Source organism: Sciurus carolinensis, chromosome 3, assembly GCF_902686445.1.
Source record: "Sciurus carolinensis chromosome 3, mSciCar1.2, whole genome shotgun sequence".
Taxonomy (NCBI): domain Eukaryota; kingdom Metazoa; phylum Chordata; class Mammalia; order Rodentia; family Sciuridae; genus Sciurus; species Sciurus carolinensis.
The window spans coordinates 176758701-177046364 of NC_062215.1; the positions used below are offsets into that span (position 1 = coordinate 176758701).

General features: G+C 44.2%; 7 protein-coding genes and 1 pseudogene across 18 annotated transcripts; 7 read left to right on the top strand and 1 right to left on the bottom strand.

Moving 5' to 3' along the window:
• The first annotated feature begins 1968 nt into the window (after nt 1-1968).
• Sag (S-antigen visual arrestin) lies at nt 1969-31002 on the top strand. Of its 2 annotated transcripts, XM_047545512.1 has the most exons (15): nt 1969-2034; nt 5993-6053; nt 7859-7903; nt 9266-9459; nt 11421-11480; nt 14892-14968; nt 16402-16537; nt 17279-17363; nt 18290-18362; nt 20976-21113; nt 24053-24130; nt 25539-25562; nt 27578-27633; nt 30449-30458; nt 30779-31002. In XM_047545512.1, exons 1-15 carry the CDS (start codon nt 1969-1971, stop codon nt 30879-30881), a joined length of 1206 nt encoding a protein of 401 aa, XP_047401468.1. In that variant the 3' UTR covers nt 30882-31002. The 2 variants fall into 2 exon arrangements, with proteins under 2 accessions (XP_047401468.1, XP_047401469.1); XM_047545513.1 differs by lacking the exon at nt 30449-30458 and having other exon boundaries at nt 30754-31002.
• A 6646-nt stretch (nt 31003-37648) lies between these two features.
• Dgkd (diacylglycerol kinase delta) lies at nt 37649-123474 on the top strand. 2 transcript variants are annotated; one of them, XM_047546365.1, is made up of 30 exons: nt 37649-37824; nt 63621-63731; nt 65308-65388; nt 91304-91408; nt 91710-91842; nt 92721-92827; nt 93189-93314; nt 94251-94353; nt 94977-95139; nt 97993-98101; nt 102793-102932; nt 103869-103953; nt 105285-105379; nt 105470-105569; nt 105647-105920; nt 106498-106659; nt 107404-107532; nt 108028-108124; nt 110305-110415; nt 111263-111359; nt 111528-111635; nt 112409-112522; nt 113623-113757; nt 114032-114183; nt 114833-114944; nt 115026-115118; nt 115837-115956; nt 119315-119432; nt 120370-120500; nt 121272-123474. In XM_047546365.1, the coding sequence occupies exons 1-30, from the start codon at nt 37672-37674 to the stop codon at nt 121359-121361; spliced, it is 3654 nt and encodes a 1217-aa protein (XP_047402321.1). In that variant the 5' UTR covers nt 37649-37671; the 3' UTR covers nt 121362-123474. The 2 variants fall into 2 exon arrangements, with proteins under 2 accessions (XP_047402321.1, XP_047402323.1); XM_047546367.1 differs by lacking the exon at nt 91304-91408.
• A 707-nt stretch (nt 123475-124181) lies between these two features.
• Nucleotides 124182-204391, bottom strand: Usp40 (ubiquitin specific peptidase 40). Of its 10 annotated transcripts, none has more exons than XM_047546357.1 (32): nt 204281-204391; nt 202984-203201; nt 200326-200390; nt 199671-199784; nt 197130-197294; nt 195242-195388; nt 191829-191972; nt 189877-190005; nt 187776-187871; nt 186820-186927; nt 180593-180893; nt 177658-177739; nt 176180-176351; nt 161832-161916; nt 160797-160867; nt 159249-159571; nt 157003-157126; nt 155411-155468; nt 151233-151286; nt 150156-150244; nt 147979-148065; nt 143349-143385; nt 141084-141148; nt 138944-139018; nt 135616-135736; nt 133568-133662; nt 131987-132105; nt 131232-131297; nt 130193-130403; nt 129961-130056; nt 128617-128711; nt 124182-125699 (listed from the first exon to the last, which is right to left on the bottom strand). In XM_047546357.1, the coding sequence occupies exons 2-32, from the start codon at nt 203180-203182 to the stop codon at nt 125588-125590; spliced, it is 3705 nt and encodes a 1234-aa protein (XP_047402313.1). In that variant the 5' UTR covers nt 203183-203201; nt 204281-204391; the 3' UTR covers nt 124182-125587. The 10 variants fall into 10 exon arrangements, 9 of the variants coding, with proteins under 9 accessions (XP_047402313.1, XP_047402311.1, XP_047402315.1 ...); XM_047546355.1 differs by having other exon boundaries at nt 200326-200393; XM_047546359.1 differs by lacking the exons at nt 200326-200390; nt 204281-204391 and having other exon boundaries at nt 197153-197294; nt 202984-203114.
• Nucleotides 204392-204469: 78 nt separating this feature from the next.
• LOC124980196 (UDP-glucuronosyltransferase 1A8-like) lies at nt 204470-207964 on the top strand (annotated as a pseudogene).
• A 15503-nt stretch (nt 207965-223467) lies between these two features.
• LOC124980284 (UDP-glucuronosyltransferase 1A9-like) lies at nt 223468-224499 on the top strand. The gene has a single exon (XM_047545687.1). The coding sequence runs from the start codon at nt 223579-223581 to the stop codon at nt 224482-224484; it is 906 nt and encodes a 301-aa protein (XP_047401643.1). The 5' UTR covers nt 223468-223578; the 3' UTR covers nt 224485-224499.
• A 21414-nt stretch (nt 224500-245913) lies between these two features.
• Nucleotides 245914-247460, top strand: LOC124979551 (UDP-glucuronosyltransferase 1A8-like). The gene is given in 2 exon segments (XM_047543911.1): nt 245914-247393; nt 247396-247460. Coding segments are annotated over 2 exon segments (1086 nt in total). The 5' UTR covers nt 245914-246372.
• A 24873-nt stretch (nt 247461-272333) lies between these two features.
• LOC124980343 (UDP-glucuronosyltransferase 1A9-like) lies at nt 272334-274280 on the top strand. Its single transcript, XM_047545812.1, has one exon. It carries the CDS (start codon nt 272939-272941, stop codon nt 273917-273919), a length of 981 nt encoding a protein of 326 aa, XP_047401768.1. The 5' UTR covers nt 272334-272938; the 3' UTR covers nt 273920-274280.
• Nucleotides 274281-278482: 4202 nt separating this feature from the next.
• On the top strand, nt 278483-280127 carry LOC124979724 (UDP-glucuronosyltransferase 1A8-like). The gene has a single exon (XM_047544325.1). It carries the CDS (start codon nt 278869-278871, stop codon nt 279772-279774), a length of 906 nt encoding a protein of 301 aa, XP_047400281.1. The 5' UTR covers nt 278483-278868; the 3' UTR covers nt 279775-280127.
• The last annotated feature ends 7537 nt before the right edge of the window (nt 280128-287664 follow it).

A 287664-nucleotide genomic window follows, 5' to 3' on the forward strand; every position in this document is an offset into this window, starting at 1 on the left:
AGAGGTATTGGGGGGGAGGTCATGCAGGATTTAGATGGCATTTAGATTTACATGGGAAGCCACCAGAGCATTTGGATGGATGCTAATACCCCAAATGTCACAACAGGCCTCAACTTACACTCGCTTCATTCCTAGATAGCAGGCCAAGTCCACTACATAAGTCCGTGTTTTGGTTTGGATGTGAGATGTCCCCCAAAAGCTCCTGTATTAATGCAGGAGTGTTAAAGGTGACATGATTGGACTGTAAGAGCTGTGACCTAATCAGTCCATCCTAGTTTGAATGAACTGGGCAGGTGGGGGTCAGGCCCTGGAAGGGGGCATCTTCCCTGTGGCCTCTAGCCTAGTCCCGGAGGTCGGGGAGGGCTTCCCCAAGTAAGTGTGATTCCTGGTCAAAACTCGAAGGGTTGAGAAGAGTATAAAGTGGAGAGAACAGAGAATTGCCTCAGGAAAACAGGAGAGTGTGCAGGAGCGAGCGGGCAAGTGTGGGACCAGGCGGAAGTTCGCTGGGTGAGAAGGGATGGAATGGCGGCAGGGATGTCATCAACGGTGGAGTCCTTGTGGTCCAGGAAGCCAAAGTGGCGTTCGGACTTCTGTGAAGGCCAAGGCGCTGGGCTGGGCACACGTGGGCAGAGACGCGGGGGGAGGACAACCAGGACCCCTGTGTGATCGGCAGGCCCCGGGCCGGAGGCGAGGGCCAGGGCCAGCTCGGCGGCGGGGCGCAGGTTCACCTTGAGGTTGACCTTCCCTTGACCTTTTTGTTCACATAATGCCAGCTGAGTTTAATCGTGTGTGTCGTTGCACTTGAAAATCTTGTCTTGATGATGCCGATGCCGAGGAGCAGAGGGATAAGCAGTCTATTTTCAGAACCCAAAGAGGTTTAGGATAAAAAGTAGCTTTCAGTTCGCTGCTGTTCTTCCCCCTGCCAGCTGGACAGCTGATGCAGCGGCGGGACCCCCGGCGAGGAGACGCGCCTCAGCTAATGCTCAGAACTGCTGACGCTGCAATTCCCCGGCTCAGCCTAATCCAATTTCCACTATGCTCCTTAAATGGGATTTGGCTTCTAGACACTGAGACCTGGGTGCTGGGCATCCTCACCAGATCCCCTACAAATTCCCCACACACATCAGCCAGGGCTGGCCTGTCCCTTGAAGGCTCATCTGGTAGCACAGCACCAGCTGGCTCAAGCAGGAGCTGGCTGCCTGTCGTCCCAGGACATAGGGACCCTCTCCTGACTGCTCCTGCCATCCCATCAGGTTGGTGACAGATCACAAGGTATGTGACCACCACAACCTGCACCTTCTCAGAACCCCGGGGCAGGCGCAGGGAGAAGCAAGGAAGGTGATTTTCACTAGACTAGTCCCAGTCGTGGCTTCCATGGGACTTTGCTTGGGAAGGAGACTTGGAGAGCATTTAATTCCAGACCACCACGATGGCCCCTGGGATAGGTAACAGGCTGTGGGTGAGGCAAGCCCTGCCTGGTAGGAACCACGGGGTGGAATTTGGGGATTGCCATATGTTCTTGAAAACTGCTTTTGGGAGTGGTTCTGTAGTGGGTTTCAAGAACCTGTTCTATTTATTTACCATAAGACACAATCATGGTAGAATTTCAGATTTAACCTGGTTAAGTGTAATGACATCACAGATCAATCATAAAAGCAAAATTTTCTCACTGGAATCTAGCTGTGCTTCCTAGTGAGCTACCAAGAAGTGTTTGAGGCCTACCAAGAAAAGTGAAAGCCCACTAAAAAAGCACACACCACAGTGAAATATAACCTAAGCAAAGACCTTATTTTATCGGGCATGGGTGTTGGAGCAGGTAGAGGAAATGTCCAGCGGCGATTAGCATCTCCCTAGTGGGCTGTACACCCAGGATGCCCCTGAGCTTGTGGTCAGGGTTCTTACCTCTTCCCAGACCTCCAACACCTGACGCACAGCCCAGGGTGGAAGGAGTTGCCAGGGACACACAACATGGCAGCCAACGCGAAGACCAGTAAGTCCCACGTCATCTTCAAGAAGGTCTCCCGGGACAAATCGGTAAGTGGCATAGAAGTAAGTGGCTTCATAGAAATTATTGTAAAAATAATAATAAATGGAGATTTTCTGAGTATAGATATGATCAGCAGCAAAGCCCTGTGCAATCCAGGGAAGCTCCATGGCTATTTTCCACCTCTGTCCAGGATGGACAGTCACAAAGACACACAGGAAGGAGCGAAATGCAGAAATAGAGCTTCTCCCCAGTCCCACTGGAACTTCGGTCCTGCTGCACTCCATGTTTCAATCTCTCACTCTCCTCAGCATCACCTTCCTAGCCAGCCTGGAACCCATGACTTGCCATCCCGGACACCGATTGGTCAAGACCTGTGACTCACATGGCCCTTGGTCTGTCATGTCACGTGCCTGGCAGGGCCCAGACTCTGGATGGATGTGAGATTTCCTTGTTTGCATCAGGTCCACCATGCGAGTCACACTGCAGTTGGACCTTAAGGGATGCTGGATGAGGGAAACGGCCCCCTTGGCCCCTGTTCCCCCACGCTCTACTGTGGCTGACAGCCAGCAACCTGGCCTGCTTAGCAGAGATGATGCCCATCAGGTGGTCTAGGGTTCCCATGAACTGCCTGTCATGGAGAACCGATGGAGGGCCCCAATCCAGCCTCTGAGTGAGGTCTCCTTGCCCCACTCAAAGGCTTCTTCTGGGCCAGCAACCTAACTAAGCAACGTCCGATGCAAGTAGAGCATATAATTATAAATACTCTGGTAGCCACATTAAAAAATTAAAAGGAACTGGGTGCCGGGGTACACACCTGTCATCCCAGCAGCTGAGGCAGGAGGATTGCAAGTTCAAGATCAGCCTCAGGAACTTCAAGAGGCCCTGTATCAAAATAAAAAATAAAAAGGGCTGGGGATGTGGCTCAGTGGTTAAGCACCCATGGGTTTAATCCCTGGTACCAAAAAGAAAAGAAAAGAAAAACCTAAGAGGAAATAGAGAATTTAGTATTTTTTAACTTTTAATAATCTTTCATTTCACCCAGTGTATTCAAAGAACAATCATTTCAACATGTAAACAATATAAAATCACCAACCATGCATCTTATACGCCCTTGCTAAGCTGCCGGAATGCCTCCTGTGCTTCACATTTGCAGCAAAGGTCAGGCTGCCATGACTGGATGCAGATGTCCAGAAGCCACCTGGCTCCACCGGCTGCCGACCTGGACACTGACTCTAGTTGCTTCTTCTAGTTGATTTCTGCCACCCGCACTGGGCTTGACAGAAACATTTCAGTCCTCACTATGCCCACTGGGGACCAGGCTCTGTGCACACAGCCTCGTCCGGCCCTCTCCTCTCCCGTCCATCGCCTTCATCAAGTACTCTGATTCTTGGGCTGATAATTTGGGTGCCCTGCAAACTCTGACCCTCCAAACTCTTTCCCACTCGTGTCCATCGGTGACCTCAGCTTCTGGCTGCCTGTGCTGGTTTTCCCTGCCCTTTTCCCACTTTCCCCCTCCTCACACCTAAGAAAAATCCTTTGGATCAAGAAATGTAATTCTCTCTCTGTTGGTAGTCACAGGGGAAGAAAGGGAATTGATCAGTTAACATCTCAGGTGTCAGGATCATTTCAACTGCACCGTCTGTGCTCCAGCCGGGTCGCCCTGGTCTGCGGCGAGTTCTCTGGGATTTTCTCTTCGCTGTCCTCCTCTGTCCTCAGGATGGTGCTAAGATGGCTGCCTCAGCTGCAGGACTTGCCCTCTCTGTTGATGACATCCAGAAGGAAGGGGCGGTGACTTTCTGGGAAGGGGACAGGGTTAAGGGTAGTGATGGCTGTTAAGAGGTCGAGACTTGTTTTCATGTTCCGGCAAAATACTGGCAGAGAGGCAGAGGCTGCAAAGGCAGCCCAGGAGGGAGGGGCTGATGGCCGAGGCCTCCAGCAGGTGGTGGACCTTGAGACCTGGGGGCCATGGCAGTGACCTCAGAAGGAAGCACAGGTGCATCTTCTGCTGAGCTGGAGGGACGGGGAGGGACGAGAGCAGGTGGAGGAGCAGGGCGACGAGAGGCAAGGCTGTGGCGGCCTGCTGGGTGCCCACCCACAGCCCCACACTCCTCCTTCCTAGGTGGACCTTGCCAGTGGTGTTCAGGGTCCACCAGACTCTGGGAGGAGGCCAGCCCCAGGGGAGACTCTTGATTGGCCTGATTGGTTTAGAGTAGTCAGGTGACTGAGTTTTAACCAATGAGGATAAGAGCGACGTCTGCCTGGGAGACTGGTAAAGAGACTCCAAGGAGGCCAGGAGGCAGCTTAGGCAGAGCAGAGCCTCCCCTACCCAAGCTCTGCAGTCCTCCCTCCTCCCGAGCACAGGCTTCCTGCCTGGCTTCCCCTGGTCAGCTGGCCCTCTCCCTCCTGCCAGCGTGACCTAAGTCTAGGGTCCCCTGTGAGACAGGGTTAATTCCTCTGGCGCAGAGTCGTGAGGATGAAGTAGTATCATCAGAGTACCGAGTGTGGCACCTGATTTTTTTTTTTTTTTTTGGTACTGGGAGTTGAACCCAAAGGCCTTTACCACTGAGCCACCTCCCCAGTCCTTTTTATTTTTTTATTTTGAGACAGCGCCTTGCCAAGTTCCTGCCTCAGCCTCCTGAGTTGCTGGGCTTACAGGTGTGTGCCGCTGGGCCAGCCTCTTCCTAGAGTCTTTACTCGGGTTTAAGAGGCTTCTCTGGCGTCATCCCATTTGGTGACTGTTCACCACAGAGGAAGCCTTGGCAGTTCCAGAAGCCACCTCTGCTCTGGGCCTTGTCCTGTTGACCTGTTTTGCTCAGAGAGCCACACTCACCATCACTGTCACCTGACTATGCTGTTTGTCCTTCAGTGTCCCTGCAGGTAGAGCCTCCTCTGAAGGGAAGAGCTGTCCCCTCTCCTTCCCTTGAGTCCCCTCCACCTACCTCTGTGTCAGCGCTTACCCCAAACGGAGGGACAGGGACCCGGAGGGATCCTATCGCCGGTGCCAGCAGCGGGCAGGAAGAGTGAAAAGCGCTCACCTCATTTCTGCAGCTCCCAGTGCTTCAGGCTGGATTTGTGGGGTTCCCACAGAAGCTCCTCAGAGCAGGGTGCCGAGGCATTTGCTTGCAGCCACTTTCAACTTCAGTCATGCCAATCACCTCAGAGGCACAGGGACCCCTTCTGATAGCTGTGGAGGAAAAGTACAGCACAGGACTTGACGCAAGGAAGCCGATCTGGGTGTTCTGGGAGTGAACCCTGCCCCGGGGAGCGGGGAAGCGGGCGCCCGCGCTCCCTGATGAGCTGGCACCACCGACCAGATCCCTCTGTGTGGCAGAGGCGGGTCCTTGAAGGCTGAAGATGCACACAAGAGTCTGGGGTCTTACTGCCAAGGCCCTCGCGGCCCCTGCTCTCACACAGGGGATAAAAAAGACCATTACTGCAGGGCCATGGGATGGGCAGGACCAGGACAGAGACCACGGCCATCCTCTCCCGCCCTTCTCCACCCGCTCCTTCCTTAGCGTGTGGCTTTAGGTTAACCTGTCCAGAAGGTCAGCTGGTAGGATTTCAGGGACTCCTCCCGAACTCCTACCTCTATGCACAGTCCATAATTCTTTGAACAAGGAAGGGAACCATTTCAATCCATAGCTAGAAATTGAAGGCTTACCATGCAGGGGGCCCATTGACTGAGGTCTGACTTTCTACAGAGGCGTGGGTTAACAAGTTTACCTGGTTGATATCAGACCTGGGTTCGATGGGGAAAGGAGGTGAGGAAAGGAGTGGGAAGAATTCCCACAATCCAAAGGGGCAAGAAAATTGCTTGGAGCTGGTGAGGGAGACAGGATGGAGCGAACCTTGCCTGAAACCCATTGTCTTTGCCCACAGCTGAGCCAGGAGTGAAGAAGGCCACAGAGGAGCTGCAGAGCCAAGAGGCTCATCTTTTCAAGACTAATGAAAAGATCTGATGGTTGTCAATTTGCCATTTAGAATGTACACATGTTCTTCCTGCAGGTGACCATCTACCTGGGGAAGAGAGACTATATAGACCATGTCAGCCAAGTAGAGCCCGTGGGTAAGTCGGAATAACATTTAATGTTTGTTTTCCTTTATGTCATCAGATAACTGTGAGTTTTGTGTTTCTAATAATCTAAGTAAAGAATTGCTAATTAAAACATCAGGGAAGTGCCACTGGCTGGTTGGAAATAATGTTAAAGTGTGCAAGAGATGAAGGGCTCATTTCCAAAATACACAAGGAACACTCAGAACTCAATGGTAAACAGAGAGCATCCAATTAAAAACCGAGCAGAAGACAGAGAGACACTTCAACAAAAAAAGATACTGATAGCAAGCACTCGAAAAAAAAAATACTCAGCATCATTAGTCACAGGGGAAATATGAATTAAAGCCACAATGAGATATGATTGCATGCCTATCAAAATGGGTAAACTGAAAGAAGGTGACCCACACCAGGAATCCCAGCAATTCAAGAGGCTGAGGCAGAAGGACCCAAGTTTGAGGCCAGCCTGGGCAACTTACGGAGACCCTGTCTTTAAAATAAAATAAAAAGGACTGAGGATGTAACTCAGAGGTAGAATGCTCCTGGGTTTTACCCCCAGTACTGAAAGAGAGAGAGAGAGAGAGAGAGAGAGAGAGAGAGAGAGAGAGAAATACCAAATACTATTGAGGGCACAGAGAAACCTGAGCACTCCTAGAGGTTGGTAGTGGGATGTAAAGTGGTCCAGCCTCTCTGGAGAGCAGTTGGACTGTTTCTTTAAAAACCAAACATAGCTGGGTGCCATGGTACACCCCTACTATAATCCCAGGACTTGGGAGACTGAGGCAGGAAGGCTGTGAGTTCAAAGCCAGCCTCAGCAATTTAGTGAGGCCTTAAGCAACTTAGTGAGACCCTGTCTCTAAATAAAAAAAAAAAAAAAAACAAATAAAAAGGGCTGGGGATGTGGCTCATTGGTTAAGTGCCCCTGGGTTCAATCCCTGGTACCAAAAATAAAACAAAAAACTAAACATACACTTACCATCTGACCCCACAATTGCATTCCTAGGCATTTATCCCACAGAAATGAAAACTTAAGTTCACATAAAAACCTTTTGGGACATGATTGTTCCTAGCAGGTTTTAAATAGCTCCAAATTGAAAGAACCAAAATGTCTCTCAGTAAATGAGGCTAAACAAAGTGCGGTCCATTCGTGCCACGGACTACTCAGCAGTAAGGAATGAGTCATTGATACCCTTGTAACTCGGACGCCTTGAGGGTGATTTGGGGAGCGGAAGACACCAGTCTCAAGTACCGCATGCTGTAGATTCCATTTATATAATATTCTCAGGATGACAAAATTATAGTGAGGGTGGCAGGGGCAGGGGATGGTGGAACCACAGACTGTAGTCAAGGTCCTTACGGTGATGCAACAGTTCCCCGTCTAGACTGTGTGGCGGTTAGATGAAGCTCCACCAAGTCTTAACGTCACATAGATCTGGGTACACGCATGGTATCCTGGTGGGTGCCCCACTTTGCTATTGTACTGTGATTTTGTAGGGTTTAACATCATTGGAGGAAACAGGACAAAGGGTACTGGGGACCTCTCTGTGAGTCTACATTATTTCAACATAAAAAGTTGAAAAAGAAGGCAGCCATGGTAGTCACGCCTGTAACCCTAGCAACTCGGGAGGCTGAGGCAGGAGGGTCACAAGTTTCAGGCCAGCCTGGGTGATTTAGCCAGACTCTGTCTCAAAATAGAAAATAATACAGACTTGGGATGTAACTCAGTGGCAGAGCACCCCTGAGTTTAATCCCCAGTACCAAAACAAGAAAAAAGTCTCATCTGTCCTCTTGACGTAACCCTCGCTCTCTGTGTCATCTAGATGGCGTCATATTGGTGGACCCGGAGCTTGTGAAGGGAAAGAAAGGTGAGTCGAGCCCTCATCCTCTGGGCTATAAAGGTCGAGGCTCCCGCCTGGCTCTGGGAAAGAGGCATTTGTGTGGGAAACCATCCTGCTAGAGGCAGGGGGCATAAAACCCAATTTATTTTTATGCTCTTGCAATGATTCTGAACCACAGTGTCACGGTGCCCTTGAGATTTCTGGGGTTGTGATGTGTGTGGCAAGCCATTTATTACTAATGACTGTTGCATAAACTGAATTAGAACAGATTCAGTTTATGCTTGTGAGAATGTCGCTGACTCAGTTCCATTCTAAATATGTGGTTGCTACTGGCAACCACAAGGAATCGTTGCAAACCCTGGATGTGCCCACAAGCATGACAGGTATGGGCCATCAGCAGCAAACTGCCCCCTCTGCCATCTCTACCATCCCCCTGGGTGGTGGCTTGCCAGCCCACGGCCTTGGCCACAGAAAGTTGCCGTATGTCAAGGAAAGCCACTGCCTGGTGACAGCAGGCATAAAACCAGGCCCTCTGGGCATTTTGCTTGATTAGTAACCTCGAAGGCGGAGTGTGCAGGTGTGCAGTGGATCCTCTGAGCCAGCCACAGGGCAGTAGCCCTTATTGCTGACAGACAAATCTTCAACCAACAGCTGCCGAGGTCTTGGAGGGCCCCTTCCGATACGCCTTACACTCAAGAACGTGAACTTCGTGTCTGTTTCAAAAACTGCCTAGTGAACTTCCACATGATTCTTTTGGTCCACTAGGGTCACAATTTAAGTCTTTAATCAAATGGAATTCTCTAAGGAGTGAGTTAGAGAACGCCTCATACGTTTCAGAGCAATGGGCAGAGATGGCTGCACCTGGAGACTTTTGAAGCTGGTTTCATTTGCCTGCGTGGCTCCAGCCCCTCCGGCCCCTCCCTCAGTCCCGTCCGGCCCAGCTCACATCTTGACTTTCCCTCTGCCTCTCACCTGCCCCCTTAACTCATCCAGCATCCTGAAGCTCCAGACGAAAGCAAGCAGCACTGTCTGGAAACTTCCCCAGTGCTGGAGCTGGTGGGCAGTAGGGAGGGGTTGGGAGGAGAAACAGCGGGCTCAGGTAGACGGCACCAATGACACGGTTGCCAGGGAGATACTTCCCAGTCTGCTGACATTCCCCTTAGGGTCATGATCTAACCTTGGGAAGGTGCCAGGACCCCCAAAATGTGTGCACCAGCTGGGAAGTGCAATTTCCTCAGATCCCATCCCTTCCAGATGTGAAAGTTGGAAAGCCGAGGTCTATGGTGTGGTGGGGTCACCCTGCTGCCCACTCACCCCAGCGACAGTGGTGTCAGGCTACGGGGGCACACTCCGTGGGCTAAGTCCATCCCTGTCCACATCTTCTTCCAGTGTTCGTCTCTCTGACCTGCGCCTTCCGCTACGGCCAGGAGGACATCGACGTGATCGGCCTGACCTTCCGCAGGGACCTGTACTTCTCTCGGGTCCAGGTGTACCCTCCGGTGGGGGCTGCGAGTGCCCCTACACAGCTGCAGGAGAGCCTGCTCAAGAAGCTGGGGGGCAACACTTACCCCTTCCTGCTCACAGTGAGTGCTCCTGGCCCTGGCCGCTCCCTGGCTCGCCCTTTACCCTTCATTACCCACGGCTCCATATGATGGGAACCAGGCAGAGGAAGGAACGAAAGAAGGCTTTGTGTCTGTAGGCCTGGAAATTGCACCCTTGAAAGAAACTCTAGATTGCACGGTCTGTGAGTGTCTTTCCCCGCCCCCCCCAATCCTTGAAAATAGCCTTTGAAGGTACCATTTCAACCAGCCCTTCAGGTTTCTCCTTTGCTTGACTGCCCAATTGGATGAGCTCCTGCTCTTCCTCTGCTCACTTAGCTACAGAAGGAAACCTGCAGAAGTTTCCCTGGGCTGGCCTGGGGAGTTCTCAGCAGGAAGGAGTTTCCCAAAGGACAGAAGAGCCCGGTGGAAGAAGAAACCATCTTTAGCCTTGCCCACAGCTTGGGGGCTTATGTGGCTTTAACCTGCCATCTCTTGAGGCCCATGTCTCACCCAGTGACCTTCCTCTCAGGGTGCCAGCGCCCGGTTCGCAGGCAGTGTGGATGTGAGCTCTGTGGGGGAAGGCCTCTCTACGCTCCTCTCTCCATGGCTGTCTGTCATGATCACAAGCTTCTCCAGAGTGATCCGGCTCAGCCTTAAAAAGTAATAAGGCCCTGCTGCAAGCTGCAGCACGGACAGTCTCAAGCCAGACATGGAGGAGCAAAGTTATGTGGTTCTGCTTACGTGAGGCAACAGGAATAGTCACATTCACTTAGACAGAAAGTAGAAGAGCAGTCCCGGGGTGGAGTGGGGGGACCAGGGGAATGGGGAGTTAGTGTCCAATGGGAAGGAGCTTCCAATCGGGATGATGAAAAAGTTCTGGGGAAGGTGGTGGTGGATATTGGGGAACAGTGTGAATGTGTCTAAATGCCAGTGAACAGTTCATTTAAAAGTTAAGAATGTAACTTTTATGCTATTCTATTTTACCACAATTGTTTTACAAAATCTCTTTTAAGTCAGGCCTGATGGCACATGCCTGTAATCTCAGCAACTTGGGAGGCTGAGGCAGGAGGATTGCGAGTTCAAAACCAGCCTCAGCAACTTAGTGAGGCCCTAAGCAGCTTATCAAGACCCTGTCCCTAAGTAAAAAACAAGAAAGGGCTGAGAATGTGGCTCAGTGGTTAAGCGCAGCTGTGTTCAAACCCTGGTTAAAGAAAAAAAAAAAAAAAAAAAACCTTCTAAAAAATTCAGTTATTTGGTCCTGGGTGCTCCCATGCACCTGTTCTGGAAGTTGGAAGTGATATAAGCTTTTCCTTTTGGTGATGGCATGTCAACATGTCAACATGTGTCACAGACCTTTAAAGATCTGGTTTTAGGGCTGGAGTCGTGGCTCAGTGGTGGAGCACTTGCCTCGCACATGTAAGGCACTGGGTTCTAGCCTCAGCACCACATAAAAATAAATAAATAAAGATACGGCATCCACCTGCAACTAAAGATATTTGAAAAAAAAATCTGATTTCAGAATGACACTTCCCTTTCTAACAATGCTGCATATGGAATTAATTGGCTAAAGTTGTGCTAAAGTGTACAAAAAAGAATATTTATTGCAGCATTGTTTATAATGGCAAAAAAGTAAAGACCCCTGAAGTGTCCAGCAGAGCAGACTGGCTACTTAAGTGTGTATCACAGAAACTCTAGAAACGAGAGTGCCAGGCTGAGGGGTGTGGCCTGAAAGCTGCCCCATGGGCAGGGCTGGAAGGCGGGCAGCAGGGCGAGTGCTCCCCTCGTCCGTCCTCTGCTGCTCTTACACCTGTGCGCACGCCCGAGAACGGGTCTGCCCCAGAGCTTTTGGATCAGGGCTGATCTGGATGGCAGGAGTGCAGTGGAACAAGTTCTCGCTTGTCTCTTGTTCATCTTCTTCCTTTTGCCGCTTCGGGTGATGGTTCTATATCACACATTAAATAGTCCCCTCTGAAAGAAGGGGATCTTTACTTGTCTCTTTCCAGTTTCCTGACTCCTTGCCTTGCTCAGTGATGTTGCAGCCAGCTCCGCAAGATGCAGGGAAGGTGAGTGGAAGCGTGCCGGGGATCCTCCCCTCCTCCAGTGAACTCGTGTGTGTGTGTGTGTGTGTGTGTGTGTGTGAGCTCGTGTGTGTGTTTGTGTGTATGCGTGTGTGCGCGCGCGTGTGTGTGTGAGCGTGTGTGTGTGTGTGTGAGCTCGTGTGTGTGTTTGTGTGTATGCGTGTGTGTGCGCGCGTGTGTGTGAGCGTGTGTGTGTGTGTGTGTGTGTGTGTGTGTGTGAACATAGACAGTGGAAGTCTGTTCTCCTATGGACCTGTGTGCTGGACATCCAGGATCAAGGGGTCCCCGGGGCCATGCTCCCTCTGGACCCTTCCCTGTCTCCTCCTGGCTCTGTGGCCTGCTGGCCTTCCCCGGTGGTCGATCATCTGATCACTACAGTCCCTGCCTTCAGGTGGCATTTTCCCTTGGCATCATTTTCTCTCTGTGAGTCCCTGAATAGGTTTTTAAAAGTAGTTTTTATCATGGAAAATTTCAAATATACACAAAAGAAGAGAGACCAGGATAAGACCCCCACCCCTCCGGGAACCTGCCACTCCTCTCCAGCAGCTGTCAGCCAGGGACATCCTGGTGAACAGGAGACCTGGCCCTCCGGGGCTCACATGTTAATGGAAAGTAACAGGCAAAAACAGACAGTGAGGCCAGGAGGGGCATCAGATGGCCCCGGGCACTGTGCGGGGGATGCTGCCAGGTCCCCTGGTAAGGAGAGGAGAAAGCCACCCTCCCAGGCAGAGGTGTGAGACTTCATGCTGGTGAGAGGGGCTGGGCCCGGAAGGAAGATGAGGTTAGAGGAAAGGAAGGGCGGGCAGGTCTCCTCAGAGGGCCCGGTGGATCACCCAGGGACCTGGTTTCTGCCTGAGTGTGACTGGATCTGCCAGTGTGGCAGGCTCTGGATGGCAGGTTCTGGCTTGGTTTCGTCACTGTGGCCACCATGTTGAGAATGGGGCCGGGCTTGGCATGTGCCATGAAAGGAGAGAGAAGCAAAGCCAGGGTGGGGTGGGGGTGACCAAGGACAGTAGGCACAGGGAGGGGCGAGGACAGGAAGCTGGAGGGAAAGGTTCTGAGTTCTCAGTGTCCCCAGATGTGATGGTGACAGCAGGTCTGCACCCACACTGTGGAGGAGGACCCGCTGGACAGTGTTCCTCCACACAGGTCCTGACCCCTTGGTGGTCGGTGGTTCAGAAATGGAACCCAGTTTTTAAAAACTGGGGTGGAAGAGAACGGAGGGGAGCGGGAGGGAGGGGAGATCCCAGTGCATCTCACAGCGAGACTGAATTATCAGAAATGAGAGCTGTGAGTCTTGCTTCTGAAACTTTTGTCTACCTTGGCCCAGGAAAACGGGAGGGGTGAGGACGTGACAAGGCCACTCAAGAAGAGGGGACCAGGAACTGAAGAGCATGCAGTCTGGTCTTGTCAGACTTACAGTGCTCTTTTAGAGAGACCCAAAATCCAGATTCTTAGGCAACTTTTCTGGATCAGTGTAGGGTCCAGATCAGGCCCTGCCTATTTCCTGTGTTGCATGCAGGGAAAGAGTGTGGGGCGCAGAGAGCTGCAGGCAAGGTGGGTGTGTCGTGCAGAGCCTGGCGGTCTGCCTGCAGGCTGCGGAGAGGATTGGGACACAGAGGAGATTGTCAAATGGATAAATATATAGGTGTAAAATATATATACAGTGCATATATGAGAAATCACATGTTATGACCCATATAATAATATACAATGTTATATAAGATTGTTATGCTCTATGATATAAACATATTATAATATGTAACATTATTAACTTTATTCATAAGATAGTATGTTAACATACTATTAGGCATTATATTAAATAATATATTAATCATTAATATAATGATATATACCATATACATTATGTCATAATTATATGCTATTATTCAAATAGAGAGAGAGAGAGGAAAAGAGGGAGAGTTTTAGCTGGAAGGGGCACACAGGCGGGAGAGGTTGTGGAGGTGCCTGGTCTGTTTCTGCAGCAGCACAGAGTGGGGCAGTGGGGCTGGGACAGGGTGGGCGACTGCCCAGTTGGCTGTACAATGCACGGTGTGGTGCGCAGCAACATGTGTGTATTTTCAACCTGGAGTTTAGAGTTGCCCTGAGTCCGCTGCTGCAGAACCTGTCAGTCAGCGGCTCCTAAGTCACCCCACAGCAGGTGTCAAGTGCCTTTGCTGACTCACCCTCCCTGGGGCAGTTGGCGCCAGCTTGCAGAGCCCAGTGGAGAAGGGTTGGAGCCGGGGCTGAAGAAATCACCCCCGGGCTGAGCGCCTGAGGTTGCTGGCAGATGCTTTTGTCTGACCCATGGATGCTTAAAAGTTTTTCTGTACTTAAAAATGAGATTTCAAACCAAACTCCATTTCTGGTTTCTTTTTAAAATTCTGAGGTATAGGGGCTGGGGCCGGGGTTCAGTGGCAGAGCACTTGCCTAGCATGTGTGAGGCACTGGTTTCGATCCTTAGCACCACATTAAAAATAAACACTTAAAATAAAGGCATTCTATCTATCTACAACTACAAAAATTTGTTTTTTAAAACATTTTTGAGGTATAGGAAAAGAGCTGGTCACAGTTGTGCACGCCTGTAATCCCAGAGACTGGGGAGGCTGAGACAGGAGTAATGCAAGTTCAAAGCCAGCCTCAGCAACTTAGTGAGACCCTAAGCAACTTAGTGAGAACCTTTCTAAAAAAAAAAAAAAAAAAAAGGTGGGGGGCTGGGGTCGTGGCTCAGTGGCAGAGCACTTGCGTAGCATGTGTGAGGCACTGGGTTCGATCCTTAGCACCACATAAAAATAAATAAAATATTTTTTAAAGATGTGGTGGTAGCTGGGGGTGTGGCTCAGTGCTTAAGTGCCCCTGGGTTCAATCCCTGGTGCAAAAAATAAATAAATAAATAAATAAATTTTGTTGTAGATGGACACAATACCTTTATTTAATTTATTTATCTTTATGTGGTGCTGAGGATCAAACCCTGTGCCTCCCACGTACTAGGCGAGCACTTTACTGCTGAGTCACAACCGCAGCCCCCAGAAAACAATGTTGGATGAGCTGTGGACAACATGGGCCATGCTGGCTGGCCAGCTGGGGTTCGGGTTCACAGCCCAGCAGGGCCCACGCCCAGGCCCCGTGAGCACCTAATCTGTCCCCCACTGTAAGCATCGTAAGCATCAGGAAGTCAGTAACACACACAGGGTCACCGGGCAAAGGACAGCTGCCTGTGCAGGGACCTGCCAGGCCGTGGGAGACCGTCTGCATTCCTCCAGAGGGTCCATGCACGTCCGCTGGGGGCTCTAGTTCTGACCACAACCTTTACCTGTGGGAGGTGAGACCCGGCATCCCAGCACCTGGGGGAGAAGGTGCTGACCGCTGCCCTGTCTGTCCGCTTGTCTCCAACAGAGCTGTGGGGTCGACTTTGAGGTCAAAGCATTTGCCACCGACAGCCCAGACGGCGAAGAGGACAAAGTCTCAAAGAAGTAAGAGCCTAGTTGGAAGAGGGGAGGAGGCGGGAGGGCCGGCCATCACCGCTTTGTCTCTGTGTGACAGCACTCTTCCCCAGGGCCGCGTGGCAGCAGCAATGCAGCTCCCAGCTTCAGGCAGCTGAGGTGGACGCCACCTGCCGTCCACCTGTGGGCGTCAGTGGGTGGTCATCTTGGGGGACAAAGGAAAGTGACAGTGGAGAACAACATCAAGTGCCACGGAAGCCCCTAGAAGCTTGTAGATCCTTCTTTCTTTTGTTGCCGTCTCCCCTACCACCCCCCACCCAGTACTGGATATTAAACCTGGGTCCCTTTCCATTTTTTACTTTGAGCCATATCTCCGTAAGTTGCCCAAGATGGCCTCAAATTTGGGATCCTCCTGCCTCAGCCTTTCAAATCTCTGGGATTATAAGAATGTGCCACTGTGCCCAGCTCTTCTTTTTTATTTATTTGTTTATTTATTTACTTATTTTGGTACTAGGGATTGAACCCAGGGTGTGTTACCACTGTGCTATATTCCCAGTCCTTTTTATTTTTGCCAAGTTGCTTAGGGCCTCATTGTTGAGGCTGGCCTTAAACTTGTGGTCCTCCTGCCTCAGCCTCCTGAGTTGCTGGGATTACAGTACCACTATCCCAACACTCTTCTTTTTTAAAACAATTTTTTATGGTGGTAAAATACACATAATATGACATTTGCCATTTAATCACTTCTCAGTATACAACTCAACAGCATTAATTCCATCCACAATGCTGTGTAATCACCACCAACATCTACACCTGGAACTTTTTCCATCACCCAAAACAGAGCTCTATAACCAATAAGCAATAACATACCCTCCAAACTCCGCCCCCATGCTCACTTTTCTTTCTTTTTTTTGGTACCAGGGGTTGAACTCAGGAATACTTAACCACGGAGATACATCCCCAGCCCTTTTTATTTTTTATTTTGCGACAGGATCTCACTAAGTTGCCGAGGCTGGCCTCTAACTTGTGATCCTCCTGCCTCAGCCTCCTGAGCCGCTGGGATTATAGGTGTGTGCCATCACGCCCAGCTGGCTCACTTTTCTTGTTATACCCAAGCCAGACTTCTCACTGAACCCCTCCTATGTTCACAGTGCCCATCTCTTGGTGCATACAAATAATTACTGCAACACATGGCCACTCCAAGGCCTGGCCACAGGAGGCACCTGACATCATCACGCAGCCTCGCCCACCAGGAGGCCTAGCCAGAGCCTTGCAAGACGAAAGGGCCCCTCAGGGACACGGCTTGCCCTGACGCCCAGCCTGTGGGGTGGGAGAGTTCTCCAGGGCTGTCTCAGGCACAGGCCTGTCCCATCCCACCTCTACTGGGAGCACTTCTGAAGATCCCCAGGTGACTCTGGGGAGAGGAGAGGCTGAGCTGACGGGACCCTCGGGCCTTTTCTCCACAGGAGCTCTGTGCGGTTGCTGATCCGCAAAGTCCAGCACGCTCCATCTGAGATGGGGCCGCAGCCCCAGGCCGAGGCCTCCTGGCAGTTCTTCATGTCCGACAAGCCCTTGCACCTCGCAGTCTCCCTCAGCAAAGAGGTAACCCCTATCCCCCTAGGGGCGTGGCCTGGGGTGCAGGCCTGCCGCCGGCCTGTGAGGGGCCTTGCCAGCCATTCTGCTGCAAGAACAGTGAGAGGCCAGTGACTAGGCAGCAGGCTCTTTCCATAGCATGAGCCTCAGGGCAGGGCTCACCGGCAGCACGCCCCTCGCTGGCGGTCCACGGACCAGGGAGTCACGTCACAGGTGTGCTCCCCCAACTTACTTACTTCCCCAGGAAATTTAGGTTGTACGTGAGCCGCAGGGTGGCTGTCAGCCGTGTCAGGTGGAAAAAGGGGCAGGCGCGCTGGCTACCGCGCTCTCTGGCCCTCCTGTAGCCAGTGGCTAATTACGCTTGTGCGCTGGCAAGAGCCCTATGCAGCCTGCCGCGCTGAGTGTGGTGTGCCCGCGTGCCCTCCGGGCTGGCGGCCCCGGGTCGCTGGCGGAGAGCTCCGCCCCCAGGCCCCGTGGCCTCCTTTCATCTCATCCCTCCTGCTCGCAGAGCCTCACCATCCTACTCCAGACCTCCAGCTTCCTCCGAGGTGACTCTCAGAGCCCCTTACCCTCCTCAGCCTCCTGCAGACAGGGCAGAACATGCTCTAGACCCGTCTGTGGAGGAAAGGGTCATCTTCCTTAAAAGCAGGGTTCACCAGCTTGCTCCAGTTGAAGGCACGGAACCTACAAAGACCTGAGGAAGATGTCACCACACTCACTTCTCCTCTCTGGCCTCTCTGACTTTTTCAGATATATTTCCACGGGGAACCCATCCCTGTGACCGTGACTGTGACCAATAATACGGAAAAGACGGTGAAGAAGATTAAAGTCTTAGGTAGGACCTTCTCAAAACCAGAGGGCAGATCTTTGAGAATTTCTCTGCCTGAACCTATTTCCCAAGGATCACCCGCTGGTCCAAGTAAAGCCCCATGGGTCCTGGGAACTGCCTGTTTATCTTTCTTGTGTCAACGGCAATACAGGTCGTCTCAGTAGCCCGTGTGCCCAGTAGGGCTGCCCTTTGTCTTAGTAACATCCCCGACAGATGCTGTTTCCATCCTCCACGGTTGTGCCTGCCCAGAGGGCCTCACTGTGCCTGAGCTCAGGGAAGCCAGGGGAGGAGTGTTCCTTTTCTGTCAGTGACAGTTTTCGTTGATCAGTGCATCAAGCGTAGTGGAAAAGGCACTGGACTGAAGACGCGGGGCTTCGTCTGGGGGCTCATGCTACCTGCTCCCCAGCCCACTGCACCACAGCAGCAGCGCTCTGTCCACCTCCCCAGGCTGGGTGCGCGCTAGGGAGACGTCCTGCGTGAGAGTGCTCTGTGAATGGCGAGGCGTGCTGTCTCAGCTTGAGCGGCCACCTTGTGACGGTGACCCCCATGTGTACTGCAGGCGATGTGGGACCTTTGGGAGGTAATCAGGGCTAGGTGAGGTCATGAGGGCAGGCCCCCGTGGTGACATCGGGGACTTGATGCGAGGAAGAGGAACTTGAACTAGCACGCACGCTCTGCCTCAGCGCGACACCCTCCGCCAGGCTGTGACGCAGCAGGAGGCCCTCACCAGCTGCTCGCGCCATCTGAATGGGCGGGAGCTGACGTAAAGCAGGTTGTTGGTGAAAAGAAATGACATGAGGACAGAATTGGAAAGCACAGGAGTTTTCTGGGAAAGCCAGAAGCAGACTAAAATGACCCTGAGCGAGAGAAGCCCTGCCGTGTCCCCAGGAAGGGCCCGGTGCTGATGGCGCCCTCCTGTCCTCCCTCTGCAGTGGAGCAAGTGGCCAACGTGGTTCTCTACTCCAGTGATTACTACGTCAAGCCCGTGGCCATGGAGGAGACACAGTGAGTACAGTCGCCTTTCCATCTCCGGGCAGTCCACCTTCTCTGTCAGGTTCCTTTTTTATCATGCTGAGGACCGGAAGCCCGCCAGCCCCCAGCCTTTTGCTTCCTTCCCCTTTTCCCACTTCAAGGGCTGCCCAGAAAGTTGGCGTCTTAGCTCTGTGTTTACCTCGCCCATGCGCCGGGCCCACCTCACAGGAGGTCCGAGAACGATCCATGCTGACACCTGAGGGGAGAAATCAAGAGGGACGAACAGCTGGGCCTCCTGTTTATCCTGCAGCAAGTCCTAGGGGGACTCTTTCTGCTCCCCCACCCCACCCCAGCAGATGGCCAAATGAGCGGACAGCCAGGCTAGAACTCTCTTTTGCTCTTCCCTTCAACTTGAGAATTTTGTACCAATAGTACCAATAGATGTATTTGGTTTTAGCCTGTTGTCGTGAATGACTTTTCTCTCTTCCATAGAATCAAAAACAAATGAGAATCCTGCAGTGGCGCCTTCACTTGTGAGAGACAAAGCCGGTTGTGCTTTACGCCAGGGAGTCAGATATATTTTGTGCGTGTGGTGCTAGGGATTCTACTCCGGCTCACACTCACACATGCTAGGCAAGGGCTCCCTTCCAAGCCACGTCCCCGGCCCTTTTTTTTTTTTTTTTTTTTTGAGACAAGGGCTCACTGAGTTGCCAGGCTGGCCTCAAATTTGCAATCCTCATACTTCAGCCTCCCTTGTGACTGGGATTATAGGTATGCACCACTGAGCCCGTCAAAAGTCAGAAACATTTAATACACACGTTGGGGGTATTCCCGACCCCAAGAAGGTCTTCTCTGCTTTATCTAGTTGGCACGTTCTAATCACCATTGAATGTAGAGAACATTACCAGGGTCAAAGAAAGGCTGGGGTGAAGGGGAGGGGTTGGTGATGAGGAAAGATAAACTGATTCACTAAGATAATATTGCACAATATTTAAAAGTCAACTTTAGGATAAACTCTACTCAAAACAAATTCAGCCTTAAGTTTAAACATAGGCCGAGGGTGGAGGGAAGCGGGGAAGAACCATACTGGTTAGCTGACTTCTTTGGCCAGGTCTGGGGTCTGTCCCACATGTGGGCACGTCCTTGCCATCCTTTGGGCCTGGGGGGGTCTTACCCCAGCTGGGCTTTTGGCAGATGCTCAGAAACAACAAGGCAAGTGGTCCTGACTGAGCGTTCTAATAGATATCCTGCTGCCTAGTCTTCTTTTAAGTTTTTGGGTCAAATGATTCTGAGGAGATTGGAAACCATTCTAAGATCCTCCCAAGGAGAGGGGAGGGAGATTGGAAGCTGGGTCAGATCATGTTAGTGCATCTTAGGCTAGAGACCACTCAGAAGGCTATAGAGCATGAGCCACTGTGTCAGACTCTGGGCCTCCAGTGGGAAGGCTTCCTCAAGACAGGTCATACCTGATTTCCGACCTGTTGCCTGAAGGCTCTGGAAGTGGCCCCAGGGCCTTGGCACAGTCCTTTGGCAAGCTCTGATTCAGGAAAGACCATCATCCCAGCCCAGTCCCAAGGCCCCCTTCCTACTTCTGTCACCTTTATAATGTAAAGTCCACTTTTGTCAATGCCACTGCCCAAATCCAACTAATTAGACAGAGTCCTCCAGGGTAGCGAATGTGGGCTACCCTGCACGCACGCACAATTCTATGAAGAGCGTCCTATATCCACCAGAAGTGGGATGAGCCTCCATTGCTTTAAACTCCCCAGTGAGATGGAATCGGGAAATCCTTCCACGGGAGGCATCTCGGACACCAGCTGTCGGGGACGCTCTCAGGAAGGAGACTTGAGGCCGGCTCCTGGGCAGTTTCCAGGACGCACCCTGCCTCCCTCCGGCTGGCGCGAGGATGCAGGGCATGCTGCTGGCATGCAGGCGTGCGGCTGTGTGGGCACTGAGGAGGGGGTTGGCAGGCACAGGAAGAGGGCTGTGCCTGGTGCCTGGCTCGTGAACAGCAGAGCTGTTTGTCCAGCCTCAGTGCTGCTCTGTATCCCAGGGATGCTGTGTCCCCAGCTTAACCCTAGAGCGGCCTCTTGGCATGGGGTTCCTGCCATCTGTCAGATGTTGGGAAACCCAGAGCTCAACTGATGCCCCAGAAGACCAAGTAGAGGCAGAGCGTGTGCTGCTTTGGGCCCGAATCGGCCTGGTCTATGTGGTCCACAGATGGAGGCCCCTTCCTAACCCCGCTCACCAGCCCACTATAAATCACATGGTGACAGCTTTTGGCAACAAGGACCTTTTGTGCCTGGGCTTGTGGCTGACACTGCCCTGACGACTCTGCTGCACACTGTGGGGTTCACAGAGCCTTAGGGAGAGACTGGCTGGGGACTCTTTCCCTTGGACCCATTGGTCTTATTTAATCCTACAGAGCATTCTAGAAATCCAGCAAATCAGAGCAGGCCGGGAAGCTTGAGGAAATGTCCTAATAATGCTGCCAATCTACTCTGTGACTTCACGAACACTGTGCTCCTCTTCCCAGGAAGTGGACCTGGAACGTGGGCCCTGGAAAATGCCAGATGCCAAGTGGGGTCCGGTTGGGTGATGGGGACTCTGAAGGTTACGCACCTCCCTCTGTCGTTCTTCTTCCAGAGAAAAAGTGTTGCCAAACAACACTTTCACCAAGACCCTGACGCTGGTGCCCTTGTTGGCTAACAATCGAGAAAGAAGAGGCATTGCCCTGGACGGGAAGATCAAACACGAGGACACGAACCTCGCCTCCAGCACCATGTGAGTCTGCAAAACCACGGGGACGCCTGTCAGTGCCAGTTGGTACAGGTCTGTCCCCTGGGCGCACAGGTGTGCACGTCAGCATGACAGGCCGGCTGGCCCAGGGGCCCAAACGAGGCTCCTTCTCCCACCTGGAACGAGGTGGTGATCACACTGGTGGTCCCTGGACGCAGCCTTGGGTACCTCCAGGTCCACTGCACACTCTGGGTGGCTCTGGGCAAATGACTTGAGCTCTCTGAGAACCCGTTTTCCTGTCTCTGAAGGGGGGCGATGACAGTTCCAGTCACACAGAGTGGTGATAAGGACTGAAACAGCCTGCAGAAGTGTGGAGCCCAACACTCGTAAGGCGCCTGTGCGACGCCAGCCTCCGTTTTCCTAAGCGTTGTTAGCTGGTGTACGGTCCTAGGCATACAGCTGAGCCACGCAGCTGGCTGTGCTCACTCCTGCTTTCCCTCTAGCAAAGGTGGGAAGGGGCCGTCCCGAGGACTGCAGATCGATGGGCTTTATAGGAAAGGAGCACGTTTCCAGGCACAGGGGTGCATGCCGTGATCCGCGGCTGCAGAGGCGAGGCAGCACGGTCTAAGTTTGAGCCAGCCTGGGCAACCTAGCAAGACCCTGTCTCGAAATAAAAAATAAAAAAGGGCTGGGATGTAACTCAGTGGTAGAGTGCCCCTGAGTTATTTTCTAGTACTGAAAGAAAGAAGAGAGAGAGAGAGAGAGAGAAGGAGGGAGGGAGGGAGGAAGGACATCCACTGGCCGGATTTAGGCAGCAGATCTAGAAAACACTGTACTGTGAGGCTCAGAAGGCAACCCCACCGCTGCTCCCAGCCACCCTTTGGGGCTTCTGCTTCTGGGAGTCTCTGTTGGCGGGCCCTGAGGGTTTGGGGTCAGAGCCATGCATCAGCTCAAGGACCATTTGCTGCCCTCTCCCCAGGCCATGTGCTGGGGGCTCCCTCCATGGCCCCCACAGGCCACCAACTAGAGAGTCAGCAAGGAGTGGACTTTTCTCTCCTGTTAACTGAGCTGGTGACCCTGGACAAGTCTCCCATTTTGGCTCATCTTATGCATAATTTCCTTATCCATAAAATGAGTATAAATACACCTTCCTCACAGGGCGTGGAGAGACGTACATGTTTAAATGACTCCACCAACCCTAAAACATGTGTACCATATGGCATGCCATACCACGACTGTTGTGCCTTGTGTACGCAGATCTACGGTGTCGGTTTCGTGTTGTTCTTGCCTGTGTGAACGCACTGCAGAATCTAATTTGGTAACTTGGGAACTTACAGAAAATCCTTTGACAGTGAAAATACTGTCCCCCACTGTTGGCTTTACAGAATGTGAGTCTACCAAGCCATGGGCTCATGCAGGTCAGACAGGTCAGCCTCTGGTCTGTTGATGTCACCTTGGAGGTGGCGAGGCAAGAGCTTGCAGGATATTCTCTGACCTGTGACAGAGCACGTTCTCTTCCCTGGGTGTCTGGCCCTATTGAGCATGAGGTGAAGAGCTGATCCCAGCACAGGTGTGGAGTTTCAAGCTTGTACCCTCTTTTATTCCCTTTGGCGGCAACCTGTCTCTGCTGAGTAGGTGATTCTTCCCACAATTTCAGGTAAAAAGGCTTTTCTGGGGAGCAGTGTGGTGCTGGGTGCACATGTCCCTGGGCTAGATTTTGGCCTCTGGGCTAGAACTTGCAGGGCCACATCCCAGATCCCAGAGCTGTCCACACAATCTCCCCTGTCCTCCACACCCTGCCTACAGGGTTCTCAGTCATGACTTCTATCATTAGCCCTTCTTTATTTTTATTTTTTAAATTTTTTTTTTTTTTTTTTTTTTTGTACAGGGAATTGAACTCAGGGGCACTCAACCACTGAGTCACATCCCCAGCCCTTTTTTGTATTTTATTTAGGGACAGGGTCTCACTGAGTTGCTTAGCGCCTTGCTGTTGCTGAGGTTGGCCTTGAAATCGCGATCCTCCTGCCTCAGCCTCCTGAGCTGCTGGGATGACAGGTGTGGGCCACTGCACCCACCTCATGATAATTTGCATACCTTAATTCCTCTTATTGGACTTCCTGGGATATTTAAGTCTTCGTTGGGTCGTGTGAGATAATAACCTGTGATAAAAATGCCCATTGTGGTGTGTAGCAGGCAGTGGGAATTCCACACGTTAGTAGATGTGGAATGAAGTTTCTGTCAAGGAAAGTCACACCACACCCTCTTGGGCATATCTCATGCACCTTGTTCACTCGCTTAGACATTCACTGCCAGGTCCATGCTGGGTGCAGGTGGGGCAGGGCCAGGACAGCCACATTTCCTGGGGTCAGGCTGGACAGGCGTCCTCGTGCCTTTCCCATGAGCGGGGCACAGAGAAGCCGTCCCTGTGCTGCCTGGCAGTGTCTGGGAAGGCTTTACAAAGGAGGGGAACTCCCACTTGAGTCTTGGGGGGCAGGCTAGTAGTTGGCAAGGCCAGCGCGTGGCAGGGGTAGGTGGCGGGTCATGGGTGGGTAGGAGGTGGCACAGGTAGCTCACCGAAAACTGACTCGAAAGACTTGGGCTACAGAGCAGTTGGAAAGCTCGGAGAAGGAGCCTGGCACACAGCCCGTTACAGATGCCCAGGAGGGAAGGCCCGTGGGAGGACTTCTTGCCTGACCCGCGGTGGCGTTCTAGCAGGGAGGCGGAGGCTGGACCACCAGGGTGCAGACGAGGGGGAGGAGCAGCCCTCCCTCTGTGGACTGCAGGAGGGGAGGCACAGGGATCCCTGCGCTGCGTGGCAGGACCCCGCTTCTCCTGTGTGTACAGTCCTCGGACTCAGGCCAGCCTGGTCCAGTTCACCAGTTTCGGACAAGTAGCCTCCAGATCCCTGGCCCTGATTGGAGGTGCAAGAACCCCCTCCCAGGCCCTGCCTCCTCATCCTCCCCTCTTCCTTTCTGTCTGGGCAGCCTTAAAGAGGGCATGGACCGCACCGTCATGGGCATCCTGGTGTCCTACCAGATCAAGGTGAAGCTCACCGTGTCAGGGTAAGTGTCCCCTGCCAGCGCCTGGCCTGCGGCCGTGTGGACTGCTCTTCCCTGAGGGACTGGCAGGCAGACGGCAGGGGAGGGCGCAGGTCTGCTGGCTCCCACGCCGAGCTGGGTTGGATTCCGCTGGTCGGCTGTCCCAGGAAGAGCAGGCCATGAAACGCCGCACGTCGGTGCGCTCGGCCAAATAGCGTGCACGAGCTGTCGGAGGAAGACAGCCGGGTGAGAATCGGTTCCGAGTTACGCTGCACTTCAGAAAAGAACGCGGCTGCCCGGGATCCTTTGCACCTTGGGAGGCTTCGGTCCACCAAGGAGGGACCTCCCTCCGCTCAGGCGGGATCGCAGAATCGGGAGGCTCCTCTTCATACAAGAGTGCTGATATCTCTAAGGAAAAATTTTTCTATTTTAGTGAAACCGATTTTCCCTTGTCCTTAATCTCACCAAAAGGAAAAAAAACAAAAACAAAAAACCTTGAGTTCTCATTTTCCTTTCAAATTCCATTGCCAAGGTCGCTGACCTTCTTCGTTTGACCAAAGGCAGATCCTGCATATGTCCCATGGTTCTGAGTACACAAAGCGTTCTCCAAATTTTGCTTAGGGCTGTGCAGAACACAGGTCTAGTCTGGATATTTTGTTACTACAGTGTTTCCATTTGCTGTGTTTTTCAAAGTGGGTAGTGCTTTCTTTTCTTTTCCTTGTGAGGATCTAAAAACAGGTGGAGTTTCCCTCAGCAGTCAAGAAAAGCAAATACAGTTGGTCCTCCTATCCTCGAGTTTCATATCAGTGACTTCAACCAACTGCAGATTGAAAACATTTCAACTGCAGATTGAAAATATTTTAAAAAAAACTGCATATGTACCGAGCTTGTACAGACATTCCCCTTGTTTATCCCCTAAACGACGAAGTCCAACAACTGTGCACACAGCATTGACACTGTGTTGGGGGGTTAAGTCCTCTCTGGTTGAAGTGGCGTGAATGGGCGAATGGGAGAAGGTTCTATGCAAACACCACCCCACTTTATATGAGACGTGAGCATCAGAAGTTAGAATCCCTGGGAGACCTGGAGCCAGTCACCCCCACAACCCCACCCTGCAAATATCCAGGGTAGGGACAGCTGTAACAGGTTCTTCACAGTGAACTCCAAGATCGAGAAATGCTGATTCTGTGGCTTATTCTTGACCCTAAGTGATTCCTCTCGACCCTAAATGATCCTCTGGAGAAAAAGACAAAGTCACAAGTAGGGAGGAGGAATGAAGCTGAATATTAAGGGCTGCAAAGTCGGGAGCTGGGAAGTCGGGAGTTAGCGAGAGAGGGATCTAAGAACTGGTCGGGTCTTGCCTCTGAATAATGGGACATGAAGTCACATTGCCATTGGGGACATCACCACAGCTATTTGTTTTGTTTCCTAGCTTTCTGGGAGAGCTCACCTCCAGGTAAGCCTCTCCTCCCCTTCCACTTGATTCCCGGGATTCAAAGCACAATGAGCCCCAGCCCTTCTTATGGTTTACTTTGAGGCAGGGTCTTGCTAAGTTGCTTAGGGCCTCCCTGAATTGCTCAGGCTGGCTTTGAACTTGTGATCCTCTTGCCTCAACCTCCCAAGTGCTGGGATTACAGGCGTGCACCGCCACACGCTGCGAGTCCTGGGTCTTAGGAGGAGCTAATAAAAGCTGGTTTCTGGGCAGCTCTACTCAGGTGCTAGGAGTGATGCTGCTGCCTCTGTAGCATCACGCGATTCTTAGCTCACTAGTGTGAGTCTGGGGAGACAGGGAGGCCCACACCTTACAAGGATACTCCTCCAGAAAGTCAGCACACTCCACGTAGTGATCTAGCTGTCTTCTGTGTGTGTACGCCACGCAATACATGCCACATGAATTTTACCATTTTAGCCATGTTAATGGGCACAAGTCTGCATTTTAAAGTTAAGTAGTTTTACAATGTTATAAAACCACCACCACCACTGTCTAGGTCCAGAATATTTTTACTTTCTGAAAGGGAAACCTGATACCCATTAAGTAATCACTCCTGTTTCCCCTCCCACAGCCTCTGGCAGCCACTAATCTGCTTTCCATCTATAGGGTTAACTATTCTGGATATTGCCTATAAATGGCATCATATAATAAGTCCTTTGTGATTGACTTCTTTCACTTGGCATAATGTTTTTGAGGGTCATCCGTGTTGTAGCATGAAATAAAAGTAATTTATTCCTTTTTATGGCTAATATTCCACTGTATGGATATAACATAGTTTGCATATTCATTCCTCTGTTGGTGGATACTGGGACTGTTTCTGCCTTTTAATAATTGTGAATAGTGACAGCTGCCTTTTAAGTCATGCACAAAGAAGCAACAAATTTGAGTCAGGTGTGGTGGTGCATGCCTGTAATTCAGTGATTTGGGAAACTGAGGCAGGAAGTTTGCAGATTCAAGACCACCTCAGCAACTTGGAACTTGCCTCAAAATTTTTTTAAAAAGCAGAGGATGGGGAGATGGGGACATAGCTCAGTGGTAAACCATCCCTGGGTTCAACTCCCAGTACCAAAAAGAAAAAAAAAATGGAAATATTTGAGACAAGCTTTGACTTGACAAGGTCCTTTGCCCCAGTTCTTATCCTCTCCTTCCCTTATTTAGAACCCAGGTTACACCTTTTCTTTGATATCCTATCTGTACTCATGTCCTTTAAACAGATGTGCTTGACCTGGAGGGCAGCCCTGAGCAGGAAGTGGGTGGTCCAGGAATGCAAGGAGTAGCCCATTTTTCTCACCTGTCTCCTTATCTTTCTATTCCCCTTTCTCTGAATCTCTCTTTTGCCCTCCTTCCTGACTCCTTTCCTTCCTTCTTTTTTGTATAAATTCCAAGGCACCCAGAGTCCTCTAGCTTTTGGAACTTGGTGGAGTCGGCTGCTCTATTCTGCTTTGTGCCCAGCCTTGACAAACCAGCCTCGTAAAGGTTCTGACACGTTCAGTGCCGCACCTTGTGGCACAGACTATTTTAAAAACCGTCCTCCCTCAGAAGTGCAAGTTCGAGGCCAGCCTCAACAACGTAGCGAGGACTGAGCAACTTAGTGAGACCCTGCCTCAAAATAACAATTATAAAGGGTTGGGGATGTTAAGTGCCCCTGGGTTTAGTCCCCAGTACCAAAAACCCACAACGACAACATAACTAGTCTGTCCTCCTCTAGGATCTTGCCTCTTCTCCTCCCATAACATTAGGTCATTACGACTGATAACCAGCACAGGGAACCTCCCACGCTGGTGGTTCAGCCATGCCCGAGTGAAGTTCCTGGATCACATTCCAGCAAATACTTTGCGAAATCTCACTTGCCCACTTCCTGACTTCTGATTTGTTTTGAGTCCCAGTGAATTATCTTTCAGCTTGGGCCTGGGGATATTGTGTGAAGCCACCATTCTCTGAGTGTGTGTACTCACCCATCTGCCTTCTTTTTCTCCTAGTGAAGTGGCCACTGAGGTACCGTTCCGCCTCATGCACCCCCAGCCTGAGGACCCAGGTGAGCTGTGCCATTGAGCAGGCTGTGGCTAGCCCTTCACTCCTGGCTGACTTATTGGTACTCATGCCTGGTCTTTCTTGACTGCATCTCTGAGCATGGGGGTCACCAGGTGTCATCCACAAGGTACCTGGGCCAGCCCAGAAGGGAGCACTTACCTGTTCACCACTGAGCTGCTCACCCCTGTAGCATGTGTGGAGGATGTAATGGAAAACCCCAGGAGCTCTGCTGTCAACAGACCTGGATTTAGATTTAAGGATGATTTAGGTGACAAATAAGTTTGAAAGCCCAGGGCTTTTGCATTTCATTTGGAAACAAAAGGCCTAATGCATCATTTGGAAGCATTCACAAGCATTATGATGAGAATACAGAAAATACTAGAAAAGAGGGTCAGGCTGGGTTCCTGACATCTTGGCTCCTTTGAATTATAAATCCATTGGCTCTTGGTGAATGTCAGGTAGAGGGTAATGTTCAACTCTGTGAACATGTCAAACCTGCTGCACTGTCCCTGTGAAGAGATGAACCGGGCGCAACATGAGTTATCACAAGGAAGTTCTTATAAGAAAAGCTCAATGAGCTGGGCGAGGTGGCACATGCCTATAATCCCGGCAGCTCAGGAGGCAGGAGGATCGTGAATTCAAAGCCAGCCTCAGCAACTTTTGAGCCCCTAAGCAACTCAGTAAGACCCTGTCTCTAATAAAATACAAAAAGGGCAGGGGATGTAGCTCAGTGGTTAAGTGCCCCTGGGTTGAATTCCCGATACCAAACAAAAACAAAAACAAAAACAAAAAAACATAAATGAAGCAGCAGAATTAATTTGGGTGTATCTTAGAAACTCCAAGGAAAAATCCACTGTATATTTAGGTAGGTTGATAGATGGAAAAATCAACATGTTTGAGAACTTTCCATAGTTATAGTAATAAAGAATATTTTAAGTAAAAGGGGTGTAAGCCAGCAGGGTTTATTTTTCTTATATTTGATAAATAGTTTTTGTATATTTTTAATGAAATGGCATTTATATATTAGAATGAGTCCCCATAGTCATTTTAGGTTTTGGCTCAAAAATATTTTGTCTCAAGTGTCTTTTCCAAATATTTTGGATTCAAACCCTCTGTGCACATTGGCAAAAGCTTCTGGTGGGGGAAAAATAGTTGATCTTATATCTTTGATTCACTTATGCTTGTATCATGAAAGTGGTATTTTTTTTTAACATTTATTTGGGAGTATTTGAATTTCAAGCCAAGAAAACACAAATTAAGTCTTGAAAATGTGGTCCTAATCTACGATTTTTTTAACTGTGTGAAATTAAGATGCTTTCTAGTTTCTTTTTAAAAAAATTTTTTTAGTTATTGATGGAAACTTTATTTTATTCGTTTCTTTATATGTGAAGCTGAGAATAGAACTCAGCACCTCACACATGTGAGGCAAGCGCTCTAACACTGGCCACAACCCCAGCTCCTTCTAGTTTCTTTTAAGGACATTCAAATGGAATAGTTTATGTGGGGTTGTTTTCTGGAGCTTTATTAGGCAGACTTTGTGATTTAATTAGGGAGAAGTGGAGTTAATCTTCCTTCACATGTAACAGTTTGACAGTTCTGTGGCTATGGCCCTTACATTGGACATCTCAGAGTGTCAGGACAAAACAATCTTTTGTCCTCCGAGATTTCAGGGAGCAAGATTTAGGACACATCGCTCTGTGGTTGTGAAACTCTGATTTCCTGAGACCTGTGAGTGACCAAATATCATGACTCTCATTTTCTGCCTAGTTCCTGGCCCCTGAGTGGGGGTGGTGGATTCTAAGCAGAGAAAGCATGAGTTATAGTTAGACCCTGTCAGAGCCAGTGGTCAAGCAATCTGTGCCTAGCAAGTGCTGTAGAAGTAAAAGTGTTTTTATTATCTGCTGCCTAGAGCGTCCACCCAAACCAGGGGTGTTGATTGGATTCGTCCTTGTTGACTACCTCTTCAGGGATGAGGTCCCTGTTAGTGTGTTTTGCTCCTCAGCACTCTGGGGTTCCAGGGTATTGCCAGGGAAAATTTTGATGGGTTGTCCTCTCTTTGGGTCCTTGTGCGCATTGACCTTCACAGATATTCCCTCCTGTGCTGGTTTCCATGTGGGCCAAAGACACAAAAGCGGAGGTTCACCATCAAACCACTGCCCCACAAAACTTTCTGAAGCTCCTAAACTGCACCAGAACTTTACTAGGTGGCCAGAAAACTGCAAAAGAACAAAGCACACTCAATGGTCAGCAACTCATCTGGGGACAGGCAATGCAAGACAACGTAACCTGACCCTGGAAGATCAACACGCTAACAAAAATTGGAAACTGAGGGGTGAGGGGGTGGTCCCAGGCATTATGCACCCTGCCCGGGGTGCTGGTGTGTGTCACCCCCCAGCCTGATGGGCTGATGCCTGGAGCTGCATGGTCAGGCTCCATGTGACTGACCTCAGTGGGGTCCAAAGGACCCCATTCAAATACTTTGAAAAGAGGAGTGACATATGAGGGGTGGGAAAAGGTCCCAGAGGTGGACCGTGTAGGTTTCAGGCTGGGGCATGGCTCGGAGGAAAAGCTCTTGTCCAGCTTGTGTGAGGCCCTGGGTTCCATCCCCAGAGCCCTCCAGAAGCAAAAAGCAAAAGCAAAAGGGAGAGATGGCTGAACAGGCAGAGAGAAAGGCTAGGAAACAGAATCACACCCAGCCACCACCAGACGCCTGGAGACCGCTCGGTGGAAGGGGTGCCGTCCAGGCGCTCGATGTGGAATTGATTTTAACCTCTCCCTCTCTCTGCCCTCACCCTCTCTCCTGCCTTCTGGGCTCACAGCAAAGGAAGGGTAAGCCACCTCACGTCCTGTGACTCCTCCTCCTGTGCAGACCCCTCTTGGAATGACTGTGCCCTTCCCTGGTGTCCCTTTGCTCCCAAGGGCTGTGCTGGGTGTGTCTCTCACTCTGTGGGCTCTTTCCTCTTCTCCTTTTTGTTAAAGGCCTTTTAAACAAAAAGCCATGAGGAAAACCGCATGGGCCCCTGTTCCATCCCGGGGAAAGCCTTGATCTGATCCTTTGCTGCCAAAAGATCAAGGGTCTTGTTTCTCTTGAGATTTCATCCTCAGCCTTTGAGACGGCACTGAGCAAGATGTCGTCTGTTTCCTTCTAGTTTTCAGGATGCAAATTTGGTTTTTGAGGAGTTCGCTCGCCAAAATCTAAAAGATGGGGGAGACACTGCTGAAGGGAAGAAGGAGGCTGTCAACGACGAGTGAAGACGTCGGCTCGACACCTCAAGTGGCTGTAGTTCCTGGTGCCACCAGCGAAGCCCCAGTCAGCCCTTCAGTTGTGTTAGCTAGGAAAGTCCGAGTCTCCGCCTGGAAATAAAGTGTGTCCGTGTGCTCTAGTAGCGAGTTGAGTTGATTGGGACGTTGAGCTTATGTCACTGACATGGAAGTTGCCGCCTTTAGCACCCTGGCTCCTGGGGGGCAAGGGGCATCATCTAGAAGAAAGGCCAGCCTCCTACAGAATGTTCAGCAGCAGCCATTGGGGGGAGAAGTTGTCTGGAAGTCAGTGTGCCGCCCAGTATGGCCTGGGGTTCCAGGGGCTTCCCCAGAGGTCCTGGTCTCTCTAACTTGCTTCTCTGGAAACATATGGTGGGAGGTTTCTAATTCTCTGACCAATCCTAGCCCCGGGGTTCCTAAAGAGGCTCCAGAGATTAATGGGGCAGAAAACAGTTGGGCAAACTCTTTGTTATTGATTCAACTTTGGGGTCAAGTCCCTGCTTGAGCCCTGGATAGTTGGTTAAGTTTCTATTGAGCGCAGGCAACAAAATCAGATTTGTGTAGCTTAGGGGGCAAATGGAATATAGTAGAAGGACCCTGGAGTGTCCAGGGAACTCAACTGAAGGAAGAACCTGAGCTGTCATTCCTGGGGTGGACAGAAACCTGCCAAGCTCTGGAGGCTCTTCCAGGAGCTTGGGAACCTGCTATCTGGGCAGTAATTCATGTGGCTTAGCACCAAACACCCCTGATCTCTGTGGTCCAGGTCCTGCTTTGTAGTTCCTGGGAAGGAGAATCTGATTCAGCTTCAGTCAGGCTGATCAACACCCCAAAGCCAGAGACAGCACAGCTCAGCCTTGAGGTCTCCAGACAATTGGGTCACTGTGAGCCACGTGGGCTTCCTGGATAGAATGTGCTCCATTGAGATGGGGCCTAAAAAAGGAGAGGAGAGGATGCTCCAAGTTTGGGAGGGAATGGCCCCAAGGCAGAGCAGCATTACGGGGTGCTTCTAGGGCCCATGGCACCCACCACCTGGAGCCTGCTGTGAAGCCAGGGAGATGCCCAGCTCTCCTGGCAGCTGCGGGAGGCTGGGGGTGTCACTCTGGGCCATGCTCTCAGGGAGCAGGTAAAAGGGGCCTGGAGATTTCTCCACTGCTCAGCCCACTTGCTGAAGACGAGGGGAGAGGGGAGAGGGTTATGTGCGAGGTGCATCATTGGGGTTGGGTTTTGTGAGCTGGTGCCACATCAGAGGACTGTATGGGGCCTTGGCTCCTGAGTGTGAAGACTTCCAACACCTGGGGTTGTCCAGTGGGATTCCTGGCAGCTCTGTGTTTTGGGGCCTGGGAACCTCACACAGGTTCAAAGACAAAGCAAGGTTTGGACCTGGGTGTGACTTTGAGGCCTCCTGGTGTTGGCAGGGACGAGGATTCACTTCTGGAACTATGCTGCTACTGCTGCTGTAGAAGTTGGGTCCTCGAGCCTGTGGTCAGTGGGGTCAGACGGTCGTGCATCACCAGTCCAACCCACGCCCCTCTCTCAGGGCACCCGGGCAAAGGGCAGTTAGCTGTGGCTATTTTTCTTTTTTTTTTTTTTTTTTTTTTTTGGGTGCTGGGGATCAAACCCAGGACCTTGTTCTTACAAGGCAAGCACTCTACCGACTGTGCTATCTCCCCAGCCCCTGCAAAGGGCAGTTAGAATGGCTTGCTCCTCGTACACCACCACCCAAGCCCTCCCCTGCCTTTTGCCACAAGCACACAGGCCTGCTTGTGTGGTTGGCTCCTGCTGGAGCGCTGGGCCAGCCAAGGGCTTTGGACTCCACCCTGCACTGCCTGGTGAGGACCAGCCTGTTGGTTCCTGCATTGCTTGACCCCAGGACATCCTAAGTCAGGGTTGATGTTAATAGTCCTGACCTTTGGAACTGTGTGGGTGGGAGTGCCAGCAGGGAGGGCTGGATGGCCAATCCCTGGAGACCAGAGGTCAGAACAGCCCTTGCCCTCCAAGTTGTTTTGGTGCCAAAATGTCCTGATATAGCCCTCCAGGTGCTGGTTTGCTATGACTTGCAGCTGGCCACCCTTCGGGAGCGGGGCAGGAAGTGAGAAGCTGGCTGACCTAGTACACCAGCACTCAGGATGTGGAACATTGGCTCGCTCAACCTCCAGTCTCCGCTGGCATGCAGATTTCCCCAACCCCAGGAGACGGGAAGTCTGCAGGCAGGTTGAGTGTATGGCCCAGGGTTTGTGGGGAGGTGCAGTGCAAGAAATAGTCAGCAGGAGTCGAGGGTACCGCACAGAGGAAAGTGGTGGCTGAGAACATGGGGCAGAAGACTGGAGAGCAGGGGTCCCTGATTCATTGAGTGCCTGCCTTGTGCCAGGCACTGTACACAGGACTCCTGATCATTCCAATGGCAGCTGGCCCTGCCTTTGCGCCTTGCTAAATGAGGGGAAACTGCAGCTCAGGGAAATCAGGTACCTTACTCAAGGTCCCACAGTTAGAGAGTTCGAGCTAAGACTTGAACTCTGGTTTCCCTGAGTCCATACCAGACCTTTGCCCACTGGGTGGTGCTGAATGGGAGTAAGAGAGTTCGGAGGGTCAGAGAGGGAGAATTAGCATTTATGATTAAGCCCTAAAGTTCTTTGTTATTAACTGAAATTTTTATTGAGATAACAATTGCACTTTTAGCCAGGTGGTGATGGTGCACACTGTAATCCCAGTGACTTGAGAGGCTGAGGCAGGAATATCTCAAATTGAGGTCAGGCTTGGCAAGTTCAAGGCCAGCCTGGGCAACTTAGCAAGAATCTGTCTCAAAATTAAAAATAGAAAGGGTTGGGAACATAGCTCAGTGGTAAAGCCCCCCTGGGTTCAACCTCCAGTACCCTCCCCAAAAAATTGTATGTTCACACGCAGTTAGGAATAATCCAGAGTACTCTCAGACACATTCTCCAATAGTGACATTTTGTAAAATGGTAGCAGTGCTAGTAGTGCAATATGGCAATCAGAGTACCAACAATGGCACAACTCACCTATCTGTTCAGATTGCCTCACTTTTTTATTGTACGGGGGGCAGGGATTGCACCCAGGGGCACTTAAGCCCCTTAAGCCACATCCCCACCCTTTTTAAATTTTGAGATGGGGATTTGCCTAGGGCCTTGCTCAGTTGCTGAGACTGGCTTTGAACTTGCCATCCTTTTGCCTCAGCCTCTGAGCCACTGGGATCACAGGCATGAGCCACCGTGTCTGGCTCAGATCTCCACAATCTTTTTTTTTCTTTTGGTACCAGGGATTCAACCCAAGGGTGCTTAACCACTGAGCCACATCCCCAGCCCTTTCAAATATTTCATCTAATGACAGAGCTAAGTTGCTTAGGGCCTTGCCAAATTGCTGATGCTGACTTTGAACTCATGATCCTCCTGCCTCAGCCTCCCAACTGCTGGGATTACAGGCGTGTGCCATTCCATTTAGCACAGATCTCCCCAATCTTGTACTTCTGAGTGTGCCAAGTTTTCTAGTTTTATCACGTGTAGTTAACTTTTTAGTGTTTGTTTCCCTATTCCTTTAACATTTTTTGTTTTCTTCCCAGTTTAATTTCACAGATTACTGATCTTTAGGGGCAGAGTAGGTGGGAGGTGGTTTGGGCATGTTTAGAAATGGGTGGTGTGGTATTAGGGTGTCATGACGTCTGGGGGCCCAGGGCAGCTGTATGCAGTGAAAAAATGCCCCACTTCAAGTGTCACCCAGAAACCTAGTTCAGGGCAAAACGGGATCATCCCCACGTTTGCGGGTGATGTGGGAACATTTTAAGGTGAAGCGATTCTTTCTGACAGGATTGCACCTCTCTGCTGACATGTCACAAGGAAGGATTAGGCTGGATGTGAAGTGTGTTATTATTGCCACCTTGATATGCCCTCAAGGAGGGGTGAACTCCGGGTGCGGCATACCGTTAGACATGATTCACAGCCTGACTCATTCAGTGAAGCGGGCTCTTCCCCACCGGCAGCTCTGGAGAGTCCACTCCAAGCCCTTTCTGAGGTCTCCAAGGGAACTGAATTGTGCATCCACCAGGGAAACAAAAGGATTCTTCATGTGTCAAAGAAAATCCTCACCTTAGTCGGGTTTCTCAGCTTTTAGAACATCACATACTTCATACCAAGACCAATACTCTAAAATAGTTTTTATTTCAAATAGTTGTGGACATACAGAAAAGACAGTACAGAGAGGGCCCATGTCCAGCTTCCCATATTAACACCTTACATTTATGTGGCATTTTTAAAAAAATTTTTCAGTTGTTGATGAACCTTTATTATTTATTTGTTTATACGTGGTGCTGAGACTCGAACCCAGGGTCCCACACATGCTAGGCAAATGCTCTACCACTGAGCCACGACCCCTGCCCCTTGTGTGGTATTTCTGTCACATTGAATGATTCGACATTGATACATTATTAAACTAAAGCCCATACTTTGTTCAGATTTAAGTTTTGTTTTTTTTTTTTTGTACTGGGGATTGGACCCAGGGGCACTCAACCACTGAGCCACATCCCCAGTCCTTTTAATATTTTGTTTAGAGACAGGGTCTTGCTAAGTTGCTCAGAGCCTCGCTAAATCACTCAGGTTGGCTTTGAACTTGTGATCCTCCTGCTTCAGCCTCTTGAGCCGCTGGGATCACAGGTGTGCACAACCGGGCCCAGTTCACATTTCTTAAGTTTTTACCTAATGTCCTTTTCCTGCTTCAGGATCCTACCTAGGATCCTGTGTGACATTTAGTCTTCATGTCTCCTTGGACTCCTCCAGGCTGTGCCAATCTCCTACACGCTTTCTTAGTAGCAGATAACCTCTTACCTCCCTGGTCATGCGCACTCACCCTCACGCCCATGGCTTCTGCCTCTACAAAGGTGACCTGTGGAGCCCAGATGACTGGAGCTGCTTCTTCCTCACCCTAGGCCACTCTTATCTAGTGAAGCTGTATCCCCCAGAATGCCCTACAGGGGAGATGCCCCGGTTCCTCCTGCTCTCTCTCTCTTGACTGGATCAGTCAGTCCCTCTTCTTGCCGTCTCTCCTGTCAATTCCATCTCCACGACCACCACCTTGGTCCTGGCCCACTCATCACTGACCTTTTAAATGCCCTGTTTCTAGTCTTTTCTCCCTGCAACATTCTCTGCCCAGACACGTGTCTTCCAAAGCCCTTTGGTGGCTCCTGGCTGGTGCCAATGGGATGACATCCTTGTTGCAGAGCCTGGCAGAAGATGCTGGCCTCATTGCCTCTGCCCTTGTCCTCTTTCCAAGTCCTAAACCTGGCTCAGGTCGCCGCTGCTCCCTGGCAAGAGTGAACTCTTTCCCTGTACACTTTGCACTTGATCTGTATATTGTCGGGTGCTGGGGATGGGAAACCAGGGCTAGGAGAGAGCTCCACCATTGAGCCCAGTCCTGCCGCTCACTATACTGTAGTTAGCTAAAACAAAAGACCCAAACTGGGGCTGCAGTTGTGACTCAGTGGTGGAGCACTTGCCTAGCATGTGTGAGGCACTGGGTTTGATTCTCAGCACCACATAAAAATAAATAAATAAAATACAGGTATTGGTCCATCAACTTAAAAAAACAAAAAAGACCCAATCTGTGGGGAAGCAGAGTTAGGTCCAAGGCTGCCTTAATAGCACAGACGACATGGCTTTAGAAGCAGGAATCTGGAAGCTGTGAGGCTGGACCATCTAGGGCCTAGGGAAGCTTCTCCCCATGTTTTTGCATGGTTGTGTCAACATTTCCTTTCCTTTCTTGTTTTGGTACTGGGGAGTCACATTCTGAGGTCCTGAGAGTTAGGACATCCCACATAAATTACAGAACAGGGTTCAGCCCATACTGTGCCCACCTCTCTACCTATGAGCCTATAGGCCTCGGCTTCCTGAGAGAGCTAACCATGCAGTACTGTGGACCTGGGAATCACTTGTTCTGGGTTCAAATCCTGCCTCTCTGGCACACCCTGGGAGAGGGATCTGAGCCTTCCATTCCGGGTCTTCATCCCCAGAAAGAGGCTGTCCACTTCTCTATTACTTAGCACCTCTCAGTAGTCCAGGCGGCCACTTTTCCCCCAGCTTTGTGATCCAGCCCTGCACAGACTTAAATCCCTTAGGGGCTTTCTGCTGCACTCAGGCCTCAGCATAAAAGGCCAACCCGATTATCTGGTTCATAAAGACTTGTTTGACTTTCCCGCCCCGGGGGCTCTTAATGCCATTTTTGTACCTCTAAGCTCCAGTTTTCTCTTTCTTTTTATTTTTCAGGAAGATTCGTTCTTTCTGGCCTCTGGGCCTTTGCACAGATCTGGTCTCTCATCCTAGAACACGGTTATCTCTTTGGGAATCCTGTTCATTTTCTACCTCTATCTCCTTAAACTTCTTTTTCTCCAGAAAGCCTCCCAGGTGGTAGTGAGCATCCCGGGAGGAGCCCTGTCGCGGCGTCGCCAAGTCCGTCCGTACTGTCTTCTTTATTTACCGCCCGCGAGCATCCTCTCTTCAAACTGTTTAGCCAGCACGGTCCGGGCCCTCCCGGAGACCACTTTCATTCGGATGGGAAAGATGAAAAAGGAAGCGAACACAGAAACAAAGAGAAAACCCACAGAGCAAAAGGTCCGGGCCGGGACACCCAGCGGCAGCGGCAGGGGCCCGGGCGCGGCGCGGTCTGCGGCTGCGCGCGCGGTCCACGGGGGCGCGGCGGGGCGGGGCTTGCGGACGCGGCCCCGCCCCCGCCCCGCCCCGCCCCGCCCCGCCCCCCGCGGCGCGCGCGCTGGCCCGGCAGCATGGCGGCGGCGGGCGCCCCTCCGCCGGGTCCGCCGCAGCCACCTCCGCCGCCGGCGCCCGAGGAGTCGTCGGATAGCGAGCCCGAGGCGGAGCCCGGTTCCCCACAGAAGCTCATCCGCAAGGTGTCCACGTCGGGCCAGATCCGCCAGAAGGTGAGCCCGCGGCGCGGCGGCCGGGCGCGCGCCCCTCACGCCGCGGCTCCCCGCCGAGGCCCGGGGCCCGGCCGGAGCGGCCGCCCAGGCCCGGCGGGCCCGCGTCCCTGGGCGCCGCCGCTCGGACCGAGGGGCTGCCGCTGCGGTAACGGGCCGGCGTCGCGGCAGAGCGCGCCGTCCCTGGCGGGCTGGGGGCCGGGGGGCACAGGTGGGCGCCGCGCTGGGGGGCGCGTGCCGCGTAGGGCCCGGAGCGAGCCCCGCGCGGCGCTGCGGGACCCGAGGAAACTGAGGCCTAGAGGCTGGGGCTGCGCTGGCCCTGCCGCGCGGGCCAGGAGTCGGGGCTCCTGGCTGCGCCCTGTAGGCACGCAACGCTCCGCGAGGCCCCGGGACCCCTGGATTCTGGGTGCTGGGCAGGCGCTTTCCCGCTGGGCGCTCTGCACAGTTTCCTGTGGTGCCCCCAGAAGCCTCCTCCGACCCAGGTGTTGGGATCTAACCTTCACCCATTCCTCCCGAAAGGGAGGGGATGCGCGTCCCGCGACCGGCTCTTCCTCCGCGGGAAAGCCGGGATTGCGCACCCGCTGGGCGCCGAACTCGCCTCGGAGAAGTCCACACGCTCCGTATTAAGTGTGCAGAAGACGTTTGTTCCTTTTGCAAAAGCAAAGTTGCACCCTTTGTTTACCCGTTGTGGTTCTTGTTGGAAAGGGCTATGGTTTTGCTACGGTGAGCCCTCCCTGTTGGACCAGGGTTTCCTCAGGCAGGTGGCTGGACAGGTGGCTGAGAGCAGGTTGAATCCGTGGGGCAGCCCCGGCAGTTCCGGCTGGCACAGGCTTTCTCATCCTGCTGCAGTGCGCTTTCCCTCCAGGGCCAGTTAGTCCCTTTACCGTGGGAGCCATTTCTTGCCTTATCTTCGTCAGCCTCCAATGCCGGCCGAATCCGGGCGTCTTGGGTCCTAACATGTTAAAAACAGGTTTGCGCTCCAGTTATTTAGCAGATGGGTATCGAAGACCTATGCTGTTCCAGGTATAGCCGTGATAGTTGTAATGATAACAGCGAGAACAATAGCAGATAACAATTCTCTGATGCTTACCATATACCAGGCACTTTTCTTGGTTTAGCTTTAGGCACTTTACAATGATGAACTCATTTAGTGATAACCCAGTGAGTTGGGTGGTATCCATATCATTCTGATCTTATGCAGTTGGAAATTGGACAGTTTAAGTGACTTTTCCAGGATGTCACAGGTGGTAGTAAATGTGGTTCTGTATTTGAACCATGGTCAGAATCCCGAAATGAAAGACATTTTCTCCATTTGAGGGCCCCCAGGGTAGCAGTGAGGTGGACATCCCACATACAACATAGTAAGTGCTGTGGAATCTCAGAAGACACAGTCCAAGTTCCCTGAGAGGTAGGGATGAAGGTGCCCTTCTCAAAGTGGGGTCTTGAGGGATAGAGTTTGCCAGACTGGGCAGGGAGGGGATTGGGTTCCCCATATTTGAATATTGTGTGTAAAAGTTTAGGCACACCTGGGACTAGTCAGAAGTTGAATCAGCAGGTGGATCAGGTTAAGTGAAATTTGGAAGAGGCTGTAAAAGTAGAATCAGGGCCTCATTTGAAGGGTTGAAAAAATTTTTAAGTTTTTTTAGTTGTCAGTGGACCTTTATTTATACATGGTGCTGAGGATTGAACCACACATGCCAAGCAAGCACTCTACCTCAGCGCCAAAGGCTTGAATTTTTGGTCTTGGGCAAGAGGGAATTACAGAATTATTTCAGGCATGGGAGTGGTGATCAGAGGTGCTTTCAGGAAGATCTCTAAGAAGTCCTGGATGGTGCTGATAGGAGTTGCTCTCTCCTGTTGCCTGCTTCCTCAGACAAGGTACTGCTCAGTGCAGAGTAGATCATGTGACTTAGAAGTGTGATTCAGATCAAGGTCATGGTGAGAGAGGTTTGATTCCTCTGAGATTCCAGTGTGAATCCCCAATTTTGTTCATCAGGAGGTATTTTTTTCCTTCTTTTTTTTCTTCCCTTAAAACAATAGTTGCCATACCAGCTGTTCTGTTTGAGGGGGAGTGGTGGGTACAGTGTTAAAAATACACCCTGAGGACTTGCATTTTGGAATTTGGTCACATCTGCTGTACAGATAGCTTAGGACTGATTTTTCTTCTGGGTTGTTAGAGATTGTCAGAATGTGGGAAATGTGAAGTTTACTGTATGTGCAGTAGCTTTCTTCTGTAGTAGAGAAACCATTCACAAAATTCCTCTGGTATGTGAAGTACATTATAGAGCTCTCCAGATGATATGGAGTATCATTCTTGGTCCAAAAAAGGAGCAGAACCACTTTAAGTATTTAAACCAGAGGGAATTTAATGCAGGGGGATGGTCGCATAGGAGAAATGAGAATACAAGCTGCAGGCAGTGAGGCAACCCAAAGATGAAGCAACCAGCCGGAAACCACTGCCACCCCTAAGCCAAAGGGACAAAGAAGGGGCACCAATCAGACTGCAGGGGCAACTGGCTCTGCCAGAAACTGGGACCAGAGAGGTCCTCTGACTGAACCTTGGGCAGGCACAGCTGCTGCAGCAAACTTCCCTATCCTTCCTGCTTGGGAACCCTGGCCTGCAAGGGATTGTCCCCTCTGCAGTTTGGAATAGAGCAGAAGAGCAGGGAATGGCTCTGAGGATAAGCTGGACCAGGACCAGAACTGTATGTATGCCAGGTTTTCAGAGTATTAGTCGAATGAAAACTCAAGCTCTCTTAATTTGGTGGTGGTGGTGGGGATCTTCTGATAGTATTACTCCAATTTTAATGTGCGGTCACATCCCCTGGGGATCTTGTTAAAATGCTGATGTTGGGTGGGGTTGAGGAAGTTTGGGTGGGGCCTTAGAATGTACATTTCTAACAAGTTTGGAAGAGATGCCCATGGTCCGTGGAACACATTCGAGAAACATACTTGAGGCATTTTTGTAAAGAGAAGCTTTACCAAGCTTCAAATAAGTCTTTGCATTATAAGGCATCTTAAAAACTTTCCTCCAAGTCTTGAGTGAAAATTCAGTGTGTGTATGTTTGGGCAGCCATTTCTTAGTTTAATATTTCATTCATGTCTGACATTTTCTTGCTTGAACTCTTTAGAGTTGAAGTTGTCCCTGCAAGCACATGGCTTCATTTGTATTTCTTGACCATACTATACAGTAATGACTTTATGGCCATGTAGCTGGAATGGAATAAAGAAAATGGAGCTAATACACTGACTGGTAAATTCATCAGCACATTATACGGTATTTTAAAATTTGAGTAAAGAACAGTGTAATTCTAATCAGTCAAGAGTTTATTTAAAAGTTTCTAAAATTTCGTTTTTGAATATGTGTGGAAGTACTTGTATTCCTGATTTCAAATTAAAACAAGCATTTTTTTTTCTGTTGTGAAATGAATGCTAGTAGAAAATAGGTGAAAGTTTCAAGTTTTAAAAAACCCAGAAACCCCAGATTAATGCGATGTCATTTACACACCATAGATTCGCTCATTTCTACTGTGCACTTAAATGGTTCCTAGTGTACTGGCAGTTGTGCAACTGTCACCACAGTTTTACAACATTTTCATCACTCCACTTCCTCCCCGCCCCCTTAACCCTGATCTGTCTTCTGTTTCTGTGTACTTGCTTATTCTGGTCATTATATGAATACAGTCGTACAGTATGAGTTCTTTTGTGTTTGGTTTCTTTCAGCATATTTTTAGGGTTCCTCCATGTTTTAGCAGGTCTTAGAACTTTTATTTCTTTTTTTTTTTTTTTTTTTTTTTTTCTTTTGTACAGGGGATTGAACCAAGGAGCTCTTAACCACTAAGTTATATCCCCAGTCCATTTTTGTATTTTATTTAGAGACAGAGTCTCACTGAGTTTTTTAGGGCCTTGATAAGTTGCTGAGGCTGGTTTTGGTTCCATTTGTTCGTTATTTCCACATTCCCACAGTGCTGGGGACTCGAACCCGGACCTCCAGCATGAGAGGCAGACACTCTACTAGGTGGGCTATATGGCCTGCCCCTCTGAGGCTGGTTTTGAACTCATGATCCTCTTGCCTCTGCGCTGGAGCCTGTAGGATTACAGTGCCATGACACCTGGTACTTTGTTTCTTTTTATTGCAGTATTCTATTGTGAGGATATCTGCATTAGTCATTCATTAGTTGATGGATGTTTGTACTATTTTTGCATTTTGGCTATTCTAGATAATGCTTCTGTGAATATGTACAAGTTTTCGTGTGGACATGTTTTTATTTCTCTTGAGTGTTCTTAGGAGTGGAATAACTTTTGAAGAACTGGTAGTCTGTTTTATGAAGTTGTTGTACCATTTTACTTTCCCACCAACAGAATATGAGAAGGGCTACATTCTTCATGTCCTGGTCAACACTCATTAGTTTTTGATTATAGCCATCCTAGTAGAGGTGAAGTGATTTAAAAAGTGCCCCCCCACTCCCCGTGCTGGGGATTGATCCCAGGGCCTTGTGCATGCTAGGCAAGCATTCTGCCACTGAGCTACACGCCCAGCCCTATAAAAGGTCTTAAATGCTTGTGTATTTTAGGATTCCAAAGCCTGAACTTTGTGTCAGATGAAGGTCACTTGCAGATGAAGGTAGACTTGCTCTCCTACTTATGAAGCATGTGATTGATCATGGACAGATTTCTAAACCTCACTTGAAACTTGGTTTCTTCATCTGTATGCAGGGAAAATATTAGTTCTTTTGTCAGTTTTAATGGCAGTAAGTGCTAGATGTATGTTCCTGAGTATCAATTTCCATACTATAGAAAGAAATAATACTAGTTTTCACATCTACAGCATAGAAATGGTGATGGAAACTCATCACTCAGGTGGGACGATCTGTAAAACACTTAGCATGGTGCATGTTATGTAGAAGGAGTTAACCTGGTGGTTGCTTTTGATTACTGCTGTTTTCTGATCACTTTTTTAATCCTGCATAAGTGGTCATCTTCTTGACCACATCCTCCTCTACCTCAAGTGGGTTGGGGTGAGTCTCCATCTCTGGCAGTCAAAATAGTAAGTAAGAGCAAATCTGACAACTAGCATTGAACATCTTTTTTTTGGGAGTGGGGCAGGGATTGAACTCAGGGACACTTAACCATCTAGCCACATCCCCAGTCCTTTTTATTTTTTATTTTGAGACAGGGTCTCACTAAGAGGACCTTGCTAAGTAACTGAGGCTAACCTCAAATTTGCAATTCTTCTGCCTCACCTTCCAACTTGTTGGGATTACTGGCATGTGCCACCACGGCTGGCCATTGAACATCTTTTAAAAAATGTTAATTTACTGAGTAGCAGTGGAAATACCATGGGTGAGGTGTTACTTTCCTTATTTCACAGAGTCAGTTGATTTTGGCGAGCACTGGAGATCTTGATGTGGTTCAGTACTGTGCCGGGCACTGTGGTATCTAGTCAAACAGCAGTGACTCCTTTAATAAGCCAGCCACACAGGGACTGTGAAGTGTTGATGGTGCACAGCACTCAGAGAGGACATAGGGTGAATGTGACCTGGTTTTAGGGAGGGCTGCCAAGGGTTTCTTGAGGAAGTAACTGTTAGGCCCAGAGCTGAAAGGTAAATGAAAGAACAGTGGTGGGTCTGTGCCATGGTGCACGCCAGTAATCCTAGAGACTTTGGAGACTGAGGCAGGAGGATTTCCAGTTTGAGACCAGCCTTAGCAACTTAGCAAGACTCTGTCTCACTAAAAACTGAAAAGAACTGGGGTTGATGGTGGAGAATGGATAGGGCTATGGTGGGGAGGGTGTGGGGGTAGGGCAATGATCTGTGACAGAAGTGAGCCTGGCATTTCGGGATGCATTTGACCTTGGAATCAAGAGTTGGGTCTTTACTGAGAATAGTGTCTGCCTAATATCCAGTCTACCCAGATCCTCAACTGTGATCATATACTTCTCAGATATAATCACTTAAGGATCTTGAGATGAAATCACTCTGAATTCAGGGTAAACTCTGAATGTCTGGTGTCCTTATAAGAGAGAAAGAGAAGAGATGTGGACATAGAGAAACAGATCGTGTGAAAGTAGTGCAAGGGAATTCAGTTGTGCCACCAGAAACGAAAAAATGCCGAGGACACCAGTGCTGCAGAGCTGTGGGCTCAGTCTCCCCTGGATCCCTTAGAGAGAATGCGGCCCTCGTGATCCTGTGTTTTCCTTTTATACAATATTGGGGATTGACCCGAGGGCTTCACACACACTAGGCAAATGCTCTACCACTGAGCTATACTCCAGCTTTTTTTTTTTTTTTTTTTTTTTTTTTAGTTTTAGTTTTGAGATAGGATCTTGCTAAGTTGCCCAGGCTGGCCTTGAGCTTGCAGTCCTCCTTGCTCAGCTTCCCGTGTAGCTGGGATTTCAGTGTGCAGGAGCCTTGCTGACTGCTTGATTTCAGACTTCAAGCCTCCAGAACTGTGAGACAATTAGTTTCCCTTGTTTGAAACCTCCCAATTTGTGGTACCTGATCACAGCAGCCCAAGAAAAGTAACTTGCTGACCTGGCCCCGTGCTGATGCTGGAGGAGGACGCTGCGAGGATGTGCTCTGTGGGCTGTGGGATACCTCTGAGGGCTGAGGTCTCAGGTTCTGCCAACAGACAGCAGTCAGGATGGGATCCCTAAAAGGCCATGATGAAGAATAGGGATGAACCAGAGGTAGAACTTTGGAAAGATTGCAATCCTGTTTCAGTTCATTTCAGCTCCCTGAAATAAATTTCTTCCCAGCATGCCAATAAAGCAAACTGTAATCCTCTTTAGAGGGAGAGGCCTCTAGTTACTTTCACAAGCCACTTTGTAAATTCACTGTTCTTCACGTGATGAAAAATAGACTCCTGAGTTAAAATCAGAAGAAACAATCTCCAATCAAGGACAGATCGACAAGTGCTGGAAACTTCAGATACAGGCTTTAAAACAGCTGCACTTAAAGCTATGTTCAAGGAGATGATAGACCAGATTGAGAATTTTGGCAGAGAACTAGAAACTATTAAAAAGAACCAAATGAAAATTCTAAAACAGATAATGTAATAATCAAAATTAAGTAGTCAAAGGAAGCTCAGATTAGACAGCCGAAAACACTTAGTGACCCAGGGGATAGCTCAAAAGAAAATATCACAAGGAAACCTGGAGATAAAAAATGGAAAAAAAATCGAAGAGAGGGTGGAGACAGAGACAGTAAGAAAGTCTGATTTGTGTTTGTCATGAGAGGAGAGGTGAGAGAAAATTGAGCAGAAGCAGTACTTGAAAAGAAAATGCCTGAGACTTGCCCACAGCTGATGAAAGGAATGGTCCATAGATGTGCTCACACTGTGAACACAAGAATACCACACCTGGGCTGGGGAGATAGCTCAATGGTAGAGTGCTTGCCTCACAAGCACAAAGCCCTGAGTTTGATCCCCAGTGCTGCAAAAAAAAAAAAAAATACCACACCTGGTCATGTTGTAATGAAACTGGGAAAACCAGCAATGAACAGAAAGAGATGCAGAGCAGCCAGAGAATAAGTCCCCCTCCCAGGAACAAGAGTTGGGCTGATAGCTGTGTTCTTAACAGAAACCATGAAAATCGGAAGTCAGTTGAAGAGTAAGTGCTCAAAGGAATAGACAGAACCCAGGGTTCTTTGTGCAGAAAAATCCCTTTGGAGACAAAGTTAAAATAAAGACATTTTCAAATACACAAACACAAACTGGGGGAGACATTTGTTTGTTTTGGCTTAAGAGAATGACCTCAGGTGAAAGGTTAGAGTTGTTGGAAGAAAGAAGAGCAACTGAAAGGTAATCTATGAGGAAAGACCAGGTGATTATTGACTGTAAGATTTCTATGTTTGGATTTAAACTATGTGTAGAGTTAGAATACATCTAACAGCAACATCACGTGAGTCAGGAAGAGATGGGGTAAACTGTTCTAGGGTCCCTTGCATTTCCAGGAAAAAGAAAAAAACCAGTTACTGTGAGATAAATCAGGGTGTGTGCTGTAATCCGTGTGGTGGCCACTAAAGTGATAGACCGTGCAATAATGAAGCCAAACTGGGAAAATCAGACCATCACTTCTGAATCTGAAAGAAGGCAAGAGAGTAACAGTGCACAAGTGGGCCAAATAGAGAGGAAAGAGTAAGTCTGTAGACTGGAATCTCAGTGTTAGAAATCGTGTTGCATGTAAGTGGACTTTTTTACTTATTTATTTTGGTTCTGGGGATTGAATCTGGTGGTGCCTTACCACTAAGCTATATCCACAGTCTTTTTTAAATTTTTTATTTTGAGACAGTAGCCCTGACTGACCTTGAATTTACAATCCTCCTGCTTCATCCTCCCAGATCACTGGGATTACAGGTGTGTACCACTGTGCCTGGCTATAAATGGATTTAAATGCTCCAATTAAAAAACGGATTGTGAGATGCAACGCGAAAATGAAACCCGACTGGATTATTTGAAAGAGACACATTGCTGAGCAAAGTGCCATATGCCTGTAACCCCAGCGACTTGGGGGACTGAAGCAGGAGGGTTGCAAATTTGAGGCCAGCCTGGGCAACTTAGTGAGATCTTGCCTCAAAATAAAAAATAAAAAAAGGGTTGGGGGTGTAGTTCAGTGGTAAAGGGCCCTGGGTTCAATTCCAGCACCGAAAAAAATGTAGAAGAATATAACAACATTAGGTACTAAATTTTACCTGATGGACTTATTTAGAACACTGTCCCTAACAATTGCAGAATTTAATCCTTCTCTGATGCAGAGGTACATTTGTCAAAATTAACTGTGTTCTAGCCACAAGGCAAGTCTCAGCAACTTTCACAGGATGGAAATAGAGTATGTTTTCTGATAGCAATAGAATTAAGCCAGAAATTTAAAAAAAAGAAAAGAAATTCCAATGCATTTGTAAATTTAGGCAACTATTTCTAAATAACTTCTGAGTCAAAGAAAAAGATAAGGCTAGAAAATATTTTGAGTTGAATGATAGCAAAAAGATAACTGATGGGATATAACTGAAGTCATATCTAGAGGGAAATTTAAATGCATATAGTAGAAAAGATGTGCAGAAAATCAAGTGGTTAGAAGAACAGCAACACATTAAACTCAAAGAAAATAGAATGAGGGAAATATCATTTAAATTTTTTTTATTTTATTTTTTTATTTTATGCAGTGCTGAGGATTGAACCCAGTGCCTCACACATGCTAGCAAGCACTCTACCACTGAGCTAAAATCCCAGACACCCCCCCTTTTTAAAAATTTTTATTTTTGTGGTACTGGGGATTGAACCCCGAGGGGCTTTACCACTGAGCTGTGTCCCCAGCCCTTTTTATTTTTTATTTTGAGACAAGGTCTTGATAAGTTGCCCAGACTGGCCTCCAACTTGTGATCCTCCTGCCTCAGCCTCCCACGTCACTGGCATCCAGTGGGAAATACCTTTTCTAACACTTTTCTAAAGTGTTAGTAGAAGGATGAGGAGGAGCAGCAGGAGGAGTGGATAGCTGATCAAAGGGGTATGCAGAGGCCCTGTAACAGGAGAGAGCTTGGGGGAATGAAGGAGCTGAAAGAAGGCTGATGTGATTAGAGCTGGCAAGGGTCACAGAGCTCTTGATGGTGACAGGAGTCTGGAGAGCTGGGTTGGAGGCGGTGCTAGTGGAATACCCTTGCTTTAAGGTTTCAGGGAAGAGCCTGATGATAGGGAATGGGTTGTAAGGATGACTGGCTGTGTCGCCGTGTCATGAGTAGGTGCTGCTGACCCTGGCTGGCTGTGACAGATGGTGGCTGCCTGGGCCAGGGTTGTGACAGGGATGCTGGCAGAATTAGTTGGCTTGAAGGAGACCTGGGGGGTACATCGTGAGAACTCTGTCATGGTTTGACGCGGGTGCTGGGGAAGAGAAGCTTTGGGGTTTGTAGAGGTGCCAGATGGCGGAGCTCTTTGCTGAGCTAGGGAGGGTGAGTGAGGACCAGCGTCGCGAGTTTGCTCTGATGTGGGCCCCTGTGCTACTGTGCACTCTCCCGGACTCCCCGCTCCAGTCACCTTCCACAGTCAGGTTCACCCCAGCCTGAGGGAGGACTGGGAGGAGGGAAAAGGGCAGAGGAGAAGAAGGCCAGCCTGGGAGGGAGACCAGCACGTTTACCCCTGATTACCTCCGCAGGTGTCTCATAGTTTTCCTGTATAGCAAGCAGTACCATTATTACACCTAGAAATAATTGTGATTTCCACGCACCTAATATCTGAAACATTTTCACATTTCCCCATTTGAACCCCAAATGTCTTTTACGACCTTCCATTTGGGAACCAGGTACCAGAAAGATTTGTGCATTGAATTTGGTTGTCCCAGCTCTTTAATTCTTTCTTTTTCTTCTCCTCCCTCTCCTTTTGGTACTGACGATTTAACCCAGGGACACTTCATCACTGAGCCACATCCCCATCCCTTTTTATGTTGTATTTTGAGATAGGGTCTCACTGAGTTGCTTAGTGCCTCACTAAGTTACCGAGGCTGGCTTTTGAACTTGAGATTCTCCTGTCAGCCTCCTGAGTTGCTGGGATTACAGGCATGTGCCACTGCTGGCTGGTGTTCTTTACTTTCTTAACTGAGAATGGCTCTCTCAGCAATCTTCTCCTCCATGACATCAACTTTTTGAAGAGACAAGGGTGGTTGTCTTGTAAAAATCTCTGGATTTGTCTGATGGTTTCCTCTGGTTCCTTTTGCATTGTTCTTTTATCTTCCATATTTCCTATAAACTGGACGTGAGAGGTCTCAGAGACTCTTTTAGTCACGCCAACATTCTGGGTAGTTTGAATATGGGATACTCTGTGCTCTGTCCTGCATCCTGCAGGAAGTGTGTCCTGTTAGCTTGTCCCTCTGCACATCATTGCCTGTCTTATGTGAGACGATTGATCTTTTCGTGCAGAGGAGGATTCTTCCTCTGCATTTAGGAAGTAATATGTGAGGTGATCCTTTAAAAAAATACACACACACACACACACACACACACACATATTTTTTTTAGTTGTAGATGGACACAATACCTTTATTTTATTTGTTTTTATGTGATGATGAGAATTGAACCCAGTGTTTCACATGTGCTAGGCAATGCTCTACTATTGAGCCACAACTCCAGCCCCATGAGGTGATTCTTTGGCACTGTGCAAGTACCGTTTTACCAGATGTTTTTTAACTTTCCTACATGATACTTGTCTGAATCACTTTTCTTCTTTTTATTTTTTTTGCAGTACTGGGGATTGAACCCAGGTCTTGTGTTGCCAGGCAAGCACTCTACCATTGAGCTACATCTCTAGGCCTTTTTATTTTTATTTTTTTGAGACAGAATCTCACTAAGTTGCTAAGGTTGGCCTCCATCTTGTGACTCTCCTGCCTCAGCCTCCTGTGTAGCTTAGATTACAGGTGTACTCCTTTGTGCCTAGCCTGAATCAGTTTTATTATAAGTGTTTGAAAAATAGAGATTCCTCCCCTTTTCGGTCATTTATTCCACATTTATCTGTTGGCATTTTTCTTTTCTTTCTTTTTTTTTCCCCCAGTGGTGTGGATTAAACCCCAGGCCTTTTGCATGCTCGTTGGTGATTTGATGCTGAGCTCTACCTCCAGCCCTCTGTTGTATTTTTCTTTTTCTGTAAAGATGTTTCCCCACTTGGTCTGGGGGAAGACTGCAGTTCCTCCTAAAAAATGCAGGATGATTTTGGGATTCTCTAATTACCTTTCATCAGAGTAAGGATTTGGTTCAAGGATGTTATCCTTCTTTTCTCTATTTTGAGTCTCATTGTGGAGTCATGACTTCTTTCCTTCAGTGTTTTACAGTCAGGGACAGTCGTTCTTTCTGATGCTCACCTTATCCCTTTTCCCAGGAGAGCCCCTTTGTCCTGGCTGTCTGGTTTTTGAGGACTTGCTTGCTGTGTTGCAGTCTGTCTTCATCTTTGAGCTGGGGTTGTGGGGCAGGGGGCAGGTGCATCCTGTGGCTGAGGGAGCCACTCCCTCCTGTGCCTCCTGTGCGTGGCCGGGTGGTTTCCGGGCATCAGGCTGGCAGGTCTTTGTCTTCACTCTGTGGACTGGCTTAGGCTTAGGGCTGTAGCAGCCTCTTAAATAGTTGGGTAGCATTCAGTGTATTAGGAGAGCTTGGGGCTCCTCTGCCTCTCACTTTCATCTGAGAATTTTGTTTTGGGCAGTTCTTGCTCTTTGCAGCTTGGAAGATCTGTCCTCTCAGCCCTTTGCCCATGAGCCTTCTCAGCCGTTTTGCCTCTTCCACTTTACACTTTATCCCACAGCATTCTGGGAGCCTGTTGTTTTTTTTTTTTTTTTTTTTTTTTTTTTTTAATGCCAGTGATGCTTTCTCTATTCTACATTTCCCCCATTATTCCTTTCTAATTGGATTTTAATTTGGCTGTTGGGTGATGATTTTTGCTTCTTTTTCTAATCTTGGCCTTATATCTTAGTTGTCATCTTTTAATTTCATCCTGTGCTCATTTTGGTGCTCTCTGTCCTTTAAAAAATGTTCAAATTTTTTAATTTAAAAGGAAGTGTCTTCCTGGATTTCATTAATGACAAGAAGCACATATTTTCTAAAATGGTCTTCCGTTTTCTGTAGTCCATTTCAAATGTGTGCACATGCTTTCTGCATACGTCTTCTTCAGTCTCCCACCATCTCCTTTTCGTTTTGTTTTCTTGGTCCTTGAGTGGTTTCTGCCAGTCAGTGGGTCTGAACAGCTGTTGGCTGTGTGTGTGGCTGCTGGAAAAAGCACCCAGTACCCTTGGCATGGGCCACTGTGTTTGGCCAGAGGCCTGTTGCCTCTCGCCTATCTGCCTCATGTGCAGCAAGTGGGCAGTGACCCTATTTTCCTGTGTCCTTCCAGGTAGTCTGTGTGTCCTTGAGTAGTGGACTTTTTGAGATCACCGGCTACCCACCTTTGGCTGGCTCTGCTCTTCTGCTCCTCAGGGTAAAGGGTGTCTGGATTGTCACCATGGTGAGGTGTCTCCTTCTGCCAGTTTTTGCTTGACTCTTGTCTGCTTTGTACTTGTGGAGAGAAGGAAGAAAGCCACTCTTCTTTCTTTCTTTCTTTCTTTTCTTTCTTTTTCTTTTTTTCCTTCTTCTTTTTTTGGAACTAGGTTATTGAACCCAGGGGTGCTCTACCACTAAGCTATCGCTCCAGCCCTTTTTAAATTTTTTTTTTTAAAGTTTGAGACAGGGTGTCCTCTGAGTTACTTACAGCCTTGCTAAGTTGCTGAGGCTGGCTTTGAACTTGCAATCCTCCTGCCTCAGCCTCCTGAGCTGCTGGGGTTATAGGTGTGTGCCACCTCATCCAGCTGGTATCTGACTTCTTAATATTGCTAATTTTTTCAAGGTTCATCCATGTTGTACCTTTTTTAGGACTTTGTTCTTTTTTATGACTTTTGTTCTTTTTTATAATAGCCCTGTATACATGTACTACATTTTGTTTATTAAATCATCTGTTGGTGGACATTTGACTTGCTTCTGCCTTTTGATTATCATGAGTAGAGCTGCTTTGAATGTGCATTACAAATAATTGAACACCTGTTTTCAGTTCTTTGTGGTATAGACCATAAGTGGAATTGCTGGGTACTTCTTTGCCAGAGTGAGGAACTGCCAGATTATATTTCCCACAATGGCTGCATTATTTTATATTCCTACCAGCGGTTAGGTGGGTTGTAGTTTTTCCACATTTGCCAACACTTGTTACTTTGCATTTGTTTTGATTATGGCCATCCTGTGGAAATGTGCATTTCCTTAATAATTAATGATGACTAATGATGTTGAGCATCTTTTCATGGACTTGTTGACCATTTGTATGTCTTATGCAGACAAATGTCTATTAAGTTCCATAACCCATTTTAAGTTGGGTTGTCATTTTGTTGTTGAGTTGTAAACAATTCTTCACATATTCCAGACATTAGACCCTTTTCAGATACATGATTTGCACACATTTTCTCTGGGTTGTCTTTTCACCTCTTGAGTTTCACCTCAATGTTTCTTGAGGTACAAAAGTTATTAATTTTAATCAAGTCCAGCTTACCTATTTTTTCTGTTGCTTGTGCTTTTGGTGCCATGTTAAAGAAGTCATTATTTTCTATGTACAAGATTTGCATCTTCTATGATAAAGACAGTTTTACTTCTGAATTAAAAAAAAAAAAAAGAAAGAAATAATTGCCAAACCTAACCCAAGGTCAAGATTACTCTTATGTTCTTGTAAGAATTTTATAGTTTTAGCTCTTATATTTAGTCCCTTCTGTTTTGGGTTATTTTTGTGTGTGGTGTGAGGTAAAGAACTTCATTCTCCCATAAGTGGTAGTGGTGCCCCAGCAGTTGAGGAGGGCCACCTTTTCAGCTAGAGTTGCCTCTCCAGGACACAGATGGCACTGCAGTCTATAGAGCCAGAAGAGTCCCTCAGGAGTGGCTGCTCGTTTTGACCATTTGGGGTGGGTTTCAGTGGAGTTCTTAATAGGATCTGTCTGTGGGTGGGTAGGAGATGTTTACACATTTAAAACCTTTAGAAGGAAATCTACACTTCAGAATCCCCCACCGCCTCACCCAGGACTAGGGATTGAACCTGGACCCTCTACCTCCAAGCTGCATCCCCAGCCCTTTATTTTATTTTTTAAAATTTCAAGATAGGGTCTTGCTCATTTGCTCTGTCTGGTCTCAAACTTGAAATCTTCCCACCTCACCCTCTTGAGTCATTGGGATTTAAGGCGTGTGCCATCACTCACCGCTGCATTTCAGAATTTTTGTCATAAAACTCTTCTACATTTCGTGTTTAAGCATGGAGACTTGATTCTTTTTGCAATTTGGTAAAATATGAACTAACACTGGTCTCATTAGGTACAGTTCCATTTGCTTGGGTCTCTGAACTCTTTGATAAAGGTGGACTCCAGCACTGTGGGTCTGGTTGATTGAAGCCCAGGAAGTGTTTTCTGTCTCCTTTTTCCGCTGTGTGGCTGAAAGTTTTTGTGTGCTTTCAGAGGGCAAGTAAGATGCAGGGTTGTCAGGACTGTGAGGTGCATATGTCTGATTGTGTGTTTATTTTTATCTCTGTCAGTCAAAATTGCCTAAGTGTATTTTTTTTTTTTTTCCTAATCAGTACTTTGTATGAGCTGGATTTTTTTTTTTTTTTTCTTTTGGTACAGGGGATTGAACCCAGTGATGCTTGCTTTACCAGTGAGCTACATCTCCAGGCCTTTTTATTTTTGAGGCAGGGTCTTGCTAAGTCACTGAGCCTGGCTTTGAACTTGTGATCCTACTGCCTCAGCCTCCTAATACTCCACCTGGCTGCTCAGCCACTGCACCTGGCTGCTGCATATAGAAACCCCTTGGTGTGTGAATAACTCCAAGGAAGTCCACTGGTGGAACCCTGTCTTCAGAAATAGTCCTAAAGGCAGCATGGACAACAGGTATATTGTACCATTACATATGAAATGTTGCAAATGGGGACTTGGGGGGTAGATCAGAGGTAGAGCACATGCTTAGTGTGGTTCTATCCCCAGCACCAAAAAACAAAACAAGATAAGTTGCCAACAACTTCCTTTTCCAAGCCCAGGTTAAGAAACTGCACCAGACCTTCCATGAACTGACTTGGGGTCTTAAGGTAACAACAGCTGAAGGTGCTGAGCGCTGGCCTGTGGTGTGCACTTGCATGGGTTGTCTCATTTCACCTTCACAACTGTCTGAAGGTTGCCACGGGGAGACCACAGTGCCTGGGCCTCAGATCACACAGCTGGAAAGTGGCAGAGTGCACTGACGGGGAGTGTGAGTCTCCTAGTGTGACCAGCTGTCCCGGTGATTGAGGAAGGCAGTACATGCATAGTGCTGGCAGTGCTGTGTGCTGTTGGAGAAACAAGGAGGCAAAACTTTACAGGAGTCATTTCAGCTGTGTGCAGAACAGTGAGTGGAGGAAAGACGAGGAAGTTTCCAAAATGATACCAGGGATCATGTTAGGTGGTGGGTTTGCATTGTTTATATTTTGCATTTGCTTTCTTACATTTTCTAAAATAAGCTTGTATTGTTTTATATTAAAGAAGACAAAAGCACAAGCGTAGCATGCTCCCCTGCAGTGAGGATTCTGTAGAGAGAGTGTTGTGTGTGCGTGGATGCCGAGGATGCTGTGCTCCAACCTAAAAGAGGATGTCTGTGCTCAGCCTCTTCTGGAACGTTGCGAGGCACAGCCAGAGCTGTCAGGACTGTCGGGTCAAACAGATTGAATTTAAGTAGCCAAATATACACAAGAGCGGGGTTTATCAAAACATAGGGTTAAATTTGCCAATAATTAAACGTACATTGTATGGGGCAACTTATTTATTTAAACTTTAACTTCTGCATTGAAAATAAATGAAAATAATAAAATAATAAATAAAATGAAAATAATAAATAAACTTATGTAGGCAGAGTTGAAGGTCTTGATATAAAAAGGATATATTTTAACCAGATGTTCAAAACATTTGCTGTGTGAGGACTTCAGTTTTCTTGCGGGTCAGTTCATAGCTATAGTTATGTGACATCTTTGTTATCTGAGTGAAGTAGCATCAGTGATAGAGGAATGAAGCATAAGGAAAAGCAGGTTATCAAGTAATTTGTGTATTGCATGTGCTCACTTTCCTGTCTTACGTACACCCTTGAAAACAGACTGGAAGGATGTTACCCATGAACGAGAGTAGCAGGTGTCAGCAGTGGCTGGACCTGGGTGTTGGTGAGGAAATGAGAAGCAATGTCCCTGGCAGACTGGTGGTGAGAACTGAGCACAGAACTTCATTCCAGCTAACGCTGCACAGGCCAGGAAACTGCCTTTGAACACCAAGGTGGTTCTGCCATGTGTCTTACACAGCGCCCGTTCCCAGGTGGTTTACCGTAGTGTGGTGCCTTCTGAGGTGGCATGGTGGGTCAGGAACCTGGTGTGGCTGCTTCAGGACTTTCTGACTCCTTGACTTTTGCATTTCCATGTTACCCTGCACCTCTCATGGCCCCTTTAGCACATCTTGTGGACGTTTTCAAATGGACACCAATGTAGAGAGAAAAGTTGATCACACCAGGGTGTGTCTTTGTTTCATCTGTCTCCCTCTGTCCCCACTTTATCTAACTTTTTTTGTTTGTTTTTGGTACTGGGTATTGAACCCAGGGGCACTCAGCCACTGAGTCACATCCTCAGTCCTATTTTGCATTTTTAGAGACAGGGTCTCACTGAGTTGCTTTGTGCCTCACTTTTGCTAAGGCTGGCTTTGAACTCAGGATCCTCCTGCCTCAGCCTCCGAGCTGCTGGGATCACAGGTGTGTGCCACGGTGCTGGGCTTTATCTAACATTTTAAAGCAGATTCTGTGGTACTTTTCTCTTCGTAAAGTGTCCCTCTGCCAGAGTGCAGCTCCCTAAAGGCCAAGTGTCCCATCCTTTCATCACTGTGTTCCCAGCAGCCATTGTGCTGGAGTGTTGATGAATAGGTGCTCTGTGGGGGATGGAGCTTGTCCTGCAGGTTGCTTGACACCAGGCACCGTCTCCCGTGTTTTTTTTTTTTTTTTTTAATTTTAGTTGTCAGTGGGCCTTTATTTTATTTGTACAAAGTGCTGAGCAATCAAACCCAGTGCCTCACACATGCTAGGTAAGTGCTCCACCACTGAGCCACAAGCCCAGCCCAGGGGGCTCCCATCTTGACTGATCCACCAATAGAGTGTCTTTGGGATATCATCCCTGCTGCTGGTGACAGTGTGTTACTTTGTGGTTCAGGTGGACTGTGCCTCCTGGTGCACACATTTGTGTGTAAATTCATTCCCGGGAAAAGGAGGATAATGTAGCTTTAGTTTAGTCTGGATTTGTGAAAGCAAAAATAACAAAGAGTAAATCTTCCCCAAATATAATTCTGATTTTTTGTTTGCTATGAAAGCATGAAGAGAGTTGAAATCAACAGACCTGAGTTCAAATCCCTTATCTGTCCTTTCTGGTAGATCTAGGTGTTCCCTTTGCATTTTCTTTATATGTAAAACGGGTAGTGTGGTAGTCAGCTTTTTGTCTCTGTGACCAAAATGCATGACAAGAACAGTTTAGAGGAGGAAAAGTGTATTTTGGTTTAGAGGTTCAGTCTGTGGTGGGCCAATGCATTGCTGTGGTCCTCAGGTGAAGTGGAGTATCACAGCAGGAGGGTGTGGTGGAAGAGTGCTGTTCAGCTCATGATGGCTGGGAAAAGAGAAGGAAAGGGAAGGAGGCCATGGGCAGGTGAACCCTTTAAGGCACACTCCCAGTGACCCACCTCCTCCAGTCATGTCCCACGTGCTTGCAGTTACCACCCAGCAGGTCCATTCAAACTAGGATGAACTGATTAGGTCATGGAGCTCACAACCCGATCATTTCACCTCAACATTCTTGCGTTGACACAGGACTGTTGGGGGCACACCTCATGTCCTATTGATTCACAGGGGAGGGTTAAATGAAGTGCAGATTTCATTTATTTAATTTTGCAGTGCTGGAGATCAAATCTAGGGCTTTGTGCATGCTAGACCAGTGTTCTACCACTGAGCTACATTCCCAGACGTAAATAGAGATTTTAAATAAGCTCCTGGCACCTGGTAGGCACTCTGCATATACAGTGGGAATATTTGTGTGCCTCTCTTGGGAGCATCTCTAGGTGACCTAATGGGAGGTCTGTGGACTGTGTGTGCACTCAGCACAGGAGATCAGGGCTAGTCAGAGGAGCCTGCCCTGCTGCAGGGTCCAGCATGCCCAGGGCCTTCCCTGTCTCTACCCTCCACCTTCCATGTTTCCATGTAGTCGTCTTTATTATTTTATTTTATTTATTTGATTTATCCTTTCATGGTTTCTTCCTTTTTTTTTTTTTTTTTTTTTTTTTTTTTTTTTTTTTTGCTGCTTCTTAAAAATTAAAAAAATGCTTGTTTTAAAGTTTGTTGTCTGTTTTCCCACAGGTACATCCACCTTTTTTACATGGAGATGCTCTGTGTGCAAAGCACCTTTCCTTTCCTTATTTTTCCTTTTTTCTGTTTTTTATTTTTTCAGGGCTGGGGATGAGCTCAGGGCCTCACCCAGGCCAGGCAGGTGCTATATAGCACTGAGCTCAGCCCAGCCCTGCATCTTTCTGTTTTTACTTACTGTCTTCTGGAAACTGTGGCAACTTGTGAAGATATCTTCCTTGAAGCTTTTCTGGTTGTGCATTACCTCATCTCAGGAATGCACCATGGTTTTTTCAACCCCTTTCTGTTGGTGGACCTTTGGGTTCTTTTCAGTCTTTTGCTGTAGCAATTTGCAGCAGATAGCCCTGCACAAACCTCGTTTTCTATTTTGCCAGGGCATCTTTGGGGTAGCTTGCCAATGGAAGGGTAGGCATGTGTGGCCTTTCCGGGTGCCCTGCTCAGGCAGGTTGGGTTGCTGTCCTGGCAGCATGTTGAGCCCTTTGTCTCCACCTCATCAACAGAGTGCTGCCTTTTTTTTTTTTTTTTTTTTTTTTTTTGGGTCAGTCTGTTGGTGTGTGTAGTATTTTAGTTTAGTTTTAACTTTTTTTCTTTATTATGATCTAGGTTGAGCACCTATCTCTTCATGTGTTCAAAGGCCATTTTGTATTTTTATTTCTCTGAAATGTTTGTTTTTTTTGCCCATTTTTATATTGGGTTGCTAGTCTGTTCAGTTTTTAGAAGCTCTTTACAGATTAGAGATGTTAGCCCTTCCTGGGTACCAGGGTGACAGATAAATGAGACAACCTGAACCCTCAGACCTTGGTCTGGCAAGAATGACAGCCTTAAAATGCAAGTTACTTGCAAAGCAGGTGGCAGCCTGTTCTGCCTGGGACAATCTGCAGAGCCTTCCTGGGTGGTGGCATTTGCCTTGGGTCCCAAAGCTTACCAGTGTTTCAGTCCAGAGAAGAGGAACTGAGGATTTCCAGGCAGAGAACAGATTATATTCGGAAGTATGCTGATATGAAGAGTTGGTTGTAAAGGGGTTCTGTTTCCTGGTCTCTATAGCCGTTGCAGAACCAGGCGTAACTTTGTTCCAGGGAGAAAGGAAAAGGGAATTGAAGCACCTGTGTTGCCTTACACCAATAAAGCAGCTTGCCCACCTCCCCACCCCTAGCAGGGCTTCTGCTTAGGTCTTTTTGACCAAGACTGAAGAAGTGGTGGTCAGGACTGTCATGAAGGGCCACTGTAGGCTCCACTGCCCATTCAGAACTGAGGTCCTGTTAGTGTGGGGAGAGTCTGCATGCGGGGGCTGTTCACACTGTCTGCCCTGCCTCTGGAGGAGAAGTGCCCCTAAATTCAGGAAACGTGGCTGTGATCGCCTGATGAAGGACAAATCTAGGAGATCCTCTTGGGGATTTGCACGTATGTTTTAGAGCCCCTTTTTGCCTTTTCTAGTTCAGTTTTTCCTGAGGCACTTCCCCTCCTCTTAGTGGAAACTAGAATGGCATAGGGGCTTTGTGACACTGTCACTTTTAATCTTAGTGGCATTGGAGAAGGAAAATGCATGGTGGCAAAAGGGAAATTGGGTCCTGCTGGCTGGTAGGAGTGACTGCCCTGCCAGCTGTGGTGGTGCACATGTGTAGTTAGGAGGCTAAGGCAGGAAGATGACTTGAGCTCAGGAATTGAGACCAGCCTGGGCAACATAGTGAGATTCCGTCTCAAAGTTGTCAGGGGGTGGTGGAGAATGGCTATCCTTTCTTGGTATTTTCAGTGTCTTTAGAAAAAAGTGCATGTGGAGGTTCTGTCTGATTGGCAGTGCCAAATGTGGGGCCTGGCTCTGTAGAGTTGAAGGAATTCTCCAGCATAGCAGTCGCCCAGGTGCGCCCTCTCTGTCCACAGAGATGCCCACGTGTGGAATGTTTCATGTGGCCTACACACTTGCGTGGCTAGTATAAATGAAGGAATTTACCTTTATCTGCTTGAACTAAATCAGAGTTGTCAGTAGACATATGCTGAAGTTTAATTTTGCTTACACATATTTTTGGTCTGAGTTTAGGGCTAGCTTGGCATCTTAGTTCTGCCATCTACTTGCTACATGTCCTTAATCTTTCTGCCCCTCAGTTTCCTAATCTGTAAAATGGAGTATTGCAATAGGTTGTATATCCCTTATCCAAAATACTTGGAATCAGAAATGTTTCAGATTTTCAAGTTTTTCAGATTTTGGAACATTTGCCTAGGCTTCTCTTGTTGCGCATGCTTAATCTGAGAATATGAAATCCATCGTGCTCCAAAATCCAAGACTTTTTGGGCATCATGTCAATGTGCAAAAAGTTGGGGATTTTGGAGCATTTCAGGTCTTGGGTTTTTGGGTTAGTGATTCTGAACTTGTACCTGCTTCCAAAGCTGGTTTGAGACCTACAGAATGAAATGACTCCTCTGTGTAGTGGATACCATGTGTACTAAGCAAGCATTTAAAATACCCTGTGCAACTCGGGAGGCTGAGGCAGGAGGATCGTGAGTTTAAAGCCAAACTCGGATTGGCGAGGCGCTAAGCAACTCAATGAGACCCTGTTTCTAAATAAAATACAAAATAGGGCTGGGGATGTGGCTCAGTGGTTGAGTGCCCCTGAGTTCAATCACCCGTACCAGGGAGGGGTGGGGAAGGAGCTGTACCACTGATTCTGCCCCATTGAATGTTGATAGTATTGAGCGAGCAGGATCATTCTGAGTGTTCCAGCTGTGGGAATTGTTATAGCACAGAGCATATTGGGCCAGTGAAATGAAACCTGCTGTAGCACTGTTAGAAATATATCATAATAGAAAGAATAGGGAGTCAAAGTGAAAAAAAACAATCCAGTTAAAAAACCCCACCTTTGCTCCTTTCGCTTGCAAGTACCTTTTGGTATGATTTATGTAGCTCTGCCCTCTGGCTGCCCACCAGTCTGCTCTGCCTGGTGACTCTGACCCAGGCCTTACTAACACCTTGCTGCTGGAGGCTCGCATCATTGATGCTGACTTCTTGATGAACTCATCTCCTGATCTGACCACTTGTCACTGTCCTTTTGATCTCCTCTCCTCCTTTCTGTCCCTGATTCAGAACCACTGGGTCCCCTGATCCTGTTTCCCTGGGTCTCCTGGAATCCCACACCTCCCTGAGGGATCTCATCCTGGCAGGTGCTGAGGAAAACATTTTCCTGCCCTGTAGACCCAGAAAGCTGACTGCCGGCTTCACACCGAATTCCCTTGGCTGTCTTGGGGCCATATGCTCCACAAGTCCCACATGAAACCTGCTGGATGCTTTGGCATCATCTGAGATTTCTCTCCTGTCTCCTCATCTTTTTCAAGTGGGTTTCTGAGCCACTACTCCCTAATTCAGGGCTTGGTGACTTACAGAAGACAGCCAGGCAGTGATCTGGGGCTGTCTATCCTTCCTGCCCTGCTCGTTTCTGTTTCTTGTCCTAAGGAGCAACTTGGGGGCCTGTGAAGCCCCAGACCTTGCTCTCCCACCTGCTTAGGTACGTGCTAAGACCTGTGGTGTGCAGCTTTCCTTTGGAGGGCATTGCACATGTCCCCTGTCCTTGAGCACCCCCCTTGTGTAGCTGTCTGTCCTCCTCTGGTCTGAGCTCCTGTTCACGACACTGCCCTGTGTTTGAGGAAGGGAGGCAGGAAAGAGAGGAGGCATCCTCATCCTGTGATGGAGTCCCCATGACTCCTTTCAAAGGATACCTGGCAAGTGTGTATTTGACTAGGGCTTGCGGAGCATGCTTTGGACCTTCTCTGCACACTGGTTCGAAGCCCTTTTCAGAGGTATTTCCAGAGCTGTCTTCTTGAAGAGAGATAACTAGAGACTTCTGCTACCCGCTATCCCCCACAGAAGGGCCTTGTGGTCTTGGACCGGGGGGTGGGTGTGTCTGTGTGGTCAGGGGTGTCCCTGGCTCCCAGGACCACACTTAGGCTCAGGCTTCCTACTCTGCTGGCTTTATCACTCTGGTTCTACCTCAGGGTCCTGCCTCTGGGCTGTTTGGAGGAGGGCTCTTTATCTGACTGGTGACTGGACATTTTCTTGGTATGTGTTGCATATTTGTCTCTGATTGTAATGAGGCTACCCTTGAATGAGAGTTGGCCCTTCTGTTTGAGCACTGGTGAGAACCAAGTGAGCGTGCAGGGTCTAAGGCTGACCCCTGCTTCTCTGGGGTGGGGAGGGTGGCCAGCATAGCAGCGTTTCCTGTGGGAGCCTCTCACGGGCTGCCCAACACAAAGCACATTTTTGGGATGTGATTTTCTTGACCACTTTTAGTTCATTGCTTTCGACTGAGTGTTTAAAAATATTCTGCAGCATATCTATAGTATTCAGGAACAGTGAATCAGGAGAAGAAATGTAGTTTCTGAGAAAGCTTCAAAGAAGTACTGGTCTTTATCTTTTCCCCAGCCTTTTCCGCTGAAACCCACCAGAGTCTTTTTCTGAGCTTGCTTGTTCTATAAATAGAATAGCAGGTCTCCTTGGGCTGCCTGAGATCGCAGGCTCTCATCCGCTTTCTGAGAGATGTGTGTGAGTGTGTGTGTGTGTGTGTGTGTGTGTCTGTGTGTGTGTTGTATTTAATTTTGCTTTTCTTTTCCATATCAGATGGGTTGTGAAAGATACAAGAAAAATTACCTGAGCATCTGTCCTTTAAAGATAATTTATACCTTTTCTGGGTTTTGGCTTTTTCTTTTTTAAAACATTGCATTTAGGAAAGATGGAAGCGATTTCTTCCCCTGCATTGGTAAGGAAGATGAGGGTTGAGGAGGTATCTGCACAGAGAGAGTCCTTTGAAGTCCACAAAGAGAGGATCTCACAGAGTATGTTGCAGGGTCTGTGACTGTTGTGTACAGTTGTATTCAACATGCACTTTACCATCTGTAAAGGATGCTCGGAAGGAAACTCCAGCTACCAGTCCTTTCATATTGCAGACTGGGCTGGGGAGATAGCTCAGTTGGTAAAGTGCTTGCTTTGCAAGCACAGGGCCCTGGGTTCGATCCCCAGCACTGCCAAAAAAAAGAACATATTGCAGACTGGACGGTTCTGTTTTGGCACATGATCCACATGATAGTGAGTGTAGCCTGATGTCTTTTCTGGCTCCTGGTATATCAGGCTCCTCTTTTCTTTCTTCTTGGCGATCTTTAATTACCTGGAAGGAGGTGAAGGTAGAAGCCACTGTATGAGTAAGTAAATTCGTCAGCACCTTTCCCCCTGGGCCTGGGTCGATCTTGAGGGAGCTGGACAAGGCAGCTTGTGGTAGCAGCATGCTGGCACTAGAGCATGGACTCCATCCTCAGGAGTGGCACAGGAGGATATCCTGCAGCCAATGAGGAGAGGAGACCCTAGATGCTGTGGACTGGCCCTTAGGTTCTCAGCCGAGGGCTCCTGGGGCCTGGCCCTGTGTGTCTGGTTGGTGGGGCTGGGCTCCTTGTCCTGTTCCCTCTCCTGTGATGAGCAGGCTGATAGGCTCTTGCCATCCCTGTGCCTTTGTGTAACTTAAGGTTTCTGTGTCTGGTTCATACTTGTTTTATCTTTGGAAGTTTTTTTTTTTTTTTTTTTTTTTAAAACCAGGGATTGAACCCAGGGGCACTTAACCACTGAATCACATCTCCAGCCCTTTTTTGTCTTTTATTTAGAGACAGAGTCTCACTTAGTTGCTTAGAGTCTTGCTAAATTGCTTAGGCTGACCTTGAACTCTTGATCCTCCTGCCTCAGCCTCCTGAGCAACTGAAATTACAGGTGTGCGCCTCCACCCCCAGCTTATCTTAGGAAATTTTCAGTGGCCCTGGATGCCTGGGTATTTCCTACATGCATTGCTTTTAAAAGTTACTTGAAATGTGTGTTTTTGAACAGAATTTTTGTAAGTTCTCCCCATTTGTGTTAGACTTCTTGTGGAATGGAGATTTCTGTTAGATGTGGTATAAGAAAGTATCAAATGCTGACAGCCTGGTTCTTGCTTTCCTATGTGGTTTTTATTAGCCCCTCTGCCTGCCCTGTGGTGCTGGGGATTGACCTCAGAGGTTCATGTATGTGAGGCAAGCACCCTGCCACCAAACTTCACCTGTAGCCCCTGTTCATTAGTGTTGGCTGCGTTGGTGGCTCTGAGTGGCTTGAGACATCTTGCCACTGAGTAGGTCCTTGAGTATTTAATTTTCAAGTGGTGTGTAGGGCTTAGTTCACTGGGAGTCTAGCACACACAATGCATAAGGGGAAGACAGTTCCAGAGAAGATGTACTCCTCTGTTCTTGCTTTACCTGAGCCAGGATGTGTTATGGATTCTCTGAGAAGTGAACTCCATTTGTGGGGTGGGCTCCTCAGCATCCTGGGATGGGATGGGTGTCAGGGCCTCTAGTAATGGCACTTACCTCTTATTGTGCAGAAATGCCTATGCGAGGGCTGAGTAGAGCACAGGTCTGGATCTACGCTGAACCCCAGAGCAATGGACATAGACAGAATTGGCAGCAGGATCCTGAGAAGTGGCAGGAGGCCAGAGAACACTGAGATAGGGCCAAGAATAGCTGAAAAGTACCAAATGCTGAAACTGGAGGATGTGCTGGCCCCCAGCTATTGCTTACTGCAGTCTGCAAGCCTCAGTTTCCCCTCTGCTAATCTGCTGGGCACATCCAGGGCATGCCTGGACCTCTGACACTCCGCCTGACACAGGCATGCCATTGCCCTTTAGAGAAGGGGTGTGATGGTGCCTCCCCAGCAGCACACTTGCCGTGCACAGGGCATGATCTGAGAGGGCGAGAAGTACTTCTCTGGTAGGCCTCTTGGCTCCTTAGAGACACAAATGCACATCACCCACTCTGGGGTGTGTGTCAGCTGGATGCACCTTGGCAACACAAGTTTACAAATGTATTTCTGTCTTTCAGACTGTCATCAAGGAGGGGATGCTGACCAAGCAGAACAATTCATTCCAGCGATCAAAAAGGAGATACTTTAAGCTTCGTGGGCGAACACTGTACTATGCCAAAACTGCAAAGGTGAGGTGCAGTGACAGGGACACTCGGGGAGCGCAGCTTGAGGGACTGAGTTCTCATGGGACGGTGGGGAGCTCCAATTCACTGAAGTGTCCTTTCAGCTAGTTTTCTTCCCCCTAGAGGCATAGACGGAGGTTTATTTAGGAAAGTAGATACATATCCAAGGGAGAATGGAACCTTCTCGAGAGACCCCTTTTGGGTAAAACAAGGATCTTGCGCTCAGGACAGAGCACAGGCCCTCTCCAAGGGAGCGATGCACTCCAGCTGGCTTTGCAGGGGTTTTTGGGGGGCATCAGTTTTTTTTTTTTTTTGTGGTGCTGAGGATTGAACCCAGGGCCTCATGCTTGCAAGGCAAGCACTCTGCCAACTGAGCTGTATCCCTAGTCCGGGCGTCAGGTTTTGTTTGTCTCAAGTCATATTTTATTTCTTACAAAATTTATTTTTATTCATTTTCCTTTGCTTTGGTGTCATTCATCACTAATGGGGAAAGCAGAAGAGGGTCACAGAGTTAACCACAGTGGGACATTGTTCGTTCAGGAAGATGGGGACCACACATTTACCAATCTCATATCATGAGCTAGGAGTGGTTTTTGAAGCATATTGGGCTTCTTGGGGTGTGACTAGAAATGTGAAATTCTTTGTGTATGCTTTCCAGCAATTAGCTTTCTTTCTGGGTGCTCTTAGAGTAGAGGAAGCAGTAAACAGGATGTGGGGTCTATGGTGGATGGCTCAGAGGAGAGAAGGAAATCTACAGGCCTCATTCCTTGCCCTTTCTTGGAGATTGACTGTTGCTCTTCAGGATTTGATTCCTTCTACTTGGCTCCCTGCTTTTCCTTACAGTCAGATCCCTGCTATTAGGGTCTGTCTAGTCCCCTGGATTATTTTATCACAACCAGGATCTTGCCCCTAAATGTGCTGACTGGAGAAACAAGCCGGAGGGACGGAGGATGCTCAGTCCATTACAGCTTTCTCTCAGGTTGACCATTGCATAAGGACGTACTTCACATTTAAAAGTGAAACCTTGGCCAGGCACGATGGCACACACCTGTAATCCCAGCATCTCGGAAGGCTGAGAAGCCAGCCTCAGCAACTTAGCAAGACCCTGTCTCTAAATAGAATATTAAAAAGGACTGGGTTGTAGCTCAATGGTAAAGCACCCTTGGGTTCAACCCCTGGTACTAAAAAAAGAAAGAAAGAAAGAAAGAAAATGAAACCTTTTTATTGATAGTAGTGTTTTATTTAAAAAATAAATATAGAAGTATTTGTACTGTTTTTGTAAATTTTTGTTTCCACTAGTGCAGTCACTAATGAACTCTCTGGATTAAGAATCAAAATCAGAGAGCTATCTCTTTGAGTTCTATGTATGCTCTTCGTTAGAAGCAGTCAGCCTCTACTTCATTTAAAAAAAAAAAAAAAAAGAAGAAGCAGTCTGAGTGGCTGCATTAATTTGTCAGCTTATTGATCATTTGCCATTTTCAAGGAACCTGGTTTGTGGGGGTCAGGAGAGTGGTGGGTATAGCCAGTGCTTGGGACCCACTTTTCTTGGCATGTCTGAATCCTGGTATTTGTTTCTTTCCAGTCAATCATATTTGATGAGGTGGACCTGACGGATGCCAGTGTAGCTGAATCCAGCACCAAAAATGTCAACAACAGTTTTACGGTAAGAATCCGTCACACCTTCCTGATTCTTCACATTTGACTTTCCTTTTTGATTCAAACAAATGCATACAGGCTCTTCAGCCTCTTGCATGCTTTTCTTCCTGATTGGAATGATTCCTGATAAATTTTGAATGTAATGCTAGAAATAATACTTTGGTTGAGAGTAATTGAGAATTTGGCACATATGAGGATAAAAGAATAAGAGGGTCCAAGTGAAATTTTTAAAGAAAGTGTGGTGGTTTACATCTTAACAGTTTGGTGCAAAGGTTTTTTTTTTAAAAAAAACATTTTTGTGAATTTGTGGGAAATTTGGAAATGGAAAAAAATGTGTTAAAGCAATTGAAAAACAGCCATAATTCAGCCACATGAGAATGTGAATATTTTGGTGTACTTCTTCTTTTTTTTTTTTTTTATTACTTTTAAACTTTTTCTCATCCAAATTTTTGAAAGTTTTGTAGTACTCTCTGCAAAAGTTCCGAATGCACAAGCTCACGTGCTCTCACTCCTCAGAGATAACCAGCTTCTCACTGCAGAGCATTTGTCACTCTTTCCGTACATCTGTATTTTTACCTACATGTGCTTGGAGATAGACTGATTTTCTTTTTTTTTTTTTCAATGTGCCTTTTTTCCTCCTGACATTTTTGGTGGATATCCCTTGCTGGTTTATCAGAATGTGTGTCATATTATTTAATGGCTATATAGCTTCCCCTTCCCTGCCCTCTTTTCTTTCACTGGGGATTGAACCCAGGGCCTTGTGTAAGCCGGCCAGTGCTCTACCACTGAACCACATACCCTGCGCATAGCATTTTCTCCTCTCCCTTCCCTTCCTCCCCACAACCCTTCAGAGTGAACCCAGAGGAGCTTTACCATTGAGCTATACCCTCGGATCTTTTCTTTTTTCTTTCTTTTTTTTTTTTTTAGATATAGGGTCTTGCTAAGTTGCTTGGGGTCTTGCTAAGTTGCCCAGGTTGGCTTTGAACTTGCAGTCTTCCTGCCTCAGTTACTGGGATTATAGGCAGGTACCACTGCGACCAGCCATAGTATTTTCTTGTATGACTTGATCATCTTGGCTTCATAGGCTGACTTTTGAACCTACGTATGTAAGGGATTACTCTGATTGCAGCATTAGAATCTTTAAAATATTTTTATTATTAAACTATCTCATCTAGACATAAAGTGTTTGTCCCCTAATTTTAAAAAATATTTTTGTATAACTCAAGTCAGGTGAGTAATTTCTCTCATATTAAGGATATGACATTTTGGATTAATGTGTTTTCAGGTAACTTTAGGTTATGCTTTATCTATTTATTTGTAGATTGAGTGCCGATGTTGCTGATACAAATGGAGTTCTCCCTCCACTTAAACTTCTCGTTTCATGTTGACGTAACTGCTCTGGGTTTTACTTTGGCTTATTGAGTGATCTCTCTTCATTCCTTATTTTACTTGGAGAATTGTACTTTTTCTCTGTTAATTTTATCATTTACTTACTGGTTGGGGAGAGGCAATTCAAGCCATGTAAATGGATTGTTCTTTGATTTGTGTTTTTTGGAGTTTTTAATAGGAACAAGTGTTGCATTTCATTGTAGTCTTCAGGGTGTTAGTTAATTTGGTTTGAGTTATTTGTACATTTTCTAGTAATAAATTGTTCTTGGTAATGTTAAATGTTCTTTCCTAATTTCATGTTTAGAATATTCCCATTGGAACATACGCTTTCCTTTGAGGTAGGAGGTGGTTTAGTTGAATTTTGTTTTAAACTAGTCCCACAAAATTTATTTAGTAACTTTCTGTGGGTTTATGTGTTCTGGACCTCATGCATGTTAGGTAATGCTCTACCACTGAGCCACATTCCCATCCCTAATAACATAGCTTTTAATAAGAAGTAAATGGTCTTAATTCTCTAATGAAAAGATGTAGACGTGTGGAATCGATTAAAAAAAGAAGACTCAACATTATTCTGCCTGCAGGAAGCTTACCTCATCTACAAAGGCATACACAAACTGAAAGTGAAGGATGGAAAATGATATCGCAAGCAGTTAGAAACCAGAAGCAAGCAGGAGTAGCTACATGTAAACAAAATAGACTTTAAAACAAAATCAGAAGGGACAAAGAAGGTCACTGTATCTGCATCAAAGGAATAATATATCAAGAAACTATAACAGTCATAAATATTATATGCACCAAACATCAGAGCATGTAATTTTTTTTTTTTTTAGAAAAAGGAAAAAGAATGTTAATTGCTTTGCTATCAAAGGAGAAACACGGGGGACTCCTGTCCCAAAGGCCATGATTCTTCCCATCAGCAGAAACAAGGGACTTTTATAGAGACGCAGAACATGTAATTTTTTGGAAGAAACACTACTAGAAATAAAGGAGAGATAGCCCCAAACAATGTTAGTGGACAATTTCATTTCCCTGTTCTCTGGTAGATAGTTGTTTTTGTTAGCTTTTCATTGCTGGGACAAAATACCCAAGAAAAACAACTTAAAGGAGTAAGGATTTATTTTGGCTCAACTGTTTCAGAGTTTTCAGTCCATTGTTGCCTGGCTCCATTTCTTTGAGCCTGAGTTGAGACAGAATATCATGGTAGAAGAAAGCTGCTTGGCTAATGATACCCAGGAAGCAGAGAGGCAGGAAGGGGCTGGAGATAAGATGTAGTCCCCAAGGGCATGTCTCTAATGACCAGCTTCCTCTAACCTGGTCCTACTTTCCATAGCTTCTACCATTTTATAGTAGTTCATTCTGTTATCAATGGATTAATCCACTGATGAAGTTAGATCCCTTGTCATCCAGTTACTCCCCTGAAAGCCCCACTTCTGAACTCTACTGCATCTGAGACCAACATCTTAGATCCTCAACACGTGAGCCTTTTGAAGGACATTTCAGATCCAAACCATGACAGTACGTCATTCAGACCAAAAAAAATTCAGAGTTAAATTACACTATTGAGGTCTGGGATCATAGCTCAGTGGTAGAGCGTTTGCCTAGAATATATGAGGCTCTGGGTTCGATTCTAAGCACCTCATATAAAATAAAATAAAGGAAAAAAATTTTACTGTTGATCAAATGGACTTAACAGATATCTACAGAATATTCCATCTAACAACTGGAGAATACACGTTCTTTTCATTAACATGTGGATTTTTTTCCAGAATAGACCACATATTAATTAAAAAGCATGACTTAAAGAATTTAAAACAGTTGAAATGATTTCTTCTTAAATAATGGAATAAAACTAGAAATCAACAGAGAAATTGCAGAATACAAACATGGAGATTGAATGACACTATTGAATGAGTGGTGGGTCATTGAAGACATAAGAGGGGAAATTTAAAAATTCCTGAGTCAAATCAAAATGGAAACACAACAACAGATTCTGTGGGATATAGTGAAAGCAGTACCAAGAGAGAATTTTATAACTATAAGTGCATACATCAAAAAGAATAAGTCTTGGGCTGGGGATGTAGCTTAGTTGGTAGAGTGCTTGCCTCACAAGTACAAGGCACTGGGTTCAATCCCAACACCACAAAAATAAATAAATAAATAAAATAAATCGTAAGTAAATAACCTAATGGTGCCTCTCAAGGTCTTGAAAAGTTAAGAACAAACCAATTTCAAAATCAGTAGAAGAAAAAATAAACATCAGAGCAGAAATAAGTGGAAGAGAGACTAAAAGAACAGTACAAACACAAAGCAATAATGAAAGAGAATCGATTCTTTGAAAAGATAGATAAAATTGACAGACTAGCTAAACTAACCAAAAGAGAGAAAAGTCCTACTGAATAAGAGATGAAAAAGGAGATAATGACAACAGAAATTAAAAGAATCATTACAGAATATTTTGGAAAAACCCCATGCCAATAAACTGGAAAATCTGTGAAAATGGACAAATTTCTAGACACATTTGACCTGCCAAAATTTACCAACAAGATATAGAAATCCTACCATAGATCAGTAAAAACTAATGAGGTTGAAGCAGTAATAAGAAGTCTCCCACCAAAGAAGTCAGAAATGGATGGATTCTCTGCTAAATTTTGACAGAATCATAAAGATCTAATTCCAGTGACCCTCAGACTATCCCATAAAATAGAAGGGAAAGGAACTCTTTACCTTGCTACCAAAACTTATAATGGAGAGAACTATGAATCTATTCCCTGATGAACATAGATGCAAAAATTCCCAACAAAATAACTTGCAAATCAAATTCAGCAGCACATTAGAAAGATTATAGGGGACTGGATTGTGATTCAGTTGTGGAATGCTTGCCTGGCATGCCCAAGGCCATGGTTCCAGTCCCCAGCACTGTGACAGATGTCTCATATTTTGCTAAGTGTGATGGCACATGCCTGTAGTCCTGTCAACTTGTGAGGCTGAGGCAGGAGGACTGCGAGTTCTAGATTAGCCTCAGCAACTTAGCAAGACCCTGTCTCAAAATATAAAAACCAAACAAAATAAACAAAACCCCCAAAAGGTCTGGGGGTGAGTCTCAGTGGTAGTGTGTCCCTGGTACCAAAAAGAAAAAGTGTACTGTAATTAAGTTGTTTTCATTCATTTCCTAAATGAAAGTATATTGCAAGTATGGTTTGCATAAGCAAATAAATAAGCTTAATATAACACATACATAAATCAAGGGTAAACATCACTTGACCATCTCGATAGAAAAAATTCAACATCCCTTCAGAACAAACAGTGTGAATAAGCTGGTGCACGCCTGCAGCCCCAACTGTGTGAGAGGCTGAGGCAGGTGGATTGCTTGTCTTCCTGTTTGTTGAGAATGAAGTGCAGCTGCGAGGAAGCTGGATGCAAATATCACATTCAGGCTCTGCAAGTGCTTCATCTTCAAATGCAGCCATGCCTCACAAAGCCAAGAACCCAATAGAAGGGGGGGAGCAGAAGGGCATTTTTGAGCTTGGTGCCCCAGCCTCTGCAGTCACATGACATTGCATATCACACTGGTCAATGAAAAGAAAGGGCTGGTTTATAATTGCTGGTTTGGACTTAGAACTGATACCAGTTCATATTCCTAAATAAAAGTCTGTTGTCCTCCATCCCTTAGAAACACCATGCATTAAAGTTTTAGAACATATCTGTCACTTTGATGCTTAATTTGTTTTAGTTCAGGACATAAGAGTAGCTGGGGTTACAGATTTGTGCCACTGCACCTGGCTAACCTAAGGGTTGATTTTTATTTAATTAAAATTTTTTTTCTAAGTATTGAGTTTTAAATTTAAGTTATTTTATCCCTCCATTTTAGGATTTTCTTTTCTTTTTTTTTTTTTTTTAAAGGTTTCAAGTTCCTTTCCAAAGTCCCCAGGCTTATTATTTCATTGAACTTACTTACTTAGTGTATTTATTTTAAAACCTATGTCTGAAAACTCAAATATCTGGTTCTTTTATATAGCTCTTTGTGTTGTCTGGTTGTTGGTTTTTTTTTTTTTTTTGTGGCTTTTGTTCCCTTGGTCTTTACTCCTGATATGCCTGGTAATGTTGGTGGACAGAAATTTTTCATGAAAAATTGGGTCATTTTAGGCTTAGGTTGATGTTATCTTCCCTCAGAGAAGATTTCCCCTTGCATCTGGGAAGACAGGGTAGCAGCAGGTTGCCTTAAGTCCACTCTGAGGTAGAGATAATCGAAGTCACTTTGTCAGCTGACTACGAGTTCCTCTGCTTCTGTGGTGCACTCCCTCTGGACTTGGTCTCTGTTGGGCTTTAGTTCCATTGCTGTGATACTGCACAACCACTGCCTAGCTTCTCAGCCTCTTTGGTTTCTACTTAAGAATTGTGATTGTCACTAGTTTAATTTTCCCTGTGTCTTGCCGCTCCATGATATTTAAGCACCTGACATTTAAGGTTACTCATCATCAACTTTGAGAAATGTTAGCTTCCCTTTACTTGAATGGCAGTTGTTTTCACCATAGAGAACAACACTCGACTTTGATCTGTTGTGACTCCTGAGATTTGCTGCTTATCCCCTGAAGTTCTTATTTTTATGTCGACTTGGTCACGGGCTTTGTCGTTTTGTTTGGGAACTCTGCTTACTTTTCATTCATTGATTCAGCAGGTAAATGTTGCGAGCCTTTCTGTGCCCCATGCTGAAGGTTCAGAGGTGAGCAGATGTGGAGTGGAGTTCTTCTCCTCAAGCTTGTGTCCTTGTGGGGGATCAGAAAGGTAAAAGCAGGTAGTGGAGGGACCAGGGACTCTGTCTTTGAATATCCAGGGTCTATACTTCCTCTACTGGATACAGATCCAATTTCATATGTACATATGTGTGTGTGTGTGTGTGTGTGTGTGTGACACACATGTACATATATACATATACATATAATTTAAAAAATATATATATATCTAAAACTCTGAAAGTACAGAATCCTGAAAGACATGTTGACTCCCAACTCAGTCTCTTACTAGCTGATGATGTTGGGCAAGTCGTATAAGGAGTCTGAACCTCAGTGTCCTCATCTGAGAAATGAGGCAAAGAACATCATCTGCCTTTTGGATTGTGGTGAGGATTAAATGAATCACTATCATGTAGGCATGATGAAGTGTTTGCTACTAACTTGTGATTATAGGCACTCTCTAATTATTTATTCAGTGCCAAAACAATAAATCAAATTAATTTATTAGGTCATTTGGTGTTAGTTGGAAAAATTTCTTTTAGTTTGGTATCCTTACTTTTTTAATGGAGCGTTGTGTTTGCTGAATAATACTTTCTCACTGGACAAAATCACTACAAATTGCTCCATATTTCACTGGAGCAGTTGGCTGTATTATTATCCTCCCATGGACCCCAGCAGCACTTGCAGTTGAGTTGAACCTTAGAAGTTTTATTGGAATGTGCTTGAAGTATAAAATCATTACAAAGAGTCTCATTTTGCCCACTTTAAATAGGGCTGTAGACCATTGAATGGCTCCTCCTTTCTTCCCTGATTAAGTCTGGGGTATCTTGCCCCCAGCCTTCCCCACGCTGACACAGACTTGCTGGAGCCCAGCCTTCTTCTTTCTGGAGAATGCCTTGTACATAGGTACTTGCTGACCCCGTTCATTGGAGGGTTCTCTCCCGAGTGTCTCTCCAAAGACCCTGCCCAATCCTCAGTAGTATTGAGACCACCTCCATGACACCTTCTGTCCTCCTTGTCAGGAAGAAGTTGCCTGCCCCTACATTGGCAGTGCTTCTCAGACATGGCTATCCTGAGCCCTCTCTAGAACCTAAAAGGGTTTCTGAATCTCCCCCACCAACTCTGAAGTGATTTGTAAATGGTAAGTTTTTCAAAGCTCTGTGGAATTTGGGGTGCTTCCGAATTTGGGCCCCTCTGAGGGTATGTGATACCACTCATGGAATGTTCAGTTAGCACCAGCTCTTGGTGATTTGTGCTCTTGGCCACATCTTCTCATGATGTCTTGAACTGGAGGCCAGGATTCTCTTTGCAGCTTGGGGTCCCCAGTGCCCTGCCATTTGGGCTGACTGCATGCTTCAGTGAGGCTAGCTGTAGTGGTGGAGACAATGTGGGATTTCCCCTTCGTGGGGAGCCCCACTGAAGAGACGCTCAGCACCAGGGACTTTGCTGTGGGTTGGGGTTCCTCACGTTCAGGTGGTAGCTTGGGATCTGGTGGGACCAGCCTCCTGCCCTGCATGTGCACGTGCTTTCAGCAGGTTGGACAGCTTGAAAACTTCTTTCTCCTCAGGAATGTAGGAATCATTTGCTTGGCTACCTCATTTCTGAAATGAAACAAATCAATTGGAAAAGGTGAAAGTTTTAGAAAAACTTTTTTGTTTCTCCACAGTCCTGTGTTATGGCAAATTCTGTACTGGGTGCCTGAAGGGTCTACAGGGTGGCAAGATGTGTCCTCTATTCTGGGATACTTCTTAAGATGGGGAGGAACTAGTTACAGGGATGTGCGAGGACCAGGATGCAGGAGGTGCAGACGCGGCTGAGAAGGAGCTTCCGGAGGCAGAGGCTTCCCGGAGTAGGCCCTGAGTGCTCCTTCATGTGGGAGCCCATGTGTGGGCCTTCCCAGCCCTGTGTGTGTCAGATCATCAGTTTATGTCTTACCGTGTTTAGGTTGGAGTAATGACTTTAAAGGAAATGTAAAGTAGGGGGAGATGGGTCCCCATAGTAGCTGAGCAGTGGTGTTATTTTCTCTTGTTTCCTTCAGACTTTTTCATTGGGAAGCATTAACATTTCACACGGCTGTCTGTCTGCGTTTGCATTCTTTACGTGTACTGTTCATTGTAAACTTCCCTATTTCACGAGTCTGTGAGTCATCCTAGTGGCAGGGGCTTCACTGTGTGAAGTGTAGTTTACCAGTTAGATTTGTCGACTCACTCTAGTATTAGGAGCCGGGAGTGTCCAGTTGAAGATACGCTAGAAAAGCTTCTGGGATCAAGCGTGGCCTCCCCGCAGAGTGGCTGGCTTGCTCAGCCCTCTGCCCGAGCAGGGCCAGCCAGCTCTGAGAGCAGCCTCTGCGTGCACCGTGCTCCTCATTCCACCCTCTGTCCTGCAGGCCGGCGAGATGAAACTTCCTACTGCTTCAGGTGGTACCGGTGTGCACTTCAATTTCCAGGTGTGAATACTTTTGTATTCAGTGTCTGCTTACTTTATATTATTTTAGATAATCATAAATGGAACTTTTGTGTCGTAACTCTGGGAACCTCTAGTTAGCATGTCACAGGCCTTTAAAAAAGGTGTTGAAGAATCAGACTGGGTTTGGTGATGGACATGGACAGACAGGGGGTGCTGGCCTAGGTGACCAGGGTCATAGAGACAGACACGAGAGCAGAAAGTTTGGTGGAACTTGTACTGTGGCTTGACCTGGAGAAGCTAGAGGGCAGCCCTGCAGGTGAAGGGCGCACTCGTGTGAGGTGAAGGGCTGGCTTGAGGGAATAAGACTGTGGAAAGAGGACAGAAAACGAGATTTCAGTACTTCTTGGTATTGTGTAAGAACAGAAAGAATGGTTTGCTTTTAATTTTAAGAAAATGAATTGGCCAAAAGATGTAGACTGAAAATGAGGGTGTTCACAGTCTGAGTTGAATGAAGATTAAATCCAGGATGCACATGTCTAGAGGGTGTGGTGCAAGTGGGTTCCTGTTCCCCAGGTAGTACTGTTGGCATTGTGTGTGGAACTCAGGTGTGTGGAGACATGTTTAAGTGGCTCTAGGATGGTGACTGGCATTGGGCCAAGAGGTGGCCTGATTGGTTGGTGTCTCTTTAGCGCTCGTGGTCAACAGATGTTCCTCATTCTTTCTTGATTGGTACCGTGGCACGTGCTCTAATCGTGCTACTAATCCTAAGCTGATTGACCGCCTTAGTGTATATAAGACATTCTCTTCACCTGGGAGGAGAATGAAGAACACACGTATAGGAAGCACCTCTGATAAGCAGCACCTCTGATAGGACTAAGACACACTTCTAGAACGTGCCTCTGGACGTAGGACGCACCTCTAAGAAGCAGCAGACCTCTAAGAAGTAGCACCTCTGAAAGCGTAGCCTCTCTGACAGTGTAGGACCTCTAAAAGCAAGCAAGCCTCTCTTCCTGTGTAAACCAAAGCAGCCCAGAAAAAGATAATAGAAGTAGTTCATTCTCAGTCCGCCTCCGATAAATTCCCGCGGGATTGTTGCTGCAGGCGGCAACACAGATGCTTTCATGCGGTCTGTTGTGAAGAAGGTCTTCCTTGTCAGCACTGTGACTTCATCTAATACCCAGTTTCCTCATCTGTGAAGTGGGGTAAAGCTAGGGTTTGGCTCAGGCTTTCGGCTTGCACAGCAGTGCCTGCTGCATGTTCCTAGTTTTTATCTCCACTGTCACTTGTCCCTGCTGGCAGGAAGGCAACAGGGTTTAACTTGCTGACACTTAGCACTTATTCTGATTTATAGGGATATCAAAGGATTTCAAATGAGACTAACTAGTAGGTAGTACTAAAATGTAGCATCTGTGACTGAAGAGCGTATATCAGTAAAGTTATTCTCCTTAAGAGTTGTATTAGCAGAATCCTCCAGAGGAACCGAACCAGTAGAGTGTAATTAATTATGAGAGGGGACTTATTAGATTGGTTCTCACAATCAGAGGCTAGGTAGATCCACAATGATTGTCTGCAGACTGGAGAGCTGGAAAAACTCGTAGCTGCTGAGTTCAAGAAGCTGGAAGCCTCAGAACATGAGGGACCAGTGACGCAGCCCTAGTTCCAGGCTTGAAGGCCTGGAAGCCCCTGGAGTGTTGCCAGAGCAAGTTTACATTCAGAGATCGAAGAGTCTGGTGCCTGATGTCCCTGGGCACTGGGAGCAGCTCATAGACCCACATGCTAGTCCTCTCTGGAAGCACCCTCATAGACACACCCAGAATTGTGCTTTACTAATTTTCTAGGCATTTCTCAATCCAATCAAGTTGACAGCCAAGATTAACTACCACAAGAGTTACCAGACTTTAAAAAGCAGGAAAAATAAAATTTAAAGGAAACCAAATGTAATTAAACCTAAAAGATGCCTTTGTTTAATTGCTAGCTGAATAGCAAGCTTTCTAATGGATTGAAGTAATGTTTTTACTTGTTTTAAATCATGTCAATTTGGCTTCCATACTCGGAGAATGAATGAGAGTTCCCTGGTCTGGCAAAGCTGTGGCCCTGAATTTCTTAGCTGTTTCCCGCAGACATCAGCCTGTTTTATGATCAGGGCTGCTCCATTGGTGAGGATCTCTGACCTTTATCTAGATTTTATTGTTGGTTTTCCTTCTCAGCTTGTTTGGATCTCACATATTTCCTTAGCAAAACCCCTAAGCAGTCACTTTGGTTCAGAGAGAGGAAAATCTGTCTATAATTGGCAGATTTCCCTGCTCAAAAGACTCCCCAGTTCCTGTGACTCCAGTCTGGATGGAGAGCGTTGCATTTGTGGGTGCCTGGAGTCCTCTTGTGTGCAGAACATCTTGGCTCTGCTGGTCTGCAGGCCCCTACCCACTAGGACTGCAGCTCTGTCTCCTGGCTCATTGCTGCAAGTGAGCCCTTCTTGACCACATGTCCCACGTGCCAGCTCTCAGCTGTGGAATCGTGGGCACCTTCTTCCTGTGGCTTCATCTTCTTGCCTACACACCAAGACAACACCACCCAGCACAGCGGCGGGGCAAGTGCAGGGTGCCAGCAAGTACCTGGCACACGGTAGGTGCCAAGTGAATGAAATGCTGCGTTGTACAGGCCTGCCGTGGACAGTGGCAGGAGCCTGGTAAAGCCCTGCAGTGGGACTTTAACTCAGCACATTCCGTGCTTTATAATCGGCTCTGTGCTTGCTGTTTCAAGAAGCAGGAAGAAGCAGGAACTGGGCCAGATTGGTGGCTTGTGTTTACTAAGTGTGGGGCTTCACTGAAGGCAGTGCCAGTGTCTGTGGCACGGCTGGTTGGAAAGCCAGGTCCTCCATGTGGGGTGAGGGTCATTCTTAAAGCCATTTCAGACAGAGAAGGTTCTGGCCTGTTCAGGCAGTGGGACTGGTGAGTGGTGGAGCCCCCTGGGTGATGTTGAGTGTAATGAGAGTCTGGGGTGAGAGATGTGTTGCTACCTTTTAAAATTATCAGTGGGTCTTGGCATTGATGAAAGCTAAGCAATTTCACCAAACTGTTGTGTGTACATGTGTGAGAAAGTTGTGTGTTTATTTTAACACTCGTTTTACTTGTTTACTTACCAATGACAGAGAAAACAAGAAGTGGACAGTTGAGAGATAGCATTTGATTCTAGTACTTCTATGAGGAAAAGAGATTTTTGAGAAAAGACATGGTGGAGAAGCTTCATGGATCTGATTGGAGTTTTTCTAAGAGTGCCTAGGGGATTGCTAACTGAAGTCACTCTTTACCAGTGTTCTCTGATAAGTGTGCCAGTGGTAACTGAGCCACTCCTGTTTGTCTTCTTTTTTACCTTGAAAGTTAGAAATAAGGCATCATTCTTTAGAAAGTGATGTGAAAAGAATTCTACTTTTCCTGTCCCAGAATAAACTGATATTTCAGAGTACATACAGTGTTATGATCTCTTTATTTTCTTGAAACAACTTGTTATCAAATTATGATACTTCATTGCTCTGTGCAGGGGATGGTGCTGTTATTGACTCAGTACCTCCCCCTCCACAACTGAAGGACTGATTTGAAATACAAACTAGAAAGTGAAACGTGACCATCTTTGCCTTTTTTTTTTTTGTAGATAGGTGAGGACTATGGTCACTAGATCTCTGTGTGGTGTAGGGGTTGGCCCTCTAGATAGCATGGTTAAAATGTGCTCTGTGCAGGGACACTCCTAGGGCTGGGCTGGTCCACCTCCAGACCTACTGGACTTTGTCTTAGAAAAGTTGGCACCTCTTTCTCTGAGGGTAATTGTTCATTGGCCTCAAAGGTCTGAAGAGGGTGGATCAGGATAACCAGATGTTTGGAAATAGGAGTGGGGATGGCCCACACCCTGTCCTTTGATTTCTTTTGTCAAAAAAAAACAGGACTGAAGGGACACTGACCTTGGGGTTGGTTTGGTGTTTGTTCTGTGCCTGGCACTCCCTGGGTGCTGACTGCTTCCTCTGTGTAAAGCGAGGGCCCAGGCGCAGCTAATCACCCAGGCTGCTGCCAGCTCTACTCCGACCACTCAAGGAGTGAACTTTATGGCTTGCTTTATGCGGGAAGTGTCTAATCTCACAGGAACAGATTGCGTATTTGCTGTTCCCAAGGCCTTCATACTGGTTTGTCCAGGGCAGTGCCAGTTCACACAACCTGTTGTAGATGCTTTAGCACTTAACTGACTTTTAGTTTCCACTTTGACTTGCATATATTTCCTGGCTTGGATGGTAAACTGTATGGTCATGTTGGTCATTAAAGAGAAAGGTTCAGACTGTTCATTAAGAAATGTTCCGGTGCCTGACATTTGTTGATACCAAAAATATTTTTGCAGCTTGAGGCTTAAACGATATACAATAAACTGCGGTATTTGAAGTGTCTGGTTTGATAGATTTTCTCACATACACACACTGTCAACACAATCAGGATAATAAATATTTTCCTCATTCTGAAACTTTACTTGTAATCTATCCTCTCTACACTCTTCCTGGGCAAATATGGATCTGTTTTCTGTCCTTATAGGTAAATTTGACTTTTGGAAGAATACTAAACAACTTGAATGATACAGTATATATTTTTTTCTTTTTTTGATACCAGGGATTGAACCCAGGGGTGCTTAACCACTGATCCACTTTCCCAGCTCTTTTTAAAAAAATATTTTTTATCAGAAACAGGGTCTCTCTGAGTTGCTTATGGCCTTGCTAGTTTGCTAAGACTGGCTTTTGAACTCACGATACTCATGCCTCAGCTCCTTGAGCCACTGGGATTATAGGCATGTGTCACTGCACCCACCTCTGGCTTCTTTGGCTCAACATAATGGTTTTAAAGATTTTTCACATTGGATATATCAATAATTTGTTTCTTTTTATTACCGAGACTCTTCCTTTATAGAGCCAGAAGCATAGAAAAAGGGACAAGGTGGAAATTCCTTCTTTATTTAACTTCTTCAGATCAAATTCTCTCTATACCCTTCCCAAGATATATACTAACAATAACCTAAATAAGAGGTTAACAACCAACTTTTTTCTGTAAAGGGCCAGATGTTTTAGACTCTGTGGGTTGTGGGGTCTCTGGCAGCTCTTCTGCTTTGCAGTGTAGCACAGCCGTATGTGGTGGCTGGGATGTGGATGAGCAGGTGTGGCTGTGTTCCTGTGAAACCTTGTTGGAAAGCAGGTGGCAGTCTGTAGTTTGCCATTGCTGACTGCTGTCCTCAGGTAGCTGTTCTCACGTTGTGACCTCAGCCATCCTGCTACTCTGTTCAGTCAGATTCCCTGGTGTTGCTGCCTGTGTGAGTTTTGAGCCTTCCATGCTGGCCTGATGAATGAAGTCCAGTCATTTTACCCTGGATACTTGGGGGATTAAGACTCCATTTGTGTGACTTGGTTTTCTTCTTGTGTGATGAGAAGAATGGTGTCTCATCTCAGATGATGTTTGGGGTATTTAGCAGAAAACCCAAGTATTAGTGGCTTAAATAAGGTAGAGGTTTAATTCATTTTTTCCACAGAAAAGGTCACAGGCCAGCAGGCTGGGGTGGGGCTGTGGCTGCCATGATGGGCCAAGACCAGCTTCCTGCCTTCTTTGTGCTCAGCTGTTCTTAGAGTGAAAGTCCCCTCTCAAAGTCACTTTGGGATGCTAGGTGGCTGCTGCAGAAACCAGGCAAAGACCAGGTGGTGACTGCTGAGTTGCTCTTTGGAGAGCTCTCCTGGAAGCCCCTTGCCTGGCGACGTCGGCTTCTGACCTCCTCTGTGGTGGCTAGGCCTGGCAAAGGGCAAGCGAGAACAGGGTCAGCTGGTGAAGAAGGTAGGCAGGCAGTAGGGAGCAGTTGTCCCAGATGTTGATATATTTAGGGAGAAGAAAAATGCCTTTTCCTCTAGTCAGTTTGGAAAATACAGAAAATCAGAAGGAAAAGAACATTTTGCAGTCCCATCACATGAGATGTGAACTAGCAGCCTTCTGGGTTATGTGTGTCCTGCCTTAAGAAACGTTTTTAGACACAATTATGTAATATAAATATGCCCCCTCCTTCTCCCTCTTTTTTTTTTTTTTTTTTTTTTTTTGTTGGCCTTAAATATGTGTAACATAAATGTTACCACCTTAGCCATTTTTAAGAGTGCAGTATAAGTATGCCCTTTCATAAATTCTTTGTAAACCTTGTTTGGTAGCTATTTTATGGTTTACTGAATCACTGAAAGTGTTGAGCCTGAAAACAACCTTGAGATCCGTTCTTAAATGAAGAGTGGATGGCTTTTCTCCCGAGGGTAGGCAGTCAGCAGATGGAGTTGTTCTTCCCAGTCTGCTCTGGGAAATGGCATTGCTTACAGGTTGACCTCCAGGGGTCAGAAAAGTGGATGGTGAACCTTGGGCTGCAGAGGTTGCCTGGGGATCCCCCCATGTTATTTATGAGTAACTGTTGATGCACGTGGGGGTGTGCAGATTCACCGTCAGCTAATCTAGGGAAGAGTGGGTGAGACGTGAAAGCATGCTGGCTGTCAGACTGAGAGCCAGAGCACCCCCTTCTTCTGGGCCCTTCTAGCTCCACTGTAGGGAACTTTGCTTACAGTTCATTGTCACTGGCTGTTATGATTTAGATATGAGGTGTCTTTGCAAAGCTCATGTGTGAGACAGTGCAAGAAAGCTTAGAGGCCTTAACTAAGGCCAAGAAAGTTGTGAGAACCTTAACAAAATCAGCACATCAGTCTTTTGATAGGGGTTAACTGGGTGGTATTTGTAGGCAGGTAGGTGTGTCTGGAGGAGGTGGATCATTGGAGGAATGCTTTTGAAGCACGTATTTTGTCCCTGATGAGAGAGCTCACTCTCTCTGTTTCCTGGTGCTGTGTCCTGAACTGCTTTCTTCTATCACACCCCCCCCCCCATGATTTTCTGCCTCATTTGGGGGCCAGAACAATGGAGATGGCCATCTGTGGACTGAGACCTCTGAAACCATGAGCTCCAAATAAACTTTCCTCCTCAAAAATTGTTCTTGTCGGGTCTTTTGGTCACAGCAGCAAAAAAGCTGACTGAAACACTGGCACTCCTAGCTGTTTGAGCTTCTTGGTCCTCTGTGTAGCAAGTATACAACTTTTGGCTACTGTTTTTCTTTTCTTTTTGGGGTTCTGGGTATTGAACCTAGGGGTGCTTTAGCATTGAGCTACATCTCTAGCCCTTTTTACTTTTTGAGACAGGATCTCACTAAGTTGCTGAGGCTGGCCTTTAACTTGCCATCCTCCTGCCTCAGCCTCCCCAGTCATTGGAATTACAGGTGTGTGCCATTGTACCTGGCAGTTGTGTTTTTCTACCAGGGAGGACACTGCCCAGCTGCTGAAAACTCAGATCACTAATCACAGGGCGAGTCCAGTCAAGTTCAGAAACTCACCCTTGGGACTTGAGACTCAGTGTGTCTGCAAGCTCTGCCTTGGAATTGCTTATTCTGTCTTTGCTATTCATGCACTTTGCCCTTATTTCCATAACTCAGCTGCGGGGACTTCCATCCATCAAACTCCTTATTGTGTGTGTGTGTGTTAGTTACTGGGGATTGAACCCAGGGTGCTCTATCACTGAGCTACATCCCCAGCCCTTTCCATTTTTTAATTTGAGACAGGGTCTGACTGAGTTGACAAGGCTGCCCTTGAACTTGAACCTCCTGCCTTGGCTTCTGGAATATGTGGAATTCTAGGCATGCACCATCGCACCCAACCGCTTCTACACTTTTTTAAGCAGCAAAGTTCTGAATTTGCTGTAGCATTTCCTTATATGTTTTAAGAATTGTACTTTTAATCCAGGCTTGGTAGTACATGCCTGTAATCCCAGTGGCTTAGGAGGCTGAAGCAGGAGAATCGTGAGTTCAAAGCAATTTAGGGAGACCATAAGCAACTTAGTGAGACCTGTCTCAAAACATTAAAAGGGCTGGGGATTTGGCTGAGTGGTTAAGTACCCCTGGGTTCTATCTCTGTTCCTATGCACTCTGCCCGCCAAAAAAAAAAAAAAAAAACAAAAAAAAAAAACTGCTTTTGGTTCCTTAGTGCTTGAATATAGTGTAGGGGGTTGAGTGGCTGCCCCAGTTCATCTTTTCCCATGAGACTTCTTGTTATTTTTATTGCATACTTTTGCAGAATGTGAGGGTTTTCAGCAATTTAGATACTGTTACAGAAAAAAACAAAAAACAAAAAAAAAACTCCTGTAATGTTTTACTAATGCCAAGCTTCTTTTAAATTCCCTTTTTTACACAAATATCATGCTTACTACAAATAAGTACATATAACCCAAACAAACAAAAGTTACTAGTAAGTCTTACCACTGAGATTCTGGACATAAGCCCTGATACACAGACCTGTAGGGGTGGGGGGTGGTAAAGTGAGACAAGCCTGGAGGACATTTGCAGGGCATGCTGGGCTGCCCGGGGTGCATGCTGCTGGCATCTGGTAGAGTTCAGGATGCTGCCTCCCTCCTTGATCCCAGTGTCCTGGGGTACCCCACAATGTAACAGTGCCAAGCTTGAGCAACCCTGATATAAATGAATTGTTTCTTAGATCTTCTCCTGTGATTATCAATAAACACACTTTAATTTTACAAAACTTATCAATTATACACACTCATTTGTGACCTGATTTTTGCATTTACTAAGTCATCAGTATCTTTCTGTGCCCATAAATAAGCCTCCTGCTCGCCCTTCTTTATTCCGGCTTGTCGTGTTCTGTGGTCTGGACATGTCCTCATCAATTTGACTGGTTCCCTATTGTGGAGATCTTGGCCATTCCTCCTGTCTCGCTCTTGAGGTCGTGCCTTACCTTCTGCCGGCTGGTCTGCTGCCACCAGCCCCCTGGCGGGATGTTGCCCTCCTTGGGGCGCCTGTCCTCACAGATGCTCTCCTCCCACGCCCTCGCCCAGCAGAGCCCTTTGCCCTTTCTCCTCAGGTGCACATTTCAGAACTCAGCAATGCCATTAAGTCCCGAGTTTTCACAATGTAAATACTTCATTGCAGTTGACACAGGTGCATTAAAATAGGTTGACATCATCATCGAGCTTATGTGATTTTGAGTTTCTATAACAATTATCACATAATTGTATTATTGTATAATTATATTATGTAGTTATTATATATTATATTTAATATTTTAGTTTTATACATGTACCACATCTGGGATGATGACACAAAATGGGTTAAGGAAGCAGTGTTGAAATATGGAATAGATAAGTAACACTGCATATTTTTGTCATGTTTCATTTTTAGGTACAACTTTCACTTTTTGCTTCTTGTTACTTTTTGTTCCTTTAGAAAAAAAATCTTTCTGGTAGGGTACATGTGACTTCGCCTTCTCACCAGGCAGGCATTGCTCCATGTCTGGCCTTGTTTTCAGGAGGCAGAGGGGTGGGTGCTGGTGTCCTGCTGTGGCTGTGCAGTGGGGGCACCTGTTGGCTACAATGGTGGCCCTCTTTGCCCAGGCTGTCCTGAGTATGGAGGAAACGTGTGACAGCCATGTGTCTGGGTTCCCTTTTGGGGGCGTGGGCACAGACAGAGTCTGGGACTGCAGGAGGACCTGGACCCACCCCGGGGTCTCTTTCCACTCAGCCACTTCTGGGAGCTTGTTGGCGTAGTGGTGTCTGTGTTTGCATTTCTGGGTGTCCCGTGAGGAAGTTGCTATCTTCACGTGTCCCAGCTGATGTGGCTAGCCAGTCTTAGTGTCTTCCAGGTAGGGACCCAGGGGCTGGAGCCACACTGCAACAGCAGGATGTGAGTAACAGGAAGTGACAGGAATCACCAAGGGCGCCAGACCTTTTCTCACCCCCTTCCTGAGCCAGGAGCTATATTTAGCAGAGAACTTCCCAGCCCCGTCCTGCCTGGATGCTGCCCTCTGCCTCTCCGTCGGTGGCCGGATTGCTTGGTGCTTGTCTGTTCCTCTGTCTCTGGTCTACTTGGTGACCACAGGTTGCTGTCCGCTGATGTAAAAACTTGCTTTTTTGTTTTTGCCGGGTCACTTCGATTCTGATATGCTTGAAGCAGCTGGAAAGTAGGGAGAGCAGCAAGGCAGAGCTGTGGACCGTGGGAGGCTTGGGGTCGAAATTAAAGGGTAAGGCTCTGAAGTGAAGTTAGTGGGAGGGAGGTGAGTCTCTTCTTGGCCGGTTTTCTTAGAGCAGAAGCCTGAGTTTAAAGCCATGGGCTTGGCGGCCTGACCACCCAGTTCTGGAAGCACTCTCTGGCTTCGCCTGGCCATGCTCCTTAGGAGGAGTCCCGCAGCCCCCAGCAGGCACTGCAGGGCCTGGACCTCACCTGCCCTGCCTCCTCCTGTTTTAGGTCTGTCCACAGCCTGCCGACACATGTGTGCGGTGGTCCCTGGAAAGGATGTGTCCAGGCGGTGAAACTAGTTTGTGGTGGTGGCCGTCCTCATGATTCCTGGACTGGGGTGTCGGGACAAGGTGCTTTGTTGGTCTCTGAAAACTTCTCCAGAGCGGCCTCCCCTGCCCCTTGCCCCCAGTAAAGTGTCAGCCTCGTTTCCCTGTGCTCAGCCCTTGCTTAGGGCTCAGGAACCCCGTGGATGAGCATCGAGGGAGGCTGAGAACAGCGCTTGTGCTGTGAAGTGCAAGCAGTGCTGGAGGAGCGCCTGGCAGAGGGCACGAGTGAGCTCGGAGGCTAGGCCTCGGCCACCCTCTCCTCTGGTCACTAGTCCGCCCACGGGTATGGTTGCAGGCTGACCCAGTACCTTCTCTACGGCCGAGCTTACAAGTAAGGCACAATTATATTGTGTGTCCGGACTTCTGGTGAGGATGTTATGTGCCGAAAATTTGAGGCACTTGAGAAGTCACACAGTGAACAACTAGGCACTTCCCAGTCTGAGAAGTAAACCCTGCGGGTGTGGTCGCAGCCTGGGTACCCTGTTCCCCTCCTGCCTTCCCTCCCTTCGCCACTGCCACACTGAGTTTGGTGCTAGTGTGTGTGTGCTGCCACGCTTTCCACTCATGGGTGCTAGTTGCAACATTTTGATGTGTCCCATAGCCTTGTGTTTCCGGGATTTATCCATGTGGATCCTTCTACTTTGTTTAAGTGGTTGGGTGTAAAATGACTGCTTTCCGACTCCTGGAGTTCAGTCATAATTTCTGGGGAGTGGGGTGTGAACTTGAGGAGGATCACAGTGCTAGTTTCCTGGCAGATGGCTGTTCTAGTGAGACATTCCCCTGCTGCTGTAGGTTTCCTAGAGTCACCATTACACACAGCACAACCGAGGTGTTCTTATCCCGTCTTCCTGGCACACAGGCAAGAGTTTTTCTAGTTTTTTTATTTCTGGGAATAGAATTACCAGGTATGTGCATCTTCAGCTTGGCCAGATATTGCCAGATGTCTCTCCAAAACTATATAGTATGTGTTTCTGAACAGTGGGACACATTGGAGTGGTGTGTTTGAGGGAATTTTGTTATTGTGTGAGTGTTGTTAAGTGTACTTACTATACTAGACTTAAATCTGGATGGTGTTGTCTACTATACCCCAGGGCTGTGTGGGGTGGCCTGTTCCTAGGTTACAAAACTCTAGAGCAGGTTGGTATGTTGGATACCAGAGGCAGTTATAACACAATGAATGGTGTTTGTGCGCCTGAGCATAGAAATGGTACAGTAAAAATACCAACTGATAGGAATTTTCAGCTCCATTATAATCCTATGGACCTGCCATTATATATGCAGTCCATCATTGATGGAAACATTGTTATGTGGTGCTTAGCTATATTTTAAAACTACCACCAGCAGTGTTAACATAGGCGTGATCTCATTTCTCTAGTGTCTGCTTCTTTCAGGGTACCAAACTGATGGCAAGATGAGGACCTCATGGATGAAATAAGACATTGAATGTGACTGAGGTTTTAATAGAAACCTTGACTTAAGCATGTCCAAAATGGGACTGCTGATCCCCAGCCCCCAGCTTTAAGCCTGCTTTATCCACAGTGTCTGGGTCTCAGCATGACAACTGCCCCTCACCCGCTGTCCAGAGCACCCTGTCGAATGTACACCCTGTTATGGTTTAGAACTAGAATGTTTCCCAATACCTGTGTGTTAAAGGCTTGTTCCCTAGTTCAGTTCAGAGGTGGGGATTTGGGGCAGTGACTGGATCATGAGGGTTCTGACCTCATCAGTGGATTAATCCATTGAGGGATTCACAACTGAATAGATTTTTGGGAGGTGATGGGAACTGTTGCAGGTAGAACCTAGTTGGAGGAAGTGAGTCCTTGGGGGCTTGCTCTTGGGGACTGTATCTTGCCTTGAGCCTCTCCCTTTCTGACTGCCATGAGGTGAGCAGCTTTCCTCCTCCATGCCCTTCTGCCATGATGTTCTACCTTGCCTCAGGCCCAAAACAATGGAGCTGGCCAACCATGAACTGAAACCATGAACCAAAATAAATCTTTCCTTTCTTAAGTTGTTTTTGTAGGTATTTGGTTCCAGCAACAAAAAACTGGCTGACACACACTCTATTCCAGCTGTTGGCAGCCCCATGACCCTCAGAACACATGGGAGTCCAACACTTTCCTTGCTTGAATTTTGTGATGGTTCACGGAGGCTCCTTCCAAAAGGCTTCCTGACTTCTACCCTGTTCCCATTGTCAGTTTTCAGTGAAGCAACTAGAGTGGTGCTTTTTAGGCCTCAGTCAGATGCCAGCCCTTTGTGCAGAAGCTGGCACGACCCCTCATTCCACCTGGAGTAGAAGCCAGAGCTCTCACAGAGCTTGGTGACCCTCAGTAGCCCTAGGCTGTGCCGTCTCCTGACCTCCTCATCGCTCTGGCCTTGGCTGCAGACTGCCTGGACTCTCCCAGCCCCTGCTTCGCGCATCTCCTTTCCCATCACCCTCAGCAGCAGAGCTCCCTCCAGGCTGTAAGACTCACTTCTGTGCTCCTGTGTTTGTTCGTAACCTCTGTGGGAGCAGGCATCTTAACCTGCTCGTTCAAATGAATACTGCCTGGATTTATTTCTGAAGAAGAAAGGGTGATTTTGGAGCTCAAAGATGAGGGGAAGAGCTTGGGAGAGGAGGTGTTTCTCCCTTGGAACTTGGGAGGTTACTGGGAGTCACTGGCCTGGGAGACAGAAGAACCTCAAGGCTCCCTGGTGTGTACTTGGGTTTGGGGCTGGGGAGGCAGCCCCCATAAGAGCCCTCATCCTGCTGGCGTGTGGCCACTCTCAGTGTGCACTGGCATTGAAGCAGGCGTGGGCCAGCCCCAGCCCAGGAGTTCATCATTGTGAGGCTCAGAGCCTACACTCTTACATCCACCTCTCGTTCTTGGCTGACCCCTTGGGCTTCATAGCTCCACTGATTCTTCAGCTCTGTGTGCTTAGAAAGGAGCCTGCCATTCCCCAGGCTCTACTTGTGCAGCCTGAATTCCCAAGCTGCATGTCACAGCCTGATGGCAAAGGAGGCACCCCAGCCAGAGGGCACAGGTCTTGGTATTCCCGCCGAGCTTTCCTCCCATGCTTACAACAGCAGCCTGGCCTGGTCCAGGGAGGACCTGCCTGTCTGTAAGGATGTGTACTGAAGGTGTGTCCACTCACTGCTTTCTTGGCAAGTCAGGAGTGCCCTGTGTTGACGTTGCTTACAGTACAGGGCTTCACTCCTGTAACCTGAGCTGAATGAGGCCTCACATGTCCTTAAGAAGCATGGCTTGTTCTGCAATTGCTCCTTCGTGTTCCCAGTTCAAACTTGAATATCATTGATATTGTTGAACCTTTTTATTTGGAGTTCCTGTATACTGTGTCATTTTCCTGGTGGTGAGCTCAGGCACAGCCTCAGCATAGCATCACACCCAGGATACTGGCACTGTTCCTAATTAGTGTCACAACATTGCCAGCCCGGTGCCCTTGTGGCTCACGCTCTTCCCTATGTGACCCTTATAGCCACCATTCTGTTTTCCGTGTCCTCAACAACCTCATTTCAAGAGTGTTAATAAATGGAATATTGTGGTAGGTAACCTTTGGGAAGGGCTTTTTCTTCTCAGCATAGTTTCCTGGAGGTTGATCCAGGTTGTTGTGTGTGTCCGGAGTTGTTTCTGATTGTTAACTCCTTGGTATGGATGTGCCACAGCGTTGACCCTTTACTGGTGGATGGCATCTGAGTTGTTTCCTTTGTAAACATCATGGACAAGTGTTTGGGTGAACATGACTCTTAGAGTGACTGTAATGGGTCATATGGTCATTGTTTTCTTAAGAGACTGACAAACTCTTCTGTAGGGTGATTGGCATTTTACGTGACAACCAAGAATATGATCCAGTTGCTCCTTATCTCTTGGTGACTCCACATGGAGAGTACCTGAGCCTGGAGGATCTCAGGCCTGAGCAGTGCTGCTGGAGATCTGGGGAGGCTTGTGTGGCAGGTGTTCTTCCCAGACTTGCGAGTTGCTGACCTGCACATCACATTAATGCCAGGATGTGACAGTGCTGTTCATAGTCTTGGTTTTCAGACAAGAAAATGGAGACAAGGGCAGAGAACCACCTGCTACAAGTTTAGCACCTAGTGAGAGCTTCAAACCAGGGGACTGAATGTGGTGCTTGGTCCCTTTTAGTCCTTGCTAGGTGGCTTTTATCACTCCTTTCCAGAAGAGGAACGGTCTACCCATGTATCAGCCTGTCAGTGACCAGGTGGAATTCAGATCATGGCCTGTCTCAGGCTTCTTCAGTCCAGGACAGGTGCTACTGAGAGTGAGGGAATGACGGCATCTGCCATCTGTTTTGTTATCTCATGGTCTTTAAACATAACAGCGACTGCAGTCCGTTGCCCAGGCCGCCGACACTCAGGAAACTGTTCTGGCAACACTCTTCTTCAGCACATGGAGGATGGTGGGCCAAAGATCCATTTCTCTATCCAAGTGCTGAGTTCTGGAGTAATGCAAGTGGGCCGAAAGCTGTCACTGGGGAGTGGTAGATGGGGACACCTGATGTAGAAGGGGACACAAATCTCATTATTCTCCTATTGCATAACTCATATATTCTGAATTATGAAAAATAAAGTATCTTTTCTTTCTTTTAATATATTAATTTTGCTGATACAAATGTTCAAATGTTCAACTTTCCTGAGAGTGAATTAGCAAAGAGGTGCTTACTCAACTTTATGGTCAGTTAGGGAAGTGCAGGACTCAGCACTGGCCCAGGGCCTTTGGTTCTCAGCTCTCCTTGGCCTTCCCCAGCATGGTCTAAACTTGAATATCATTGATATTGTTGAACCTTTTTATTTGGAGTTCCTGTATACTCTGTGTCGTTTTCCTGGCACTCCAGTGCTCAGCTTTGCAATCCTCACGGCCGGGTAGGTGTCTGAGACACTTGTCTGCTTCTCCCAGCATAGATTCTGCCTGGGTAGAAACTTGTCCTGTCCTCTCCTTTGAACCCCAAGCCTAGAGCAGATACTTAGCAAGTGGTTGCAGAGCTCATAGATGTTAGTAGGGGTGGGATTGAGGATGCCTATGGTGTCTGGTGGCATCCACTTCTCCCCACCCTTGCCAGCCTCAGGAAAGCAGTACCCCTCAGCCTGCTTCCTGTCTTCCCTTCCCACACTCCTGACTCTTCCACTGTCTGTTTAGTTTGGCCTCCAGGTTTCCTTCCCCAGGGAACCCTAGGTACGCGAGAGTGAGCAAACTACATTGGAGACCCAATTACGTTCATCCCCCGTGATGAAGTTAAATTGGTGGAGCAAGAATTAGCTACAAAGCATTGCTTCCACATGATCTGAACTTGAAACCTGATCATCTAGTAATTTAAACTGGGTCTTCTTAATGTAAGTTGGAGCTCTAAGACGGACAGAAATCCAAACATTTTGTAATGTTTTATTGGTGAATTGCTAGGGAAGCAGGCATTTCCCTAACACTCCTGGTGGGAGTGCACAATGGTAAACCCCTGTGGAGACGAATTTGGTGATGGCTAGCAAAGTTACACATTTGCTCTTTGTCAGAGAAGTTCCACTTCTAGAAATCTATCCCAAAGATACAATGGTAAAAATAGGAAAATACCCATTCACTGAGGCACTATTTGAAATAGCAAAGGATTCTAAACAATGCACATAAATAGGGCACTGGTTGCATAGCTGGTCCAGAGCTGCTGTAGGAAAGATTGAGGGATCTTCACTTACTATAAGAAGTGTTGGCCAGGATGTCTAATTAAGTGAAGGGCAAAGATGGGAAGTGGTGTGTGTGGAGTGCTGCTGCTTAGAAAGGGGGAGTGTGGGTATACACTGAAGGGTAAACCAAACCATGCTGTTTTTTGTTTTTTAAAAGCTGCCTATGGGAACTGGAATAGAGGGGGGAGAGAAGAACCAGACTTCTGACCAGAGGAGACCTTATTTTGTTGAGTTGACTTTGGAACCCTTTAGACATTCTATATAATCATAAAACAAAATTAAGAGATTATGTATGACCTTTGAAAATTTTGATAAACTGTCAAAAGATTTTCTCCAAAGTGGTTTGTGCCTTATTTACCTCTGGATGCCAGTGTTGACATTGGAGAGCCGTGCCGGCCTGAGAGGTGAAAAGTAGACTGCTGTTCCTACTCCCTGTGACTCAAGGGACAGGATGGCTTTGTGGTAATTTATTAGCCATTTTGTGCCTTCTTGAAATCCAAGTTCAGTTTTTCTATCAGAAAGGATTTTTCTGTTGGTTTATAAAAACTTTACATTTTGTAGGTTTCATATTCATTCTTTCTTGGTGGTACTGGGGATTGAACCCAGGGGTGCTCTACCACCAAACTGTGTCCGCAGCCCTTTTTATTTTTTATTTTGAGACAGGATCTCACTCAGTTGCCCAGGCTGGCCTTGAACTTACGTCCTCCTGCTTCAACCTCCCAGTCTCTGAGATCACATCATTTATATTATTATTTTTTTATTATTATTACCAGTTTTTTGACTTCATTTCCAGTTAAGTTGTTCAGGCCCTAATTGTAGTAGTGGCAGTCAGTCTGTCATGTTATGTGTGATGCCTGCTCATGTTACTCTGGAGTGAATGGATCGGACTTCCTACTCCTCAAGTGCTGGTCATCAATTTGTGGGCTCTCTGGAGCAATAGAACTGTTTTCCTATGTCTACTTCTCCCTTTTTAAAAAAAGAATTTCCTAGGACTTATTACGTATGTCTAAACAATTGTAAATGTCCACTTAAGTTGATTTCTGGTGAATATATAACCTAGATTTGAATTGTCTTCTTGGTTTGAAATTTTTCTTCATTTTTAGTGACCTGTGATAACTGTTATTCTGTTTGATGTGACTACCTGAATGAAATGGTAAATCTTCATTTTATATGTTCCCTCTCTGTACACACACGTATGCACATAGATGTCTGTTTGTTCATGGTTAGGTTCTGCAGCCCTTGCCCTTGTCCATGGGATCATTGAACATGTTCTCTCTCTAGGTCATCACTCCCTGTAGGAAGCTCATCTTGTGTGCTGATAACAGAAAAGAAATGGAAGACTGGATTGCGGCACTCAAGACTGTCCAGAACAGGGAGCATTTTGAGGTTAAAAGAGAAAAACGTCCTTCCCTGCGGGCCTCTTGATGACTCTGCCCTACCCTAATTTCCTGCCTCCACCTATCTCCTACACATGACTGGCAGTTCTGGAACTCCCAGTCTCAGCATGTGTCTTGAAATCAAGGAAGGCCTTTGCTTGTCTTTAGGGCAGACCTGTCAGACTATGACCCTGTCCTTTACAGACGTCCCTCCTCCTCTCTTAGATACATGATTTAGTTACATTCAGGTTGCTGAATTTAAGAGTTTCAAAGGGATGTCTTACCTTGCCATCTTTGTCTTGTTCTTGCAGCCTACCCAGTATAGCATGGACCATTTCTCAGGGATGCACAACTGGTATGCCTGTTCCCATGCGCGACCAACCTACTGCAACGTGTGTCGTGAGGCACTGTCTGGCGTCACATCCCATGGGCTGTCCTGTGAAGGTACAGAACTGCATTTGTTAGTCAGTTGCAGGTGACCGAGCTTTTACTTTGGAAATCCAATCACAGTCACCATCCAGTAAACCATCACCACCCACTGCAGCCAGTGGGGAGTAAAGTGATTTCTGTCACTCCATTCCTGTTTATTTTACCTATGAGTTGTCCTTGATAAATCATTATTTAAAAAAAAAAAAAATAGTGCTTGAACAAAGTGAAAAGAAAGGAAGTGGTAGTGAGGAGAAGCAAGGAGGGAGCATCGGGTCTGCAGGGCCCTGTTGCCCAGGGTCACTGCGCTTTTCTCAGGGTCACTGTGTTGGGGATGTAGGGGTTGGAAATGTCTCAGCTAGAGCTGGGGCCTGAGTGTTGAGCCAGGCATCAGGCTAGTGGCCAGGCAGTGACTGAGCAAGGTGTTGTGACTCATGGCCAGGTCTTGCCTGCTGCCTGTTCTCTGTAGCTCACTAGCTTGTCTAGTTTTTGCATTTTCAAAAGTTTAAAAATTCAAAAGAATAATTTTTTTGGGGGGGTGCTGGGGATCGAACCCAGGGCCTTGTGCTTACAAGGCAAGTACTCTACCGACTGAGCTATCTCCCCAGCCCCTATATTTTGTGATACATTAAAGTTACTGTGGCTGCTTGCTGTCTTACTGTGATGGCAGAGCTGAGCAGTTGTGACATTCATACACAAATGAAACCTCAGCTGCTTGCTCTGGCTCACCCTGCTGTCTGCTTTCTTTCCCTCTCCTGGGCTCTGAGGCATCTCAGTGGTGCTGTGACAGCATGGAAAAGTTTCTTGTTCCTTTTCCAAATTTCCTAATCAGTCTGCCCTGTATAGATAGTAGGCACCTGTCATGAACAAAGCTTGTGGGTTCTTTTCTCTCACAGTATGCAAATTTAAAGCCCACAAACGGTGTGCTGTGCGTGCAACCAATAACTGCAAGTGGACCACCCTGGCCTCGATTGGGAAGGACATCATTGAGGACGAGGATGGGGTATGCCTGAGGGGATCTTGCCCTGGTGCCGACACGCACAACCCCCTTATTCCCTGCCCTCCCCCTCATTCTAGATAGTCACTCTGGGGTCTGGTGTCCCAGCTGACAGTATCCAGGGCTCTGTGTGGTTACTCTGCGTCCAGTTTAGTCCTTGAGCCCTCTGAGTCTTAGTGCGCCCTCACTGGTAGTGCCGTGGTTTGGATGGCACTGTATGCCCTTGACCCCTTCCTGGCTGCTAGGAAAAGGCTTCTGTGGGGAGCAGGCTCGTGGCTGAACTCACCAAGAACATTCATGCCCCAGGGCTCCTGGCATTGGGGTAGAGCTCTGGGATGTCCCCAGCGTGTCTCTGCTCGGTTCACAGATTGCCATGCCCCACCAATGGCTGGAAGGTAACTTGCCTGTGAGCGCCAAGTGCACCGTGTGTGACAAGACCTGTGGCAGTGTGCTGCGCCTGCAGGACTGGCGCTGCCTCTGGTGCAAGGCCATGGTGAGTGGGGCTGACGTGGCCCGCCTGTTGCCAGCCTGCAGGTCGTGGGATAGGCCTGGGGCGGCAGCTGCCTCTCTCCTCTGAATCTGGGAATCTACCCTAGGGGACCCCAACTCTGAGAGCCTCTTTTGGCCTGTGGAGTGACTTGATTTTTCCCTTTTGGATCTCTCCATTATTATTCTTGATATTTTTTAGTGTTCTTCTCCCTTGACTTTAGTCCTGTCTTTTAGACACAAAATGTGATACTCACCTCATGTAGGTGTGAAGAGGTCATTTGGGGCAGGCTTGCTGGCTGTTTTCCTGGGATGAGCCCAGGGAGGCTATCAAGGGCCTTCTGAGAGAGGCTTGCTCTGGGATGACAGCTGCAGGAAGAGGGAGGAGCAGCCGTGATGTGGCCATGTGGCCTCTTGTGGGGTCAAGCCGTCCAGGGAGAGGTGAGGGGAGCCTTGTGTTTGTGGGTGGTATTTCTCTTCAGAGGCTGTTTTGGGGTTACTTGGTTAGAGTCCTGGCTGACTTGGAGGAAGCTGGGTGTAGGTTGGCACATAAAGGCCCTTGCCCAGGGGCACACAGCATTTGAGTCCTGGAGTTAAAGGGAACTGTGGGAAAGGGACCAGGATGTTGGTCTGCCCATTGTGGGCATGACAGGCTCCCACTGCAAGCTCTGCATCACAGCTCCTTGGGGGCAGGGCAGGGTCATGTGGTGCCCTGTGGGAACAGGTTGGTCTCCCTGAAGTGCCTGTCTGTCCCCTGCTGGTTATCAGATGCAGGGTCAGGCAGTGTTCCAGTGTGTGTGTGTGTGTGTGTGTGTGTGTGTGTGTGTGTGTGTGTCCCCTGCTGGTTATCAGATGCAGGGTCAGGCAGTGTTCCAGTGTGTGTGTGTGTGTGTGTGTGTGAAGGATGCTGGGGACCCTGGTGATATGTGGATTCTTGTTTCAGGTTCATACTTCGTGTAAAGAATCCTTGCTGACTAAGTGCCCACTCGGTCTATGTAAGGTGTCAGTCATCCCTCCCACGGCGCTCAACAGCATTGACTCTGACGGTGGGTGCCCATGTGTGATCCTCACTTGTTGGCACGTGCCCCTTCTCCATGCCCACCAAGATGGGCATCTTGGCAATTTTGATATGGTCAGTAGAAGGCAAGACACAGCACCAGGGTCAGCAGGACATGTGTGGAATTGGTAAATAGTGTCCTGGTTGTTGCTGTTAGACTCACGGAAGACTCATTACCAGCACTCGCCTTGAATGTGATGGATCTAGGGGGCTGTTGAATGGACCTGGGTCTTAGGCCTCCTTAGTCTACTTGAGTTACAGAGGCCACACATCCCTGAATGTGGCAGGTGCTGGCATGCTGGCTCAGAGCCTCTTCCACAGGTCCATCTGGTACATGGTGACATCTGTTGACAGGTCCCACTAAGGGGCTTACTGAGGTACATGGCTCAGAGGAAATAGCTCAGATGAGGGCAGGAGATAAAGACAGTGCAGCAAGGTGAAATTGGAAAGTCTCAAGTATGAAGTCAGAGTGAGAGTGAGGCCTTGCGCAGGCTTGCTGGTGCTGTGAGTGAGTTCTGTCCCCTGCGCTGTCTGCTGAAGCTTGTTTGTTCAACAGTGCCCCAGTGCTTTCAGGGCTTTTAAAGGTTCTTCCTGTTCCACTCTTTCATCCAGGGTTCTGGAAGGCCACCTGTCCTCCATCTTGTACAAGCCCCCTGCTGGTCTTCGTCAATTCCAAAAGTGGGGACAACCAGGGTGTGAAATTCCTCAGAAGGTTCAAGCAGCTGCTGAACCCTGCCCAGGTCTTTGACCTCATGAACGGAGGACCGCACCTCGGGTAGGAAGCTTGGGAATCTTTCTTTCTTGGAGCTTTAATGTTTCACAGACAAGGTGTGTGTGCTTGTTTTAAGTAGATCAAAGACAGGATATTTTAAATAGGAAAGAAGTCATCATTTTTGAATCACCCCTCCTTAAACTCCACTTGCAGAGGTCCCTGCTCCTATAGTTTATGGGGGTGCATGCCTTTCCAGTTTCCAGTGCACACATGCATGTGTGCATTCGTGCACACTCATGCACCTTCTAAACCAAACAGGACCCTGTGTTAGCTGCCACTGCACAGCATGCTGTCCATGGCATCAGCTGTGGCATTGGCAGCTGGTTTCTGTGTTGGTGCTTACAGACCTGCCCGCTCAGTGTTCAGGAAGAAGCTTTACTCCGTGAGGCCGAGGGGGCTTTTTTATCTTGGGAGCACAGGAAGCATTGTTAACACAGATGCAGCAAGGCATGAACTGTGCAGAGGCCCAGGGTGTTGGGCAGAATAGTTATACATTTCATCTTTTAGCTAGAGAGTCAAGTCATGTTCCTTTTGGCATTGTGCTTTGCACCGGTGTAGGAACATGGCTTCTGTGGGTTTTGCCATGAACTAATGAACTAATTGGGAATGAACTAATTCCTTCTTCATTTGGAAGTACCGGTTCAAGGTAGGGCTCTAAGAGGACATGCTAGCACTCAGGGAGATTGTGCAGCAGAAGGGGAGTGTGAGGTGCTGCTCACCCTGCTGTCTGGTGTGTGTGCTCCTGGGAGGAACCTGGGAGGAACCTGGGAGGAACCTGGGAGGGCGTTGCTTCTGGACCCAGGTGTTGCTGTAACGTGAGCCCAGGCTGACTCCCTGTGTGTCCCTGGCTGACCCGCTGCGGTGTGGTGTGAGGGCACATGCTGCTTGCCAGTCCTCCAGCACTAGTCCTCTGGCTGTCCTCAGTGGTGTTCTTACCCATGCTCAGCAAGGCCACAGGTGGTAACCCTGTGTTCTCCAGGGCACCGCTCTGAGTCTGCCGATGTACTTCCGAATGATGCAGGATCCCATTCACCTGACCTTGGTAAAGAAATGACTTCAGTTAAACGGGAAAGTTATGTGACGCCCCTTGTCACATAACTCTGAGCAGTTTCAGTGGTTGTTAAGTGTGCTGCCAGGGGTGTTGGATGAATGCTTTGTAGCTCTGGACAGGGCAGAGTGCACAGTTGAACTTGAGAATAAAATATTAATTTTGGCATGTGTGTCGAACTCTAGTTGTAGTCAGAGCTAAGTATGAAATGACTTAGGGGATTCCCCTGAGCCCCCCATCAGGGGCATGGGAATGAGTTCACTCTTCTTGTTTCTGGAAGTTGGAAAACATCTTACCTTGCCCAGTTTCTACCAGGACCTGGTCCTGACCTTGGCTTATCCCTGCTTCTCCAGAAAGCAGGGCCTCACAGCAGTCAGTGCTCTCCAAGGATACACGTGGACACTTCTCTGGTTCCTCAAGGTCAGGTGCAGCCTAGTGGCTCAAGAGCTTATTGCCACATCCCTGTTTGTTTTTTGAGTACGTCCTCTGAGACTGTCCCTGCTAGAGGCAGGGTCCAAAGATCCCCCAGTGGGGAAGGAGCACTTGTGGGCAGTCACTTCAGTGGGGTGATGAAACCCAGGAAGGGGGCACGTAAGTGAAGCCAGCGTCTCCACTGTGCTGGTGCTTGAGGAGAGCCGGCGTGCTCTCAGTGCGCTCCTAACCTTGTCTCCTCCCAGTCAGTGGGGGACTGGGGCAGTTTCAGGGCAGCAGTGGGCATCAGGGCAGAAAGGCAGGTAGCTGTTGGTCAGTGAGGGCTGTAGGTGCTGGCTGAGAAGTTTGACCCTTTCCGGAAAATGAGTAGGTAAGTCTCACTTAAGAGACTTTAGAAAGGTCTTACTGTGAACACATGGGAGGCCCCTGGAGGACTCAGAGCAGGACGGTGGCTGAGCCAGCTGGGCGTCATGAGAGTGGAGGAGGTGTGAGGCAGGCTGGGCTGCAGCCTGGACCAGTGGTGCTGCTGTCCTCGATGAGGGACTTGTCCTGTGGATGTGCTGTAGGACATCAGAGCGGTGCCTCCAGGTAGACAGGCGCAGACGCAGCTCTAAGAGTAGCCCGGGGTGTCATTCAGGGTATCAGCACCTGTGTGTCTTTTGAAGCCAAATGTGGGTGAGGTCGTTCAGGAAGAGGATGAGGACTGAGGAGAAGATGGCCGTGAAGCCCCAAGTGGCAGCCCTGCATGGGGGTGCGGCACGGTGAACAGCAGGAGCCCAGGAAGGGGACCGAGAAGGAGTTGTAAGGGAAGGAGGCCTGGGCCACTTCTGAGGACCAAGGGTCCAAGGCATAAGCACTGTGGAGGAGACAGGCAGGGTGTGGGCAGATCTACAGCCTGGGGTTCTGGCATGACCAGGCCAGTGCTGGGCAGAGACCTGACTGTAGGGCTTGGGTACAGGTGGTATCGAGACTCAGACTGCCAGGCGGCCAAGAGGGCATGACAGGGAAGGGTTGACAGTGACAACATCTGCATGGGGCAGCTGAGGGACAGTGCTGAAGGGTGATGACCATTGGTCCTGTGGAAGTCCTTGCTTGTGAATCCTGCAAGAAACCATTGCCTGAGGAGATGAGCATTCAGGGTCTGACCAGCTGTAGGTTTTCTCATGCCTGGCTGGTCCTGGTCCCTGGCTGGCGGGGCCCCAGTGCCACTGTCATTCATTCTGAAACAGCAGGGCCTCCTGAGTGAGGGGCCGTGCAGACAGTCGTGTCACCACAGGGTCAGCAGGAAGAATGGGTGCTCCCCTCAACCAGGATGGACAAGCCCATTGTTTGTCCTGTGGAAACATGTCATTTCATTGCCTTTCTTTTCTCCACAGCTTACGCTTATTCCAGAAGTTTGACACCTTCCGAATTCTGGTTTGTGGTGGGGATGGCAGTGTTGGCTGGGTCCTCTCCGAAATTGACAGCCTCAACCTTCATAAACAGGTACCTGGACATGAGTGAGCTCAGCCTGGGCCGAGGGCTGCCAAAGTTAGAGAGCGGCCCTGCTGTCTCACTGTGTGCCATCGCAGGTGCCTGCTTTCTGGCAGGGAATGGCAGAGGTTTGGAAGGTCATGCAGTTTGGAGAAGGGAGAGCTGGTCAGAGCCCCCGTGCATGAAGAACGTTGCCTCAGGTCCCAGGCGGGAGGGCTCTGGGGCTGTTGTCCCCTGTGCCCCCTGGGCTCTTCACTGGGTGCTTTTGTGACTTGATGCCTCTGGCTCTGGAAGAGGGGAGGAAGTACATTTCAGCTTATCAAGTCAGAGTTAGGGACTTAGTTTTTTGGTATTGAGATTATTTTAAAAAATAGACTTTCTTGATTGCACATTAAGAGAATGTTCACTGTGTTCTTTGGATTTTCACTCCCAGCCGCACCCTTCCCTTAGTAATTAATCACTATTCAGATTGCTGTCACTGTCTTGCAGGCTTGTATCAATTTGTAAAGCAAGATATAAACACAGTTGTAAATGGACCCCCATTATTCCTGCTGGCTCTTACTGCAGGCTTAGCATCAGCGTGTGGCAGGCATCTGTGGCTCTGCTCTGGCCAGCAGCTCTCGTAGCGTCCACTGGATGGAGCTGGGCCCGAACTTATCAGCTCAGTGCCCCCATCAGTGGAGCTCAGAGCTCTTCACAACCAGGCTGGAGAAGCCATGTTCGCTTCCTGAGTGTTTCCTCTGAACTTAAACGGTGGTGTGGGGGGTTAACGGACCCCTCCACTAGGGTGCACCAGTTCACCTTCCCGGTGCAGCATACATCTCTACTTTTCCATATGTGCTCATATAGCTTAGCTTTTCAAGTTTTGCCCAAACGAGTAAACAAGAAATCTGATTTTTATTTCTTCAAGTCAAACCTTGTCTCAACTGACTACGAAGTTTTAAGTGAGCCACCTGTTTGTGCTTTTCCTCATTTTCTCTTGAGGTGTTCATTTTATTTTTTAAATTGATGTCTAAGGGTTATTGTTTTATTAACTCTGTGTCTGTCATTGAAGATTTTTTTACCCTTGTGGGTCATTTGTTATCAATGTACTTGTTTTTCTTTTTTTATTGTTTTGGTCTTTACGATTTTTGTCCTTTGTCATATCAGTATACCTGACCATACTTCAAGGTTATTCACATAGTCATTGATTTTGTTTTATATCATGTTTATATGGCCCTTTAAAAAATTTAGAAGCTGGGCATGGTGGTGCATGCCAGTAATCCCAGTGACTTGTGAGACTCAGGCAGGAAGATTGCAAGTTCAAGACTGGCCTCAGCTGGTCTCAAAATTAAAAATAAACTAAAAAATTGAAGTCTGTGTGACTTCAGTGCATTTTCCAGTGATTTTTGTGTTCTCCACCCAGCTCTACTGGCTCAGTGATACTTATGGGTGGGTGTTGTTAGTACCTAACTCCAGGTTGGGGTGAGGAGGGTCTTTTTTACTTTATTTTTTATTGGTGCATTATAGTTGTACATAATTGTGGTATTTGTTGTTACATATTCATACATGCACACAATGTAATTATATAATTAGGCTAATATTATTCCTCAGGACTTCTCCCCTCCCTCCCCTCCTTCTACCCTGGTCCCTTTCCTCTGCTGTACTGATCTTTGCTGGATTTTCATGAGACCCTTGCCCCCACATTTCTTTTCCTCTTTCTTCTCTAACTTCTCATGTGAGAGAAAACATGTGACCCTTAACCTTCTGAGTTTGACTCATTTTGATTAACACAATGTTCTCAAGTTTCATCTATTTTTCTGCAAATTATGTAATTTCACTTTTCTTTATGACTGAATAAAACTCCACTATGTATATATACCACATTTTCTTTATCCATTTATCTGTTGATGGACACCTAGGCTGGTTCCATAGTTTGATTATTGTGAGCTGAGCTGCTATAAACATGGGTATACATGTATCATTCTAGTAAGATGACTTTAATTCTTTGGAATACTAAGAAGTGGTAGAGCTAGATCATATGATAATTCCCTGCCTAGTCTTTTGAGGAACCACCATACTAATTTCCATAGCAATTGTTCTAATTTATAGTCTTAGTGTAAACATGTTCCTTTTTCTCCATGTCCTCTGCAGCATTTGTTATTATTTGTGTTCTTGATGACTGCCATTGTGACTGCTACGAGATGAGAGCTTAGCGTAGTTTTCATTTGCATTTTCCTAATTGCTGATGATGTTGAACATTTTTTTCATATATTTGTTGGTCATGGGTATTTTTTCTTCTGAGAAGTGTCTGTTTAGTTCATTTGTCTGTTTATTAGTTGATTTTTTTTTGTCATTAAGTTTTTTTAGTTCTTATATATTCTGGGCATTACTCCTCTGTCAGAAGAGTAGCTCGCAAAGATTTTCTCCTGTGTTCTCTCTTCACGTTCCTAATTGTTCTCTTTGCTTTGCAGAGGCTTTTTAATTTGATGCCATATCATTTATTAACTCTTGGCATTATTTGTTGAGCTTTAGGGGTCCTCTTGAGAAAGTCAATGCCTGTGCCCATATGTTGACCCTATGTTCTCTTCTAGGAGTTGTGCAGTTTCTGTTCTGATTCTGAGGTCTTGGAACCATTTTGAGTTGGTTTTTGTGCAGGATGAGAGAAAAGGGTCTGGTTTCATTCTTCTATACAAGGATAACAAGTTTCCCAGCACAATTTGTTAAAAGAGGCTGTCTTTTCCCCAGCGTACGTTTTTGGCAGTGATGAGGGAGGATCTTTTTTTTTTTTTTTTTTTTTTTTTTTGCGGTGCTGGGGATCAAACCCAGGGCCTTGTAGCTTGCAAGGCAGGCACTCTGCCAACTGAGCTATCTCCCCAGCCCCATGAGGGAGGATCTTAACCATGCAGTGCACAACCAAACTGGGCTGTCGCTCAGGAAGGAGACACAGCGCCTCTTAGTGGCGAGACTGGAGCAGTTCACTCATTTTTGTGGATTTCGCGGGTTATGGACAAGTTTTCTGTTGCTAGTTAGGCAGAGTGAAACCTGTGGATTATTTCCATCTGTTCAGCCTGGTTCTGTGAACACCTGACGGCTCTGATCTCTCTGTAACCTTTGATGTTCTTGCCGTGGTTTCTCCGGACCCCACACCCTGTGGTACTGCTTCTCCTGACTCCCTTTACTCGCCGTGTCACCAGAGCCCTGTGTGGCCTCTCCTTATTTTCACACTCTCCTGCAGAGGAAGACTCAGTCACCTGAAGGAGTTTTGTCTACCCTGGAGAAGTTCTGGCCTCTCTGGATGTCTTGGTGCTGTAGGTGTCCAGTCCCACCTTATTCTCAGCCCCTGCCCCACCCACATGCCTTTCTTTGGAGTCTGAAAACACTGTCCACCCAGGTGTTCAAGCAGAAGTTTGAAAGTTTTTCCTTACTCTTTGGTCCCCCTCCCTCCCTATTTCTAGCCACCTGATGGGTATATTCCACCAATCCCAACCCTGCTGTCTTCTCCCTGGTCTAGGCCACCTGTGTGCACTGCTGGGTTCCTGCCAAGCCCCTGCCTCCATCTGGGGATAGCTCACCTGGGCTGTCCTCCCTGGGTGGTTGTACGTGTCCCTCCTCAGCTTCTGTGACGGGCAGAGTCCAGCATAACAGCAGAGCTCATCAAGGCCCTTGATTTTGATCCTTCTTGCTTTCCCTACCCCTCTTCCCTCATCGTCTTCCTCTGTGTTGTGCTCTGACTTGCACTTCTCAGGTGTGTCACCTCACCTCCTGGAACACCCTCTGTGCCTGTGCTGCCTGTCTTTTCCTGTGGGGCTCCAGGAGGCCCATAGCTCCTGCTGGGCACCCTCAGTGCCCAGTTCTTTCCATCTGTGGGTCCTTGCGTGTTCATTACTCCTCCTGCATGGCCACACTGTGCTCTTGGTGAGGCGGGACCTTCTTCTGTGCTGCTGTCCCTGCAGGCCAGCAGGGCCTCATGCACAGACACGGGTGTGAGCAGATCCGGAACCATGCAGTGCTCGGGGAGTGCAGGTGGTAGTCCTGGCTTCAGGACTTACACCCCAGGCTCTGACGACTCTGACTGGTCACTGTGTTACCAGAGAGCTGTGGGGCAGCCAGCATTTTGGAGACCCCTTAAGTGCTGACCTGGATGGAAGGGCTTTGATCTGGGATGGGATTGCCAGGTGTAGGCTGAGGCTTTGGGGAATGGCAGTACAGATTCAGACTGGGTCCAGAGTGTCCATTTTGTGGGTGGTTCTGGCACGTTTTGGAGATAGGACTTGAAAGCCACTGGAGATGATTTTAGGGCTGAGGATTGATGGTAGTGATGTTTTGGAGGGTAAGTTTGGCATTTGTGAATAAAGTGCTGTAGTGGTTGGAGTGACAGGTGGGGAGTTATAGACCAGCCCCTAGGATGTGGTCACAGCATTGCAACTGGGAATGAAGGAATTGTACAAACTGAGGCCCTAGAGGGTTGATTGTCAAGATACGGCAATGGCCAGAGCCAACCCTAGCATCTGCTGTTGGATCCTAACGACCATATGTCCTCTCCAGTGGCCTCTGCCAAGAAGGTTCAGGCCTTACACTTCAGAGCAGATCTTTCCCTACTTCATGTGGCCATCACCGTAGGCCTCAGGGAGGGCAGTTGATTTTGTTGGAAGGAAATGCATGGGAGGAAGATGAATTTTGTTAACAAGTGTCTGAGTGTCTTCTGTGCTGTTTTTGCTCAGTGTCAGCTGGGAGTGCTGCCCCTGGGGACAGGAAACGACCTGGCCCGAGTACTTGGCTGGGGCTCAGCCTGTGACGATGATACCCAGCTTCCGCAGATCCTGGCAAAGCTGGAGAGGGCCAGCACTAAGATGCTGGACAGGTGAGTGGGGCACGCCAGTGCTGTGTGGGCTGAAGCTGTTCTGAGAAGCAGGCACCTTGAGTACGACTCCTGTCCTGGGGCCTGTGTAGGCAGTGCACCTCTGGCGTGGTTTGCATGTTGGACCTGAGCGTGTATTCCTTTTCTGATAGTTTTTGGGTTTTGGTTATTTGAAAAGATAGAAACAAACAACGCAGGTTAAGAAGCATGTCCCAGATGATGAGGTCTCCTTCTGAGACCATGCCTTTGTCTGTCATGGAGTCAGAGGAGCCACCTCTGGTCTTCTGCTCTGGCCCAGGATCTGTGACTGCTGGCAAAGTGCTGCTGGGCATGTATCTGAGCAGTTCCATTTTCCTGTGCTCCTTTCCCAGAAGAGCACGTTTTGGGCAAGTATCCTATAGTGCTTAAAGATACATTGGCCTCCTTGAGTGGGTTGTTTCTAGTTATGTGGACAGCATCCCACTGCCCATGTGCCTGTGTCCTTTGCTGTCAGTGAAAATGCTCCTGCTCACTCCAGGACCCTGGAGGTCTGGATGGCCTTCCTGATAGGAAGCGCTGTGGGCCTGGGTTCCTGTGGCACGCTCATCCTCACTGGGCAGGCGACCTGCCAGCTGAGCAAGTTTTAGCTTTCTGAAGGAGGGAGAGTTCATTCCTCCTAGCAGCAGCACCTTATCTTCAGGGCTGTTTATGGAAGACATTTCCCCTCTCTGTGGAGCTGTAGTGCCATGTTGGTTGGAGAGAGGAGACATCTGTTCTCAGGCATATGAAGAGCTGAGTTATAGATGTGGCATCAAGACGGAGGGCTTAAAAGTGAGGTCAAAAACAGGACTGAGATCAAGTGACAGGCCATGGAATGCAGGGGAGTGCAGGGTCTGCGTGGGCAGTTGCATGTCCTTGGGGGCTGGCAGGTGCCTGGCTGAGCTGATGGTGCCTGTGCAGGTGGAGCATCATGGCGCACGAGACCAAACTCCCTCGGCAGGCCTCTTCCTCCACCGTCACTGAAGACCTCAGTGAGGATTCCGAGGTATTGCCACCAGCTCTTTTTTGCGGGGCCGGATGGTGGGTGCTGGGATGGGACCTAGGTCCTCTTACATGCTAGGTAGTGCTTCACCATTGAGCTCCACCCCAGCCTGCGATCACTCTTTAGATCTCCCGGTCTTCACACGGCCAGCATTTTGAATGGTCTCCCTTGCCTCTCCCTTGCTGGGTCTGTCATAGCTGAACTGCAGGCTGGGTGGGTTCTCACTCTTGGGCTTCATGACTGTTTAGGGGTTTCCTGGGGTTATCACCAAGGTTGAGGTGGGAGGGGCTTCCCAGTGACCTTGCCCTGTGCCTTCCTGCTCCTGGGTGCATTCTGTGAGCTCCTTAGCACCCTGTGCACCATCTGTACTTGTTCCCTCCCCTGTGCAGCTGTCCGCCAGCCTGGACTACCCAGTCCCCTCCTGCCTCGTTTCCAGCAGCCCCCAAGCTCCAGTTCCTGCTTCACCCCTTTCCTCTGTGGATGTCTGCAGCCACCCTTAGTTCACCTACCCTGGTTCAGAATCAAGTTCTTTTTGCTCAGTGGATGTTATGGTTGTGATTTAGCTCTAAGTTCCCTAAGGACATAGACTTTGGCTTCTTTAGTTTATGTCCCGCACTGATGCAGTTCTGTGCACACAACTGTGCTTATCCTGCTGGGCAGGCTCTGCTAACTGATGTGAGAAGGACTCTGCCCGGTAGTGTGCCAACGGCTGTAGAAAGAGTTGAGCTTTTGCCACGTGGTCAGGGCAGCGGTTGACAAACAGTGCTGTAGGCCAGAGTGTCCAGGCCTGTTTTGACAGGTCTTCACAAGCCAAGAGTGACTTGTCTGGCTAGCAGTGAGGCTTGCTGGCTCTGGGGCAGGACCAGGGGAGCAGGTATAACACAGGTTGGCATTTCTGTGTCATTGGCAAAGACTAGTGGCATTCACACCACATAGAAAACATGGGCTTCTGCTCTGAATGGAACCTAAACCAGGAACCACTATCACTGGGTCACTGCAGACAGAAGGGGTGACAGACTAAGGACCCTGCACAGTCCAGGTTTAGATCTCATACTAAAGAAGCAGGAGAATCTGTCTTTTGACAGATTTTGTTCAGAACTGGCTTTTAGTTTGTCCACAGCTTGATGAATCTTCTGAAGTCTCTTACAGAATCCTGGCCAACTCAGACTAGTGTTTGAAGTGAGTTGAGGCTGTAGCAGGGTGAGGCGGGTAGGGGGAGTTACCTTTCCAGACCTTGCTACCAGGGGAGTGGAAGAGTCCTGTGACCCAGGGTCATGGTTGGGGTTCTCAGATGATCATGGAGGCTGACAGACCCTATTTGGGGGTGATCGTAGGTACAGCAGATTCTCTTCTATGAAGACTCAGTCGCAGCCCATCTTTCTAAAATCCTGACCTCAGATCAGCACTCAGTGGTCATCTCATCAGCCAAGTGAGTACTTGGCGTTGGGGAGGCAGGGCCTCAACCAAGGTGGCACTGAGTTCCAACACAGCCGCCTTCCTATCTTTCCCTGCTCCCCAGAGTGCTTTGCGAGACAGTGAAGGACTTTGTGGCTCGGGTGGGCAAGGCCTACGAGAAGACAACTGAGAACTCAGAGGAGTCAGAGGTCATGGCCAAGAAGGTCTGTTCCTGGGCACAGGGTGGGAGGGGCATCCAGACATGAGGAGCTTGTGTTCCATGCCAGTCCCTCCCGTCTAGTGCTCTGTCCTGAAAGAGAAGTTGGACTCTCTCCTGAAGACCTTGGATGATGAGTCTCAGGCCTCGTCCTCTCTGCCCAACCCGCCCCCGACCATTGCTGAGGAGGCTGAAGATGGGGACGGGTCGGGCAGTGTCTGTGGCTCCACTGGGGACCGCCTGGTAGGCTCGGCATGTCCTGCCCGGCCACAGATCTTCCGGCCTCGGGAGCAGCTCATGCTGAGAGCCAACAGCCTGAAGAAAGCGATTCGCCAGATCATAGAACACACAGAGAAAGGTACTGGGCCTCTTCGTGGCTGGTGGCTGTCTGCAGGCATGCTCTGGGCGCCCCGAGAGTTCCCTGAGCGTGCTGTTGGACAGGAGGGCCACACTGCAGCGACCGGTGCCCACCCACTCGTCCCCCGACACACCCACGCCTGCTCGCAGGCTGGCTGCCCTCGCTGGCCTCAGCACTCCCAGAAGCCAGGTCGCACTGCCGCCCCTTCTCCGCCTCCTGCCCAACCCTCCCCACCTCCACTTGAGCAGACCCATGGCCATGACCCATGACCCACACCCACGCACTGTGCCCATGCCTGCCCACCCTCCTGGCTGACGTCCAGGCGGGTCCTCTGCTAGCTCGCCTCCCACTCTGTGGTCTGTAGCCACAGGGTCCTTCTCCCCAGCCATCAGCTCAGAGGTCTAGGTGCCACAGAACTAACTGCTTGGGACCAGGCGAAAGGTGGGTGTGGTGGGGCTTCGGGGTCTGACCATTAGCGAGGACACCTGCGGGGAGGAGCTGGACCCTGTAGCCCCAGCTGCGTGTCACTGCCGCTGCGCTCACTTGTGCTCAGTGGCAGCGCTCTCTCTCTGCCTAGCTGTGGATGAACAGAACGCCCAGACCCAGGAGCAGGCGGGCTTCGTGCTGGGCCTCCCCGAGGCAGAAGAGAAGAGGGACTCAAGGACAGATGGCAGAGTGTGCCCACCACTGGCCCACAGCGAGAGCTGCGGGATCCTCAAGGGGAGGAGCCACCGCAAAGGTACGTCCCTGCCGCAGGCAGGCTTTGATTTTGATCATACTTGCCCGATTGCCGTGGGGAGCTTTAGGGGCCTTTCTCCTAATAGCTTTGGCCACTTGACCCTCTGAGAATTCATGACCATGGCCCATGTGAGCGTCATCTGTGTGTGCTCCTGACGTGTGGCCTTTCTAGAGGATGCTGCTGGAACCTGCAGGTCTGGGGGAGGCCTCCTGCCACAGGGAAGGGCCTGCCTTGCCAAGGAGCAGCTGGGATCTGCCCTGGCCTTCCCAAGGCCTGACTGCGTCCCACGGGCCACTCGGACAGAACTGTGTCTGGCAGGGCTGGGATCCTTGCTCCTCATGGAACAGACCCCAGCACGGGCTCCTCCTGTTGGGGAGCCCTCCTCCCCGCCAGCTGGCCAGCACTGAGGGATCTGCTCAGTCAGTGCCTGTGAACATTGGTGGTTAATACTCAACTCCGCCTGTGTGCGGGCTGCACCCTCAAACCACGGCTGGGCCAGCCCATCTCAGTGCTGCTGTCCCCCATTTCTGTCACCCTCAGGACGAATCCAGGCCCTTGGCATGCTGTGCCAGTTCTCACGCAGGGACTTCCTCCTTTGTCTTGTGCTTTGTCCATGGGGCTGACTGGTGGTTTGTAGCTCTCCCGCTTCCTGCAGCCCTCACACCTGTCCTTTCACCCACGGCCCCTAGGAGTTGAGCTGCATTCTATTCTGGACAGTCTAAGGGTGTCTGCATTGGTTTACAGCATCCAGATCCCCGTGTGAGAAGCTGATGAGCAAAGGAGGTGTGTCCCTGGGCAGCTCTGCCTCTCTGCCTCCCCAGGCAGCAAGCCGGGATGGCCTGCCTGCGCTGAGCACCAAGATCCTGTTCCCAAGTGAGTGCTGTCACCTCCACCTGCCTGGGCGACGGGCTTGGAAGCATTTGCTACCAGTGGCTTGGATTTGTCACTTTGCTGGGTACTGGATTTGTCAGAAGGAATAAGACAGCATCACTGGCCACGGAGAGCTTATAGGTCCTTGAAAAGGTAGACACAGAACTTCAAAGTTTATATGACTATGAAAAATGCCCTTTTTAACAAAAGGCAGGTGGAGCCCAAATAACTGCCCAGGTAACTCCTACTACTGACCTGCCTCCAGCCCCCAGGAAGACATCCTTTAGAGGTCTCGTAGGTGTTGGTGTCTGTGGCCCCACATGTCCATTTATGCAAGGTAAACATCAGAAGATAATGGTGGTTTTTGACCCATGAATTGTCACGGTTTGTTTGTATTGAATTATAACAACATTCTGCAGAATGTGTCCTTGACAAGGCAGAGACCCAAGTTGCTCTCGTCTGCCGCTCTGGCCAGCACCCTTCCTCTCTCTCTCGCAGGTGTTCGGGCCGGGATGTCTGGTTCCTTGCCTGGGGGCTCTGTCATCAGTCGCTTATTAATCAATGCTGACCCCTTTAATGCTGAACCAGAAAACCTGTGAGTATGAGCCGCACCAGGGCATCTTGTTAAAAGAATGCTGAAGCGCGAGAGGTGATCTCAGAATTAACTGGAGAGTTTCACAAGCCGCTGCCTGGCTGGGCCTTTGGTTGGTGTGAGCTGGTGAGGAAAACCCAGAGGCTGGCAGCCGAGAGAGGTGGAGGGCAGGGCCTCCCCTGGTTCTGTCTCCGCCCTGCGACACAAGGGGCCACGCGCTCCACCACTTGCTGGTGACCTTCGGGGCTCTCGTAGGCCACCCACTCCCGCTGGAGTTGACTCAGTGCTTGTTCTCCCTGGTCGCCCGGTTGTCATGCTCTGGTGCCTGCTGGCCCCCGTAGTCTCGTCTCTCCTCCCACGTGCTCCTCCCTCCTGCTGATCCACCCATCCACTGCCCCAGTCAGCGGCTCAGACTCCAAGAAGAAGACTGTCTTGCTCTTAGGCTTTGAAAAGGATTGGGTTGCTGCCACGTGGGGACGTGGCCTTCTTGCTCTGCCCAGGTTCTGAGGCAGTGAGCACATCTGCAGATCTGTACAGGGGAACCTTCTCGTCCATTAGAGACCAGTGAAGAGAGATGGTCTTTTAAAAACTGAAGAAGTCTTCTAGCTTCTCTTTCTTGTTGCTCATGGCAGGCTCTGGGCGGCTGGGTGCTGGTGGCATTTGGCCACAGGTTGCCAACAGATAGTGTCTGCATGCTTCAGAGGCTCTGTGGTTGGGGGAGGTGGCCTTCAGACACCAGGCGCCAGCCAGTGGCCTGTTACCCTATTCCTGCTCCCGCTTTGGGTGTCTTCAGACCTGAGCCTTCAGTCAAGGCCAGAGCTACGTTCCCTCTGGAGCCACACTCTTAGAGCCTTGAACCTCATCTGATACCATGGAGTCCTGGGTCTGTGCAGGTCACACAGCTTGGCTGCCCCCACTCTGCCTCCGCCAGGCCTCTGGAGCCCCACCGGGACCATCTACTTGCCCCTTTCCTTTTCTCCGGGCCCTTTTTTCCCTGAGTTAGTTCTCTTTTCCCCGAGTTAGGTCTCTTTTCCCCAGGACCTATGAATACCGTCAGCCAGAAAATGTTTTGGTTCCAGAGCTTTGCTCTCAGCCAGCTATTAGGCACTTGGATTACATGTGTCCTCAGAAGACTCACATGTGGTGATTAGTTTTCAGATCAGGCTGCAAGAAGATGTTAAGCTAAACTGTATTAGAATTTGGGCCAAACAGTGTTCCCAGGTGTCCTCTCCATGGTGAGTTTATGTGGGGACTGCAGCACACTCCTCACCACCCCCTCCTGCTGTATCCTCAGTGGGAGGGACGGGTGCGCCTCCTCTCACCTCCCTCCTAGAGGTGAACCCTGGGTGACTGGGGGCTGTAGAGGAGCTCAGCCATGCCGGCATCCTGCTGAGCACAGAGGCAGGGCCTCTGATGGGTTGGCTGCGAGGCTGAAGATGAGCCTCATCAACAGAACTCCCAGGGAGGGAGGCTTTCGGCCCGAGTCGAGTTCCTTTTCAGTTTGGAGACTGCTTCGACAGTCTTGGGTGTTGGGGAAGCATTAAGCCCAGGTTTCAGAGGTGTGCCATGGAAGATTTCAGTTTTGATGGTGCTGGTGCAGCTGCTGGGGAATAGGAGGGCAGCTCCTCCGAAGGGCAGACTGAGTCATCCTGTGACCAGCAGCGTAAACCCCAGAGAGCTGAAAACTCAGGCTGCGCCTGTCTTGTGTACAGACACCCACAAGTAATAACCGGAAGGTGGAACCACTCAGATGCCATCACCCCACGGAGAAATAAACTGGCATCTCCACACGGTGGAATATCATTCTGCAGTAAAAGTACACGCAGGCCACGTGTTTTATTACGTGGTAGGCACAGCCACCTAGACAGCAGATGAGTGGCTTCGAGGGGCTAGGGAGGATGGGGAGTTGGAACCATTGGTTAAGGATGTGACTTCTTTCTGAGGTGATGACATGCTCTAACATTGCAGAAATGGTTTTAAAATCTGTGTATGTACTAAAACCCCCTGAATCCTATACTTCAGGTAGGTGACTACGTGATAGCAAAGCTCTTACTGGGTAGGGAGCGGGGAGCAAACCTGGTTTGGGTTCATTTGGCTCTGGGGAAGAAGTGTGCAGAGCTCGGAGTTTACGGCACAAGCCCGCCAGGCTGCGCCGTGGCCCTGACCCTTGCCCGCCCTTGCAGGGAGTGCTACACGGAGAAGTGTGTCATGAACAACTACTTTGGCATCGGCCTGGACGCGAAGATCTCCCTGGACTTCAACAACAAGCGCGACGAGCACCCGGAGAAGTGCAGGTGGGTGCAGCCTCACACGCCCTCTGTCCTCGGCATCCTTGCGTCTCCTCCTTCCAGATGGCAGGTGGCTCCTGAGGCAGCGGGGCTTGGTTGGTGCGGAATGCCAAGGAGAAGACGGACACGGAGCCTGGCTGCCTCTTTGTCAGAAGCAAAGGTGTAGGACGCAGTCAGCAGTCCAGGGCTGGCCGGGGTGGGCCCTGGTGGGGTGGGACAAGCCTGGACACTACAGTGGAGGCAGGTGGCATGAGCTCGTGGGAAGCCGAGCTCCCTGGCAGGCCTCCCGTGCCTCCTGCTCACCCGGGCACAGGGAGGGTGCAGGGGTGTGGGACGTGAAGGCTGCTTTCTCCTTCCTGTTATTCTGCGTTTTCTGTGGTAAGCATGAAGAAAATCATGGTGTATAAAATTTTGGGGAGGTTTGTTTGTTTACTTTCTTGATAAAGTGTCATTATTTAGTACGATTCCCTGTTGGTAATTGTATTTCCTTTCTTTTTGGTGCCAGGGATTGAACCCAGGGGTGCTTACCCACTGAGCCACGTCCCCAGCCCGTTTTATTTTTTATTTAGAGACAGGGTCTTGCTGAGTTACTTAGGGCCTCACTAAGTTGCTGAGGCTGGCTTTGAACTCGGGAGCCTCCTGCCTCAGCCTCCCAAGCCACTGGGATCACAGGCGTGCATCACCGCTGGTGACTATTACTTCAGGCGTATCTGTGTCCTGCCTTCAGGTGTTTTTGCTGCAGTTTTTGAGCCCGGCTGCTTTGTGACCAGGTGCATCTCCCAGCCTTTGCAGCAGAGGCTGGCTACCTATTGAAGGAAACCCTGACCCCCTCATGGCTTGGCCTCTGTTCTAGGAGTCGGACCAAGAACATGATGTGGTATGGAGTCCTGGGCACCAAGGAGCTGCTGCACAGAACCTACAGGAACCTGGAGCAGAAGGTCTTGCTGGAGGTGAGGGAGCCCTGCCTCTGCTGCACCCTGCCCCAGCTGCTGGTCTTCTCTGCAGCATGCGCAGACCCAGCCAGGCCACGCCCCCTTGGCCTGTGCGGTGCTGCTGCAGGAGAACCAGCTCATGCCAAGCATTTCTCTCTTCTCCCCGCCTATGTTTCTGCTGCTCAGTGTGATGGTCGACCGATTCCCCTCCCCAGTCTTCAGGGAATTGCTGTCCTCAACATTCCCAGCTATGCTGGAGGGACCAACTTCTGGGGGGGCACCAAGGAGGATGATGTACGTATGGGGTGCAGGGCCGGTGGGGCCGCCAGAGGGGAGTGAGGTGCCCTCTCAGGGCTTGACGGTGTGCAGGGTGGAGGGCCAGGCTCGCTGTCTGCAGGGCAGGCTGAGGCCTGAGGGAGGACTGGAGACGGCCAAGTTGGGTGGGCAGCAGGCAGAGGGAATGTTGTATGTGGAGGCTCAGAGGCAAGAGGAGACCAGGGTGTGGAGGGGTGGAGGAAGGCCCCCGAGGCCGCAGTGTGCAGCAAGTGTATGGAAAGGGACAAGGGATCTGCATGGGCCTGGGCCTGGGTTGCACAGGGCTGGCAAGCTAGGGGAGAATTCCGGGGGAAGGCATTGGCAAGTTTTAACCAGGCAAATGTCTTTGTCCATAATCACCAAGAGAATAACCAGCATTTATGCACTCCTAACACATGCGGGCCTGTGTTCTCGGAACTCCACACATGTTAATTTGTTCAGCCTTGTAGCAGCCCCTTGAGGAGTGTGCCAGTATCGCCCCCTCTGACAGATGAGGAAACTGAGGAAGGCCAGAGTTGAGGAACTTGCCCCAGGTCTCACGATAATAAGCGACAAGTGTGGGGTTTGGCCCCAGGAGGCTGACTTCCAGCTAGGTCATGGAAACTGTGCAATGCACTTACTTCTGCTACTGCAGCACCTGTGGGCCTTGGCCTGCCTGCCTGTCACTGGCACAGCAGCTGATGTGAGGGGCTGCCTGAGTAGGGGGCACGGGAGTGGTGGGGACCGAGGTCAGCCCTCACACGGCCTTTCAGACTTTTGCAGCTCCATCATTTGATGACAAGATTTTGGAGGTGGTCGCCGTGTTTGGCAGCATGCAGATGGCTGTGTCTCGTGTAATTAAGCTGCAGCACCATCGAATTGCCCAGGTACTGGCCAGGATCCTCAAGGCCTGGCTGGCTCCCTCCTGGGGCTCACATCTGTTGGCAGAGGCAGGCCTTGGCCTAGAACTCCCTGGATTCACTCGGGTCTGGAGCCCAGGAGAAGAGGTTGCTTTCCCAGGACCTTGTGGCAGCCTCTGCCCTGGGCTCTGGATGACACTTCTTCCTGGGCCAGAACCCTTCCCACCAGCTGCATTTGACAGTTAGACTCTCAACATAAAAACCCCAAAGCGTGTGCCCTGCCTGAGCACTCTGCTGTTCAGGTAGATCCTGAGGTAGAGCAGACTCTGGCTGAACTCTGCCCACACCTGTGGGAACAGCCCAAGGGGGTGTTTCCATCTGAGGCCCAGATTGGGAGGGGAGACAGACCGGGGCTTCTATGACTCCATTCTGACAGTGGTGGTGGGCCGGGAAGGGTCTGTCTCCCTGTGGTCTTGGGAGCCACTCTTGTTATACAGAAGTGTTGCAGGAGGTGCACTGGCCGGGGTGGGGTGTGGCTCGGTAGTGGAGCACCTGCCTAGCATGCACATGGCCCTGGGCTCAATCCCTAGCACCACAGGCCAGAAAAACAAAATGAATCTCACTGGCCTAAATAAACCCCATGCTGGGATCCGCTGGCGTCTTCTGCACTACGTCTGTCCCCAATCCTAGTCTGCTTAAAAGTTCACATTTTTAAGTTTTGGGCCACATTTTTCTTGAAAGTTTTTGAAAAGGGTGTTTTCATCCATTCGGTGACTTTGCTCTGGGGGTGTTGGCACCTGGCGGGGGCCTGTGACTCCCTGCTCCCCACCCAGACTGACGCCCATGTCCGCGTACCAGTGTCTCCTGCACTGACTAATCCCAAAAGCTCATCAGTCTCAGGGAGGGGAACTTGGGGTGGGTCGGGCAGCAGAGCTGAGGAGATCAGCCCCTTTGGCCCTCATAGCAAAATGGTTGACTGTGGGAGCCGTGTCCCCCTGCGGTGGTGGGTGGGAGTCCTGAGGGGAAGGGACCCAGGCCTATGGAGTAGTAGGAAGGCCCCAGTGGTGCCTCGAGGCCTCTGGAGGTCATGGCTTAGCACACAGCTGACCCCTCTGCTGTTGGCCCAGTGTCGCACCGTGAAGATATCCATCCTGGGGGACGAGGGGGTACCCGTGCAGGTGGACGGAGAGGCCTGGATCCAGCCCCCTGGGTACATTCGGATTATCCACAAGAACCGGGCGCAGACACTGACCAGAGACAGGGTAAGAAGAGCTGCTTGCAGGGCCCTGTGGCGGGCGTTCCAGGCTCACTGTGAGCTTACCTGTGCACTCTTAAAAGAGGAGCCGGAGAGCCTCGTGTCTTGTTCTAGAATTTTGACATGAAAATGAACCTAACAAGGAGTAGTTTCTGGGACGTGGCCTCCCTCGCCCGCCCCTCTCCTAGTTCCTGTGGACATCCGGTGGCGCGTGTCTTGGTTAGGTGTGTGCTCTCCACTTGAGGCGTGGTGGAGGTGTGAGTCTGCCTCTCGCGTCCTAGGCCTTTGAGAACACGCTGAAGTCCTGGGAGGACAAGCAGAAGTGTGAGCTGTCCCGCCCACCGTCTTTCTCGCTGCACCCAGAGACCCTGCCTGAGGAGGAGGCCACCCACATGGATCAGTTTGGGCAGGCGGCGGGGGTCCTCATCCACAGGTGGGCTCTGCTCGACTCTCCTGCAGGCTCACAGACTGGGGAGCTTCTGCGGGCTTTTTCACTGGCCTGCATCACCCACGAAGGCCGGCGGCCTTGTTGAGGACTCTGCAGTGCTGCGCTTTAGGTGGTCAGGGCGCGTGCTCCCGGGCCTCTCCCTGCACTGCCATGTTCCTTTGGGTCCCCCTCAGTCTCCCAAGGTGCCTCTGGCTATGCCTTCCCTGTCTTCCTTTGAGCCCTGCACTCGGGGCTGCGTGCTCAGCCAGTGGTCAGGCCAGGATCCTCCCTTCAGAGGCGGCTCTGGTCCCTGCAGGGCCTTCCTGTGTGGGTCTGCGTGCTAGCCTGCTGCCTCCGTGCTGTTTACAAGGTCTGAGCCTCATCTGTGCGTTTTCCTCACTGGAAAGCTAGGGTCTGGTTGTCACACTTCCTTTTTAAACTGTCTGCTGTTGGCTGTTGATCTGGAGGCAGTTGGCAAGGTTTTCCTGTGCCAGTGTCCATGCCTGTGTGTGGTGGCACAGCTGAGCCACAGGCCCCGCTGGCCTGCCCTGGCCCTGCACGCTGCTCTCTGGGCGCCCTGGGCTATGTTCATACCAGTCTGCAGAGGGCCGTCCTGCCGGGGCCTTGAGTGTGCTGTGTTTCTCCTCCTCGCCAGCATTCGGGAGGTAGCTCAGTGCCACCGGGACGTGGAGCAGGAACTCGCTCATGCTGTCAACGCCAGCTCCAAGGCCATGGACCGAGTGTATGGCAAGCCCAGAGTTGCCGAGGTACTGGTCTTCCCGGGTCTGGCGTCCTGGCCTCCGGAGCCCGCGACCTTCCTCAGGGGTGTGTGTTTTGGTTCCTCTCAGGGACTGAACAGCAGCTTTGTCCTGGAGATGGTGAATAACATCAGGGCTCTGCGCAGTGAGACGGAGCTGCTGTTGGCCGGGAGGATGGCCCTGGTGAGCTGATGCGGGGCGGGGCGGGCAGCAGGGCTCTGACTGGATGTGAGGTGACCGTTATCTTCAGAGCACCGGGCATTGAGGGTTGTGTTCTTAGTCCAGGGCTCCCAGCCTTAAAAGGGAAGGGCCTCTGAGGTCAGCACTGGGACCCTGGCAACCCCTCAGCCAAGTCACCTGCAGCATGGCAGAGAGCCTGCGGCAGATGAACAGGGTGCTTCCCCTGGGCCCCGTGGGTACCGAGCCCTGCCTCCCTCATGTGCTGGGGACAGGCCTCCCCGACCAGCCCTGGGGCAGTCTGATACAGAAGCTAGGTCAGGGACGGCCAGCCTCCTTGGAGTGAAAGGAGGACGTCGTGGCAGGGCTTGCGGGGGTGCCCAGCTAGTGTCCGTCTCCACTCTCCACCTCCACCGTGCTGCCCTGGGCGTCCCACTGCTGGCTGGTTGCTCCCTGTCTTCCTGCAGTGGCACAGGTCTGCGTTCCTGCCCTTCTGAGGAGGGGGCCCAAAGAGGAGCCTGCGGGTCGGGGGCCAGTCCTGCGCAGGGTGCCTGGCTTCCTGTCACCAGAGCAGGGCCGCCCTCTCACTCCACGATGTTGGCGGGAAGGGAGGTTCTGGGGTTGCCCTGCACCTGGGGCTTCATTTCTGGAACGCTGCAGGGGCCGCGCTGGCTCTGGTGTCTCACTGTGGCCGACAGCTGTGTCTCTCTTCCTGCCGGAGCAGCAGCTGGACCCGCCTCAGAAGGAGCGGCTGGGTGCTGCTCTCGCCGAGATGGACCGACAACTCGGGAAGCTGGCAGATACGCCCTGGCTCTGCCAGCCCTCTGAGCCTGGTGACGAAGAGGTATGCGCCCTGGGGCTTGGGTCTGGTGCCCGCTGGACGCGCAGCACTCTGGCCCCTTCAGCTTTGGGATTGAGAGTGCCCGGATCTCCGGCCTCTGATTGCTGTCCTTGAGACTTCCTTTCCTGGCAGGGGGAGACTGTGTGCCTAGGAATGAGCCAGGGTTGGGATTGAGAGAGACTCTGCTGTTCTCTAGAATAGCAGTGGGAGTGGCTGGGCAGTATGTAGGACCAAGACGGAGCCCGGCCCCATTTGGCGGGGTGGAGATGCATGGTGGATGAACGGCAGCTTCGGCTGGCGATGTGACTCAGTGTTGAGTCCTTATGTGGCATGTGCAGGGCCCTGGGTTCTGTCCCCAGCGCTGGGGGGAGAAAGGAGAAAAGTCGCAGCTGCATGGAATTTCCTTGTTGACAGGGACATGTTGGTATTTCCACTTGCACTTTTCTCCTGTGCACACTCTGAGACTCCAGGATGGATGGGACCCCCAGGGCATTCAGTGCCTGGTGTGGAGTCACCCTGTCCAGCAGGGAGAGCAGGGGAAAGGGTCAGGAGAGGGCAGCTGCCCTCCTCTCAGAGGCAGACTAGGGGGCGGAGGAAGGACCCCCGGGAGACACACAGCTGGCAGGCTCGAACTCGGACACCCGCGCCAGCCGTGTCTGTTGGGGTCTGCTGGCCGCAGGGGTGTGAGGGAGCAGAGCAGGGGGCGCCCCTCTTAGTCGCAGGCCTCCGTAGCACGTGCAGACCCTTCAGGGAAGTGAACTCGGAGGCCGTGGGGCAGTTTGCAAACCCAGCACCTTAGGAACAGAGGTGTTTTGGTATAAAAGGAAAAAGCAGGCTCATCAAAATTGGTTAAATAGTTCATTGTGACTGTGATAAAAATTTTCCCTTAAAATTTCTAAGATGATTATGTAGAATATTCAATAGTGGCCCTAAAAGTGATCAAAGCACATGCAATTCCTCATCTTACGACAGAAGAAAGTTATAAACAATGTTCTTGCCTTTGGTATTGGAGAGATGTAGTCAGTCATGTTTTAAAAACTTACAAGATGGGGCTGGGACTGTGGCTTAGTGGTAGAGCACTTGCCTAGCATGTGAGGCACTTGGTTTGATCCTCAGCACTGCATAAAAAATAAAGGCATGCTGTCAATCTACAACTACAAAAAAAAAAAGAAAAATAAACAAACAAAAAAAACAAACCCTTAAAGGTAGTTTTTAATAGAATTAAGATTTATGTCTTTTCAGATAAACATAAGACAGAAGCTGGGTGTAGTGGTGCATGCTTGTAATTCCAGTGGCTCAGGAGGCTGAGGTAGGAGGATCACAAGTTCATAGCCAGCCTCAGCAACTAAATGAGGTCCTAAGTAACTTAGCAAGACCCTGTCTCAAAATAAAATATAAAAAGGACTGGGGATGTGGTTCAGTGGTTAAGTACCCCTGGGTTCAATCCCTGGTTCCAACAAAAGAAAACACAGGACAGAAATAATAACACTCTTAAATTATAAAAGAAAAGAAGGGACTAACCAGGATGTAGCTAATAGCATAGAAATAAGAAGATAGAAATCTCAAAGCAGATTATCCTCAGATGGTGTTCAGTAGAAACCCAGCCACATGTTCTCATGGCCTGTTTTCTTTCCTGTGCCCTGATTAAAAAAAATCTCATGACAGATTAAAATGAAATAGTTTTGAGAAAGCACTGTAAAATAATCCAATGACAGTACACACGTTCCTGACCTACGATGGGGCTGTGCTCCCAGTGCACTCGTTGTTGAAAACGGCTTGGAAGTGCACTGGAAACCCCTGCCCCCCTGCCAGACGGGCTCAGCTCCGCCTGCCTTAAATGTGCTCGAACGTGGCAGTTGGGGACATGGCCTCCTGTGACGTCTCTTTGCGGTCCAGGGTTAGCCATCTCATGAAATGAACACTTTCCTGAATGTAAAAATGGAATGGTGGAGGGGCACCCCCGGACCCCACCATGAAGTTGGAAAATGTAGGCCTACTGATTGTAAGTTGGGGGCTGTGTGTATTGATGCCGCAGTAGAATTTTGATCTAAGACAGTAGTAAGAAGATCACTTTATATTGGAAAAATGTGATATTATGTAGTTATGGACTTAACTCTACTTATGATTATAGTAGTCATAAAATGTGCTATCAGCATCTAAATGAGTTCTTTAGAAGTATATTTTTTATTTCTAGTGTATGGGATTTCTCTAATTATGTTTTTGTTGTTAATTTCTAGCATTATTTCACTGTGCTTGGAGACACATTCTGTGTTGCTCATTCTTCAGAACTTATTGTGACTTGCCCAGTGGTCCAGAAGGTGGTTGGCTGTAAATGAGCCTTGTGTGCACTTGTGCTATTTACATTGTCAAGTTCTTACTGACACTTTTTCTATACACACACACACATTTTGGTACTTGGGGTTGAACTCAGGGGTGTTTTACATTGAGCTTACTTCCTAGCCATTTTATTTTTTTATTTTGAGACACAGTCTTGCTAAGTTTCTGAGGCTGGCTTTGAACTTGCAATCCTCTTGCGTTGGTCTCCTGAGTTGCTGGGATTACAGGTGTGTGGTGTGTGCCACTGCGCCCGGCTGAATTTTTTTTTTTTTTTTTTTACCAATTACTATATAACTTTTACGAGAATTATAGATGTTTTTCAATTTTTCTGGTTCTGTGCATATTTACAGTATGTGTTTTTGAGTCTATGGTATTGGGTGCACGTAGGTTTTGTCATTGTGTAAGGACCCTTTTAATCTGCAAGTCTGTTTGCTTGGTACATTCTCTTCCATGCTTGTACTCTCAAGCTTTATTTGGGGTATCTCTCTTGTAAATAGCTCTGTGTGTCCCTGGGGATACCCTGTAGAGGAATGGCTGCTGCTGGCCGCAAGACAAGGACCCTGCCTCTCCATGGCTCTGCTGCTCACCACCCGCTGCCCCCCACTCCAGCATAGGTAGTGCACCCCCAGGAGGGGCGGCAGGATGCAGGAGGAGCCTCGTCAGAAGGACAGTGACGACACTGAGAGTCAAAGCCCCGTGGTCCAACACAGAAGACTGGCTGAAGGGTTTATCTTAACCATCTTCACAGAATGGCGTGTAGAGATATTTAATATTTAGACGAGAAATGTTGATGTTATAAAAGTAAAAAAAGTAGAATATAAAAATAGATATGACAATGTGATCGCTTTTAAAACACTTAATAGACATTAAAACCAACAGTATATATGAGAACAAATTAGGGGATAAAACCAAATGAAAGAAGGAGGTGTCTCTTCCTCACATGCCCTTCCTCCACCCACCCCTGGGAGAGCTGTGGATGAGGCCTTGATAAGATGGAGTCTGACTGTTTCTCATTCTCCCCCAGAATGTGATGTTGGATCTTTCCAAACGCAGCCGCAGTGGTAAATTCCGCCTTGTGACCAAATTTAAAAAGGAGAAAAACAACAAGAACAAAGAAGCGTACAACAGCCTGGGAGCCCCGGGTACCGCCCGTCCCTGTGTGTTTCTGTCTGGCTCCCTGGTCTCCTGTGTCTTGCTTTCTCCCTCCCTCGCGACAGTTTCCCTTGGCCCCTGTGCCGTTACCTCCAGGCACACACTGCACTAGTCTGTCTGCAGCTACAGCCCCTCCCCACTGCTCGCTGTCCCTGGGTACGGCTGGGCACTTCTGTCACACCCTGCTCCCCATGGAGACCCGGGGTGATGAGACACTGAGCTGACCTGTCTGCCTTGAATTGGGGCTTGAGGTAGGGAGGACAGCAGAAGTGAAGACAGACTTGGAGACACAAAACTCTGGACTCGGGCCGTGCTGGGGTCTTTGCATGCTCCTTGTGATAGGCTGCTGATTCCTGTTTGATTCATTGATCAAGGCCCTTAAGCCACCAGTGATTGTGGGTGATGAAAATGACACAAAGGGACATTTCCCTTTGGGTCAGTGATTGGGATTTCACATTTCTGTCCGAAGGGTTGGCGGAGCACCGAGGCCACATGCAGCTCTCTGCGTGCTGTGAGGCCCCAACCCAGACTCTGTGGGCACATTTGCCACCATTCAGGGTGTAGCTCTTGATCGTTCTTTGCATGTTTGTCCAGAAATTGGGTTTTTCCTAATGATGGCGGCTGAGTCTGAAATCTAACTCCCTCTTTCCCTTCCTGCTGTGGTCCAGTGAGAGCAACACTGGCTTTGGCCACACGGAGTGTCCCCTAGTACTGGGTGGTGTCTGACCCTCCTAGGACGTGGGGGTGGCCCACCTGGCAGGAACAGACGCCAGCTCCGCTGCAGCTCGCACTCGGGCGGGTGGCTCCTGTCCTCTGTGCTGCGCTGCGGGAGGGTGCTTGCCTGCGGCAGGGCGTCTGGCGCGGCTGCTACCTGCCTGCTGCTGGGCTCTGGGCACTCACTGCACTCCTGCTTTTCCATCTCGACAGTTCACCTCTGGGGGACAGAGGAGGTGGCTGCCTGGCTGGAGCACCTCAGTCTCTGTGAGTATAAGGACATCTTCACGCGGCACGACATCCGGGGCTCTGAGCTCCTACACCTGGAGCGGAGGGACCTCAAGGTACTTCCACAGGCTTCTTCCTGGAACCTGCACGGGGCTTCCTGGTGGCTCCTCTTGGCGCTGTCCTCTCCCCACTCCCAGCCAGGTCCCAGCATCCTGAAGTTTTGCTTCGGTCTTGGCCGTGATGGCCGCGCCTGCCACAGCCAAGGGCGGCCAGGAGCACACTGTGGGGGAGCCTTGGTTTGCTTGGCCACAGTGACAAGGGGCTGTGTGACCTCAGAAGCCCCGCAGACACAGCCCCATGCTTTCACATTCAGCAGAGGAGCTCCGGCGCCCTGTGGCACACGGGGTCCTCTGGTTACGAGGGTCTCTGACCCTCCATGCTGCTCCTGGGCAGGTGCTGCCACTTCTGCCTGCAGGGGTCAGTGGGGAGCCGAGGCAGCTTGCCTTGCACCTGCCGCCCCTGATTCGCAGAGCCTGCCTCCTGGGCATTGTTACTGCCAAGTCCTGAGAAGACGAAAGGCCACTGACCTCTTAGAAGTGCCTTTCCTGGGCCACCTGCCATCCACTTGCTCCCAGGCCCTGTTCTGTCTTGTTTTGTTGGGTTGTTATTAACGGTATCAGTGGCTTTGGAGGACGTGGGACGGTGTGCTGGGTGTCTGTGAGACGGAGATTTGTGCCACTCCCTCTTTTCACTTTCACTGTCGTCACTTTTGCCCTCCTCTGTGCTCAGGAAGCAGAGCGGAAGGCCCGCTGTGCAGACCCATCTCTAGAGCCCTCTGGCCTGGGCCCCCTTCCTGGCACCCATAGTGGCTGTCCTCTCTGTTGCAGGACCTCGGCGTAACCAAAGTGGGCCACATGAAGAGGATCCTGTGTGGAATCAAGGAACTGAGCCGGGGCTCTCCTGCCGCCGAGGCTTAGCCTCTGCCTTCTCGGCCTGCATCCTCCGCGCCTCCTGCAACTGAGGCCCAGTGAGGACTGCCGCGCTGCAGCCTCTGGCCTCTCATGGTGCTACTCCCTTTGTTAGTGACAGGAAGCCTCTCTGGACTCCCGTCCATAACAGCCCCAGGAGTCCTGAACATACCAACATAGCTACCTTTGAAACACCGCCTTTCAGCTCAGAGTTCTTTGGGCAGAGCGTGTTATACCCAGTCTGGGCTCTCGCTGACCTGTCGTGGGCCACAGGGACTCTGGTGAAGTCTGGTCACTCCTGCAGAAACTTGCCTAGGCCATGTGCTTGGGTACCCCTGTGGGTCCCTCTCTGTGTGTCCTTTGTTGGCCACATGGGTGGCACCATCTCTGCCGCTGCTGTCTCAGAAGCAAGGTTTGGGTTCAGCCTGGGGTGGCTCTCTGTGCCTGACCGTCACAGTCGCCCTGCAGGCCGCCCCCTGCAGTCGCCCCGTTTGTTCATAGGGCTGTTTCCTAACAAGGGCTGTGCCCTCTGCCAGGTTGAAAGGGGACAGACTTGTTTCTAGTCCTCTGCTTTCACCTGCTCCGAGGAGGAGGAAGGCGGAGTCCTCTTCACGCCAAGTCGGCGTTTGGTCCCGTTCCCGAGCTCAGGCCTGCGGTCCTCCTCTGCATCCTCCTCTTAAACCCTGGGCGTGAACATCGCTCCTGTCCACAGGACACCACAGGCCTCTGGAGTCCAGCCTGGAGCAGAGAGGGGCTGTGGGTCTGCGCTGGTTCGGCACTTCCGTGGGGGAGCAGCAGCCGGCAGGCTCAGGGGAGCTGCTGGGTTTCCAGGAGCACATCCCCGGGTGGGCCGAGTCTCTGACCCTGGGGTAGCTTCTTGTCTCCTGTTGCCAGGCCTGGTGCCCCTGAAGGTTGTCTGCAGAGACTGGGGCAAATCAAGTGGCTCCCTGGACTCTGACTCTGGGTCAGGACTTCAGCCCTGCCTCTCTTCTATCCTGAACCTGGCTGGCAGTGACCATGGGGAGCAGGGCTGAGTCCTCCCCTCAGTCACCAGGATCAGATGCTCCTGGTCCTCACTGCCACTGACACTGCCCTCTCCTGCCCTTTTTGAAGATGGTTGTATGGAAGCCCCCGGAGGGGCTTGTAATGTGACCTGGAAAAGGTCTTAAGACGTAACAGCCCCCATGTAAGGAGGGTCCCAGGCTGCAGCCGTGCACCCCGAAGAGAAGGCGGTGCTGTGAGCATCTCCGGGCGCTGCCCAGCCCTTTAGTGGAGTCGCCCATCTCATGTGGGGAGCTGCTTGGGCCTGTCTAGAGATGCCGGGCAGTCTGCGGGGTTTGGCGCCCTCGGGCACTCCCCCAGCGGTCCTTCTGGGGGCTGGGCTACTGCTGAGGGTGGCATCAGCGTGCTTCCCACGGGCCTTGTCCCGGCCCAGTTCCACCGGTGGGGACACCTGGGTGGAGACCAAGCATGGATTCCGCCGCCTCCCTGAGGTGGTGCTGTGGGGACAGTGGTCATCCAGCCCTGGGAGCCCCTTGATTTCCAAGTGGGGAAGAGTAACAGCGGAGGTGACAAGTCCAAGCCTGTGGTAACTGCTGGTCCAGTCAGAGCAAGCCCTAGGTCAGACTGGACCTTAGGTGAGGAGGGGACACGAGGAGCATCAGCTGACAGTGGCACTGGGGACAGCACTGGGTTGGGCTGGGGTGTGACGTCAGTGTTGTCGGTGACTGCACACTGCCTACACCGACACCCATCTACTCCCAAGGGCAAGTGAGGCATGCTGCGCGCCACGGGTCTGCCGGGGCACACGCGTGTGTGCCACACGCTTAGGGTGGAGGCCACAGCCCTCCTGGCCTCCCGAGTTGCGGTTCAGCTGCTCAGAGTCCCCGCCTCAGGGCGGAGTGTGTGTGTGTGGGGGGGAAGCCAAGGTCTAGAGCAAGGGCCTGGCCGCGGGTGGGGCTCGCCCCTTCCATATTTATAATCCTGATTTATGTGGTGGCCCGAAAGCAGCCGCCTCTTGTATTGTTGTGTACATAGCCCCGCGGAGCTGTAAATACGTTGTTGTGTGTAAATAAACCAGCCTGTTTCCATCTCCATGGCAGAGAGCGCGTCTTCCTGTGCTTTGACGTGAAACCCCCAAGCTGAATTCGGGTTTCTCAGCTCTTCCAAAAGTAGGCTGGATTTTAGGTGCTGAAAAGCCAGAGAGAAAGCCATCGTCGTCATCAGGGTATGAGGTCTGTGGTCTCCTGGTTAAAATCTGAGCCGGCAGATGGGACACTGGGTTGGGCCAAGGCTCTGGGACTGCGGCTGATTCCCTAAAGCAGGACAGACCACACGCTGGTCATGCGGTGTTTTAAGCCTCACCACGGCCCCACTTCAGAGCCGTGCAGAGTCTGGCCGCTGGTGCCCTGTCCAGATAGGTGAAGGTGCTGCCATCATGGGTCCCTTTCTGTTGAGTCTGTTCCCAAGGGAAACCAGTGTCTGTGAAGCCACAATTTTGGATTATCAGGAATTTTTGCCCCCTCCCTGCCCTGCTCCTGTTGCGAGAAGAATGTCACAGTTGAATAAACGTGTTTGCTGCCGCCCCACTCCACGGCCAGTCCTTCCCAATAAGACGACCCAGACGACATCAGTTTCTTCCACTCCAACTTTCCCATGAGTCTGGATTTACTTAAAACCCAAACAAACATGTCTCATTTCCAAAGCAGCACTGGCAGGGCACTTCTGAACGCAGCCACGCTTGCTTACCATTTGAAGCAGGCCGGGGGACAGAGGCCTCCGCAGAGCGCGCAGAATCCGAAGCAGATGCATGTGAAGGAAACGGAGGACTGCAGCTTTAAAAGTGGTTTATTTTTTTCCTTAACAAAATCTTACAGCTTTCTCCCCGTGCTCCAGCAGGCACGGGGTGGGCGCCCCTGCTGGCCAGCACTGAGGCTGTTTCGGGTTTGGGGAGGCCTCTGGTTCCTTGAAAGCAAAATGTTTCCGCTATCACATTAATGTTAAGATGGGATGAAGGCACACTAAGGAAATAATGTCAGTCAGCAGCTGAGCAGCCGGCAAGGCCGGGCAGGAGCCACAGGACGGGGCTTTGTTTGTGCTCTAGAGGGCTGGACAACTGCCTGGCTTGCTGGCCCAAGCCCAGGGTCTCCCCGTGCAAGTGCTTCTACACAGACTGACGGCATGGGAGGTGGGGGGTGAAAAACAGGACCACCTGCCGATCAGCTGCAGAGCAGGCAGCCCTGAGGCTGAGGGGGTCACACCACCTCACCTGGTCAGTTCTTCCCCATCCTGCCCCTCAACCCTGAGGGCTGACGGGAAACTGAAGCAGACCGGTGTCCACCGGGGGAGCCTGTCCATGACACCTCAGGGATGCGGCTTGACACCAGGCGGATCGTCCAGCTCGCTAGGTCAGCCAACTCCTAATGCTAATTAAATTATTGAAATTTAATTTAAATTGAATAGTTATCTGTGTTGAATTAAGAAGGGGGAAAAAAAGGCTTTTGCGTTTTCCCGTTTTAATCAAGTGAGCCTGGGAACCCAAACTGGGGGCCTGGTCTGTTCCTGCCTCCCAGCAGCTCCCAGAGGCAAAGGCCTGGGAGCTGCAAGAACACTCCGACCTCAGAACCCCGGTCAGACCAGTCCTCCAGGTGGCACTAGCTGTGCCGAGGCCGCCTCCTCTGGCAGGCCCAAAGGGGAAAGAAACACGTCACCTGAGAGCCAGGACGGGGGTGTGGGGGCGGCAGGTGGAAGGCACTGGCTACCCTTTCTCGTGATATAAGTGGCCAGCCCTGCAGCTCAGGACAGGCTCAGAACCCGCTTGCAATGCCGGTGACTACACACGTACGGGTCCCACACAGTATCTGATTTGAGCGCTGTGCCACCTTGTGCATACCTGTGGCCAATGCACTAGAGTAAACTTCTTGGAAAAAAAGGCCACTGGGGTCAGGCATGGGGTGAGGTCAGCATCTGCTTGGCACCTGCACGATACCTGTCTGTGCCAGCCCCCAGGGGCCCCCACGGGCCAGCATGCGTTGCAGAGCTGGGCAATGGAGCGCATTTGCCCGACCTGGGAGAAGCCGTCCCTGTTGGTAGGGAAGCTGAGGATCTGAGGTCCAGGGTTGCACGGGCGGACAACTTGTCCACCCGCAAACAACACTTCCGCTTCTGAGGCACCGATGGTTAAGTGGCCTGGCACAGAGCCTGGGCACGTGCTGGGACTCATCCTGCTGCCAGTGCTATCTGAAGCTCCCAACGTGAATGGACAGAGAAGCCTCTGGTCCTCGGGGCCGGACAGGTGTCACTGCACTGGAGACAACATCACTGCTCTGTGCACAAAGGACTTCTCGGCTGTGGGAGACAGAGGCCATCACTGGAGGGTCTAGGATGATGCCGGAATACATCCAAACACCAGGCTCAGGTTAGGTCAGGCTGACGGGGACACGTCTGTAGCATGGACTGGTCTTTCCAAATTGCTGCAGAGGACGCCAGTCCATCCCCCTGCCAACCCTGCGAGTGAAGACATGAACCCCAGCCCCCCACCCTGCCAGCCTCGGAGTCTCTCACCCACCTCAGCAGACTTTCACGTGACACTCAAGTTCAACACACGCAGTGCATGCGTGCCACAACAGCTCCACGTGTCGTCACAAGTGTACACACCTGGGGGCACGGTGCAGCTCTGCCAGCCCTGAGCCACTGTTCTGACTCTGGCCAGCAGATTAGTTCTTGCCATCGGTGACCCCCACCCAGGAGTCCCCGGGGTGCTCTGTGTCTGGCTTCTTTGGCTCAGTCTGATGTCTCTTTGGCTTGTGTGTGCGCACACACATGTGGACACTCACGACCTAGTTCTACCCCTTGCTGAGCACCTGGACCATGCCCGGGACCTGGCCACTGGATGGAGCTGCGTGTTTCCTGGGTGCATCTTTGGTGGGCCTGTGCTTCAGCAGTGTAGGTGCTGCTTTGTTGCCCAGGGTCCTCCTGAGCCTATACCCTTGGCAGGGGACACTCCCAGGAACTGCGAGCTTGCTGGGCCACCTGCTGTGGCCACCCAGGTACTGCAGCAGTGCTGGGGGATGTGGCAACCTAAGTTGGTCTCCCTTATCCAAGAGTCAGAACTTACTGTGCGGGCAGGTGGCTGCACTTCCTGTCCCCCCAGACCTCCCAGGGACATTTCTGTTGGCCTCTCATCTCTTGATGTATTTGCGAGTATGTTTCCAAAGTCGCCAACAGTATGTTTCCAAAGTAGCCTTCAACTCAGTCCCTCTACTCACAGAAACAAGCCCCAGATAGGCCCACATCTGCGGTCTGTGAGCTGGGTGTCATTTCCTAAACGATGTCCACTCATGCACTGCAGCAGCGTGCCACAATCCCAGCGTGTGCCAGGGGACAGTGAGCGCACCAGAGAACTCCAGTGTCAAGAAAGAAGGAAGAGGATGTGCTACCCTGCTGCTCCACAGGAGGGGGTCTGTCTGCAGAGATCTCACTGTGCGCCCCTTTGGTGGAATTTGGCAGCATGTGACTATTAACTTTCCAAAAAATAAAAAGGAGAATAAAAAGCATGTGGTCACCACAGCCCAACACTGCAGAGATGGACAAGGGCACAGGCAGCAGCTCTGAGGACACAACTGCTCTGACACCATGCAACTAGGATGGTGAGGCTTAGCCTGGACTTTTGGTGACAGCAACGCAAACTTGACAAAGTGCCATCTCAACAGCAGGGCCTGGAAACTGGGAGGACACAACAGCAGCCCTGGCAGTAGCCAGCACCCTGGCAGAGGACAGGCGTCGGATGTTAGAGGGGCACAGGAGGTTTTATTTATGCACACGTGGCTTTAAGGTGGGGAAAACGCCAACTCAGAGCTTCGATCCCTGGCCTGCTGTGGGGCACCAGGCTGGACAGAGTGGAAACCAACCAAAGGCAGAATGGATGTGTGCAAAAAGTGCTGCCAGGAACTGTCCCAGGGCACGAGGAGAGCAGGAAGGGTGGCACCCGTGGGTCAAGGGGACATGAAGTCTCCCTGGAGGAGGTGGGGCCTGGAAGGACAGGAGTGGAAGCGGAGCCGTGTCCTGAGGCGCTGCAGCACAGATGGTTCTCTGGGCCTGGAAGTTCCAACTCACTGCACGCGTGCTGCCCGGGCCTCCACTGTTCTAGGCACTGGGGATATGGCTGAGAATGAGCAGGAAACCTGCTTGGAGAGCTCACATTCTAGATCTTTCATTCTCACAGTCTCCTCACCAGGCTTCCTGCTTCTTTTCCCCTGTAACTCAGTCAACACACAGCAGCTAAAGCAATATTCTAGACTTGGAGCCATAGCTACAAGGACCTGTTTGGCTTGGGCCTCTGCCCGCTCTGGCCTGGTGTCCCACAGCAGAGGGCAAAGCATGCTCCCTGCAGGCACGCCTGGCATGCTGCTGCCCAAGGTGTGGAGGGTGGGCAGAGGGGAACTTAGGAGGCGAGCAGGGGCCAGATTGGGGAGGCAGATCTGGCAAAAAAGAGACACACCCAGGGCAGAAGCAAGCAGAGAATGTGAAAGTGCGCACGGCTGGCAGGAAGTGGGATGCTGAGGACGCCACGGGGGCCAGAGTGAACTCAGCTGGGAATTCAGGGGCCGGCCTGTGGAATGCCAACAGATTGGGGTGGGCATGCAGGGCCTGGTGGCTGGGAGGGGACAGGGCTGGTGCAGGCTTGGGGTGCACCCTGAGCAGAGCAGAGGGAGCGTCCCAAGGTGCACACGACTCTGCAGACCAGGTGGTGGGGAAAGGGCACCCAGGAAGCCAGTGTGCACAGGACAGGTGGGGGGAAGGGGTCCCTGGAGGTGGGGAGGGCCTGCACACTGCGGGAGGGGACAGGTGCAGAGTAGTGCAGAGCAGTGAAGCAGGACGAGGACACAGAGTAGCCCCTCGGGGCAGCAGGCTGTCAGGAACCTTCACGAGAGGTGGAGATGGTGAGGATGGAGGCAGCCTCCAGCACAGCGTGGAGGCCCGGGGGACGCAGGTACGCCAGCCCAGGGGGCTTAGAATTTTAGATGGTGGGGAACTGAGGGGCTATCTGAGCAAAAAGACCCAGGAAGTGGGGCAAGTGGCGTGTGAGAAGAGGAGGGAAGAGGGTCAGACTGGGCACAGGTGGAAGGCCTCCCCAGACCATGGGACCTGTGGGCGGCAGAGAGGAGTGGCTTGTGTCACTGGAGGGCCAGCCCCCACAGTCCCTCCAGGCAGGGCTAAGAAGTCGGGTCTGGGAGGCCACGCGTGAGCGCGAGTCCCAAGTTACCTGCCCGCCTTCCCGTGAGCCAGCTGCTCCTGCTCGTCTCTCCCAGCGTCGTCCCTGGCCGTGCTGAAGTCCTCACTGTCGTCAACCAGGAGGTTCTGCAGGCGAGAGGAGACGGCTGGTGAGCAGGGCTTTCACAGCCGCTTGACCTACGTGTTAAAGAGGCGTGTCTTAAAAATCCCCTAAATTGACTAAAGGAAACATTCAGATTAACGTAAACCAGATAAATAAGGGACGCCAGGCATTCTGTGTTTGGTGAGAGCAGGTTGTGGGGGCTTCACAGGGAAGTCCACGTCCAGCCGTTGACCTCTATCTTCAACTCCAAACGCTCCCACTGGACTGAGCCAAGCAGAAGCGGCTTTATAGGGACCCAGGTGGAACCCTGCACGTGGACCCACAGGCCTCCAGTCTGCTGCGGTGGAAACGGCTTCCGTTTTATAAATTCCGTCACTGGTTTCGTCCATGTATTTCTACAGCTGAACTGCACGCGTGGACCCTGGCATTTCCCTTAGGGCTCTGTCCACTGCGGGGTGAGTGGCTGGGCTTCCTCCTCGCCCTCTGCACTTAGCCTCAGTCTTACCCGTGAATCTTACTTGTGGTAAACCCTGACCCCCCCGGCTGCCTCAGAGGTCAACCACAATGCAGGCCTTGAGGGGCCACGTGGGCAGGAAAGGGCAGTTCCTTGTTCTCGCCTGGTCCCGTGTTAAGGGTCTCCCACCTGAGCGGTCGCATTGCCAAGCATGGCTCTGGGGACACACCACGGTACTAGCCTCAGTGACTTGGTCATCCAGTGAGACTACAGGAAGGGGTGGCTGTGTCCTGGGGCATCACCTCAGGTGACAAACACACTGCAACTGGGATCTCTTCCAGTGACCTGACATGACCACAATTTCTATTCCAATGGGTTGTATACGATATGCTTCAAAAAATAGCGAAACATTGTAAAATAAGAAAAAACTCAGCTCAGTGGGACCGACTCCTGTATGTGTATCCATACATGTTCATGACCCTGCCACGCCTGCATTCCTTGGATAAACGTCCTTTGTCGTCACTGGCAACACCTTTAAAGGCACGCTCACTGGCCAGGTTTGGTCACTAGAGTTTTATTATTCAGATTTTTACATCCACGGTCACAGGTGGAGTTGGTCTAGATTTTCTCCACTGTCCCTTGCAGTTCTAATGTTAAGGTTCTGTTCCCTAATACGATGTCTGCCTTTCTCTCTTACCCATCATCTGAAATGATCTCAACCGGGATCATCTGTGTCTCAATGATTTGGTAAACTTCTCTATGATGTCCCTTGATCCTCCTGTCTCATCAGAGTGTCAATTTGTTGTTAACCAACCCACCTTAACACCAATGGTGTCTCCGTCTTTCAAGTAGTAGGGGGCCCCTTGCAAAGTGTCTTGCTTTTTCTTCTTTTTCCTCTTGGTCATTTGCTGGTTCTACAGGAAAATCGAACATCTTAAATAAAATTCAACCTCAAGTTCGTACTAAATTTCCCATCACTGTGAAAAACTAGTTGCCCTAAATGCTAGACCAGGAAGCCCCGATTCCTCTGAGAAAGCCCCATAGCATTACCCAGCTAGATATCGGAAGCCACTCAAATTTTTCAGGGAAGTATTTGGCAATTTCAATTTTCTCCACAGGAAGAGAATAGAGATCGGCCACTTTCTGCCTCAGGGAGCCGGCAGTCCAGCCTCGGGCGGTGTCCCACACCAAGTCCACGGCAGGGGCGTAGGCCCTCTCCCCAGGGATGCGCATCCGCGTCCTCAGCAGCACATCCTGGGGGCTATACCAAGAGGACAGAATGCCAGGTTCAACACCAACCACAGAAACACAGTACCTGCCAGGGCCCGGGGAGCGGTAGTAGGGAAGGAAGGGGCAGCTGGGCAGAACTGAAGGCCTGGGCAGGACCCGTACTCTGGTGGGGCGGGGGCAGGAGCCAGCCTGACGGCGTTCAAGCCATGGAGCCCCCCAGGAAATGCAGGTTCAGAGAAAGAAGCTGGAAGCTACAGAGAAAAGATAGTTTGAGGCAGACAATTATGCACTTGACATTAGGAACTACAAATCCAGGGTGCTGGGGGGCAGTCAGGGCTCAGAGTTGGGGAGAGGGACGGAGCCAGAGAGAGGAAGCTCAGCAGGAAAAGGTCCCTGGGCAGAGTGGGGAGAAAGACGGCATTTGGAGGGAGGGAGGGAGGGAAAGCCGGACCCTCAGACAGTCACAGGTCCCCAGGTAAGAGCCGCAGTGAGAGCTGGACGCAAGAAGGGGAGGGACACGCGCTCTCAGGAGGCGAGGCGGTGAGGCGTGATTTCAGAGAGGGCAGCCCTGCGACACTGGTGCTCCAACCCAGACGGGCAATGCGCTGAGTGCGGCCGTAGTGGGCCTGGCTGGCCAGGAGCTGGGAGCAAGGGGCGCTCACCATTTTTATGGGTGGATGAGTTCCAATTCCAGATGCCAGAACTACTAACGAATTTCCAGAACACAATCTGTTTTAAGTCGCTGAACTACTAGAAGTAGTGGGAAAACCCCCCTCCGCTGGTGAGGTCAGAAGTCTCCAAAGAGACCAGCCTCTGTGAGAAGGTGCCCGGCATGCTGGGCGCGCCTGGCAGAACTCACCCCAGCCGCTCCTCCTCCTGAAGGGGCTCCAGGCAGATGGCGGCTCTCCGTCCTAGTTTATATTCCCTGGCAATGAGTGAGACAAAACAGCACTGGGGGAGTATCATTTGGTTTTCCCAAGATAATGATTTTTTTTGCTAATTTTAAGCTTTTTCCTCAAGCAAAAGGCCATTTTTTGAACTCTACATAAGAACGCTCAAACTTTTGGAAAAGGAAAATTCAGAATACTTGCTGTGGGGATTATCATGCCCAGCTAAACAAGGAGGCCCTGCTCTGTGAAGATGGCCAAACCGCCAGAGAAACGGCCCAGTTTGGCCAAGACTGAGAGTCTCATGCCCTTGCTGTCTGGTCGTAAGCAGACCTGATGTGTGAGAACCCCACGGGATGCTTTCTGTGAGGGAAACTGACAGCCACAGGTCACGCCCCAAACACGGAGTTCCAGGAGGCAGACGGGGAGCAAAGGTTTCCTGAGGGACAGCTGGCTCCTAACTTCTACTTCAAACCCTTCTACGTTGTTACAGCCTCTGGAGCACAGAGGAAACACACAGCTACGTTTACACTCGATGTGGAAAGCTGAAGTTGTCCCAGAGTTAAATTAATGGTGGGAAGTATCATCTGCCCCATGGATGTGGAGTTACCAGGAGTGGCGTTCTGCTGTCATCCGACTCAAAGGAAGACTCTTCCCTGGGACTTCCTCCCCACCCAGCCCTGTGGGGCAGCAGGGCGACACAGTGAGCTTCCTGCAAGACACCTACTTGAGCTGCTGCCGGTCAGCGCGTAAGAGCCTGCCAGGGCGCCTGCTCTCCACCGTCCAGGCTCTGAGGAGGGCTGGGGCAGGGACAGCAAGCTCTGAGGAAGGGGCCAAGGCCCTGGCCTGGACAAAGAAACAAGACATTTCTCCACTGGTTTTAAAAACACTCATAAAAACACACTGAAGGAAGCACTACACAATGACATCGGAGGGAAAGAGCACCTTAAGTCATGAGAAAGTGTATTTCAAAAAATCACAGGACCCAGGTGCAGTGGTGCACACCTATAATTCCAGTGATTCTGGAGGCTGAGGCAGGAGGACTGCAAATTTGAGGCCAGCCTCAGAAACACAGCAAGACCCTGTCTCAAAGTGAAACTAAAAACAAAACAAAAACAAACCCCTGCAAAGAGCTGGGATGTAACTGCAGCTCGGGGGGCAGAGCAAGGCCTTGGGTTCAAACCCCAGTGGTGGTGGGGTGTGAAGTTAATCCTAAGTAGTTTTCATATTCCTTACCACTGAAATTGGCTGGAGAAATAAGTGAGTCTCCTGTTTCTACACGAGCCCAAAGCTGCTTTTTAGTGAGGTCCTAGGGCCTCATGACGAGTTCTGCGTGTGAGTCGCAGGGCAGGGTCGCTCTGTGGGCCTCTGAGGCCATGGGTGCTGTGTAGCTCCCCAGTCACGCTACTGCTGATGCTGAACTGCTTCACGGCCTTTGGCTCCAATAGGGAGGCCCAGGTGTTTATTCTACTTGTGTGGGTAGATAACGTATGTGGCTGGAGAATGCAATGAAGCCAATATTTACCCATTTTTTCCTAAAAAGAGCAATTCTGTATCTTTTGACCTAATACAAGAAAGAAAGAAAATCTCCCCAATTGTCCTCACAGGAGCAGTGACTGGCTTTCTGGAGGAAGGTCATTTCATACACCGAGGACACACACCAGCCACACCAACAACCCCTAGGCCTACAGAGGCCCTGCGTGCTGTCCTTTAAGTGAGAAGCAGTTCATTTCGGTTCATGATAGCAAGATGCTTCTTCAGCTTTCTGGGTGACATTTCATTTGGCCTTCCCACTCACACACAACCCTCCTGCTCTGTGCTTGTTGATGCACAAGAAAACACCACGAAGTCCAGTTTAGCATCCCAATGCAGCAACTGGTCACCTGCCCCAGAGGAGACTAATGATGACACAGCTTTTATCTAACAGCATTTAACATTTCACTCACGACGGTACAGAACGATGTAAATAAAGGGGTAAAGTGAATGCTTTACGGATGTTTCAAGAAACCATGTTTCCCTAAAAAGTAAAGATGAGCATAAGCCACGAGTTGCTAAGGACAGATTCAAACACAAGCACAGCATGCCTGTCAGGGTGGGCAAGTGAAAGCCACAAGGGCAAAGGCAGAACAGACCCAAGGCCCTCTGGGCCGCAGGGGTGCTGCCTGCTGGTACTTACCCCGGACATGGCACCTAGCAGTGCCATATCAGAACAAACTCTAAGTGAGGGAGAAGGAAACAGAAGACATATTAATATCTCATGGGAAGAAGCCATATCACCACTGAGGCCCGCTACAGGAAGAAGTCTGACCTGAAACTTCAGGTCCACCAAAGCAGTGTCTTCTGAGATCTCCATGTCTCCCAAGTAGGAGAGAGAACCCTCTGCAGGTACATGGCCAGCAGCACCTTCAAAAGGACAGAGGTGGATGTTTGGAAGGTTATTTTAAACTTATTTTGTACTTCTGAGACAGTGACATATATTTTGATGATATAATAGGTTTATGTGATATTGTAATGGATTTTAATACTTATAAACAGGTTTATTAAACAGCCACTCAAGAACCTCTGAATCCGAATCCCTTGAATTAGCTCCCTCAGGATTTCACTGCCTAGTGAATTAGCAACCAGGGAGCACGTTAATGGCAGAATGCTATGGGGAATTTCCCTTGTGCTATCTCTCTAGAATGTTCTTTTCTAAATTCTTTCTTTCCTCAAAGATTATGCTGCTGGTAGGCCACTCTGCCTGTGTTATGGACACTGGCCCTCCTTCTTTCTCATGACTCTGTCTTGGCTGGTGGCTCCTTTGCCTACTTTTGTGTACACACTTGGTTTCCTCTGCCATGTCAAAAGAATGGGAATTTCACGAGGCGCAGCCCATCTGTCTGTCTGTCTCTCCAGTGCAGGGAATGGTGGGTGCCACACACTAAAGGCCCAATAACTGTTTGTAGAGTGGGGAAATCTAAATAATAACAAGGCTGTTCCAAATATTTTCTAAAAATGGGAAAACTAAAATATTCTCTTGTTGAAATCTCTGGATATAAAAGCTGCTAAATTTTAAAATCAGAATATTATCTCTCATTTTTGCCTTAATGAAATGCTTTGTTTATTGCTAGGCACACTGTTGGTACCTAATAAGAAATTACAAATGAACTATAAGTAAGTTAAGTGAAAAAGTTCTCCCCGTGAGTGGTTCCAGCATCTCACGGTAGCTGCAGGCTGGTGATACTTGAAAGGATGAGACGTGTTCCTATTTGTAACACAGAGGCTACCAAAAAGGAACCTTCTTAATTTCATGGAGAAACATACTGATTATGCATGCTCTAAAAGATCTACAATTCAACTCTGTATGTAATTACTATCTTATTACTCAAGCATTTTTAGGATTTTTTAACATAAACGAATGCAACCCAAATAAAAATAACTTTGTCGATTCCATAGCGATTTTTAACATATATTATTACTTTACATATATCGTCTTAACTTCAAACAATAAGTAAGAGAATCTGATTCAATCATATTAATTTCATTCCTGAGAGGTTCAAAAGAGAAAAGAATGATAATACATGATATAATACTTCAAGGCACAAAAAAAGTTAAATAATTAAGCAAAGCACAATAAAAAGAAAAATATACCTGAAGACCTGGCCCTACTGAAACAAAAGTACCTTTCTTGGGACTGGGGCGTGGCTGGCGCATAGTGCTGTGTGTGTGCGTGTGTGTGTGTGTGTGTGTCCTCGTGTGCCATCCCCAGCACTAGCAGGCTCTTCACCTCTGTGGTGACAGGAAGTGGAATGCCAGGCCAAGGCAGCCGGCTCTGCCAGGGTCTGCTCACCGCAGCGCCTGTGCTGCATGGGTTAGGCAGCCCTGCGCCTGCGTTTCTTCTCCCAGGCAGTGAGGTGCAGGGGCCCTAGAAGCAGATCCTGGGGACGGGTGGGGCGGGTGGGGGTGGTACGCAGAAAGACCACCAGACACGCAGGCTGTGAACCCCATCTCTGGCCTCTGCCCTGAGGACAATGAAATAGGCTGAAGCCTGAACTTCCTGCCACACAAGGATGAGGGGCCCTAGTGCTCTGGGGATCTTGAGAGCTGGTATCTGAAGGACCTCTGAGAAAGTTTCCTATATTGATATAAAAACAGAGATAACAAGAAGATACAGAGTGCTTTACAGAGGCCACAAAACACTGCCTAAGAGCAGGACAGTGTTGTTACTAAAAAGGTCCTGACTTATTAAAAAGGAATGGCTGGCTTTGTTTTTCAAACTTATGTTTTTGAAATAAATCTTTCAGATGACTCCAGAGCAGAAGCAGCATTTCACTTCTCCATGACAGGCTGGCTGTGGAAATTTAATTCTGTCCTCACCTTGGGTGCCAGAAGCTCTCCATCCGTTGCCCTGGGAAGAGGAATGGGGCTGGTCTTGACTCTCCCAGTGTCCTGAGGGACCCCGAGGCTGGTACCACCAGATGGGCATCTTCAGGACACCCTGAAAAACAGTGTGTGTTATGTATGTGTGTACATATATGTGTGTATATATATTTATATGTGTGTATGTGTGTGTGTGTGTGTTTTGGCAATACTACGGGTTGAACCCAGCAGTGCTCTACCACCGAGCTACTTCCAAGCCCTTTTTTAAATTTGGAGACAGGTTCTCACTAAGTTGTTCAGACTGGCTTTAAACTCGTGATCCTCCTGTCTCAGCCTCCCATGTCACTAGGATTACAACATGAACCACAACTTCCAGCTAGTAAAAAATATTTTTAATTGCTGTGATGTACAAAAATAAAGCGAATCATCACTTATACTTCCACAGAGAGAAAAAAGTTTATGGATGACATAAAATGTACTTAAAGTTGTTATTTTTCCTTCTCAATTTACTAACTGCCATGAATCATATGTATTGTCTTTGCCTGGATATGCTATACCGCACGCGCTTCCAGGCACTAAGAGCACCCCTGGCTTGATGCATTTGTTAAATGAAACAGCAACAGCCCATGGATTCCTGTGCAAACCACGTGAAACAAACCCACTGTTTCCACACATGCCTCATAATTTAGTTTTTCCTACCTTTTTTTTTTTGGTACCAGGGATTAAACCCAGGGGAACTTATCCACTGAGCCACATCCCCAGCTACCCCCACACCTTTTCAAAAATATTTTATTTTTTTTATGTGGTGTTAAGGATCGAACCCGGTGCTTCACACATGCTAGGTAAGCACTCTACCACAGCCCCAGTCACATCCCCAGCCCTTCTTTGTATTTTTAGAGACAGGGTCTCACTGAGTTGCTTAAGACCTTGCTAAGTTGCTGAGGCTGGCTTTTCACTTGAGATCCTCCTGCCTCAGCCTCTCCAGCTGCTGGGATTACAGGTGTGTGTCACTACGCCAGGCCCTACCTTTTTTTTTTTTAAAGTGATAAAGAAATTAAATAGATTCATTAAGAGAGAGAAGAGGTTGTAGTTATAGTGCTCATTCCTAACAGAGGATGAGAATGTGAAAGATAATAGTAAAATATTTAAAATATATATTTCAAGAAATGCATTGTACAATCTTTTAATCAAATTGGTGAAGACTAACAAATATTCAACCTAAATTAAATTAAATTAAATACATGTAAGTCAAAACACCAATATCCATTTTCTTTTTCACCTAGTAGACTGTCAAAACCCAGAAAATCTAATAATATGCTATGTTGGCGAAATATGAATAAACTTAAAGCTCATGAGTTGTGGCAGATTTATAAACTAACATGAGGTCTGTAGTGTAATACAAAGCTGCTCCCCCGTCCTTTCCGTTGCATCACAACTTAGCTTGTCAGTCTGAAAGTTGCTCCCCTGCCCTTTCCATTGCAGCCATTTTCCCCGCCTCCCAACCACTTGTCAATCTGTGAACATCCTAGCTAGCTATTGGTTCATCAGTCAGTTTGCAAGTATCCTTCTCCGATACTGGTCCCCTGTTAGCCTGGCGGGATTCAAGTGCTTAAGGATAGCTTCCCCACCATCTTTTCTCTTGCTTTCTCTCTCCTGCTCACTTTCCTTCTCTCTCCTCCTCACTTTTCCACTGTCTCTAGCATGCACCCTTTCTCTTTTCCTCTCATTTTCTCTCTTACCCTGCAGGGAGACACTCTGTTTGCTTAATAAACCCTCTTATATCACTTCTCGTGTCCAGCGTGGTTTTCGTGGATTTTTCTTACATTTAGACAGGAATTTAGTCATATCTGTTAAAATTTAAAGTCCAAGTCCTTTGGAAGAGTCATTCCACATTTAGGAATTTACCTTCTGATACATGTGCATGCAGAGGAAGTCATGTATATAGGGACATTCAGTGCAAACTTTTTATTATGAGAGCAAAAACCATGACCCACGGTCCCTCTTTAGAAGATGTCCACATTATGGTAGAACAATTTTTGTTCTAGGAATTTATCATATACATGCAAAATAGCACCTACATATTTCGTACAGTGTTTTTCAAAAAGAGACTGGTTAAATAAATTATGTGATTAGGGGCATAGCTCAGTGGCAAGAGTGCTTGCCTAGTATGCAGGAGTCCCTGAGAATATCCTCACCTTTGAAAAACAAAAGAGGTGATCCCAGTGACTGGGGAGGCTGAGGCAGGAAAATCACAAGTTTAAGGCCAGCCTCAGCAACTTAGTGAGACCCTGTCTCAAAATAAAAAATAAATGACTGGGCGTGTGGCTTAGTGGTAAGAGCCCCTGGGTTCAATCCTCAATTGGCCCCGCCCCCAAAAGTAGTAATATGCAATGTTTATGAAAGAGGAATGAAACAAGCCCTCACATACTTACCCAACAAGGTTATAAATTTAGTACAACTTGTAAGGAAAACAATTTGGCAATGTATAGTATCAAGTCTTTAAAAGAGTTCATGCCGTTTTTTTGGGGGAGGTACTGGGGATTGAACTCAGGGACACTGAACCACTGAGCCACATCCCCAGCCCTATATTGTATTTTATTTAGAGACAGGGTCTCACTGAGTTGCTTAGCACCTCCCTTTTGAGGAGGTTAGCTTTGAACTTGCAATCCTCTTGTCTCAGCCTCCAGAGCCACTGGATTGTAGGCATGTGCCTGGCTGAGCTCCTGCCTTTTGAGTTAGTAATGCCACCTTTGTTTTGTGTGTGTGTGTTCAGTATTGGGAATTGAACCCAAGGGTGCTCTACTACTGAGCTCCATTCCCAGTCCTTTTTGTTTTTTATTTGGAGATGGTCTTGCTAAGTTACCAGGCTGGCTCAAACTTGAGATTCTTCTGTCTTGGCTTCCTGAGTCACTGGGATTACAGCATGTGCCACCACTCCCAGGTAGAAGGATTTAAGAACTAATTACAAGAACAAAAAAATTTAAGTAAGCAAAATTTCCAACATTGGGAGTACAGGTGAATTAAACAGTAGTAAATCATTACCCTGAATATGGCTATCTCTGGATTTTATGATCAGGTTAAAATGTTAACTATAAAAAGAATTAAAATAAAATTTTTACATATAATTGATTTTAATTTTATTTAGAGATATTTATAGGGAGGAAATATCTACCTAGAAAATATTTATAGGAAGGATTCTAAGAAAGTTCTCTATTCTTTTTATGACAGTGTTTCCCCAATTCCCCACAATGAGAATATAACACCTTTGTATTCAGAGAATAATAACTGTTACTTATAAAATGTCTACTTAGAGGCAAAATCTTACCGGAAGAGGAAGTTTCCCTTCAACTAAAAGCAATGTGTCTCCAGAACAGATCTTAAGCTCTTGCAGGGTTGCATTCTGTGAACACAGAAATTCCTTTTTGTCACTTATGACTTCTGAAAGGAACAAACAGACCATGGGACCTTTATTTATTTATTTTTAACCTCTATTACCTTTTCAAGAAATAAATAAGGGAATAGCAAAGCAGATACATGAAGAGACAGGAAGTAAGCTAGACTCTGAAAGCAGGATGGCACTGAAGCCAGAACTGGGGACAGGCAGTTAGTGTAGAAATAGGGGATCGGGTCAAATAGAGAAATGGAGGCCATGAAAGCCATCTACCTCTGGAAGTTGGAGACCGCCCTGGGAGAATGGAAAGTCAAGGACTTGTACAGCTCATTGATAACCAAATTTACCTGCCCCTGTCAGAGACTACAGACAAGGAGATGCTAATTAATGCCCACTCAGCCCTTACCTGCCTGAATCACCTTGGTCCTCCTCCTGCCCATCGCATCTCACTTTATGCAAAACTGGGCCTAATCACGTAGGTGGGAAGGAGAGATAAGGGGGGAGAGAACTGGAGAACAAGAGACCCTAACCTATAAAAGATGTAGGGTGTGCTCACTTCTTGGGACTTCTTGGGACTCAGCCATGGCCCCCTTCTCCCTCCTGGGAGAGAAGTCTGTATTATTACTTTTAAATAAAACCTGCTTAATCTGCTTGCCTTGGCTGCTTCTCTCGTGTTCAAACTTCAACATTAGAGGGAGCAGAACTCGTCACCGGTCAATGGCAGTATCAGCATTACTTACTAAATGCAGTGTGTAGAATCTGAGGTGTCTTCAAGGAGAGGACAGCTGAGATAAAGTGAGGACAGACTGGTGTGCACCCTGTGAAATCCTAATCACGCCTGAAGTGGTGTGGAGGGTTTGGAAAACTAGAGGGCTCAAGAGAAGAGAAGGATTTCTCATGAAGAAAAGAACAAGGGCCAAGTCAGAATTGAGAGAAAGCAGAGCTGAGAAACTGGACTGAGTGGGAAGTAGCAGCTGAAGAAAAACGGGAAAGAAATTAGTCTGGGAAAGTGGGCACCAACCAAAGGGATGTGGGCTAGAGGCTGGCAGGCTCTTGAAGGAGGAGAAGGTAAGTAGAGTAAGCCATGTTTCAGTCTGAAAAGGCAGGCTGGGAAACAGGGCAAATTCAGGAAGAGAAGACAGTATTGAGGGCAAAGTCTTTGCTTTTAGATAAATTGATACCAACTGGGGAAATAATAGTGAAGTAAGTGCTGAAGCTATTTGAATCAATATTCTGACATCCAAACCAAGACTCAAAGGAGGCTTCTCTAGATCTTATTGACTGTTCGGGCAGAACATTCCAGAGGAAGCCTCAGCAGCCTTGCTGTCAACCTTCTGTTGCTGTTCAGTGCTGCTATTACTGAACAGAAAGCGGCAGGTGAAGACTGGAAAAGGGTGGCTGACCACAGCCATTTCTTGGAAGAAGTTTCCCTTGGCCTCCTTTCATGGTCCTGGGTTCGGAGTACAAGGTTTGGTGCTATTAGGGCCAACAGTAAGGAGCTTGACAAGATTCAAACTATCCTGTGATAAAACTGTTTCTAAACCAACCCTAAGAGTTTGGCTGGACCAAGAGTTTGGACCACAGTCACGTGACTGTCTGATAAGATGAATTCTACCATCATTTAGATTCAGAGAAACTCTAAGATCAAAATATGCAAGGGTCAAAAATTGAGTGTGGGCTGGGGATGTGGCTCAGGGATAGAGTGCTTGCCTCGCGTGGGTGAGGCGCTGGTTCAAACCCCAGCCCGCCCCACCCTTCCGAGTGTGCTTTCCGATGCTTTCAGGAGCTCCAGTGTCCTCTGCTCTCTGAGGCACTCTGCTTCCTGGTGGACGCCGTCCTAGGACATGCTCTCCCTCACCAGAAGGGGCCTATCACCTGTATCAGGAACACTCCCACCTAGCCCAGGCTTGGTCTCTGTCAGAAAACCAGTCAGAGAAAGGGAAGACAGACTACTGAGGTTTTTGTTTCCTAAAAGTGTAAAAGTTTTCTCTGGAATTTTTTCATGAGTTGGGAGGGGGAAATCCTATCTGAAAGCACGGTCATTTAAGAGCAGAAGGTATAGAAACAATCTTACTTCTTCACACAAAGGCTCCCCAGCTTCGTAGCACCAATCCGTTTTTCGTAAATGCCATGCATCTCCTATGAAGGAATCAATATCAGGATGAAAGACCCCAGAACAGGTTTTAAGCATTCATCAGGAATAAATATTCTGGATAAACAGATGTCGAATGGGGTTTGCTCTGCTAATAATCATTTGTTTTTAAATGCTCTCTTTCAGAGCATGAAAAGTTATGTTTTCCTGCTCAATTTGGTTACTTTGCTTTCTTTTCCACCAAGAACTTGTGAATAAAAACAACATATTCATATTATGTATTTGTGACTAAAAACACTTGCTACTATTATACAATATTTACTTTGTACCCTTATTCTTTACATGTGTACACATATACACATCATATATCACTACACACAAATATGTACATATATATAAGTATTAAATCTCTTGTGAAAAACCTAAAGTTGGGTTGTAAAAAATTTGTTTCAGTTGTCAATGGACCTTTATTTTTATTTATTTACATGTGGTGCTGAGAAGTGAATCCAGTGCCTCACACATGCTAGGCAAGCCCTCTACCATTGAGCTACAGCCCCAGCCCTAAAGTTGAGTTTTGTTGTAGCTTAAAGTATATGCTAACATTGTTTAGCAACTGCAAATGTGTACAAGAAAATCCTTCCTATTACTCCTTCCTAATGTAAAAACACAGTGCAGTACTTTCTGAAGAGTATTTCAGTGAAGCTAATGTGAATGAATATTTATAAATGTTAAATAGACAAATCAGATTTCTTTTTCAGTATACTTGTTTGCTGCTACACTACCCAATGAGAGTTCTTTTTTTTTTTTTGCATGGGGAAAAAGTTGGATGGGTCAAAAGTTAGAAACCCTGGTTATTAAAAAACAAAAAACCCAGCCATTATTTGATGAGCAAGATGCTGCAGCAACCAAAAACATCTAACAGGCAAAGGAATCATCACAGAGTTCTTGCTCATCTCCACAGCCAGGGTCTGAACCCCTGCAGCACCCTTCTTACAGACCCTCTTGAGTCATCAGCTCTAGCTTCAAATACAGAAAGATTTACATCAATTTTTAAATTAACTTAAGCACCTTATAAAATCAGGAGTAAGTTAAAAGTGAGCACTCTTAGTCCACAGCACAGCAGGTGGGAAGAGCCTGGGCCCAGAGCAGAGGCCCAGCTACTGGTTGAGGAACTCTGGGAAGCCTTTCAGCCTTTGCATTCTGTTCCCTCCTCTGTGAAAGGGGAACAGGTGACCATCCCCGCCTGGGAGGGCTGTTGCCAACGTTTAATGAGACACTGCCCATGTACTTCTACAAGAGAGCCCAGAGTGAACGTCCCTTCCACATGCACACTGGCGCCCCCTTCAATCGCATCTGAAGGGCAAAGTGCTCCAATGAAAGCAGCTGGGTGCCTCATCAAGCTCAGGGACATAACTGCACCCAGGAAGCTGCTGTAAGTCACCCTGGGTTAATGCTTTCCATTCACATTCCATTCCCTAGTCTAAACCACACACATGACATGAAATAGGATGCATGAGATTCTGAAGTGATGAGACTAAAAAAATTTCAGTGGAACTGGATGTGGATAATTCCAGGCAGTATATGTAATGTACAAAGCTGCTCCCCCACCCTTTCCATTGCAGCCATTTTCCCGTCTCCCAACCACTTGTCAATCTGTGAACATCCTAGCTAGCTATTGGTTCATCAGTCAGCTTGCAAGTGTCCTTCTCCAATATTGGTCCCCTGTTAGCCTGGCGGGATTCAATGGCTTTATTATAGCTACCCCGCCATCTTTTCTCATCCTTCTCTCTCTCCTCCTCACTTCCTCTATCCTCCTGGCTTTCACACTTTCTTGCACGCGGCCTTTCTCATTCCCTTTCTTTTCCTCTCATTTTCTCTCTTACCCTGCAGGGAGACACTCTGTTTGCTTAATAAACTCCCTTATGTGATTTCCTGTGTCTGGCATGGTTTCTGTGGGATTCCTTACAGTATAAATCTTAGTTTTCTTTCTTTACATCCTTGCTGGGGTCTGTCTAGGCTAACCCTAATGCTAGTTTTCTTTTAGTTTGCAAAGAAGAACCAGGAGAATTCATTATGTACACACAGAAATTAAAGCTACTGTCTCACCCCCCCCCCCCCACAGCCTGTAAAACTTTCTTCCACAACCCCTGGGGAAAAAGAAAATTTGAAAAGTTTTTGTTAGGTTTATAGATAATTGTTTGAACTAAAGAATGAGGATAAGATTATGTTATCATGGAAATAACTTACCTGATAGGCCAGATTTCTCAAGCATTATCTTTAAACACTAAAAAAAAAAAAAAAAAAAAAAAAAAAAAAAGTTATAAAAGCTAGATTGTTTCTGAATTATAGTACAAGGAGAAATACTCTTTTTGAACCCTGGGCCTTAAGTCTTATTCTATTCAATCATTCTTGGATAGATGAAGAAACCCAGAAGTAGGATGATCTACAAGTCAGCTAGCTCTCTCCTAGGAGCTGGGTCGGGGGCAGTTCAGGGAGGAAAAACAACTCCTGTGTTTGCAACCAGGACTCGGCTCCAAGTTTCATTCACTGCCTTCTGGGTCTCTGTCGTGACTTCCTTCCCATGAGGATTAACAGTGTGTATTTGATCAAATTATCAATAAGGCTAACTTCACAGATATACAATAAACTCTGAATCCCCTAAAAGGAGATCAACCTTTATTTAGCGGCCACAAAACACAAGTGATCACACATAAACTGACAAGGAAAGAATTGTGTAAGTTGTGACCTCATGGTACAATGCAAAAATGTGAAAATATGAGCAAAAGTTTTAATACTTCCCAACTTTTTGAGGAAAAACATTCCAAAATAAATCTTGGGTCAAAGAGTAAATAAAATTTTGTTTATACTACCCTAGAGCAAAAGGAAATAAAAATAAGGATGGTCATTCTTGTATTGTTCAGAATAAGAAAAGAGTGGCAATGAATCAAAATGTCTATTAATGGGGGAACATTTAAGAAAACAAAGATGTGTCTTGGCAGTTCAAAGAACAGAACAAGGTTATATATGGAAGTCTTAACAGATCTTTAAAATATTTTAAGTGAACTTGAAAGGGTCTACATGTGCGTGCAGCATGATCCACACAGACAAAATGAGCTCTTCACTCCTTTATGTACACGTAGTCACAGCTGGCAGGAGCTTTGGGAGGACACCTCCTGTCAGTCACTTGTCAGGTCATCTCAGTGCCTTCTAGAGAAGGGAGGTGTGATCAACAGGAATTTTTAATCCCCCGAAGTTCAAAAATGGAATAAATCTAAGGTTAGCTGGGTAAGTATGTGCTTACAGATTATTTAGAAAACGATGCTAGTGACGACACAATGGTTAAAGCAGGGTGACGAGGCCAACGCTGTAATCAAAGAAAAGTGCAGTCCTACAGGCTTTCCTTAAGTGAGGAAAACAAGAGCGAGTGCATCCATCTAACTGTTCCAGGCAGGGGGCCTGCAGGAAAGGCTTTGGAGGAGAGCAGGGAGGCCAGCAGAGGGCAGTGGTTGATTTCCTTGTGAGAACAGACCCAGGGAGGTCCAAGGCTGGAAGCCAGGAGATCAGTTAACTTGTGGAACAGTGCAGATGAATGACGGTGATGGACTTGACAGGGACACGGCGGTGCAGGGAGTGAGACACGGACAGATCCTAGCTGCATTTTGATGGCAGAAACAACACAAGGTCCTGCAACACTGGATGTGGAGTAAGACATAGGAGGATCAAGGGGGCTTCAAGGTTTTTGGCCTGAGCAGATAGAAAATTGAGCTGCCATTAGCTGAAGAAGAGAAAAACATGTGGAGGACATTTCAGGAGGCAAGGGGTCCCACTGGGGATGTGCTCTAGTGTGGACTGTCAGACAACCTAGGTGGCAGCTGGATGCTCTGGGGCTGGAGGGGCCCAGTCTAAGTGCACCTGTAGCAGAATGCTCAAAAGGCAGGGGAAGAGGGGGAAAGAGCAAGCCAAGAGAGGTGGACTGGTAGACTGAGAGGAAAACCAGAACAGCTCCGACCTCCCGGAAAGCAGACGGAAGCTGCTAGTAGAGCCAGCAGCTGCGCAGAGCGCTGGGAGCAGACAGGATGCGCACGGCAGGGTGAGAGCAGACAGGAGGCTCATGGGTGGGTGGGTGCAGCAGTAAGGGGCTCCCGAGGGTCACGGGAGGAAATGTATGTGTCACTCCTTAGCAGAGTTCTGTGGTTTCTTTGAAATTAAAAAATACACAAGGGCAATGAAAGCTGGTCACTGGGAGGCTGAAGCAGGATGAGTGTGGACTCAAGGCCAGCCTCAACAACTTAGTGAGGCCCTGTCTCAAAATAAATAAAAAGGGCTGGGGTGTGGCTCAGTGATTAAGCACCCCTGGGTTTAATCCCCAGAAAACACACACACACACACACACACACACTAAAGGCCAATGAGAAACTGGGAACATATTTAAAGCATGGAATAAGGGTAAAAAATATTTATCTTAAAAATATTCTATCATGGAAAATTTCAAATGCATGCAGAGACTAGTCCTCCTCAAGTAGCCGTCATCTCAGTTATTCATGTCTGGTCCTGTTTGTCAATACCACACCCACCTTCCCCCAGATGATTATTCTTTTTTTTTTTTTGGTACTAGGGATTGAACTCAGGGTGCTTAACCACTGAGCCACATCCCCAGTCCTTTTTATTTTTTATTTTGAGATAGGGTCTCACTAAATTGCCCAGGCTGGTCTCAAACTTGTGATCCTCCTGTGTTAGCCTTTTGAGCTGCTGGGATTACAGGTGAGCTGCAACTGTGTTCAGCTCCCCCAGATTCTTTAAAAGTAAATGCCACCACCATTATGTACAACTATAATGCATCAATAAAAAAAATGCAGGAAAAAATAAAAGCAAATGCCAGATAGCATATCGTTTTGTTTATAAATATTTATTATACATTTCTGAAAGATAAGGACTCTTAAAAATATAACCCTTAAGTGATCAACATCTTTTTAGAACTTATAAGTTTTTCAAATTAAGGATTTATTAATATCAATAAATACCCAGTTCAAATTTCCCTACTTTCTCTTTAGTTATTACTAAAGTTTTTTTGGTCTGAACCAAGGTCCAGTGAAGTCCATACATTTGCAATGGGGTGCCTATTTGTCTGAACCTCCTTTAGCCTATAGGTGCCTTCAGACCCTGGAATTTATTTGTTGAAGAAGAGTTTTCCGATCTGGAGTCTGCTGGCCGTAGACCTGTGGTGCACTAAAACTCTTCTATCCTTGTATTCCTCATAACTTGGTAGTCAGGCCAGGCACGGTGGCGCATGCATACAATCCCAGTGACTCAGAAGGCTGAGGCTAGAGAATCACAAGTTTGAGGTCAGCCTCAGTAAACTTAGCGAGGTCCTAGGCAACTCAGTGAGACCCTGTCTCAAAACAAAAATAAAAAGGGCTAGGGATTTGACTCAGTGGTTAAGTGCCCCTGGGTTCAAGATCCAGTACCAAAATAAATAAATAAATTGATTAATTAATTTTAAAAAATTGATGGCCAGACTCAGACTTGATAAGATGTAGGTTGTTTTTTGTTTTTGAAAGGTCATCCTAGAACTTCTAGAATGTCTAAGGGCTGCACTTCTTTGGGCTGTTAGCAGTCTTTGAAGATTGTTGCCTTGATCTTGAAGTTGAAAAACTGATGCTCTAAAATTCCTTCTTCATTTATTAGCTGGAATATGTTCTATATAGAAAAACATTTTCCAGTTAGCTACTCTGAGGTATAATTTACAGAGGAAAAATGAGATAAAATGCTTATTTCTCTCCCCTTTATGGTATCCTAGCATCCATGGTAAATTCCAATGAATAATTTCTTTCAGGTTCATTACAGTCTGCTCATAGATTTTATGTGTGTGGTATCAAGATTTTACATATGTGGATAGGACATATATATGGATTTTACATATGAACACAGATAAGGGATGAGGGGTTTTAATTCTTTTTTAAATCTACATATTCCAAATTTCTATAATTTTACTTATTATACACTTTAAATTATCGTTCTCTCTGATGTTCAAATCGTCTCATCTTTGATGACTAGGCTCCTGAATCTTTCCTGAAAATTCCAATAAATCTTTATTAGTAGCTTCATTGTCTTCTGTGATGGTGTTTCAAGTTTAGCTCACACATTTTGTGACACAGGTATATAGAACCAGCCCTTAATTCAAGGTGCCTGGTTCCTTTTAGTATGAAATGGTATTTAGCAATCACAATCTGGGTGCTAGGGCTGCTTTGTTTCTAAGCTATGTCAGGGCATAGAGCCAGAAACAAATCAAAACAAAACAAAAACAACAACACATTTTTTAAAAAGAAAAAATAGATGAAGTTTATGCAGACTCTTCTAATTCAAATTCAGGAGTAGAGGTTTTTACTTAACCATACTGATTTTTATCTGTGTTTCTGTTTTACAATACCAGCAGTCCCAGTGCTCAGTGATACTAACACAATTATTCATGTTTCATCACACACACACACACATATATAATTCATATCTGTGTACGTGTGATTATGTATGTATATAAAGTAAAAACACTGGAAGGAACTATGTTGAAATGTTAGTATTACTGGAATAAGTAATAATGAGGAGTTTTAATTGTTTTCTTTTAATCCATTTCTGCATTTCCCAAATTTCTACAACAAACAAGTATTACTGATAATTAAAAAAAGGAAAAAAACCCAGTAAAACATCTTCCTTAAAAATCCCAGTTGACTTGCTAATTTTCAAGCTCTCAGAACTACCCCTCCAGTGAACATATCCAATTCTTCCAAGTACATTATGCAAACCTCATCTTACCTCCTAGCACAAGATAACACTCCCCATACCAAATACTCAGTCTCCCAAACCAAAAAGTAAAATTACTTACATCTCCCACAGACAGTGTTTCTTCTACTATGACCTCCATCTCTGTCCCAGGTTGAATATTAGTCCCCATAGCAAAAAACAGGAACAGCTAAGAGCAAGTCAGAAGTATGAATGCAATTTAACCTGAACTTAAAATCGTATGATTGCATTATTTACTTTCCCCCAAAGCCCAGGGTCCATGAAACATTAATAAAAGCTCAGTTCTGGAGACGTAACTCAGTGGTAAAACACATGCCTAGCATGCACGAGTTCATCCTCAGCACTGCAGACAAACAAAAAAAATCAAGATGGAAACCCTCAAGTTATGTAAAACGAGACTGCATTGAGAAATTTAATGTCACAATTTAAACAATAACTCATCTACAGACATAAAATGTATCATCATCTATGTTTTTACTCCTCATAAACATCTCTCACAGGTACTATTTCTTTTTTTTCATACTGAGGATATAACGCAGGGATGTTTTACCACTGGGCTACATCCTCGGACCTTTTTATTTTTTTATTTTTTGAGACAGGTCTCACTGAATTGCTGAGGCTGGCCTGCAGTTGTGATTGTTCTGCTTCCAGCTCCCAAGTTGCTGGGGTCAAAGGTGTGTGCCACTGTGCCCAGCCAGGCATTATTTCTTCTAGAGAGATATCTGGCTCTGTCTCAAGTCACTCCACATAGGAATCTACACACAGTCACTACACACAATAAGCATTAACTGTCGCTTCTCTGGGCCACTTGGTTGTGGTTTTGTTTTCTGTCTAGGGATTCCAAGGAGGAAAACTATAAATGCACTCTCTTGTCACTTCAGATTCTCAGAGCCCTATCCACTTTTCCAATTCAACTCTGCCTGTCAGTTTGTCTTCCTGCCAGCTTGTTAGGTCCTGCTATTTGCTAGTGTTTAGGGGAAAGAAAATTAAAGGGGTTGTGATTGGTGGTAAGGTTTTTGAGTTCTTTACGTATTTTGCAAATTAAGGATAATGTTATGCTAAGTGAAATAAGCCAGACTCAGAAAGTTGAAGGATTGGGTGTTTTACATGCAGAAGCCAGAGAGAGAGAGAGAGAGAGAGAGAGAGAGAGAGAAAATAAAGGAATAAAAAAAAAAAACAAAAAAGGAGAATCTAATAAAGTGGTGAAGGATTGAGTGTTTTATCTGCAGAAGCTGGAGAGAGAGAGAGAGAGAAAGAAAGAGAGAGAGAGAGAGAGAGAGAGAGAGAGAGAGAGAGAGAGAGAAAGAAAAAGGGAATAAAAAACAAAAACAAAAAAGGGGAACCTTATAAAAACAGAAGGAAGACCAATAGAGTAGAAAAGGTTGGAGAGGAAGTGAGGAAGGAAATCTGCCTAATTATTTTATGTCTATATATGAACACACCACATGAATCCTGTATGCATTTATGGGTCCATATTTATAATTACATATGTATATGGTAAAGGGAGGAGGAGCAGGAAAGGGAAGGTGCTGGGGAATAAGACTGATCAAATTATATTATGTGCATGTACAAACATGGTGTAGTGAATTCCACTATTATGTATAATTATAATGTGCAGGAAAAAAAAACAAAAAAACACCACCAAGGGAAGCTAACAAAGTGGATTCAGGAGCCCTGGGGAACCAACCTCACATGAGTCCAGACTGCCTTGATGCAGGATATTAACAATAAGGGTAGCTTTATGACTTCTGGGCTATAATAAAAGTTTATTAACTAGGTAGGGCTTCTGGCAAGGTTACTTGATAGTGTTTTATACAGGAATGAACACTGATAAAGATGAGGGAGAAGGGAGGATGCTATAAAACTACTACATTATTGCAGAGAGTAATTTTAAATCCAAATTTGAATACAAATACAAAATTTTGTATTTCATTAAATAAAAAAGGCTGCCTGCTAGACTCATAATTTTCTGTTCCACTGAAAACAACAACAAACCCCACCACAATAATGCCAGCTCTGACTGCAGAATGCCACGGACCACAGCAGCATCCTAGTTTCACAGATGGTCATGTGTGGGGAAAGGTCATCTCAGAATCTATGAAACAAAGTGGCTGGAACCGGTGGCCACTCGACCTTAAACATCCCCTTTAAATACAAAATTGTTACACAGAAGAACCTTCTACATATAATTTCACATAACATTCTTTATTTAAACACAGGAAACTATACGGATATACTCCTAAAGTTATCCTGCTGTACCTGAGAGGAAGTTGGTGCTTTTCCAAGACACAGTCCCAAAGAACTCCCCATCTTCACTTCTGCTTCCTTCAAAGTGGAACCATCCGGCACTATAAAGAATTTTGAGAAAATGATTAATGTTTTAAATTCCCATCTCTCTTAGCAAAATAATATATCGAAGTCAGGCAGTCTTTGAAAATTAAGATGGTCAAGAGAGGCTAGGGTGCGGCTCAGCGGTAGAGTGCGTGCTTGGCATTAGTGAGGCCCTGGGTTCAACCCCAGCATCACCAGCTAGTAATACATTTTCATATACCCCACTCCCCAAGAATATTAAAAGAGAAAAAAATGAGTTGCATGTCATGCCAAAGAATCACATATATAACTGCTTAATTTTCAATTTCCACACTTTATTATTATTTGTATGATACTAGAAGTTAAGAGGCAGCTATGAGTGTTTAAGACTCATACTTAATAGAAACGACTTGGTCAAAGAGCTGTTGTGTATGTGGGTTAAAAGCCAGATGTTCTGGCTCAGTCCATCACAATGGACCATGTCCACACTTCACACGTGGCAGTGAGACCAATCAATGATCAGGCTCGTTCATGACTAAATCACAGCTCTAATGAGGAGAGGTCTAGACAGGTGAGAAGGTGAGAACCAAAGACTGTGTTCCATACGGGATCACAACAAAATCAGCAAATGAAGCACAGAAAACTAAGGAAATAAGACTAGAAAGAGATAATGAGATCTGAAAGGAGGACCAGAGCATCAAAAATGAACAGAAGAACAGAAATGTTAAATTTTCTTAATGTGTATATAAGATGTTTTGATGAAAATATGTTTATAGATTTGTTCCTAAAAGGTAATTTAAGATTAGTAGGGGGTTGGGTGTGAGGCTCAGTGGCAGAGCACTTGCTTAGCATGTGCAAGGCCCTGGGTTGGATCCCTAGCACCACCCTCCACCAAAACAAAAAAGAAATAATAAAAAAAGAAAATATTATATATTGGAAACCATTTGCTTAGGGTAAAGGTGTTAAGAAAGACAGAAAGATGGAATGAGTGGATGTCAGTTTTTGAAAGCTACCAACAAGACTAACCTGGACAAAGCAGCTTCCCGTTTCTATCAATAGGTCTCAAACAGCTGTTCTCAGCTATAAATAAAAACAAGCATGTTATGTACCAAAGAACACCAAAGAGAGATGCTTTTTGCTAGTGTTAATCAGCAGAAATCTAAAATAGAATAAAATACTTAAATTTAAAAAAGAGAGAGAGAACAACAAAACCCTCTAACAAACAAAACAAAAGGCCGCCCCGTTTGGGCAGTCGTCACTCTGCACGCAGTACAGACTGCAGAAACACACGCTGGAACTGTGCAGCCATTTTAAAAATCAGTGGAAACGTTCCAATGGGTCTAAGCCTTAAAATCTGTCAAAACTTTTAAAACTCTTTGTTGGTTACATATGTAGGGAAAAGGAAAAAAAAAATAGCACAGCTAATATGCATACATTTATTTAAAACATCAGAAACTTTGAGAACTGAAATGGTTTGTGTCTCTGTAGTAGTGCCAACAGGGCTGGCTCCTCACTGAAGAGCCAGTGAAGCAGAGTGGGCACCTTTCCTGCCCTCAGCTCTGCAGGTGGCCACGCCAACTGGCTTCTGACATGTGCACTGCTGTGCTCTCATGTCAGGAACCCCTCTGAGAGTTGTGGGGGTGCTATGTCCTTTTCATCACAACTGCCTTCCTCACTCAGGTTGTGGGTTCACCTGCACCAAGTTACACAGCTGCACATCCAGATTCTCTCCAGTGACAGCGGTGTCCACATTCCTAAGGTGGCTGCTGCTTCTACAGCACCATATACTTTCGTTTCATCTGGGTGTGTTCTTCTTTGTTGGCTTATTCCCTCTTCCATTATTCATCCTCGCAAAATGTCAGGTGAGTTTATTGCTGAGAGAAAAGAGGTGACACAGCCACACACTTGGCCATCTGTGGAATGCACACCAGCAAACTTGAAAGAAGTAAATGACTGGTCATGGATGTTGTGTACACCTGTTCTGAAGGCGGAGGTCTAGGGGCTGCAGAGTTGGCAGCCAGTCTGTGCTCCATCTCATTATCCACAGTTAATTACCGTACTTGCTGAAACTCGAACCAATGTTGCCAGGGCACTAATGTCATATAATCAAATCATAGTAACTGAAATTTTTGCATATCATAAATGTACAAAGCAGACTATATTTAAAATATGTTGGGTGGGTCTGGGGATGTGGCTTAGTGGTAGAGCACTTGCCTAGCAATGTAAGACCATAGGTTCAATCACCAACATCAACAATAAACAAGCAAATAAAATATGTTGGGTGATGTTTGGTAAATGGATTCAGGCCAGCATGCACTATTTTTCAGGATACAGATTCCTACTTTTGGGGAAGGAGCACATTAGATTTTTTTGTTCCAACAGAATTCTTACAAAGTAGAACATGAATAGGGAATGGGTGGATGGTTGAACTTTCTTCTTCTTCTTTTTTTTTTTTTAACAATACCTTCATTTTGTTTATTTTTATTTGTATGTGGTGCTGAGGATTGAACCCAGTGCCTTTCATGTGCTAGGCAAGCACTCTGCCACTGAGCCACATACACCCCGGCCCTGGTTGAGCCTTCTGACTAGGTAAGAATGGCACAGACCTACACATTCTACCATTATTAGACCTCTGCAGAATCTCTTTTTGAGATTCCTGAGTCCATAATGTTGTATTACAATAACATAAAGCTAGCACATAATTCTAATACAAATTTCATGGAAAATGAAACAATCTATAAAAGGAGTTTCCCAATTTAAAAAGTGCATTTTAAGACTATGTCCTTAATATCTTTCCACTTTCAGCTGGGTGTGATAGCGTATGTCTGTAGCTCCAGTTACCTGGGAGGCTGAGGCAAAAGGATCGCGTGAGTCCAGGAATTTGAAGCCTGCCTGGCACCACAGCAAGACCCTGTGTTAAAAAACAATCTTTTCGCTTTCATTCAACAAACACTGTAGTGTCTTCTGTGTGCCAGGCACTGTACCAGAAGCTGTGATAGGGTACTCAGCACAACAGCCATGGACTCTGCCCTCATACAGCCTCATCTAATGGCAGAGGCAGATGTTAATTATGCAAAAGACAGTGACACTGATAAATGCTATAAAACAAAAGCACAGGGTATTAAAAAGAGTGAAACAGAAATGAACTGCAATTGTGTGGTGGAAGTAACATTTCAGCTGAAACTAAATGGGGTTGAGGTTAGCAGATAAAGAGTGAAGGGAAGAGAGTTCAAAGAGAGATCAGAGCACTGGGAATCTTGGAGGTGAGTGAAGCTGGTGCACCGAGAAACTCCAAGAAGGCAGCCTGCTGGGTGTGTGGCAAGAAAGCAGAAGAGTGGATGCAATGAGGTCAAGGTTGAGCAGGGGTCAGTTATGCAAGTTCCTGAGGACTGGCTAAGGAACTGGCCTGCATGCAAGGGACGTACTGAAGGGCCCTGAGCAGAGGAGTGACAAGGTCCAGCTCACTTGCTACATGAGGAATGGTTCAGAGGAACAAGAGCAGAAGAAGAGGGAGATCAGTTACGGGGCAAGGTAACAAAGCACTCATTTTAGTGAGGTGTAATTTACTTATAATAAAACACATCCACTTTAAGTGTAGAGTTCACAGAGTTTGATAAATACATAAAAGGCAGAAAAACCAGCAAACAGATAAAATCTGTATCACCCCCAAAATTCCCTTGTCACACTTCAGTCAATCCCTCATCAGCCTTCTGTAACTATAGTTTAAATTTTATTTTTCTAAAATTTCACCTTTATGGAATCAAACAGAACACTCTTTTCTATGTCTATGTTTTTTCACGTAATGACTGGAGATCCACAGGGATTCTGCACGGGGCAGAACTTGTAGTCTGCTGCTTTGCAGAGATGAGCAGCATCCCACTGACTGGACATACCACAATTTGCCCATCTAGCCACCTGCCCATGCACATCTGGGTTGTGGCCAGTTTTTGGTTATGGACATTTGTCTTGGTTAAAGTGTGTTTTACTTGTTCTTCCCATTCACTAGAATGGCTATGATAAAAAGATAACTATGAATATTGGCAAGGGTGTGGAGAAACAGCAATACTGACACACTGCTGGTGGGAATGAACAGGTTCAGTCACTTTGGAAAACCATCCGGCTGTGTCCTGTGTCTTACAAAGGTAGACATGAATTTCCCAGCCATTCTAATCCTGTGCATCTACCTGAGAGAACTGAAAATAAATGTCCAAAGATTTACATGCAAATGTTTACAGCAGTATTCCAAACGCCCATCAACTGGTGAATAAACAAATAAAATGTGGTATGTCCATACAGTTGACTACTAGTCAGCAATAAAAAGAAACAAACTATTTATAAATGCTAAATAATGTGCAAACTTCAAAAACAGCATAGTAAGTAAAAGAAATCACACACCAAGATCATATGGTTCTATTTGTATGAAATGTCCAGAAAATCAAGTCCATAGAGATGGAAAGTGGGTTTATCACTGGACATGGGCTCAGAATACAAATGGGTGTAAGAGATCTTTTTTGGAGTGACAGAAATGTTTTAAAACTGAATGGTGTTCAAGTCCATACATTTACTGATAATTTCTGAATTACACATAAGATGAGTGAATTTTAGCTAGGCACAGCAGTGTATGCCTCTAATCCCAGCAACTTTGGAGGCTGAGGTAGAAGGACCATGAGTTTGAGGCTAGCCTCAGCAACTTAGTAAGACACTATCTTAAAAAAAAAAAAAAACAAAAAAAAACAAAAGGCTGGAGTAGAGTGTCCCTGGGTTCAATTCCTACTACCACACACATAAAAAAAAAAAAGTGAATTTTTTTTGTCTATCTCAATAAAGTCATTAAACCTGATGCAGAGTGAATATTAAGTTTGCAGAATGTTATTTTTAGTATGACAGAATCTATCTATATGTATACACACATAGGTATTTATAATGTATAGTATGATAGGTATAAATGCTCTCTATACACACCCAAATCAAATATACTCGCTGCATCTGGGAAGGGAAGAAAAATACATCTGAGAAGGAGAACACAGAGGATTTTATAATGTTTCAAACAAAAACAAAACATATGACAAGATGTTAACATTTGTCCATTTTGGGTGGTAGGTGCATGAGGTTTTTCTAAATTATTTTTGTACTTTCCCATATTTTTTCAACAAAAAACCAAAACTAAATTAAACCAAAAACCGAAAGCAAATGTAAATGATTACCTAGTTCCTTCATTAATTTTAATTCCTTTATGGCTTTAATTCGAATATCAAACACCACCTAAAATAGAGAAATAAACTAATGACTGTGTATAAGTTGCATAGAGGGAGATGAAAATGAAGCCCAGCAGTGTGTGCACACCTAGATCAACTGAGACATGAACCACCTGGCACTTGTTCTGCCAACTCGAAAAAAGTTTTTTCCCCATCTCTGAAATTCTTCTATAAGATCAAAAGCTGAAGTTCAGAACAGATCTTTTTTTTTTTTTAATTTTAAAAAATTAATTCCTTTTAATCAGAATAGATCTTAATAGTTTTTACCAAACTGGGGCTAACTGGGACAAAAAGGACCTAAAGAAACGGTTGTAGCTGGAAAGCAGGAAGCTGATAAACCACTCACCTTTCTGATAAAAGCAAAAAACCTACAGGCAACATCACATTCCTCTACGTTAGGACAACATATCTAGGGCCAAGAAGCATGAATGATGTAAAAATGCACAATACCTAGTTTAGGCTAATTTCCTCTAGACCATAAAATGTTGGAAGTTTAGTGGTAAAATTGATGTCAGGGATCTTCTACTCTAACTTTTCCACCAGTATCTGACATGGGGTCAAGAAGATACTGACTGAAGTAATAAAGGACTTCACCAAAGTCTCCAACTTGGGGCCAGGGACTAGTCTGCTGAGTGTTAGTACCCTGGTCTTGTACTGTCCTTTCTATTGTATCAACAATATACCTTAAGAAATTACAATATTGATATAAAAGAAAACAATATTCTAGTAAGTTTCTTTTAACTTGTTACAGAAAAAAAAAACTATACTGGGACTACATAAGCATAAAAATATGTTTCCTAAAGATAATGTTTAAAGGAATCAGTATCATCTTCTTCAAAGGAAAACTGGAGGTAATTCCTTTTAAGAGTAGTTGACTTTACATAGAGCACAGAGTATAAGGTAGAACAATTTAAGATAAAGACAAAAACTCACAACACAAAAACAAAGCACACATACACATCTACAAATGTATCTACCCGATTTTAAAAAATACAGAAAAGACCCTTGAGAACAGCATTTTGTATTTATCAAAACTAGAGATTCCATGAACTAACTATATAGGCAATTCCTACATTCTAATTTTAGCCTCTGGAGTTGGGAAGAAAAAAAGGGGGGGCGGGCATATGTTTCCTTGAAATAGGTCTATGGCTAGTACAGATAGGCAATAATCAAGTGTTAAATAAAAAAACTGATTTCTTAAGATTTAGAAGTCTGCCAGGTGTGGTGCTGCACGCTTCAGAGTTGAGGCAGGAAGATCGAGAGTTCAAAGCCAGCCTCAGCTACGGTTAGGCACTAAGCAACTCAGTGAGACCCTGTCTCTAAATAAAACACAAAACAGGCCTGGGGGTGTGGTTCGGTGACTGAGTGCCCCTGAGTTCAATCCCGGGTACCTGACCCCAATTCCCCACCAAAAAAAAAAAAAAAAAAAAAATTCAGAAGTCTATCGAGACCACTGTTCTGAAATTTTAAACAATGCTTTCTAAATAAAAATTCTGTTAACTGAAAAATTATCAGTCAAATTTTAATGATGATCTACTTACTGTGTGAATAGTTGCTGATATTTCAACTTGCTTCTCTTCAGATTCTAACTGGCATAAATTTTTAACTTGGATCCAGTGGATCTCATGCATACCATTTATCCACTTCCCTTGTTTGGGCAACAGACTGTAGGTGAAGTTAAAAGACATTAAAAATGTGTCTTTATATGGCACTTTTAAGGATCAGAAAATTAATGCTTTTCTTTAGGGACCATTTACAAAACTCTGCATGTATGCCTTAAAGTGATTAGTGAAAGATGATCATATTTTACTGAGTTGTCTCTATAAAAGTTAGCTCTTCCTAGAGTGATGTTAGGCAGTGATCCATTCAGTTCATACTCTTATGACTTTCAAACACTCTAACTTATGCAAATAACCTGTGCCACAGTTTTCAAGGGGAACTGTTAGAAGTGAGCAATCAGTTGTGCACTCTTACCTACATCCTGAAATCCCTGGGGAGTTTTAAGAGTGCCAAGGCCCACGCCCTGGGATTTAACTATAACAGGGCAGCCACATACAAGTGAGCAGAATAAAAGTGCCACTGAACAAAAGTGCCACAACAGAGGGGTGTTACATGCATCACATACATTGTATATTTGTATTTTCATTCTACAGTTTCATTTTTTGTTATATTAGCAGTTGGCAGTACAGTATTATATTCTAATGAGTTTGCCTACAGCCAGAAGAAAAAATGGGCTAGTAGAAATCCTTTTTGGGGATTTTATCAGAGCTCTAAAACACAACTCTAACCTTTATTTTGATTATTCCATCCTGGAACTCCACCTCAAGTTAACAACCCTAAATATAACAAAGATTGACACACAAGATGTTCCCTGTAAGATTACCTTAAAAGCAGAAAACTGGATGCTCTGTGGCTCCTGCTGCTGCTGCTGCAGATGTTAACTAAAACCATTTAGCACTAGGTGCGAACAGTCTGAGGACTTAATTATCTCAATCCTTATGACTAAGAAGCTCTCACTAATTATTAACTCCATGAAACTGAACAAAGAGAGAGAGAGATGAAATTACTTGCCCAAGGCTACTGGTGGTAATAGAAAAGCTGGGAAGAAACCCAGGCAGCTGGCTTTCGAGTCCCTGCCCTCACTCCTATGTTGTGGGCCTCATCAGGGGCACAGACAGGTAAAGTGTGCCGTTTCTTAGGCACACAAAGATTATTAGGTAGCCATCAAGTGAGGTTTACAAGACGTCTACAAACATCGGGGAGAGGAGAAAGCAGGATGTAACTATAAAATAATCACCATGCTGAAAGGATAGAAACCTCAGAACAGTGATCCGAGTTCATAAGAAAAGGAAAGTGCTAGAGGCCGACAGTGGCTGACACTGCATGGGGCTGCTGCTTCAGGTCTCCTGTGCCCCCTTCTTCATTCCCTAGGTCCTAAGGGATGCACAGTACCTTTATAAATGATGAAACTTTCCTACGAACAAGGTGGGCAAACACATGTCTGCAAAACACCTTCTGGAAGAGTCACAGTGATAAATGTCATATAACACACTCAGCCCACAGTGCTCTGCTCACATGACACACTGACCACAGAAGTGTATGGGCACACAGGTGGGTAAGAGGAGTGGCATGGTGCTTTTGTGCTGCCCACAATGACCACTGGGCTTCAGGGGTAACTCCCTAACTAACTTCCCTATCTGCGCAGCTGAGAGGCTCTTTAGGGTTATAAAAGGATGATAAGGAAAAACTGAATTGCCTTATGGGTCTCTCATGAAAAAATATCCAGGGCTAGGGGTACAGCTTAGTGGCTGACTGCTTGCTTGCCTAGAATGTGGGTGAGGCCCTGGCTTCCAGATGTAGCACCAAAAAACAAAACAACAACAACAGCAAGAGACAAAACCCAAAATATCTAAACAAATTTAGCCATACTCTTAATACCTTTTTCACATAGAATTTCAGGAATTTTCTGTGAGAACATGCCTTCAGTTTTATAACTTAGTCAGAATTCACTTAATAAGATGTTACCTTATATCCAGCTAATTTAGACCACATATAGTCTACAGGACCAGTAATACCTATATTATTTTGTTACCACATTTATCAAAAAATCACTTTTCAACATTTTTTCCCCTTTAAGTTGCATAACATAAAACATTCCAATACACAATATTTAGAATAAGTCTAGAAATAAACATTTAACTCTTATCATTAAAATAAAGCTTTAGAGTTCTACTGGATGATACTATCATTAAAGTAACTTAGAAAACCCTCCCTTTTCATCTTTTACCTGCTCTCCTCATTGTGAGAAGGCTGAATCAGAATGGAGCTTCCGTCCCTGAGCCCCTGCTCTCTGAACGTCGTCTTCATGTCTGCCTGGGGAATGGCAGTCCAGCTCTCTTCACCTGCAGACCTGGCTCTGTTCACAAGCACCATGCCTGCTGGGGTGGGTGCAGCTGTGAACACAGTGCCCACTTCTGCGTTAGCGGGAAAGACATGCGGCGATTCTATCACTCGCCCTTGGGTTGTGCCTTCACCACTTGACTCCCAATGAAGCACGTTGAGCAGCAGAGGCTCGCAGCCTATCCCAGTCTCAATCTGCACTCCTCCAACCTGCAACAGCATCAGAACAACCCTGGCATAGTGCATACTGCCGAATTAACATCATCACAAGTAAAAGACTACTCTTGTAAAAAACAAAAACAAAAACCTCACCTTTTCCCAAGTAAAATAAAATTTTCAATTTTCAAAAATGTTTTTTAAGTATCAGAGTAACAACTTAAGACTTTGTCTGGAAGTGTCTCATATCCATATTTTCTTTCTTGGGAGAGCAATCTGGATTAGAGTAGAGGTTTATGAGTTATCAATGGGGGTGAGGAGGCCTTGGAAATACAGAAGGCCCAGGGATGGGTCTTCTGAGACAGGAAGCTCACTCTCCTCAACCAAGGCTCCACCATTCCCTAACTCAACGGAGCTGTCCAAGCCCTCTGACACCAGCAGGCGCTAGGCACACTCCCAACTATAGCATTTATAGTGCTCTTCACACTGTGAATGCTGGAAGGAAGCTGACTGACCTCCATATCCATCATGTGACACACAGCTTGGCACAACGGAAGTCTCAATCTCTCTCTCTCTCTTCTTTGCATATGTGTAATCAGGGATTGAATTCAGGGGCACTCAACCACTGGGTCACACCCTAGCCATATTTTATATTTTACTTAGACACAGGGTCTCATTCAGTTGTTAAGGGCCTCACTTTTATTTTTCTATTTATTTATCTTTTCATTTTTATAGACTGCATTTGATTCATTGTACACAAATGGGGTACATTCGTTTCTATGGTTATACACGATGTAGACTCATACCATTCGTGTAATCAAACATGTACATAGGGTAATGATGTCTGTCTCATTCCACCATTTTTTATACCCCCCTCCCTCTCATTTCCTTCTACATAATCTTAAGTTTCCCCATTCTTCTCTCCCTCCCCAACCCTCCACCCCCATTATATATCATTTTCCACTTATCAGGGAAAACATTTGGCCTTTGGTTTTTTGGGATTGGCTTATAGCACCTCACTTTTGCTGAGGTTGACTTTGAACTCCCAATCCTCCTGCCTCAGCCTCCTGAGCTGCTGGGGTTACAGGAGTGCAACACTGAGTCCAGCAGTAAGTCTCTCTTTGACATGCAACTACCACTGATTGGACCAAGATGTATGGGACACTTCAGCAGTCTTCTAATGTCTAATTGCCTTCATATATACTGGATAAAATTTCATTACAATGACTTTTAAAAATCCAAAATCATCATGAATATTTTTTCGGTAACTGTTTTTTACCTCCATTCCATTCCATACAAAGATGTCTTCCCCATCAGCAATGTCAACTTCACACAGTGTCAGTTCATCTCCTAGAAAGAGCAGTGAGACCATTAATCATGATCATCAGAAACAATTTAGCTAAGGACAGAGCTGAACACATAAATACTTAGCATAATAACATTTTTATTTTTACTTTAAAACACTGTTACATCACTTTGTGAGTATGGGGCAGGACAAGCCAGTACAGCGGCCGACTGCACTGCGGTGCACAGTGACGCAGCAGGAGCTGAACAGGAGTCAGGTGTGGGCAGCGAGCGGCCCCAGCTCCACCAACTGTTGTCGGATCCTGTGGGCCTCACTCCTCTCAGCTTCAGTTTTTTCATTTATGAAATGAGGGTAAAAGAAGTTTGTGAAAACCAAAAGAAAAATGAACATAAAACTATTATCACAAGATTTGGTATAGTGAGAAGTCCAAAATAAATGTTACTGTTACAACTATTATCATTATGTTATTTAAAACAAATACATACTTTAAAAAAATTTTTTTAGTTGTAATTGGACACAATACCTTTATTTTATTTATTCATTTTTATGTGGTACTGAGATTCGAACCCAGTGCCTCACACATGCTAAGCAAGCGCTCTACCACTGAGCCACATCCCTAGCTCCGGAAATACATACTTATAAACTCTCAAAGCACTTTTGTTTTGCTATAAAATCTGAAGCTGAGTAAGGTAGAAAATCAAGTCATGTAAATACAATTCAAATGGTTTCAAACCATTTTGTTCGATCATTTGTGGTAATATTTAAAAAATACTAAGGCATTTAAAAAACATTTTTAGAAAGGTGGGCTTACTTCTGTTAGCCCACATACATAAATTACATACTTATAAATTAGATTATTTCTTTTTGAAAGTTATATAGTGTGATGATTAGTTGTGTAGTTATGAAAGAAGCAGGTGAGGGAAATACTAGCAAAGAGGAAATCACAGGTGAATCCCACAAAAATATAAATAGATAAAATTAGTTGTTGTGTTTTCATAAATATCTTACCATCAAGTGTTTGATAAATGTGAAGTCCTGCTGGTACATGCTTTGCTATACTAAGAATCATGTCTCCTTCCCAAAATTCTAATAGCTGAAGAGGAGAAAAAGGAAAAGTAACATATTAAATTATTTCCAGGTTTAATAAGAACAGCACTGTGCTAACTTACATAGAAAACAAAGAGATGAACATTCCCATCCCTACCCAACACCAAAAATGTGGAAATAAGACAATATTCTCATTAAAGTAGTCAAATCTAAAGACGGCTACTCTCTTCCATTCTTGACTGAAGAGTGCTGGCATACACTAAGGATACAAACACATCCAAATGGTTATATTTATGTGAAAATGATTTTTATCAGAAAGCAAACTCCTCTGTGGGCCAGCCTAGGAATTACTGCCCCAAAGAGCCACCCTGTTTTGTTTCATTGGTACTGATTCCAGTCCACACAAATTCTTACACTCTAGTTACACCAAAGAGGAAGGCCCAGCTTGGTGGTACACAACTGTCATCTTAGAGATTTGGGAAGCTGAGACAAGAAAATCATAAGTTCAAGGTCAGCCTCCGCAAGTTAGCAAGACCCTGTCTCAAAATAAAACCTAAATTATGTTGGCTTAGGATCTGACTTCCTTAACAAGACTCCTAAAGTACAAAAAGTGAAATCAAGAATTGATAAACAGGGACTGGCTCAGCAGCCTGGCTCCAGCACTGTAAGCCTGCCCAGCGCCGCCCCACCCCAGCGCTCCTGCTGTGGCTGACCATCTACCGATAGGCGGGGTCGCCTCTGCCCATAATCATGGATTATTCCCGACCTGGAGGCCACCATCCCTAGTCGGGCAGCTCTCTTCTTGGGATACCACATTATCAAGTATCTCTCAGGCATCAGGTTACTGAAGACTAGGACGTTTGAACAGTATAGTGTTATTGTAGAATTTTTTTATTAGTAGCATTATTACAATTATTCCTATTATACTTATTATTATTCCTACTTTTCTTTTTTCTTTATTATTTTTACTCTATTTTCTTCTTATCTATATATTTCCTTGGAGACTCTTTCTCCCTTTTCTCATGCTAACAACCAATTTCTTTTAATTCTGCTTTTACTATTCCTATGATGTAGTACCTCTTTAGACTCACTTCTTATCTCATTAATGTTATATCCTACATCCCTCCCCATCCTCTTTGTCCACCATTAGAAATTATGGTCATTATTGCAAACCTATTATTTATGCTGTAGATAATAATCAAACTCATCATCTCTGTTTATAAAGACAATACTGTTACTATCTTAATAGGACTATTTGGGTTAAGGATGCATATTGTTTGTATTGTGTGCTGCTAGTATTGATCTCCCACTTTAAGGTGAGATATTGGAAGCCTGCAGGGTCACAATAAGCTTATGGGGGGAATCTGCAATACCTTGGATCTTCACTGCTAGAGGGAAAGATACACAAAAAAACATGAAAAAGCAAGGGAAGAAAGGGTCCCAAACAAACCTAGATGCTATATCAACAGAATCCAATGACCGCATGGTAGAAGAAATGTCAGAAAAGGGAGTTCAGAGTGTACCTAATAAAAATGATCTGAGAAGCAAAGGATGAGATAACAGAGAAAATGCAGGCAACGAATGATTGCACCAATAAATAGTTAAAAGAGCAAATGCAGGAAGAAAAAGATCATTTCAATTAAGAGATAGAGATTCTGAAAACAAAACAGAAATCCTTAAAATGAAGGAAACAATAAATCAAATTAAAAATTCAACAGAAAGCATCGCCAACAGAATAGATCATTTGGAAGTCACACAAAGGAGACAAATAATTTTAATCTTGACATCAAAGTTGACCAAACAGAAAAGATGGTAAGAAATCATGAATGGAACCTCCAAAAATTATGGGATATCATAAAAAGTCCAAATGTAAGTATTATTGGGATGGAGGAAGGCACAGAGATATAAACCAAAGGAATGAACAACCTATTCAATGAAATATCAGAAAATTTCCCAAATCTGAAGAATGAAATGGAAAGTCAAAAACGAGAGGCTTATAGGACACCAAATGTACAAAATTACAACAGATCCACACCAAAGCACATTATAATGAAAATACCTAACATACAAAATAAAGATAGAATTTTAAAGGTTGTGATAGAAAAGCATCAGATTACATATTGGGGGAAACCAACATGGATATCAGATTTCTCAGCCCAGACCATAAAAGCTAGAAGGGCCTGGAACAACATATTTCAAGCTCTGAAAGAAAATGGATGCCAACCAAGAATCTTATACCCAGCAAAACTAACCTTCAGATTTGATGACAAAATAAAATCTTTCCATGATAAACAAAAGCTAAAAGAATTTACAAAAAGAAAGCCTGCGTTACAGAATATTCTCAACAAAATATTCCATGAGGAAGAAATGAAAAACAACAATGTAAGTTAGCAAAGGGAGAAACTATCGTAAAGGAAAAGCAAGTTAAAGGAGAAACCTAGTCAAATTAAAAACCAAAAATAAGCCAAAATGACTGGAATACAAGTCATATCTCAATAATAACCCTGAAAGTTAATGGCCTAAACTCATCAATCAAAAGACATAGACTGGCAGAACGGATTAAAAAGAAAGATCCAACAATATGCTGCCTTCAAAAGACTCATCTCAAAGAAAAAGATACCCACAGACTAAAGGTGAAAGAATGGGGAAAAACATACCATACACATGGACTCAGTAAAAAAGTGGGGGTTTCCATCCTCATATCAGATAAAGTGAACTTCAAGTCAAAGTTAGTCAGAAGGGATAAAGAAGGACATTTCATACTGCTTAAGGAAAGCATAAATCAGCAAGACATAACAATCATAAATATTTATGCCCCAAACAATGGTGTATCTATGTATGTCAAACAAATCCTTCTCAATTCCAGGAACCAAATAGAACACAACACAATAATATTAGGTGACTTTAACATTATCTCTCTCACCACTGGACAGATCTTCCAAACAAAAATTGAACACAGAAACCATAGAACTCAATAACACAATCAATAATTTAGACTTAATAGACATATACAGAACATATTCCACCATCAACAAGCAAACACACTTTCTTCTCAGCAGCACATGGAACCTTCTCTAATACAGACCATGTTATGCCACAAAGCTATTATTAGTAAATACAAAAAATAACCTTGTGTTCTATCAGATCATAATGGAATGAAATTAGAAATCAATGATAAAATAAAAAACAGAAACTATTCCAACACCTGGAGACTAAATAATACATTACTGAATGATGAATGGATAACAGAAGATATTAGGAGGGACGTAAAAAAATTCTTAGAGGTAACCAAGAACAACAATACAACATATCAAAATCTCTGGGATGCTATGAAAGCAGTATAAAGAGGAAATTTATTGCATGGAGTGCATTCAATAAAAGAAGAAAAAGTCAACAAATAAACGACCTAACATTAGAGCTCAAAGCCCTAGAAAAAGAAGAACAGATCAACACCAAAAGTAGAAGACAGGAAATAGTTAAAATCAGAGCTGAAATCAATGAAATTGAAACAAAAGAAACAATCAAAAAAATTGACAAGATAAATTAGTTCTTTGAAAAAATAAATAAAATTGATAAACCCTTAGCCACACTAATGAAGAGGAGAGAGAAAACTCAAATTACTAAAATTTGTGATGAATAAGGAAATATCATGACAGACACTATTGAAATACAAAACAAAATATATTTTGAAAATATATACTCCAACAAAATAGAAAATTGCAAAGACATCAACAGGTTTCTAGAGACATATGATGCACCCAAACTGAATCTGGAAGATATACATAATTTAAACAGATCAGTTTCAAGCCATGAAATAGAAGAAGTCATCAAAAGCCCATCAACCAAGAAAAGTCCAGGACCAGATGGATTCTCAGTTGAGTTCTACAAGACCTTCAAAGAAGAACTCATTCCAATACTCCTCAAAGTATTCCATGAAATAGAAAAAGAGGGAACCTTTTCAGACTCATTCTATGAAGCTAGTATCACCCTGATACCAAAACCTGACAAAGACACACTGAAGAAAGAAAACTTCAGACCAATATCCCTAATGAACATAGATGCAAAAATTCTTAACAAAATTTTAGCAAATTGCATATAAAAACATATTAAAAGACAGTGTGGGGATCCAAGATGGCGGACTAGAGGGAGGCTGTGTTCCTTGTCGCTCCATAACTCCGGTTTCAAGCAGAGGATATCTGTTTCTTGGTGAGGCAGTTTTTGCTGCATATCGATTCTCTGGTGTTTACCCCATTTGTCTGCTGTGATGACCTGCAGTCTGCCAGCATATCGACGCCTTTTTTGAGTGCAGATTGCTCACTTTCAGGCGCCTATCATCCACCATTTGCCTGCCTCTCGCCTGTCCATTGCCTGCCTTACTCCTATCCATTACCCAACGCATGAGGTACACCTCGCGATCGTCCGACAAAAGTCAGCAAACTGATCACTGACCGCCAGTAGAGCACCAGCTGCCTGCTGTTGCCTGGAAGTTCTCTGTCACAGTACCTGCAGGCTTGATTACACGTGGCTGCCGCCATTTTGAGACAACAGCCAGGCCCCATAGGACCCCGGGCCGGACTGACTGAGCCCCATCGCCAGGATCCCTCAGACCAATCGATCACTCCCTGCCTTTGGGGCCCTCACATCAACTGACTGCTCCCTGCCGCCAGGACCCCCAGACCAACTGACTGCACCCTATCACCGGGACCCCAGAAGACTAATTGCACCCGGCCTCCAGGATCCCCCAACCACACCAAACACACCGGACCTCCAAGACCCCTTCCTGACCAACCTCACCCCGCCGCCAGGACCTCCAGCTGACCACGTCCTCAACCTGAGCTGCAGCTCCCCATTTGCCAACACATTTGGAAGCCAGAGCGGCCATCTTGGATAATCCTGGAAGCCAGAGATCCGATCTTTAGGTGGGGCAAATCCCTCCTGAGACACCTGCTGCAGGCTTGAAGCTCATTTTCAGGTACCTCTCATGCATCAGGCTTCTGAACACTGGAAGGTTTCATTACTATATGACCGTTATACTGTAGATTTTCTTTTTTCTCCTTATAGAAAAAAATTTAAGTTTTTATTTCTTTACTTTTCTTGCTCTCTTTTCCTTTTGTTTACCTGTTCCCTCAGTCTCTTTCTCCCGTTTTTGCATGCTAACGTCCAATTTCTTTTGATTACACTCTCACCCTTTCTATTATCTAGAACTTATGTATATTCTTTTCTTATCCCATTAACAGCCACATTCTACATCCCTCTACATCCTCTTTGTCCTCATTAGAAACTGCAGACCTTATGGCAAATCTGTTTGTTTTATTGAAGATAATATCTGAACTCATTCTGCTTATTATGACAACTTTGTTATTGTCCTCATAGGGGCTATTTGGTCTAGGATTGCATAGTGTCTGAATTGGGCACTGCTAATATTGATTTCCCCTTAAAGAAAGGGTTTTAGAAACCTATAGGGCCACTATAAGCCTATAGGGGGAAATCTGTAATACCCCAGATCTGCACTGCTAGAGGAGAAGATACATGAACAACATGAAAAAACAAGGGAAGAAAATGATCCAAACAAATCTAGATTCTATAGTAATAGAATGATATAGTAATAGAATGACAGTATATTAGAAGAAATGTCAGAAAAGGACTTTAGATTATACATGATTAAGATGATTCGTGAAGCAAAGGATGAGATAAGAGAGCAAATGCAGGCAATGAATGATAATACCAATAAGCAGTTGAAAGAGCAACTGCAGGAAGTAAAAGATCATTTCAACAAAGAGATAGAGATTCTCAAAAAAAAACCCAAACAGGAATCCTTGAAATGAAGGAAACAATAAACCAAATAAAAAACTCAATGGAAAGCATCACAAAAGACTAGACCACTTGGAAGACAGAACCTCAGACAATGAAGACAAAATATTTAATCTTGAAAATAAAGTTGCCCAAACAGAGAAGATGGTAAGAAATCATGAACAGAATCTCCAAGAACTATGGGACATCATGAAAAGATCAAATTTAAGAATTATTGGGACTGAGGAAGGCACAGAGATACAAACCAAAAGAATGAACAACCTATTCAATGAAATAATATCAGAAAATTTCCCAAGCCTGAAGAATGAAATGGAAAATCAAATACAAGAGGCTTACAGAACACCAAATGGACAAAATCACAACAGATCCACACCACGGCACATTATAATGAAAATGCCTAACATTCAAAATAAAGATAGGATTTTGAAGGCTGTGACAGAAAAGCATCAGATTACATATAGGGGGAGACCAATACGAATAGCAGCCGACTTCTCAACCCAGACATTAAAAGTTAGAAGGGCCTGGAACAACATATTTCAAGCTCTGAAAGAACATGGTTGCCAACCAAGAATCCTATACCCAGCAAAACTAACCTTCAGATTTGAAGATGAAATAAAATCCTTCCATGATAAACAAAAGTTAAAAGAATTTACAAATAGAAAGCCTGCGCTACAGAATGTTCTCAACAAAATATTCCATGAGGAGGAAATGAAAAACAACAATGGAGGTCAGCAAAGGGAGGAACTACCTTAGGGAAAAACCACTCAAAGGAGAAACCAAGCCACTTAAAAACCGAAAATAAGCCAAATGACTGGGAATACAAATCATATCTCAATAATAATCCTGAAAGTTAATGGCTTAAACTCATCACTCAAAAGACACAGACTGGCAGAATGGATTAAAAAGAAAGACCCAACAATATGCTGCCTGCAAGAGACTCATCTCATAGAAAAAGACATCCACAGACTAAAGGTGAAAGGATGGGAAAAAAACCTACCACGCACATGGGCTCAGTAAAAAAGCGGGGGTTTCCATCCTTATATCAGATAAAATGGACTTCAAGTCAAAGCTAGTCAGAAGGGATAAATATAAAGAAGGACATTTCATACTGCTTAAGGGAACCATAAATCAGGAAGACATAATGATAGTAAATATTTATGCCCCAAACAATGGTGCATCCCTATACATCAAACAAATCCTTCTCAAGGAATCACATAGACCACAACACAATAATTCTGGGTGACTTTAATGCACCACTGTCACCACTAGATAGATCTTCCAAACAAAAATCAAACAAAGAAACCATAGAACTCAATAACACGATCAATAACCTAGACTTAATAGACATATATAGAATATTCCATCCATCAATGAGTGGATTCACTTTCTTCTCAGCAGCACATGGAACCTTCTCAAAAATAGACCATATGTTATGCCACAAAGCAGCCCTTAGGAAATGCAAAAAAAATAGAGATACTGCCTTGTGTTCTATCAGATCATAATGGACTGAGAGTAGAAATCAATGACAAAATAAAAAACACAAATTACGCCAACACCTGGAGACTAAATAATATGCTATTGAATGAAACATGGATAACACAAAACATCAGGGAGGAGATAAAAAAATTCTTAGAGGTCAATGAGAATGATGGTACAACATATCAAAATATCTGGGACACCATGAAAGCAGTAATAAGAGGAAAATTCATTGCATGGAGCGCATTCCAGAAAAGAATGAAAAGTCAACAACTAAATGACCTAACATTACAGCTCAAAGCCCTAGAAAAAGAAGAACAGAAGAACAGCAAAAGTAGTAGAAGACAGAAAATAATTAAAATCAGAGATGAAATCAATGAAATTGAAACAAAAGAAACAATTCAAAAAATTGACACAACAAAAAGTTGGTTCTTTGAGAAAGTAAACAAAATAGACAAATCCTTAGCCACAATAACAAAGAGAAGAAGAGAGAAAACTCAAATTACTAAAATTCGTGATAAAAAAGGAAATATCACAGTAGACACCACTGAGATATAGAACATAATTAGAAGTTACTTTGAAAATCTGTATTCCAACAAAACAGAATCTACTGAAGATATTGACAAATTTCTAGAGACATATGCTCCTCCCAAACTGAACCAGGAGGACATACACAATTTAAACAGATCAATATCAAGCCGTTAAAAAGAAGCCGTTAAAAACCTACCATCCAAGAAAAGCCCAGGAACAGATGGATTCTCAGCTGAGTTCTACAACACCTTCAAAAAAGATCTCATTCTGATACTTCTCAAAGAATTCCAGGAAATAGAAAAAGAGGGTACCCTACCAAACTCATTCTATGAAGCTAATACCACCCTCATACCCAAACCAGGAAAAGACACATCAGGGAAAGAAAATTTTAGACCAATATCCTTGATGAATATAGACGCAAAGATCCTTAACAAAATATTGGGAAACCGTATCCAAAAGCATATTAAGAAAATCGTACACCACAATCAAGTGGGGTTCATCCCTGGAATGCAAGGATGGTTTAACATCAGTACATCAAAAAACGTAATCTATCATGTCAATAGACTTAAGGATAAGAATCATAGTTATTTCAATTGATGCAGAAAAAATGTTCGACAAAATACAACACCCCTTTGTGCTCAAAACACTAGAAAAAATAGAGATAGTAGGAACATACCTGAGCATTGTAAAGGCTATTTATGCTAAGCCCATGGCCAACATCATTCTTGATGGAGAAATACTGAAACCATTCCCTTTAAAAACGAGAACAAGACAGGGATAGGGATATCCTCTTTCACCACTTCTATTCAACATTGTCCTCGAAACTCTAGCCAGAGCAATTAGACAGACTAAAGAAATTAAAGGGATACGAATAGGAAAAGAGGAACTTAAGCTGTCACTATTTGCGGATGACATGATTCTATATTTAGAGGATCCAAAAAACTCCTCCAGAAAACTTCTAGACCTCATCAATGAATTCAGCAAAATAGCAGGCTATAAAATCAACACGCATAAATCTAAAGCATTTTTATACTCAAGTGATGAAACATCTGAAAGGGAAATGAGGAAAACAACTCCATTTGCGATAGCCTCCAAAAAAATAAAACACTTGGGCATCAATCTAACCAAAGAGGTAAAAGATCTCTACAATGAAAACTACAAAACATTGAAGAAAGAAATTGAGGAAGACCTTAGAAGATGGAAAGATCTCCCATGTTCTTGGAGAGGCAGAATTAATATCATCAAAATGGCCATACTACCAAAAGTGCTATACAGATTCAATGCAATTCCAATTAAAATCCCAATGATGTACCTTACAGAAATAGAGCAAGCAGTCATGAAATTCATCTGGAAGAATAAGAAACCCAGAATAGTTAAAGCAATCCTTAGCAGGAAGAATGAAGCAGGGGGTATCGTAATACCAGAACTTCAACTATACTACAAAGCAATAGTAACAAAACGGAATGGTATTGGCACCAAAATAGACAGGTAGATCAATGGTACAGAATAGAGGACACGGACACAAACCCAAATAAATACAATTTTCTCTTACTAGACAAAGGGGCCAAAAATATGCAATGGAGAAAAGATAGCCTCTTCAACAAAAGGTGCTGGGAAAACTGGAAATCCATATGCAACAGAATGAAATTAAACCCCTATCTCTCACCCTGCACAAAAATCAACTCACAATGGATCAAGGACCTCGAAATCAGACCAGAGACCTTGCATCTTATAGAATAAAAAGTAGGTCCAAATCTTCAACTTGTTGGCTTAGGATCAGACTTCCTTAACAGGACTCCCATAGCACAAGAAATAAAAGCAAGAATCAAAAACTGGGATAGATTCAAACTAAATAGCTTTCTCTCAGCAAAGGAAACTATCAGCAATGCGAAGAGAGAGCCTACAGAGTGGGAGAATATCTTTGCCAATCATACTTCAGATAGAGCACTAATTTCCAGAATATATAAAGAACTCAAAAAACTCTACACCAAGAATACAGATAACCCAATCAACAAATGGGCTAAGGATATGAACAGACGCTTCACAGAAGAAAATCTACAAGCAATCAACAAACATATGAAAAAAATGTTCAACATCTTTAGTAATAAGAGAAATGCAAATCAAAACTACACTAAGATTCCATCTCACCCCAATTAGAATGGCGATTATCAAGAATACAAGCAACAATAGGTGTTGGAGAGGATGTGGGGGAAAAGGTACACTCATACATTGCTGGTGGGGCTGCAAATTAGTGCAGTCACTCTGGGAAGCAGTGTGGAGATTCCTTAGAAAACTTGGAATGGACCCACCATTTGACCCAGCTATCCCACTCCTCAGCCTATACCCAAAGGACTTAAAATCAGCATACTACAGAGATACAGCTACATCAATGTTCATAGCTGCTCAATTCACAATAGCCAGACTGTGGAACCAACCTAGATGTCCTTTAATTGATGAATGGATAAAGAAACTGTGGTATATATATATACAGTGGAATATTACTCAGCTATAAAGAATAATAAAATGATGGCATTTGCAGGCAAATGGATGAAATTGGGGAATATCATGCTAAGTGAGATAAGCCAATCTCAAAAATCCAAAAGGCGAATGATCTCACTGATAAGTGGATGATGACACATAATGGGGGGTGGAAGGGTGGCATGAATGGAGGAAGGAGGGACTGTATAGAGGGAAAGGAGGGGTGGGGGGAAGGACAAAATAACAGAATGAATCAAGCATCATTACCCTATGTAAATGTACGATTACGCAAATGATATGCTGTTACTCCAAGTAGAAACAGAAACAACATGTATCCCATTTGTTTACAATAAAAATAAATGAAAATTAAAAAAAAAAAAAAAAAAAAGACAGTGCATCATGATCAATTGGCTTTCATCCCAGGGATACAAAGTTGGTTCAATATCCAGAAATCAATAAATGTAATTCACCACATCAACAGACTTAAAGTTAAGAATCATATGATTATTTCAATAGATGCAGAAAAAGCATTTGATAAAATACAGCACTCCTTCACGCTCAAAGCACTAGAAAAAATAGGGAAATAGGATCATACCTCAACAGTGTAAAGGCTATCTATGCTAAGCCTACAGCCAACATCATTCTAAATGGAGAGAAACTGAAAACATTCCCCTTAAAATAGTGGAACAAGGCAGGGATGCCCTCTTTCACCACTTCTATTCAACACTGTCCTTGAAACTCTAGCCAGAGCAATTAGACAAGACCAGAGAAACTAAAGGGATATGAACAAGAAAAGAAGAACTCAAACTATCACTATTTGCTGATGACATGATTCTATATTTAGAGGAACCAAAAAAACTTCTAGAGCTCATAAATGAATTCAGCAAAGTAGCAGGATATAAAATCAATGCTCATAAATCTAAAGCATTTTTATTCATAAGTGATGAATCCTCTGAAAGAGAATTTAGGAAATCTACCCCATTCAAAACAGCCTCAAAAACAAAACAAAACAAAACAAAACAAAACAAAATAAAAACCCAAAACTTGTGAATCAATCTAACAAAAGACGTGAAAGACCTCTACAAGGAGAGAACGCTAAAGAAAGAAATTAAAGAAAACTTGGAAGATGGAAAGATCTCCCATGTTCTTGAATAGGCAGAATTAATATTGTCAAAATGGCTGTACTACCAAAAGTGCTATACAAATTCAATGCAATTTCAATTAAAATCCCAATGACGTACCTCATAGTAACAGAGAAAGTAATCATGAAATTCATTTGGAAGAATTAGAGACCCAGAATAGCTAAAGCAATCCTTAGCAGGAAGAGCAAAGCAGGTGGTATCACAATACCAGAACTTGAACTATATACTACAGAGCAATAGTAACAAAAATGGCATGATATTGGCACCAACATAGAATAGAGGACACAGAGACAAACCCATATAAATATAGTTATCTCACACTAGATGAAGGTGCCAAAAGCATACAATGGAGAAAAGATAGTCTTTTCACCAAATGGTGCTGGGAAAGCTGGAAATTCATATGCAGTAAAATGAAATTAAATCTTTATCTCTCATCCTGCACAAAACTCAACTCGAAATGGATCAAGGACCTAGGAGTAAAACCAGAGACCCTGTATCTAATAGAAGAAAAAGTAGGTCCAAATCTTCATCATGTCAGCTTAGCACCTGGCTTCCTTAACATGACTCCAAAAGCATAAGAAATAAAAGCAGGAATCAATAATTGGGATAGATTCAAATGAAAAAGCTTTTCCTCAGCAAAGAAAACAATCAACAATGTGAAGAGAGAGCCTACTGAGTGGGAGAAAATCTTTGCCACACACTTCAGATAGAGCACTAATCTCCAGAATCTATAAAGAACTCAAAAACCTTTATACCAAGAATACGAATAACCCAATCAATTAATGGGCTAAGGAAATGAAACAGAAGATCTGCAAGCAATCAACAGATACATGAAAAAAGTTTCAACATCTCTAGTAATAAGAGAAATACAAATCAAAACTACCCTGAGATTTCATCTCACCCCAATTAGAATGTCTATTATCAAGAATACAAGCAACAATAGGTGTTGGAGAGGATGTGGGGAAAAAGGTGCACTCATACATTGCTGGCGGGGGCCGCCCTGGAAAGCAGTGTGGACATTCCTTAGAAAACATGGAATGGAACTGCCATTTGACCCAGCTATCCCACTCCTTGGCCTATACCCAAAGGACTTAAAATCAGCATACTATGGTGACACAGCTACATCAATGTTTATAGCAGCTCAATTAACAATAGCTAGATTGTAGAATGAACCCAGATGCCCTTCAACAGATGAATGGATAAAGAAACTGTGGTACATATACACAATGGAATATTACTCAGCTTTAAAGAAGAATAAAATTATGGCATTTGCTGGTAAATGGATGGAACTGGAGAATATCATGCTAAGCGCAATAAGCCAAGCCAAAAAACCAAAGGCTTAATGTTTTCTTTGATATGCCGATGCTAATTCACAATAAGTGGGGTGGGGCTAGGGAAGAATAGAGTTACGCTGTATTAGACAGGAGGACTGAAGGGAGGGGAGGGGGTTAGGGGGTAGGAAGGATAGGAGAATGAATCTGATATTATTACCCTGTGTGCGTATATAACTACATGACTGGTGGGATTTTACATCATGTACAACCAGAATGAGAAGTTAGACTCCATTTATGTATGATGTGTCAAAGTGCATTCTACTGTCATGCATAACTAATTAGAACAAATGAAAAAATTGTTTTAAAAAAAAAAAAAGGACTGGGCACATGCCAGCATCTCAGGAAGCTGAGGCAGGAGGATCGCAAGTTCAAAGCCAGCCTCAGCAGTTTAGTGAGGCCCTAAGCAACTTAGTGAGACCCATCTTAAAATTAAAAAAAAAAAAAGGGGGGTGCTGAGGATGTGGCTTAGTGGTAAAGTACCCTTGGATCCAGTCCTCAGGCTCACACACACACACACACACACACACACACAAATTAACCAGCTAAAAAAGAAAATTGGTTTGCTTTTCTTAGTAGAGGAAAAATCAAAAGATGGCTGATAATTTTGGTGATACCATTTTTCTGAAAATTCATTTATTTCTGGGACAAAACTCCCCAAACTTATATTTCCTATTTCCCTTTTTCTTGATCAGGAAGTAGTGTGGGGTGAAGAAGCATGACCACAGAAAAGAACAAGAGATGAAGAGGAGGAAGACCAGGACTGCATTACCACTAACTAGAAGTCTGAGCAAGGGCAATATCAGGTTTCTGTAAATTACAACTCCTTTCATCTTCAAAATGGAGTCAGCTTGCTCTCAGAAGGTTAAAGAGTCAAACTGTAAAATCTATGTGAAAGCATGATAGGTAAATAAAGAGCTCCACCGTTGCTGTTGCTATGATCATCACTGGAACACAGCTGGGTAAAAACTGAGGCAATTATCATAATGATGTTTTTGACTAGAGACTAGTAGATACTTTCTTCACTTAAGAGTCTCGAGCTGGTGCAGCTCACTGTTCGAGCGTCTGCCTAGCATGCACGAAGCTCTGGCTTCCATTCCCAGCACCACAGAAAAGAAAGGAATCTTATTGATAAATGCGATTCTATACTCAAGGGCACAACATTAGCTGTTCTTATTTGTTTAGTGGTTCTTGGTTTTAAGTAACGCGCTCAGCTTCACCTTCTCATTCCCTCTGAAAAAGAATTCTCCTTCATTTATTTCCCTCAAAAAGAAAACTATATACTTTTTGGACCCCAAAATAAAAGGTGCCAGCCCTATTCTCTACTTGAAAAGCTGCTGGTGGGAAGTGCACAGAAAAGACTAAAAGACTTAGGAATAGGGGAGAACAGTTGTTTTACCCCTCTATGAATTAGCAGATGTAGGAGTTTCCTAAGCAGTTTTGAAAAATAGCTGTTAACCTAAATAAGATGAAATGTAGAAGCCAGCTCAAGATGGATCTTATTATCTCCATTAAGAGGAAGTAAATAAAGCTAATTTACCTGAAATATTGACTGTCGAAGATCTCCTAAAGTTTTTCTTTTGTCAAAGGTCAAATCCCACACACTTTCTGCCTGAGAGGTTACTGGGTGCAGAGCCCCATTGAAGAATCGATAACGAGGGCCCAGATGGAGGTGCAATTCAAAATCATTGTTTGCAGAATCACATTCTGCCCTTCAAAGAGGGACATACAATACATGAGTACTATGCTTTTATAACAGACACTTTTTTTCATCTCAAACCAAAAATATTTGCTTTAAATACAAGTAATTCTCTATTCCACCTAAGTACCACCCTTTTCTTCTATCTGCCAAAATGATACATTTTAGATTTTCAATAGTCAGCAACATTCCCAGAAATTTCAAGGGAAAACTGTTTCAATGCACTGTTAATTACATTTCTCTGACACCTGAAACCTTCCAATCCTGAGATAATATTATAGTTGTGGACAAAATGCTAGACACTTGCTCATGTAACTGACTTCTACATCATCCTGATTCTACTAGACTCCTTGGGCTCTTGCATAAGATACGTGCAGTTGCTGGCACAAACCTCTTGAGCTGCGTAGGAGTCTGAGGCAGGAGTATTATAAATTTAGGGACAGGGTGGGCAACTAAAAAGGGCTGGGGATATAGCTCAGTGGTAAAGTACCCCTGGGTTCAATCCACAGTATCACAAAAACAAACAAACAAAGCAAAACAAAAAAACCCCAAGTCTCACTCTGTTTTTATTTTTTAGCATCTTCATTTCTTTTGAAAATTTCTTTCGTCTTGGTGTATCATTCAATGTACCTGCTATTCTTTTCTCCAAGATCCAGGTCCATCAAAAAAATGCTGAACGCATTCCCACTACATAACTGGCCCCCTGAATTCACAAGGACATGGTATAAACTTCCATTTCCCTACCTGATACCTATGACCCTGTCAGTGAGCAAATAAGATCCAGTTCTTCAGGGCTGAGATCACCAAATTCTTGTAAGCCATGGCTTCAAGAATCCATTATAGGTTTTTGTCCAAGACTGATACTAAACCCAACAGTTCCTAGAATCCACATTTCCTTTCTTTTGAAAATCTTCCCACCTCTGTTCTTCAGTCACTTCATATTCAGTTCTCCAGAGCTACTTAAAAATGAGGGAGGTTTTAAGGACAAGCTTTCTTTGTAACCAAGGGAATAACCTGGTCAGGCTAGGGTGTAATTCACTTTGCCAAACCATGTGCTCGCCTATTTCCCTCCTCTTCTTGGGCTTTGGTCCCTACTGAGCAATAGCCATTTTATGTCATTTTACATTTACATTTACATTTCACAGATAAGGAGCAATTCAAAGCAAATGATACCTCCACTATAAAAATTCAACAGCCAAACTGGTATTTTTAACTAGTTGAGTACTCTTTCTTTTAAAATTTTCATTACTCAGTGTATAAGGCCTTAATTAGATCTGCATTCCCCTGAAAAATTATTCGAACTCTAAATAACTTGTTACCTTTTCACTTTCAGTTCAATGTTGGCTGCATCCATTTCTTTCAGCAGGTGACAGGGAACCCTGTATCTCGGGTTAGCTAGAGCTGTGAACGAAACCTGTCATTAATTGTGCTGACTAAGTAAAATCTGGGTGCTGGAAAGGGGCTGCAGGGGCAAGGAAACTGCTGCTAACTGGTTGCGTGGATGCTGACTTTCTCAGACCTTGGCTTTCCAACCTAAGGAAGGAAGGAGAATGAATGAAAGGTAGTTGGCTCTTAAGCCAAATTAGGAGACCACTCCTTCACCCCTCTTTACACTTTTATAAAAGAATACCCAAATTTTCATCCTGATTACAAATGTATCAATTGGTTATTGTATAAATTCTGGAAATTATTTTTTAAAGTATAACATACTACTTGTAATCTCATTCCTAAAACACACATGTATGCATATCACACAAACATGCACAACACACATATTTTTTAAAAACAACTGGGATTATATCTGATGTATTTATAACTTGCTTTCTGATTTCATATATTATATTTTTCCACAGCCTTAAATAAACAATTGCATAGTAGTCTATCCTATGTAAGGAGCATAATTAATCTAACCCATCTTTCTCTGCTAGATATTAAGGTAGTTTTCCAACTAGTCCCTTCTATAAAACAATGGGGCAGCAAACATCTTTAAACATAATATTCACACACGGCTCTGATTACTTCATGACAAACTTGTGAGACTTACTGGTTTAAAGGATGTAGTAGATTTAAGGCTTTTAAATATGCACGTCCAGATTGTGTATATCTGTTTACAAACCTACCAGGTGCAGAGGAAGTGAATTCACAGAAAGTGTGACAAGGTAGGAAACTAGCAGCATCTCATTTCTCTTTCAAGTTTTTTTGATTATGGGTTAGGTTGGAAATTTTTTCAGGAATTTCTTCTTTTGTACAATGCCTATTTATAAACTTTTCCCAGTTTACTATGGCGCACCATGTAATATAAGTAAGAGCATTTTACAGATAGGAAAAATAAATCTGTCATGTATTTTTTACTGCTTTCTATTAGCTTGTCATTTAAAGTTTCTATTACTTTTTCTTGGTCTTTTAGTTTAGAAAGGTCTTTTCTACCTTAAGATCAAATAAACTTTACATATTTTAAGACTTTAAAAATTTCGTTTTTACATAAAGGAGCTATAGTTTCATTTAAGTGATTGGTAGAACAAAGGAAAATGCCTTAGTTATTTCCTTAACAACAAACCAACTTCCCAGTTATATTTAAGTAATTTACTTTTCTATTTATCCAAGGGGTCGCTTTGCTTGGATTAAAGCCTCAGACATGGGCTGGGGATATAGCTCAGCTGGTAGAGTGCTTGCCTCACAAGTACAAGGCCCTGGGTTCAATCCCCAGCACTGCAAAAAAAAAAAAAAAAAAAAAAAAAAGAGAGCGCAGACACGCCTACATTGATTCCCGGACTCACTTCGGTTTCAGGGATCTTGGCAGTTAGCACAGCTCTGTCTTCACTGCTATAGTTTTATAGACGTGTTTTTACTGATACCATAAGCAGCCCTAGTGTCCCTTCTTCAATTTTTATTACTTTATTTCTCTAGGTGAATTTTAGAATTGTTTTGTAAAGTTCCATCCCTTTATTCCCCAAAGTCCGTTAAGACTTAGACTGAACCTTTATTCAATTCCTCAGCTACTGGGAAGCTGTTTTTAGTATATAGTCCAAGTATGTCACACTCACAGTCAATCTGGTAAGAGATTAACACTCCATCAGAAGACCTTCTCTTTTTGTTAATACATGGTTCTCTAATCATGAATTCTGATCCACAGTATTTCTATCAAAACCATAAACATGCCTTTTTTCTCTCAGAAAAATAAAGCAGGGCCTGGGCTGTGGCTCAGTGATAGAGAGCTCCCCTAGCACATGTGAGGCCCTGGGTTTGATCCTCAGCACCACATAAAAATAAAATAAAGGTATTGTGGCTGCCTATAATTAAAAAATAAATATTAAAAAAAAAGAAAAATGCAAAGATTTTTGGTTAACAGTACAGTTATATAACTGTTTCAGATCTAGGAAGATAACTTCCTTTGATTCTCATGTAAATTTGTAACCGCTTTATTCTTATTCTTTATAAAAAATGATCACTCTTCTCATTGAGTACATTCTCTTCATCTCTAATCATAGCTATGTCTCAATCTAAAAAAGATCTCCTACTTAGCATTTTTTATGTTTGAGAGGACTTTGGGAAATGATGAAAAAGTCTTCTTGATTTATTCATGTTAATAGCTTCAATTAAAAGAATACCCTTTATTGTTAAATGTTGCAAATGGTTATTAACCTCCATGGTTTAAGCTCTCTTGGCTCAACAATGAGAGCTTCAAAGAAATTTCCACTGATCAGAGGACATTACTTTGAGGCAAAAGCAAAAAAGTAATGGGAACATAAAGGGGAAGATGAGAAAATAAGACCAAGGCCACTTACAACACAAAGGCAACACATTGACAAGTGGCAGCTGCATCTGAGCCTAGCATGATCACACTTGAGTCTGCCAATAGGGAAAATATCATGGGACCCAAGGAAATCCAATTTCAAAAATCTTATAACTATGGTGGGCTGGGGATATAGCTCAGTTGGTAGAGTACCTGCCTCGCAAGCATAAGGCCCTGGGTTCAATCCCCAGCACCACAAAAAAAAATAAAATAAAATAAAAAATCTTATTAACTATGACCTCCCATTATTAAGAGGACACATTAAATAGAACATGTAATCTTTATAAAATAAAAACATTTTTAGAATGTATTTGGCATATTCTTTAAAATTTGAAATATTATTTAGCTTTAAAATACTTTTAAAAGTTTCCAGAGTAAGCCTTCTAGTAAAAGAGTAAAAACCCAACAGTATTCCAAGTTTACCTTCTAAAGTCATTATAGAAACATTTTTCTTTCCATACCTTCAGGGGGTCTCTGCAACTTGGATTTCCGATAAAACAACATGTAGGCACTTTCTTTACCCTGAAATTGCTGTTCAATATCTTTCTCCTTGATTGGTTGGACTCTGGAGTCATTTATATCAAACCAGTGGGGACAGGCAGTGCTATCACTCGATCCCGGGGCTTCTGAGGCAAGCATCTGGAAACTCTGTTGATTGGTACTTTGGTAGTTAGAGTTGGCCTGGACAGGATGACTCTTCAGCAGACTAACTGTGCTTCCATCTGAACTTAGAAGAAACAGCTGAGAATGGAGCTGTAAGAACTATGCAGAATCAGACAAAAAACAAATGCTAGATTAATTAAAAAAAAAAAATTTAAATTAGACCTAAAAAAATGTTTTCTTCCTTTCCGTGGTTAGATTTTTTAGGAACTTCTTTACTTTTGGACCAGTCAACGAGGGGGAAAATATTCATTTGGGTACAAGAAGACATTTAACAAAAATCAAGAGAATTCTGTGAAATTGTCTAATGGTTACATCATGGGAGAAAGTTGCCATGCCACAATCTAAAAAGCATTTTAATTATATCTTGCTAATGCTGTTTTTAAAAAAGTACTTAAATGAAATGGATTAGGTAGAACAAGAACTTTTGAAATATTTAAAAGCTATCTAAACAAAGTACAAAACAACGGCACTCACACAAGGAAGCACTATCAAAGGTAATGTGAAACCAGTGACTCAGACAGATCTGTTGGGATAAAGGGGTAGTTATGAGCCTGAATCATCTGTTAACATGCAGCTGAATGTTGTCTGTTCTGGAAGCTAACAGGCAAGCTCATAAAAGAGCACAGAAAAGCTGAAGCCACAGTACCAAAGACAATTTCCCAAATTCTTGTTGAAGGATAAGGAGGGGAAAAAAAAAATCTCTCCCTACTGCCCATCCCTCCCTCTCCACTCTTTACCTTCTTGCCTCTCTGGGCCTTGTGTCCCCTCCTCCTTCCCTCTGCATGACCGTACTCTATATCCAAAAGCACTGGGGGCCATATTTAATATTCTATGATCTCATCAATCAAGGAAAGGGGAGTCTCATTTTTCTCTTAAAAGAAAGTAATCTGTGGTAACATCAACTTCCTAAAGTAATGTTTTATCACAAGTAGAAGAGCCTATGGCACTTGACCCAAAGACAATACTGTTAACAGTGGGTATGGGAACACAGTTTTGTAGCTAAAAAATTTTAAGGAATGATTAAATATCAACAATTCAAAAGTTTTGAGTAATAAACTTCCTATATAGTCAAGTTTTTCTTTGATAGAAGAGGATTAATTTTTTTAAGCCTCAAACTTCAGCACTGACTGATCCCAGTAATACTAGAAAGCTTCAACTAGATTAATCATTCTGATAAAAATGACAAACTCTATAGACAAAACAATGGAAACAACTACTTGGAGAGTCATCAAAAGCAGGCCTCAAGAGGAACAGACATAATCCTCCAAGGAAGGGAAGCAAACCAGGTGAGTTCTGCTTAGTCCTCTTTCCTGGTTTGTAGCAGTGCACAGTAGGAGAAAGTTCAAACAGAGGGCAGAAGTCCCACTGGGCTGTGGGGGCAGAATCTGAGAGTACCAGAAAGGCCAGAAAGTAAAGAGAAAAATTCCACAAAGGAACTTCAAATCTATATTCACTCCCCCAAATCCCTGGCTAAATCCTAAATGGTGGATGGATAGGCCAAGGATCCAAGAAGCCCAGCAGAAAACAATAGCTAGGAGGGTCAGCATCTGAGCAGAGATGCCTGGGGCTGCCAAGTTAGATGAAGATGGCACTTTTTCTCAATAAGCCAGATGATAAATATTTTAGAGGTCAAATTGGGAACATTATGTAGGTACTTACATAATCTTATAAAAAGTAACTACTAAAAAGTGTGAAGATCGTTCTTAGCTTGAGACTGCTCAAAAACAGGTAGTGGGCCAAACTCTGCCCACAGGTCATAGTTTGCTAAGCCTTGCCTTTAGAGGAAAGGCCATGGCCAGGAATAAGAGCTATACCCTAGCACTCAGGACACACTGCAACAGTCTCACTCTACCAAAGCCTCAAATAAAGCTTCTGGAGGATCATAAAAGTTCAAGATAATTTAAGGACTTGTTAGAATGCAACGTAAAATTCTTCTGAGAAAAATAACCTAGTCTAGCATCTCCATGACACATAATTCACAATGTCTGGTGTATAACTAAATATGCTGAGAGAGGTGGGAGCAATGGGGAGATGATGGTCAAGGACACAAAGCCTCAACCACACGGCGGAGTAAGATCTTTTCTTTGAGGCAGATTGTATTGCATAGCATGGTGAGCATAGCAAATAATACGCTGTATATTTCAAAATGTTAGTAAATCTTAAATGTTCTCACCACAAAAAATGATATTTAAAGTAATATTAGCTTGATTTACTTATTCTACATTGTACTCATAAATGATAACATCACTTTTTACTCCATAAATATATATAATTATTAATTTATAATTAAAAGTAAAAATTAATATGTAAAAAGAACATATGACTGCAAAGAAACAGGTGAGTGTGACTCAATCAAAGATGGAACAGTCAATTCATAGGAGAAAAACAGTCAATAGGAAGAGACTAAGAATTACCCTATATATTATTATAGCAAAAGCTATTAGAAGCATTTTAAAGAATTTATGGGATAAAGGGCTAGAAGTGTAGCTTGGAGGTAGAATACTTGTCCAGCATACACGAGGCCCTAGGTTTGATCCCCAGTACTGAAAAAAAAAAAATACAGGAAAAGATGAGCAGAATGAGTCAGAGAAGGGGAATTTCAGCAGAGAAATGGATAGAGAACTAAGTAGAATTCTAGTGCTAAAATATACAATATCTGAAACAGAAAGTTCACTGGTTGGGCTTAACAGAAGAAAAAAGTTAGCAAACCTGAAGACAAATCAATGGAAATTATCCACACTGAAGTAGGAGAGGGGAAAAAAATGAAAAGCAAACAAAAATGGAGACCCAAGAACATCTGAGACTATGAGGAAATGTTAAATGGTCTCCTAATTGGAGTACTCAAAGGAGGAGAGACAATGGCCAGAAAAAACAATTGCAGAAATAAGGCCAAAACTTTTCCAAAATTAAATAATGATTTCAGGCTACCACATATTAAAAAAAACAAAAACAAAAAACTTACCAAATGCAATGCAAATAATTACAAGGAAGACCATATCTAGACATATTAGTGCCGAGTGCTAAAAACCAAAGATAAAATCTTAAAAACAGACAAGAGAAAGATAGATTACGTTCAAAAGAACAAGATTTTAAAAATTATAGCCAGAGCACAATAGAATATCTTTAAAATGCTAAGAGAAGAACAAGAAAATGATTGACCTATCACTCTACATTCAGCAAACGTAAGTAAAAAAATGAAGGAAAAAATAAAGATTTTCAGAAAAACAAAAGCTGAGAGCATTATACACTAGCAGGCTGAACTCCAAGGTAAAGGACATTCTCTAGGTTGAAAGAATAATAAATGCAATGGGGATAAACAGAAGGAGTGATGAATACCAGAATGGACAAATATAAAACAATATTTTTTTCATAATTTCTTCAAAGTTGTATAAGTGTTTAAAGCAAAATTAGTAAGGTATAATGGAATTTACATCATATGTAAAGGCAAAATATAAAAAGATAATAGTAGAAAGGAATAGAAATGTGGAAATGGAATTGTATACCATTGTAAGCACCTTACTTTGAACACAAAGTAGTACGGTATTAATTCATAATTAATATGTTTCAGTATAATGTAATCTGGAGACAAACCACTAAAACATTAAACAAACAGGTAAAACTAAAAGGCAAGAGGAGATAAAAACAGACTGCTAAATCACTTGATTGCCCTAAAGGAAAGGAAGAACAAAATAAAGAAGAGAGGAGAAATAGAAAACAAACAGCAAGCTATTAAGATTCAAACCCAACATAGCAATTATTATATTAAATGTAAATGAATGAAACATTCTAATAAAAAGCAAGAGACTGTCAAACACTCTCATCTGAGAGAAAACGATGAAAGATGAGGAAACCCAACAAAAGCAAAGCTGTTTTCTTTTCTTTTTTAGTACTGAGGATTGAATCCAGGGGTACTTCCACGGAGCTGTATCCCGCCCGAGTCCTTTTCGTTTTATTTTGAGACTGGGTCTCAACTATGTTGCTGAGATTGCAGGTGCATGTGCCACTGTGCCCAGTAGCAAAGCTGTTTTCTTGAAAAATTTAATAAGCTTGATAAACTCCTAGCAAGACCAATGAAAAAGAGAGCTAAAAATAACAAATATTAATATCAGAAATGAAAAAAAAATAAAAGAGAGAATAATTTCAGGTCCTACAGACATTAAAAAGAGGTGATACTTTAAACAACTTGATGCCAACAAATTTGACACCTATAAGAAGGAACAAGCTAATAATATAGCTTCAAGATATATGAAGCAAAAGTTATCAAAACTAAAGAAGGGACAAACCACAATTATAGTTGGGAGGGTTTTTGTGTGTGTAAGTGACAGGGTTCAGGCTGGTCTGCAACTTCTGGGCTCAAGCAATCCTCTTGCCTCAGCCTCCCAAGTAGCTGGCACTATAGGACTGCACCACTATGTCTGGCTAATCAGGAGACTTTAAAACTTCTCTTTTAGTAATTGACAAAACTAAAAGATCAAAAAAATAAAAATTAGAAAGAACAGAGAAGAAATAATACCTTTAACCAATTTGACCTAGTTAATGCTTATGAAATACCATACCCAAAAGCTGCAGAAAAAAATTTGTCCATGAACATAGAATATTTAGTAAGACAGACCATATTCTGAGTCATGAAGTAAGTCTCACTAAATTCAGAAGAACTAAAATCATATGGAACATGTTCTCAAAGTATAATGGTATTAATCAGAAATCAATTTATAGACATAACCAAAAGATAACTAGAAATCCTCAAATATTTGGACATTAAGCAACCCACTTCAAAAGAACTCATGGGCCAAAGAAAGGATCATCAAGGGAAATTACCATTTTGAACTGAATGATAAGGAAAACATGTCAAAAAGAGTGCAGCTAAATTACTCAGGAATTTATGGACTTTAAAAGCATGCATTAGAAGGAAGACTTAAAAACTGAGATGATAGCCTAAGAATCAAGGAAAATATGATCAAATTAAAGTCCAGGAAGTATAAGGAAAGAAGTAATTTAAAAATGAGGACAAAAAGCAAGGTATGCTGGTGCATGTCTGTGATCCTGTGATTCAGGAGGCTGAGGCAAGAGTATCACAAGTTTGAGACTAGCCTTAGCAATTTAGGGAGACCCTAAGCAACTTAGACACTGTATCAAAAAAAAAATTTTTAAAAAGGGCTGGGGATGTGGCTCAGTGGTTAAGTGCCCTTGAGTTTGATCCCCTGTACCACAAAGAAAAGAAATGAAATGAGATAAAAGTTAAAAAAAATTATTTCATTAAAGACTAAAATCAATGAAACAGAAACAGATACTCAGTAGAGAAAAATCAATAGGATTATATCCTATTGTATCAAAGGCTGTTGATTTTTTTTTAAAAGGCTAAACTCTAGCAAGAAAAGAACACACAAGATAATAAGAGAAATGAAAAAGGGTTTTGAAATAACTTCAGGTTCTATAGATGGTAAAAGCATAATATGGGATGCTAATTTTGAATAACTTCAAGCCAATAAATTTGACACCCTATATAAAAGGCCAATTCCCTAAACAATGCAATTTTCTAAAATAATACACAGAAAATTGATTTTTGGTGGTCTGATTAAAAGATGCTCTTAAACAATTATTGCAGTGGGTAAGTGCTTTGCTTCTACAGAAAACAGTTCCTAAATGTTCACTAAATGTTCTGTTGCTTTGCTTGGTTATTTTCAGTCAAGTTTTTACCTTTTATTCCTGATAACATACGTTTTCGCATTGAACATTACAGGCTAGGAAATGAGGTAACTGAGTTTCTAAAAGTTAGAGCTTTGGGGTAATTTGTTGTTGCTGCTGTGATTAAGAGCTACTTCCTCTTTTTTTTTTTTTTGCTGACTTCTTGATAAATGACTTAGTAACTGATACTCTATAAATAACTCAGCTGAATTATAGCTACTAAACAAAAATACTGATTTTATTTTTACCTACTTAAAATATCTTGGAGAGAAATTCATGTTGTTGGGATCATAACAAATGTCCTGAGACTAGAATTTCCTATGTTGATGCCATGTATTACCTTTCTCAGTGGCCCATGCTGTTTTCTGTACTTCTTGTTCCAAGATATTCCCATTTTTTTCAAGAGTTTCTGGCCCAGCTGATCAACAGTAATTAGATTATTCTCCTCCTTATGAAAGAAATACAAAGTCACTTAAGAAAATCTGATGAGAAATCATTGCAACACAAATTCTGAGGGACCAACAGAATTATATCTAATTGAACATGCCTAGAACACAACGATGTAGGTGGGTTAAGCATAATTATTGCTAGGTGTGATGGCACACACCTATAATACCAGCTACTCAGGAGGCTGAGGCAGGAGGATAGTAAGTCTGAGGCCAACCTGGGCAACTTAGGGAACTCTGTCTCAATAACAAAAAATAAAAGGTCTGGGGATGTAGCTCAGTGGTAAAGTATCCCTGGCTTTGATCTCCTGTACTGCAAAGAAAATAAATGAAATAAAATAAAATAGATCATAATTATTTCATTATAAATTTTTTTTTCAGAAAGGTAGCTTAAAGTTTAGTTCTGAAAATATGGATTTTGCTACTTACTATGTGCCACATTTTAACCATATTCAAAGAGTATCCTGATGTTTGGCAAATTCCTGATATTATTTATGAGTTTTAGAAGAAATATTTAAGTAAAAAATATTAATGTCTTTTCTGAATATTTCAAAGTACACAAGTTCTGAAAGGGGGCAAGATGTGGCTATTATAGGTTGAACTGTGTCTCCCCAAATTCGTAGGTTGAATCCTTAGCCTGTAATATTTAACAATGTGATTGTATTTGAAGATAAGGCATGTAAAGGGGTGATTAAGTTAAAATGAGTCTATTTTCCTTTTTAGAGTTGTCCCTAAACCAATGTGACTGATGGGTTCATATAAATAAGCCTCTTCATTTATGATTGCTATATATGTGCAGAGCTCTCTCTTTCTCTCTGCTTCCTAGTGCCAAAACATAGACATAACCTACCTGTAATAAGACTGCTTGTAGTATCATCAATGGATCATCAATCTCCTCTTCATTTTGAAGAGTTTTCAAGTTCACATCTGGCTTACTTTTTTCCTCCTAAGAAGGAAAGCAATAAAAGAATTCCTATCACAAATGTCTTAAAGGAATTAGCGAAATAGGAGTGCGTATGCCACTGGAGAAATGATGTAAGCAAGCACTTGACATTCTGACGTGACGGATGTGACTGACTTAGCGTCATTTTAGAAATCTGGTGATGTGAAATGCATTCTAACTTCATAGTAGACCCAGTGAGCATTTCCCCAGATCCTCTGCAAGTTGTTTTTTCCCTGAGAATATTATAAAAATTTTAAAAAGACACTAAAGATAAATCTTGTTCACAGGAAGACTCAAAACTACTGTGTGTGTGCATGAGTGCAGGGGCATGTGTGTATATGAGAACACTGGAAGGTGATTCTAGGAAGGCACACAGAAGCACAAATGAGACCGGCAAGACATTCCTGAAGAATAGCATGCAGGGAGACTTGCCCTGAAAGACAGCATGACTTAAAATTAACCTATGAAGTGTGTATTTGCCCAGGAGGAGAAAGAACCGGACAGAATACAGAACTGAAAAACAGACTCCGGCATTAATGAAGAATAGAGCTAATGGAACTGACACAGCAAGTTGGTGGAGAAAAGCAATTATTCAATAGGTGGTAATGGGCAATTTTTCCAAATTGGGGGAAAAAAAATTCTCACACCATTCACAGAAAACCATCTAGAAGGACTTATATTTCTGTTTTGTTTTGTGGTCCTGGGAAGGACGGGTACTTCAAATGTCATTAAGTAATGGTCAATGAATGCTGTTTTAAAGAGTTACCACAAAAGACACAATGCTGCAGTCATATTACATTAAACAGGATAAAATGTGCCCTGGCTTTAAATCCTATTGTGAAATCTATGGGCATAGAGTTTATTGTTTAAAATACATTTTCACATGCAATGTGCAGGATGCAAAATCCATATTGTGTTATCTAAATCAATACTCATTTTATCTGCTGGAAAAAATTCAATAGTTGCCATCACAGGAAGATTGCTGTTTGTTGTAACAGAGGAACTGTAAAGCTGAGAGACGGTTCCAGACTAGAAGAGATCTAAAAGATAACTAAATTTAGCACATGGTCTTGGACTTGACACTAGATTGGGGAAAACATTTTCATAAAAGATGGGGATTAGACAATTGGTGGAATCTGAATTTAATTACACACTAGACAACAGTAGTAAACCAATGTTAAAATTCTTGGTTTTAATCTATGCTTATGCAAGAAAATACCTTGGTTTTTGGTGGATAAAGATGTATTCAGAGGCAAAGGAGTCTGATGTCTTCCACTTACTTGGTTTAATGATGTTAATAATGTATACATGTCTGTGTGTGCATATGCACAAATGTGGTGTTATAGTTTAGACATGACATATCCCCCAAAAGATCATGTGTGAGACAATGCAAGGAAGTTTACAGATGAAATGATTGGGTTATGAGAGCCTTAACTTAATTAGTATGCATTAATACATGATGTAGGAAAGTAGAGTGCAGCTGGAGAAGGTGAGTGCCTTTGGGGCTTATATTTTGTGTTTGTTGAGCAGAGCTCTCTCTTTCTCTCTGCTTCCTAGTGCCATATTCTGAGCTGCTTTCCTCATCCATGCCCTTCCACTACGAGGTTCTGCCTCAGGCCCAGAGCAATGGAGTTGGCCATTTACGGACTGAGACCTCTAAAACCATGAGTTCCCAAATAAACTTTTCCTCCTCTAATTGCTCTTGTCAGGTCTTTCAGTCACAGTGGCAAAATAGCTGACTAAAGCACACGGCAGTATGTTAACAACTGGAGAATCTAGGTAAAGAATGCACAGGAAGTATTTGTACTACTGTGATATTTTCTGTAAATGCAAAATTATTTAGAAATAAAAAATTAAAACATATCTGAATTAACTTTAAGGCCCATCAAAGTTTTCTGCAGGGTGGATATACAATAAACAGCAAAAGAATCATCAATAAAACATTGTAAAAGGAAATGGAAAAGCCAAGAAATTGCAAAGATATTTCTAATTGAATCTGTACACTTACTTTAAATTCCCAGTTTCCCAGATGATCAACATCTTTAATATATACATGATAATGTCCTCCATAGCAGCCACCTTTGTGTATAATGACTGAGAAGAGGTCATATACATATTCTAAATCATCTAATTCACTCTAAAGGAAAAAGGAAAATAAACATGGATAGTTTAACATAAGATGCTAAGATAAATGTAATAAAGTGGAAAAAGAATTTCAAGTATTGAAATTAATAAGAAACTTCAGTGTTTATCACTGTCATTTAAACGTAAAGATAAACTTAAATGACTGGCTTTAAATTTTAAAATTTTAAATTCATTGCTCAATTACTATTTCTGCCTCTCACTTAAACATGAACACGTATATCTGAAAAAGCTGTTAGTTTTATGAGCTTTGGCTAAGATCATGTAAGCTAATGTGACACCATGAGTCTGTGGTAGAGGTCTTCAGCAAGAGAAAAACATCTTTGTATCTATCTATCATGCTACTAAACACACATGTTCTGCACCTGTTGAAACTGTCCTATGTTCCAACCAGGCTATCTCCCACTCAAAGTCAGAGTCAGATAAACTATCATCCCTCGTGACACTTCAGTCTTCTGCACAAAGGGAACTCAGCAATTGTGAACAACAGCTTTTCTTATTTATAGGTAATAGAGTAGAATGAAGAAGTTCTTTCCTGCTTTATTAATCCTATGATCACACTTTTCTATAATTAATGCATTTTATATTCACATGTGACCCAAGAGATAAACTCCTACATTGGCAATTAAAATAAAAACAAATGGAAATAACTACAGTAGATTAAGAGATACTTTAAATTTCTGATGCAGAAGAAAAAGTCTTAGTTTTAACATTCAAGGGGTCTGAAGCACACGACATAAGCTCCCTTATGGTTGTGCCATCTCAACTAGACCAGTGTCACTTGCGATGTAAATGCATACATGGGTGCCATATGAGGGATGCCAGTTACCTGAGGAATTTATTTGCTTATAATATAGTTTTAAAGTGTTTAGCAATTGAAAATGTCTGATTCAGGCAAAAGACAGGAGAGAGACACACAAAGATACAAGGTGTTTTCTAAATGTACAGAAATTTGAAAACAAAATTAATGTGGAGTTCCAAGATAAGTGGTCAATTTTAATACTTATTTCAGATCTGTTATACTGAAGTATGAAATGATTTTTATAAGAAATATACCAGTCTCATTATTCTGATTTTAGCATGTATAATAATTATATAAAAACAAATGAAAATGGCTTGTAAAGTAGTTTGATTTTATAATTAACTTGTTTTCAACACTTTTCTTTCCTATGTCGTAAGGATTACAAATTCTAGATTAGTAAAATTCCATTTGTCTGTTTACTTTCTAGACACGTAATTCATTATTACATTTAAAATAAACTAAATCCAAATAGCAAAGTACCAATTAATGATAATTTTTCTAAAAGCAGGATCATTTTTAATTTTGTTTTAAAATTTTCATCTCCAAGGTTTTTCAAGAAGAATTTAATAAAGAGAACTGAGAACTTCTACACTTTAGAAATTCAAAAGGACTGTAAACAAATCAGAAGTCCTCAGTCCAGGGCAATTTTGCCTGCCCAACTCCTCCAAGGAGACATGGACATCTGACCACATGTGAAGACATTGCCAAAGTGGGAGAGGAGTGGGGAAGTTACTGTCATCTAGTAGGAAAGCTGGGTCATTTTTTTTTTTTTTTTTTGGGTGGTGCTAGGGATCAAACCTAGGACGTTGGGCCTACTAAGCAAGTGCTCTACCACTGGGCCACACCACCCCCAAGAGGCCAGGAATGCTGGTAGATGTCCCACAATGCAGAGGACAGTCCCCTACAACTAAGAATAACTGAATTCAGAGATTCTGCAAAAAACTGAAAATCAGGTTAAAAAAAGATGCAAGTTTAGAAGGGGAAAAGAAAGAATTTAAAAATAAAAGAATTCAAACCTGTTCACAAAAAGGCTTGAGATTGATCCGGAGAGGGAATGTGTAACTGCTAGTTTCCTTGTAGCGTTCACACTTCACAAAATCAAAATTAAATCTTAGTAATGAGACAGTAAGAAAGGGAGGCAGCTTGCGCAATTTGGCCGACTGTTAAAAGAAAAATTCACAAAGTTTTAAAAAAGCAGTTATGTGAAAGGATACAAGTTACTTAAGGTATGAAAAAACACCTGTAAGCGTTAAGAGAAACAGGTCCTTAAATCACATAAAGTCATTAACCATGGATTCAATAGCAATTCCATCAGACTCATCTATTTCATGGGACTAAGGGTGGTGTCACTCATTCACGCTCACAACTGAAATCTCACAAGCTAGTTTTGTTTTAGTGCTGCCATTCTAAAATCCTACTTGATGGGCATGTGGTAGCTGCTCATTATCCCTCTCCATCAGCACCTACTTCCTGCCTGATTCCTGGCCTTTCCCCTTGCTCCTTCATATCTCCATTTCAACTGAACTGCGAACACATGAATTAGGAAAAGTTTAAGTGTGTATGTTTTCTCTAGAGGGAAGATCCAGTTTCATTAGACTTTCAAAAGGACTGTGATCCCAATGGTTAAGATCTACTGATAGGGGTTTTATGATTGCTATTTTAAAATCAAAAGCTGATTAAGCATTTTTTGTTGTTTTAATTCCTTACTTTAAAACTAAACACTACATTAAGATTTTTTTTTATTTAAGAGTCATCACTTAGCTGGGTGCAGTGGTGGATGCCTGTAATCCCGGCGACACAAGAAGTTAAGGGAGGAAGATTTCAAGTTTGAGGACAGTCTCAGCAACTTGGTGAGGTCCTAAGCAACTTAGTGAGACCATATCTTGAAATAAAAATTTAAAAGGACTGGGGATGTAGCTCAGATTCCCAACACCAAAAAAAAAAAAAAAAAAAAAAAAAGTCATTACTTGTCCCCCAGATCTCTTGGGGTAATGGCCACAATCATATAAATCTAATATTGCTAAACATATATTTAAAATAATAATTCCACAAATCTAGTGGGTAAAAAAAGTTCAATAAAAAAGTCCCAGTCATATAACAACATGGCAGACTTTCAGACAAGCTCTACTAATACACCCAAAATAATGGAGCAACTCCATTATGATATGACTAAGAAAAGACTGCTAAGGACAGGAAAATCTACATTTACTCAGATGGCACACAAACATAAACTAAGAGTATAACAAATCCAAGGAAACTAGAAAAATACAATTTAAAAAGTATCACAATAAAGAAACTACACTGAAAAAGAATTAAACCAACATTAGGTATATAAAGGAACTGTACTTGTTTAGCAGAAGGTTCTTGTTAGCAAAGGGCTGCTGATTTTTAAAGTACAAATTACGTTCACCCAAAAACTAAAAATGTATACATAAGCATTTAAGACTTTTCCAAACTCTGAGATTTATACTTACCAGATAGTAGTTCTAACACCACAGGTGAAGTACAAAACAAGTAAACAAATGTAATTCTCTAGGTTTCATAATGGGCAGAGTATATGGAAACATATATTAAACAGTATAAAATTCACCCTGGTTTCAAATCCTGTTGTGAAAGCCACAGCCATGGATCTGTTTTCATTCCATTTCCTTCTATTGTCTCCTGGATACAAAATCAGTATTGAGTGTCATCTGAATTCATGTTCGTTTTATTTGTTAGAAAAGTTCAGTAACTGTCAGCCACAGGAATAGTGCTGTATCTTTTTGGCATCATGGATCCACTGCATAGGTATGTCTTTTGTGGTAAACTGTTTAAGATAATGCTCAATAACCACTGAATGAGTTGAGCACAAGTGTACAGTATTTATGAACAGCCTGTCACATCATTCAGTAATGGTGGAACAGTTCACTACTACAGGTAAAAACTATAGCAGGGGTTGATGCTACACTGATCACAGTAACAAGGAGCCAAGAGGAGAGCCAGAGAAGTGCAGAGATGGCACATTCAAGCCAGAGGAATGGGAAACGGCATTAAGAATTTATACATACACACATTAGAAGTATCAATAATAATCACCTTTTATATTAATTTATTACTAGTATCTAGCAACTTACTAGCATTGGTAATGTTTTTGGTTTTGGAAATTGTATGAAAAAATGCATTAAAAACAATTCTACTGGGCATGGTGGGGCACACCTGTAATCCCAGTTATTTGGAAGACTGAGCCTGGAGGATCGGAAGTTCAAAGTCAGCCTGGGCAACTTAGCGAGACCTGATCTAAAAATGAGAGGGGTTGGGGGTATAGTCAGGTATGTCCCTCCATTCAATCTCTAGTACTGAAAAAAAAAAAAAAATTCCACATTGAGAAATCACATACAATTGTGAAAGAGTGGTGAAGAGGAAGTACACACTGTTGCCAGAAGGTAAAATGTGGGAATGAGAAAACCAACTCTACAAAATGTTTTTCTAAAATCTGTCCTGTGAAGAGTTACTCAGACGTCAGCCTCCTTGAGAATAAGTAGATAAGACATCCTGGACCCAAAGGGCTCAGCTAGTTAAGCACAGAGAACTTACATCAAAGCTGGGACAAAATGTAAACATGTGGTCGATTTCCAGCAATGCCAAAGTGCTGGTATCATAAAGAAGCTGGAATGGGCAAAATTTATGATGCATGAAAATAACACTGGGGAGGTGTTCCTTTCAGCTAAATGGTAGCTGCCTCTCATTTCACTTGTCAAAGTGGCTCTTCCTTCCTGGAATCCAGGATAACTATCAGTTATATCTACAGGAATGACTGTATGAACATGACAAATTTGAGAAATATCAGAAGTCTATGCTAATAGATTTATTTTACTTTTCTCTCTTAGTTCACACTATAAAATAAATCACTTGCTTTCATCTGTCTCCCCTTCATCTTCTATTCTGCTTTGCTGTCCTGAAAGAAAACCAGAAGGACTGCACTGAGGGCCACGACTAACAAGGTCAACACCCCCAAGTGGGAAAGTACATATGGAATTTGCTCAAGAGAAATCAAAGAGAGCCACCTGTTTTAGTAGCAGGAAACAGAAAGGAATGCTCAGCAAGCTTTCCAATGGTGGGAATAAAAACGAAATACTACCATCTCCTTCATAATAGAGATCTGCCAAAAGCAAGGAATTTATCCAAAAAGGCAACCTCAAGAAAAATCAAGGCACAAAAACATTTTTCCTAGGACAGAAGGAAGTTCAGAGAGCTGTTAGACTGAGAGTCTTAAAAAACTCTTCATTGTAAAAAAATGAAGACAGGTGGTAAATAAAATGTCTTTTCTATCCTTGGGACAAGAGCTTCAAATGTATCCTTCAGTCTTTATCACACAAGTCAGCTTCAGGTGAAAGACCTTTCTGCCACCAAGTACTATGTGAGCACCCTAGAAAAAGGCAGGCATTGTTACCTTTGCTGCTTTAACCAGACGGTCACAAGTTCCACAATGGTATAAGTTGTCATAGTCGAAAACTTCCTCTTCTACATACATGTTCCAGAGTGCATCTTCCAAACCAGATACGTTTTTGACAGCTACTGTTAGATCTAAGAAGTCTTCCTGAAGTATATAAGAATGTGATATTGAAAAAACAATTCTGCAGAGGTTTATGAACACATTCTCAACTCAAACATACACTGGGAATAATCAGATGTATCTTTCCTAAAACACTGTACATAGGAAGATGTCTGTCTTGATTATTGTGACATTCATAACACAAAATTATCCTTCCTAAATCAAACTATCACCTAGTATAAAAGGTATTAAGAAAACATTTATAAAGGAAGATGTTTACAAGTTTAGATGCAATAAAACACATACCTGACTTAAACGTAACACATGCACATGTGTGCACATACACAGTTTATTAGTACTGTTTCAGTCTTTAGACTAGAATTATTACAACAAAGGCAAGGTTGAATTTTATTCCCATATAAATTCTATTTCTTCATTTTCTTTTGCTAAGGTTGGTTTAAGATACACAGTGCAAGTTATAAGACAATAATTATTTAGAGGCAGGATAAACAGCTATTTCTATGAAAATAAAGAGGGTGGTATTTTGCAAATAGAAAGTCTATCTATTCTAATATAACTACATTTGAATTTTAATACATTTCTAGTAATAAGTGCTATTAAAATTTGGCAAGTGTAAATCATTGATAGTTCTCCATGTGCATGCAAAAGCATTATTTTAAGGGACCATGGGGAATGAAAAATGAGAAGGCACTGTTTAGTTCATGGTAAAAATCTCGAGTATTAAAACTAACACTTTAGGCTTCAATATGTGTGTGAAAAGTTAAAGTCCATAATTTATAATGTGCTTTCTGTGCCCTGTATTTCACAAGTACTTCATGTGAACTATTACATTAGCACTAAGTCAATCATACAGTAATTCAAAGAAACAGAATCTCTCAATTATTTTCAAACTAGGTTGACCAAATGAGCTTCTATTAGCATAGGCGATAAGGGCCAAGAAGTACTGTTTCTACTGTTCTATTTCTTAGAAAACAAAAAAGAAATATTTGTGTATGTGTATATGTACATGAACATACACACACACACACACACACACACAAACACAAGCAACATATTTATATTTCCAAAAGTGCAACAAACACCTTTAGAAAATGGCATTTCTCTCAAATACAGAAATTTTCTATAACTCTTGCCATAACAAAAGGAGATTTTTATTAAAGAGTTTAGTGATGAAATAATTTAGCTGTATAAACTTTGTAAAGCACAGATTATTATATTTACATGATCAAATTTCTAATATCTACTTTCCAATCAGATTAAATGAACAATCAGTATTATTAAAAGAACTGAAGGTTATATTAGTAAAGATAGAATTATAAAAGCTGTATATATAAAATGAAATTTATATAATACATAAACATAAGCACATATACATATGAATAAACTTTTTATATATTAATAAATAAAATCTAATATTTAAAAATGCTTGTCATTTTAAATACCCCTCAGTATTTTTATTACCTCCTTAATTATCTAATCATGATGATACTGGATTCTTTGAAGAGACTAGCCTATTTGCAAACATCCCTGTTTTTTAAATATTAGAGTACTGAATAAATAGTTTTAAGATATTTGCTTCTTTCATTCTACATGGAGAAATCTGGATTATAAACTGATGATTCAGGTATAGTCAGAGTAAAACAGAAAAAAAATAAATTATTTCTAGTAATAAATAAATATTTTTATCCTCATATTACAGATGAGACTTAATTACATAAACTATAATTTATAATATAATTTATTACTAACACTCTGGTGAATTCACCTGCTGCTCACTGATGTTCTTACATTCATTACAAACAATCTGGTTAACAATGGTTCCATGATATAGACGATTGATGAGGTCATGGCCGGAGGTCCCAATCAAAGAAGTTTCCAAAGCACTGAAGAGAATTCGATTCAGTTCCTGCACATCATGTTGTCTCATTTCCTACAAAACAGGTAATTTTTAAAAAGTAATTTTGTGCTTCAGGTTTTAAAAACAGAATACAGTACTAGTTTACAAAAACCTAAGATTTATGGAGCAATTCAAAGATAAGCCTTGTTCAGATATAAGGATGACTAAACAAAACAAGCAGAGAGCAGGTTAAGAGAGCACGACCTGCTTTTACTTCTCTACAAAAATGAACATGGGTAGGCCGTGTGGACTGTGCACATGTAACCCACGCAAATGGAAAGTGCCCACATCACATGGGGAACTGCACACATGGCGGTGCCAGAGGAGGACAAGGCAGGAGCACAACAGGTTCTGAGCAATGTTCCAGAGCTGGCAGTGTGTGCGCAGGTAGAGCTCACTTAGGTCACAGTGGTTGGTGAATATGATTAAGTATTAACATTAGAGAAGGTCTATAATCTAGACCTTTGTTAGCTATTCCTTAAGAACAATTTATGAACCAAGCCAAGGGTGCACTGCCAGTTAAGAGGCAGAGATAAGAGAAAGATCTGACAGAGGGAGAATCAGGAGGGTGGGTCCTGGGAACTGGGAGGAGCTGGGGCTAGGTGGCTGAGTGTTATTGTGCCCAGCTGGGGACAGAGAATGTCTTCTGACCTTGGTACATGGATATCATTGTTGACTTTGATAGGAAAAGCAGAAAGGAGGTACAGGAACACATGCAGAGTGCAGAGGAGGCAGTGAGGAAGGACAATAGAAAAACAAGTTTCACATGACCAGTGGCAGATGAAGGAGATGGAAGCTGGTAGGGTTAAGGATCTTCTTTTTGTCTTTTCAAGTAAAAGACACCCAAAGATATAAATCTGTCCTCTATCACTGCCTGAAAGGGAAGAAAAAACTTGTAGCAGTTTTCAGGCTCAGTTTTTGAATAATCCTTCATTTGGCAAAGGTGCATTGGAACCCTCTCCTACCATTAGTCCAGGCCTACAGGGTTTCTTTAAAAATTTTACTTAGAAAAAATAAAATAGAAAAGGTTTTCATGGCTTTAAGAAGTATGAAGCCAATAACTTAGCAGATGCTCACTATCAAAAACAAAGGGAAATCCATTGACTGAGGACTACATCATAAAACACAATGTGTAATATCCACCCAACAGAACAACATTTGACAGTAAGAAGGAATGAACATGAGCACTAGACAAATACACTTGAGAACATCATTTTAACTGAAACAAGCCAGTTACAAAAGGTCACATATTGCACAATTCCATTCCTATGAATCCATGACAGAAAAATAGACTAGTGGCTGCCAGGGGCTGGGGGAAGAGGGTGACGGGGAGGGACTGCAAATGGGTATGGAGTCTCTTTTTTGGCTGGTAAAAATGTTTCTAAAATTGATGGTAGTGATGGTCATACAACTCTGTGAAAATACTAAAAAACAATGAATTGCACTCTTTGAAAGAGTGAATTTTATGGCATGTATAGCTCAATGAAATGGGTTATTTTTTTAAAAGGGAAGGAAAAAGGAATTAATTCGAGGCAGCAGCCCTATACCTCAAATTTAACACACTTATTTAGGGAATGTATTATCACACCACTTCCCTTCAAAGTCCATGTCCTACCTCTTGGATGACAATGTGGTGTCACCTAGGTCAGGAGTGTTCCCAGTCACTTCAGAGCTAATTGTGGAAGGCAACATAACAGTTCCTATCCCTGCCTCTTTAAAGCTGGACTGTCTCCCACACTCGTCTTTGCAGCAATACATCTATTCAGTAAAAATTTGCTTGAATTTGAATAGCTAACAACTCACTGATATTGATGGCAAGCACCTTTACTTATTGCTGACAAACGATTAGCATTAGTGTGTAGTAGAATATTGCTTAGGGACTCAACTAAAATCTGAGAGGAAGCTTCACAATAGGATATAGGAAGAAAGACAGTCAGGGGCAAGCCAGAACAGGGAACATGAGAAAACCTGCCGAGAACTGCTCTGACGGAAGCAAAAGTTCCCATTAGATCTGGATTCACATACAAAGTACACCACAAAGACAGAATTTAGAACGTTTACTCACCATTTATCTACTACTGTTAGTCAAATATCAAAAAGGTAATGAGCAGTTGGCCACATAATGGGTAAGTGATTTCTATGAAATAAATGTTGTGCCTCCACCAGATTCTTAGCTCCTGTACTTCTGTATTCACAACGTTCTCCCCAACCTCAAACCATAGCCAGTCATTAAACCTGCACACAGCAAGTATCTAAAAATATACTTGTACTTATAATTACTTATTGTGAGAAGGAAACATATGAACGTACTGAGACTCTAAGACAAAACTAAAAGAAGTCAAATAACATGACACACCAGCATTGCTTTTTTCCCTCTACTGCTGAGAACTTCCTCAGGGCTCTTCATACCTCATCGCTGGTCCACCCGAAGCTGTTGGTGAGCTCCACCGTGGATGCAGCTTCCTGGTCTAAGAGCAGAAGTTGAGCAAACAAGCGCTGCAACTGCAAAGGTATGATTCGAACCTGGGTGAGAAACAAATGCATTTCGGAATGAACTCTTTCAAGTGCCAGGTGAGGGTTCTTCATTTCTTTGTTCATTCAGGAGAAAGTTCATAAATTACTCACTTTAAAGGGAGACTTAATTAAAATTCAGTTATTTGGAAATTCTAATTCAATTCAAAAAGTCGTGTTATCTGGAGTTTTCTACCTCAATATAGTTCAGGTAAATATTAAAACACACACAGGCCCTAATAATCCATCCAAGTGACCACAGACTGATAAATATCTCCGGAACAGATATATTTCAAAAGATGAATGTAGGAACTTTCTAGGCACACATCTCTCACTCATGTATGTTTATAAAGCAACAGCAGCATTATGTCTGGAAAGGTAAATCTTGTTTGGAAGGAAAATTTCACTGCTAATAGAATATAGGTCACTTTATGAAAATAAAGACCATATTTGGTAATAAATAAAATAACTGCTTTCTGTGAACAAGGAACTTAATTCCTTAAGAAACATTTCCTCAATACTCCAAAACACCCCAGTAAATTGGATTTATTACCTTTGCATCAGGTTTATCCTTATCCTCTAAAGAACCAAGTTCTTCTGGACCAAGAGAAAATAAAGCTTCTTAAAAAAAAAAAAAAAAAAAAAGTAGAATCAAATTTCATTTTAGAAAAATGTTTAGAAAGCTAAGACTACCATAAGGTAAAGTTAAAGATTCAGAAATATGACTGTTACAATGTTTACATCCTTAATCTACACATTTTGTTTTATTGTAATGTTTTTAACCACCAACTCTAAGAAAATAAAGTGACATGATAAGGTTTCACAATGGGAGAGCCATAAAAAAAAAAAAAAATTCATTTCTACCCAGGAAACTATTAACAGTCACATTAACTCTTTGACTGCTTCCCATTGCCTATGGCAGTAGGACCCAAAAGCCAGGAGGAACCTTGAGAAACATACAAATGTTGTAAGTGTGTATTTTCACATGTAGGCCTGCCAGTGGGCCTTTCATAGGTGGGACCATCTTTTACCTGGAAATTGCGCCCTTCCTTTCTCTGATGTGAAAACATCTTTTCCATGTTGAGGTTAATAACCTCATGGTAGATGGTAGCAGTGATCCTACCTAGAAAAAGAAGCTGGCAGGCCCTGGCCAGTCTCCAGAAATTTTTTTTATAATCCAACATGTAAATCGATGACCCAATGGGGAAATACCTGAATTTTTTGAGAAGTCTCTTTTTTTTTTTTTTTTGTGGTACTGGGGATTTGAACCCAGGGCCTTGTGCTTGCGAGGCAAGCACTCAACCAACTGAGCTATATCCCCAGCCCAAGAAGTCTCTATACAAACTGGCAGAAATTCCTTCAGAGAAACTTGGCTACATTCCAGGGAGATTAGGAGGGGGTGGGTGTGTCTCTACTAAAAACCCGGCTGCTCTAGCAATTACTGTGGTAAAAGTTATATTCCTCACTAGTAGCGGGACTGGGCAAAAAAGAACTACAAATCTACAGGTTACAGCACAAAACCATACAAGGACTTTTATGATCCTCTCTCACTACACTCTTGTGGGAGAGTGTACCAGGAGGACAATGGAACCTGATGTAGCCTTACTCCTTAAAACACTGTTCCAAAAATTTTAAGTCTTCTCCTCCAGTGCTCTGTAGTCCTTATTGTTTCCAAATCACAACCCCCGCCTTGTCTATATCAGAATCACACTAAGCTGTATAGGAGTGTACATGCCACACAATGATATCAACCATGTGCCTGGCCAGCCAAGAGGAAGCTGACCTGTGACTCTCCACCCTACTCCTACCTTCTGGGACTCTTTAAGACCTGTTTCATCCCCTAGACTTCCTCCTCAGCCTCTCCTTGTAGTTACTTTTCTACTTCAAGTTGCCCTTTAACTTGAACCACATTAGAACATGGAAAAGTTTTATCCCTCTTAGGAATCTGGTTATTAATGCTGAAAATTTCTAAGAGTGGAATTACTGTCTGCAGCAGGGAGATATTTTTATGGAAATGGGGTCAAGGACGAGAGGTACCACTCTTAAATCCTACATGCAATTTAATCCATTAAAACAGTCTTGGGAAGGAGACAATGGTAATATTTACTGAATCTATGGAGAAGGAAGTCTTTCTAAGCTTAGAAGCAGAAGACATCTTTAAGATTCAATAAACTGGGTGGTGGTGGGAAGGGGGACACAGCACTCAGATCTATGATGATTAATGTTGTCTATTCTCACAATATGGAGACCCTGTGGAGAACAGAGCTACGAAGTCAAGTGACAACTGGGGATGTCCAAATTAGAGCCACATGACAGCAAAACAATGCTCATTCTGGAAGCAAAGGAACATAGATGCTAAGAGTCATGTGGAGGAAGCTGCAAACATGTAGAGACAGAGGGGCAAGAAATCAGGGGTCCAGTGAATTCAGAGTTGATTTCTGGGAGAGTCCTTTTATCCTCACAATAAATTCCCTTTTTAATATAGCTAATCCCATGCACTAAGATCCTTGGATCTTTGGAATTCAGAATTTCTAAAATTTAGGCATCTGAAGGAAGTGTTATGTATATTACTTTTCATTCCCAGCAGGGTCGGGGGTACACAGTGTTCATTAATCAAGCAGATTAGTATTCCTGCAATAAATATCTGAGTATTCACCCAAGTGAGATAAGTAACGAATCTGAATAGCTTCACACTGGGTCAGGTTCTGAGGGTAAACAAATTCAAGTCAGATCAGATCAGGGTCAGAGCTTTCTGGATTTCAGAAATGCAGACAAACAACCGTGAATGTGTATAAATAATGTGATATTCCTTCCCACTCTAAACGTCAGAATATAATTGTACAGTAAACCTGGATTAAGTGTTTGCTACTTTGGAGAAAGTTTTCAACTCAAAATATAAATAACAATAATGAATTCTGCTACTAGTGACAGAATTGTCTTTATGTTGTATACTTTAAATTATAGGAAGAAAATATATTGTCTTATTTTTAATTTTGTGATTAAACACTATATTCACACAGAATATATTCACAGTAATTTAAGCATCACATTTCTCTGCAGAGTGTAACACCCATTCGTCTTATATCTGCCATAATAAACATAATGTGGAATACATCTTTAAGACCCTTTGTCTATTTGTGATTTTGTATAATTAATTACATGTAAAGTGGATGGCACATATTACTATTCAAATGTATGTAACATAGCATACCTCTGAATTCAGGTGTGAAATGAAGAGTCTGCAGAAGGGAATTGAGGTAACATGTTCCACCCTGATTTCTGATTCCACTTAAATTGGTGAATTCTCTAGGAGCAGGTGGCTCCAAAGCTTTAGTCTTTAATTTCTTCCCTTTTCCATACTGATTATTTGACACACTGGAATAATCCTCTTCAAATAGGTCCCCAAACATTGTGAAACCAAATACTATCCTTTAAAAAGAAATGACATGTTATACAAATGCTTTTATTTTAAAAAATAAGCTTTCCCCAGATCTTCCCACCTTACACTTAGGTTGTCCATTTTGTTACTGTTCTTTTGAAAATATGTAGTTTTTGTTTTGGAAACAGCAAAATCTGAATTTTGTTTTCATGCATGCCAGCATCCTAACTAACTTGTGTGACCGCTGGCAAGTTATTTAGCCTGTTTTATAGGTAAAATGTGATACCAGTATGTCCTATAGGGGTCATTGAAACACATGACATAATAGGAGAAAGGCACTTAGTACACACAGTTGGGCCCACAATAAATGAAGGCTACTTTCAAAACGGCCTATTTGCATCACCAAGTGAAATGAAAGCCCATCACCAAACCTAGTCCCCCCAGTGAGGTGGTCACTCCTAGGTTCTGACAAGTGGCAGGGGCCTTGGGACCATCGATTGCTTATAAAATCTCTGCGTCTCGCGCTCCTCAGGACTTTGTACCAGAGCATATTTAAATGACAAAATGGATCAGATTAATCATTTTTATAGCAGTTTAGAATACTGTCCCCAAACTGGAGAGTAGGGAGGAGGTCTCTGGGGGAAGGAAGGCTGCCACTGACGTGATGCACTCTTGAGGTCCTCCGGTGCACTTCGCCGAGAGGAACATGAGCCCTGGGGACCCAGGTGACCTGCGCCTAACTGTACACCGACTGTGGCAGAGGGTCACTTGGTGGCGAGAAATACAAAGCGCCCAGCAGTTTCCAAGTGACAGGAAGCCCCGAAGTGCAATTATCCTTTTCAACTCATTCCTCAGGAAAAAAGCACAGAAGTGGAACTCGAGAGTCTGGCCGGGAGGTCAAAGTCTGGATTCCCGACTCCCGCACTCCACGGCCGAGGTTCGGGCCCTCCTACCCTCCAGCCCTGCACGGGACACTGGCCCGCAACCACCAACTCCATCCAGGAGCGCGCCGCGTCCCCAGGCAGGCCCGGGCCGCTCTCCGCTCGCCCTAGTCAGGCCGCGCCGCCACACCATCGCTAGCTTCCCACGTCCCTCCCGGGATCCCCGGGCGCTGGTTCCACTTACTGCCTAATGCACAGACCCCCACCCCAGCCAAAACTTGAAAGGACTTGACGCGCCCCAGGTGGAAGCTGCCATGTTGGCGAGGGCGGGTCTCCGAAAACGCAGGTATCAGCACGCGCCGCGCCTCCCAGGGTGCCGCGCGCGCCGCGCCTCCCAGGGTGCCCCGCGCGCCGCGCCTCCCAGGGTGCCCCTGAAACTTTGTACCTTCCTCAGTGTTTATTTCGTCTTCACGAATTGTAAGTAATGTACGTGAGAGTGCACTAAAAGTAAAAAACACTCACAATGTTCTCCTTTTTCCCACTGAGCACTTTCTGTGAGCTGTTTCTAGACTCCACTTCTGGAATTGATTTTTTTTTTCCTGTCCTTGAACCAGGGCATGCTGGGTAAGCACTTTACAACTGAGCTATACGCCCACCCCCAAACCCCCTAAAGTAGATTTTTTACCCCCAAACCCCCTAAAGTAGATTTTTGAGTACTTTTAATTTGTTCTTTCTAGATATACATAACAGTAGAGTGTATTTGATGTATTATACAAACATAGAGTATAACTTATTTTGGAGTATTGATTTTTGTATTTTGAAATTATGCTAAGTTTACTTATTCTAGGAGATTTTTGTAGTTTATGTTGGAATTTCAACATTGATGGTCACGCTATCTGGGAATGAGACAATTTTACTATTACTTTCAGATCTGAATGTGATTTGTTTCTTTCTTGTGTTTAAGCGCTCTGGGTTACACCTCCAAAACAAGGATGGACCAAAGTGGTCAGAGCATCCATCCTGGACTCAAGTCTCATCTGAACAGTAAAGAATTCATTCATTTGCCATTGAATGTGATGTCAGCTGTGGGCTTTTCTAAGATGCCCTTTGATTAGTTAATTTCTTTTCCTAGTTTGCGGAGAGCTTTTATTACTAATGCATTTTGGTTTTTATAAACAGTTCTTTTGTGCCTATTGAGCTGATTCCATGGTTTACTTTTTTGGATTATTTATAGAGTGTATAACCTTGATTTTCTTTTTAAAAACTGTTATTTTTGATTCTGGTAAAATATATATCAGATAGAATTTGCCTTCTTGCCCATGTTAAAAGTCTGCTGCAGTAGTAGGAGTGTACTTCATACCATCCACCTCCATCCATCTCCAAAATTGTCATTTTCCCACACTGAAACTATGCACCTATTAAACAGTAACTCCACATTCCCTCCTCTTCCCAGCCACTGAAAACCAGCATTCCACTCTGCAATTTTACAAACATGACTTGTGGATAACTTATATAAGTTGAGCCATATCATATTGGTCTTTTGTGACTGGCTGATTTATGTACCATATTTTCAAGGTTTATCCCTTTTGTAGAATGTTCCAGAATTTCCTTTTTTCTTTTCCCACATTTTTAAATTGGTGCATTATAGTTATAGCATTATACTGCTCACCTGAAAAGGTATGTAAACCACCCAGTGCAATAGAGTCCAAAGCAAGAAAATGTCCTCGTGTGAGTTCTCTGTGTGTTTTCTCTGTCCTGTGTATTTCTCTGTATTTTTCCCCATAGTGTGGGTCCTGTGGAAGGAGGGTGGGAACATGAAGAATACATGCCCTCTGAGCACATGGAGTGCTCAGTAGAGTGTGGGAGAGAAGCACATGGAGCCCTGAAGGAGGGCCCACAGGTTATGGCCCACAGCACAGGTCTCAATCTCTGGCTAGGACATGGCATCATGTGCTCAGCAAATACTGACTGGGTGATACCACTGTTCTGGAGGTATCAAGAGAAAGCGAGTTGCCACAGATGGCAGCCATGCTGGATGAAATCCCAGGCATGATCCATGGAGTGAACTCTCAATCCTGTTGCAGCATCTCAGAGCCTCAGAAGGGTTGGAAATGGAGCATGAATCCTGCTGAAAATTGAAGAGACAGCAGCAGTGCACATCCATGTCACACTCTGTCATGAACCACAGTTTCATTGCCAGGGAGCAGGTCAGGATAAGGGCCTTCCAGGTGTTCCTTTGAAGCTGGTCCTCCCATTTCATTCTGAGCAGAGTCTTCAGTGCTCTGAAGATTAAGTTCTGGTTTTACTTTTGGGCAAATTCAAAACTGCAATCTTTCTTGAGGTTTGCCTTTTCATCCTTCTAGATGACCAAGTCCCATTTTGTTGCTTAATCATCCTGTTACTAAAGTCACATTGTGTTTGAGGGCATGCTGCTGCTTCAAGGCAAAGATCATAAGCTATCCTAACCCTGGAAAACATACAAGCAGGTAGGTCAATGGATGTTATTCATTAATCAAGACTCTTCTGAGGAAATCATTGACATGGGTATATTTTCACAAATTTATGAATTCACACCCACTGCTGTGGTATTTAAGTGCCTGCACTTCTTTAGCCTACTGTATTCTCTGAACATTGAATCCAGGAAACTGGATTGTTGCTCACCTGTCCCATGGCTCCTGCTCTTTTGCCTGCCTGCCTTCCTCTGTCTGTGTCTCTGTTGCTGACTTTGCCCAGGCAGGCAAGCTGCTGGTGGTGCCTATGGATGGAAGCCCCTGGTAGAGCATGCGCTTGATTGTGGAGAATCTCATCCACAGAGGGCACGAGGTAGTTGCTGTCATGCCAGAGGTGAGTTGGCAACTGGGGAAGGCATCCAATTTTACAGTAAAGACTTACTCAACTTCTTACACTCTGGAGGACTTGGATCATGAGTTCAAGGTTTTTGCTGACACTCAGTGGAAATCTCTGGAAGAAGGTATGTATGATCTAGCAATGGATTCATCTAAAGGATTTTTTAACATCACTTTTTCAAGGTGTAGGAGTTTGTTTAATGACAAGAAATTAGTGGACTTCTTAAAGAAGAGCTCTTTTGCATGCAGTGTTTCTGGATCCTTTTGATGTGTGTGGCTTAGTTGTTGCCAAATACTTTTCACTTCCATCCGTGGTCTTCACCAGGGGAGTGTTCTGCCATTATCTTGAAGAAGGTGCTCAGTGTCCCAGTCCTCTCTCTTATGTTCCCAGACATTTCATGAAGGTTTCAGGTACCATGACTTCCAAGAAGAGAGTAGAGAACCATATAAACCGATTGGGGGAGCTTTTATTTTGCCCCCATTTTTTCAAAACTGCCTTGGAAATTGCCTCTGAAGTTCTCCAAACTCCTGTCACACCATATGATCTCTCCAGCCAAGTATCCATTTGGTTACTACGAACTGACTTTGTTTTGGACTATCCCAGACCTGTGATGCTCAACATGATCTTCATTGGTGGAATCAACTGCCATCAGGGGAAGCCACTGCCCAAGGTACGTTGTGTCTCCTTTGGCACACAGAGGAAAACTGGCTTTGGGCGTTAAGAAAGATTCCTTACTGAGCTGTGACTTGTTATTTGCATTCATTGCATCTGGAATTTCTTCCTGGGTTAACAATTGTTTTGTGCCTGTTCCTTAACCGTGGGTTAGCAAATTTTATAAAAGCTGGCCTCGTTGATATTGATGTGCATAGCAGTAATGGAATATATGTCATTTCTAAGCTCCGTTTCTAGTAGTGCTTCAGAAGAACCCTGAGAAACACATTAGGTTGTGAACCTTTCACTTTTGCCAATCCTAGAGGAAAGTGTTCTGAGCAGTTTTGTCTGTATTTTTTCCTGTTTTGAAATTACTGTATTTGTATTCATGCATCTACTGCAAACTTTGCACCTGTTTTATTAAATAATATCTATTAATGAAGTGTACATGAGTTCTTTACATGTCACTCGCCAATGTATTGCAGACATGTTCACAGTCCAGTACTTATAAAGTCAACATTTTCATTCAGCTAATGGCATTGAAAGCTTTAAATGCCATTTTCTTTTGAACCAACCAATAGTGATAGATATTGAAACTGTGCTTTTTGCCTCTTTGAACAAGACTACAGTGACCATTCTGAAATGTTTTCTCCCCACTCCCATGTTTCCATATTCTTGCTGTTTTCATTGTACCCTGGGAGTGTCCTTGGAGTAGAGCTGCTGGTCAGATGCTGTGCTCCTGTTACGTTTAAACAGCCTGCAGGGTCTTGAGCACCGGCCCTCTTCGATCAGCCGTGTATGAGAGCTGTAGCTTTTACATACGTTCTCCAGGTCCAGGTGTGGCAACTTGTAAGTTTTGTCGATTTTCTGTGCAACATATTGAGTGTAACTGCTTTGGTTTTTGCTTCCTGTTTCCACAGATATGTTGGGCATTTGCATTTCTTCTCTTGGGAATTTCAAATTCACATTTGTTAGCCATTTTTCTTATAGCTTCTGTCTTTTATAACTAGTTTCTCCAGTCGTCTATTTGGATATTGACACAGCTTTTTAATATGTGCTGTGAATAAATTTTCAGGAGCTGTTCTTCATCTTTTATGGTGTAGGATTTTCAATTTTGTGGCCTTAAAGTGGTAAAGGTTTTCTTTAAGAGTTTCTGGATCTGAACTTGTGTATGTCTTTCCTGACCTGAGATGTGGAAACAGTTTTCCACATCATGTTTCATTTTTGTCAACTCTTCCTGTGTAGCTACCTTTTTTCTTTTGCAAAGAGTCCTTTAAGTATAGAGTTCAAGCATCTAATTTTATTAGTTTCCTGCAAGTATCGTCTGATGTCCCAAAATCTTTTGGTCCTAATTCCTTTCTTCATCCATTGCACTGAACTGCAGTATGTATATATGTTTTTATTTTTTGTGCTCGGCACTCTCAGTTTTGCCCCATTGACTTACCTACTTATGAGGCACTACCGTGTACTGAGTGAGTTGGTCTGTGGTAAACTTAAATACGTATGTCTCACTGTCTGTTTATCTGAATGTTCTTGGTGATGACATTATATATGCTGCTTCATAAAGGGTTAGATTGTTTTGTTGAGGTCCACAAAATAAAAACAAACCATTGGTGTTAATATGAAATTCAATGTTTTCATTGAAAGATTGGCACTTTTTTTGTTTTTTCTTCCTTTACAGGAAGATGTATTCCCTTTTACACATTCCAGGGTTTTTTTTTGTCTGTTTGTTTTTGTAGCTACAATTAGGTGTTTACATTTAGTTATTTTCTCAAAATCTGTGTGGTCTAATCATCCGGAAGAATTGTATGCATTTACACAAATTAATTTCCTTGAATTGGCTTATATCAGAACCTGCCTAGGGTGAATTTATTTCTGAGGTGATTTTTTTTTACTGGTTCATATAACTATATAACTGTGGGACTTGTTACATATTTACACATGGTTGTCACAAAATTAGTCAGTTTCATTTCCCTATTTGTTTCCTTTCCTCCCTCCCTTCCTCCTCCTGGTCACTGTTCCTTTACTCTACTGGTTTTAAAATGTCCATCAGCAAAATGTTCATTTGATTTATGTAATCATTTTATCTTCCTTCTTAAAATTTATTTCTAGGCATTTTATTATTTGTGCACAGGGCAAGTTTTATTTGTTTTAAACTGGTTATTGGTAGTTAAAGGACAGCTTTTGTGCATTTATTTACTATCTAGTTATAAACCTCTATTTCCTTAGTTTTAAGCTTGATTTGGTGGGTAATAGCATATGCAAGTCATTCCCTCTGCTGGTGTTTTCATCACTTATTTTCCTTTTATTGAAATATGTGAGTGTATTACTGGTCTAGGCACTTGACATGGGTATTCAGTGACGTGCAACAGAAGAAATCTTGATAAATACAAAAGAAATGTTCTTGGCAAATGCATAGTGGTGAATTCCTGGTGGAACATTTCATATATTTTCTAGTATATTCTTAGGGATGATCTATGCATTTTTATGTGTGGTTCTGGCTTCTGGCCTGCTAAATACACTTTGTAACAGAGTCCCATCCTCTCCCATGCTGGCAGGAGTTTGTGCAGGGTTTCTGTTCATTTTCACTGGTGGGAATGTGACCTGGGAGACCATGCTTTTGGGCATGTTAAAGCTAGGTGTGGCTTTCTGCTCTTGGGAAGACCAAGCAAGGAGATCAAGTTGCAGGATCTTAACAAGCTGAGTCATTCAACAGGCCCTTCTCCCTTTTACTCTGTCAGCACTGTGCCCATCACCAAGAGGCACTGCCTGTGCTCTTGCCCTCTGCCCTGGGGTGGGGCCCTGCCCCTTGCTGAACCTACAGTGAGTTCAGGGTTGCTCAGTGCGTCACCTGAGGGTTTTAGGGATACAGGATCTCTCTATATACTACCATCATTTAGAAGTGCCTATAAAACATTAAACTTTGAACCATGTTTCCAATGTGTGTTTTTATGTATAACACATTTAAAAAAATAAAACATTTGTTTTTATATGTGTATTAAAGGATATATATGGATACAAAATCTTATACGTTGGGAGACACTATACATTTATAAATATAAATATAATGCAAGCACATTTCTCATAGAGGAATTCAGATCTCAGAGGGCCCTTTGATTAGGAGCCTGGATACAGCCCAGGTACACTGTAGAAATTTTCATCCAGAGAGCTATGGAGTGTTTGTGTTTCTGTCTTTTTGTTCACACCGGCAGAGTATCTCTTAAAAATCAAACAATGTTTGTGTTGCTGGAGAACAGGAATCATATTTAACCAGAAGAACACGGTGATGTTAGTGTGTGTCACTGTGTGTGTGTGTGTGTGCATGTGCTTGAAGGGCATGTTGTGTGTGTGTCTTGGGTCCTACAGAGGGGATTTTAAGAATGGTGTCCTGTAACAAAATTCCTTGAGTCTATCCAGAGGAATTATATCCAAGGGTTTCATTGAATTTTTGGGGGTGTGGGGGACCAGGGATTGAACTCAGTGGCACTCGACCACCGAGCCACGTCCCCAGCCGTATTTCGTATTTTTTTTTTTTTTAAGAGACAGGGTCTTGCTGAGTTGCTTAGGACCTTGCTAAGTGCTGAGTCTGACTTTGAACTCGCAAACTTCCTGCCTCAGCCTCCATTACAGTTGTGTGCCACTGAGCGCGGCTTCACTGACTCTTTAACAAGGCACAGGTCATCATTTGAAGAATGTTAGAAGTATTTTAATGAGGGGGGAAAGCAGTTACTCCCAGTGTTTTGCAATTATTGGTGAGTTTCAGTGCAATTAGTAATGCAGTCCCACTGGGAGGAAGTCAGGGTAGTTCTAGATGTGGAAAATTGGGAGTTGGCTGCAGTTACCTAGTAGTAAGGAGAAGTCCTCATCCCATTTCTGTCATATTTTAGTTCCATTCCAAAATCCAATTTCTTTTTTCTTTTCTTTTTTTTTTTTTTTTTTTTTTTTTTTTTTGCGGTGCTGGGGATCGAACCCAGGGCCTTGTGCTTGCAAGGCAAGCACTCTACCAACTGAGCTATCTCCCCGCCCCCCCAAAATCCAATTTCTAATATAGCTATTTGTGTTTAGCCCAGGACCTCTCACCAAGATTATATTTTTAACATTTTTTCAGTTTTCAAACATACACAAAGGGGACTATGTCCTGAACATCTATATATCCGTCTTTAGATAAAATAAGTTTTAATATTGTGCTGTACCAATTCATCTGTGCACTTTCCTCTGCCTTAAATTTTTTTTTAACTGTCAATTTTGTAAAGGAAATCCATGATATCCCTAAATAATTTCCTAAATGGAAAAAAATTACCTACATAATCACAATATCCTTATTACACTTAGTAAAATCAGTTATTCTAGAATATTATCTATATCACACTGCATAATTAAATTTCCTCAAGGACCTCCAAATTGCCTGCTTGACATTGATGAATGGAATATGACTGAGAATTCAGAAGTAAATCCACAGTATTCGCCTAATCAATTTTTTTTTTTTAAGAGTGCCAAGACCTCTCAACTGGGAAACTATTAGTCTCTTCAACAGATGTTGTCAGAATCACTGAGTATGAACATGAAAAGGAATGAAGTTGGGTCCTCACTTCACGCAGTATTTAAAAATTAGCTTCAAGTGAATCTAAGCCTTCAATAGGAAAGGTGAAACTTTACTCTTAGAAGAGAACATAGTGTTGAATATTCATGAGCTTGGCAATAGTTTCTCAGGTATGGCACAAAAAGCACAAGAAACAACAATAACCAAAAGTAATTTCTACTTTATCAAGATAAAAACCTTTGTGCATTAAATGCCACACACAAGAGAGTAAAAAGGTAGCCCCCAGAAGGAAAGTACTTGCAAATCACATATCTGATAAGTTTAAGCATCTAAAACAGAGCTGAAATGACCCAGTTTAAAAAATGGGTAACAGCTCTCCAAGTAAGTTATAGAACTGAATGATAAACTAGAAAAGTTGCTCAAGAACATTAGTTATGAGTGAAGTGCAAGTAGATACCATAAGAAACCATTTACCTACAAGGGTGACGATACTTAAAAAAAAAAAGCAAGTAAAGTAAGTGTTGAGGATGTGGAGAAATGAGATCCCTCATGCATTGCCCACTGGCATGTAGTATGGTACAGCCACTGTGGAAGTGAAGGGGCAGCTCCTTCCTAAGAGATTCTTTTCATTTCTGTTAATAGTTGCAACTGCTCCTTCAGCTTCTGTTATCTTGCTGCTCAGTGGCTGTGAGAGGGACCAGAGCTGCCTGGAGAAAGGGGGAGGGATCACGCTACTTGCATGAAAAGTCTTGAGACCCAGAAGTCTGTACTGTATAAAAGATAAGTGAGAACAAAGGGCTGTGCTCAGCTTTTGGAGAAGACCACTGAACCTGCACCAGTCTGAATAAACATTGCTCTTCTGCATCTCCAAGTGCCACTTGTCTCTTTCCATTGCTGTGATTTTCTGTATTTTCTGAAGCAGAAGCAGTTTGTGGTTCCCTAGTAGGTGAAACATAGAAATACCATATGGCCCAGAAAGTCCACTCCCAAGAACATGCCCCAGATTAAAAGCAGGTTCTGAAGTAAAGGCTTGTATGAGTGTTTGTGGGAGCACAGTTCATAACAATGACCAGGCAAAAGAACCACAGACATCTCAGTGGAACAGATGAAAAAAACAGGCATTCAAACAAGAGAACAGCACGCACCTGCAAACAGAAATGAAGTGTGGATACATGCTACACAATATGAGTCTTGCAAACACCAAAGGCCACACATGTCATTCTAGTTCTAAAATACCCAGAATAGGCGAGTCCAGAGAGACAGCAGAGATGAGGGGACAGGGAATGGGGAGCTATTGCTTCATGGGCAAAGGATTTCCTTTGGATGATGAAAATCTAGAACTAGAGAGTGGTAGTCGCACAGATTGTGAGTGTCCTAAAAGCCACAGAATTCTTCACTTTAAAATGGTGCAGATGGGAATATTTTGCCAGGTATATTTTACCCCAGTTTAAAAAGAGAGAGGAAAAAGTGCCTTGTAAGAGTTCTTTTGTTTGCATCAGGACACAAACCTTTTTTTCACATTATCTTATTTTTCTAACATTCTTTAAATTCATCACAGTATTATAATTATATATATACATATATATACTTGGAATTCACTGTGGTATGGTCATACATGGACAAAACATAATTTGGTAGATTTTATTCTTCAGTACTTACCTATCCCCTCCTTTCCTTTTCCCTTTCGATGCCCTACTCTGGGGTCTTTCTATTTTTTCCGACATCCATTTTTTTAAAAGAATTAATGTTTTTCTCTCCAGTTTGCACATATGAGAGAATAATGATAATGTTGGAAAGAGATCAGTAGAGTAGAGCAAGCTGATCAAGGGGATGGGGGAGGGGAGGGAGGGGACACATTGGAAGGAGGTTGATAAGTCATGTTATGTTCATGTTAGAATATGGCAATGTAATTCCAGTATTATGTGTAATTATAATGCCGCGATAACAAATTTAAAAAATGTGTCATAGCATCTATCCTTTTAAAAAGTGGAGTTGAGATCCCCCCTCACACCGTAGGACCCTATTGCAGTGGTCCTGGGCTTATCACCTTGTTCCCTTTGAATAAAGGGTGCCTGATTGCCTTCAAAAATGAATTAGATTTTAAAAATGAATTAATGTTTAAAATGCTGTGACTACTTTCTACTGAGTTGGTGTCCTATGAGCGGTCCTCACCCTAGTGCCTACCTTTCCAGCTCATCAGTGCCCCTCCGAATGCTCCGGCCACACTGCCTCCTTCTGGTCTCTCAAACCACCACATTCTACTCTCCTTTGCAGGTGTCATACCCGCTGCTCACCCTCTCAGTCCCCTTTCTCCCATTCACAGCTGACCTAAATTCACTTACTATTTTGATTCTGGTTCCAGCACTATGTCTTCTGGACACTGTCCATGATCCCCAGAGAGGGCTACACATTCTAGTGACAGACTATCATGCTGCCTAATGCACCTTTTCATACTGTTATCACAATGAAAACCAATACATTCTTTCACACCTCTCTGCAGAGTGCCTTTACCCATTCTAGTGCTCTAACTCCATGAGGGCCCAAACCACACTTGGCTTTATATTGCCATAAGCACCTGCCTGGTGCTGGTACCATGTTTCCTGAATGATTGTAAACATAGTTTGAGAAAAGGGGTATGCCAAAGGACTTGGTTGCAGAAGTTTGTTTGGAGAGGAAGAAAGGCACTTGCTTCATGTCAAAATCTTGGGCCAGCAGATGGGGCACTGCCATGAAGAGTCCAGTGCAGAACAGCAGGGGTGGAAATCCTTGCCAATGGCCTATCTTCTATGCAACTGCTTTTCCAAAACTCAAATCTACTCTCCAAGGCCTCTCAGTGTCAGGAAAGGGAGTCGTGGGGTTCCCATGGTTTGTAGGGGGATTAGATTTTACAGGGTTAGAGGAGTGATTTGTTCCCAGTCTCTGGAAATAACAGAACACTTTGTGGGGCATCAGATCGAATTCTGTCTCCTAGGTGGGGCTCAGCAGAATCTGTGATGCTTTCCTTTACAAGAAGAACCGAAAAATGCCTGTGGGTATAATTCTAGGTTCTCCTTGTTCCTCATGATTAAAGGATTGAATGGAAACCTGTACTATAAAGGAAGATACAACCCCATTCCTGGTGGAGAGAGGAAGTTACATGTTTAATCAATGTTTGAAAGAAGAGGAAAGGAAACACTGGCAAGTGAGTTTGAGTTTTCTCCTCCCAGGAAGGAGGTAGTAAAGGGAATCTTGTGCATCTTTTCCAAAGCTATACTGGTCTGCCTGATGAACTGCACAGTAGAGAGCTCAGGGATTACCCTGAAGGAATAACTGTCCAGTGCATACTTCAGTTCCCAGGTTTGGGATGGAAGGTCAGAAAGTATTGGGATTGTGCTGGTACCCAAGTGTAGGATGCCAGGTTAGAATCTGCAGTGATGGGGTATGCGGGCACCTTCCCCCACTGGCTTGGCTGGCTTTGTTGGTGGGGTCTGATGGTGAGGCAGGAGTAGCTGGGAGGAGGCTGTTACCACTGGGCAACACAGAAGAGGATTAGGGATATATGACCCTAGTAGGGACTGTAGATATGCTTAGCATCTTGTCTGATAACACATTCTGCACAAAGGTAAGAAGATACTTGTATTCCTCAAGAACATCATGGAATGGGAACAAGACAGGGATGTCCTCTTTCACCACTTCTATTCAACATTTTCCTTGAAACTCTAGCCAGAGCAATTAGGCAGACTAAAGAAATTAAAGGGATACGAATAGGAAAAGAGGAACTCAAGCTGTCACTATTTGCAGATGACATGATTCTATATTTAGAGGATCCAAAAACCTCCTCCAAAGAACTTCTAGACCTCATCAATGAATTCAGCAAAATAGGAGGCTATAAAATCAACACGCATAAATCTAAAGCATTTTTATACGCAAGCGACGAAACATCTGAAAGGGAAATGAGGAAAACAACTCCATTTGCAATAGCTTCAAAAAAAATAAAATACTTCGGAATCAATCTAACCAAAGAGGTAAAAGATCTCTACAATGAAAACTACAAAACATTGAAGAAAGAAATTAAGGAAGACCTTAGAAGGTGGAAAGATCTCCCATGTTCTTGGATAGGCAGAATTAATATCATCAAAATGGCCATACTACCAAAAGTGCTATACAGATTCAATGCAATTCCAATTAAAATCCCAATGATGTACCTTACAGAAATAGAGCAAGCAGTCATGAAATTCATCTGGAAGAATAAGAAACCCGGAATAGCTAAAGCAATCCTTAGCAGAAAGAATGAAACAGGGGGTATCACAATACCAGAACTTCAACTATCCTAGAAAGCAATAGTAACAAAAACGGCATGGTATTGGCACCAAAATAGACAGGTAGATCAATGGTACAGAATAGAGGACACAGACACAAACCCAAATAAATACAATTTTCTCATACTAGACAAAGGTGTCAAAAATATACAATGGAGAAAATATAGCCTCTTCAACAAAAGGTGCTGGGAAAACTGGAAATCCATATGCAACAGAATGAAATTAAACCCCTATCTCTCACCCTGCACAAAAATCAACTCACAATGGATCAAGGACCTTGAAATCAGACCAGAGACCTTGCATCTTATAGAAGAAGAAGTAGGTCCAAATCTTCACCTTGTTGGCTTAGGATCAGACTTCCTTAACAGGACTCCCATAGCACAAGAAATAAAAGCAAGAATCAACAACTGGGATAGATTCAAACTAAATAGCTTTCTCTCAGCAAAGGAAACTATCAGCAATGCGAAGAGAGAACCTACAGAGTGGGAGAATATCTTTACCACTTGTACTTCAGATAGAGCACTAATTTCCAGAATATATAAAGAACTCATAAAACTCTACACCAAGAATGCAAATAACCCAATCAACAAATGGGCTAAGGATATGAACAGATGCTTGACAGAAGAAGATCTACAAGCAATCAATAAACATATGAAAAAATGCTCAACATCTTTAGTATTAAGAGAAATGCAAATCAAAACTACACTAAGATTCCTACTCATCCCAATTAGAATGGCGATTATCAAGAATACAAGCAACAATAGGTGTTGGAGAGGATGTGGGGAAAAAGGACACTCATACATTACTGGTGGGGCTGTAAATTAGTGCAGTCACTCTGGAAAGCAGTGTAGAGCTTCCTTAGAAAACTTGGAATGGACCCACCATTTGACCCAGCTATCCCACTCCTCGGCCTATACCCAAAGGACTTAAAATCAGCATACTACAGAGATACAGCTACATCAATGTTCATAGCTGCTCAATTCACAATAGCCAGACTGTGGAACCAATCTAGATGCCCTTCGATTGATGAATGGATAAAGAAACTGTGGTATATATATACAGGGGAATGTTACTCAGCTATAAAGAATAATAAAATGATGGCATTTGCAGGCAAATGGATGAAATTGGAGAGTATCATGTTACATGAGATAAGCCAATCTCAAAAATCCAAAAGGCGAATGATCTCACTGATAAGCGGATGATGACACACAATGGGGGGTGTGAGGGGGGCAAGAATGGAGGAAGACGGGAATGTATAGAGGGAAAAGAGAGGTGGGAGGGGTGGGGGGGAAGGAAAAATAACGGAATGAATCAAACTCTATGTAAATGTATGAATATGCAAATGGTATGCTGTTACTCATGTACAAACAGAAACAACATGTATCCCATTTGTTTACAATAAAAATAAATTTAAAAAAAGTCAATCAACAAATGTGTAATCTTGAAATGGTAAACATACTTGTTTTAACAACATGATTTATCCATAATATATAATAAAAAAAAAGAAGAAGAAAAAACAAAAAAACAAACAAAAAACAAACAACATCATGGAATCACAGACCTCAGGGGAGTTTCTCAATATATCTACTGTGAAGAAATAGCAGGAAAAATTCCAATTCATTATGGATCCATAATTTCATTAAAGGCAGTAGAAATCCTAGAAGTTGGAATATTTATTTCCAGTGCTGTCCCACAGCCACTTAACTCTACAGTTACATACCTTTGCTTTGTTTCTACCCTTGGAGGAGCAAATTAATGTTGGTGTCTCTATTCTGCCATCTTCAGCCTCTATAATCATTCACTTAAAGTCAATTTTGTGAGGCAGACATATAGCTACCCCTGCTTTTACTTAGTCTTCATTGCGTAGTATACTTTTTGCATCCTCTCACTTTTAGTCACTGTATATCTTTAAAAGTGAGGTGATTCTCCTGTATGAAGCACATTAGGACTTTGAAAAAAAAAACAGTCTCTTAGTCTTTTTACTGGAGAATTTAATCCATTTACATTCAAGGTAATGATTGATAAGTAAAGATGTACTTATCTGTTTTTCTTGGTTGTTTTATAGATAATTTGTTTCTTCCTCTGTCACTTGTCTGACTTTGTGATTTGATAGTTGGAATGGAGTGGTATTCTTTGGGCTTCTACTAAAGAGTTTTGCCTTATGCTTACCATGATGTTTACTTGGAGTATCTTACATTTATAAAATCTATTCCAAGTTGATATCAAATTAACTTTTCTTGAATGCCACAAGTCTGCCCTTTTATTCCTACCTCCACATTTCTCATTTAGATGCTATAATCTGCATCATTTTTCCTGTGCCTGCCTTGACAGTTTATTTTTGCTGTCTTGCCCATGTTATCAGTATGCCAGGTTTCATGGTTTCTGGCCCTCTCATCCCAACCTAGTGTGTGCTGAACATGGCTCTATTTTATCTGCACTCTTGTGTTTGGGGCTTTCATATTTTCCACACTATCAATTAACAGCTCTTGGTCGTAGCCTGGGATCTCCCATTAGCAGTATCTGGAAGGCAAGTCTAGTGGTGATAAACACCATAAACTTTTGTTTGGCAACTTGTTACTGGTTCCTCATTTTTGAGGGGCAGCTTTGATGAATGAAATGTTCTTGGTTGGCATTGTTTTCTTTTAGTTCTTTGAGTACGTGATCCTAGTCTCTCTTAGCATGCAACGCTTCTGCTGGGAAGCCTGCTGAATGGCCTCGTGGCCCAGGTTTACTCATCGGTCCTTTGTATATGATATGTTCTCTATTTTGCTACCAGAATTTTTTCTTTACCATGGTGTGAACATGTGTGTGCGTGCATGTGAGTGTACACTGTGGATTGAGTACAGGACTTACACATGGTAGGCATGCACTCTACTACACAGCTTCATCCCTAGCCCTCGTCTTGATTTTGGATAGTTTTATCATCCAGTGTGCTGATGTTCTCCTCTTGGATTTGAATTTAGTAGAGAATTCAGTGCTTCCTGTATCTAGGTGCAGCATCTATCTTCAAACTGGAGCAGATTCCAGACAATGTTTCATTAATAATGCCTTATGACCTGTCATCGTTTTTTGTCCTTGAGCAACTGCTATGTCAAAAAGATTTTTATGATGTCCCAAGATCTGTAGGATGTCTATGATGTCCATCATTCTTTTCTTCTTGTCCCCTCAGACTAGATCATTTCAGTGTTCAATCTTCCAGATCATCCTTTCTTCTGGAACAATTCTGCTACTGAAGCTCCCATTTGCATTTTTACTTTAGTCTTGGCATGAATCAGAGGAAATCTGTATGGTTCTCTCTGATATTTTCTTTCTTTTGTAACTTTTTGCTTTTTAAATGTGTTTCCAAATTATATGAAAACTTCTACCTGTAAAACTTGTAGTTCATTGCTTTCTCTATAAATTATTTTGGATTCTTTTTTAGACATCTCCTACACCTTCATTTCCTTACTATCAGTGATTGGAACTTGGTTAGTTTTCTTGGGAGTTGTCATGATTCACTAACTCAAAATTTGTTTGGTTTCCCTTTGGTGCGTGTGCATTTTAGGGTACAGCTGCCTGTTTTGACCTTCATTTGGGTTCTTCTGCAGGCAGAGTCCTTCATTTAGTCTATCCTGACATTTGGGATTATCCAATATAAGAGAAATATCAGACGTAAGGAGTACGTGTCAATAGAGCAAAATGAATCCTAGAGAACCAAAATTGCAGGTTTGGGAATCATGGGGAATTTGTGGACAAATACCTGGTCAAGGGAAGCAGCTAGACCAGTAGATCCTGCAACTTCATTCCCAGGGAGGGGCTTACGTAGCGGTCATGACAAAGGTGGCCTTCACCCAAGCAGGAATGCACCAAGTTTTATTGAGGTGGCATCAAAGACGGCAGGCACGTTCCTGGCACTGGCAACACTGTGGTCCTCCAGGACACACTCCGATGACACCGTTATGGTTGTGTTTTTCCATAGTATGCCGTGTAAGCATGCAGGGACAGGCCAGGTTTACTCATGGGGCCAGGTTATGAGTGAAGATGGCTGTGGTCCTGTGAAACTGGGTCCCTACACTGTGATTCTTGAAGGGCGAGCTAGTTACCATCGGCAGGCAGGCCTGTGGTTCACTCTTGAGTCTCGTGAGCCACATGCCTTTGTTCTGTTAGGTGTGGTAGCTGCCTGAGCTCCACTCTCTCTTGAAACAACTGCCTGACCTCTGCCATAGGCCGGTGCTCCTGGCTGAGTACTGCAGTGGTGTCTGGTGAGGATGATTACATAGTACATAACCTGACTGGGCCATTGTAGTCTTTGGGGTCTACTGTTGGGCAGAGGGTGCAGTGGAATCCCTTTCTTGGGAAAGGTATGACCTGAGGCTCTGTTCGTTGTAAATGCACAATTTGGGAATGCCTCCCTTTCAGAGTGGAGCCATGGGTACCTGGTGGCTGAATCAACTGGAGGCCTAGCAGGTCTAACTCCACGCTTGCCTCAAATGCACAGAGAGGGGCCCTGATTTTTTACCGAGTAGTGTTGCTGTTAACTTTCTAGGTCAAAGCATTATGAATCCTCTGACAACTTTGGAATCCAGAAAGTGGGACTGTCCCTGTCTTGGTGGGATGAAGGTGGTGGGCACTGAGCGGGGCAGGAAAGGAACCATCTAGGACAGAAGCTCGGTTGAACTTCCATTGGGCTCTTTATGGCAGCCAACTCAGCTGGTCTGAGGTTGGCCTGTCTCTGTGTTCAAGCATCTTAGCTGGCAGCAACACTGAAGTCCACCAAGGTGCACACGCTGGTCACTGTGAGCACTGCATCCTTTCTTTGTTTTTTCCAGGCCTCGGGTGGTCTAAGTGCCATTTCCACTGAGGTTGCCCTTGAGGTGAGAATGGAATGGGTTTCCTGGAGGCATCTTGGAATGCTAGCGTGGCCGGATGACTACCAGCATGTCTCCTTCCCTTCTGTGCAGCCATGTTGCAGGGAAAGCATCCTGTGTGGTGGGTGGACACCTGGGGAAGGAGGAGGCTTGGCATTGTCAGAGTGAGATGTCCTTCCTCCCCTGCCCGCTGAAGGAGACTTGGTGCTGTGAACTGGTTGGATGGCCTCAAGCTTATGCCCAAGAGTTGGAATTTCAAGATATCCTGGTCTGCAGATCATTGCTCATTGAGCTTTCTGTGTGGAGGTGGATTCTGAGACTCCAGATTGTGCCATATGGCTGATGTCACTCTCCTTCTTTTGGCTTTCCAATGACAATGATGTGCACATGCCCCAGTCTGTCGCCGCCCACAGCAACAATCCTGCGGATGTTTGTTACCGCCTGCCCCAATAATCGCGGGGGTATTTTTCAGAGGTGGACTGGTAATAAACTACTTCTATTTCTGCCTTTCTTGTTTGCTTATTCCCTAGCTTATTGAGGAAGAGAAGCTTGCTTGACTTTACAGGAAAAGAAACTTTGAGAGAAAGATAGGCTTTGCTTAGAGCTTAGAGGAAGAGAGACTTTGCTTATCAGGAAAAGAGGCTTGCTACACTTATCAGAGATCTATTTCTTCTTAGAGTTCTGCTGCTTCTTCTTAGTGGTAGGTTCCGCATCCTGTGAACTAGGTGCTATCTCTCTGAGGTGCTTCTTAGTGAGGCGTCCCATGCACTGTGATCTGTGATCTGCAACCTAGAGGTGTGTTCTCAGTTCTCCGCCCTGCAATCTGCCATCTGCTTTCTGCTTGCTGCTGCTTCTTCTTGCTAGCTGCTTCTGCTCTCTGCTAGCTGTTGCTTCTTTTTACCTTCTACCTACTGCCCGCTTATATTCCCTCCAGAAGGCGGAGGGCGGGGCCATGCCAGTTGTGATCAGGCAAGGAGCCAGCTGCCCTATCACTGCAAAGGTCAAAATGAGCAGGCACGAGCAAGAGCACTCGGGAACACATGTGCACGCATTGTGTGCGTGGACTCACTTGAATATGGCCAATGATAAAGCACCTGAGTGTGTTTGCTAACCAACTTCCTCACGGCCGATGTGATCAAAACAACTTCTGGCTGGCTGCCAGGTGCCATCTTGGCGTAGTCTGTATGGCATAGCCACCAACACCAGTCACCAAGGTGAATGGGTCTAGTAACATTTAGGGTCCAGAGGGAGCTGCTTTGTGTGTTCCTATCAAGGAGAGTCCCCTAGGTTGGCTGTAGGACCCCTCTCTTAATTCCCCTTGTGGTATTGCTAGAGAAATACCTCTGTGCTCACCTGTGAAGGAAGTTGTGTAAAAGTGCCCAGTGCAGTAGAGTCCAAAGCAGGAAACTGTCCTCGTGTGAGTTCTCTGTGTTCTCTCTGTCCCTGTGTGTTTCTCTGTATTTTCTCCCTTAGTGTGGGTCCTGTGGAAGGAGGGTGGGAACATGAAGAATACATGCCCTGTGAGCACATGGAGTGCTCAGTAGAGTGTGGGAGAGAAGCACATGGAGCCCTGAAGGAGGGCCCACAGGTCATGGCCCACAGCACAGGTCTCAATCTCTGGCTAGGACATGGCATCATGTGCTCAGCAAACACTGATTGGGTGACACCACTGCTCTGGAGGTGTCAAGAGAAAGCGAGTTGCCACAGATGGCAGCCATGCTGGATGAAATCCCTGGATGGTCCATGGAGTGGACTCTCAATCCTGTTGCAGCATCTCAGAGCCTCAGAAGGGTTGGAAATGGAGCGTGAATCCTGCTGAAAGTTGAAGAGACAGCAGCAGTGCACGTCCTTGTCACACTCTGTCATGAACCACAGTTTCATTGCCAGGGAGCAGGTCGGGCTATGGGCCTTCCAGGTGTTCCTTTGAAGCTGGTTCTTCCATTTCATTCTGAGCAGAGTCTTCAGTGCTCTGAAGATTAAGTTCTGGTTTTACTTTTGGGCAAATTCGAAACTGCAGTCTTTCTTGAGGTTTGCCTTTTCATCCTTCTAGATGACCAAGTCCCAATTTGTTGCTTAATCATCCTGTTAGTAAAGTCACATTGTGTTTGAGGGCATGCTGCTGCTTCAAGGCAAAGATCATGAACTATCCTAACCCTGGAAAACATACAAGCAGGTCGGTCAATGGATGTTATTCATTAATCAAGACTCTTCTGAGGAAATCATTGGCAGTGAGTGTCATATATTTTCACAAATTCTGAATACACCCCAACTCTTCTGGTATTTAAGTGCCTGCACTTCTTCCGCCTACCGTATCCCTTGGGCTTTGTATCCAAGCAGCTGGATTGCTGGGCCTCAGCTGTCCCATGGCTCCTGCTCTTTTGCCTGCCCCCCTTCCTCTGTGTTTGTGTCTGCTGCTGGCATCTGGCTTTGCCCAGGCAGGCAAGCTGCTGGTGGTGCCCATGGATGGCAGCCACTGGTTTACCATGCGGTCGGTCATGGAAAAACTCATCCAGAGAGGGCATGAAGTTGTGGCTGTCATGCCAGAGGTGAGTTGGCAACTGGGGAAGGCATCCAACTTTACAGTAAAGACTTACTCAACTTCTTACACTATGGAGGACTTGGACCGTGAATTCAAATTTTTTCTTGACACTCAATGGAAAACCCCAGAACAAAGTATGTATGGTCTAGCAATGGGTTCATCCAAAGCGTTTTTTAACATCACTTTTTCACGGTGTAGGGATTTGTTTAATGACAAGAAATTAGTGGACTTGTTAAAGAAGAGCTCTTTTGATGCAGTGTTTCTGGATCCTTTTGATATGTGTGGCTTAGTTGTTGCCAAATACTTTTCACTTCCATCCGTGGTCTTAGCCAGGGGAGTGTTCTGCTTTTACCACGAAGAAGGTGCTCAGTGCCCCAGTCCTCTCTCTTATGTTCCCAGACTTTTCATGAAGGTTTCAGATACCATGACTTTCAAGGAGAGAGTAGAGAACCATATAAACCGATTGGGGGAGCTTTTAGTTTGCCCCCATTTTTTCAAAACTGCCTTGGAAATCGCCTCTGAAGTTCTCCAAACTCCTGTCACACCATATGATCTCTTCAGCCAAGTATCCATTTGGTTACTACGAACTGACTTTGTTTTGGACTATCCCAGACCTGTGATGCCCAACATGATCTTCATTGGTGGAATCAACTGCCATCAGGGGAAGCCACTGCCCAAGGTACGTTGTGTCTCCTCTGGCACACAGAGGAAAACTGGCTTTGGGCGTTAAGAAAGATTCCTTACTGAGCTGTGACTTGTTATTTGCATTCATTGCATCTGGAATTTCTTCCTGGGTTAACAATTGTTTTGTGCCTGTTCCTTAACCGTGGGTTAGCAAATTTTATAAAGCTGGCCTCGTTGATATTGATGTGCATAGCAGTAATGGAATATATGTCATTTCTAAGCTCTGTTTCTAGTAGTGCTTCAGAAGAACCCTGAGAAACACATTAGGATGTGAACCATTCACTTTTGCCAATCCTATAGGAAAGTGTTCTGAGCAGTTTTGTCTGTATTTTTTCCTGTTTTGAAATTACTGTATTTGTATTCATGCATCTACTGCAAACTTTGCACCTGTTTTATTAAATAATATCTATTAATGAAGTGTACATGAGTTCTTTAGTTTGCATGTCACTCGCCAATGTATTGCAGACATGTTCACAGTCCAGTACTTATAAAGTCAACATTTTCATTCAGCTAATTGCATTGAAAGCTTTAAATGCCATTTTCTTTTGAACCAACCAATAGTGATAGATACTGAAACTGTGCTTTTTCCTCTTTGAACAAGACTACAGTGACCATTCTGAAATGTTTTCTCCCCACTCCCATGTTTCCATATTCTTGCTGTTTTCTTTGTACCTGGGAGTGTCCTAGGAGTAAAACTGCTGGTCAGATGCTGTGCTCCTGTTATGTTTAAACAGCCTGCAGGGTCTTGAGCACCGGCCCTCTTCGATCAGTCGTGTATGAGAGCTGTAGCTTTTACATACATTCTCCAGGTCCAGGTGTGGCAACTTGTAAGTTTTGTTGATTTTCTGTGCAACATATTGAGTGTAACTGCTTTGGTTTTTGCTTCCTGTTTCCACAGATATGTTGGGCATTTGCATTTCTTCTCTTGGGAATTTCAAATTCACATTTGTTAGCCATTTTTCTTATAGCTTCTGTCTTTTTATAACTAGTTTCTCCAGTCATCTATTTGGATATTGACACAGCTTTTTAATATGTGCTGTGAATAAACTTTCAGGAGCTGTTCTTCATCTTTTATGGTATAGGATTTTCAATTTTGTGGCCTTAAAGTGGTAAAGGTTTTCTGTAAGAGTTTCTGGATCTGAACTTGTGTATGTCTTTCCTGACCTGAGATGTGGAAACAGTTTTCCACATCATGTTTCATTTTTGTCAACTCTTCCTGTGTAGCTACCTTTTTTCTTTTGCAAAGAGTCCTTTAAGTATAGAGTTCAAGCATCTAATTTTATTAGTTTCCTGCAAGTATCGTCTGATGTCCCAAAATCTTTTGGTCCTAATTCCTTTCTTCATCCATTGCACTGAACTGCAGTATGTATATATGTTTTTATTTTTTGTGCTCGGCACTCTCAGTTTTGCCCCATTGACTTACCTACTTATGAGGCACTACCGTGTACTGAGTGAGTTGGTCTGTGGTAAACTTAAATACGAGACACTATACATTTATAAATATAAATATAATGCAAGCACAATTCTCAAAGTGGAATTCAGATCTCAGAGGGCCCATAGATTAGGAGCCTGGGTACAGCCCAGGTACACTGTAAAAATTTTCATCCTGAGAGCTCTGGAGTGTGTGTGTGTTTCTGGGTCTTTGTTTAAAATTGGCAGGTGTCTCTTGGGAAAGCATTCAGTGTTTGTATTCGCTAAAGTAGGTGTCAATGTGTTAACAGCATCTACTCTGTGACAAGGAAAGATTATAGCTAGTGCGATTTTGTATGTATATTCCTGCATGTGTATCAAGAGCATCATGAAAGTAATGTACAGAAGTTCTTCTTAAGGTATTTTTAAAAAATGTGTTCTAATTAGTTATACGTGACAGTAGACTGCACTTTGATACATCATCTATAGATAGAGTATAATTTCTCATCCTTCTGGTTGTTCGTGATGTTGAATCTCATCGGTCATATAGTTATACATGACCTTAGGGTAATAATGTCCAATTCATCCTATTGTCCTTTCTACCCCATCCACCCTCCCCTCCCTTCACTCACCTCTTGCCTCATCCAGTGTAACTCTATCTTCCCTAGCCCCCACTCCCGCTTATAGGGAATTAGCATCTACATATCAGAGAAAATATTCAGCTTTTGGTTTTTTGGAATTGACTTACTTTGCTTAGCATGATATTCTCCTGTTCCATCCATTTAATGGCAAATGCTATGATTTTATTCTTCTTTAAGCCTGAGTAATATTCCATGGTGTATATACACCATATTTTCTTCATGCATTCATCTGTTGGAGGGCATCTAGGTTGGTTCGTAGTTTAGTGATTGTGAGTTGAGCTGCTATAACCATTGATGTGACTGTTTTACTGTAATGTGCTGATTTTAAGTCCTTTGGATATAAACCAGGTGGGAGAGCTGGGTCAAATGGTGGTTCACTCCAAGTTTTCTAAGGAATCTCCATCCCATTTTCCATAATGGGTGCACAAATTTGCAGTCCCACCAAGCAATGTATGAGCGTACATTTCCCCCCACATCTTCAGCAATATTTATTGTTGCTTGTGTTCATGATAATTGGCATTCTGCCCTGGGAGAGATGAAATCTTAGAGTAGTTTTGATTTGCATTTCTTTAATTTCTAAAGATGTTGAACATTTTAAAATAAATTTGCTGATCCACTGTGTGTCTTCTCTTGTGATGTGTCTGTTCGGTTTCTTAGCTCATTTAGTGACTGGGATTTTTTTTTTTGTGTGTGTGTGTGTGAAGTTTTTTGAGGTCTTTATATATCCTGGAGGTTAATCCTCTATCTGAGGTGCATGTGGTAAAGATTTTCTCCTATTGTGCAGGCTATCTCTTCACATTATTGATTGTTTCCTTTGTTGAGAAGAAGCTTTTTAGTTTGAATCCATCCCATTTAGTGATTCTTGGTTTTACTTCATGAACTTTAAGAGTCTCATTAAGAAACACAGATTCTAGGCCAACATGGTGAACATTTGGGCCTACTTTTTCTTCTGTTAGTCACAGAGTCTGTTCTAGTGGTTAAATCTATGATCTACTTTGAGTTGAGGTGCACGCAGGGTGAGAGATAGGGGTTTAATTTCATTTTGTTACATGTGACTTTCCAGTTTTCCCAGTACCATTTGTTGGATAGGATTCTTTTCTCTAGTGAATGTTTTTGGCACCTTTGTCTATATGAGATACCTGTCTTTATGTGGGTTTGTCTCTGTGTCTTTTATTCTGTACCATTTTTCCACATGTCTATTTTGGTGCCAATATCATACTGCTTTTCTTACTATAGCTCTGTAGTGTAGTTTAAGGTCTGGTATTGTGATGCCTCTTACTTCACTTTTCTTGCTAAGGATTATTTTGCCTATTCTGGGCTTCTTGTTTTACCAAGTGAAATTCATGATTGCTTTTTATAGTTCTATGAAGAACATCATTGTGATTTTAATAGTAATTGCATTATAGGTGTATAACACTTTTGGTAGTATAGCCATTTTGACAATATTAATTCTGCCTTCCCAAGAGCATGGGTGATCTTTCCATCTTCTAAGGTCTTTTTCAATTTATTTCTTTAGAGTTCTGTAGTTTTCATTGTAGAGGTCTTTCACTTCCTTTGTTAGATTGATTTCCCTATTTTATTTTCTTTGAGGCTATTGTGAACAGGGCTGTTTTCATAATATCTCTTTTAGTAGATTGATCACTGATATACAGGAATGCACTTGATTTATGGGTGTTCATTTAATTTCCTGCTACTTTGCTGAATTCTTTTATGAGCTCTAGAAGTTTTCTGGTGATTTTTGTTTTGAGATGCTAAATATGGAATGATGTCATCATCAAATAGTGATAATTTGAGTTCTTTTCCTATTCATATCCCCTTGATTTCCTTCTCCTGTCTAATTGCTCTGGCTAGTGTCTCAAGGATGATGTTGAATAAAAGTGGTGAAAGAGGGCATCCTTGTCTTGTTCCAGTTTTTAGAGGGAATGCTTTCAGTTTTTCTCCATTTGTAATGATATTGGCTTTGGGTTTATCATGGCTTTTACAATGTTGAGGTATGTTCCTACTATCCCTAGTTTTCTAGTGTTTTGAACATAAAGGGGTGCTGTATTTTGTCCAATGCTTTTTCTGCCTCTATTGAGATGATCATATGATTCTTGTTTTGAAGTCTGTTGATGTGATGAATCGAGTTTATTGAAGCACCCCTGCATCCCTGGGATCAACTCCACTTGATCCATCCTGGTGTACTGTCTTTTAAATATGTTCTTTTATGTGATTTTCCAGAACTTTATTGAGAATTTTTGTATCTATGATCATTGGGGATATTGGTCTGTATTTTTCTTTCTTGGATGTGCGTCTGTCTGGTTTTGGTATCCTGGTGATATTAGCCTCATGGAAGGAGTTTGGAAGGGTTCCCTCTTATTCTTTTTCTTTTAATTTGTTCCAGTTAGTTGTAGATGGCAGCAGAATGCATCTTGATTCATCGTACATGAATGGAGCAGAGGTTTTCATTTCTCTGGTTGTACATGACGCAGTCACACCATTTGTGTGATCATACAAGCACCTAGGGTAATGCTGTCAATCTCATTCCACCATCTTTCCTACTCCCCTGCCCCTCGCCTCCCCTCACTCCCCGTTGCCCAATCCAAAGTTCCTCCACTCCCCCTTCCGCCTTTTCTGTTTCATGGAATACTTTGAGCAGTATTGGTGTTAATTCTTCTTTGAAGGTCTTTTAGAACTCAACCAAGAATCCATCTGGTCCTGGGCTTTTCTTGATTGGTAGGCTTTTGATGGCTTGTTCCATTTCATTATTTGTAATCCATCTGTTTAAATCATGTATGTTCTCCTGATTCAGTTTGCATAGGTCCTGTGTCTCTAGAAATTTGTTGATGTCTTCAAGATTCTCTATTTTATTGGAGTATAAATTTTCAAACTAATATCTACTATCTTCTGTATTTCCACTCCTCGGCTTATACCCAAAGGACTTAAAATCAGCATAATACACTCACAGTCATATCAATGGTTATAGCAGCTCAGTTCCCAATAGCTACATTATGGAAACAACCTTGATGCTCTTCAATAGATGAATGAATAAAGAAACTGTGGCATATATATGCAGTGGAATATTACTCAGTCTGAAAGAAGAATAAAATTATGGCATTTGCAGGTAAGTGGATGGGGTTAGAGAATATCATGCTAAGCGAGATAAGCCAGTCCCCAAACACCAAAGGCCAAATGTTTTCTCTGACAATTGGATGATGATATGTAATGAGGGTGGCAGGTAAGGGAAGATTGGAAGAACTTTGGATTGGGCAGAGAGGAATGAGGGGAGGGGAGGGGGCAAAAAAATTGTAACAAAATTGTAACTGCTCTGAGCTGGAAAAATTTTGAAAATAGGGGAACTGTTGAAGGGTCATTCTCTGTGCTATCCACTCAATTTTTCTGTAGAATAAAACTGTTCTAAAAAATAAAGTGTATTAAGCCAGGTGTGGTGGTGCACAGCTGGCAACCCAGCTTCTCAGGGGCTGAGGCAGCACGATCACATGTTTGAGACAAGCCTTGGCAACTTGGCAAAAACCTGTCTGAAAATTAAAAATGAAAAAGGGTCGGGGTTGTAGCTCAGAGGTAGCATGCCCCGGGGTTCAGCCTCAGTTCTGTAAAAATACATAAATTGCTTTGTTTTTTAATAAAAGCAAAGCAATTTTTAAAAATATTTTCTAATTGTCTTCTGTATTTCAGTTGTGTCTATTGTGGTATTTCCTTTGACATCATGTGTTTTAGTAACTTGAGTTTTCTTTTTCTCTGTTAGCTTGGCTAGGGGTTTATTGATTCTATTTATTTTTTAAAGAACCACCTTTTCATTTTGTCAATTTTTGAAGTTATTTCTTTTGTTTCAATTTCATTAATTTTTAGTTCTGATTTTAATTATTTCCTGGCTTCTACTGTTTTTGGTGTTGATTTGTTCTTATTTTTACCACTTTGAGATATAATGTTATGTCATTTATTTGTTGATTCTTTATTCTTATAATGAATGAGCTCAGTGCAATGAACTTTACTCTTAGTGCTGCCTTCATGGTGTCCCAGAGATTTTGATGGGTTGTATCAGTATTCTCATTTAACTCTAAGTATTTTTTTAATTTCATCCTTGATTTCTTCTGCTATCCATTTGTCATTCAATAGTGTATTCCTTAGTCTCCAGGTGTTAGAATACCTTCTATTTTTTATCATTAATTTCTAATTTCATTCCATTATGATCTGATAGAATGCAGAATATTATCTCCATTTTCTTTTTTTTTTAACTAAGAGTTGCCTTTTGGCATGAAATATGGTCTAATTAAGGGAAGAAGCTGTGTGCTGCTCAGAAGAAAGTGTATTCGTTTGTTGATGAATGAAATATTGTATATGTACCTGTTAAGGCTAAATTATTGATTGTGTTCTTTAGTCTATAGTTTCCTTATTTAGGTTTTGTTTGGAAGATCTGTCCAATAGTGAGAGAGGTGTTGAAGTCATCCAGTATTAATGTTTTGTGGTCTATTTGATTCTTGAAATTGAGAAGGGTTTGGTTGATGTACATAGCTGCCCTATTGTTTGGGGCATCAATATTTACAATTTTTATGGCTTGTTGATGAATAATTCCCTTAAGTAGTATGATATGTCCTTTTTTACTTCTGATCAACTTTGGCATGAAGTCCACTTTATCTGCTATGAGGATGGAAACCCCTGCTTGTTACGTGATCCATGTGAGTGATATGATTTTCCCATCCTTTCACTTTCACTCTGTGGATGTCTTTGCTATGAGGTGAGTCTCTTGGGGACAGCATACCATTGGGTCTTGTATTTTAATGTAATCTGCAAGCCTATGTCTTTTGATTAATAAGTTTAGGCCATATATTCCAGGTTATTATTGGGATATATTTGTATTCCCAGTCATTTTGGTTTATTTCTGTTTTTTAATTTGACTTGGTTTCTCCTTTGATTGACTATTCCTTCAGTGTAGTTCCTCCCTTTGCCGGTTTTCACATTTTAAAAATTTGTCCTCATGGAATATTTTGTTGAGAATGTTTTGTAGTACAGGCTTTCTAGTTATGATCTCTTTTTACTTTTGTTTATCGTGGAAGGTTATTATGTCATCTTCAAATCTGAAACTTAATTTTGTTGGATATAAAATTTTTGGTTAGCATTCAGTTGCTTTCAGAGCTTGAAATGTATTATTCCAGGACCTGCTAGCTTTGAGGGTGTGGGTTTTGAAATCAGTTGAGATCCAAATTGGTTTTTCCCAATGCGTAATTTGATTTTTTTCTCATGGCCTTTAAGATTTTATCCTCATTCTCTGTGTTAGTCACTATCATTATAATGTGTCTTGGTGTGAGTCTGCTATAATTTTGTACATTTTGGGTCCCATAAGCCTCTTGTATTTGATTTTCCATTTCATTGTTTAGGCTTGGGAAATGTTCTGATATTATGTCATGAAGAGATTGTGCATCCCTTTGATTTGTGTCTGCTTCTTCAACTATCCTGATAACTCTTAAATTTGGTCTTTTCATGTTATTCCATAATTATTGGAAGTTCCGTTCATGGTTTCTTACCACCTTCTCTTCCTGGTCAATTCATTATCGAGATTATATATTTTGTCTTCATTCCCTGAGGTTCTGTCTTCCTAGTCTGTTGGTGACACTTTCCATTGAACTTATAATTTTACTTATTTATTCCTTCACTTTGAGGATTTCTGCTTGATTTTTTTTTTCACACTCTAGAGCTCTTTATTAAGTGATCTCTCACTTCCTGTATTTTCTCTTTGATTTCACTCCTTATCTTGTCCTTTACTTGGCTGATCAGTTTAACTGTGTACATTGAAAACTCCTACTCTGACATTTCTTCTACTGTGTTGTCAGTGGATTCTGTTATTGGAGCATCTTTGTTTGTTCGGGGCACTTTGTTCCCTTGTCTTTTCATGTTGTTCTTTTGTTTTCCCATCTAGCAGTATGTATCTGAGGAAGCACAGATTTTACCCTGCAGACTCGTAATGTCCCTGAAGGTCTTTAGTACCTTGCTTTAAGGGGGAGATCAATATAAACAGCACTCAATGCAAACAATATACAGTCCCAAACCCAGTAGTTCTATTAAGACGTCCACAGGTATTAACACGTCATAAGTGTCCAAGGAACTAGTAGGCAAGCAACCTTTTTGGGTACTTCCTTATTTTGGTATCCAGTGCCCTTTGGCTCACTGCCCGGCGCCATCTTGTCCAAGATGGCCCTCAACAGGCTCCCCCTTTTTGTTATAAAAAGAAAAGGACAGCGACTGTGCCTGTCTTAGGTGCCAGAGTCAGACTTTATCCTTATCCGTCATTGGGAGTCAAAGAGCTGTTGGCATGCTTTGATCCCTGTCTTAGGTTGGTATAAAGTCCACCCTGTGCTTACCCGTCATTGACTACCAGTCCTGTAATTGGGAGAACCAAATCTGAGGATCAGAGCCTTGGCCCATGGCCATAAGGGCTTGCGGTACCACTAAGGCTTGCTGTCTTTGACGACTTCTTAGAGACAACAGATATCTGAGCAGCAACAGTAACAGCAAGAACAAAAACCCCATCATAGCAAAACTTCCCATCCATAGTTTACCAAATTGTAACGCTTACTGTAAGAAACTAAAGGCTTCTGGTATACCCGGGACCTTGACCTGAGTACTATTTACCACAAATATAGAATTTCTTAATAAGGTAGTCAATTAGTAAACTCTTTAGTCCATGTTCCATTAAGCATGCTTCCAAGCTGTTTGGACAGATTTGTAGCAGCAGTAATATTAGAATAGGGTATAGGGGTAACACATAGTGCTTGGGCGTGCACTAGACAGCCTATCTGTGCGGTAACAGTCAACATATCCACTTATTCTTGTAGTAAGTCCACTCTTTGGTTTAGAATCAGGATTCCTGTGGCGAGATGCGCATTGATGTTTTCATGGACTGTCAATGCTTCGGCAGTGGCTTGTGACAGATTATTGAGCGCGTGAGCAATAGGAATAGCAGTTCGTAGGGCAAGTCCAGCAGAAGTGGCAGCAGCCGCGGCAGTCGCTGCAGCAACAGCGAAGGCTATAATGACTGAGATACCAAAATCTCTTTTTGCTTTCACGGGTAGGAAATTCCACTCACTATGAATTAAGGTCACTGGGAGTGTAATGAATTTTGGAATCCTGGCAATCACAGCCTGAGGAAATAGTGAAGCATCCCAAACAACTAGACACATAACACTCTTAACACATAACACAGTTAAGGACCTCAGTATCATTATCATTGTTATTAGTAATGTTAATATTAAACTTAGAACTGTTAGACAGAATGAACACAAATGGAGACGTGACACATACGGGAGTAGGGGGGAAAGCCTGATGAAAGGAAGAGTAATTGGCCTCGCACCCTGTATAACTATAAACAGGTGTATTACTTCCCTTTCTATAGGCTTGCTTTTGAGGGCACCTTTATTGAATGAGAGAGGGATTGCCTCCCTGTATCATGGCTGTTTCTGAGGTGGCTAACCAGAGTAAGCAAAGACTACCTTTTAACTTGAAGTTTAGACTAGTAATAAGTGGCTATACAGTGGAACCAGCTGGTAGGTAAGGGATACCTAGAAGTTCTGTACTAGGAAATAATTGAGGGAAAACTTGTGTGTCATGAGTGATATATCCCCAAAGGTTTCAGGAAGGGCTAACAACAGCAGGCTTACCACCATCACCATCATTTTGTATTTCGGTGCCATTTTCTTTCTTATGGATAGTTCTTACCAAGCGCTCCGGGACCCAGATAGGTTGTTGTTGGTCCTGAGGAAAAACACAAACAGATCCTCTCCCCCAAATTAATACTGGGTCAGGTCCTTTCCAGGACCCAGTCAAGATGTCTTTCCACATTGCTTGTGGATGGCCACCAGACTTTCCACTGAAGTGTCTATCAGTCGTGGTAGAGCCCATAGCATCCAAAGTTAAAAAATTAAGGGTGAATAAAGCAAGGTTAAGTCTGTTCTTGGGAGGGGCTAATGCCCCTATTCCCCCTTTTTGTTTAGTTAAGCAGACTTTCAATGTTTGATTAATCCTTTCCACGATAACTTGTCCTTGTGGATTGTAGGGCAATCCTGAAGAATGATAGATATTAAACTTTGAGCAAAACTGTCGAAATGAAGAAGAAGTATACGCAGGCCTATTATCTGTTTTAAATGATTTTGGTCTTCCCATAGTAGCAAAGGCTTGAAGGCATTGACTGATTACATCTTTTGTCTTTTTCCCTGTATGGGCGGTAGCAAATATATATCCTGAGTAGGTATCTACAGTTACATGTACAAATCTTAAAGTACCAAATTCAGGGATATGGGTGACATCCATCTGCCATAGATGATTTGGAAGGAGTCCTTTAGGATTGACTCCAAAATGAGGAACAGATAAATGAGGCACACAGGCAGGACACTGTTTTACTATATTTCTGTCTTGTTCTTTTGTAATGTTATATATTATTTTGAGAGTAGTAGCATTGACATGAAAATCTTTATGGAAATTAATTGCTTCTTGTACAATATTAAACACATGAGGATCTCGAGTAGCTGAGTCTGCAGTAGAATTTGCTTGAGCTAAAGGCCCAGGTAAGCCTGAATGTGCTCTGATATGGCCTATATATAAAGGTTCTTTGCGAGCCCACAGAAGAGTTTGTACTTGATAAAAGCATTGTTGTAAGGTAGATTGAGGACTAATGGGTCCAGCTGTCTCAAGCCGTGGCACAAGCTGGGCAATATAGAGACTATCAGTATAAATATTTAAAGGTTCCCCAGGAAATGTTTGTAAGGCAGTTATTATTGCTTCTAGTTCAGGTTTTTGAGTAGACTTATGAGAACTAATAACAGTCTGTACTTTATCAGAAACTACTGTAGCTGTACCGGAGGAGGAGTCATCTGTAAAGATTGTATTTGCTGCTGGGATAGGTTGAGCCTTAACAACCTGAGGGAAAATAACAGGATGTCTTTTGAAGAAGCTGACAATAGGTGAACTTGGCAAGTGATTATCAAATGTGGCCATGGTGGAACAATGGACAATTGCCCAATCTTCATTACTGTTAACTAGTATTTCAATCTGTTTTGCCGTGTACGGGATAATAACTGTCTGAGGATGAACTCCAAAAACTCGAAGGGGTGTCTTAAGTCCTAATGTAACTAGATTTGCTACCATCACAGGATACAGGGAAACATTTTTGGGGGACACTGGCAAATGGATCCATATCAGGAGTCCAGTTTGCCACAATAGAACTGTAGGAGTATATTTAGAATCTAATACTATGAGATTAAAAGGCAAGGATAGATCAACTCTATCACTATAAGCATTTTTTAAAGCTTGTTCTACTAAACTCAAGGCTTTTCTACCTTTAGGAGTTAAATTTCTAGGGGATGTAGGATCTGAATCTCCTTGGAGAATATCAAACAGAGGCTTAAGTTGACCAGTGGTGATTCCCAAATTTGGCCTTATCCAATTTATATCACCTAATAATTTTTGGAAATCATTTAGAGTCTTAAGCTTTTCCATGGCTCATTGAATTTTTTGTGGCCTAACACAGGTATCTGATATTTGATGTCCTAGAAAGGTAATAGGGCTGTGGGTTTGCACCTTTTCTGGGGCCACATGTAATCCCCATTTTTCTAGGGTATCAATAATATTGTTAAATGCCCTAAATAAAGTCTCCTGTTTTCTGTGAGCCAAAAGAATATCATCCATATAATGGAGACAATAAAGTTCTTTATAATTTTGTCTAATCTGTGATATAGCCTGGCCAACATATATTTGACACATAGTGGGACTATTTGCCATTCCCTGGGGAAGGACCACCCATTGGTATCTAGTAGTAGGCCCTGCATCATTTAAAGAAGGAACGGAAAAGACAAAACGAGGTCTATCCTCGGGATGCACAGGAATGGAAAAGAAACAATCTTTTATATCTATAGAGATGATATGATAATGTTTTGGAACAGCAGCTAACGAGGGGAGACCCAGTTACACCGGGCCCATAATCTGCATACTGGAAATTATGGCTCTCAGATCTTGCAAAAGTTGCCCTTTCCCACACTTCTTTTTTATGACAAAAATGGGTGTATTCCAAGGGGAAGTGGAAGGAATGATATGGTTTTCCTTCAATTGTTGATTATTTCCTGGGCCGCCTCTATTTTTTCTTTAGAAAGGGGTCACTGGGGGACCCAGATAGGATTATTGACTTTCCATGTTATCTTTAATGGTTCAGTGGCCCCTCCAGAAAACCCAGCCCCTCAGTCCCTGTTTGTCCTTTGGCTTGAATGGGGCAGGTAACACCTTGTAAATTTTTGCCTAGTCCTTTTCCAGGGATATAACCTTGTCTCACCATGAGTGGCAAAACAGTTGGGTTTAGACAGGACATATTTTGCTCAACTGAGGAAGAAATGACAACATCCATCTGTGTTAAAATGTCTCTTCCCCAAAGAGTGACAGGCAGGTGAGCTAATACATAAGGTTGGAATGTTCCCCTTTTCCCATCAGAGTCCTCCGAAGATAATACAGCTGAACTTTGTAATGGGGTTTGGGCAAATCCAAGTCCCCGTAAGGTAGTACTGGATGCTGTAACAGGCCATGATTTGTTCCAGTCTTTCTGTCTTATAATAGAGATGTCAGCACCTGTGTCTATTAGACCCTCTATGGGAGTACCATTAGCTTTTAATTTAAGCATGGGTCTATATTTTGTTGATTGTGCCCAAAAGACACATGATCCTGTGGATCCAAACCCATTGTTTTTTCCAGTCCTTTGTGAACTGGGAAAGGCCCCATGATGGCTAGACAATATCAATATTTGTGCTATTTTATCTCCTGGAGAAACAACAGATACCCCTCGAGGGGAAGATAACATAATCTTTATTTCTCCAGTATAATCAGAATCAATGACTCCTGGAAATACTTGTAATCCTGACAGAGTTGTGGAACTCCGCCCCAACAATAATCCTACTGTGTCCTCAGGGAGTGGTCCATGTATGCCCGTGGGGACCACTGGTACTCGCATCTCTGGGGTTAGAACGAGTCAGGCGGAGGCACAGAGGTCCAATCTCCCGCTCCCTGATGTTCCTCGGGACAAGGAAGAGATAGTCGGAAAGGATTGTGAGTGGGGATCAGGACTATGGGATTCTGAAAGGCCCCATATATTTGAGGGCCCCAGGTTGGGCCCCCCTAGCCATTTTTTGACTGGGTAGGAAGAGGATTTCTCTCTATGTCAAATCTCGATGTACAAAATCTCACCCAGTGCCTTCCTTTTGGGCACCGGGGACAGAGACCTGGGGCAGGTTGATTTGTCCCTTGCTGTTCTCTAGTCTTAGGTGTTCTCCTGGGCTTTAATCCTATGGGCCCTTCAGGGCAGTCTCTTCTGAAGTGCCCTCCTTGCCCACACTTAAAGCATATTATTCCTTTAGCTCTTGATTGCCCCTGATTTGGCCCATGAAGAGCAGCAGCTATTACTTGTCCTGTAATGACTGCATCATTGATATCCCTGCAGACCTTTATATAAGTACTTAAATCTTTATTTTTCCATGGTCTTATAACTTCTTTACACCATCTATTTGCTTGCTCATAAGCTAATTGTTTTATTAAGGGCATAGCTTGTTCTGAATCCCCAAATACTCTAGCAGCCGTTTGGATTAGTCTATCAACACAATCTGCAAATGATTCGTTACTCCCCTGAATCACCTTGGACAACTGCCCCTGTAAATCTCCTGTCCCTTGAATTAACCTCCAGGCTTTAGTGGCAGCAGGAGCAATTTGTGCGTACACCCCAGGATCATAAATAATCTGCTGTTGAATACCTTCATAGTTTCCTTCTCCTGTCAGCATTTCTACATTTCTTTGGGGAAAGCCTGCGGCAGCGTTACAGCGTGCCTTTTCTAATGAGGCTTCCTGCCATGCAGTTTTCCACACTAGGTACTGTCCCCCTGATAGCACAGCTTTACATAGCCTTTTCCAATCTTCCGGCACTAGATTTAGCCCCGATACTGATTCCAACATACTAATTGTAAATGGGGCCTGTGGGCTGTATGTAGCCACTGCCTCCTTAACATTTTTTACTGTTTTGAAATCCAGAGGTTGGTGGAATCTTTGTCTATTTGTCTGCTGAGGTTTCCTTAAGGGGGGTTTCTTCTCCCTGTGGTGAAAAACCCATCTGATTTATAGCATGAGCTAACTCCTCCCAAGGGTACCTTGGGGGATATAGGGGCCAGGCTGCTTGGGGGGGAGCTGCTGCCTCCAGGAAGGGATTGGTATTCCTTCCCGATATAACTGATGGGGGCGACCGTGTCCTTGATGCTCTTTCTAATTCCTCCCCAGTAAGCCCCTCCTCCTCTTCTTCCTCTTTATGAGAAGTTACACTTAGTTGTTTCTTTATCTCTTCCAGACACATATTTCCTTTTTTTACTAAAGTTATTATTTTACCTTTTTTAGATGTTAGACATTCCTTAATGAGCTGCCAAATGGGAAAAGTACCTCTAGGTAACGGGGATTGCTTTTCTGCTTTAATAAGATCCTCTTTATCATGTTCCCATTGTGGAATATTTAGGACTCCCTCTTCCAAAAACCAAGGACTAACCTTGGCCAATGTGGTTACATGTGTGTCACAGTAGATCGTTTTATGGCAGTCCCATTAGCCTTAAATACATCCTGTATGACTCTTATCATTTGATTTCCAGACACTTGTGACCCCATTCTGGAGTTATGAGACCTACCTTTACTGGGGTTTTCTGACCTCCTTTACCGGGGTAATGTAGACTCCCTTTACCAAGGTATGTGGTCCCCTTCACCAGGACTGTGGGGTCCCTTTCACCGGGACTGTGGGGTCCCTTCACCAGGACTATGGGTCCCCTTTCACCAGGACTGTGGGGTCCCTTCACCGGGACTGTGTGACCTCCCCCTTATACACCCTGGCCGGAGATTTCCGGGAGGTTATCCTACAGTTTTCCTATAGCTTACTTTAAGTTACGTAGTTTTCCTATACCTTACCTTAAGTTACTTACCTGGGAGGACACAGAAGGAGAAAGAATTTCCCCGTACGGGCCACCACTTGTTCCGTCCAGCGGAACCGGCGGGGAGAAAGGAGACACCACCAATCTTTAGTTGACGAGATTTATTCCGTCCTCCCTGTTTTCCTGCCTCCTTTGTTCTCCCACTATCTCCCTTCTTGTACCCTCTCCCTCTCTCCTCCCCCAGGCTCCTAGCTTATCAGCCAATTATAGCAAAGCTTTCTCTCACGCAGGAGAGCGTGCAGAGGAATGTCAGCATAGCACTATATGAATCACGAGCTGTCCACGCGGGGCATGATATTGGATAGCCAATCCTAGAGCCTGGTGTTAACACGTCATAAGTCTCCAAGGAACTAGTAGGCAAGCAACCTTTTTGGGTACTTCCTTATTTTGGTATCCAGTGCCCTTTGGCTCACTGCCAGGCGCCATCTTGTCCAAGACGGCCCTCAACAATACAGTAAATTTTCTAAAAGGGTTTACAATTTCAAATGGTAGATAAAGAGAGACAGAGTAGGCAGGATGTGATGTCTATGAGGTGGAGGAGAGAAGCCCAAAGTAAGAATCATTGTGGAAGAGGAATGATAGAGATTGACTGTTAGCAGGAGAATACATAGAGAATCCAGGAAAGCAGATGAGCAAGAGGAAAAATATATATATAAAGAAAAAAAATAAAAATATAAGAATACACAACAAAACTGCAAAATATCATTCATCTATCACAGTCTTCAATAAACTGCTGGATGAAAAATACCTGGTTTTAAATATAGTGGAGATGGTAGAGAAGAAAAGAAAATCTCGATGGAAAATTGAAGGACTATGTCCGTCGGCATTCCAAAGCTTCTCAGCCCTGTCTCTGACTTTTCATGGGATTGCCAGGCCCACCCAGCACATGCAGACCCAGTCACTACCCTACGGTCTGGGTTTCAGATCCTCCAGGCTCTGCATGTTGCAGTCCCAAGATCTCAGTGCCATTCCAATTTGCAGAGAGACCACCAGGGATGTGCTCACACAGAGGAGCGACCCTGAGAAGCGGCAGCAAGTCACCAGCACTCCCAGTGGAAGACCCCAGGCCCAGCCAACACCCCTGGCACCCTGACATGGACCCACAGGTCCTGGGTGGTATCCCCAGACAGAGGCAGCTGTGCCCCAAGATGGGAGTAGTGCAGATGGGCTGGCACCTGACCCCAGGTGCGGCTGGCACCCCAGGACGAAGGTGCTGTGTGACCACAGCTCCAGCACTCTCCAGCAAACCTCGGGGGCAGCAGCAGCGCAGTGGCCCCTGGGAAAGTCAGGACGGCAGTGGTGTCAGTGTGGGCGGCATGCGGAGAGAAGACCTCCGGGTGGTGGCAGGTGGCTTTGGCTGTGGCGTTGGCGGCAACAGCACGGGCCTCTTCTCAAGGGGTCTGCCGTGATGGAACAGCAGGGAGAATCCCAAGCATTATGGACCCACAATTTCATAAAGGTAATAGAAATCCTCAATAAAGAAGCATATTAGTGAGAAAAATGATAAAAAGCCAGACCCCTGGTAATGGGCTTGGGTGGCAAGGCAGCACCAATTTTTGTGAGGGTGTCTAGTGCTGCCGTGTCTGCCCTGGTGCCGGTGGGTGGGCAGGGAACACTGAGCCAGCACTGTGAGCTGGACAGCTGGCTTGGAGGGGCACCATTTCAGACCCAAGCCAAGGTTTTGTGTGACCACGGTCTAGTGAGGAATAAACACGATCAGAGTCCTTATTTAAATTTGCAGATACTTTGTCCCATGTCCTGAATGACTAGCAGACACCAGGACTAAGTCCACCTTCAGCTGCATGTTTTCCTTGTTTACTGTGCTTGGGAACATGGTGTCAGGTCTCTCCGGCAGCAGTGGTGATATCAAGAGCCTGGCATCACAGAAGACCTCTAACTCCCTCTGGAATTGCACTCCTGTAGAGGAGCAAACCAGGGCCAGTGTCCCTTCTGCCGTCTTGAGGCTCCTCTGCAATTATTCAGTCAGTTTTGTCTGGTAAACATATATTTTTATGTTTTATGTCTACTTTTACTTACTTTTCATTGTGTAGAATTTCTTTTTGCAGCTTCTTACTTTCAGTCTGTATGTGTTCTTAAAAGTGAGGTGAGCCTCCTAGGCAGCATATCTTTTGAAAAACCCATTCAATCCTTCAGTCTGAAAATTTATTTCAAAAAGAAATTTTTCTTTTTGATCCATTGGAAAATTTAATCCATGGACATTTGTGGTAATTATTGATAAGTAAAGACTTAAAAATGTCTCACTCAAGCTTTTTTTTTTTTTTTCCTGGTTGTTGTATCGATAATTTGTTTCTTGTTTTGTGGTTTGTTGGTTGGAATGGAGTGATATGCTTTGTATCCTTTTTCTTACCATTCTGGATTTCTACTAAAGATTTTTCCCCTGTGTTTATCATGAGGTTTATATAGAATATCTTTACTTACAAAGTCTAATTCCAAGTTGATATCAAATTAAGTTTCCTTGGATGCCCTAAGTGCACATGATTATTCCTACCTGCACATTTTTGGTTTAGATGTCATAATCTGCATCATTTTGTCATGTGCATGCCTTGACAGTTTATTTTTGCTGTCTCACCTTACTTTTCAGTATGCCAGGTAATGTGGTCTCAGGCCCTCTCATCCCAGTCCTGGTGTGTACTGAACATGGCTCTATTTCATCTGCACTCTTGTGTTTGGGGCTTTCATATTTTCAACACTGTTAATTAGCAGATCTTGTTTGTAGTCTGGTATTTCTGATGAAAAGTTTCTAGAAGGTTAGTCCAGCAGTGATAAACTCCCTAACTTTTCTTTTGTTTCGGCAACTAGTACTTGTTCCTAATTTCTGAGGGGCAGGTTTGCTGAATAAAGCATTCTTGTTGGCATTTTTTTTTTAAGTTCTTTAAATATATGATCCTACTCTCTTAGCATGCAGTGTTTCTACTGTGAAATCTGAATGACATAGTGGTGGTCCTTTGTATATGATATGTTTTCTATTCATTTTGCTCTCAGAACTTTTTCCTTTGCCATGATGATGGTGGTGGTGGTGGTGGTGGTGGTGTGTGTGTGTTGGGGTATGGGAATAGTGTGTGTGTGTTGGGGTATGGGAAAGGTGTGTGTGTGTTGGGGTATGGGAATGGTGTGTGTGTATTGGGGTATGGGAAAGGTGTATGTGTGTTGGGGTATGGGGATGGTGATGTGTGTTGGGGTATGGGAATGGTGGTGTGTGTTGGGGTATGGGAATGGTGTGTGTGTGTGTTGGGGTATGGGAATGGTGTGTGTGTTGTGGTATGGGAATGGTGGTGTGTGTTGGGTTATGGGAATGGTGTGTGTGTGTTGGGGTATGGGAATGGTGGTGTGTGTTGGGGTATGGGAATGGTGGTGTGTGTTGGGTTATGGGAATGGTGGTGTGTGTTGGGGTATGGGAATGGTGGTGTGTGTTGGGGTATGGGAATTGGACATGAGACCTCACACATGGTGAGCAAGCACTCTACCTCCCTGTTACATCCGCAGCCCTGGTCTAGAGATTGGATGGTTTGATTATTTGGTGTGTTGATGTTCTCCTCTTAGGACTGAATTTTATTGGAGAGCTCTGTGGTTCTGCTACCTGTGTGCTGGCATCTGTTGTCACAGTGGAGGAAGACTTTAGGCCTTATTTCTTATATTTTCTGGTCAGCCATTTTTTCCCCTTAATTAAATTCTGTAATGAAAAGACTTTGTCTGCTAATGATGTCCCATGATCCCTGTAGAATTTCTTCATGCTTGATCAGTCCCCTCTGTCTGGGTCAGTTCAGTTTTTCATCTTTCAGATAATTGTTCCTTCCTTTTGCTTAAACAGTTCAGTTATTGAGGATTCCATTTGAATTTTTCACTTCAATCCTGGTGTTCTTCAATGCTCAGAATTCTGTTTTTAAATATTAAATTATTTTTGCAAATTATTTATGTATGTGTTTCCAAAATTCTATGAAAAGTTATACCCGAGAAACTGGTAGTTCCTGGCCTTCTCTAAAAATTATTTTGAATTCTTTTTTAGACATCTCCTACATCTTCATTTCCTTACTATCGGTGATTGGAACTTGGTTAGTTTTCGTGGGAGTTGCCATGATTCACATACTCAAAATTTGTTTGGTTTCCCTTTGGTGCGTGTGCATTTTAGGGTACAGCTGCCTGTTTTGATCTTCATTTGGGTTCTTCTGCAGGCATAGTCCTTCATCCACCATTTAGTCTATACTGACATTTGGGATTATCCAATGTAAGAGAAATATCAGCCGTAGGGCGTATGTGTCGAGAGAACAAAAAGAATCCTAGAGAACCAAAATTGCAGGTTTGGGGAATCATGGGGAATTTGTGGACAAATACCTGGTCAAGGGAAGCAGCTAGACCAGTAGATCCTGCAACTTCATTCCCAGGGAGGGGCTTACGTAGCGGTCATGACAAAGGTGGCCTTCACCCAAGCAGGAATGCACCAAGTTTTATTGAGGTGGCATCGAAGACGGCAGGCACGTTCCTGGCACTGGCAACACTGTGGTCTTCCAGGACACACTCCAATGACACCGTTATGGTTGTGTTTTTCCATAGTACGCCGTGTAAGTATGTGGGGAAAGGCCAGGTTTACTCGTGGGGCCAGGTTATGAGTGAAGATGGCTGTGGTCCTGTGAAACTGGGTCCCTACACTGTGATTCTTGAAGGGCGAGCTAGTTACCACCATCGGCAGGCAGGCCTGTGGTTCACTCTTGAGTCTCGTGAGCCACATGCCTTTGTTCTGTTAGGTGTGGTAGCTGCCTGAGCTCCACTCTCTCTTGAAACAACTGCCTGACCTCTGCCAATGGCCGGTGCTCCTGGCTGAGTACTTCAGTGGTGTCTGGTGAGGATGATTACATAGTACATAACCTGACTGGGCCATTGTAGTCTTTGGGGTCTACTGTTGGGCAGAGGGTGCAGTGGAGTCCCTTTCTTGGGAAAGGTATGACCTGAGGCTCTGTTCGTTGTAAATGCACAATTTGGGAATGCCTCCCTTTCAGAGTGAGCCATGGGTACCTGGTGGCTGAATCAACTGGAGGCCTAGCAGGTCTAACTCCATGCTTGTCTCAAATGCACAGAGAGGGGCCCTGATTTTTTACCGAGTAGTGTTGCTGTTAACTTTCTAGGTCAAAGCATTATGAATCCTCTGACAACTTTGGAATCCAAAAAGTGGGACTGTCCCTGTCTTGGTGGGATGAAGGTGGTGGGCACTGAGCTGGGCAGGAAGAAACCATCTAGGACAGAAGCTCGGTTGAACTTCCATTGGGCTCTTTATGGCAGCCAACTCAGCTGGTCTGAGGTTGGCCTGTCTCTGTGTTCAAGCATCTTAGCTGGCAGCAACACTGAAGTCCACCAAGGTGCACACGCTGGTCACTGTGAGCACTGCATCCTTTCTTTGTTTTTTTCCAGGCCTCGGGTGGTCTAAGTGCCATTTCCATGGAGGTTGCCCTTGAGGTGAGAATGGAATGGGTTTTCTGGAGGCATCTTGGAATGCTAGTGTGGCCGGATGACTACCGGCATGTCTCCTTCCCTTCTGTGCAGCCATGTTGCAGGGAAAGCACCCTGTGTGGTGGGTGGACACCTGGGGAAGGAGGAGGCTTGGCATTGTCAGAGTGAGACGTCCTTCCTCCCCTGCCCGCTGAAGGAGACTTGGTGCTGTGGACTGGTTGGATGGCCTCAAGCTTATGCCCAAGAGTTGGAATTTCAAGATATCCTGGTCTGCAGATAATTTCTCATTGAGCTTTCTGTGTGGAGGTGGATTCTGAGACTCCAGATTGTGCCATATGGCTGATGTCACTCTCCTTCTTTTGGCTTTCCAATGACAATGATGTGCACATGCCCCAGTCACCAAGGTGAATGGGTCTAGTAACATTTAGGGTCCAGAGGGAGCCGCTTTGTGTGTTCCTAACAAGGAGAGGCCCCTAGGTTGGCTGTAGGACCCGTCTCTTAATTCTCCTTGTGGTATTACTGGAGAAATGCCTCTGTGCTCACCTGTGAAGGAAGTTGTGTAAAAGTGCCCAGTGCAGTAGAGTCCAAAGCAGGAAACTGTCCTCGTGTGAGTTCTCTGTGTTTTCTCTGTCCCTGTGTGTTTCTCTGTATTTTCCCCCATAGTGTGGGTCCTGTGGAAGGAGGGTGGGAACATGAAGAATACATGCCCTCTGAGCACATGGAGTGCTCAGTAGAGTGTGGGAGAGAAGCACATGGAGCCCTGAAGGAGGGCCCACAGGTCATGGCCCACAGCAGAGGTCTCATTCTCTGGCTAGGACATGACATCATGTGCTCAGCAAACACTGACTGGGTGACACCACTGCTCTGGAGGTGTCAAGAGAAAGCGAGTTGCCACAGATGGCAGCCATGCTGGATGAAATCCCTGGTATGGTCCATGGAGTGAACTCTCAATCCTGTTGCAGCATCTCAGAGCCTCAGAAGGGTTGGAAATGGAGCATGAATCCTGCTGAAAGTTGAAGAGACAGCAGCAGTGCACGTCCATGTCACACTCTGTCATGAACCACAGTTTCATTGCCAGGGAGCAGGTCGGGGTAAGGACCTTCCAGGTGTTCCTTTGAAGCTGGACCTCCCATTTCATTCTAAGCAGAGTCTTCAGTGCTCTGAAGATTAAGTTCCGGTTTCATTTAGGACAAATTCCAAAATGCAATCTTTCTTGAAGTTTGCCTTTTAACCCGTCTACATGGCCACTTCCCAATCGATTACTTAGTCATTCTGTTACTAAAGTCACATTGTGCTTCAGGGCATGCTGCTGCTTCAAGGCAAAGATCATGAACTATCCTAACCCTGGAAAACATACAAGCAGGTCGGTCAATGGATGTTATTCATTAATCAAGACTTTTCTGAGGAAATCATTGGCAGTGGGTATATTTTCACAAATTTATGAATACACACCCACTGCTGTGGTATTTAATGCCTGCACTTCTTCCGCCTACCGTATCCCTTGGGCTTTGTATCCAAGCAGCTGGATTACTGGTTCTCAGCTGTCCCATGGCTCCTGCTCTTTTGCCTGCCCCGCTTCCTCTGTGTGTGTGTCTGCTGCTGGCATCTGGCCTTGCCCAGGCAGGCAAGCTGCTGGTGGTGCCCATGGATGGCAGCCACTGGTTTACCATGCGGTCGGTGGTGGAGAAACTCATCCACAGAGGGCATGAAGTTGTGGCTCTCGTGCCAGAGGTGAGTTGGCAACTGGGGAAAGCATCCAACTTTACAGTGAAAACTTACTCAACTTCTTACACTATGGAGGACTTGGACCGGGAATTCAATTTTTTTCTTGACACTCAATGGAAAACTCCAGAACAAAGTATGTATGGTCTAGCAATGGGTTCATCCAAGGCATTTTTTAACATCACTTTTTCACGGTGTAAGAGTTTGTTTAATGACAAGAAATTAGTGGACTTGTTAAAGAAGAGCTCTTTTGATGCAGTGTTTCTGGATCCTTTTGATATGTGTGGCTTAGTTGTTGCCAAATACTTTTCACTTCCATCCGTGGTCTTAGCCAGGGTCGTGTTCTGCCGTTTTCTGGAAGAAGGTGCTCAGTGCCCCAGTCCTCTCTCTTATGTTCCCAGACTTTTCTTGATGTCCTCAGATGCTCTGACTTTTTTGAAAAGAGTAAGGAACCACCTACACAACTTGGAAGAATATTTATTTTGCCCTTATTTTTTCAAACCTGCATTGGAAATCGCCTCTGAAATTCTCCAGACACCTGTCACAATAAGTGATCTCTCCAGCCAAGTGTCCATTTGGTTACTACGAACTGACTTTGTTTTGGACTATCCCAGACCTGTGATGCCCAACATGATCTTCATAGGTGGAATCAACTGCCACCAGGGGAAGCCACTGCCCAAGGTACGTTGTGTCTCCTTTAGCACATTGAGAAGCACTTGGCCTTGGATGTTGAAAAGAGAAATCTTCTCAACGGTGATTTGTTATTTGCACATGTCATAGTTAGAGTTTTTTTTCTGGTGTCATGAACTTTTGTTTTTTTAATTAATTTAGCTGTGGGTTTTCAAACATTAGAATTCTAACCTCATTAATCCATGAATATGTGCAATTGATATAATTGTTTGTAATTTCCAGGTCATATTTTAATACTGTTTCATAGTTACACTGGCAAATATTCTTTTATGCTGATACTGTTTCCTCCTATAGAAAAGTCCTCCTGTATTTTTCTGCATCTTCTCAGTTTCTTGAAAATTTGTGTGTATATGAAGTTTTCTAATACAAAATTTATACCTACTTTAAAAAATAATGTGTGATAATGGACCAGATATAGTGTTCTTTAGCTTGCACTTTTCACTTGCCAACAAATATTCAGCATGTTCCCCATCCAATACATATGGATATAACGGGTTCTTTTGATGACAGCATTAAAGCTTTACTTTGTGTATTCCTTACTTTTTTCTCCAACCAATGGTGATAGACAATGAAGCCTTTTCTCCCTTTGACTTTATGAACAGAAGTTTGGTAAGCCTCTAAAATATTTTCTTTGCCTCCAAATATTTCCATGTTCTTGCTTTTATCTCAGGCATAGAGTTGCTGAATTTGATGGTATGCATATATCACATTTTAATGGATTTGAGACACTGGTTTCAAATCTTGGAAAAACCTTGTACTAAAAGCAGTAGTGTACCTGAGTTGTAGTTTTTCCATGCCTTTTTCAGCACCAGATGTCAAACTTTTAAAGTTTGTTGATTTTAACAAAATTGAAGCTAAAAACATTGCTAAATTTGCAAATACTGTGTGTATCTCCTACAGTTTTTACATTCTGTTTTCATAGATATGGTGACCATTTGCATAACCTCTTTTGTAAATCACATAATCACATTTGTTAATACTTTTAAACAGGGCTGTTTTCTTTTTCATAATGAATTGCGATAAAGTTCTTCTGTGTTAGGAATGACAACATTTAGCCTTTTAAAATGTATGTAGTGTAAATAATTTTTCATTGACCTTCATCTTTTGTCATATGGTATTTTCACTTTTAGGTAGTTAAATTGTTTAACTTTCATTTACTAATTTCTGCATTTCAACTTGTTTTCATCTTTCCAGGTTTTGCATATATAAACAGCAAAGTCTGCCAACATTGAAAACATATTTTTCAGTGAGAGCTTTAATTCATACAGAATAAGGATCTAGTTGTAATTATTTTATCAAAGTATACTCCATTGTCCCACACGTTTTAGAATAATTCCTGTCTTTATCTGTGGAATTGAAATGCATGTGCACCAAGTTTTAATTTTCTATGTTCTTTGTATCTGCTTCTGAACTCTGTTTTATCCTACTGGCTTATTTATCTATTCATGCCATGATACCATATTTTGATTAAGTAGCATTTACTGTATGTTAATATCTGTAAGTCAATCTGTACATTTATTATTTTTATTTCTAAGTTTTACTAGTGATTCTCCCAATGTATTCTCCTACATAGAATTGAAAATTGTTTTGTTTCATTATTTTTTTTTAAAGTGGTGCTGGGAATTGAACCCTGGGTCTTGTGCACGTGAGGCAAGTACTTTAACAGCTGAGCTGTGTCCCCAGCCCTGTTTTGTTTCATTCTAAGAAATAAATACACACCCCTAGGACTCTCTTAATATTACATTAAATACTTTTCTAGTTTATAAATGATAGACATTTTTCCATCTTGCCTTTGCCCTTCCATTTAGGATTATACAATCAATATTATTTTTCAGATATTATTTTATGCTCATTAACAAAAATTCGTATTTTATATATGTAAGCATTTTTCTTTCTTCTTAAAATATATTCCTAGACATTTTGCTATCTTTGCAACTATTTTCCCCAGGTAATTTGTATTTAAGTTTTGTAGTGGCTATTGGTAAGGTTCATCTTTGGATTTTCTTCATTTATGTTATATTTAGTCATATTTGTAATTTCTCTTATGATTTTTTGAGATTGTGCATCTGCAAATAATTTCCTCCCTGGTTTTTGTACATCTTGTGTTAGTCAGCATCATGTTGTTATTATGAAACACCTAAGGCAGTTAACCTATGTAGAGAAAAGGTTTGTTTTTGGCTCCTGGTTCTAATGTTTTCAGGCCCAGATTGAGTAGCCCCATCCCTTTGTATCTCTGGTGTGAGTGGCACATTATGGCAGTCTAGGGTGGGATAAACCATGCACCTCAGGTGTGTGGATGCAAACAGCAAGACCTGAAGGAGCTGGCATTCCACAGTCCCCTTCAAGTACACACCCCAATGACCCGAAGACCTCCCTTGAGCTCCCCTCACCTCGCTAAGTTTCTATCACTTCCCGAAGCATCACCATGGGCCAAGCCATTAACACTAGATCTTTAGGAGACAGTCTTCCACACCATAGAATGACTCATTTTGTTTATTGGAGCACTTATTTCCAAAACATTGTGTAATAAACCATCATGTCTAGGCAGTTTAAATTGGGATTGAATCACTTAGAATTGAAAACATCTTGACCAATACAAGAGTAATAATCTTTGTGAATGCATACTTAGAAATGTTGTACACCTGATATCTCACTTCAGTTTTATTATGGATGGATTATTCATTTTTATTGACTATTCTGTTGTCTTCCATGTTCAGTGGATCTTGTAGCAGAATCATGTTCTGTAACATAATTTCAGGGGCTTAGTGAGAATATCTTTTCAGCCTACTGATGGCAAAGTGAAATAATGCTCTTTGTTTTTTCAGTAGCAATCTTCTTTTAAATATTTTTTTTTATTTTTTACAGACTGAATTTTGATTCATTGTACACAAATGGGGTATAACCTTTCATTTCTATGTTGTATACAATGTAGATACACAACATTCATGTAATCATATCTATACATAGGGTAGTACTGTTTCATTCTACTATCTTTCCATCCCCCTCCTCCTCCCACCCCATTTTCCTCTACACCATCCAAGTTCCTTCATTTTTCTTCTCCCCATCTCCTCCACTCATTATTTATTGTTATCCACTTATCAGAGAGAACATTGGGCCTTTGGTCTTTTGGGCTTGGCCTACTTCACTTAACATCATATTTTCCAACTTGATCCATTTACTAGCAAATGCCATAATTTTGTTCCTCTTTATGACTGAGTAATATTCCATTGTGTATATATACCCCAATATTCCATTGTGGTATATATGGTATATATGAAGGGCATCTCAGTTGGTTTTGCAATCTTGCTATTGTGAGCTGAACTGCTATGAACATTGATGTGACTGCATCACTGTAGTATGCTGATTTTAAGTCCTTTAGGTATAAACCAAGGATTGGGATAGCTGGGTGAAATGGTGGGTCCATTCCAAGATTTCTGAGGAACCTCCATACTTCTTTCCAGAATGGCTGAACCAATTTTCTACTCCACCAGCAACGAATGAGTGTACCTCTTTCCCCACATCCACGCCAACTCTTATTTTTTAAAAGAGTGGAAGACTACAGTTTTAGGCATGGCTTTGTGCTCTTGGCAAGACCAGGCAAGGAGATGCAAGTTACAGGACCATAAGAGGCTGAGCCTCTTGACAGAGAGCTTCTCTTTATTCTATGTCCATCAACTGAAGTGCCCAGGTACCCTTGCTGTCTACCCAAAGGTGGTGGCCTACAACTTCCTAAACTAGCCCTGAGTTCAGTGTGGCCGAAAGGGTCACCGATCATCTAGAGATGTCTGTCAAATATGAAACATATTGAACCACAGATAATTTTGTTTATATTCAGTTATGCGTATGATTATATAATATGCTTATTCAATAATATAAATACATAATAGAAGTCTGTGCATTCATCAAAATACTCAAATATGTGGTTTTACATAGGTATTGAAGGACAGATGTATGAGTGCTCTTATATATTTAAAGATTCATGAATGCAAATACAAAGCAAGTGAAATTCTCAAAGAGCAATTCAGACTTCAAAACGGCCCTTTGATTAGAGGGTGAATACAGCACAAGTACAAAAGTACATTTCCATCAAAAGAGCTGTGGGTCATGTAATTTTCTCCATCTTTGTTTCCGATGGGCAGGCTATCTTGTGAAAAAGCGGTCTTAGTACTGATGGAGGAGGAATTGCATCTCAGATGAGAAAGAACCGTGTTGATAAAAGTGTGCTCAATCGTGCAAGTATGTCTGTGTTTGCATATGTGTGGTGTGTCGCTGTGTGACTGTGTGCAGTGTCTTTGGCTTTACCTAAGATATCTTCCTGAGGGCCTCCTGTAAGAAAGTCTTCTTGAGTTTTTCCAGGCTAATTATACCTAGTGATGCGATTACTTATGCTAACAAGGAAAGCAGATCATCCTCTTTGAGGAGACTGTTAAAATTAATCTGTTAAGGGAAAAAGCAATCGTTCCCAGTCTTTTTCAATTTCTGGTTTCATTGGAATTGATGACTGGGTCCAGCTGCAAGAAGTTCAGGATGAATCTGTTGAATTCAGAGCAGCTATAGCTGTGGAAAGCTGGGGTGGGGATGCAGTTACACAGCAATAATTGATTTATACATTTCTTTCACTTTTGAGTTCCATCCCCAAATCCAAATCCAAATCCAAATTCACCTTTTAGTGCATAAGTCCAAGATTTCCCAGCAAGATTATTTATTTTAACCTTTTACCAAAGTTTTGAAACTGCCAGGTATAGTGGTGCGTGTGTGGAATCTCGGCAACTTAGAAGTCTGAGGCAGGATATTTCTTGAGCCCAGAAGTTCTAGAGCAGCCTGGGTAATATACGGAGATCCCATCTCAAAGCACTTTTCACACTCACAATCACATACACACTTGCACACACAGAAACACACACATACACAGAGGGAGATGGTATAATGTAAGAAACAGCCATATATCCATCCTTAAGTTCAAATAATTGTTAATATTTTGCTGTCAAGATTATTTATCCCTTATTTTCCTCCTTTGAAAAAAATTTCTTGAATCTAAAAAAAAAAAACAAACACTTGTATATCCTTCGATCCCTAAATACTTTGTTATTTAGGTATCTCTTCATACTTTTATGTTAAACCTATCAAAGAAGAAAATTTAGTTAATGTCCACAACACAATTATCACAACTAAGAAAAAATTTATTTCATAAGTGAAATCTAATTTTCAGTTCATAAGTAAATTCTCTAATTGTCTCAGAAATGCCTTTTCCATGTAGATTAATGGAATCGAATTGAGAATAGTGAAATAAATACAGACATCCTTAATCAATTCATTGTTTTACAAGGGTGCCAAAACCACTCAAATGGAAAGGATGGTCTCTGCAGCAGATGCTTCTGGGGCAACTGCCTATCCACATCAAAAGATGAAGTTGTTCCATTACCTCACACCATACACAAAAATTAATTTAAAATGGATCATAAACACAAATATAAAAGTAAAACCACAAAACTCTTAGAAGAAAACCCTGGGTTAAATCTTCAAAACCCTGGATTTGCCAATGATTTGTAGATATGACATCACATCATATCAAGCACAAAAAACAACCATGTCATGGGAAAGATATTTGCTGATCCTATGTCTCCGAAGGGTCTAGTATCCAAACTAGATAAGCAACTGAAACAACCCAATTAAAAAATGGGTGAAGGCCTTGAACAGACATTTCTCCAAATTAAGACAGAGAAACCAAAACAATCACATGGGAAGATGCTAAATTTAGGTTAGTCGTTAGCAAAATGCAAACATAATGTACTGATATAGCCGTCCATATCACTCCAATGACTATTCTAAGAGAAAAAGAAAAGCCGTGTGGTGAGGGTGTAGGAGCTTAGAGCTGTCATAGATGGTCAATGGAAATGTCATGTGGTGCAGTCCCTGTGGAAGCAGTGTGATGGGTCCTCAGCAAGTGAAATGTGGAATTGCCATGGGACCCGGAAGTTAGCTTCTGGGTAGGTATCCCAAGAATACAAAGCACACAATGAGATAAACAGTTGTACATCAGCAAGGCCATCAACAGATGAATAGGTAAATGAAATGTGTACCTTCGTACAAGAGAATAGCATTCAGCCGTAAAAAGAAAAGATGCACAGATAAATGCTATAAAGTGGATTAGCCATGAAAACATGATGCGAAGTAAAGGAACCCAAACAAAAAAGGCCAAATATGGTGTGATTACATTTCAGTGTAATATCCAGAGTGGATAAATCCGTAAAGACAGAGCATTTTGTTCCCAGGGTCTAGGGGAGAAGGGAATGGGCAGTGAATAAATAATAGGAAGGGATTTCCTTTCGGGGCATGAAAATGTCCTGGAACTCGAGCGTGGTGGTTCCACAGCATTGGGACTGTCCCGAATGCCACCGAGTTGTTCACTTTAAACAATGAAGACAGGGAATGTTTGGTCAGGTGTGTTTTACCACAGTTCAGAAAAGAATGCCTTTAGATAGTTCGCTGTTGCAATCAGGACACAAAGGAATTTTTTTCACACGGCATTCTTGCCTCTAACACCTCATTGATCTATGACTGGTCTCTGCCTGTTATGAAGTGCTGCAGGGGTTGAGTCTCGATTCTCTCAAGTGGGCCGGAGAGGGTATTTGAGACTGTTCATCCCAAGGAAGGCGGCAGTAGAGGAATTCTTCTGGAGCTTCTTTCCACAAATTGTACTGGTTGACTGGATGAGCTGCAAAGTGGAACCTGAGCGAAGGCTTGAAGAAACCACTGTCTCATTCCTGTTTCAGTCCTCTGGGTTGGCACGGAAGGCTGGGGCTACTGGGAATGTGCTGGAACCCCGGTGTGGGATGTCAGGTTAGGACGCCGGGATGGAGTGTGCAGGCATCTCCAACTGACGTGGCCGCCCTTGTTGGTGAAGGGGTTCTGTGGTGAAGCAGGGGCAGGGACAGTGGGGAGGAGCCTTTTCCCACTGGAAACAGAAGGGGATTCAGGATATTTGGCCCTTGAAGGGACCGTAGATATGCACAGCATCTTGTCTGTGGGCACATCCTGTACAAAGCTAAGGAGACACACATGTTCCTCAGGAGCATCATGAAACCATCGTGTACAGCGGTTCTCCTCAAGGTATCTTCCTGAACAGCAGGAACAATCCCAAGCACTGTGGACCCATCATTTTAGAAAAAGTGATAGAAATCCTCAATAAAGGAGTACACCAGGGACTTGAGGGCAAGACCCCTGATGATAGGCTTGGGTGGCAAAGCAGCAACATTGCGGTGCGGGTGTCCAGTGGTGCAGTGTCTGCCCTGGTGCCTGTGGGTGGGCAGGGAACACTGAGCCAGCACTGTGAGCTGGACAGCTGGCTTGGAGGGGCACCATTTTGAACCCAAGCAGAGGGTTTGCGTGACCACTGTCTAGTGAGGGATAAACACGATGAGAGTACCTGGTTACATTTGTAGATACCCTGTCACGTGTCCTGAATGACTAGCAGACCAGGGCTGAATCCATCACCAGCTGTGGTGTTTGGAAACATGGCGTCGAGTCTCTCCTGCAACTGTGTGACAACTCACACTGGTTGTCCTGAGATGCTCCCAGTGTTCAAGACACAGACATTAGAAGTCCTGAGTCCCAGGGGACCCGTTAGTCCCCAGCAAGTGGTACACCTGGTCATTGTAACAGGAGCCACTAGTGCTGGCCGTCATGGTCAGGAAGCTCAGTGCCGCAAGCCTTCAGGGAATCGTCACTCTTCCACCTTCTGTTCAGATATCTGAGTGGTGACAAGTCCCCTCCAAGCAGACACCAGCCCAGGAAATAGAGTCATCTTGTCCTGGAAATATTGCCAGAACGTAGAGAAAGTGACCCCAGGAGGCCCCAGAGGCAGGTTTCCCCAATTCTTCTCTCATCAGGAGACGGGTAGGTCATCACGCTAACAGTGCCCCTGAAGCAGAGGTGCTTCTGTCACCTCAGTGGGCCTGCATCCAAGTCTCCTGTACTCCCAGCTCTCTGGAGGCCGCAAACCTGCAGAAGCAGTGCAGAGGGGAGTTGGCTCCCTGGGCCAGACTTACCTTGCTAGGCTTCCATTAAGGTAGCAGGTACCTGAGAAGATGAACTTGGAAAAGTTTTGTGGTTGACACCGAAGTGCACGATTGGTTGGCTCCATTGCTTCTGGGCCTGTGGCAAGGAAGCACACTATGCCGGAAGCATATGGTGGACAGAGGTGTTCACCTCCTGGCCACCAAGCCTGAAGGAAAGGAAAGGAAGGCTGGGGTCCAGATGTCCTCTTCAAGGCCATATCCTTCAAGACACAAAGACCTCCCAGCATGCCCCACTCTTAAAGCTTCCACCACCTCCCGGTGGTGCCACCCTGGGGACCAGTCCCCAAACCCTTGGACCTTCGGGGGCCATTCCAGATCCAGACTAGAGCACCTTCTGGAGCAGTCTGTTTCAGTGAGAGAGCAGGCCTTCCATACCCCTCTGCGTAACCTTCTTCACCTCTTACTCATAATAAACACCGTCACTTTGCCCGTCCAACCTCAAGATGTGTGAGTAAACACGTGGTAGACCTTGAGGATCGTTCCAGGAAGCACCCCGATTGTTTTCTTTCCTGTGAGGCTTTTCTAACGGGTAGCTCCGGGGGGGTCTCTGTTTGCCTCAGTGCTTACCCTGTCTGCAGCTCTCTGAAATCCCGTCATCAGAGGCTCATGTGCAGGTTGCTGGTGTTTCTGCTGATGAGCTTCTCTCATCTTCAGTGTATGCTAGAGCCTGACACAGAACACCAGGTACCACCTCATGGGCCCACTGGAGGCAGTAGTGTGGTCCCCGTGGCCCACCATCTACCAGCTAGCCATCAAGGTCATCCACCTCCTTGTCCTCCCTAGACTCACTGGCTTTGTGTTCTGCGACTCTCCCTCTTCTTCTCTCCAGCCGCCCTGTTTCTTTCTACAGCTCCTGTTCAGTTCCTGTTTCTGTCTCATTCCCCACTCATGTCTGTCACTTCCTCAGCATAAAGCTGATCACAGAGGGCTCAATAAGACAGAGCTTCCCACCAGCTGACTTGTGCTTGGAGTGCCAGCAATTAAAAATCAGGGCAGGGAGCTGTACTTGGAGTCGTGGTTTGAACACTGGTGTACTTTCTGAGTTGGCCAACATGTCACTTGGGAACACGGATCTGGGGCCATCCGAACCCAAGTTCACATGTAGCCCAGTTCTGATCTTACATGTCCTTGGGTGCCAAGCTCAGTTTCTAAAGCAGACAAATGGGGGTAAATCTGTACCACTACACAGAGCTGATATCTAGAGGAGACGCAATGATGCAGATGGGCTGGTGTGTGCAGTGAACCAAGAATAGCCACAAGTTGCTGGGTGATGTGCGTTTTCCAGCACAATTATTATTTTCCAGTCTCTATGATGTTAATAACATCAACTGTGCCCCTGGGTTCCCTTCAGAAAACCATCAGCTGCTGTGATGTCAGCCTCCCATCAATTATTTAAACTTCACTAGGTGAACTGTCCCTTAGTTCAATTTTAGAGATTAAATATAATGAAAGTCAACATGGATTATCTGTTTGACACATACCAGGTACTATGTGAAGTGGTCGAACACAGATCAGCAGTGGTGACAAGCCCATTTTTGATGATGAAAGTGAGGCACTCAGAGGCTAGTGACTTGCCTAAGGTCATGCCTGTGTTAAATGAGGGAACCAGGATTCAAACCCAGAGTTTTTCCTTAAAGGTCAGATGCATTCCACACATTTAACCCACAGAAAGTGTACGGTTTAGTGTTCTGGAGTATGCTCACTGATATGGGTTTCCATCATCACTATGTAATTCCAGATTTTAATAACTTCATCTGGAGACCTTATACCCAGTGTGTCCTACTGTCTCTGTGGATTTGATTTTTGTGGGTATTTCACAGACATGTAGTCATATAATATCGGGTCATCTAAGATAGGTTTTTTCACTTAGTTTCACATTCGTGTGTGTTGCAGCATGAATCTGTAGTTCATTAATTTGTGATTGAGTCATATTTCAGTGTATAGATTCACCACATTTTGCTTATCCATTCATCAGCTGGTGTACATTTGGGTTGTTCCCACTTTATTGCTGTCCTGCCTATTGTTGCTGTGAACATGCATGCAAAGTGAACCTGGATACTCTTATTTTGTTGGTATTGATCATATCATCTGTGAATGAGACATATTTACTTTGTTTCCATTTTGGATGCCCTTTTCTTCCTCTGGATTGTTTGTACCCCATAGAACAAAGCTTAGGATGAAAAAAAGAGGTATATAGTTTCATCCATCTAATCTGAATGTTTGATTTTCCCAGCTCCACTTGTTCAAAAGGCTATCTTTTCTCCGATGATTTTGGCATCTTTGTCAAGGAATCAGATGACTGTATCTCTGTGGGTTTGTCTCTGTGTCTTCTATTCTATTCCACTGTTCTACATGTTGGTTTTTATTTCATTACCAAGCTGTTGTTGTTACTATAGCTCTGTAGTATATTTTTTTTAAATTAGGCATTGTGATGCCTCCAACATTCCTCTTTTTGTTCAGAATTTTTTTTGGCTATTGTGTCTTGTATTCTTCTAGATGAATTTTAAGACTGTTGTTATAGTTATGTGAATAATATCATTGGTATTTTAATGGGTATTACATTGAATCTGGAGATGACTTTTGGTAATATGGCAATTTTAAGAATATTAATTCTGCCTCTCCATGAACATAGAACGTCTTTTCCATCATCTAGTGTCTATTTTTTTTTTTCATGTTCTGAAATTTTATTTTAGAATTGTGTCACTTTTCAGTTAGATCTATGCCCAGGGTTTTTTTGTTTGTTTGTTTGTTTTCTGTTTGTTTTTTCTTTTTTATTTATTTATTTTTATTTATTTATTTTTTATTTTTATTATTATTGTATACAAATGGGATACATGTTGTTTCTCTATTTGTACACGGAGTCAAGGCATACCATTTGTGTAATCATACGTTTACATAGGGCAATGATGTTTGATTCATTATGTTTTTTTCCCTTCCCCCCACCCCGCCCACCCCTCTTTTCCCTCTATACAGTCCTTCTTTCCTTCATTCTTACCACACTCCTTATCCCTAACTCTAAACCTAACCCTAAACCTAATGCTAACCCCTCCCACCCCCCATTATATGTCCTCATTCACTTATCAGTGAGATCATTGGTCCTTTAGTTTTTTGAGATTGGCTTATCTCACTTAGCATGATATTCTCCAATTTCATCCATTTGCCTGCAAATGCCATAATTTTATCATTCTTCATTGCAGAGTAATATTCCATTGTATATATATGCCACAGTTTCTTTATCCATTCATCAACTGAAGGGCATCTAGGTTGGTTCCACACTCTGGCTATGGTGAATTGAGCAGCAATGAACATTGATGTGGCTGTATCTCTGTAGTATGCTGATTTTAAGTCCTTTGGGTATAGGCCAAGGAGTGGAATAGCTGGGTCAAATGGTGTTTCCATTCCAAGCTTTCTGAGGAATCTCCATACTGCTTTCCAGAGTGGCTGCACTAATTTGCAACTCCACCAGCAATGTATGAGTGTTCCTTTTTCACCACATCCTCGCCAACACCTATTGTTGCTTGTGTTCTTGATAATCGCCATTCTAATTGGGGTGAGATGAAATCTTAGGGTAGTTTTGATTTGCATTTCCCTTATTACTAGGGATGTTGAACATTTTTTCATGTATCTGTTGATTGCTTGTACATCTTCTTCTGTGAAGTATCTGTTCATTTCCTTAGCCCATTTGTTGATTGGATTATTTGTGTTCTTGGTGTAGAGTTTTTTGAGTTCTTTATAGATTCTGGAAATTAGCACTCTATCTGAAGTATGGTTGGCAAAGATATTCTCCCACTCTTTAGACTCTCTCTTCACATTACTGATAGTTTCCTTTGCTGAGAGAAAGCTTTTTAGTTTGAATCTATCCCAGTTGTTGATTCTTGCTTTTATTTCTTGTGATATGGGAGTCCTGTTAAGGAAGTCTGATCCTAAGTCAAGAAGTTGAAGATTTGGACCTACTTTTTCTTCTGTAAGATGCAGGGTCTCTGGTCTGATTCCGAGGTCCTTGATCCATTTTGAGTTGAGTTTTGTGGAGGGTGAGAGATAGGGGTTTAATTTCATTCTATTGCACATGGTTTTCCAGTTTTCCCAGCACCATTTGTTGAAGAGGCTATCTTTTCTCCATTGCATATTTTTGAACCCTTTGTCTAGTATGAGAAAATTGTATTTATTTGGGTTTGTGTCCATGTCCTCTATTCTGTACTATTGATCTACCTGTCTATTTTGGTACCAATACCATGCCGTTTTTGTTACTATTGCTTTGTAGTAGAGTTGAAGATCTGGTATTGCAATACCCCCTGCTTCGTTCTTGCTACTTAGGATTGCTTTAGCTATTCTAGGTTTTTTATTCTTCCAGATGAATTTCATAATTGCTTGCTCTATTTCTGCAAGGTACATCATTGGGATTTTAATTGGAATTGCATTGAATCTGTGTAGTACTTTAGGTAGTATGGCCATTTTGACAATATTAATTCTGCCTATCCAGGAACATGGGAGATCTTTCCATCTTCTAAGGTTTTCTTTAATTTCTTTCTTTAGTGTTCTGTAGTTCTCATTGTAGAGGTCTTTCACCTCTTTTGTGAGATTGATTCCCAAGTATTTTATTTTTTTTCGATGCTATTGTGAATGGGGTAGTTTTCCTAATTTCTCTTTCTGAAGATTCATCACTTATGTATAAAAATGCATTGGATTTATGAGCATTGATCTTGTAACCTTCTACTTTACTGAATTCACTTATAAGTTCTAAAAGTTTTCTGGTGGAATTTCCAGGTTCCTCTAAATATATAATCATGTCATCAGCGAACAGGGATAGTTTGAGTTCTTCTTTTCCAATTCGTATCCCTTTAATTTCTTTGGTTTGTCTAATTGCTCTGGCTAGAGTCTCAAGGACGATGTTGAATAGAAGTGGTGAAAGAGGGCATCCCTGCCTTGTTCCAGTTTTTAGGGGAAACGCTATCAGTTTTTCACCATTTAGAATGATATTGGCCATGGGCTTAGCGTAGATGGCCTTTATAATGTTAAGGAATGTTCCCACTACCCCAATTTTTTGTAGAGTTTTGAGCATGAAGGGATGCTGTATTTTATCGAATGCTTTTTCTGCATCTATTGAAATAATCATGTAGTTCTTAACTTTAAGTCTGTTGATATGGTGAATGACATTTATTGATTTCCGAATGTTGAACCAACCTTGCATCCCTGGGATAAAACCCACTTGATCGTGGTGCACTATCTTTTTAATATATTTTTGTATGCGATTTGCTAAAATTTTGTTGAGAATTTTTGCGTCGATGTTCATTAAGGATATTGGTCTGCAATTTTCATTCCTTGATGTGTCTCTGTCTGGTTTAGGTATCAGGGTGATATTGGCTTCATAGAACGAGTTTGGGAGGGTTCCCTCCTCTTCTATTTGATGGAATACTTTGAGGAGTATTGGAATGAGCTCTTCTTTAAAGGTTTTGTAGAACTCGGCAGAGAACACATCTGGTCCCGGACTTTTCTTTGTTGGTAGGCTTTTGATGACCTCTTCTATTTCATTGCTTGAAATTGGTTTATTTAAGTTATGTATGTCCTCCTTGTTCAGTTTAGTTAATTCATATGTCTCTAGAAATTTGTTGATGTCTTTGAGGTTTTCTGTTTTGTTGGAGTATAGATTTTCAAAATAGCTTCTAATTATGTTTTGTATTTCACTCGTGTCTGTTGTGATGTTTCCTTGTTCATTCTGCATTTTAGTAATTTGAGTTTTCTCCCTCTTTCTCTTTGTTAGTGTGGCTAAGGGTTTATCAATTTTGTTTATTTTTTCAAAGAACCAACTGTTTATTTTGTTAATTTTTCCAATTGTTTCTTTTGTTTCAATTTCGTTGATTTCGGCTCTGATTTTAACTATTTCCTGTCTTCTACTTCTTTTGGTATTGGTCTGCTCTTCTTTTTCTAGGGCTTTGAGTTGTAGTGTTAAGTCGTTTATTTGTTGATTTCTACTTCTTTTTTTGAATGCGCCCCATGAAATAAATCTTCCTCTAAGTACTGCTTTCATAGTGTCCCAGAGATTTTGATATGATGTGTCTTTGTTCTCGTTTACTTCTAAGAATTTTTTTATTTCCCTCCTGATGTCTTCTGTTATCCATTCATCATATAATAGTGTATTATTTAATCTCCAGGTATTGGAGAAATTTCTGTTTTTTATTCTGTCATTTATTTCTAATTTCAATCCATTATGATCTGATAGAGTACAAGGTAGTATCTCTATCTTCTTGTATTTGCTAACAGTAGTTTTGTGGCATAAAATATGGTCTATTTTAGAGAAGGATCCATGTGCTGCTGAGAAGAAAGTGTATTCATTCTTTGTTGGATGGTATATTCTATATATGTCTGTTAAGTCTAAATTGTTGATTGTGTTATTGAGATCTATGGTTTCTTTATTCAATTTTTGTTTGGATGATCTATCCAGTGGTGAGAGAGGTGTGTTAAAATCGCCTAGTATTATTGTGTTGTGGTCTATTTGATTTCTGGCTTTGAGAAGGATTTGTTTGACGTACGTGGATGAGCCAATGTTCGGGGCATAGATATTTATGATTGTTATGTCTTGCTGATTTATGCTTCCCTTAAGCAGCATGTAATGTCCTTCTTTATCCCTTCTGACTAGTTTGGCTTGAAGTCCACATTATCTGAAATGAGGATGGATACTCCAGCTTTTTTGCTGTGTCCGTGTGCATGGTATGTTTTCCCCATCCTTTCACCTTTAGTCTATGGGTATCTCTTTCTATGAGATGAGTCTCTTGCAGGCAGCATATTGTTGGATTTTTCTTTTTAATCCGTTCTGCCAGTCTATGTCTTTTGATTGATGAGTTTAGGCCATTAACATTCAGGGTTATTATTGTGATATGATTTGTATTCCCAGTCATTTGACTCATATTTGTTTTTTGACATGATTTGGTTTCTCCTTTATTTGGCTATTCCTTTAGGCTAGTGCCTCCTGTTGCTGATTTGCATCATTGTTTTTCATCTCTTCCTCATGGAATATTTTGCTGAGAATGTTCTGTAGTGCTAGCTTTGTTTTTGTAAATTCCTTTAGCTTTTGTTTATCATGGAAGGATCTTATTTCATTGTCAAATTTGAAGGTAATTTTTCTGGGTATAAGATTCTTGGTTGGCATCCATTTTCTTTCAGGGCTTGGTAAATGTTGTTCCAGGCCCTTCTAGCTTTTAGGGTCTGGATTGAAAAATCTGCTGATATTCTTATTGGTTTCCCTCTGAATGTAATTTGATTCTTTTCTCTCGCGGCCTTTAAAATTCTGTCTTTATTTTGTATGTTCAGTATTTTCATAATAATGTGCCTTGGTGTGGGTCTGTTGTAATTTTGTATATATGGAGTTCTGTAAGCCTCTTGTACTTGGTTTTCCATTTCATTCTTCAGATTTGGGAAATTTTCTGATATTATTTCATTGAATAGATTGTTCATTCCTTTGGTTTGTTTCTCTAAGCCTTCCTCAATCCCAATAATTCTTAAATTTGGCCTTTTCATGATATCCCATAATTCTTGTAGATTCTGTTCATGATTTCTTACCATCTTCTCTGTTTGGCCAACTTTGTTTTCAAGATTAAATAATTTGTCTTCAATGTCTGAGGTTCTGTCTTCCAGGTGTTCTATCCTATTGGTTATGCTTTCTATGGAGTTTTTAACTTGGTTTATTGTTTCCTTCATTTTAAGCATTTCAGTTTGTTTTTTTTCAGTATCTCTAACTCTTTATTGAAATGAAATATTGCTTCCCGTATTTGGTCTTTTAACTGTTGATTGGTGCGATCATTTAATGCCTGCATTTGCTCTTTCATCTCCTCCTTCAATGCCTGCATTTGCTCTTTCATCTCCTCATTTGCTTCCCTGATTGTTTTAATTATGTACATTCTGAACTCCCTTTCTGACATTTCTTCTGCTGTGCTGTCATTGGGTTTTATTGATATAGTATCTAGGTTTGTTTGGGACATTTTCTTCCCTTGTTTTCTCATATTGGTCAGATGTCAGTGGGAATCTGAGATATTGCAGATTTCCTCTATTGGCTTATAGTGTCCCGGTAGATTTCCAGTGTATCACCTCCCAGCCTTCAGTAGCCTGAAGTCTTGGAGGAACTTGATAATGCAGTGCTTCCGAAGAAAGCTGCCCCTAGCCCCCTACTGGTTCCTGGACTTGGAGCTGACTCTGTGCGGAAAGGCTCTCACTGGGGGCCTGCACCGTGCAGCTGGCCGTGTGGGGGGAGCCCACCGCCGGAGTGTGGAAGGCTACCTGGGGAAGACTCTACTGCCCTGCCCTGCTCTGATAAGCCACCCCTATCTGTGCCTGCCGCCCAGGCCAAGTTTCGCCCAGTGGGGGAGACTCACCCCATGACTCTATTTTTGTCCAAGACTCTCAATGCCTCCCCTTCTTGAGTCCTGGGTTCTGGAGCGATTGGAGATGCAGTCACCCTCTAGGCCGCCATCTTGGATCGCCCAGTGGAAAGAGCCTGTGGCCGGAGTGGGCAGAGCCACCTGGAGAAGTCTCTGGCTGCCCTGCCCTGATCCCAGAGGCTGCTTGCGGATCGAAGCTCTCCATTGGCTCGGGGACTTGTGGCTGGCTCTATGTAGAAAGGCTCTCACTGGGTGGTCTGTTCCGAGAAGCTAGCCTTGAAAGGCGCCTCCCACCAAGGGGGCCGGGCTGCTTGGGTAAGTCTCTGGCTGCCCTGTCCTGGTCCCTGAAGCCGCTTACGGGCCGGAGTATGCTGCGCTGGCTCTGGGACTTGGAGCTTGTTCTGATCAGAAAGGCTCTCAGTAGGGGGCCTGATCCAAGAACCTGGAGAAGCTGGCTGTGTGGGAGGGGCCCAGCGCCGGAGTGCGCAGGGCTGCCTGTGGAAGACTCTAGCTGCCCTGCCCTGCTCCTATAAGCCACCTCTATCTGGGCCTGCTACCCGGGCCGAACTTTACCCAGCGGGCAGACTCACCCGTGGCTCTATTTTGGTCCGAGTCTCTCAATGCCTCCCCTTCTTAACTCTTGGGTTCTGGAGCGACTGGGGATGCAGTCCCCCTCTAGTCTGCCATGTTGATCGCCCTTTTTTTCTTTTTTATGTTTTTTTTTTTTTTTTTCTTTTTTCTTTTTTTTTTTTTAGGCTATTGTGAATGCAGTTGTTTTCCTTATTTACTTCTCAGTGGATTCATTATTGAGGTTTAGAAAACTATTGAATTTTTATAAGCAGATTTTATATCCTGCTATTTTGCTGAATTTGTTTATTATGTCTAAGGGTCTTCTGGTGGAGCCTTAGGATCTTCTAAGTGTAGAATCATATCATTTGGAAGCAATGATATTTTGACTTTTTCCTTTTCTATTTGTATCCTTTTCTATATTTATTTCCTTCTCTTTCTTCACTGCTCTGCCTGAAATTTCAAGCAATATATTGAATAGGAGTGGTGAGAATGGACATTCTTATTTGTTCCTGATTTTAGAGGAAATAATTTCAGGCTTTCCCCATTTAGTCTATGTTTGCTTTGGGTTTGTCATACATAGCCTTTATGATGTTGGGGTACTTTTTTCATCCCTAGTTGTTCAGAGTTTTCAATATGAAGAGGTGCTGAATTTTGTTGAAGGCTTTTTATGAACCTATTAAAATGATGCTATGATTTTTGTCTTTGGTTCCAGTTATGTGGCTTATTATGTTCATTGATTTACATATGTTGAACCACACTTGCATTCATGGAATGAAACCAAGTTGATCATGGTGTATAATCTATGTTTTGTGTTGTTGAATTTAATTTGCTAATATTTGAATGTGACTATTTTTAATTACTTTTCACTTAGAATATTGGCCTGTAGTTTTTATTTTTTTTTTCCTTAACGTGTCCTTACCTGGTTTTGGTGTCAGTGTGATACAGGTTGCGTACAGTGAGTTTGCAAGTATTCCCTCCTTATCTGTTTCGTGGAATAATGGAGGAGCAGTGGTATTAGATCTTCTTTAAAGGCCTGGTATAATACAGCTGTGAATCCATCTGGTCTTGGACTTTCCTTTGTTGGAAAACTTTTTTATTTCTGCTTTAATCTCAGTGTTATTGGTCTGTTTAGGTTTTCTATTTCTGTTTCAATTTTGGTACATTATATGTGTCTGGAAATTCTCTATTTCTTCTAGACTCTCCAGTATATTTAGAATTTAAGTTTTCAAAAATGTCTTTAATGATCCTGTATATTTACTGATGTCTGCTGTGGCATCTTCTTTTTCAATCTCCAGTTTTATTAGTTTGGGTCATGTCTCTCTTGTTTTGGTTAGTTTCCTCAAGAGCATATCAATCTTGTTCATCTTTTGAAAGAACTGATTCTTTGTTTTATTGATCCTTTCCATTATTTTTTTAAGTTTATTTCATTAATATCAGCTCTGATTTTTATTACTTGTTTTCTTCTAGTGGTTTGGGGATTGATTTATTCTTTTTTTCTCTAAGACCTTTAGATGTATCACTAGATTTTTAATTTTATATCTATCTAATTTTTGTATAGTCTTGAAAAAGTATAATCTTTCTGCTTAGAACAACCTTTGCTGTGTCTCAGAGGTTCTGGTATATTGTGTTCCTGTTTTCATTTTTCCCCCAATAATTTTAAAATTTTTCCTGTGATTTTTTTTTTGGAATTAAGAGGAGGATGTAAATCCTCTCAATTACCTTTTTTTTTTTAAATTATTTTTTTTATTGTAAACAAATGGGATACATGTTGTTTCTCTGTTTGTACATGGAGTCAAGGCATACCATTTGTGTAATCATAACTGTGATTTCTTTAGTGACCCACTCATCATTCAAAAGTGTGTTGTTCAGTCTCCATGTGTTTATATAGTTTCTGTCGTTTCTCTTGCTGTTGATTTTTACTTTCATTCCATTTTAATTTGATAAGTTTGAAGGATTCACATCAACTTTTGTATTTTCTAAGACTTGGTTTGTGGCCTAAAATATGATCTGTTTTGGAGAAAGTGCCCTGAGAAGCTCAGAAGAGTGTATTCAGTTATTATTATATGAAATATTATTTAGATGTCAGTTAAGTCCATTTGATCTATAGTACATCTTAAGTCTCATGTGTCTTTGCTGATTTATGTCTGAATGACTTATCTGTGGGTGAGAGAGGTATATTGAAATCACTTCTTATTATTCAGTTGGAATCTGTCTGAACCTTTATGTGAAGTAGCTCTTGTTTTATGTAATTAGGTGCACTGATGTTTAGGACATAAATGTTTACTATCATTTTATCTTCTTGTTGGATCATTCCCTTTACTAGTATGTAGTGACCTGCTTTGTCTCTTCTGAATAATTTTGACTTGAAGTCTGCTTTGTCAGACATGAGAATAACTGCTCCTGCCTGTGTTTGTGTTCCATTTGCATAGAATATCGTTTTCTCTCCTTTCCCTTTTATCCTGTGGATGGCTTTGCTTATCAGGTGTATTTCTTAAAGACAACATACAGTAGGGTCTTGTGTTTAAATCCATTCTTCTAGTCGATATCTTTTAATTAGAGAATTGTGACAATTTGCATTTAGTGTTACAGAGAAGTATTTATTACTTCCTGCCATTTTAAATTTATTTTTGATGTTTGATTCAATTCTAATTCTCATTTGCTTATCTACCCTTCTAATGAGGTTTATTCTTTCTTGAACTCTTGTGGTTGTTTTTTATCTTTTACCTCTGTGTGTAGAATTCCATTTAGTATCTTAGGCTTTTCTGTTTTACTGGTCATGAGTTCCTTTAATTTATGGCTATCTTTGATGGCTTTTATTTTTTCTTCAATTCTGAAGCATAACTTTGCTGGATATAGGCAATTTGGTTGGAGGACATTTTCTTTCAGGGCTTGAAGTGCATTGTTCCAAGTCCTCCTGGGCTTCAGGGTTTCTGCTGAGAAATCTGAGGTTATTTTGATTGATTTTTCTCTGTGACCTGTTTGGTGCCTGCCTCCTGTAGCCTGAAAATTGTTTTCTTGATCTGGATCTTTGACATTTTACTTATAATTTGTTGCAGAGAGGTTCTTTCTGGTTTTATCTATTTGGGTTTTAAGTGCTTCCAGTATCTGGATGTCCATGTTGTTCCCAAGGTTTGGAAATTTTCTGTTCTTATGTCACTGAATAGGTTATCAATGCCATTAGCCTGAATCTCCACTCCTTCCTCAATGCCAGTGAGTCTAAAGTTTGGTGTCTCAGTGTTGTATATTCTAATGTCAGTTTCTTATTTTTTTCTTTAATACTGTGTGTATACTCATGATTGGCCCTTTACTTCAAGCTCTGAGATTCTGTCTTCTACTTGATCTAATCCATTGGAGAGACTTGCAACAGACATTTTTATTTGATTCAGCTTTTATTGGACTTATTGAATGAGTCTTTCATTTTTAATATTTATGTTTGGTTCTTTTTGAAAATCTCTCTTTATTGAAATGTTCTTTTGTATCCCATGTTTTCTGCTTCATTTAAATCCTTAGAGATTCTTTTAATTCATTCTTCATTTAAACAATCAGTTTTTAAATTCTTTGTCTAGAGTTCATCCACTTTGATATTTGTGGATTCAGCTGTTGGGGGTTATAAAATCTGGGGGTGTCACCTTTCTTTGTTTTCTCATGTCTCCTGTGTTTCTCTGTTGAGATTTACCCATCTGCCAGCAGCTGTATCTCGCTCCCATTTTCGTACGGAGGCTTTTTAGTCAGGTGCTTTCTCTTTACTGTGTGTCTGAAGTCAGCAGCATATTTCTGTGTCGGAGGACCCACTTAGCATGCCCATGGTGCTTAGGTCAGTCCCTAACACTGCTTTGAGAGAAGACGGTAATCACCTATAACTGTGACTACTTGAGGGAAAATGTAGTAATTCTGCGAAAACTTATTAGAAAATGTCCTGTATAACTCCAGTAGTACCAACGTGGAAAAAGTGTGTAATACACTATAATAGGCTAAAAATTAGTTTCAAAGAAAGCAAAATTTATATTGTACAATTTAGAGCATGAAAATAAAAGAGTAAGAAGAAGAGGGATAAAAAGAAAAAGAATAAACAGTGAGGAGGATGGCAGAGCAGCAGAGTGGAAGGAGGAGAACAGGGAAGGGAGTCCGGGAGGGACAGGGGAAGTTCTGGGGCTGAAGTGAAGCAAATGACATTTCATGCTTGTGTGATTATGTCGCATTGAACCCCAATATTATGTATAACTATAGTGCCCTGAAAACCCCAAATGTAACAAATAAAGCAAGGAAGAAACAGGGAGGGTGAGGAAAGGGAACTAGAACAAGGAAAACTAAGAGGAGAAAAAGCGTGGGTGTGGCGACGCATGTCTGTAATCTCAGCTGCTCTGGGTGCTCAGGCAGGAGATTGCAAGTTCAAAGCCAACCTCAGTAACTTAGTGAGGCCCTGGGCATCTTAGAAAGACCCTGACTCAAAGTAAGATATATGAAAAAAAAAAAAAAAAGGTCTGGGATGTAGCTCAGTGGCTTGGTGCCCTCAGGTTTAATTCACAGTACCAAAAAAAAAAAAAAAAAAAAAAAAAAAAAAAAAAAGGTGGAGTGGGGGGAGATAGAAAATGACCAGAGGGAGAAGAACAGTAGAGCAGATCCATCCAATTAGCACATTACATCAAAGTAAAAATGCATAAACTTGGATTAAGGAGTTCAACATCAAATAGTGGGGGGAGTTCTAGCAAATCAACACAGATGATAACACTGGTGAAGTGAGAACAAACAAGCATTAAAGAATCTAAAGTTAGTCCTTTTTAAGGTATTTGAGATGGAGGGATTTCTTGCTGGGCCTTCCAGCTCTGGATTACACCAGGTATTGAGAGACACAGTAGTTACTCAGACCTCAACTATGTAACCCGTGTGTCTCTGGGCACAGAGGCAGCAACAGCACCAAACCTCTCAGCTGTATATTTAGTTCTTGACCTTTCTAACTAGGTCTTCTGCAAACCTTGACCAAAACTCAGGTTCTGGCACCTTTGCTCACAGACTTGAACTCACCTACATCTGGCACAAACCTATGTAGCTTCAGTATCTCTATGCAAGGGCACCTACCAGCTCTTAGTAGGGTTTGAAGGAACCTCTGAGTGACCGTAGCCATTCTTCCAGATCTGTCCATGGCAGGGAGGGCGATTTTGTGTCATGTGGGGGACACCCTGTCACCTTCTCTAACCATACATACCTTACTCTGTCCTCCAGTGTGCTCGGGGGACGGGCAGGGGGCTCTTGAAGTCCAAGTGATAAATTCCAGTAATGGGGAAAGTGTGGGCTGGTCCATGGCCCTGGGGTTAACAGTACTTATCTCACCTCCACCTTTCGCACAGTCAAGGTACACAGAAAATCCCACAACCAATCCTGTGTCTTGAGATCTGGACAGTTTGAAGCATGCCAGACTGCAGCTGGTGTGTGTGGGCCCACGTGGATCCACCAGATTTTTGAAGTTCCTGCCATTAGCCTGTGGCAGTCTGGGGTTCTCAGCATGTGGCGGTCACAGTCTGGCTCCTGATCCTGGGATGAATTTTGGTATGTGTATACCAAATTAAAAAAGAGAAAGAGATGAAAACAAAGACAAAAGTGAATGTGCAGGAATTTCTTTCTTTCTTCCATTCTTTCTTTTTTGGTGACTTTCCTAATTGATTTTTATTAATTTTTAAAAATTTTAAATTTTATTTGTTCTAATTCATTGTACATGACAGTAGAATGCATTTATACATTTTGAGGGATTTCTGATCTTCTATCCAGACAGCGGAGACAGTGATGAATCTTTCAAGATGATTCCTCTTCCCAGTTCTCAGAATCCAGAGGGAAGTGCCTGGAACTGCAGCCATGTTCTTCACCCACGCTGCTCTGGAATCTCCTTTCTGCTCCAACTGCTTGTCTGCCTGAAGGGTAGTTTGCACTTCTTGAACTCTTTACGATTCCTCTTCTCAGCTCTCTGGAGGGGAGCTGCACTCCTGGACTCAGCAGCCACCCACCTGCTGCTGCTGGAGTCTCCCTTCTTTTTCTGACTCTAAGATCCCACCATCCCTGTGCTCCCTGGGCACTGCATCTCTGAGCTGGACTTCAGTGCTTTTCCTCTACTCCTCCATCTCATTGTGCAGATGTACAACTATTGATTTAATTCACTCTCCATGAGCAGCCAGCAGGTGCTGGACACTACTCGCCTGCCTGTTTAGCTTCCCTGCCCATCCTGGTCTTTGGATCTGCTTTAGACAGGGCTGCAGCCCTGTCTTGGGATAGGTGGGGCCTGACACTAAACTCCCTAGAAACACAACTTTAAGAATGCCTCCCTTTCATTCTGGAGACATGGGGTGCTGAGTGGCTGAGTCTATTGGCTCTTTGACCTTCCAGGTCAAGGAGGTCTAGGCCCTATACTTTTCTGAAATGTGCAGAGTTGGGAGTCTGTCTGTCTGGGCAGGGCTGTTGGTCCTGCTTTTGACAGATGGAGCTGCTCTTTGCTTTCCTATATAAACTGGTATACTTCACTTGATTTTCTGAAATCCGTGGAAGTGGTGGTCTTGCTGTCTGGGGTGGGACTGTTGTGGTGATCCCAGAAGTTGGATAGGGAGAAAAACAGTATAGGTCAAAAGTTATATTGACCTCTCTCCACACCTCGTATGGAGTCTGCAAAACTATGCTTTTTTCTATGAGGTCATCAGATATCTCGGAACAGGTCTCAAAACAGATGGCAACACTGAAGGTCCACCAAGGTCCGCACACTGGTCACTACCTCCTTTCTTTGCTTTTGCCAGGCCATGGGTGGTCTAACTGCCATATGTCCTAGTGTCGCTTTTGAGGTGAGAATGGAGTGGGTTTTCTGGAGGCATCTTAGAATGCTAGGGTGGCTGAATGACCACCTCCAGTTCTCTTTCCTGTGGTAGATTCCATGGTCACAGGGGAACCTCCCTCTTGTGCGGATTTGGGGAAGGGGAAAGAGTGGCAAGGTCCTAGTGAGACTTTTACCATTCACAATCAAATTTCATTTAGTCCTGTGGTCCATGGAGGTGGCTCAGGCTTATGCCCACATGTTGGAGTTTCAAAGGTGTCCTAGTCTGTGGGTAGTTGCTAATCGAACTTTTTCTGTGGAGGAGGGAACATCAGATTTCTGATTGTGCCTTACAGCTGACATCACTCTCCTCATTTTTGTTTCCCAAAGATACTGATTTGAAAGTACCCCCAGTTACCAAAGTGAATGGTGATGTGGCCAGTGTCTAGTTACATTTAGTGTACTGAAGGAGTCATTGTGTGTTCCTACCAAGTGTGACGCCCCTAGGCTGGCCGTAGAATCCCTCTGTAAATGCTCCTCAGTGAAATGACATTGCGCTCACCTGTGAAGGTATGTAAAACTGTCTAATCAGTTGCATCCAATACAATAAACTGTCCTTGTGTTCTCTGTGCAGGACATAATGTGGGTCCTGTGGAAGGAGGGTGAGAACTTGAAGAATACATGCCCTGTGACCACAAGGAGTACTCAGTAGAGAGTGGGATATAGGCACACAGATCCCTGATGGAGGGCCCATGGGTCATGGCCCACAGCAGAGGTCTGAGTCTCTGACTATGGCATGAAATCATATGGGAAGTCAAAGGCATTCAGCCAAATGGTCAGGCAAGCATTGACTAGTGACGACCCACTGCTTTGGAGGTGTCAAGAGAAAGTGAGTTATCACACGTGGTAACCATATGGGATCAAATCCCTGGAATGGGAATGGGAATGGGAAAGACAGTAGAATGAATAGGACATCACTTTCCTATGCTCATATGTGAACACATGATCAATGTAACTCCACATCATGTACAACCACAAGAATGGGAAGTTATACTCCATGTATGGGTGATATGTCAAAATACATTCTACTGTCACATATAATTAAAAAGAACAAATGGGAAAAATGCTATTCTAATTCTAGCCCAAAACCTAAATCTAACCCTACATATCAACAAATATATGTATATGTAAATGCATAAATATTCATGTACCCCAATATACATATCCAATCTCAAAGGGTAAACTTTATGTTGATTCTATACTTACACCTGAACATAACCATAAAAATAAAATCCCCGGAGAGGTCCATATAGTGGGTTCTTAATTCTACTGCAGCATTTCAAAGGCCTCAGAAGGTTTGGAAAAGGAGCATGAATACTGGGTTAAGCAGAACAGAAAATGTAGAAAGGTTGACCCAGGGCAGTGTTGTTTGTGAATAATGCTACTGCCGCTGAGGAGTTTAGGACTAAGGACCTTCAGTGTTTCCTTTGAAACTGGGTTGCCAATATCGTTCTGAGAAAAGAGACTTTGGCAATCTGAAGATACAGCCAGATTTTGCTTTGGAAACAAATACCCAGAGTCCAAAGTCATTGCTTTAAATTGTGTTTCTATACTCACGTTGCTGTATGGGGCGTGATTCTCCCCGAAACAATGGTAAGCTATTCTTCTCTGGAAAGAATACCCTAGGAGTATGTCAACTGCCACTCATTAATCATTGCAGATCTGAGTAAATCATTGGCAGTGTATAAATATTTATATGAATTTATGAATGTAGGACTGTGATATATAAAATGCTTGTACTTCCGCCTATCATATCACTTGGGCTTTGTATCCAAGCAGCTGGATTGCTGGGCCTCAGCTGTCCCATGGCTCCTGCTCTTTTGCCTGCCCCCCTTCCTCTGTGTGTGTGTCTGCTGCTGGCATCTGGCCTTGCCCAGGCAGGCAAGCTGCTGGTGGTGCCCATGGATGGCAGCCACTGGTTTACCATGCGGTCGGTGGTGGAGAAACTCATCCACAGAGGAAACGAGGTGGTTGCTGTCATGCCAGAGGTGAGTTGGCAACTAGGACAGTCATTGAATTTTACAGTGAAGACTTATTCAACTTCTTACACCCTGGAGGACTTGGAACATGAATTCAAAGTTTTTGCTGAGAATCAAATGAAAAATCATGATGAAGGTTTACTGTCTGCAATATTGAGTACATACAAAGGGTTTTTTGAACTACATTTTACACATTGTAGGAGTTTGTTTAATGACAAGAAATTAGTGGAATTCCTAAAGGAGAGCTCTTTTGATGCAGTGTTTCTGGATCCTTTTGATGTGTGTGGCTTAGTTATTGCCAAATACTTTTCACTTCCATCCGTGGTCTTCACCAGGGGAGTGTTCTGCCATTATCTTGAAGAAGGTGCTCAGTGCCCCAGTCCTCTCTCTTATGTTCCCAGAATTTTCATGAAGTTTTCAGATGTCATGACTTTCAAGGAGAGAGTAGAGAACTATATAAACCACTTGGGGGAGCATTTGCTTTGCCCATATTTTTTCAATACTGCCTTGGAAATTGCCTCTGAAGTTCTCCAAACTCCTGTTACACCATATGATCTCTTCAGCCAAGTATCTATTTGGTTACTACGAACTGACTTTGTTTTGGACTATCCCAGACCTGTGATGCCCAACATGATCTTCATTGGTGGAATCAACTGCCATCAGAGGAAGCCACTGCCCAAGGTACGTTGTGTCTCCTTTGGCACACAGAGGAAAACTGGCTTTGGGCGTTAAGAAAGATTCCTTACTGAGCTGTGACTTGTTATTTGCATTCATTGCATCTGGAATTTCTTCCTGGGTTAACAATTGTTTTGTGCCTGTTCCTTAATCATGGGTTAGCAAATTTTATAAAGCTGGCCTCGTTGATATTGATGTGCATAGCAGTGATGGAATTTATGTCATTTCTAAGCTCTGTTTCTAGTAGTGCTTCAGAAGAACCCTGAGAAACACATTAGGATGTGAACCTTTCACTTTTGCCAATCCTATAGGAAAGTGTTCTGAGCAGTTTTGTCTGTATTTTTTCCTGTTTTGAAATTACTGTATATGTATTCATGCATCTACTGCAAACTTTGCACCTGTTTTATTAAATAATATCTATTAATGAAGTGTACATGAGTTCTTTAGTTTGCATGTCACTCGCCAATGTATTGCAGACATGTTCACAGTCCAGTATTATAAAGTCAACATTTTCATTCAGCTAATTGCATTGAAAGCTTTAAATGCCATTTTCTTTTGAACCAACCAATAGTGATACTGAAAATGTTTGTGCTCTGTGCCTCTTTGAACAAGACTGCAGTGACCATTCTGAAATGTTTTCTTCCCACTCCCGTGTTTCCATATTCTTGCTGTTTTCTTTGTACCTGGGATTGTCCTAGGAGTAGAGCTGGTCAGATGCTGTGCTCCTGTTATGTTTAAACAGCCTGCAGGGTCTCGAGCACCGGCCCTCTTCGTTCAGTCGTGTATGAGAGCTGTAGCTTTTACATACGTTCTCCAGGTCCAGGTGTGGCAACTTGTAAGTTTTGTCGATTTTCTGGGCAACATATTGAGTGTAACTGCTTTGGTTTTTGCTTCCTGTTTCCACAGATATGTTGGGCATTTGCATTTCTTCTCTTGGGAATTTCAAATTCACATTTGTTAGCCATTTTTCTTATAGCTTCTGTCTTTTTATAACTAGTTTCTCCAGTCGTCTATTTGGATATTGACACAGCTTTTTAATATGTGCTGTGAATAAACTTTCAGGAGCTGTTCTTCATCTTTTATGGTGTAGGATTTTCAATTTTGTGGCCTTAAAGTGGTAAAGGTTTTCTTTAAGAGTTTCTGGATCTCAAATTGTTTAAGATGTGGAAACAGTTTTCCACATCATGTTTCATTTTTGTCAACTCTTCCTGTGTAGCTATCTTTTTTCTTTTCCAGAGTCCTTTAAGTATACAGTTCAAGCATCTAATTTTATTAGTTTCCTGCAAGTATCGTCTGATGTCCCAAAATCTTTTGGTCCTAATTCCTCTCTTCATCCATTGCACTGAACTGCAGTATGTATATATGTTTTTATTTTTTGTGCTCGGCACTCTCAGTTTTGTCCCATTGACTTACCTACTTATGAGGCACTACCGTGTTCTGAGTGAGTTGGTCTGTGGTAAACTTAAATACGTATGTCTCACTGTCTGTTTATCTGAATGTTCTTGGTGATGACATTATATATGCTGCTTCATAAAGGGTTTGATTGTTTTGTTGAGGTCCACAAAATAAAAACAAACCATTGGTGTTAATATGAAATTCAACGTTTTCATTGAAAGAGTGGCACGTTTTTTGTTTTTTCTTCCTTTTCAGGATGACGTATTCCTTTTTACACATTCAAGGTTTTTTCTTTGTTTGTTTTTTTAGCTACAATTAGGTGTTTACATTTACTTATTTTCTCAAAATCTGTGTGGTCTTATCATCTGGAAGAATTGTATCTATTTACACAAATTAGTTTCATTGAATTGGCTTATGTCAGAACCTGCCTAGGGTGAATTTATTTCTGAGGTGATTTTTTTTTACTGGTACACATAACTATATAACTGTGGGACTTGTTACATATTTACACATGGTCGTCACAAAATTCGTCAGCTTCATTTCCCTGTTTGTTTCCTTTCCTCCCTCCCTTCCTCCTCCTGGTCACTGCTGCTCTACTCTACTGGTTTTAAAATGTCCATCAGCAAAATGTTCATTTGATTTATGTAATCATTTTATCTTCCTTCTTAAAATTTATTTCTGGTCATTTTATTATTTGTGAACAGGGCAAGTTTTATTCGTTTTAAACTAGTTATTTGTAGTTAAAGGACAGCTTTTGTGCATTTATTTACTATCTAGTTATAAACCTCTATTTCCTTAGTTTTAAGCTTGATTTGGTGGGTAATAGCATATGCAAGTCATTCCCTCTGCTGGTGTTTTCATCACTTATTTTCCTTTTATTGAAATATGTGAGTGTATTACTGGTCCAGGCACTTGACATGGGTATTCAGTGACGTGCAACAGAAGAAATCTTGATAAATACAAAAGAAATGTTCTTGGCAAATGCATAGTGGTGAATTCCTGGTGGAACATTTCATATATTTTCTAGTATATTCTTAGGGATGATCTATGCATTTTTATGTGTGGTTCTGGCTTCTGGCCTGCTAAATATACTTTGTAACAGAGTCCCATCCTCTCCCATGCTGGCAGGAGTTTGTGCAGGGTTTCTGTTCATTTTCACTGGTGGGAATGTGACCTGGGAGAACATGCTTTTGGGCATGTTAAAGCTAGGTGTGGCTTTCTGCTCTTGGGAAGACCAAGCAAGGAGATCAAGTTGCAGGATCTTAACAAGCTGAGTCATTCAACAGGCCCTTCTCCCTTTTACTCTGTCAGCACTGTGCCCATCACCAAGAGGCACTGCCTGTGCTCTTGCCCTCTGCCCTGGGGTGGGGCCCTGCCCCTTGCTGAACCTACAGTGAGTTCAAGGTCGTACACCTGAGGGTTTTAGGAATACAGGATCTCTCTATATATTACCATCATTTAGAAGTGCCTATAAGGGCTGGGAAGATAGTTCAGTTGATAGAGTGCTTGCCTTGCAAACACAAAGCCCTGGGTTCGAATTCCCCAGCACCACAAAAAAAAAAAAAAAAAAGAAAAAAAAGAAGTGCCTATAAAACATTAAACATTGAACCATGTTTCCAATGTGTGTTTTTATGTATAACACACATTTAAAAAAATAAAACATTTGTTTTTATATGTGTATTAAAGGATATATATGGATGCAAACTCCATATATATGGATGCAAACTCTTATATGTTGGGAGACACTATATATTTATAAATATAAATATAATGCAAGCACATTTCTCAAAGAGGAATTCAGATCTCAGAAGGCTCTTTGATTAGGAGCCTGGATACAGCCCAGGTACACTGTAGAAATTTTCATCCAGAGAGCTATGGAGTGTTTGTGTTTCTGTCTTTTTGTTCACAGTAAATACTATCCTTTAAAAAGAAATGATATGTTATACAAATGCTTTTATTTTAAAAAAATAAGCTTTCCCCAGATCTTCCCACCTTACACTTAGGTTGTCCATTTTGTTACTGTTCTTTTGAAAATATGTAGTTTTTGTTTTGGAAACAGCAAAATCTGAATTTTTTTTTCATGCATGCCAGCATCCTAACTAACTTGTGTGACCGCTGGCAAGTTATTTAGCCTGTTTTATAGGTAAAATGTGATACCAGTATGTCCTATAGGGGTCATTGAAACACATGACATAATAGGAGAAAGGCACTTAGTACACACAGTTGGGCCCACAATAAATGAAGGCTACTTTCAAAACGGCCTATTTGCATCATCAAGTGAAATGAAAGCCCATCACCAAACCTAGTCCCCCCAGTGAGGTGGTCATGCCTAGGTTCTGACAACTGGCAGGGGCCTTGGGACCATCGATTGCTTCTCGCGCTCCTCAGGACTTTGTACCAGAGCATATTTAAATGACAAAATGGATCAAATTAATCATTTTTATAGCAGTTCAGAATATTGTCCCCAAACTGGAGAGTAGGGAGGAGGTCTCTGGGGGAAGGAAGGCTGCCACTGATGTGATGCACTCTTGAGGTCCTCTGGTGCACTTCGCCGAGAGGAACATGAGCCCTGGGGACCCAGGTGACCTGCGCCTAACTGTACACCGACTGTGGCAGAGGGTCACTTGGTGACGAGAATTACAAAGCGCCCAGCAGTTTCCAAGTGACAGGAAGCCCCGAAGTGCAATTACCGTTTTCAACTCATTCCTCAGAAAAAAAGCACAGAAGTGGAACTCGAGAGTCTGGCAGGGAGGTCAAAGTCTGGATTCCCGACTCCCGCACTCCACGGCCGAGGTTCGGGCCCTCCTACCCTCCAGCCCTGCACGGGACACTGGCCCGCAACCACCAACTCCATCCAGGAGCGCGCCGCGTCCCCAGGCAGGCCCGGGCCGCTCTCCGCTCGCCCTAGTCAGGCCGCGCCGCCACACCATCGCTAGCTTCCCACGTCCCTCCCGGGATCCCCGGGCGCTGGTTCCACTTACTGCCTAATGCACAGACTCCCACCCCAGCCAAAACTTGAAAGGACTTGACGCGCCCCAGGTGGGAGCTGCCATGTTGGCGAGGGCCGGTCTCCGAAAACGCAGGTATCAGCACGCGCCACGCCTCCCGGGGTGTCCTGCGCGCCGCGCCTCCCAGGGTGCCCCGCGCGCCGCGCCTCCCAGGGTGCCGCGCGCGCCGCGCCTCCCAGGGTGCCCCGCGCGCCGCGCCTCCCAGGGTGCCCCGCGCGCCGCGCCTCCCAGGGTGCCCCTGAAACTTTGTACCTTCGTCAGTGTTAATTTCGTCTTCACGAATTTAACCTGTCTACGTGGCCACTTCCCAATCGATTACTTAGTCATTCTGTTGCTAAAGTCACATTGTGTTTGAGGGCATGCTGCTGCTTCAAGGCAAAGATCATGAACTATCCTAACCCTGGAAAACATACAAGCAGGGTAGGTCAATGGATGTTATTCATTAATCAAGACTCTTCTGAGGAAATCATTGACAGTGGGTATATTTTCACAAATTTATGAATACACACCCACTGCTGTGGTATTTAAGTGCCTGCACTTCTTTAGCCTACTGTATTCTCTGAACATTGAATCCAGGCAACTGCATTGTTGCTCACCTGTCCCATGGCTCCTGCTCTTTTGCCTGCCTGCCTTCCTCTGTCTGTGTGTCTCTTGCTGGCATCTGGCTTTGCCCAGGCAGGCAAGCTGCTGGTGGTGCCTATGGATGGAAGCCCCTGGTTGAGCATGCGCTTGATTGTGGAGAAACTCATCCACAGAGGGCACGAGGTAGTTGCTGTCATGCCAGAGGTGAGTTGGCAACTGGGGAAGGCATCCAATATTACAGTAAAGACTCACTCAACTTCTTACACTCTGGAGGACTTGGATCATGAGTTCAAGGTTTTTGCTGACAGTCAGTGGAAATCTCTGGAAGAAGGTACTCATGGTGTAGCAATGGGTTCATCTAAAGGATTTTTTGACATCACTTTTTCAAGATGTAGGAGTTTGTTTAATGACAAAAAATTAGTGGAATTCCTAAAGGAGAGCTCTTTTGATGCAGTGTTTCTGGATCCTTTTGATGTGTGTGGCTTAGTTGTTGCCAAATACTTTTCACTTCCATCCGTGGTCTTCACCAGGGGAGTGTTCTGCCATTATCTTGAAGAAGGTGCTCAGTGCCCCAGTCCTCTCTCTTATGTTCCCAGACATTTCATGAAGGTTTCAGATGTCATGACTTTCAAGGAGAGAGTAGAGAACTATATAAACCACTTGGGGGAGCATTTATTTTGCCCATATTTTTTAAAAACTGCCTTGGAAATCGCCTCTGAAGTTCTCCAAACAGCTGTCACACCATATGATCTCTTCAGCCAAGTATCTATTTGGTTACTACGAACTGACTTTGTTTTGGACTATCCCAGACCTGTGATGCCCAACATGATCTTCATTGGTGGAATCAACTGCCAGCAGGGGAAGCCACTGCCCAAGGTACGTTGTGTCTCCTTTGGCACACAGAGGATAACTGGCTTTGGGCGTTAAGAAAGATTCCTTACTGAGCTGTGACTTATTATTTGCATTCATTGCATCTAGAATTTCTTCCTGGGTTAACAATTGTTTTGTGCCTGTTCCTTAACCGTGGGTTAGCAAATTTTATAAAGCTGGCCTCGTTGATATTGATGTGCATAGCAGTGATGGAATTTATGTCATTTCTAAGCTCCGTTTCTAGTAGTGCTTCAGAAGAACCCTGAGAAACACATTAGGATGTGAACCTTTCACTTTTGCCAATCCTATAGGAAAGTGTTCTGAGCAGTTTTGTCTGTATTTTTTCCTGTTTTGAAATTACTGTATATGTATTCATGCATCTACTGCAAACTTTGCACCTGTTTTATTAAATAATATCTATTAATGAAGTGTACATGAGTTCTTTAGTTTGCATGTCACTCGCCAATGTATTGCAGACATGTTCACAGTCCAGTACTTATAAAGTCAACATTTTCATTCAGCTAATTGCATTGAAAGCTTTAAATGCCATTTTCTTTTGAACCAACCAATAGTGATAGATATTGAAACTGTGCTTTTTGCCTCTTTGAACAAGACTGCAGTGACCATTCTGAAATGTTTTCTCCCCACTCCCATGTTTCCATATTCTTGCTGTTTTCTTTGTACCCTGGGAGTGTCCTAGTAGTAGAGCTGCTGGTCAGATGCTGTGCTCCTGTTACGTTTAAACAGCCTGCAGGGTCTTGAGCACCGGCCCTCCTTGATCCGCTGTGTATGAGAGCTGTAGCTTTTACATACGTTCTCCAGGTCCAGGTGTGGCAACTTGTAAATTTTGTCGATTTTCTGAGCAACATATTGAGTGTAACTGCTTTAGTTTTTGCTTCCTGGTTCCACAGATATGTTGGGCATTTGCTTTTCTTCTCTTGGGAATTTCATATTCACATTTGTTAGCCATTTTTCTTATAGCTTCTCTCTCTTTTTTTTTTCAGAAGAAATTGGTTTTTTAATTTATTCTTTCCTGATACATATGATAGTAGAGTGTATTTTGAAATTATACATACATACAATTATACATACATAGAATAAGTATAACTTGTTCCATTTAGAATCCCATTATTGTGGTTGCACATGATGCGGACTTACATTGACTGTGTATTCATATATTCATATATGAGGATAGGAAAGGATAGGAAAGAAACGACCCATTTATTCTGTCTTTTCTATTCCCATCCTCCCTCCCTTCCCTTCATTTCCCTTTGTCTAGTCCAATGAAGTTCTAATCTTCCCCTTTCCTATTGTGGGTTATTGTCCACATATCAGAGAGAACATTCAAGCTTTGGTTTTTTGGGACTGGCTTATTTCCCTTAGCATGATATTCTCCAGTTCCATTCATTTACCAGCAAATGTGATAATTTCATTCTTCTGTATACAGTCTCTCCTTCCTCCATTCATGTCACCCTCCCACCCCCCATTATGTGTCATCATCCGCTTATCAGTGAGATCATTAGTCTTTTCGATTTTTGAGATTGGCTTATCTCACTTAGCATGATATTCTCCAATTTCATCCGTTTGCCTGCAAATGCCATCATTTTATTATTCTTTATAGCTGAGTAATATTCCACTGTATATATATATATATACCACAGTTTCTTTATCCATTCATCAATTGAAGAACATCTAGGTTGGTTCCACAGTCTGGCTATTGTGAATTGAGCAGCTATGAACATTGATGTGGCTGTATCTCTGTAGTATGTTGATTTTAAGTCCTTTGGGTATAGGCCGAGGAGTGGGATAGCTGGGTCAAATGGTGGGTCCATTCCAAGTTTTCTAAGGAATCTCCACACTGCTTTCCAGAGTGGCTGCACTAATTTGCAGCCCCACCAGCAATGTATGAGTGTACCTTTTTCCCCACATCCTCTCCAATACCTATTGTTGCTTGTATTGTTGATAATCACCATTCTAACTGGGGTGAGATAGTATCTTAATGTAGTTTTGATTTGCATTTCTCTTATTACTAAAGATGTTGAACATTTTTTCATATGTTTGTTGATTGCTTGTAGATCTTCTTCTGTGAAGCGTCTGTTCATATCCTTAGCCCATTTGTTGATTGGGTTATTTGTATTCTTGGTGTAGAGTTTTTGGAGTTCTTTATATATTCTGGAAATTAGTGCTCTATCTGAAGTACGAGTGGCAAAGATATTTTCCCACTCTGTAGGTTCTCTCTTCGCATTGCTGATAGTTTCTTTTGCTGAGAGAAAGCTATTTAGTTTGAATCTGTTCCAGTTATTCATTCTTGCTTTTATTTCCTATGCTATGGGAGTCCTGTTAAGGAAGTCTGATCCTAAGCCAACAAGTTGAAGATTTGGATCTACTTTTTCTTCTATAAGATGCAGGGTCTCTGGTCTGATTTCAAGGTCCTTGATCCATTGTGAGTTGATTTTTGTGCAGGGTGAGAGATAGGGGTTTAATTTCATTCTGGTGCATATGGATTTCCAGTTTTCCCAGCACCTTTTGTTGAAGAGGCTATCTTTTCTCCATTGCATATTTTTGGCCCCTTTGTCTAGTATGAGAAAATTGTATTTATTTGGGTTTGTGTCCGTGTCCTCTATTCTGTACCATTGATCTACCTGTCTATTTTGGTGCCAATACCATTCCGTTTTTGTTACTCTTGCTTTGTAGTATAGTTGAAGTTCTGGTATTGCGATCCCCCTGTTTCATTCTTCCTGCTAAGGATTGCTTTAGCTATTCTGCGTTTCTTATTCTTCCAGATGAATTTCATGATTGCTTGCTCTATTTCTGTAAGGTACATAATTGGGATTTTAATTGGAATTGCATTGAATCTGTATAGCACTTTTGGTAGTATGGCCATTTTGACAATATTAATTCTGCCCCTCCAAGAACATGGGAGATCTCTCCATCTTCTAAGGTCTTCCTCAATTTCTTTCTTCAATGTTTTGAAGTTTTCACTGTAGAGATCTTTTACCTCTTTGGTGAGAATGATACCCAAGTATTTTATTTTTTTGAGGCTATTGCAAATGGAGTTGTTTTCCTCATTTCCCTTTCAGATGTTTCATCATTTGCGTATAAAAATGCTTTAGATTTATGCGTGTTGATTTTATAGCCTGCTATTTTGCTGAATTCATTGATGAGGTCTAGAAGTTTTCTGGAGGAGTTTTTTGGATCCTCTAAATATAGAATCATGTCATCAGCAAATAGTGACAGCTTAAGTCCCTCTTTTCCTATTCGTATCCCTTTAATTTCTTTAGTCTGTCTAATTGCTCTGGCTAGAGTTTCGAGGACAATGTTGAATAGAAGTGGTGAAAGAGGATATCCCTGTCTTGTTCCATTTTTAAAGGGAATGGTTTCAGTATTTCTCCATTAAGAATGATGTTGGCTGTGGGCTTAGCATAAATAGCCTTTACAATGTTCAGGTATGTTCCTACTATCCCTGTTTTTCCTAGTGTTTTGAGCACGAAGGGGTGTTGTATTTTGTCGAACGTTTTTTCTGCGTCAATTGATATAATCATATGATTCTTATCCTTAAGTCTATTGACATGATGGGTTACGTTTATTGATGTACGGATGTTAAACCATCCTTGCAGACCAGGGGTGAACCCCACTTGATTGTGGTGCACAATTTTCTTAATATGTTTTTGGATATGGTTTCCCAATATTTTTTAAGGATCTTTGCATCTATATTCATCAAGGATATTGGTCTAAAATTTTCTTTCCTTGATGTATCTTTTCCTGATTTGGGTTTGAGGGTGATATCAGCTTCATAGAATGAGTTTGGTAGGGTACCTTCTGTTGTGCCCAAAGGCTTGAGACCCCACAAGGACCACCAGAGACCACGATCAATGCAAGCAGCAAAGAGTCATTTATTAGCGAGTTCGAACCCGGTCCTCTGCGTCCTTAATCAACGACGCTAGGAGAGGCCCCGAGCCCTCGTCAGCAGGGTTTTTATAAGGAAAAGCAAGCAGTTTTACAGTGTTCTTCTAATTGGCTAACATTCGAACAGCTAAACCTCCCCTGGTTGGGTCCGGTCAATCTATTTGATTTTCATTGGGTCCGGCCAGAACTGGATGGTCCTAGAGGAAGAAGGGAGGAGGGAACAGGTGAACTATTCAGGAGCTGAGTCGGGGCTAGGCCCTGCTCTCGTCCTTGACGGATAAGGTCTCCAGGCAACTGCACGTTCCTCGGACAAATATCTCTTAACAACCTTGGTAAGCACAGGGGCCCAGCAGTCCTGTTTGTCCTTGAGACAGTTAGCAGCACAGATACCACCCTGCTCTCAACATCCCCCCTTTCCAAGAACATTTAGAGAGCCAATCTTGGGTCTCTACTGTTCTAATTCTTGCTGCTTAATGGGCTGATATTGGGCCTTTAGCACCATTAGCTGTACTGTATTTATTTTATCTTTAACAAAAGCAATTAACTTATTGATTATACAAGGTCCTATAGTTAAAGCTAGTAACAACAATATTAGGGGTCCCACTGTAGTGGACACCAGAGTAGTTAACCAAGGGGAAAAATTGAACCAGGATTCAAACCAGTTCTGACTAGCTTCCCATTCTTTCTTTCTGTTTGTTAGTCCTTCTCTGACTTTTGCCATGGATTCCCTCACTACTCCAGAATGATTAGCATAAAACCAACATTTTTCTCCCAGAGCTGCACATAGACCTCCTTGCTTACAGTCTTTAAAGTCAGGTAAATTTGGTAATTAATGAGCTCCGGAGATCCTTGACATTTTATTCTTCCAGGGGCAGTCTCCAACTTCCAAAGGCAGATGGCTTCATGGCTTCATTTCCTCAAATTGACCCGATTCCCTATTTCTACACTAACTACCTGTCCTTAATTCTGGCTTCATTCCCCCCTTTAGCTATAGGAACTCCCAACTGCTTTAAGGAAAAGGGGGCGTCGGTCGTTCTGGCTGCTTCGAAGCTGAAAGGGGGCAGTGAGGGGCAAGCAGTTTGGAGTTCCTTTTTTTTTTTTTTTTTTTTTTTTTTTTAAAATCGGGTCAATCGAGGGGTCCAAGGTAGAAGTCTGGTTGGGGAAGAGCAGGTTGTAAAGTCATCTGGGGGTGGGTGTTTCTATGATAGAAGAACAAAAAGACATGAGTACTGAAATGAAATTAGTACAAAGTAAATGGTGCAGCATCTGGAGCATGCCACTGAGTATCATGAAAATGACAGAAGTCAATCTCTCACCAGGAGGTGGAAGAACTGAGAAATTGTTCCCATAACTAGACCTAGCAAAGGCTGGAAAGGACAAGGCCTTTATTTGAGAACTTTAACATTGTCCAGGTTATCAGGAATGTAAACACAACATGTAACTTTTAATGTCATAGATATCCCCAAAAATATAGTTAAGCTACTTAATGTCATCTGATTTTTGTAAAATATCCCTTTATTGGTATAACCTGTGTTTAGTAGAGAGCTCTATACTTCTGTTACTTAGGGCTAGGTAATCATACGAGCAAACATAGATCAAGTCTACCTGTATAGCTTAGGAAGGTCTGTAGGCCTTAAATTGACTAAAAACTTCTGACTCTGGCAGTTTCTCTTGATAGTTATCAGGCACATTTGCTGAAGAATCTTTCTTTCATTTGTAGCCTCCAGTTTTATTCTAGTGGACTAACACAAGTGTACATCTTAAGTTACATTTAACTGTTATTTTTTTTAAATGCCCAAGAATGGTTATATTTTGGTTTTAACTGTTTTGCTGGGTGTCTAACATCAAGCTGGTCAAATTGACCTGGTTCCTGTCTTGTTAAAGAGTCAGCTGAGTTCCCACAGGGGCCACTCGTAGAGAACTTAAGAGCAGCTTCTTAGCTCCACCAGTGCCATTGGTTAGGCAGGGTCTCCTTGATGAGGTGACTTCCTTTGGAAGCATTAAGGGGTGTCTCCCTTTTTCCATGACCCTCCTCTGCAGCAGATGCACTGAGTGATTTTTATCCTCTAGTCTCAACAATCTCCTTGATCAGGAGGTTGTGTGACACAGAGTTGCAAAGCTCCTTAGAGAAGTTCTCTTGCTCGTGGGTTCAGGCTGACTGAGGACAAAAGATCCAAATACTGGCCTATCTTGCCTTCTGTATTTAATTCCAATCTCTAAGTTTGATCTTAATCATCCAGCAAGCCAGTTTCACCAGTCATAAAGTAAGAGTACTGGGCTTTAAATTCAATGTCCATAACTTTGCAGTTATTTATCCTTTTATCTAACTGGAGTCTGCATTAGTACTGGAAGTTACTACTATCTGTTCTGGTATTTGTTACCACTATCTGTTAGGTGATGGCTTATTATCACAAGTTACCTAGGTTGCATGTTCTTGAAGCAGCTACTTCTGCAAAACATTAACAGGTAACAGTTTTACAAAATGAAATTAGCAAGAGTAAAAATATATTCTGCTTGTATAATAGCTATCTTGAATTTTGACTGAGAACCACATTATACTTTCTATTTGAGATCATAGTAATTTTACAACAAAAAAACCAATCTTTTGATTATAACTTTAAATAAGCTGAAGTCTGACTTATCTTGGAGTCACTCTAACATGCAGTAAGGTGGGAGGCAGAGCCTTATCTCAGGTAAGGCGTGACTCTTTACAGATTTTAAGTGTTCTAATCCTACAACTAATTTTTGCCCCTTTTGCCATGACCAGCATGACCAAATTTTCAAGTTCAGTGAGGGTCAAAGGAGTATTAGAAAATAAAGGTTTATAAACACAGATTTTGAAGATTAAGCTGAGATCAGATGGAGCTCTATTCTCTGATGGAAATGCAGACCTAAAGAGTTATGTTAGCAATCTTTATACATGTCTTATTATTTTAGAGACTATGTAAGCATTATTCTTTGTTTTCAGGAGAGTTACAGAGACTAGACCATCTATGCAACTTTTTCCCACAACTGCAAAGTGCAATGTTAGGAACTCTGTGTAGCTCTCAAATAAGTCCACTGTCCAAAGTTACTGTAAGGTGGGCAGGAACTAGAGAAGGGAACTGATGAAACACTGGTTATCTAGCAAAACAATTTCTTTCTGCCCAAGAGCTGTGTGCCTGATATCAATGTAAGAGCTGATAGGACTCCTGTACAGAGCCTCCCCAGGGAGGTTACTGCCACAACAGTTAGGCATCTTGTGCTCCTACACAGGAACACTTCCAGGCACCAGGCATGCTACAGTCATGAAGTCAGGGACCCCAATCTCAGTCATTGTTGTCCCATTTTTGCTATAATGCATTATACTCTTTCTTAAATGTCAATTTAAGAAGTTTATATATATATTGATTTCTAGGTCCATATGAACATTAGTTAACACAGTCTAACATTATATCCAAAACAGGAATCAATCAAAGAAAGGCTGAGAGAGCTTTTAGCTTTTCTTTTGTGTAGCAAAATGCTTTTACCTTTTACAATATGAACCTTTAAACAAATCAGGCTGTCACTAACTCTTAGATATACATTTACATTTAAATTTTTATCTCAGTGAAATAAGTAACCAATTTTACATATACCTTACTGATAATATGTCCCATAATAGAAAATTAAATGATAGAAATAAATCCCCAATAAAATGTACTCTTTAAGTTTAATATTACCAGTACAGACAAGTTTATTCTGGAGAATAGCAGCTTGACAAATTTCCTGCTTTAAAAACTTGTATACCTGGAAAATATGAATACATTTAATATACAAAGAGTGACCATTTCACAAGTACCTTGACACATTAATCTTACTAAATTCAGTTTTTAAAGAAAAATTTGGCTGTAACATAGTACAATACTCTTAACAGTTGTTTAACCATAATTGTATAAACCCCAATTTTTAAGACTAATTGTTTTAAAGAATAAAACTTAATAGACACAAAGTTAAGAGTAAATTAGTGTTTCTAAGAAATCCTTGTTATTTTACCATGTCATTTTACCATATAGATTAAAC

Coding starts and splice junctions, on each gene's coding strand:
- LOC124979724 (XM_047544325.1), top strand. CDS start 278,869: ATGGCTCCTGCTCTTTTGCCTGCCTGCCTTCCTCTGTCTGTGTGTCTC.
- Usp40 (XM_047546355.1), bottom strand. CDS start 203,182: ATGTTTGGGGACCTATTTGAAGAGGATTATTCCAGTGTGTCAAATAAT. Junction 197,295..199,670: donor TCGGGTGGACCAGCGATGAG/GTATGAAGAGCC, acceptor CCTGTTTTGTAG/GAAATGAGACAACATGATGT. Junction 139,019..141,083: donor GGGAGCCTTTGTGTGAAGAA/GTAAGATTGTTT, acceptor CTGTGTTCACAG/AATGCAACCCTGCAAGAGCT.
- LOC124980343 (XM_047545812.1), top strand. CDS start 272,939: ATGCTTGTACTTCCGCCTATCATATCACTTGGGCTTTGTATCCAAGCA.
- LOC124980284 (XM_047545687.1), top strand. CDS start 223,579: ATGGCTCCTGCTCTTTTGCCTGCCCCCCTTCCTCTGTGTTTGTGTCTG.
- Dgkd (XM_047546365.1), top strand. CDS start 37,672: ATGGCGGCGGCGGGCGCCCCTCCGCCGGGTCCGCCGCAGCCACCTCCG. Junction 37,825..63,620: donor CGGGCCAGATCCGCCAGAAG/GTGAGCCCGCGG, acceptor TCTGTCTTTCAG/ACTGTCATCAAGGAGGGGAT. Junction 65,389..91,303: donor ATGTCAACAACAGTTTTACG/GTAAGAATCCGT, acceptor TTCTCTCTCTAG/GTCATCACTCCCTGTAGGAA.
- Sag (XM_047545513.1), top strand. CDS start 1,969: ATGGCAGCCAACGCGAAGACCAGTAAGTCCCACGTCATCTTCAAGAAG. Junction 16,538..17,278: donor CAGTCTCCCTCAGCAAAGAG/GTAACCCCTATC, acceptor TGACTTTTTCAG/ATATATTTCCACGGGGAACC. Junction 27,634..30,753: donor CCCCCAGCCTGAGGACCCAG/GTGAGCTGTGCC, acceptor GACGGCACTGAG/CAAGATGTCGTCTGTTTCCT.